We start from the raw sequence: 230092 nt of genomic DNA, 5'->3' as shown, positions 1-230092 counted from the left end.
CCATAGGCGGTGTTCAGTTTCCAAATCTTACTGTAAAACAGTCGCCGCGGGACAGCCTTCCGATGATGGACAGGGGCAAGGCCCAATCTAGTCACCCGATGGGTTCCGCGCCTCGGGCCACCGCCCACCGAGATAGTAAACTGCACAAGGCACCTCCCTCCTCTCAGTGACTCCGGGCAGTCCCTGGAAGATCGAGGTCGGACGTGTTGGCAACCTCCAGACAATTTTAATAGAAGGATCGATGCTTGGAATACTATAGCAGCCAAAGCGAGGCAATTAATTAAACGCTGACCTTAGGGAGAATTCTCCATTCACTGCCTCTGCGGAGAGAGCAATTACAGGGCCAAAAAGAGGCAACCAGCTAAAACACAAGCCCAAAGTACCTCGCCACATTTGTGAACTGTGAAGCTGAGATCTAGGGTCTGTTAGGGTAGTTTCCTATGGATGATTTTTCCAGAGTATCATCAGTTGTGGAAAGTCCCAATCCGCAATACCATCAGCACAAGTTTTAGGTGTCTTTCCCTGTCTCAAAAGTCTGAAAAGCGGGACGCCTGGGTGGCTCAGTCGGTTGAGCGCCTGCCTTTGGCTCAGGTCATGACTCCAGGGTCCTGGGGATTGAGTCCCACGCTAGGCTCCTTGCTTAGTGAGGAGCCTGCTTCTCCTTCTCACTCTGCCTACTTGTGCTCTCTCTCTGTGTCAAATAAATAAATAATCTTAAAAAAATAAAGTGAAAAGCTTGATAAAATGAGGGATTAGCCAACATTCGCATAAGGCTGGCCTTGGCCACTCGTCTCAGGCAGCAATCAAGAGAGAGCAGCCATTGAGATGGTAACATAACCAAGATTTAGGGTTTGGAACACAGGATTTAGTAAGAGTCAGGGTTCAAAATGACATTGTTTCAGGGATACACCTGAAAAAAAAAAAAGGCAACCTCTGCTTGCTCCTGTTTTCAACAATTTTTTTTTTTTTTAACAATCAAGTTTTATGTGCACAAACACAGCTGGGAATCTGGGACAAGTCATTCAACTCCAAAGGTCTTGATAATAGCTCTTCAAATGCTTTTTTTTTTCTTTTTCTGCCTAATCTGCTCACCATTATCCTATATATGCCTCTATGAGGTAGTTAAAAACATTAAAATCTTGATTTGGCAGAAAAGCCAAATATCAAGCCTTAGTACTCTAGAGTAGTAATTGGTATTTACCATCTTACCGACTGGCTCTTCCAGAAAGAGCTTAAGTTCAGAATGTGCTGACATCTATTGGTAGACCAAAAAAAAAAACATGTCCTTCTCACTATAGGGCTTGCCCATAAAAAAACACTCTCAAGAGTAGATGCTTCTTGAACAGAGAATTTTAAAAGTACATTTTGGGAAGGGAACTGCCTACCCATTTTTACATCCTCTTTCTGAAGACGTTCTAGAGTTCAGGTTCCAATTCCGGGTCCACTGCTTACTAACTGTGTGACCTGAAACAATTAACTCTGAGATTCAGTTGTCGCCTCTTAAAAAAAAAAAAAAAAAGCTGCATAGTTAGCTATAAATAAATGAACAGTGCTTGTAAGCCTGTCTTACAAGCCTGTGTTGCAAGCCTAATGTTATGAAAATATAACTGCAACCCTTAGGTGGCTTACAAATTACAAAAATTTAAGGTAAGTCAAAAGTTGTCTGGATGAGGGCAGGACTCCCAACCATACGGTAAGCACTCAGGTGTGTGTTAAGTGGTAACTGTGGTGAGTGTCCTGGTGTTAGGAGAGTCGTGTTGTATAGCAAGGTTAAAGAAATGCCTGAATTGTGTAACCTGTTTTTTCAATTCTCTGCACAGAAATCCCAAAGGGCAGCTAGGGTAGATAATGCTTTCCACACGACCTAGAGGTAAAGGGAAAAACGTCTACACGGAACTGGGTGTTTACCTTCCTGACACTCGAAACACCTTGAAAATATCCAGGGAGTAGTTCTGTGTCAGTCACCGTGAGACCAGGTGGAAGCCCGAGGGCAAGAGGCCAGTGGTCAGTGTGTAGTGCACAGAATTCGACAGCCCTGAAACGGGACTCTCCATTCCGCTTGAAATCTGAGGCACTTACCCTCAGCGCTCCCAGGGAAGTGCGAAGCGGCCGGGCCCACTAACCAAGACAATTTACTCCCGGCCGCATCAGGTCACCTGGTGAACAGCGCGCCAGACAGACAGAAAACGGTCAACGAAGGAGTAGCTTGTCCAGGTTCTCGAAAGCACTCCGCTCGAGAAGCCCGCCCACAGAGGGAAAAGGGAGGGGAAGAAGGCGAAGTGCAGCCGCAGGCCGGGTCGCCGCCCCGGAACGGCGCCGATGCCCGGGGAGGGGTGGGGAGCGGCGGGCGTCGAGGCGAGACTCCCGCCGGCCGCCCCGCCCTACCCAGCCCCGGAAAGAACCGAACCCAGGAGTCGGGCATGAGCTCCGGCTGCCGCCGCCACGCTCTACGGCTCACGGCGCACAACCCCCAGCCGCCTCGCCTCAAGGCCACCCACACCCACTCAACCGACGGCTGGCAGCCCGGGCCTTAAAGCCGGCGCCGCCTGACGACAGGCTGACGTCATACGTGACGCCGCGGCGGGCGGGAGCGGGGACGGCGCAAGAAGGCGTTTCCGGAGCACGCGCCCGGCGAGGGCGGCTGACGTCGGGCTCAGGTGCGCGCGCTTGCCCGCCCGCCCGAGCGCGGCCCAGGTGGCGGCCCGCAGCGCCAGGTGGTGGCCTGCAGCGGTGAGGGGGTTGACCCGCGGCGTGGGTGGGGGCAGCGGCGGGAGGGCGTGTCGGCTTGCACTCACGTGATGGGCGGGGAGGTTGGGGTGTGGGCGGTGAGGCGAGCCGGGTGGGCCCGACCCCACCCCTCGCGGGCCTGCCAGTCGCTGCGCAGGACCTTCCCTCGGGCTGGGGCCGGGCCCGCCCCCCCCCGCCCCCCCCGCCCCCCCCGCCAGCCTGGTTCTCCGCGGCGGTCCGCTTGACCGCGGGAGCTGACCGGGGTTGTTTCCTCCGCAGGGCCGCGGCGAGAGGGTGAAAGTCCGCGCGTTCCGAGGGAGCCGCCCCCGCCTCGGCCCGTGCCCTGCGGGGCCCCACCGCACCAGAGGGGATGGAGAGCAGCCCCCGAGGCCCCGGCTCGGCCCGCGATCCCACGGTGGCCGGCCCTCGCTAGCGGCTCGAATTTTGCATTTTACCCACCACCTAGGCCTTGTCTCCTGAGTCAGTGGCGTTGCGGTTTGAAAGAAATGGAAGAAAAGGAGCGATGTGACCAATTCCGTTCGGTCCTCCTGCGTTGAGGTCTGGTTGGCATTTGCAGACAGGAAAATACGGCAAGAAAATCGTGGGTTTTTTGTTTTTTGTTGGGTTTTTTTTTTTTTTGGAGGGGAGGGTGGGAGAAGGGAAACAAGGTCTTAGATCGTCTATGATTTTTTAAAAAAAATCTGCACTTTGACAGTAGTGGCGAAATACACTAATCCAAAAGTGGTATTTCTGTTGATGGAGGTGGATTTTTTTTTTCCTTTTGATTCCAACCTTTCTCCCCGTGACAAAGCATAAATCATGGAGACCAGAAAATAAGGTGGACCTCAGGAATCCTGAAAAGACCGAGAAGCTTACATTCTTCCTCTGGAGGGAAGGGTGGGGTGTTTTTAGCCCTCTCTGGAACCTAAAACGAAAACATGAGTTGCGTGCCATGGAAAGGAGACAAGGCCAAATCTGAATCTTTGGAGCTGCCTCAGGCAGCACCCCCACAAATCTACCATGAGAAACAGCGCAGGGAGCTTTGTGCCCTGCATGCCCTCAATAACGTCTTCCAGGACAGCAATGCTTTCACCCGGGAAACGCTGCAAGAGATTTTCCAGAGGTAGGGGACCTTCTCCTTGGCATTTTTACACTGTTTGCTATTTATGAATTTCTGTGGGTGGGGCAGTGTCTCAGCTACATAAACCTTCAAACCAACAGGTATTATTAGCTAGATGTTAGCAGTTATAAGGGACACAGATGGGAAAAATAATCAGCCTCGTTGGTTGAGCACTTACTATATCGACAAGGCACAGTGCTAAAAGCCTCAGTTGTGTGATCCCCTCAACAATCCCATGGAATATGTGCTATTTCCATTTTACGGACATAGGCAGGGCTCAGAGAAGTTCAGTACTTTGCCTGAGGTAACATGACAAGAGATGGAGCCGAGTTTGAATTCAGGTTTGTATCTGTGCGGTTGGTCGCTATGTTGTAATGCCTCTCAAGTCCTGCCCCCGAGCGGTTACAGTCCCGAAGGGGGACGGGAGCTGTACACACTAAGTCACCTCTCCTCAGGGGTGGGATGCTGTGGGTTTTATAAGGAAGGTGCTCAGCTATACACAGCGCTCAGTTTGTGTACGCAGCCATGTGCTGGCCGTGGTGCTTTTCATAAATTGCTTTGTATAGCTCTCCCCAGCAGTTATTTTACTGTTTCTCTTTTACTGATAGAGCAACAGGCGGAAAGGTCAGGTAGTTTGCCCAAATAGCTTCTGAATAGCAAAGCTATGATTTGAAGCTGACTCTAGATCTCTTCCCCGTTCTGCTTCATTCTCGATGGCCTTTTATACCCACTTTGCCAAGTGCTGCCTGACAGGTTGATAGAAGTTCAGCCTTTTCTCTCTCTACTTTGATGTTCTAAAATTCTTTTTATCAGAGGGTTTGAGAGTTGGTTCTCTAGTGTCTGGATGGACACAGCAACTCCTCTGCTCTGCTACTTCCTGAGTATTGGAAAAGGCATGTCAGAGCAATGGTATGATCCGTTCCCGTTCACCCTGCTAGTAAGTTGGGCCTGGGTCTAAAGATACGGACTGTGATTATAAGCTGTTTGTGGATAATTGCTGTTTGCGGATAACTCTTTCAGTTAGTTGTGTTTTCCCTGAATGAAAGAATGCTAAATATTTGCTAAACACTCAACATGGAACCAGAGTTCTATTCCTGGCTACTAAAGCTCTAGAAAATGTGTACTACGCTCCCCAGTTTCCTACCAGCACAAGGTAAAGATCCATCTCAAAGTAATAGCAATAGCAAATATACTCAGCTTCCACTCCAGAGGCAGAATTCTATGTAGGGCATTTTGTATGGAAAGATTCAATGTGGATAGAAACAAAGAAGCATGAAAGGGATCAGAGAAAAGGGAGAAGAGGTGAGGAGAAGAGGGAATTTTATAAACAAACATTTACTAGCGGCCTGCTGTGTGCCAAGCACTGCTAGGCACTGTAGAGAAAAGTTGAACAGGACTCAGCCGCTAAGTACATCCCAGGCTCTACATTGACCAGACCTTGAGAATAAACTTAGGTGAAGTTAGAACCCTGGAATTTAGAACCGTTTGAAAGGGAAAAGATGATCTGTTTGGATCTTAATGGAAAGAATAGTAATGTTGGCAGGTTAAACTAGATAATTTTAAATTCCCAGATACAAAGTTTTATGCTCTTTTGAAGATGGGGCTGATGAATGGGAGAAATGGGAGAAAAATTTTGATGAATGCTCTTTGTTGAGAGGAAGTTCATCCTAGCAGTTGAATTTTAGCCAGATAAAAAAGGAGAAATACAAAAGCAGGGTGGAGTTTCAGTAGTTGTGGATATGAGATGACTCATGTTTGGAACAGAAATGAGTAGGAACTAAGAAAAAACTAAAGCCAGTGGCCCAGCAGCATGGGGATAGGGAATAGAGGAGTCAAGGTGGCAGAGTCTCAGTCCAGGATTTGAACATAGTGCTAAGAGCCACAGTGATGGCAGAAGAGGTCACTGGTTTGAAAAGGATCTGTTTTCAACATGTGTGTGAAATTAGAGAAAAGCTCGGAAACTTGGCAGCTGTCATCGTGCACATATACAGATGTGGATATCTGATCTTGTACATCTCATCATATATGAGCCTGTGCTTTGAAAAAGGAAGGATTTAGAAGTCAAATGATGTAGTAGCAGCTTTGCTGAGTTGTTTGGAAAATTCTCAGTTTCAAACCATCTTCACCAGACTCATCTCAATTGTTCAGTGATTAAATGTTCTTGCAGCTGGGTATGCACCTCACCCCCTGCAAAAAAAAAAAGTAGCTGTTAAAATCTAAATAGATGAAAACTAGGTTGGTACCATTCAAAAACTCTAATGCAAGCTGGACGGGACAAAGAATTTTAGATATTGGTGAACAACCAGCATTCTTCTACCAAGAGAAGTCTAACCCTCCCCATTAAAAGGTCCCTGAGCAAGTGAAAGGAGCCACATTTAAAGGTGTGGTGTTGGTAAATTGCTAAGTATAGAGAGTTAACCTCTAGAGATTGAAATCATTTTGTCCAAGGGCCAGGCAAACACATCATCATCATTGCCAATACTTAAAGAGTACATCGATGTGCCTGGCCCTGTGATCTGTGCTTTATATATTTAATAATTTAAAGATCCATCATCAAGTTCTGAGACATTTTCTAAGGTCACATTTCTTCAGATCTGATAAAAAGGAAAATAATAATTAGGAGAGAAAAGGAATCTTTTTTTTTTTAAGATTTTATTTATTTATTTGACAGAGAGATATAGCGAGAGAGGGAACACAAGTAGGGGGAGTGGGAGAGGGAGAAACAGGCTTTCCACTGAGCAGGGAGCCCGACGTGGGGCTCGATCCCAGGACCCCGGGATCATGACCTGAGCCAAAGGCAGATGCTTAACAACTGAGCCACCCAGGCGCCCTGAGAAAAGGAATCTTGGTGAATGTCTCCACATCTCCTTTTTGTTAAAATCTGAAATCCTCATCGTAGCCGGACACAGGAATAACCACAAGGGAGGACCAGGAACTCACCTGAGGGCATAGGCATTAGTGAGACCTGGCTAGAGCCCATTTTCTCACTTGGAGATCATCACTTCAAATCCCATGGCTCTAACCTGTGGCTGTGACAACAGAAGTGAGAGGCTTGCTTTCTAGTCCAGACCTTCTATCCAAATCATGAAGACCATCCTGAACAGGAGTTTGCCAAGGAGTCTCAAGAAAAGAATCACAGAACAGGATGCCACGGAGTTCATTGGGACGCGTGTGTCAAACTGTCCGGGAGACCATTGAGTGTATTAGGTGTAGGGGTTGGATCCTAGCTCCGTAGCCCTCACCAGCTGCACAGGGCTGTGCAAGTCACTGTAGCCACGCTGCATCTCAGCTTCCTTATTAACACTGTGGGATTAAGTTCTGTCTTAAGACTGTTGGAAGGATTAAGAGATAAAGCTCGTAAGAGTAGCTAACACAGTGGGCACCTGGTTATGGTTAAATAGAAACAAGTACTGGTATAATGGCCCACTGGGCAGACCCCACTTATTCAAATGACCACTCTAGGAATGAGATGGAGGCCATTCTCTGCATTCCCTGTAGTGATATCGTCTAGGCCAGCCCGTGTTTACTCAGTTGCCCCTGCTTTGCCGTGAGGGCTGCAGAGTAGAAGAGCCATCCCCTGTGCTTCAGGAATTTGCTATTTGGTTGGACACGTATAAGGTAATGGAATTCTTGGGCGCCTGGGTGGCTCAGTTGGTTAAGTGACTGCCTTCGGCTCAGGTCATGATCCTGGAGTCCCGGGATCGAGTCCCGCATCGGGCTCCCTGCTTGGCGGGGGGGTCTTCTTCTCCCTCTGACCCTCCCCCTGCCATGCACACGCGCTCTCTCTCTCTTTCATTCTCTCTCTCAAATAAATAAAAAAATCTTTTAAAAAAAAGATAATGCATTCTTCAATGGTCTTGTAAGATGGGGATTATTCCCATTGTTGCAGATAAGCCAACAGGCACGGAGATTAAATCACACAGTTAGTATTGGTGCTGCTTGCTAGGATACTGTGTGGTCCTCCCCATCTCCCTGTATTTTCTACGCAGAAGCCAGGAAAGATTCCATGGAAGAAGTAGGATGTGACATTGACCTTGAAGAAGCTTTAGGATTTGGCTTGGAACAGGAAACAGGATGAAAGAATAGAGGCCACATGGTCGTGGTGTCTGAAGTGCACTAAAAGGGGCGCCTGGGTGGCTCAGTCGTTAAGCGTCTGCCTTCGGCTCAGGTCATGGTCCCAGGGTCCTGGGATCGAGCCCCACATCAGGCTCCCTGCTCCACGGGAAGCCTGCTTCTCCCTCTCCCATTCCCCCTGCTTGTGTTCCCTCTCTCGCTGTGTCTCTCTCTGTCAAATGAATAAATAAAATCTTAAAAAAAAAAATGAAACCAAAAACTAATGATGTAATATATGGTGATTAACATAACAATAAAAAAATTAAAAAAAAAATGAAGTGCACTAAAAGCCCAAGGAGAGGGGAACGGCAGGCTCAGTAGGGCCAGGAGGGTTGAAGTTAGCCAGTGGGCAGTTGGCTCCAGTGGCAGTTCTTACATGAGAGAGTGAAATGATAACTTGGTGAATGTGGCAGGAACATTTAGGTGACTTGGTGGAAGGGGAGTTTGGGAACAAGATCACTTTATTTTATTTATTTTTTAAAGATTTTATTTATTTGACAGAGAGCGAGAGAGGGAACAAGCAGGGGGAGTGGGAGAGGGAGAAGCAGGCTTCCCGCCGAGCAGGAAGCCCGATGCGGGGCTCGATCCCAGGACCCTGAGATCATGACCTGAGCTGAAGGCAGACGCTGAATGACTGAGCCACCCAGGCGCCCCAAGGAGATCACTTTAGCAACCTGTTTCAAAAGCCCAGATATGGGGCAAGGAAGCTCCAGCTAGGGGAGAGCAAATGGGAACAGACGGGAGAGGGTTGGAGCCTGAGATAGAAGCTGTGGGACATGGAGAGGAGACCCTGGGAACACTCCTGTAAGGTGCACCTCAAAAAAAGGTTTGGTTGTATATGTTTGGGATCTGAAATCTACCGTCTCCTCAAGACTCGAGGTGAATATTAGCATATTAGGGGCTCCACAAATTCCCGCAGGAAACCCTTTTATTCGATTTATTCAGCCATTAATGTGTTGAACACCTTCTGTGATCATCTGGGAACACACTCAGGAAAGCGAGGCTCCAAGTTTTTTGTTGTTTTTTTTTTTAAGATTTTATTTATTTATTTGACAGCAACACAGTGAGAGAGGGAACACAAGCAGGGGGAGTGGGAGAGGGAGAAGCAGGCTTCCCACCGAGCAGGGAGCCTGATGTGGGGCTCGATCCCAGGACCCCGGGATCATGACCTGAGCCGAAGGCAGATGCTTAACTGACTGAGCCACCCAGGTGCCCTGCGCGGCTCCAAGTTTTGAGCTTGGTAAGGAGTTAAATAGTGAACAAGGTAGAAGACCCAGAAGTTTCTTTGTTGCAGCCTTCATGCATCTCCTAGAGACTTCCCTGAAAGTACGGAGAAGCTATTGAAAAGTTGGTGAAGGGGAAGGAACTTGATACACCTTGAGCTAGGCTTGCTTTCATATACTTTCTTATTTAATACAAGAGCCCACTGAGAGCCTTTGTCCTTTGAAGCTGTATTTTAGGTCCAGGCCCCAGGGATTCCACTGGCCTTTCCTCTTCTCACCCAACTACCATCACCCATTCTGGTTCTTGGGTCCTCACCATAAGACGAGTAAGCACAACATTGGAGTCAGACAAACCTGAGTATGAATCCTAGTTCTGTCATTTGTGAGATAAGTGATCACAGGCAAGTCACCATTTTAAATCACCAAACTTCAGTTTTTTAAGCCTGTAAAATGGAAACAATTTATAGCTTCATAGGTTTATTGTGGAAATTAAATGAGATACACATAAAAGCATCTTGCATTGAGTGTGGCATGGAATTTTTCAATAAATGGTAGTTATTGTTACAATAAAATGCAATTTGGTGGCAGAGTGAAGTTTTGTGTCCTCTGATCCCCTTCTTTGCCAGCTCTGGGGACAAGCACACAACCTCTTTTTAAGGGTCTGCCACCAATGTTTACAAAGAAAGAGATAGGGTAGCAAAATAAACATGGCAAACATGTCAGTAAATATTTCTGGAGCACCTGTCATGTGCCAGGCACTCTTTGGGTCCTGGTGATGTAGTCCTAACAGGATAGAGAAGGCCCCTGCTGTCATTTTAGTGTGGAAAACAGACATGGCTGGTTGTAACAAGGGCTGTAATTAAAGCAGGTGGAGTAAGAGCTGGTGCCTGGAAGAGACTGAAGATTGGGTGCTCAGAAAAGGCCTCTAAGGCACTAACACTTGAGACCCAAATAATAAGGAGCAAACCAAGTTTCAGCCAACTTTACAGATGGCTGAAACAGTGTGTGCAAAGGCCTTCGGGTGAGAAGGAGTTTTGTGTGTTTAAGTAGTAGGGAGCAGGTGTGTGTGTTAAAAGAAGTAGGGATGAGGTCAGCAGTGTTCTGAGGGCTTTGCAGGGAGAGGAAGTAATTTAGACTATTTAAGTGCTTTGGAAGCCATTGGAGGGTTTAAGTAGTGGAAGGAATGTTTTATGTTCAAAAAATATTAGTATAGTTGCTGTGTACAGAGAAGTTTAAAAAAAAACAAAAACAACTTTTTGTAAGATTTCTTGAGTGTTTGGAGTTGACCTAAAGTCATGATTCTCTTCTAGAGATGGCCCTTAGCAGCCTCCTGGACATCTGCCCTCCGATTTTATTCCTGAGAAACTCACCCCATTTCCCTTCTTCCCCTTCACAACAAGGTGGAAGTAATCTACCCCTTCCTTCAAGATGGCCTTTCCTCAGGTCCTGGCCTGACAAGCCTGTGAAAGCAAAATCGTAGGACTGGAAACGCCTTTAGAGCTGCTGTCCTTGCCTTGGATGAAGGAGTAGCTAATAAGGCCTGGCCAAAAATGACTTAAAGCTCGGTGGGCAAGTTTGTTTGGCACATTCATTTTTTTCAGTTGATTCATTGTGTTTTAATTTTTTTATTTTTTATTCAATTATTTTACACACACACGTATATTTGAAATACTTTAGGTGGCTCATGCATTCCAGTTCAATGTAGGCCTTACTACTTCTTATTGCTTTACATTTGGCCCCAGGTTCATACATTTATGTTACCCGTCTGAGCGTCTGTATGCCTTGGAGTATTTAATGATTAATGATTACCAAGTGTGCAAGCGTTAAATAGAAAGCATTTCAACTGTAAAAGGAAAAGAAAAAAGGAGAGAGTAGAGTCCAAGATGGTGGAGGAGTAGGAGACCTGAGTTTCGTCTGGTCCCAGGAATTCAGTTAGGTAGCTATCAAATGATTCTGAACACCTGCAAACTTAACTGAAGATCTAAGAAAAGAGTAGCTGCAACTCTACAAATAGAAAAGCGACCATGTTCTGCAAGTTGGGAGGTGCGGAGAAGTGAATCCGAGGTGATATATCAGAAGATAAACTGCAAGGGGTGGGAGCCTCTGTAAGCCGGCCCGGGAAAGTGAGCAGCAGAGCACAGAATCAGAACTTTGAGAAGTCTGCTCCGATGAGGGATGTCCCTGCCTGAAGGGTGCTCAGGTGGCAAGGCGAGGTAGAATCCTAGGTGGAACAGTGTGGTCTCAGGATCTGAGGGGTCACAGGAAGACCGGGAGTGTCTGAGTATGGCAGAGCTCCCAGACATTGGAGCGGGGAAGCTGGCTGCAATCAGCGAGCCCAGGGACTCTTAGCTCAGGGATGCCATAAACCATGCACCGTGGCTGCAGTCAGCAAGCTCGGAGTGGACTCTCAGCCTGGGGTTGCCATATACCATGAACCACAGTACAGTTGGCTGACCGCTCTTTGAGCAGGGGCCCAGCAAGCAACAGAACCTCAGCGAGACCCTCCTCCCTCCCCTGGGGGAGGAGCGGTGCAGGTGCGCACTGCAGGAGTCTGCAGGGTTTAGAGACTCAAAACGGGTTGTGTACCTGAGACAGAAATGTCTGGTCACAGACTGGGTGAACATGCAGTGCAGACAGAGACCAGGGAGACAGGAGTGATTGCTTTTCTCTGAGGGCTCACTGAGGAGTGAGGCCCCGAGCTCTCAGCTGGGGCTGAAGATTGGGAGGCCACCAATTTCATTCTCATCCTCTAAAGCCACGTGGAAAGCCTTCAGGGAATAAAAGAGCAATTCAGAGCCGCTTAGCCTCGCCCCAGGCAAGGGTGGTGCAGTTCTGGGGGGGGTGGGGGTAGACACCTGAGAATCAGTGCAACCGGCCCCTCCCCGAGAAAATCAGCAAGAACATCTGGCTAAGACCAAGTTTACTGATCACACTGAACTGCAAAACTCCAGTGCTAGGGGAAAATAGTATATAGAATTCATGGGTTTTTCTCATGATTCTTTAGTCTTTCAATTTTAATATTTTTTCCCTTTCCTTTTTCAACCAATTTCTTATTTTATCAACTCTTTTATAAAATCTTTTTTAATCTTTTTTCACTATCATTTTTAGAGTTACATTCTATCCTTTTATTGTATTTAATTTTATTTTTGTATATATATGTTTTTCGTTCTTTACAATTTTGGGATACAGTTTCTTCTAACAAACAGACCAAATTGCACCCAGAATCTAGTGTATGGCTCTGTTCTCTTAACCTATCTGATCATGTTCTTTTTTTTCTTCTTTTGCTTAGGCTTTTTAAATTTTGATCTTTACAGTTGCAGTCCATCTTTTCAATGTATTTAATTATATATATATATATATTTTTTTTTTTTCTTTACAATTTTGAGATGTAGTTTTTCCAACAAACTGACCAAAATATACTCAGGACATAATATATTGCTCTGTTCTGTTCACCTGTCTGTTTATATTCCTTTTTTTTCTTTTCTTTAATTTTCATTTTTATGGTTATATTTTATTCTTTCATTATATTTAACTTTATTTTTATACATATTGTACATATATGTTGTTTTTTTTTTTTTTACAATTTTGGGATCTAGTTTTCTAACAGACCAAAATACACACAGGATCCTGTGTATTGCTCTGTTCAGTTCACCTGTATGATTATATTCTATCTCTTTTTTATTTTATTATTTTTTTTTTTGGTTTTTAGTCTCTTCTGATTTGTTTAGTGTATATTTCTCTGCTGTCATTGTTGCCATTTTAGTATTTTGTTCTCTCATTCATCTTTTCTTCTCTAGACAGAATGACAAAGACAGAAAAACTCATCTCAAAAAAGAGAACAAGAGGCAGTACCATCTGCCAGGGACCTAATCAGTATGGATATAAGTAAGATGTGGGAACTAGAGTTAGAACAACGATTATAAAGATACTAGCTGGGCTTGAAAAAAGCATAGAAGATATTACAGAACCCCTTTCTGGAGAAATAAAAGAACTCTAATCAAGTCAAAATCAAAATGCTATTAATGAGATGCAATCAAATATGGAGGCTCTAACTGCTAGGATAAATGAGGCAGAAGAGAGAATTAGTGATATACAAGACAAAATGATGGAGAATAAAGAAGCTAAAAAAAAACCATAACTACTGGATCACGAGGGTAGAATTCGAGACATAAGTGATACCATAAAGTGAAACAATATTAGAATAATTGGGATCCCAGAAGAAGAGGAAAGGGGGGAGCAGAAAGTATATCGGAGCAAATTATACTGGAGAACTTCCCTAATCTGGGGAAGGAAACAGGCATTCAAGTCCAGGAGGCACAGAGAACCCCTCTCAAAATCAATAAAAATAGGTCAACACCCTGACATATAATAGTGAAACTTGCAAATCTCAGAGACAAAGAGAAAATCCTGAAAGCTCGGGACAAGAGGTCTGTAACCTAAAAGAGTAGAAACATAGCCTGGCAGCAGACCTATCTTCAGAGACCTGGCAGGCCTGAAAGGACTGGCATGATATATTCAGGGTGCTAAATATGCAGCCAAGAATACTTACTCCATTCATTCAAAATAGAATGGCTATCATTCAAATAGAAGGAGAGATAAAAAGCTTTCAGGACAAACAGAAACTAAAGGAATTTGTGATCACTAAACCAGCCCTGCAGGAAATATTAAGGGGGATCCCTTAAGTGAAGGGAGAGCCCAAAGGTAACATAGACCAGAAAGGAACAGAGGCAATAATACAGAAACAGTGACTTTACAGGTAATACAACCACACAAAATTCATCTTTCAGTAGTTACTCTGAATATAAATGGGCTAAATGCTCCAATCAAAAGACAAAGGATATCAGATTGGATAAAAAAGCAAGACTCATCAATATGCTGTCTTAAAGAGACTCATTTTAGACCCACACAACTCCAGATTGAAAGTGAGGGGGTAGAAATCCATTTATCATGCTAATGGACATCAAAAGAAAGCTGGGGTGGCAATCCTTATATCAGACAAATTAGATTTAAACCAGAGACTGTAATAAGAGATGAGAAAGAACACTGTATCCTACTTAAAGGATCTATCCAACAAGAAGATCTAACAATTGTAAATATTTATGCCCCTAACATGGGAGCAGCCAATTATATAAACCAATTAATAACACAATTAAAGAAACACATTGATAATAATACAATAATAGTCGGGGACTTTAACACTCCACTCACTGCAAGAGAGAGATCATCTAAGCAGAAGATCAACAAGGAAACAAGGGCTTTGAATGACACACTGGACCAGATGAACTTCACAGGTATATTCAGAGCATTCCATCCTAAAACAACAGAATACACATTCTTCAAGAGTGTACGTGGAACATTCTCCAGAGCAGATCACATACTGGGTCACAAATCAGGTCTCAACTGGTACCAAAAGATTGGGATCATTCCCTGCATATTTTTGGACCCCAATGCTTTGAAACTCAAACTCAAACACAAGAGGAAATTTGGAAAGAACTCAAATACATGAAGGCTAAAGAGCATCGTACTAAAGAATAAATGGGTCCACCAGGAAATTAAAGAATTTTAAAAATTCACGGAAATAAATGAAAATGAAAACACAACTGTTCAAAACCTTTGGGATGCAGCAAAGGCAGTCCTAAGAGGGAGGTATATAGCAACACAAGCCTTTCTCAAGAAACAAGAAAGGTCTCAAAGACACAACCTAACCTTACACCTAAAGTAATTGGAGAAAGAACAGTAAATAAAGCCTAAACCCAGCAGGATAAGTGAATAAAGATTAGAGCAGAAATCGATGAAATAGAAACCAAAAGAACAGTGGAACAGATCAGCAAAACTAGGAGCTTGTTTTCTGAAATAATAAGATTGATAACCCCCTGGCCAGACTTATCAAAAAGAGAAAGGACCCAAATAAAACCATGAATGAAAAAGGAGAGATCACAACTAACACTGAAGGAATACAAACAATTATAAGAACATATTATGAGCAACTATATACCAACAAATTAGGCAATCTGGAAGAAATGGATGCATTCCTAGAGATGTGTAAAGTATCAAAACTGAACCAGGATGAAGTAGAAAACCTGAACAGACCCATAACCAGCAAGGAAATTGAAGCAGTAGTCAAAATTTCCCAACAAACAAGAGCCCAGGGTCAGATGGCTTCCCAGGGGAATTCTACCAAACATTTAAAGAAGCATTAATACCTATTCTTCTGGGGGCGCCTGGGTGGCTCAGTTGGTTGAGCAACTGCCTTCACCTCAGGTCATGATCTCAGGGTCCTGGGATCAAGCCCCACATCAGGCTCCCTGCTAGGCAGGAAGCCTGCTTCTCCCCTTCCCACTCCCCCTGCTTATGTTCCCTCTCTCGCTGTGTCTCTCTCTGTCAAATAAATAAATAAAATCTTAAAAAAAAAAATACCTATTCTTCTGAAGCTGTTTCAAAAAATCAAAATGGAAGGAAAACTTCCAAACTCTTTCTGTGAGGCCAGCATTACCTTGATCCCAAAACCAGATGAGGACCCCACCAAAAAGAATTACAGACCAATATCCCTGATGAACATGGAGGCAAAAAATTCTCACCAAAATACTAGCCAATAGGATCCAACAGTAAATTAAAAGGATTAGTCACCATGACCAGGTAGGATTTATTCCTGGGCTACAAGTTTGGTTCAACATCCACAAATCAATGTGATACACTACATAAATAAAAGAAAGAACAAGAACCATATGATACTCTGAATAGATGCAGAAAAAGCATTTGACAAAGCACAGCAACCTTTCTTGATTCAAACTCTTCACAGTATAGGGATAGAGGGTACATACCTCAATATCATAAAAGCCATCTATGAAAAACCCACAACAAATATCATTCTCAGTGGGGAAAAACTGAGAGCTTTTCGCCTAAGGTCAGGAACACAGCGGGGATGTCCACCATCACCACTGCTGTTCAACATAGTGGTAGAATCCTAGCCTTGGCAATCAGACAACAAAAAGAAAGAAAAGGCATCTGAATTGACAGGGAAGAAGTCAAACTCTCACTCTTTGCAGATGACATGATGTGTGGAAAACCCGAAAGACTCAACCCCAAAATTGCTAGAACTCATACAGGAATGAAGCAAAGTGGCAGGATATAAAATCAGTGCACAGAAATCAGTTGCATTTCTATACACCAACAATGAGACAGAAGAGAGAAATTAAGGAGTTGATCCCATTTACAACTGCATCCAAAACCATAAGATACCTAGGAATAAACCTAACCAAATAGGCAAAGGAGCTGTACTCAGAAAACTATAAACACTCATGAAAGAAATTGAGGAAGACACAAAGAAATGGAAAAACGTTCCATGCTCATGGATTGGGAGAACAAATATTAAAATGGCTATGCTACCTAGAGCCATCTATACATTCAATGCAATCCCTATCAAAATACCATCAACTTTTTTCACAGAGCTGGAACAAATAATCCTAAAATTTGTATGGAACCAGAAAAGACCCCGCATAGCCAAAGGAATGTTGAAAAAGAAAACCAAAGCTGGTGGCTTCACAACGCCAGACTTCAAACTCTATAACAAAGCTGTAATCATCAAGACAGTATGGTACTGGCACAGAAAAAGACACATAGATCAATGGAACAGAATAGAGAACCCAGAAATGGACCCTCAACTCCATGGTCAACTAATCTTCGACAAAGCAGGAAAGAATATCCAATGGAAAAAAGTCTCTTCAACAAATGGTGTTGGGAAAATTGGACAGCCACATGCAGAAGAATGAAACTGGACCATCTCCTTACACCACACACAAAAATAGACTCAGAATGGATGAAAGACCTAAATGTGAGACAGGAGTCCCTCAAAATCCTAGAGGAGAACACAGGCAGCAAACCCTGTGACCTTGGCCACAGCAACTTCTTGCTAGATACGTCTCCAAAGGCAAGGAAGACAAAGGCAGAAATGACTATTGGGACTTCTTCAAGGTAAAAAGCTTTTTGCACAGCAAGGGAAACAGTTGACAAAACCAAAAGGCAACCGACAGAATGGGAAAAGAAAATGTCTTATCAGATAAAGGGCTAGTATCCAAAATCTATAAAGAACTTACAAACTCAACACCCAAAGAACAGATAATCCAAGAAATGGGCAGAAAACATGAACAGACATTTCTCCAAAGAAGACATACAAGTGGCCAACAGACACATGAAAAAATGCTCAACATCATTCGGCATCAGGGAAATACAATGAAAACCTCAATGAGATACCACCTCACACCAGTCAGAATGGCTAAAATTAACAAGTCAGGAAATGAGAGATGTTGGCAAGGATGCGGAGAAAGGTGAACCCTCCTACACTGTTGGTGGGAATGCAAGCTGGTGCCACCACTCTGGAAAACAGTATGGACATTCCTCAAAAAGTTGAAAGTAGAGCTACCCTACAACTCAGCAATTGCACTGCTTGGGTTTTTACCACAAAGATACAAACGTAGTGATCTGAAGGGGTACCTGCACCCCAATGTTTATAGCAGCAATGTCCACAATAGCCAAACTATGGAAAGAGCCCAGGTGTCTTATCAACAGATGAATGGATAAAGAAGATGTGGTTTCTGTGTATCATGGAATACTACTCAGCCATCAAAAAAAAAAGAAGTCTTGCCATTTGCAATGACACGGTTGGAACTAGAGGGTATTATGCTAAGCAAAATAAGTCAATCAGAGAAAGACAGTTATATGATCTCCCTCATGTGGGATTTAAGAAACAAAAGGGAGGATCATAGGGGAAGAGAGGAAAAAATGAAACGATGAAATCAGAGAGGGAGACAAACCATAAGAGACTCTTGATCATGGGAAGTGGACTGAGGGTTGCTGGAGGGGAGGGGGTTGGGGGATGGGGTACCTGGGTGATGGGCATTAAGGAGGGCACATGATTTTAATGAACACTGGGTATTATATAAGACCGATGAATCACTGAACTCTACCTCTGACAGTAATAATGTTATGTGTTAATTAGTTGAATTTAAATAAAAATTTAAAAACTATAAAAGAAAACAAGAGTAGCAACAAATACTACCAATGGTAATGTTTAAGAAAAATGGCTATATTAAGGCAGGAAGATCAGCAAGGAAGAAGACTGCAGAAATAGGTAGGCTGAGGGTTTCACAAATGAGACCTCTTGTGGAACATGGTTTGGGTCCATTGACTTTCTGAATGACAGCCAAGTAGGCCCCACCACTACGGAATTAATGTTTTGCATAAAAAGAGAGGTGGTAATCCCTAGGGCAGTAGGAGTCCAAACTATAAAATACTTGGGTAAAAAGTGGTTACCTTGTACTGGATGGGGGAAAGAAGCTTCCGGGGGCAGTGGTGCAAGGTGTCTGTGGGGTGCCGGGCAGGAAGAGTTGGACAGCCCACACGTCTCAGCCCTCCTCCTTTCACATTTGTAGGTTGTCTCCAAACACCATGGTGACCCCCCACAAGAAGAGCATGCTAGGAAATGGGAACTACGATGTGAACGTCATTATGGCAGCACTTCAAACCAAAGGCTATGAAGCTGTCTGGTGGGACAAGCGCAGGTAATCTGAACCAGGCTTGACTTGATGAGAACAGGCACTCGGGCCCGAGTGGGGAGGTGTTCCTGCTGGGAACCTTGGGGAGTTGATGCCTTTTCTCTTCTGCAGGGATGTCAGTGCCATTGCTCTCACGAATGTCATGGGCTTCATCATGAATCTGCCCTCCAGCCTGTGCTGGGGTCCACTGAAGTTGCCTCTCAAAAGGCAGCACTGGATCTGTGTTCGAGAGGTGGGAGGTGCCTATTACAACCTCGACTCCAAACTGAAGATGCCCGAGTGGATTGGAGGCGAGAGCGAGCTCAGGTACCTGTTGTGAATGGGCCGGGCTCCTTCCTTTGGTGCGTTGGGGAAGTTGAGCCCATCTTTGGTTATTTGACGAAGGAGACGAAATCCCTAGCGACTTGGATCCTCTCCCTGCCCTTAGAATCATGGTCTCAGACTTGAAAGACCTGTATCTTTGATGGCCCCTGAGGATGTGAAGTCCCTTTGGTAGAGAAGTTCCCACAGCCAGAATGCTGGCCTTCTGGTCTGGTAGGACCGGCATCATAACATTCTCTATGCTTAGACAAATGGGATGGTACAGCTGCCGGTTCAGAAGGCAGACAGACATTTAGACCAGAAAGAGCTAAATTTCCCTGAGACCAAAGAAGAAACTTTTTTTTTTAAACAATGACAAGGCCCTTACTTCGGGCTGGCTCTGTTCCTCACATAACTGAGGATGAATGAAAATTCAGGTTGGCAATGAGCTGGACAGGTTGAAGGGGTAGCCAGATGTGGAACCCTGCAAGAACAGATCCCTCCAAGAGTGTCTTTAGGACTGCCAAGGGCGTAGATAATGAGGTCACTGGGGAGCATGCGGCCCCGAGGCTGGAGTTTGCAGTTTTACCAGCATTTCATTTTCTCTCATCTACCCTTTGTTCCCATAGGAAATTTCTCAAACATCACTTGCGAGGAAAGAACTGTGAACTCCTGCTGGTGGTGCCAGAAGAGGTGGAGGCCCGTCAGAGTTGGAGGGCTGACGTGTAATGCAGTTCTACCCAGCCTTCCCTCCCCTCGGCCCCCCAAGTCCTCTGTCATGTGTTGTGGCCTATCCAGTGGGTCTGCCCTTGCCACTCCCCCAAACATCTCATTGGGTTTCCCCTCCGCTTTGACAGTGCAATAGGACAGACGGATGTGTGGACGGTTACAAGAACCACCACCCAGCGTTACTCATTCCTGGGACAGGAAGGTAGGAGCTCTGTGTGCTTAGGGCGGAGCTGTGGAAGACCCTTGTTTTCTTTGAGGAGGAAGAAAGGTGGGTCCAATCTTACTTTCCCCATCCCTACGAGGACTTGACAGAGGCTCTGCTGGAGGACACTGCTGCTGTGACTCACCTGGAGATGCTGCCTCCACTTCCCCTTTCCTGGCAACCAGTGGGTCTGAAGACATAGTACATGCACAGTCCATGTGACTGGCTTGACGGACCCAGAGCATAAGGGCCTCTCAGGAAACCATCTCCAAAACCCCAGCAGTGGTACAGCATGCCATCTCCAACCCTTAATGCCACCCATTACCCCCATTTTGAGGGTGGTTTATGGCCATCCTTGGGAGTTTTCTAATGAAACATTTAGTATTCCATGCCGGGTGGTTGACTCCTGCAATATTCTAGTGTGACAGGGTGAGCTAGATACCTAAGAAGACATGGCAGAAGGCAGACTGGGGCCGGCACAGATGGCCTGTCGGCCTCACTCCAGCATTGTCCCTGCCACTTCACTACATTGATTTCGGAGGCTCTGGGGCACAAGATAGGCCAGAGGGCAGTTTTTCCGGTTGACACACTCCAGCAGAATCAGGAAACAATTAAGTCTGCTTTCGATATCAAATTCCACTAGTTTGAGAAACAGTTGAGTGAGGAAAAGTATTGTGAAGATAAGCTACTCAGAGAGTAAGAGCAGCTAGAATTGGTAGAAGTCCTAGGCTCGGAGTCACTATAGTGACAAGAATCAGAACCCTCAAGTTGGGTGTTTACGTGCATTATGTTATAGGACCTGGATTTGTCATCTTTCTTTAGTTTCCTTTACAAATCAACGAGAATTGATCGATCCCCTACCTCTTTAAATAGTTGTAGGCCACTTTTCTCCTGTAACTTTGGAAAACAAAAGAGAAGGAGGGGAAGTATCCTACCACACTGTGTGTCACCCAAGTGGTTGTGGTTGCCTCAAGACAGGTGGGCAGACAGGGATGGCCTGTCTACCCCTTACAGTTCGGTGGTCTTGGCGGGTCTGAGAGCTGCCCCACTGGCCAGACGTCTCTCCAGCAGCAAAGCCAGCCTGGGGCTTGCATGTCAAGCCTGAGCAAGCTTAACAGGATTAAGCTGAGGCTTTCTCCCCACTGTGACTGGAGTGCATGTTTACACCAGCACTTTTTCTGCACATGTATCTTCAATCCAACAAGGCCGTTTTTTATGCTGAGTAACAGAGGCCACCAAGCGGCTACTGCATCACACCCTCTTGGCAACTGGCTGCAGTCTCTTCTGCACCATTTTCCACACCAGACCTGCTTGGCACCACAGGGAGCTCTTTACCCCTGCACAATGACATTCCAACCACCACCAGCCAGAAGTTACAGCCAACCTGATTGTCACAAGCAGGACCTTGGGTCCATGGGCACTGTCAGTGATAGTAAGCCATCTTCTGGGAGGACGGGGCACTCTTCTCCAATCTGCTTGGGCCTGTGCAAATGGCACTTTAGAGGAGTCCCCGTGCACTTGGAGTCCATGAGCCAATGGGATATGCAAAGACGCTTAAACATTTCAGGGCTGGTTTCTCTGTTCATATCCAATTTTGGTGCTTAGGAACAGGGACCCATGCTGATGCCCAAGGGCAAAAAGCCCCACTTCCTTTAAGGAAGGGGGCAGGCCTGACCCTGATGCCCAATAAGGGGCAACCCTAGGCTTTTTGTTTTTCTTGCTTTTATTCCTTTTTTTTTTGTTGGCCTTGTGCTGGGTTTGTTTACAAAAGATGTATTTTGTTTAACCAAATATTAAAAATGGAAAACTCCATACATAAATCTCACCTGTCTGCCTGAATTCTGTAATTACGTATGTGGAGGGGGAAAAAAGTAAACTTTAGTATAACAGTGCTTTAGAAGAAAAACTCACTACCATCATAAACCATCTTTTAGACCTATTTTGTGTTTTGGTCAAACCTCTCAAGCCTCAAAAATCCAGACAAGATATTCACTAAGTAGGATTTGGTTCAAAAGCCTGAGACATTTTTCAGTTCACAAAAACTAGGCTCAACAATCTGAGGAATCTGAATCTTAAGTACAGGTTTTCTTTACCAGCACTGACAGGTGACCAGTGTTTTTCTCTGGTTAACAAGGTCAAGATCACATAGCAGAGGGCGTACTGGATTTGAATTCAGATCCAGCATTTCCTATGCAGTCTGGTAGATTACTTAACCTTTCTGTGACCGTTTCCTCTGTAAAATAGGAATAGTACTACACCCTAAATTGTATAGTTGTATTCTGATAAATATGATACACATAAAAGGCTCAATACTGTTAACAGCACAGTGCTAATAAAAATTTGTTACATGAAAAACTGCAAAGTTCAAAGACAAGGGTACTTGGATTCATAATCAGCTCATCTCAGCAATTATTTTTAAAAGAACCAAAAAAGTTCTATTTGCCACCCTTCCCTCCCTAGACCAGAAATCAGTACCTGTGTCATCACCTACAAATCCTTTATGTCACTGTAGATTGTACAAGTACATGGACCTAGTCCTTTGTTGGTGGATCTGAAAATGATTGTCTGAATTCAGGGCAGAGATTACTATTAAGAGGTTCTTGGCCAGAAATAAACATCTTTTTCACTTTTGGAAGTTTAACTAACTTGCACCTGAGGGGTCAAACTGTTAAATGGTGATGGCTAGCTGAGCTGAGAGGAAATGTGAGGGGCAGTCTGAAGTGATTTCGAGATGTGTATCACAAGTACATAGATGACACTTTCCATTGGAATCGTTTTTAATATTTAAATACAAAAAGTGAGCACTTACTTTTTTTTCTTTTTTAGACAGACACACAGGTCTCTTGATAGCCAAAATGGGCAGAGGAAATGAGCTCCTACTCTGTCCATCCTATGGTTGAAACTGCTGCCCGGCCCTCCCTCCTTTCCAACATAGGAATTCACAGTGGCTGTGTTACACTACGGCTGTAATGCATTGTGTATTTCATGTCGTGTGCATGTCCCTTCCCAACATCTCATGCTTAAAAACAAAAATGGTCAGGGGTACATCCTTCCCAGTGGCATCAGTTCCTCTGCCACAATGGGATAGTGAGATCTTCCGGTCATGAGTGACTTAGTGAAAGGGGTGGGATGGCCAGAGCTGGAGTAACCGTCTGCATTCCTGAACTCGTATCAGAGTGAGAACAGAAGAAATGGGACAGCGTGGAGGGCACAGTTGCAAGTTGGGAGTCTCCGTGAGACACTGGGGAGAATTCTCCCCACCAGGTTTAGATAGATCAATGTGCCAAAGTTAAAAAAAAGAAAAAAAAAATCCAAATAATCAGCAGTTCAAACACTATTGAATTTTCAAACTTGTCCCACTGAGACAAGTCATATAGCAGTAGCAATCTAGATCTTTCCAGGAAGTGAAGGTAGAGCCCCTGGCATTCCTCCTGAGAGCCCTGTGTTAGGCCCTAGAAGTATCTGGAAAAGAAAAGGAGGGGTATAAGGCATCACACAAGCCTAGGGATCGCATTTCCACTTAACTGACAGGGCAGACAAGGTCTACACAAACTGCTGAGCACAGGTACCCAAAAAACCATGGGCTGGAGCCCAATCTCTACCCACAAGTAACTGCTGGTCTCCGCAGGTGCTGGGAAATCAACAACTTGCCTCTCCACCACTGGCAACAGGCCCAGGGGCTGGGCTCACCTGCCGCTGCTGCAGTTGCTGTTGCTGCTCCATTTGCAACTTCTCAGTCTCAAAGACGACAGGAAGAACCAGGATCATGAAGGAAGTGGTCCCAATCCACAAGGCTGCCCTGGAAAACCTGCAGAGGGAGTGTGAGCATGAAAGTGAGACACAAAAACGGGCCCGCTTCACCAAGGAACCAGTAACCAAACCTCTCACGCTCCCATGTTTTTGACAGGCGTGTTTCTACCCAACCCTTGCACCATCCTCCTACCAGAAACAGGACAAGCACTTCTGCCGGCCGTTTATCTCCTGCCAGCAATTCCAACGTTCTCCTGAGTTCTTACAAAGCTACTTATACAGCACATTAATTACCTCACATAATGTGAAACAATCCTCCCAACAACCCCGACCCGTAAGAACTGCCACTTTAGGGAAAGGAAACGGAGACCAAGAAAGGTTAAGGTACCCACCAGCCCAAGGTCACTCAAGTGGTCTAGGTGGCGGGCTGGTCTCCAACCCCCGTCTGCTACTTCCAAATCCCACGCTCATTCGCGGCACTTCAGTCACCCCAGGCACGCCCCAATGTCTCTGCCCTCGTCCCTTACCTGTACATTTTCTGAGCCACAAAGAGGGAGAGATCAAAAGTCGCTCCAGCCGCGGACCGGACCCTCTCTGGGAACATCTCCGTCAGACCCCACAGTCTCTCCGACAGGGTCTCATCTAGCTGTGGTGGATGCGGCGCGGGTCTTGACCGAAGCAACGGCTACCATCCCCTGGGGCTAGGGCACCCTGCCCCGGCCCAGTGGGGGGCCCTAACCCCGCCTCCCGGAGAAGACACCTCCCCCCGACCTCTCCGGGCTCCGCGACGCGCCTTCGTCCGAATCCCGCAGCACGCGGAGCTCACACCCCCGAGCCGGTCGCTCCCCGCCCGTAACTTCGCACCCCGCCCCACACCGCAGGGCCCCAGTACCTCCTCGTCGTCTTCCTCCTCCAGCTCCTCTTCAGTCTTCTCGGAATCGCCTTTCGGAAGCAATTCGTCCGGGGACAGAGGCGCCGCAGGACCGCCAGCGGCGGCGGCGGCGGCCATGGCTGCAGGGAGACACCGGAAGCGGAAAAGAGGAGGCAAGTGCAGCACACCCCGCCCCCCCCGGCGGACAGAGGTGCTCTTCCGGGAGCCGGAGGCTGAAGTGCTGCGGAAGAACGACGCCTTCTGGCCGGCGGACTTCGGCTGTCGGCCAAGTAAGAAACACCTGGGAAATTTGATCCAGGTACAGAGTCGCGGTGCTTCCGCCGTAGTAATTCTCTCCGGTTTAGGGTGGGCCCAGAAATCTGCATTTTAATAAGCTCCCAGGGGCCACACTGAGACAAACAGTAATCCAGTCTCATTTCCCGGCGGGGTGTGTTATTTGGTAAGAGTTAGATATTTGGAGGTTTATTGGTCTTTTGGGAAAAGGTCCAGTGAAGAGTGCCAATGTACTAAGACAAAGGCAAGAATTAGCACTTACATACTTGAGTACCAGGCACTGTGTGTGTGTGTGTACTCATTTAATCGTCACAGCAACCCACTGAGGTATGTACTATTATCCCTGGTTTAGAAATAAGGAAGTTGAGGCACAGTACAGGGGTGCGTGGCAAATCCTTCTGGAGGATATAGTTCTTTTTTTTTAAATTTATTTATTTTTTATTTTATTTTGTAATTTTTTTATTATGTTCAGTTAGCCAACATACAGTACATCATTAGTTTTTGATGTAGTGTTCAACGACTCATTAGTTGCGTATAACACCCAGTGCTCATGCCATCATGTGCCCTCCTTAATACCCATCACCCAGTTGGTTACCCTATCCCCCACCCCCTCCCTCATGTAACCCTCAGTTTGGCTCCCGGAGTCCAGAGTCTCTCATGGAGGATATATTTCTAGAAGCAAGTTTGCCGGCCAGAAAGTATGAACATTTAGTACTTTGCTCGATATTAGATAATTGCCCTCGAAATTATATCATATACTTTTTTTTTAAAGGTTTTATTTATTTATTTGACAGAGAGACAGCAAGAGAGGGAACACAGGGGGAGTGGGAGAAGCAGGCTTCCCACAATATATCATATACTTTAATGATTGTAAATGGAAGTGTCCTTTTCCCCACACTGTCCCCAGCATTAGGTATTATCCATATTTTAATTTTTTGCCTCGATGGATCAAATGCTTTTTATAATGTGCCACACAAGTTCTTTTTTTATTTTATTTGAGAGAGAGAGAGAGCGCACAAGCTGGGGTGGGGGCAGAGGGAGAGGGAGAAGCAGGCTCCTCACTGAGCAGGGAGCATGTCACAGGGCTCTACCCCAGGACCCTGAGATCATTTTTCTAAAGATTTTATTTATTTATTTGACAGAGACACAGCGAGAGAGGGAACACAAGCAGGGGGAGCGGGAGAGGGAGAAGCAGGCTTCCGTGGAGCAAAGAGCCCTATGCGGGACTCGATCCCAGGACCTGCGATCATGACCTGAGCCAAAGGCAGACGCCTAACGACTGAGCCACCCAGGCGCCCCAGGACCCTGAGATCGTGACCTGAGCGGAAGGCAGACGCCCAACCGACTGAGCCACCCAGGCACCCCTCACACAAATTCTTAATACAAGGGTGATTTGATAAACACTTTGGCCAGCTGACCATGGAATCAGAGAATCTCAGGACTGAACAGTCCAAGTCTCTATCTGATGCAGGACCATGTCCTTCATCCTGTGCTAACATAAGGAGGGGCAGGTATGTTTGCACTTCCTCCTGTAACAGTCCTTGGTTCTTTTCAGCTCCAAACAGGGCAGCACTGACCATAGAAAGTTTTTATGTCGGGACAACTGGATGGCTCAGTTGGTTGGGCGGCTGCCTTTGGCTCAGGTCACGATCCCAGGGTCCTGGGATCAAGGCCCGCATCGGGCTTCTTGCTCAGCAGGGAATCCGCTTCTCCCTCTGCCTGCTGCTCCCCTTGCTTGTACACACTTGTGCTCTCTCTCTGACAAATAAATAAAATCTTAAAAAAAAAAAGTTTTTATGTCTCAAAAGGGTGCTTACTGTTTTATTCCATCACATAAAGTTCAAAAACCGGTAAAACCAATCTATTGTGTGGATTAGTGATTCCCTTTGAATACCTCGGAGGGGATAATATTTGGTAAGGGGCAGGAGAGTGGCTTCTGGGGTGCTGGTAAAGTTCTATTTCTTGACCTGGGTAGTGTTTACCTGGGTATGTTCATTTTGGATAATCTATCAGGCTGCACACTTATTATGCCTTTTTGCATTTGTTAAAATTATTTATGTTGGCTAGCACTATATAAAGTGGGCAGCTTAAGAGCCCAGTACCAGTGGCTTTCAATTCTTTTGTGGGCTTTTAGGAAATGCTGGAAGTGTTTGAGGGAGAGAAGGCAATCTTTTTTTCCCCTTTTTTTAAGTAGGCTCCATACCCAACCTGAGGCTTGAATTCACGATCCTGAGATCAAGAGTTGAATGCTCTACCAAGTGAGCCAGCCAGGTGTGCCTAGAAAGGCAATCTTATGTGGAAGGTACAGGCTTTAATGCCTCCAAGTGGAAAGTCACAATACTAATGTGGGGAAGTTTTAGGAAAACTTTAACCAACTAATTTTGTTTATAGTCACAAGAGCAATACATGATCTAAAACAAAACAAAAACCCTGAATAAAAGAACTTTTGGGGCGCCTGGGTGGCTCAGTCGTTAAGCGTCTACCTTCGGCTCGGGTCATGATCCCAGGGTCCTGGGATCGAGACCCGCATTGGGATCCCTGCTCAGCGGGAAGCCTCCTTCTCCCTCTCCCACTCCCCCTGCTTGTGTTCCCTCTCTCACCATCTCTCTCTCTCTCTCTCTGTCAAATAAATACATACATACATACATACATACATACATAAATAAATAAATAAAATCTTAAAAAAATAAAAGAACTTTCAATAATTCTATCACTGAGGAGGGATAAAAAAAAGAGGGGGGGACATCATGCAGTACAGAGTATTAAAAGCCCCGGGAGAGATGCTAAGTGTTAATTTAATTGTTTTGCAGGAACTCCAGGTTTCCTCCTGAAGCCAACTGGAACCACTCCGGACACTGCGCCCCTTAGGGCCCAACAAAATGCAGTAAACCCTCCCTTACTTCATAACTTCCTTTATCTGATTTTGAGTCACGTAACTCCTCTCCCCTTTACTCAGACCCTTTTCCACTTGTTAAAAATCCCTGGCTCTCCTGCTTCAGGGAGGCCGACTTGAAGCTTGTCTTCCCGGCTCCTCATTTGGCTGCAAGAATAAACTTTTGCCTTGCTGCACACTTGAAGTCTGTTTCAGTGATCAGCTTTACTGCACGTCAGGCACTTGAACTTGGATTTGGTTACAAAATGGGGAGTTACTGTTTGATGGGTACAGAGTTTCAGCTTTACAAGATGAAGCATCTGGAGATGGATGGTGGTGATGAGTGCAATCATTATGAATGTATTTGGTACCACTGAACTAATTATAAATGGTGAAGATGGTAAATTTTATGTTGTATGTAATCTGCCACATAGAAAAAAATTTAAATTAAAAACAAACAGAAAATCAAAACTCTTGGGGGAAAAGGGGGGGAAGAGGAGCCTCAAGAGGTTCAAGGAGGAGCTGCTGGAGAGGAAGAAGGGAAATCGGGAGAAGAGTGGCTTCACTGAAGGTTTCAGGGAGAAATGCCAAGCAAAGAAGACGCAAGGCAAGAATGATGTTCGGCCAGGGGGCACTATGGAAGGGTAAGGAGACAAATAAAGGTGCTAACAAGTGAATGTGAATGCCCCAGGCAGGTCCACAGCTAACTTTGCCATTTGGATGGAGATGGGGCGTTCTGGAACCCCAGCCTCTGGCTCCTCTCCTACCCTATCCCGTGAGTCTATGATTTCACCTCTCCTGTTTCTGTCCTGTCAGAATTTGAAATTGGTGATACAGCAGTTCTTGATGTGGGTCAGTGGGCAGGCACAGATCCCTTTGAGAATCTTAGAAAAGCTGTAAGCCCCTCCCATAAAAAAACACACATTAGCCTGTATCTGCACAATTGTGCAGGTGGATCCCCTTGCAAGGCCTGTAGGACTCCCTCCAACTGCCTCTAATCCTTCACTCGCTCCCTGACGCCCCCAGAGTTTCCGTGCAGCTCCCCCATAACAGCGCCCCGTAACTTGATGCGCGGCGCAGAAATTCCCAAAATTGTTGTAGTATCACAAGAGATAACATCAAGTAGACAGCACTATTTACTTGGGTGGCCCATCCGTAGCAGATTTGGCTCATAAAGTCTTTGAAGGAGGAAGAATTTTAACCAGAACCTGAAGGATGTATCTGACTAGAAAGGTTAAGAACTTGAAAGTAGGGGCGCCTGGGTGGCCCAGTTGTTAAGCATCTGCCTTCGGCTCAGATCATGATCCCAGGGTCCCAGGGTCCTGGAATCGAGCCCCACGTCGGGCTCCCTGCTCCATGGGAAGCCTGCTTCTCCCTCCCCCACTCCCCCTGCTTGTGTTCTCTCTCTTGCTATGTCTCTCTCTGTCAAATAAATAAAATCTTAAAAAAAAAAAAAAAGAACTTGAAAGTAGATAGCATCTTCCTGGGAAAAATACAAAGGTTGTGGTGGTGAGAGGTAGCCACCTTCCTCTTTTCCTCATATCCATCAGGAAACACAAATTGACTGGGACACTTGGGTGGTTGTCAGTTGAGCCTCTGATTCTTGATTTCAGCTCAAGTAATGATCTCAGGGTCATGACATCAAGTCCCGCGTTGGGAGTCTGTTAGAGGTTCTCTCGCCTCTCCCTCTGCCCCTCCCTGCCGTACACTCTCTAAAATAAATAAGTCTTTTAAAAAAATTGATCATAGCACTCCTCTGCTCAAACTCACCGACAGCTTATTTCCCTTATCACTCAAAATAGAAGTCCTTCTTTACTGCAGAACTGTCCCACGTAATGGCTCCAGGGCCCTCTGGTGGCAGGGTGACGCGGGGACCCACATCACTGTGACAACCAAACCTGCCCCTCATGATTCCCAGGGTTTCGGTCCAGGCTCCACCCCTTCCAGCTGTGTCACCTTGAGGGAGCTCGTTTCTTCATCTAAAAGCAGGGGACGATAACAAACCTGAATTCTATGAGATTCAGCAATAGGTGTCTGGCATTGGAAGGCACTCAATAAGTGGTTGCTCCTGATGCAGGGCCAGGAACAAGCCAACTCTCAACGGCTGCCATGAGCTGGAGCATTTACATCCTGTTTACTTTTGTGTCCTCCGATTTCTTCTGAGTTATTCTCTCCTATATCAGGAGGTGAGCTTATGGGGTGGAGCCTCTATCCACGTCCCCTAGAGCTGGTCCACTGGAGGCCGTCCCCTACCAGCTCCTCCCTTTCACCAGGAGCTGGGAGTCCGCAGACTCTCACACTTCTGTATGATCCTGGACCAGCTTCTGAACCTCCTGGAACCTGGTTCCTTCCCTCTGAGGACAACCGCTGCCAGTCCCCCATTCACAGGGCTGAGCTGAGGGAGACAAGAGTAGGAGGGCAAGGTGCTGAGGTCGGCTCCACACAAGTCACGGGCTTTCAGAAACTGCTGACCATCATAGCCGTCGCCAGGCTAACGCTCTGGGCTCTGTCCTCATCTCAGTGCCCTCCCCTTAACTTTGGGAGCTGGGTTCCCTCACTGACTCCCTCCTCCAGCCACAGCAGCTCGGCTCACACAGACTTAGGCGCAAATTCCCTCTCTAGGAATGCCGCCCCCCACCCCGACCGCTCGACCAGACCGCTCGATGACTCGGTCCCTGTCAGGTCCAGGCTAGTCCCAGATCTCTGAAGGACAGCAGAGGAATCTGGGCAGAGAGACTGTTCTGTTTCCAGTCAGCCTCGGCGGATGCCCAGGAAGCTGGAATGCTTCTCCTGCAGGGGTGACATTTCCCCACAACTTAAAAACTCTATCTCTGGACAGCCAAACAGAAGCTTAGACTCCAGGGTCCACTGACTTCTTCAAGAACTGCTACTTTCATTTCTCAGTCACTTTGGCCACAGACAGATTATATACCATCATTTAATTTTGAGAAAGTAAACAGGAAAGTAGCACAAAAATAGTGTTGCCGTGGAACGCTGGGGCTCGCCACCGAGAAGCTGAAGCCAGAAGAAGGGGATGGGGTCCACGAACAAGTATTCTTTAAAGGACAGAGAGAGTAGCCCCGGGGGTGGGGGGGGGGACAGTGCAGAGAACCAGGAGGGCTGCTCATCGGAGGCCCCCAACACAAGCTGTTTAGAAGTGCTCGTGCCACACCCCAAATACCAGCAATGAGCGGTGAGGCAGTGAAGTCCAGCTGCTTCAGCCAGCTGCATCAGTCTGGTGAGGCAGAACCTGGGAAGGCACATTCGTACGTGAAGTGACTACCGGCAGTACGCCAGGGCTCGTTCCTGCTCACCGCCCTGGCCTGGGGTCCTGGTTTCTGCCAGCAATGTTGTACCTTCCTGCTGCCAACCTGAGGGGGGCCTTTCACTCCATTATACCTCTCTCCCAGTACCTAATCCCCTAGTTCGGCTACCAAAAACCCTCAGCCACATCCCCACTCCTCTGGTCGGTGGACTTTCTCCTAACGAATGTCCTTTTCTCCTAACGAGTATCTTCAGGGGCTCATTTCCTCCTGCGGCTGACGCTCTTCAGCTCCTCCAATTCTTTCTCCATTAAGTGGGACTCGGCGGTGGTCTCGGACAGCTGAAATGAAGGCAGGAGACTGTAAGAAAGCAGGACCCTTCTGCGCTGAGTCACGTTCGCAAGGGCAGCTGGGAAAGGGCACTAGGGAAAGGGCCCCCCCCGCCGCCGCCGGCCTCTCTCTCACACCGCCGATGCCGTCCACCGTGGGAACTCCTTGGGGAACCCCAGGGCCTCCAGTACATAAAGAACAGCCACAATCCACCCTCGCAACATTCTGGTCACCTAGGATTGCTCAGCATGTGCTGCCTTAAAGAGAGCAGGCCTCAGGATGAAAAAGGCAGACAATGGGCCTTCCTAAGGCTAAAGAATTAGGGTCTGAGTTGTTTCTGAGCCGTAGCTCACATAATGGTGATTAGGGGAAAAAAATGCTTGAAAAAGAATGCCACTTTCCTCATTAGGATCTTTCAATGGACTTTAGAGTAGAAAGTGGAAGATATTCAGGACAGGGACAGAAACTTTACTCTCCAAAGTAGAGGTCAGCTTACTGCGGGGGGAGAAAAGCTACACTTCTGAGCAATTCTCTTTTCCAAGTGCTTTACTTGGATTATTAACTCAGTATGAGGCAGATCCTCTCATGGTGCCTGTTTCACTGATGAAGACACTAAGTTTCGACACCTGCAGCCGTGAAGTAATTTGCTAAAGTCACAAAGCCAGTGGCGGCGCCGCACAAGGAACCGGGCGGGTTGGTCCAGAACGCATGACAGCAAGGGCTCTCCTGTGTCCCAGTCACCTCTCACCTGCAGCCCCAGGCCCAGCGGCCCACTGGGTCTTTTGCAGCCACAAGGAACTGAGAGAGCGTGCTCCTCGGCAGGTCTGAGCCCGCTTGATATGGGACACCTCCAAGCCATGGGCAGACGGTCCTTCTTCCTGGAAAGCCTTCATTCCTCCCTTTATCCTTCCACATTCAGCTCAAATATCCCTTCCTCCAACACCCTCCTGACTCGACAGAATGACTTGTTCCCCGTCCTGTGCTGACACCCGGCCCAACGCAGACTCCAACCGTTGCCCTCACCATGAGGCCCTGTCACTGTGTGTGCCTACTGCCCACCTCCCTGCTAGACTGTGAGCCCTTGAGAGCAGGGGCGCTGTATGATCTGGATCTTTAGATTCAAAGCACTGTACCCGGGCTTGGATGGAATGACTCGTGGTGGAGCCTCCCACCAGAAAAGCCTAGGCAGGGGCGCCTGGGTGGCTCAGTCGGTTAAGCGTCTGCCTTCAGCTTGGGTCATGATCCCGGGGTCCTGGGATCGAGCCCCGCATCGGGCTCCCTGCTCAGCGGGAGGCCTGCTTCTCCCTCTCCCGCTCCCCCTGCTTGTGTTCCCTCTTGCTGTCTCTCTGTCAAATAAATAAATAAAATGTTTAAAAAAAAAAAAAAGCCTAGACGTCCCTTCCCATCGCCCTCCTCACCATGTCCAGTAGGATGTCCACCTTTAGCCGCAAGAGATTGTTCTCTTCCTCCAACTGCTGGTTCCGCCTGCGGAGGCGCTGGGCCTCCCTCCTGTCCACACCGCCACTAATCCCCGTCTCTGGGGGAAGGACAGAATGGGCAGTTACATGGGGGCTTTTGCTTCCACGCTCTCCGTGGACACCACGGCAGGAGATCAGCCCACCTGCTATCCACTGGCCGTTTTCAAACTTCAGGCTTTGCCCCGCCAGGTTCATGGTGGGGGTTCCGTAGTCGAGGCCCAGCTCCACCTCCCGGGTTGACCGATCCAGCTGTGGACGAGACAGTCCCACTAACTGTGTGACCCCGGCAAATCATTTCTTTCCTCTAATCATCACTGGGCACATTTTCTCGCTTTTGTTCAAAGTCAGAAAATCAAATAAGGTACAACAAAAACTTTTACACTGTAAGAAGAAACCTCCCACTTTATTATACGATACATGTTTTCCAGAAAAACTATATATGCTGAAATTTGAATTATTTGACATCTGCTGGGCACTTCACAGTTTAAGAAATCTTTTTTTTTTTTTTTAAGATTTTATTTATTTGACAGAGAGAGACACAGAGAGAGAGGGAACACAAGCAGGGGGAGCGGGAGAGGGAGAAGCAGGCCTCCCACGGAGCAGGGAGCCCGATGCGGGGCTCGAGCCCAGGACCCCGGGATCATGACCTGAGCCGAAGGCAGACGCTTAACGACTGAGCCACCCAGGCGCTCCCAGTTTAAGAAATCTTACTATAAATTTTTAATAAAGTAGAAAATCCTTTCTAGAGGTAATAAGCTCCTATGTTATCCGTTGCTTACCATGGAGCTCTACAGGTCATGGAAAAGGCATGAAACGCTAACTCCCGGTCTGTAGTTGTAGCTGGGCGGTAATGTGGTTTTCAGAGCTTCTACAACTCACTCCGCAGCCATGAGGCACCGGGACTAGGACTGGGCATTCTGGGATGAGTGCAACCAGCCCTGTGCTCCAGGAGCCGCATCTGGAGCTTCAACACCCACACCCTTGAATGCCATTAACGGTGGCAAAACATTATCCTTTGAGAATGAATTTGATTCTCAGACACAATTAAAATCAATCCCTGGCCAGGTCTTGGGAATAAAGTGAAAGCTAGCTGGATAATACCATTTGCAGCCAAAAACCATCCTGCCACTGACCATCTTACCAGGTTCCTGAACATGCTCTGATGATGATTTCCAAACAGGAGTTAAAAATGGGTTTTTTTTTGGGGGGGGGTGCCCAGGTGGCTCAGTGGGTTAAGCGTCTGCCTTCAGCTCAGGTCATGATCCCAGGGTCCTGGGATCGAGTCCCACGTCAGGCTCCCTGCTCAGCGGGGCAGTCTGCTTCTCCCTCTCCCTCTGCCCCTGCTCGTGTACTCTCTCTCTCTCTCTTGCTCACTCTCTCAAATAAATAAAATCTTTAAAAACAAATTTTTTTTAAGTTTACTTATTTAAGTAATCTCTATACCCAACATGGGGCTCAAACTCATGACCGCAAAATCAAGAGTTGCGTGCTTTTCTGACTGAGCCAGCCAGGTGCCCCAGGAGTTAAAAATGTTTTTAGCAATAGCAATAATATGAATTAGAAGGATGTCCTCCTTACAAGGATGCCTCTAGAGAACCACACTTTCCATCAGAGACCAGGCTTGATGCTCCAGTCCCTGCGCACTGGGATGGGCCCCAGCAGTGATACTCACATTATGCAGGTTGGAGAGAGAAGCGGACTTCCGAGGGGGTGTCTTCTTGGGACTGAACGTATTCCCAAAGAGAGGCATCTTGGGCCTGATGAAGGAGAGGTCGATGCTCCCTTCTACTGTCAGAAAAAGTCACAGATACAAACAGATGGGTTAATGACCTTACGCCACCATCCTCAAATCATGAAAACATACATCTTACCACGTGGCTCTTAACAATCCTGGTGATGGTGCACATGTGTTGAGAGCTCACTAGGAAGAATGCTCAATGAACCCCTTGCATGAAACACCTCAACTCTCACAACCATGCTTTGTTTATTCCCCTTGTTATCCCCATTGAACAGATGAGGTTTAGAAAGACTAAGGTCCTAAGTGGTCACTAGAATTTCAGTGCAGGACCGTAGGGCTCTACAGTTTAGTCACCACGGGCAAATGCCTAACTTGCCCGTTTCAAGTTTTGTCATGAGGTGACATCACCAGATTTACAGTCCAGCACAAAGAATGCAATCCTGCTCGTTCCTGGACGCTGGTGAGAATCACATGTAGGGCAAGAGCCCCTGCACAGACTCCATCTTATTTTTTATTTTATTTTTTTTTAAGATTTTATTTATTTATTTTTTTAAAGATTTTATTTATTTATTTGAGAGAGAGAGAGAATGAGAGATAGAAAGCATGGGAGGGAAGAGGGTCAGAGGGAGAAGCAGACTCCCTGCTGAGCAGGAAGCCCAATGCGGGACTCGATCCCGGGACTCCAGGATCACGACCCGAGCCGAAGGCAGTTGTCCAACCAACTGAGCCACCCAGGCGCCCTAAAGATTTTATTTATTTGACAGAGAGAGACACAGCGAGAGAGGGAACACAAGCAGGGGGAGCAGGAGAGGGAGAAGCAGGCTTCCCGCGGAGCAGGGAGCCCAACGTGGGGCTCGATCCCAGGACCCTGGGATCATGACCTGAGCCGAAGGCAGACGCTTAACAACTGAGCCATCCAGGCGCCCCAAAGACTCCATGACAATGGTGCCCCTCAGCCAGTCCTATGTCAGAAGGCCACCTGTCCTGTGTGGCAGGTGAGATGTCCAGTGGAAGGAGGAGGCCCACCACATGGCAGGGCTGACAACACCACACATTTGCTTTCAGCACATCACAACCTACTGCAATTCACACAGGCGCAGTGAAGTAGATTTACTGACACTGCCCCTTTTGGGGGTGGGGAGGTGGGGTAAATATTTTTGTATATTTATGTATAACACAGAAAAGTATACAGATTGTAAGTGTATGGCTTCATGAATTTTTACTGCACACACACACCACCCCGACTCCTATGTAGCCACCCTCCAGATCAGGATACAGAACATTTCATCACCCTGCCTACCTCGCCGAGCAGCCTTATATCCATGGATTCATGCACTATGTCTTCTTCTGTATTTGGTTTTTTTTCACTCGATATCGTTTGTGAGACTTGTCTGTGTTCTGTGTAGTTAAGAGTTTGTTTATTCACATTGCAGTAAAATATTCTGAGTAAGTGGACATTTGGACTGTTTTCAGTTTTTGTCAATTAGAAACAGTAATGCTAAGAACATATGTGGACATGTACTTCTGTACACCTAAGTACACTTCTCTGATTCTATACCCGGAGGTGGAACTGTGGAGTTGTAGGGTGTTCATATATTCAGCTGTAGTAGATACTGCTAAATCGTTTTCCAAAGTGGTTGAGCCAATTTATATGTCCTACCAACAGTGTATGAACTTTTGAACTTTGGGCATTTCCTATCTTTTTCATTTTATCTATTTTGGTAGTACCACATTGAGTGCTTAAAATGCTTTTCCCCAATAAGTAATTAAATGGAGCACCTTTTCATATACTCATCGGACATTTAGATACCCTCTTTTGTGACATGCTTGTTCAAGTCTTTTGCCACTTTTCTTTCTTTTTTTTTTTAAAGATTTTATTTATTTATTTGACAGAGAGAGACAGTGAGAGCAGGAACACAAGCAGGGGGAGTGGGAGAGGGAGAAGCAGGCTTCCCGCTGAGCAGGGAGCCCGATGCGGGACTCGACCCCAGGACCCTGGGATCATGACCTGAGCCAAAGGCAGACGCTTAACGACTGAGCCACCCAGGCGCCCATCTTTTGCCACTTTTCTTCTGGCCTTTCTACCACTTTCTTATTGATTTGTAAGGGCTCTATATATATGCTGACTATAAGTCCTTTACTGTACAGAGAATACTGAAAATATCTTCTCCCAATCTGGGACTTGTCTTCCTGCTTATTGGCTTCTTTTTGATTAAAGAAGTTCTTAATTTTAATGGAATCTATCAATTTTATTTTGTTATTTATTTATATTTTTTAAAGATTTTATTTATTTATTTGACGGAGAGAGACACAGTGAGAGAGGGAACACAAGCAGGGGGAGTGGGAGAGGGAGAAGCAGGCTTCTTCCCGTCGAGCAAGGAGCCTGATGCGGGGCTGGATCCCAAGACCCCAGGATCATGACCTGAGCTGAAGGCAGACGCTTAACAACTGAGCCACCCAGGCGCCCCTCTATCAATTTTATTTAATGATTAGTGTTTTGTATCCTATTTAAGAAATTTTTGCCTACTCCAAGGTCATATTTTTTTATTTTTATTTTACCATTCCAAGGTCATATTTTCATATATATAACCTTCTGCAAATTTTATTGTTTTAGCTTTCACATTTAGGACTATGATTCATCTGGAATTAATTTTTGTACAAGGTGTGAGACAGAGGTCAAGGTTCATTTCTTCCCAGACATTACCCAATTTTAACTTATAATACACAAGTAGTTTAAAAAGATTCCTTCTAAGAAACTGTAGACTGAAAATAACCATAACAAAAGCACAAATGGGGGCGCCTGAGTGGCTCAGTTGTTCAGCGTCTGCCTTCAGCTCAGGTCATGATCCCAGGGTCCTGGGATCGAGCCCCACATCGGGCTCCCTGCTCGGCGGGAAGCCTGCTTCTCCCTCTCCCACTCACCCTACTTGCGTTCCCTCTCTCTCTGTGTCTCTCTCTGTCAAATAGATAAATAAAAAAATCTAAAAAAAAGGACAAATGAACAGAAGGAAACAGAGCTCTTGATTTTCCTACTCCTATGTACAAAATCTTCCTCTGCCACATTATGAGATAAAAATAGTAATGAATTGAGTGCCTGGGTGGCCCAGTCAGTTAAGCATCTGCCTTCAGCTCAGGTCATGACTCAGGGTCCGGGGATCAAGCCTGGCATCAGGCTCCCTGCTCAGGGGGGAGTCTGCTTCTCCTTCTGCCTCTGCCCCTCCCCCTACTTACGCGTGCGTGCGCGCACTCTCTTTCTCTCTCAAATAAATAAAACCCTAAAAAAAAAAAAACCAAAACAGTAATGAATTAATCACATCTGACAAAAAGCAGGCCATAAAAAGAGAGAATTTCTCAAGACCATGTGAAACAAGGTTTATATCAACTATCATTAAAAGATAACTCATTGTTTGAATCCATCACAATTACGAAGACATGCCCTCAATGAGAACGTGATGAAAAACTGTGCTATTTTCAGTGATGTAGAAATTAATGTCACTAAGATTAATGATAAAAGTCTAGACGGTTCTTTGGAGGTATTACAATATATAATACAGAAGTTCATGTCTGTATGATCTATAAATAAATAAAAATAAAGATATTTGGAGCAGGTGTACTCATGAGAGTTTCATTGGTAGGTGTGTATTTGTAATTAAAAACAGCAGTAGATCCACAACCTAGGGGATGGCATTTGAGCCTGGGCACAATATGAGTACTTGGACAAAGCAGAATGCTTCCAGCTTGGTGGTGGATGGGACAGCAGTGGGGACCAAGATGCTGAGAGAGATTGAAGCTGCGCTACCGTGTCATCCAAAACAGTGGAAGGCTCTGGTATTGTTTCTCTGGAGAAAAGTAAAAGGGTGGAAGAGGGAAGACAAGTAATCTGATGTCTGTAGAGGGCAGAACAAGAATGAAAGGAGAATATCTGGGAAGAAATTGTTTAACCCCAAAAAGAAAAGAGCACAGTAAACACAAACTAGTATCACTTTCTGCCTAGCCACCATCGGTTGGGCCCAATGCTGAGCACACTTCATAGATTTCTTTTATTCCTTGCAGCAACCCCATTAGGTAGGTGTTTTCCTATCCATATCAGAGGTGAGAAGACTAGGGCGTGGAGAAGTTAGCCAAATTTTCCCAGGGTCCACAGTCATGGTCAGCTGGCTAAAGGTATATATCAAATTACTCTCATATTAATAACTAGTAGGGTACATCATAAAAAGAAGCATTTTCATCCACCATATTGGCAAAACTTAAAAGATGAAAAATATCCAATGCTCGTGAGGGTGTGGATAAAAAGACACTTTAGTTTTCTTTAGGTGGAAACATAAGATGCTGTAATTTTCCCAGTTAGGCAAAACCTAGCAAAATTTTAAACGTGCATACTTGGGGCACCTGGGTGGCTCAGTCATTAAGCGTCTGCCTTCCGCTCAGGTCATGATCCCGGGGTCCTGGGACTGAGCCCTGCATCGGGCTCCCTGCTCGGTGGGAAGCCTGCTTCTCCCCCTCCAGCTCCCCCTGCTTGTGTTCCCTCTCTCGCTGTCTCTCTCTCTCTCCGTCTGTCAAAAAAAATAAATAAAATCTTAAAAAAAATAAAATAAAATAGGGCGCCTGGGTGGCTCAAGTTGGTTAAGTGACTGCCTTCAGCTCAGGTCATGATCCTGGAGTCCTGGGATCGAGTCCCACATGGGGCTCCCTGCTCAGCAGGGAGTCTGCTTCTCCCTCTGACCCTCTTCCCTCTCGTGCTATCTCTCATTCTCTCTCTCTCAGATAAATAAATAAAATCTTTAAAAAAATAAAATAAAATAAATGTTCATTCTTTTTGACCACCACATCTTCTAAAAATTTATCCTCCAGAAAGAACTGGACATGTACAGACATATGTTCCCTACTGTTGGTAAAAGTGAAAAATAAAAAACAATCCAAAATGTCTACCAATGGTTGGTATAGCCAAATACATTGTAGCACATTATTATAATGGAATGCAACAGGACAAGTAAAAACAATGAGGCAGCTGTGTATGGACTGCCCTGGAAAGACCTCCAACACACTTTAAGCACTAAGAAAGCAAGATGCAGAACAATGTGTATACTATAACGCCACAAGACAGAAAGAAAAAAAAGGCAAGAATATAGGTGTGTAAATTAAAAAATAGAAAAAAAAAATCTGGAAAGATACACCAAACTGCTCACTGTGGTTAAATGTGGGAAGGGGAGTAGGATGGTGGCTTTAGTGAAATCCTTTTATAGGTAAAAAGTGGTCAAGAGGTAGCAATTTCGGTCCAGGTCGAAAATGGCGGCGACGTCTGTGTCTCGGCTGTCTGGGCTGCTAGGTCGGTCCGGGGCACAGCTGGGGCGTTCCATGTCGAGTGGCGCCCACGGCGAGGAGGGCTCAGCTCGCATGTGGAAGGCTCTCACCTACTTCGTAGCGCTCCCTGGCGAGGGTGTGAGCATGCTGAATGTCTTTCTGAAGTCGCGTCACGGAGAGCACGAGAGACCCGAGTTCATCGCCTACCCCCATCTCCGCATCAGGTCCAAGCCCTTTCCCTGGGGAGATGGTAATCATACTCTATTCCATAACTCTCACGTGAATCCACTTCCAACCGGCTATGAAGATGAATAGAGAGAACCTGGACCACCACCCAGTGGGGACCACAGCACTGGTTTGGACCATGACTCTGCACACGGACCAGAAGTCTTTGGGACCTTAAGCTCACCTTCCTTACTTGTATCAAATGATGACCAGTATACCGATCTTCCATCCCTTTTCTTATGGCAGGAGATGGCTTAAATAAATAACTTAGATTGGTCCATGAAAAAAAAAAAAAAAAAAGAGGTAGCAATTTCATATGTTATAATAATATCGAATTATATTAAATAAATATACTTCTGGGGGCGCCTGGGTGGCTCAGTCGGTTAAGCCGTTGCCTTTGGCTTTGGTCATGATCTCTGGGTGCTGGGATCAAGCCCCACGTCAGGCTCCCTGCTCAGCAGGGAGCCGGCTTCTCCCTCTGCCCCTCCCCCTACTCGTGCAGAGAGAGAGAGAGAGAGAGAGAGAGAGAGAGAGAGAGAGTGTGTGTGTGTGTGTGTGTGTGTGCGCGCGCGCGTGCACGCTCTCTTTCTCTCTCAAATAAATAAAATTAAAAAAAAAAATTTTTTTTAAATATACTGGGACGCCTGGATGGCTCAGTCGGTTAAGCGGTTGCCTTCCATTCTGGTCATGATCTCCAGGTCCTGGGAGGGTCCTGAGATCAAGCCCCACATTGGGCTCCTTCCTCAGCAGGGAGCCCGCTTCTCCCTCTGCCTGCTTCTTCTCTGCCTGTCGCCCTCCCCCCCACCCCGCCCCCGGTTTGTGCTCTCTCTCTCAAATAAATAAAGGCATTTAAAAAATTAACAAAAAGAAATACACTTTTGGATTTAATAAATTACTACAATGATAGTATGTTAATTATGAAAAAACAAAACAAATGAACAAAAAACAACTAAAAAGCAGCCTCTCTCCTTCCAAAAACCTGGAGACATCTGAAGAAGGAAAAATACTTGGCCAAGGTGTTCTTGCAAAGCCTGCAATTGTGCAAAGAGTACTACGCCTAAGCCTATCACTTGGACACAACAGACCAAGTACCAGGTCTGGCTCTGCCCCTCAACTGCATGCTAAACCCTGGCTAAATTACTTTCTTTCTCAGGGTTTTAACAGGGGCACTTCCTTTATGACCTCATTAATTCTCATAACCCTTAAGCAGAGAACTATCACCAGTATATTACAGGCGAGGAAAAGGAAGTGTCTGGACGAGATGCCTTTTAAGTCATACCCAATAATCCACAAACAACTTTGACCGAGATCCTAAGATCCTGGAACATTAGTGTGGACCCTGAGGTCCCAGCTGAGCCCCTTGATCCAAGGCAGCTGTCTGTCTAGTTAAACTCCCTGGAGTGAGAGGGCTCAGCTCTAAGAAAGAAAAGGGAGAGCGTCTGGGTTCCAATCATGGCTCTGCCGTGCAGCCCCACTGGGACCCCAGAACTTAATCTTCTCTGGGCCTCAGGCTTATTTATAAACAAGGATAACAACAGTACCCACTTACAGGTTGTTATAGTGTTAATAAAAATCAGTGGCATTTGGGGGCGCCTGGGTGGCTCAGTCGTTAAGCGTCTGCCTTCGGTTGAGGTCATGATCCCAGGGTCCTGGGTTCGAGCCCCACATCGGGCTCCCTGCCTAGGGGGAAGCCTGCTTCGCCCTCTTGCTCTACCAGCTTGTGTTCCCTCTCTCGCTGTGTCCCTGTCAAATAAACAAAATCTTAAAAAAAAAAAAATCGGTGGCATTTGATGCTCACAACAGCCCTGAAAAATAGATCGAGGTAAGTATGTCCCAGGCAACTTGTCCCCAGTCACACGGTGGGAAGGTAGTGCGATTGGGCTTCTACTCCCTTGGGCTAGTAATAATCACTTCATCACTGCGCAATGCTCTAGTTTGCAATGGGCCATAAAATACATTATCCTATTTTAATCTAACAAGAAGGTGAGGGAGTAGTTTTTGGCTTTCACTGGATTCTCAAAAGAGTTCAGAGCTAGCCCAGTACGTGCCGCGCAGATACTCTGCCACCCCGGGCGCTGGACTCAACTAACGGTAGAGAACAAACGTTCACACGCACGTCCTTTAATCCTCTTCGCAGCCGATTTACCCGGAGGAATTACCAACCCAGTTTATAATCGAGGCGAGAAGGGCGGTGACGGGCCTAGGGTGAACCCAGCCTCCGCCCCCTGTCCCGCGCCCTCGGGCCACTCCAGCGGCTGGGAAGCCCTGGGTCCCCTGGGAAACACCCGGGCGTTCCCCCCCGTCCTCGGGCCCAGGGGCGACGCTGTGCTTAGACCTAGCGCATCCCAGAAGCCCGGGTCCAAAGGCATTCCGATACTTGCCGGCAACCGCCTGCAGGGGTTCGCGTCACCCGCCTAGACCACGGCTCCGGCGCTGTTCCGCCCCCCGCCACCTGTGTGCGCATGCGCATCCCCGCCCCGGACTCTACCATCGCGGGAGGTGGGGGTGCCCGGCGCGGTGGGGGGCACAACGGGAGCCTACGCGAGGCACCAGAAACGCTTGAGGACTGCCCTCGGTATATTAAAGAGACTCCGGAGGGGATGTCTCCTGGAGTCACTTACATTCCCCGTGCTAGAGACTGGGAAGAGGAACCACAAACCCATTGGTCTGGTCTCCCCAGCCACCTGGGGCCGTCACCGTGGTAACGGCGTGTCGCGGGCGCCGCGGTGGCTCACCACGGTTCCATTGTTGTGGGAAAGGTGGAAGTGGTGACAGCGCCTGGCGTTGCCTTGAGAACGCCAGGACTCACAGTAGCAAAATGGGCCTCTCCCCGACGCCCCTCCTCCTCTTCTTCCTCCTCCCCGACCGCAAAGCAAAGGGCACCCCTTCCTGGTGCATGTGGGGGCAACAGGTGTCGGATGTCCCATCCAGAACTTTGCGGGGTCCGCTGAAGGACCCGTGGCGGAAACGGCCCCAAGTTCGTCACATTCCGCCTATGTCTTCAGGTAAGACGTACAGACAGACGATGACCCGCCCTGCCCTCTTCCGCACGCTGCCACCTCCCCACGTCCCGACACTGATCGGCTTTTACGAGCAGGAGAAACTGAGGCCCAGGGACCACTTCAAGGTGGCACAATGAGCAAGGGCAGGGAACTACTCGAGGATCAACGCCAGATCTCCTGAAGTCCTGTGTATTATTGGTTCCATTTGAAAAAATAAACCCAGAGCCATTGAAGGGATGTTTATTGGGTGCCTAGTGAGTGCACCAGGTCATCCATCCAGTGAGAGCCAGATCCCATGGGTCTCTGGCCCCAAGTGCAATTTTCTTCCAACTACACCCCAGTGCGTTGAAAAGGGGAGAGTTCTATGTCCTAGAACCAAACTGCACGGTCTAACCCAGAACTATCCAATGGAAACATACAGGGGCCACATGTGTCGTTTAGAATTTTCTAGTAGCCATATTTTAAAGATTAAAAAAAAAAATCAGGTTAGGGGCGCCTGGGTGGCTCAGTCGTTGAGCGGCCGCCTTCGGCTCAGGTCACCATCCCAGGGTCCTGGGATCGAGCCCCGCATCGGGCTCCCTGCTGGGCGGGAAGCCTGCTTCTCCCTCTCCCACTCCCCCTGCTTGTGTTCCCTCTCTCTCTGTGTCTCTCTCTGTCAAATAAATAAATAAAATCTTTAAAAAATATAAAATAAAAAATAAATCAGGTTATATTAATTTGAGCCTTTTATTTAACTCCTATGTCCCAAATATTATCATTTCAACATATAATCAATGTTAACATATAATCATTTCAACATATAATCAACTGCTTCAGTTTTTAAGGTTAAATTAATTAAAATTAAAATTTCAGTTCTTCAAGCACACTAACCAGATTCCAAGGGCTCAATTTCACATGTGGTTAGTGGCTACTGTGGCACACAGATCTAGCCTTTTCCTACTTGTCTACACTTTCTCCCCTCTTCTTGGATGGTATTTCCCCCGTCCCCCTTTAATTAACTCCTGATCTTCCTTCAAACCTTGACTAGATCCGTACCTAATACCAGCTTATCTCACAGTACTGCATGCTTCCCTTCAAAGCACTGGTTGCAGTTATAATTCACAATTATTTATGTAATCATTTGACTATTGCATGTCTCCCCTGGTAGACATAAGCTCCATTAAGGAAGGGATCAAGTCTAGCTTGCTCACCACCCTGTCCCCAGTAAGAGCACACTGCTGGCTTGTGTTGGGCACTCAGTAAATCGTCATTGAGTGGCTGAAGTTTAAACTGAACAAAAGTCTGATTCCAAAATCAGCATCATTTTAACTTATTTAAACATTAAAATTGTTTAACGTGTTAACTTTAAACAGAGGACGTTTAAATCCCAGGTGTCAGGATATGCGCAACACGAGGGCGGAATGTTTGTCTGCCCCCAACACAGCACAGTGAGGCCCACAGGGTAGATAGTCAGTGAAGTTCGTTTTGTCCCCCATCCTTTTTTCCTTCCCAAGGAGTGACAGTAAAGGCTTATCATATTTCAGAGAATACCTAGAAGGGTATGATGAAAAATTCCGAAGACAACAGAGTGTGTATTTTAAACATTTCTTTTAAGAACCATAATAATAGCCAATTCTTCCATTCGGCATGAGTAAGAATGTAAAGCTAAAGCAAGAGGCTTCTTGACAGGGGCGCCTGGGTGGCTCAGTCGTTAAGCGTCTGCCTTCGGCTCAGGTCATGGTCCCGGGTTCCTCGGGCTCCCTGCTCGGCGGGAAGCCTGCTTCTCCTTCTCTCATTCCCTCTGCTTGTGTTCCCTCTCTCTCTATGTCTCTCTCTGTCAAATAAATAAATAAATAAATAAAAATCTTTAAAAAAAATAAAAATAAAAAAGAGGCTTCTTGACAGAGTCGCCCTAAGCCTGCTTCTCAGAGAACATGCCATAGTCATGCTGGGGAGTCGGTGGGAGGAAAGTGAGAAGCCCTGCAATGCACCTGCCTCCTCCTTACCATCTCCCTCTTGCCTACATAGCGAAAGGCTAGGAGCTAGAAGGAGGAAATAGTACTGACCTGGGCCTGGGACAGCCTTTCCTGCAAGCCAGCTGACTTGGGACAGCCCCAAGCTTCTTCGGACTAGAAAGAAGTACGGTGAGTGAGTCTAAGATGGAGTCAAATATTAGTGAGTGTACCTAATCCCTGCGAATTAATTTGCCTAATGGAGAAAGATGTGGAAGCAAATAATTCCAGTTCAGAATTGTAAGTGCATTAATGGAGAGGTGAAAGCAGAATCCCGAACTTCCCGGAGGAGGGGCAGTAACTAATGGCCTGGAGTAATTCAAGAAGGTTTTCCAGGGGCGCCTGGGTGGCTCAGTCGGTTAAGCGTCTGCCTTCGGCTCAGGTCATGATCCCGGAGTCCTGTGTATGAGCCCCGCATTGGGCTCCCTGCTCTGCGGGAAGCCTGCTTCTCCCTCTCCCACTCCCCCTGCTTGTGTTCCCTCTCTCTCTGTCTCTTCTCTGTCAAATAAATACATAAAATAATTTTTAAAAAAAGAAGGTTTTCCAAAAGAGGGGCATTTGGGTGGCTCGGTTAAGCGTCTCACTCTTGATCTCAGCTCAGGTCTTGATCTCAGGGTCACGAGTTCAAGCCCTGGATTGGGTTCCATGCTAGGTGTGGTACCTACTTAAAACCAAAAAAACTGTTTATAAGAGAAGGTTTTCCCCAAAAGATATATCATGTGGGATGAGCGTGGAATAGAGGGAACAGCATGTGAAAAGGCATAGAGGCACCAAGAGCATAGCAGAGCAAGGACCAGGAGGAAGTTCAGTCGGGCAGGCCTATAGGATGTATGGCTGCGGAGAAGAGCCAGAGCGGAAGGCCACAAGCGCAAGGAGAGGAAAAGACAATGTGGTGAGCCCCTGGGCTAATTTTCCCACTGAACTACCTTTTCCCTCTCCTTCCATTACATATGAGCTTATTGAGGGCCGATCTGAGTCTTACTTCATTAGAACCAGGCCTATGCCCCCGGGCTCCAGCTTTGGAAGAGCCACAGATGGTAGTATGAACTCCTGGCCAACAAGCAAGGACCCAGGAGAGCAGTCCAGCCAGAGTGTTCCAAAGCCAGGAGGAAGAGTAGTGAGGGGGCCAGTTTTCTGGGAGGCAGCAGGGAGCTTCAGGTAGATCAGGAGCCTCATGCTGAGGAGATAGACCCAGAGTCACAGAGTCCTAGCATCTGAGAGCTGAAAAGGGTGTTAGGAATCTAATCCAGATCTCTGACTTCGCAGATGAGTCTCAGAGAGATGGGGATTTGGTTTCCTTTCTAACTTGGAAACTGGTTTGCTGGGCGGCCTGGAGCCCTGGCCTTTTTATCGCTCTCGTCTCCTCATTTTAAAAACTAGAGGGGCACCTGGGTGGCTCAGTCGTTAAGCGTCTGCCTTCGGCTCAGGTCATGATCCCAGGGTCCTGGGATCGAGCCCCGCATCAGGCTCCCTGCTTGGCGGGAAGCCTGCCTCTCCCTCTCCCACTCCCCCTGCTTGTGTTCCCTCTCTCTCTGTGTCTCTCTCTGTCGAATAAATAAATAAAATCTTAAAAAAAAATAAAATAAAAACTAGAACAAAAATAAATAAATAAATAAATAAATAAATAAATAAATAAATAAATAAAACTAGAACAATTTTCATGGGAAACAGCGCGGAGCAGGGGGAGCATCGAAAGGAAAGGAAAAGTGTATATGTCTGAAATCCCTCAGAAGGGCTTGTCAGACAATGGCCTCCGTTCCCCACGGGGCACGGAGCACATGCCTTGCCATCAGCCCCGCTTTACCAGATGAACATGGTTGTGTTTTCTAAGATGGTTCTATGTTATCTGTGATTTCCAGGAGGCTGGCGGAACAGAGAACAAGAATGGAGTAGGAAATGGGAGGCTCTTAAGTGGAAACTTACTGTTTTATCCTTTTACAAGAAACTGGACAATGGCTTATTTCAGGAACATGGATGTCGTCAATGTCACTGCCTTGCCAATTGTGCCCGTGGATGAGCACCTGACTGTCTCCCTTGTGACACGGGATGCGGTGAAAAATGACCTGAAGAAGAGCCCGGAGGACAACCCACCCTGTATCCTTCAATGGTGCCATCTACAATCCAGGCCAAATGCACCTGCCACAGAGGGGTAACCAGTGCCTGTGTCTGTGACACGCACAATCAGCTCCTTTCCTTCTGTGCTCGTTAATTTTTTTCAGTTAGTTAAGCCCTACCTGTCCTCTAAAAGAACCTGTGAGACTGTGACGGATTGTTTGATTTGAGTTTATTTTTCTAGGATAATCAGGGCCCCAGAGGAAGAAGTACTGGAAATATTTGTTGAAAGAATGGGGAAGAAGATGGAAAAAAAAGCTCATTTTTTTTTCCATTGTCTCATTCTTTCTCTTCTGTCTTCCAAAGAATTATAGATAGCAACTAAGAAGTCCCGGGGTAGCCCTCTACCCCCAGATAAGTGAGCTGAAGACCCAACTTTGTTGGGGTTCTCACTCCAGTTGACATCGCCTCTTCTCATCACCTGTCCCACCTTCTGCTTGGGCTCCGACTTTGCCCTTTCTGGCATTCCCCCCTCCCCGGGGCTCTTCCAGCATCTGACTTCTCTAGCCCTGCCTTCATTGATCCACATCTCACTTCTGACTCCGAACTCTCTGCCAGGGACCCTTAGAAGCCCATTTCTGGAGGACCTTAGAGCTTATCCGGCAAATAACCCTCTCGGGTTATAAATAACCCCAGGTCCTCTCGTCTCATCAAGAGCTCATTGACCTTCGAGTCCTGCTGCTGCATGTTTCCCTCTACATCCCCTCCCCTTCTGCACGTCTCAGGGACCCTTCTCGAGATGAGCACAAGCGATCCCATCAGGGTCTGCTTCAGGGACTCACTTTCCCGGGCCTTTTTCTAATGTCCCCCCTTTCTTCTTAATCCTGCACTCATCTCAACCTAACTAACCCATTTCACTTCCTGTGATTTGTCATGTCCCTCCTTGGCATCTTCATTTGTCAAGTATCCTCCATCTGTAAGAACCCTTGAGGGTAATGGAAATAAGAGTGAACCCTCCTTTAGTGGAGGCAGTGAGGAGTGATAGGATGTTGGGGCTTCTACAGAAGATATATCCTAGACCAACTGAGGCCAAGACAGAAAGAAACGCAAGCGCAGAGAGGGTAACAAGAGGGGCCCTTGAGCTGAGCAGAGATTTCAACAGTGATAAACAAGGTCGAGATACCCTCTGACCCAGCCATCCCTCACCTGAAAATCTCCCTTGAAGGAATAATCCACGATATGGAAACAGCTGTTTCTGTATTCTGACTATGTGCATCATGGCATTATTTTTAATTGCAAGAAATTACGAACAACTTAAATATTCAATAGCCATGAACAGTTGAGTGCGTTAAGGTGCATTCTCTAAATGGATTCATAATGCCATTTAAAATATTATGAGGATTGGGGCGCCTGGGTGGCTCAGTCACTAAGCGTCTGCCTTTGGCTCAGGTCATGATCCCAGGGTCCTGGGATCGAGCCCTGCATCGGGCTCCCTGCTGGGCGGGAGACCTGCTTCTCCCTCTTCCACTCCCCCTGCTTATGTTCCCTCTCTCGTGTGTCTCTCTCTGTCAAATAAATAAATAAAATCTTAAAAAATATATATATATATAAAATATTATGTGGATTATTTATTTTTATGGAAAATGATCATAATAACGAGTGGAAGAGAAGTCAGAGTCCTAAAATAGATATTCACTGAGATGATAATTATGTAAAAAGGTATGTATATAAAAAATACTGGAAGGAAATCTACCCAAATCCTAACAGAAGTTGTTAGTGTGATAGCATAACGGATGATTCCTTTTATATTTTCTAAGGTGTCTAGGATATGGCTAATTTTCATTTAGAATTCATAAAGCAACTCATTTAAAACAATAAAAGAAGTGTGAATGTTTGTAAAGAAGATAGTTAAGTAGAGAGACAGCTCAGAAAGAGAGTGAGCTAGGCTAGCCTGCCCCGTGCCTGTGTGATCAGTACCCAGAGTGTTTCCTTAGCAGACCCCCCTCCCAGCCTGCCTTATTGGCTCCATACACCGGGTGAACCAAAGGATTGCTGAGCTCGATCTGAGTCCCAGCCTGTTGGCCAACAGCCTGGTGAGTTATGGGTGCTGAGATGAGGCTTCCCAGCAGGAAGGGCTCTGGGGGCTCCCGCATTTATTTGAAAGCACATTTGCACAATAGAGATCTCAAAGATAATATTTTATTACTTAGTAAACTTAATTTTTTTGGAGCAGTTTTAGGTCCACAGCAAAACTGAGCTGAAAGTACAGAGTTCCCACATACCCCTGTCCCAACACAAGGGCAAGGTCCCCATCACCACAGTGGTACATTTGTTACAATTGATGAACCTGCATGGACACATCATTATCACCCCAAAGTCGTCGTTTACATTAGGGTTCTCTCTTGATGCTGTACATTCTGTGTGAAGAAATGTGTAATGACATATATTCACCTTTGTAGTATCGTACAGAAGAGTCTCACTGCCCTAAAAATCCTCTGTGCTGCTCCTCTTCACCCCCGCTGACTCCTCACCACACCTGAACTTTCTGCTGTCTCCATAGTTTTAGGTTTTCAGAATGACCTAGAGTCAGAACCTTACAGTACGCTGGCTTCTTTCACTTAGTAATAGGCATTTAAGGTTCCGCCATGTCTTTTCATGGCTTGATAGCTCATTTCTTTTTGGCACTGAATAATATTCCTTTCTCTGGATGCACCACAATTTATTTACCTGTTCACCTTTTGTTTGCTTCCAAGTTTTGGCAGTTATACACAAGGCTGCTGTGAACATCTATGTTCAGGGTTTTGTGTGGACATATATTTTCAGTTCGTTTGGGTAAATAATGAGGAGCACGATTCCCGGACCATCTGGTAAGAGTATGTTGAGTTTTGTAAGAAACCATCAAACTGTCTCCCAAAGTGGCTGCACCATTTTGCATTCCCAGCAGCCACGAATAAAGAGCTCCTGTTGCTCCCCATCCTCACCAGCATTTGGTGTTGTCAGCATGCTGGATCTTGGCCATTCTAATCAGTATATAGCGATATCTCCTTGTCGTTTGAATTTGCAATTCTCTAATGACATAGGCTATTGAACATCTTTTCATATGCCTGCTTGCCATCTGTCAATCTTCTTAGGTGGGGTGTCTGTTCAAGTCTTTGCCCCATTTTTTGATTGAGTTGTTTGTTTTCTTATGGTTGGGTTTTAAGGATTCTTTGCATATTTGGGGGAACAGCCCTTTACCAGATGTGTCTTTTGCAAATATTTTCTGCCAGTTCACTCCAATTAAATTTCCTAACCCCATCCCCCTTGGCAGCTTGCTTTCTACCAAGTTCCTCTGTCCCCAGGGCCCTGAGCTGATCATTGTCTCCACAGGTTTCAGCTTCACCCTCTCCCCCAACTTTTCTAGTGCTGACTTTAGGGGTCAGTTCATCTCTTGAGTCCATCTTTTTGTTTTGTTTTAATTTAAATGGCAAGGGATGCATGTTTATTCTAAAATACTCAAACTGGAGCACCTGGATGGCTCAGTCGGTTGAATGTCCAAGGTCCAGGTCATGATCTCAGGGTCGTGCGATTGAGCCCCACATTGAGCTTGGCGCTCAGCGTGGAGTCTGTTTAGGATTCTCTCTCTCTCTCTCCCTCCTCCTGCACCCCTACCCCCTGCTCACACACTCTCTTTCTCTAAAAAATAAATACTTTTTATTTTTATTTATTTATTTTTAAAGATTTTTATTTATTTATTTGACAGAGAGAGAGACAGCGAGAGAGGGAACACAAGCAGGGAGAGTGTGAGAGGGAGAAGCACGCTTCCCACTGAGCATTGAGCCCGATGCGGGGCTCGATCCCAGGATCCTGGGATCATGACCCTAGCCGAAAGCAGACGCTTAACGACTGAGCCACCCAGGCACCCCCCCCCAAAAATAGATACTTTTTAAATAAATAAATAGATAAATAAATAACTCAAACCATCTACGAGTATATAAGTAAACTGTGAAAGTCACTTCACTCCCCAGCCCTATTTTCTTCCTTAGAAGTGACCATCATTAATTGTTTGGTGTGTATCCTTCCAGAACTTTTTTTATACATTTAGAAATGTAGAACACATATATTTAGGGTTATTGTTTTCTTTTTTTAATGTGAATAAGGTCATACCATAAATACTGTTTTTTAACCTGCTTTGTTTTTTTTTTTTTCTTATTCATTTATTTTTAGCATAAATATCTCTTGGAGATTCTTCAAAGTCAGTACTGTTGACCTGCCCCATTCTTTTTATAGCTGCATAATATTCTATAGGTTAGATGTGGCATAATTAATTCAACTATTGATCTTGATAAATATTTGAGTGGTATTTTCATCAGAGTGAACATGTGAATATTTCTGTATATGTATCTTGGGGTTCATTTGCAAGTATTTCTGCAGGTAGAGTCCTAGAATTGAAATTTCAGATTTTGGTAAATAGTCAAATTGTCTTTCAAAGAGGTTAAGCTGTTGTTTACTCATGCAGCAATGAGACCACTAGTTTCAGTCGCCCCTCCCCCACCAATTGAATTGTGAGTAAAGGCAACACACACACACACACACACACACACACACGCTATTTGGAGTGATTGCGTGGACGTTAAGCAACCTTGTGTGTGCGTGTGCACGTATCTGTGGGAGAGGGCAGAGCCCTAGAGGCACAGGCTCCAGAGTGAGACTGTCCAACTTTAAATTCCTGCTCGGTTGTTTTCTCACCTTGTGACATTAGGCAAATTATTTAACCTTTGTGAATCTCTGTTTTCTAGAAAATGAGGATAAGTCATAAAGTATCTCCCTCACGGGGCTGTTGCAAGAATTAGAGGAGTTCAAACTCACAAAGACCCTTAAATCAGGGCAGAGAAGAGTGCCTGGCTCACAGGAGGGACATTCTATATGTACAAATGTGGAGGAGAAAAGTCTGGAAGGATACACACAGTCAATGGGGTCAGTTCTGGAAAGGGGAGTGGGATGGAAGGCAAGTAAAACTGTTTTTTACTCTAAATACTTCTGTAGTGTTTGGGTATTTTACAACAGAAATGTATTTGTAGGTCAGTTCTGTATTTTTTGTGTTTTTTTAATGATAATTTTATTTATTTTGTATTTATTTAAAGATTTTGTTCATTTATTTAATTGACAGAGAGAGAGAGACAGCGAGAGAGGGAACACAAGCAGGGTGAGGGGCAGAGGGAGGAGCAGGCTTCCTGCCGAGCAGGGAGCACGTTGCAGGGCTCGATCCCAGGCCTGGGATCATGACCTGAGCTAAAGGCAGATGCTTAACCGACTGAGCCACCCAGGTGCCCCTTAATGATAATTTTAAAAAGCAGGAAAAAGAATTTTTTGCTCCCAGAAGCAGGATCCGGTGGCTTTTCAAGATTGTCCAGCCTTGGCGGATCTCCTCAGGTGCTCTCCGTTGCCAGTCAGAACCAGGAAGGGGCCGGCCCGAGCAGCCTCGGGCCCTGCTATGACCTGGAGGAAGGGACCCCTTGCCTGTCCTTCCTGTCCTCTGCCCAAGCAACTGGTCAGCTCTGTCAGGTCTGCCTTCTGCCCCCGGAGCCCATCCCAGGCTACCCTGCCCAACCTCTGTTGGCTGTGGTTCACCCTGCCCTCTATTCACCAGGCGTGACCACTTCCCCTGAGTCAGCACCTTGGCCAGACTGGTTTCTCCAGCCTCCATGCTACACTGCCGGCTGGCACCTAGCACGGAGCCTGGTGCGTAAGAAGTGCTTTATAGAGGGGCGCCCGGGTGGCTCAGATGGTTAAGCGTCTGCCTTCTGCTCAGGTCGTGAGCCCAGGTCCTGGGATGGAGCCCCACGTCTGGCTCCTGACTCGGCAGGACCTAACTTCTCCCCCGCCCTTTGCCTCTCCCCTGCTCATGCTCTCGCTCTCTCTCTGTATCTCTGCGTTTCAAATGAATGGATAAAATCTCAAAGAAGAAGAAGAAGAAGTGCTTTATAGATGCATACTAATACATGAGTAAGCCCCAGATCCTCCTCCCCACATCCCAATGACCAGGTCCTGTTTCTGTTCCCTCTTCCATGCCCTAAGTGTGGGTTTCCCTCGTCTCTGGCCATGAACCTTGCTTAGCTCTCCTTTCCAGCCTTCCTCCCTTCCGCTCTCTGCCTGTAGCTCATTACCCTGGAAAGGCCTTCCCTGCCTCCTCCACCCCAGGACTAGCGTAGGTGCTCCTCCTGGGCACACGTCTGGCATCCTGTCCGCCCCCCACGGCAGCACCCATCACCTCATAATCACTGGCTTCTCCCCGCTAATCCTCGAGCCCTTGGAAGGCAGGGATGGCATTCCCTGCTCACCGCTGCATCCTTGACGTGGGCATGGCATTGGCCTTTAGCAGGTGCTCCAGAAATATCTGTGGAATGAATGATAATGGTTGCAAATTCTAGCTTCTCTCCTGTACTTCAGCCTCATATTCCCAGCTCCCTGGAGCAATGACACCGAGACCTAACTGATCCTCAGACTCCCCTGGGAGGTTCTTAAAAAAACTAAAAGTGAGGGGCGCCTGGGTGGCTCAGTCGGTTAAGCATCTGCCTTTAGCTCGGGTCATGATCTTGAGGTCCTGGGATCGAGTCCTGCGTTGGACTCCCTGCTCAGCAGGGAGTCTGCTTCTCCCTCTTCCTCTGCCCCTCCCCCCTACTCATGCTCCCTCTCTTTCTCTCTTACTCTCTCAAATAAATAAAATCTTAAAAAAAAAAAAACTAAAAGTGAAAAGAGCATCACACAGGACTCTGTGTTTTGTGTGCTCTCATTTGAACAGGATTTCTCTGGTAGGCTATGCAAGAACTAAGGGTGTTGGGGGGCCGCGGGGGTTAGGCGGGAGACTTTTGACTCCACTATTTGATTTTGTACCTTGTAAAATATTTACTTGTTTTTAAAATTTAAATAGAGAACTATGCGGGAGCCTCCGTAAATAAACAGTTCATGACCCAGGGCAGATGTCAGGAATGGGCTTCTCTAATGAACTGGTCTATCTGAATCATTCCCCAGCCATGCTGGTCATCAGCCAGGTTTGGGAGTTGACTTCCCACTTGTAGGTCCTGCTGTCATCGCAAACGCAAACAGCCCCGTGCTGGTCCCCTCATTTCCCCCTAAAACTTGCTTTTCTTTCGGTGTTCATCTATCCTGCCTGCTCTGTGTGCAAATCTTGTCCATCCTTCCAGGGCCCGCACAATATTGGCTACAGTGGCATCCTGATAAGGCTCACAGACATTGCTGTTTTGCTACATTGGCGTATATCCATCCAATTCATTCATCATGCTTTCTCTTGGACTATTTTTTTTGGAGTAACAGCGTTGACAGCCTTACCAATGTGACCCCTTTCCCCATCTACATACACCTGCACACATGCCGATTTCGGATAAGGCGATGGGAAGCTGGAGGGGCATTTCACAGTGTATCAAGTGCAACAGACAGATGTCTCATCATGTCCCCCAACACTCATGTCCCATCTCTTCTGGGCAGTCCTCTGTGACTGCTCCAACTTACACTGCTCTCATTTGTTCGAATCCCAAACGCGGCAGTTTAGGACTTAATTGGCCCATGTATGCTGATGTGACTGTCCAAATAGATTGTAAATTCCTAAGGGCAAGAGCACAGAGTCCTAATTCTTCATTAACTTTATTATCCAAGAACAGTGCTGGGCTCATGGTTGACAATCAGTATGACTTGTTGGGTTACTGACATTCATTTTTTCTTTCCTTGTCTTTCCTCAAGAAGGGATTAGGGGTGGGGGGAGTCAGAGATCACGAGAAATCTCTTGAGAAGTCAAGGGTATGGTGATTAATAATAATAATAATTACCCTTTATTGAGCAGCTCCTACCTGACAGTAGCCTCTTGCTAGTGTTTTAAGATGCATTCAGCACTTTATATCTGATCCTTACAAGGACCCGAGAAGGTAGGTATCATTGCCCCCCTACAGAGAGTTTAAACAATAGCTTTTAACCTGTGGAGCTTGATTGGAACCCCATTCCAAATCCTGTACCCCTCAGAGGTGTAGACAAGAGGGGGCATAGCCAGGAGGGGGGGCAGCGTGAGAGGGCAGGAGTGGGGGGATGTATTGGTGGTGACACTTGGGGGGGGTGAGGTCAGTGACACCAACGACCGCTGAGGTCCTAGCACCTGGGGGAAAGACAGCAGGATGTGCCACCCACTTTTCTCCAGGCCTTTTGCACACCAACAGGAGAAATGGCCTGGTCTCTGACCCCCATCCCCCTCCAAGATCTAATGAATCCTTAATGACCCTTTTCTTTTTGGTTTTTGAAGGCAATTGAGAGATTCGAGTTGGAGAAGAAGGCTTTGAGAGAGAAAAGTCACGACGGCCCGGGAGACAGAGGCAAAAATCCTTTCTCATAGCCTTGCTGGTGTTTGTGGGGTTCGGCTTTTGTTAGTATCTCAAATGCAGTTAGCAGGAATCCAGCGTTTCAGCTGGGGATGTTTTTGTCCTCCTCTGAAGGAGCCTCACGTCTGAGTTGCTAGCATTGGGCAAGTTAGGAGGAAAGGCCAGCGCACTTAGAGATGGCCTGCCATGGGGTGCACTGCTCCACAGCTCTTACTCGGACTCCCTTGTTAAATCTTCCTAATGTCCCCACCTGTGGGGGAGGTGCCACTGAACCCAGTTTACAGATGAGGGAACAGGCTCGGGGGCGAGGGAACAGCTTGTCTGCAGTGGGTCCTGGATTCGGGTCCCAGCCTGCCTTCACAGCCCATGCTCTGTCTGCTCCTCCTGGGGCAGGGAGTCTAACCCATCAGGAGGGGAATCTTAGTGAGTCAGCAGCGCAGGTGGGGTCCAGTGAGCCTACCAGTGTGGCCGGCATCTGGCAGCTCAGGCCCAGTGAAAAATCACAGCTATGATTACCGCACAGCAGGGGACAGGCCCCATGGTTACTCACATCCTGTTTCTCTTCCATTCTTCTGCAGACAAGAGTCAAAGCAAATCACAGTATACTTGCAGAGGCTCAGAATCCAGGAATGTCAGATCTTTCCTTTTTAAAAGGGTAAGGGATTTATTGCTGGGTCTCTTTCTGACTGGTTTCTGCTGGGCACGAAATTATATTTTAGTCTTGGGGATGGCACGCTTGGCACCTGCCTGGTGATGGTGCAGGAAAACAGCAGGGTGCCCCTTTTTAGAGCATCTTAAGGTATCTTAATAACGCAGGAATTTCTCATACCACCCTCGAAGGGGTAGAATGAGGGGTGTTCCAGAGGCATTTGTCTGTTTATTTGTAGAGCTTCAAAGATGGTTCCTCTTAGAAACAGTAAGTTTAGTGTGGGTTCATGTGAGCCCTGGTGCTGCCCCGCTCCAAGAGACCCGTTCACACTGCGGTCTGTCACTTGGATGCCGCAGGAAGCTGACAGTCAGGAGTAGGTCAATGGCCTGTCCAGCATCATGCACCTGGCTGATGGGCAGAGCCCCTGCCAACGCCCGCCCATGGCCAGGCTGGCCTCTGCCTCTGCAGCAGCAATCTGGCCCCACCTCGAAGCCACCCCAGTGAAGATTCTCCCAAGCTGGCTCTTTCAACTACCCAGGTCATATATATTCAAAACTTTAAATGCCAGAGCACACAAAACCATCTGTTATTGTTACGTTTTCACTTCTCAGCCTAGGAAATATCCACGCAGCAGAAAGCCCGATGCTCAAGAGTGGGTCGAAATTGCCAGACTACCTCTGATGGGGGCCGAACAGATGTGAATGCCCTGCCCAAGGTGGCACAGCTAGTCAGTGGTGGCACTGACCTCTGGCCCAGGTTGTCTGAGTCAGGGTCAGAGCAGTTCATCAAGGAGTTCTGCCGATGCCAAGGCCATAGCCCTGTTAGAAAGTCACTCAGTCCCTCAGAACCTTTCCAGTAGGTGCTTTGGGTGATGGTGATCGGTTTCCTCTTTCCAATTTTCTGTACTTTCACATTTTTGGTAGTTATTATATTGCCTCTTTCTGAAATTATTTCTAAATAAATAAGCCCAAAAGGGAAGAAACTATATGCTCCAAATCATTAATAATGGTAATATTATTTGGAGGTCATCAGTGAGTAGTTAATTAAATGATAGCACATCTCCTTAATAGGCTCTATTATCTGAAGTGATAAATTTGAAGACAGTGTAGCAATGTGGAAAATCTAAAGTGGAGAAGGCAGGACATCAAGAGTGTGTGTGCGTGTGTGTGTGTGTGTGTGTGTGTGTGTGTGTGTTTATGTTTTGTAAAGTGAGTGAAGTTACACATACATATTTGTATACAGGTGCTCAAAGCCTAAAAGGGAAGACAGAAATAACACAAACAGGAATTTGGGAAGAGGTGCTGGGGTCATGAATGCGCCCCCATTTTTTTTTCTTTGGTGTTTTCGAAGATGGTTATATCGTCTTCATGATGGAAAAGGGAAAATATCCTAGTATTAGTTTTAAACTGTCAAATGACGGACCTCACTTCCATACTCTGCTTTTTGTTTCAGAAAATAGCCCGTAAAAATCTGCTGGTAGAGCTGTTCCAGTACCCGCCGTTTAACAGCACTGCACCAAACAGGCTTCCAAATGGGGTGAACTTCTGTGACATGGTGGGCAATGTGGTCCGGGCTGAGAGAAACTCCCTTAGTGGCAAGGTAAGGAAAGACAGTGGGCAGTTCACTGGTACGCCCAGCTCCGTGAGGCCCGCTGTGGGCCCAGCCTTACAGCAACCCATGTGGCAGGCACACGCACTGTCCCTGTTTTATACCCCAAGAAACGGAGTCAGCGTCACTAAGTACGTCACCCAAGGCCACACAGTTTGCACGTGACTGAACCGAGATCAGAACCCAAGCCCACATGTTCCCTCCAAAACCTAGATTCTTCCTCCCAGAGGACTGGTTTCCAGACTGTCTAGATCAGGTATCCTATCAGCAAGAAATTTTGAGCATGCGCCCTGAGGATGTATGTTTCTTTATATATGATATACACGCTCTGTTGTCAATAGCTATGTTGTATGTTAGTAATCTTAATTTCTTGGTTTTTTTAAATTAGACATTAATTAGGGGCGCCTGGGTGGCTCAGTCGTTAAGCATCTGCCTTTGGCTCAGGTGATGATTCCAGGGTCCTGGGATCAAGCCCCGCATCAGGCTCCCTGATCAGCGGGGAGCCTGCTTCTCCCTCTCCCTCTGCTTGCCGCTCCCCTCTGCTTGTGTTCTCTATCTCTCTGTGTGTCAAATAAATAAATAAAATCTTTTTTTAAAAAAAGAAAAAATAGACATTAATTAGAATATTTTCCTCCCACACCCCTTGGTACCCCTTGGGATGAATTACCACTGGGAGCACGGTGCACTGGGTTCCTTAGGAAGCAGGATGGAGGCATTCCAAGGCCCAGAACAGGTGTGAGACAGCACTGGCCACTGGGGAGACAAGTGTAAGGAGGTGTGGGGAGGGGAGGAAGCCCAGGAAATGGTATCTGTAGCCCTACAGCTGTGCCTCAGTGCCCTTCACAATTGTTCACTAACTGGTGTGTCCCCTTGGCTCCTAACTAGTCACGCCACTGTTCCCGGGACCCAGCTTCTTAGTCTTAACTACCTGCGCTTCCCACTGCTGCTTCAAACCCCTCACTCCCCCATCTCTCTCCCTCTCTCCTTCTCTCCCTCCCTTTGTCCCTCTGTCTCTTTCCCTCCCTCCTTCTCTCTCCCCTCCCCCCACCCCCGCCTTCCTTCACCCCCTCCTTTCTTCTTCACCCGTTCTCCCTGCTGCTGCTTCTAAGTCAGCCCCATCTGTCTCCTTCCTCGGCGTCTGGCATTCAGACTTCCTAAGACTGATGATCTGTTCAGGCCAGTCACTGCAGAGCATGGTGATGGAGTTTGCTGGAGTTCCAGTGCCCGGTTCCAGCATGGGCTGCAGTCAGCAAGTGGACAGCTACCTTTGACCAGGCAGCGGTGGGGTGGCTCTGGGGTCGGGTACCTGATCCCCTGCTGTCCTCAGCGTGGAGGTGGAGGAGTGGCCGGCACTCAGAGGGAGGAGTGGCCGGCACTCAGAGCGTCACATTTGCCCCGGACAATGTAAAAAGATGTTCCCTGTATGGTCATGTATGATAGCAAGGACCTGGGCTCTAGTTTCTTCTATAAAATACGGATATGAGCAATCTCTACCTAGAGGTGTTATTGTAAAATTAAATACGATAAGGATCTTATTTAAGTGTGTAAAAAGCACTTGGTGGGCGCCAGGGTGGCTCAGTCGATTAATCGTCCAACTCTTGGTTTTGGCTCAGGTCTTGATCTCCGGGTCCCGGGATGGAGCCCCTTGTCGGGCTCCACGCTCAGCGGGAGTCTGCTTGTCCCTCTGCGTGCCTCACCCCCCACCCCACTCACAAGCACACACACTCTCTCTCTCTAAAATAAATAAATAAATCTTTTAAAAAATGAAAAGCACTTGGCACAGTGCTTAGTAAGTCATGAGTTCTCAAAAAATGCTAGTGTCTATTATCAACATTTTTAGAAATAGTTTAAGGATGATTAGTAGAAGGCCAGCTCAGTCATTTTGGGTACATATATCGTGGACTACTTAGCCATTGAAAGGAGTGTTTATAAAGAGTGCATTTTGCTATGCTGTGATGCTAAATGAAAAATATCAGTATATAAAACTCTACAATATGATGTTCCATATGTACACACACAGGAAAATCTAGGGATGAAACCATACATAGATATCGCCAATGTTCGCTGAGTGATAAGGCTATAGCTTTGTCTTCCTCCTTTTTCTGTACTTTAAAAAGAAGAAAGGGGTGCCCGGCTGGCTCAGTCAGAAGAGCATGTGAGTCTTGATCTTGGGGTCATGAGTTCAATTCCCACAAGGGGCGTAGAGATTACTTAAATAAATAACAAACTTTTAAAATAAAGAAATAAATAGAAGAAAAACTTGAGAACAAATAGATTGTATGTTTCATGGATCTGCTGTCCCTGCATGACCTTCCTGCCCCCTGGCACAACCACACGCACTCCTGTTCCATCTGCAAGGTGGCTAGCCCCAAGGACAGTGACCACTGTTATTTAATGTCCCATTTTGGAGGGCCCATGGGGAATGTTCTCCTTAGACCTTAATCCCCAGAAAACTTGTGCATCTCCTGGCATGCTTTTCATCTTATAACTAATGCTTTTAACTAATGCTTTTCTTCAGCTCCCAGGAAACTCAAGGCAATTTGTGTCTTACAGTTATTTTTATTTTATTTTTTTAAAGATTTTATTTTATTGGTTCTTTAAAGTTTTATTTATTGAAGGAATCTCTACGCCCAACATGGGGGCTCCAACTCACAACCCCAAGACCAAGAGTCTTACGCTCCACCGACTGAGCCGGCCGGGCGCCCCTGTGTCGTACCTTTAAAAGGACCCTCTTCCATCCTGCTCAGGGCCATCACAAGCCCTTCCCTGCCTCTTCACACCCTCTCCTCCGTCACTTCTCCCCGTCTCTTGGCAGCCCAAGTTGCCTCTGCTTTAGAGAATCTGGAGGCCATCACTAGATCATGAGCTCCACGAGGATCAAAGGCCTGTCTCCCTCGTTCAGTGGTGGGCTCCACCCTGGCACCGAGCCTCGCCTGGGACGCGAAGAGCTGCCCACGCTTGCTGCCCCCGCTTCTCACTGCCGCCCTCTTTCAGTGCTGCTGCAGCTTGCCCCGTTCCTGTCCCTGAACGTGGCCCGAGTCCGTCCACCCTTCGCTCTCACGGGGCCAAGTCCAAAGGGTGTGTTCTGTCATTACCTTAGACGACCTCTCTGTGGAACTGACCCAGAGGATGACTCCCTGCACTCAGAAGTTCTGTCCTTCCTTGGTTTCTGTGGTAGCTTCTCCATCTACTCAAGCAGCACACTTGGGTCTTCCAAGCCCACGTTCTTTAGGACCCCTGGCTCTGCTCTGTCTTCTCCCTCCGCACAGACTCATGGGGATGGCAGAGGGTGGACAGGAGTCATCTTCTCCCCACACAAGGCTCCCCACCGTGCTCCCAACTCCCATATTCTGAGCTGTGCTCCCGACTCTCATATTCCTCCACCACCGGCCCCGCTGGCTCTGACTTCTCAGACTCATCAGACCTGCTTCTCTTCCTGTCTTGTTGAAAACCACAGCCTTCTGCCCAAGCATCAGCCAGTCTCCTCCCTGGCCCTCACCCCTGCATCCGATCCGTCACTGAGACTCAGTTACTATCTTTACTGTACCTCCTCCTCCTTCCCACTGCCACTGCCAAGTTCAGGCCCCACACTTTCCTGTCTGGATCACTGCACCTGCTGCTCAGCATGCCGTCAGCCTTTTTTTTTTTTTTTTTAAATGTCATTTCCTTTTTTTAATTTTTTTTTTAAGATTTTTATTTACTTATTCATGAGAGACAGAGAGAGAGAGAGGCAGAGGGAGAAGCAGGCTCCCAAGGAGCAGGGAGCCCGATGTGGGACTTGATCCCAGGACTCTGGGATCATGACCTGAGCTGAAGGCAGACGTTTAACCATCTGAGCCACCCAGGCGCCCAGCATGCCGTCAGCCCTACCATCTCAATCCCCTCTGATGCACCTTCTGTGCTGCCTCCAGGGATCTTTCTAGAACAACAATTTCATGGTGTCATGCCCTGTTGAAAATTCTTCAGTGCTGGCTGTCCCCCTGCCCCCTGTCCAGTGGCAGAACAAACCCTTGGTCCCAGCCCCCAGGTGCCTCATAGCCTGACTCCTGCCTGGCCTCCCAGCTCCCACACCCGGTGCCTTCCACGGCACAGAAACCCCTTGAAGTTCCCCAAATGTGTCCTGCTATTTCCCAACTCAGCACATGCTTCCTCCTGTCTGTGCAGCTCTCAGCTCTCCCTTCTTCAGCAGTCATTTTTACTCTCCGAGCCTCTCCCGATACCCCAAGCACAGATTAGCTGCCCCTCTGGGCTCCATGTCCCCCTGGATTCCTTCTCTCAGGGCACTCATCACACTAAATTATAAATGTCTGCTCATCTGGGAACATCCCCAAGGCAGGTACTCTCCATCACCATCCAAGCACCTAGTAGGTGTTCAGTAAATAACTGCTGAAGGGCTGAAATGAAATCCTTTTTGGAAAGGAAACAGGAGGGGCGCCTGACTGGCTCAGTCATTAAGCATCCGCCTTCGGCTCAGGTCATGATCCCAGGGTCCTGGGATCGAGCCCCACATCGGGCTCCCTGCTCAGCAGGAAGCCTGCTTCTCCCTCTCCCACTCCCCCTGCTTGTGTTCCCTCTCTCGCTGTATCTCTCTCTATCAAATAAATAAATAAAATCTTAAAAAAAAAAAGGAAACAGGAGTATGAGTAAATAAATAAATAAGAACTAGCATGCCCTTAATGAGTGTTTCCGTGCCTGGCCCTGTTCCAAGCACTTTGTATGTGTCACTTGCTCATTGAATCATCTTACCAGTCCTTGAGGTGGGGACTGTCACTCTCCATTCCCTGTGATGTCGGCAGGCTGCCTCCCAGGACCCGGAGGGGGTCCCATGGGTCCAGCCAAGAGGGGCCCTGGCTGCTCACAGGCTAGAAATCAAACCCAAGCCAGCAGGAAGTGAAAGCAGAGTTTGTTGAAGGTATTGAGAGAGGGCAGGTGGAGACAGGGTGCCTGGGAGACTCAGAAAGGAAAGGGGGTATGAGTGTTGTCTATGTTCAGGGTCTGGGGTTTTTGTTGAGGGTGGCGGTCTGGTGTATGTGTCCTCGCAGGCAGCCAGGAACTGGTTTGAACAATGACAAAGGCGCGGATGTTATTCCTTGGAGCCAGAAATTCCAGTGGTCTGGAACACGCATATAATGGCATGTCCAGTCATTCTTACCTGGTCCTTCCTTAGATGTCATCTGTTCTAGAGAAATCATCAACTCCTTGTCCTTTGCAGGGAGGACACTATTTGCATTATGAGGCTTGTGTGAAGTGGGCAGTGCAGGTCCTAGCAAGAATAGAAACAGGAAAAGGAGCAAAAAGCAGATTTTCTATGGAGTCTTTCAGTTTCCCTATCTCATCTGGATGGGGAAACTGAGCACATACAGGTTCAAGAACGTTGCTCAAGGTCACACAGCTTATAAGTGTAAGAGCTGGATTTGAATCCAGGCAGTCTGGTACCAGAGTCGGTCCTCTTAACTGCTCCAACTCTACTTTTTCTCTGAGGAAACGGGAGGAATGGTGAAAAAGACAAAGCAAAGAGCAGGGCTCAGAGAGCTCCCTGCTAATGAGGGAGGCTTGCTTATCCATGCACCGTGCCCTCCGTTTCCGTGGGCCCGAAGGGAGACCAGGGGTCTCCCTTTGCATCCAGGAGGGGGGCGGGAGTGGGATCTCTTTGCTCTTCATAATGCTAAGGGCAGCCTGTGTGGTGTTTCTGGCTGGGGTCAGGCTGCCTGCCTCAGAGCCTCCCGGGCCATGTGAGCTTAGGCAAGAATCCTAACCTTTCGATCTAAAATCCCTCTTCTGTAAACCGGGGATACCTGTGGTATCTACCACAAAGATTGTGGAAAATGAAGTGAGATAAGGAGGGAATGTGCATAGCCCAGTGCCAAACACACGGTAAGCATTCAACAAATATATGAATATATATATGTTCATTCATGTATATTCATATATATATGAATGATGTGGTTTTGGGATAGCAGTGAGGTAAGGTCTGGAGCCGAAGACCAAGAAGGAATTCTTGATGGTTTCTTTACCAGTTCCTTGGTGGTTTATTAAAGCACGGAGACAGGGCCCGTGGGCGGAAAGAGCTGCTGCACAGGGCTGTGAGGGGTAGCTGATTATATATACTCAGGAGTTGGGGGAGGTAAGGAAAAGGGAGGTTTTCAAAAGGATTTTCATATGTTAAAGAGGACCTACAAGATACTGGAGGTCTTGCTATTGTCAAATTAAGGCATTAACATTAAGATAGTTGGGAACTTCCCGGAGGAACATTACATTTTGCCATCAGTGGGTTGCACGTTATAACGGCATTTAATTGTATCTACGTTTCCTTCTGGAAGCTAGGTTATTGATAGAAATGCTTTGTTCTTGTAGATCGCTAAGCCATTTGTAAACTGAGCGAGGCTCAAGTCTTGCAGGATTGTGATCTCTGTAAGTTGTTTTTCCTTTCCTTAGCTTTAGGGCAGCCAGGAGTGCCTGAGGAATGTCGCAGATACCCCATGGGGGGAGTGAGGTGTCAGCTTCTGCTTTGTCCTCAGCTTGCCTTCTGTTCCCTCATCATATATATATATATATATATTTTAAAGATTTCATTTATTTATTTGAGAGAGAGAGAATGAGAGATAGAGAGCACGAGAGGGAAGAGGGTCAGAGGGAGAAGCAGACTCCCTGCTGAGCAGGCAGCCCGATGTGGGGCTCCATCCCAGGACCCTGGGATCATCACCTGAGCCGAAAGCAGCCGCTTAACCGACTGAGCCACTCAGGCGCCCTGACATATTATTATGTTATTAAGGTAGTAGCTTTGGAATCAGAGTAAGGTTCAAGACCATGTTGCATCACAATAAAGTCTGAATTTTCTGCCCCTCTGAGTTCACCGATAATTCTATTCTGATTTTAGGCTTACTAGGAACCCAGCAGAATCTCTTGGTCCAGTGATTTGCATTTGTATAGTATCTGTGTTTGCTGATCACTGCTGATTGAAGTAGATGAGAGCTTGGGGCAGGGGCCTGGAGTTAGAGATTTCAGTCCTCGCTCTGCCACTTGCTGCCTGTATTACTTTGGGCAAGTGACTTCAGCTCTTTGGTCCTCAGTATCCTCATCTGTAAAATGGAGATTATCATAGTGGTTAAATGAGAGCATGTAAAAACAGCTGGAAAGGCAAATAGTCTGCACTCTCTTTAAAGGGTAAGTGTTGTTTTTAAGTTGACGTCAAAGTCTGTTAATTCCAAAGGTGACTGGAGGGAAGATGGTGTGATTAGTAATAGTAAGCTGTGGAACGTAGGAGGAAAGGAGGGTCTTGGACGGAGAGGATTATGAATCGGCCTGTGGCTCCAGGTGAAAAATGTTGGTTTGTTTTTTTTTTTTTTTTCAAAAACAACAGCAATAATAATGTGAGTTGTTTTTCTTCAAGTCTTTCTGTTCAGCTAGAGAATTAGAGAAGTTTCTGTCTTCTCCTTCTCCAAGAACCATATGGCTGGATAGCTTCTGGTGGATCTTTCATGAGAGGTACCAGGTAAATGCAAATCTGATCACTTCTCTCCCTTGCTCAAGTTATTTTTCTGTGGAACAAACCCTAACCTCTTTAACGTGGGCTGGAAGCCTCTCTGGTTCTGTGGACCCCCCCCCACCGGAGCCCCATCTGCCCCCCCTCCCCCGCCTGGCCCGTACATCCTGTGCTTCAGCCACTGCACAACGTTTTGTAGCCCCAGAGCATTAGGAACTGGTCCCTGTCACGTGGCTGGTCTACCACAAGGCGGGGAGCAGAGTCAGGACCTCCCTGCCCAGAGTTTGGGCGCTTGCTTCAACAGTCTGCTCTACGCATAAATCTATTTCATAAATCTTCTAAAAATGAGTGTACTATTTCATAAATAACATGAGGTTAAACATCTCAAGAATAATATTCCTAAACACGAGAGAAGTAGCTATTTCAGCATCTCAGCCGTTGCCCGTTAAAACCAGGGGCTCTAGGGGCGCCTGGGTGGCTCAGTTGGTTAAGCGACTGCCTTCGGCTCAGCTCATGATCCTGGAGTCCCGGGATCGAGTCCCACATCGGGCTCCCTGCTCAGCAGGGAGTCTGCTTCTCCCTCTGACCCTACCCCCTCTCGTGCTCTCTATCTCTCATTCTCTCTCTCTCAAATAAATAAATAAAATCTTTAAAAAAAAAACAAAAAAAACAAAAACCAGGGGCTCTAGTAACTCCTTCTTCACTTGTATTCCTGGTAGCCCAACAAGGAGATCCAGAATAAGCTGTTTGACCGGATAGCCCAAAACTACGCCTTTCTCTTGTTGTATGAATCCAAGTCCCACTACGAAGAGGCGCTCTTAAAAGTGAGCATCAGGCACCGTTTGGAGGAAAAAAAAATCACACTATCTCTTCGTTTCTAATGCCAATAGAATGCCCTTGACGTTCTTTCTGTGAGGCAGTAAGTAGTAGGTTGTGCTATATCCATACCCTGACTTGTAATGCAGCAGTTACAATAAATAAAGTGGATCTATATATGGTATATTTTAAGTGAAAAGCAGAGCAATTTATAGAACTCTGTGTTTAAAAATGTGTCTGTGTATGTATATGTGTGTGCCTATGAATAGAAAAAAAAAATCTGGAAAAATACGTACCAAACTCTTAGCAATGGTTATCTCTGGGGAATGAGGTTGTAAGAGACTTCCTTTTCTATTTTATGTATTTCTTTGGTATTTAAATAAGCATGTAATTTTAAAAGTATGAATATATATATATTCACAAAGACCGATTTAACTACATAAATTATTTAAATTACCACAGTCAGACTTAAAAGGCCAAGGAGAAACCGCAGAAACCACGTGGCACATACATCACACAATGTAAAGAACTCTTACAAATTGGTGCGCCTGGCTGGCTCAGTCAGCGGTACATTCGACTTTTGATCTCGGGGATGTGAGTTCGAGCCCCATGTTGGGTGTGGAGATTACTTAAGTAAATAAAAACTTAAGAAAAAAAAAAAGAACTTATACAAATCAATTAGAAAAAAATGCAACACCCCATAGACCAATTGACAAAGTACATAAACCAGAGATTCACCAGGGAAGAAATACAGATGGGGGAAAAAAGTTCACCCTTAACAATAGTCAAACGTACCAATTAAAACAATAATCATTTGCTACCCCTTTTTACCTGCTAGATTGCATGGATTAAAAAGAGTGATTCCCAGGGTTCTGAAGGATCTAGGGAAATGGCACTCTGACAGTCTGAGAAGTGACTTGATACATTTTTGCTACCAGGTGCTTACACTAGTTAAGTGCCCGCCTATCAAGTCAATTAGATTTTCTGTGCCTCAGTTTCATCATCCATAAAATGGGGATAATACTGCCTCGCTCACTGGGTTGTCCTAAGGATTAAATGAGATGATGTTTGTAAGGCACCTGACATATCCCCAGCACCTGAGAAGCCCCCAGCGCATCATAGCCACTATAATTACTATCATGATTCCATCTTCTGGAGGTCATAATTGAATACTCAGGAAAAGCTGCTTTCCCTTAGGCTTTCCACAAATTTTTGACTGCCTGCTATGTGCCACAGAGGTAGGTTAACAAATAAAAATAATTATTCCACATAATTTGTAATGTAAAGTCTTAGAAACGAGACAACATCCACTGATGGGGGATGTAGAAGTAAATTTTGGTATGCTTACTCAGCCCAATATTATGAAGGTCATTCTTGGGGGAAAAAAATTCCCAAGAGTTGATAACAACCCGAGGAAATGCTTATACTATATATTGTTAAATGAATAAGGCCGGATTATAAATGTATAATTTGCGATCAACCATGGTTAAGAAGGACCAACAGTACCACCTATGCACAGGGAAAAAAATAACAGCAGTAGTACCACCTGTTATCTCTGGGAGGAAGCAAGATGGGCAGGTCAAATGTATCTTGTCCTCTGGGCTACTCTTTGGCCGGGTGGCAGAAGGGGCCGAGCCACCGACCACGAGCAGAGGAGCTGGGGGTGGGGGGGGAGGTTGCTGGTCAAGCATCTCATGAGGTTTGAGGTGTGGTCCTCAGGTAGGGTAAGGAGTCCTCCAAGATGTGGGCCAGCAGCAGATGGAAATTGCGTGCCCCCATGAATGGAAGGCAGTGCGACATCAGGTAAGAGAGTTTTATCACAGATCCTTTCTGCAGTCAGGAGCTCTTTTCTGGGTGTGGAGATGTCCAGGATGTTGCCTGAGCTCTGCTCCCCCGCTCCCCCGCCCCCAGAAGTTGCCATCGCTGCTGAGTAAAGCTGTGTATACCAGCTTCTGTTGCTGCTTCCCGCAATCCTGGTTCAACACGCACGAATTCAAATCGAGCATCTGTAACACGATGAGCCTGTGGATTTCAGGTAAGAGGGGGCTGCTTCGTTCTGGGGAAAGTGATTCTGGAAACACTTTTCTGCCTGAGCCTAGGTGTGTGGTTTGCCATCACATCCTTCACTGAGGCATTTGTCCTTTTTTCTTGCTGACATCAAAGGAGGGAAGGGCTGTGGTTAGAGCCTCCAGAAGTACTGATTTCCTTGCTTACACACACACACACACACATACACACACACCCAAAACAGTTATGAGACATTCCTAGTGCCCAGTGATCTGTAGGCAGCAGGTTTCAGCAGAGGTTAGTTGGCCATGTGCTGTGGACTGATGGATTGGAGGCTCAGGAGCCCCAAAGCGGATGCTGGTTGGACGATTCCCCCCTTCCACTCCCCAGTGACCCCATGTGGCCTAACCGAGGTCCCCTTGTCCCTGCCACACACCATGCCAGACTGATGTTTGCTTTTAACTACTTTTCACTCCCGTTCCCTACTCCCCTCCTCTCGACCTAGCTTTTTTCTAAGGTTCTTAACATCTACTACCTATTGAGAGGTTCCTGTGTACTAAGTATTGTGCTAAGTAAGCACTTCTTTACATTTCCTACTGTCTTGGGGGTCTCCAAGTTCAGTCCCACATTAGGATATTTGCTGGGAGAACTCAGAGTCTCAGCGTGTAGTTATATTCACGGCTAAGATTATAGCAGTGTAGTGAGGATACGCAGCCAGGGAATACTCTTAGGGGAAAAGACAGAGTCTGGAGGAACTTGTGTGCAGGCTTCCTTCTGCTCTCTCCCTTCTATGAGGACTTGGGCAGAGCACTCTCATCCCTCTGCAGCAAAGATGTAGGAACACGTGTGATATTTCTGCCCAGGGAAGCCTACTAGAGACACAGCACCCAAGGTTTATATTGGGGGCCAGTCACGTAGACACCTCTGTCTATCATATACCAAAATTCCAGGAAAGCAGGTGTTCAGCCGAAGCCACACCGTTTTACAGATAGTCTAGGCCCAGTGAGCCATTCTAATCAGTTAGGGAAGAATTTCCTCCCAGCTATATTGTTATAATTGACATATAACATTGTGTAAGTCTAAGATGCACAAAGTGAGGATTCGATGCATGTACGTATTGGGGAATGTTAACCATAATAAGGTTAGTTAGAACATCCTTCACACATAATTACCATTTTGTTGTTATGGTGAGAAGACTTAAGGTCGGGGCACCTGCGTGGCTCAGATGGTTAAGCGTCTGCCTTCAGCTCAGGTCATGATCCCAGAGTCCTGGGATCAGGCCCCACATCGGGCTCCTGGCTGGAAGCAGGGAGCCTGCTTCTCCCTTTCCTTCTGCCTCTCCCCCTGCTAATGCTCTCTCTTTCTCTCTGTATCTCTTTGTCTCAGATGAATAAATAAAATCTTAAAAAAAAAAAAAAAAAGACTTAAGGTCTACTCTCAATAAGCTTTGCTTATTTTCAAGATTGCTTTGGCTTTCAGGGTCTTTTGTGGATCCACACAAATTTTGAGATGGTTTTCTCTACTTCTGTGAAAAATACCACTGGAATTTTTCCTTTTTTTTTTTGAATTTTGATAGAGATTGCATTGAATCTATAGGTGGCTTTGGGTAATATGGATATTTTCACAATGTTAATTCTTTTGATCCATTACACAGCATATCTTTCCATTGATTTGTGCCTTCCTCGATTTCTTTCATCAGTGTCTTATAGTTTTCAATGTATAGGTTTTCCACTTCCTTGGTTAAATTTTTTCCCAAGTATTTTATTGTTTTCGATGTTATTGTGAGTCGGTTGTTTTATTTTTTTTTCATATAGCTCTTTGTCAGTGTATAGAAACCCAACTGACTTTCATATGTTGATTTTGTATCCTGACAATTTCCTGAATTTGTTTATTAATTCTAACAGTTTTTTTGGTGGACTCTACGTTTTTCTATATACAAGATCATGTCATCGGCAAATGGAGACAAATTTACTTCCTCCATTCTGATTTGGATGCCATTTTTTTCTTTCTTTTTTCTTTTCTTTCTCTCTTTTTTTTTTCCTTTCTCTCCCTCTCTCTCTTATTTTTTTTTTTCCGTCTAATTATTCTGGGTGGTGAGAGTGGTTAGAGTGGATATTCTTGTCTCATTCTTGGTCTTAGAAGAAAAACTTTTTTCATCACTGAGTATGTTATTAGCTGTGGGCTTGTTATATGTGGCCCTTATTACATTGAAGTGTGTTCCCTTTGTGCTCACTTTGTTGAGAGTCGTTACCATGAAAGGATGTTGAATTGTGTCAAATGCTTTTCCTACGTCTACTGAGATGATCATGTGATTTTTATCTTTCCTTTTATTAATATGGTGTATCACATTGATTTGTGGATGTTCAACCATCTTTGCATCCCAGGGATCCATCCCACTTGATCATGGTGTCTGATCCTCCTAATGTGCTCTTGAATTCAGTTCGCTAGTATTTTCCTGAGAATTTTTATGTCTACAGGCCAGTATATTGGCCTGTAGTTCTCTTTTCTTGTAGTGTCCTTATCTGGCTTTGGTATCAGGGTAAACCTGGCCTCATGAGTTTGGAAGTGTTCCCTCCTCTTCAATGTTTTGAAAGAGTTTGAGAAAGATTGGAGTTCATTCTTTAAATATTTGGTAAAATTTGCCTGTGAAGCCATCTGGTCCTGAGCTGTCCTTTGGGAGGTTTTTGATCACTGATTCAACCTCCTAACTCATTATTGGTCTGTTGAGATTTTATATGTCTTCATGATTCGGTCTTGGTAGTTTGTATACTTCTAGGAATGTATCCACTTCTTCTAGGTATTAGGGAAAGTGGTATCAGTGTAAGGAAATGTTTACCAGCCAACTTGCAGATGCTGGCCAAAGGCCAATCTCGCAAGCAAGATTTTCCAAGGATAAGCAGCCTGGGCCTGCTAAGTCTTTTTGGCACACCCATTTAATCCTCTTAACATATGCAGAATCAAAGAGGTCTAGCAGCAAACAAATGGGGGAGCAGGCATTCAGATCCAGGCTGTCCCACTGCAAAACTAGGTCTTTGACCACTATGCCATCCTGCCTCTCATTCTCTGACACTTTTATTTCTGTTTCTCCTTCCTATTGCCCTTTTTGTCCAGGGCTGTACCTCCTTCCCTAAAGTTCCTGTCCACTTACCTTACTTTGTCCAATGGAGACAGCATCTTTGCATAAGAGTTAATTTCTCAAGTAATCCTTGGTCTTTTCCTTTCTAAACCAAAGAACTGAGGGAGAGAGTGGAGTCCTTCTAACATCTGAGGGTCCAGGTTCCAAGAAGCCAGGACTCTGAAACACATGATTTGCTTTATAAGAAAAGCATTAGCCCCATTAACATCACCATCAAATATTTAGGGAGAGCCAGTTTCTGGTTAGCCAAGTGTGATAATATGTTGAGCAAATACTTACTAAGCTCCTATTTATCACATGCTGGGTGCGGTGTAAAGCCCCCGAGGTGCAAAAGTGAGTACGATCCAGGTCCTGCGCTCAGGGAGCTCATAGTTCAGCAAGAACAGAGGAGATAAGCAGGAAAGGAATGATTACAATGCCTTCCTATCTGTACAGCACAGGGTCAGGTGCCCTGGTGTGATCCAGTCGTCAGACCCACGCTGTTGGGGGGCAGGGCGAACCTCACCATCTATTCTCCAGAGGAAGGCACTAAAGCCTCCCACAGGGGAAGTGGCTCCCTCAAGGCCACAGGGCCACTGTAGGGTGAGGCTAATGCTAGAAGCTCTCCCCTCCCCAGGACCAGCGGGGGGGGGGGGGGGGGGGGGCTCTGTCTTCTGTTTTCTGCCTCCTTTCTCTTTTATGGAAGTTTTCATGATCACTCTTCATTCTCTGTTAGGTATCTACCCTTGCCTACAGAGCTATAACAGCTGGGACTATTCAGAACTGGATCCAGAGAGATTCTGGAGAGAAAAATTAATTTTGCAGAGAAGAATGTTAAAGAGTAAGCTACCCCTTGTGCGCTTGGCCCCCTGCGCCCCTGCCCCACCCAGCTGCCATCCAGTTGGGACAGGGCAGAGCCTTGGTATTGAAGTACTCAGGCCAGTTTCCCTCTCACACTCCCCCACACTAGCCACCAAAATGACTGAAATGCTATTGCTTAGAAATTATAGTCAGGGGCCCCTGGGTGGCTCAGATGGTTAAGCGTCTGCCTTCGGCTCAGGTCATGATCCCAGGGTCCTGGGATGGAGTCCCGCATCGGGCTCCTTGCTCAGCGGGGAGTCTGCTTCTCCCTCTCCCTCTGCCTCTCCCCCTGCTTGTTCTCTCTCTGTCTCTCTCGCAAATGAATAAATAAAACCTTAAAAAAAAAAAAAGAAATTATAGTCAGCACAACCTAATTGCTGGGATGTAGGGGTGGAACCCGGTATTATACCCATGGATGTCAGAGACTAGGTATCTTCTGCTCTGGGCCAGGCGCCATGCTGGCCTCTTTAACCTTTTGGTTAATCCTTACGACAACCAGCTCAAAGACACACTAAATCCATTTCACAGTTAAGGACAGTAGAGTTCAGAGAAGCAAGTTGCCCAAGGCCTACTTTCTTATTGCCGCAACAGATGCATAAAGGGCTCTGTGCGCCAGGCAGCCACGCTCCCGTGGATTAGGCCCGGCGGTGGGGCGTACAGGCTGAGGCGGCGCGGCGGGAGGTACTCAGCCCAGCCCTGAGAGGGTCAATAAGTGGCACCTAAGCTGAGATTGGAAGGATGTGAATTTTAGGCAAGTGAAGGGAAGAATTACTGTTCCAGGTGGAGGGAACAGAATGTGGTAAGACCCAGAGGCATTCCTCATGGCAGCCGTGAGAGGACTCTAATGGGTAACCAGCCCGTGGGTGACCAAGCCAGGATCAAACTCAGGACTGCAAAGCCAGACAGACACAATGCTGGGTTAGGTGGATGTTTGCTCCAGGGGGTGATGTCTACCCTTTTCATGGGGGCACCCCAGGGATGCAGCGAAGCCCTATCTTTAATAGGTCAATAGGACCCAGGGGGCAAACAACATCCACTAATGAAGTCCTTTAACAACCCAGGACCCTTTGGAAGTGGAAGACAGGAGTGAGAAAATAATTTTTCTCTTAAATATCCTGAAAACAGCCCGGGCTGCGAAGAATGAGTCTGAGCACAAAGCTCTACCCTGGTTAGCAATAAAAATAAAGCTATTGCACACTGACCCCCATTCTTTGCACTAGCCACAGTTTGGGTTCTTTTGTGTCCCCCCACCTGAACCTTATGAGCGAGGCTGTTACCCTGATCTTATAGCAGGATTTAAGGTGCAGAGAGGTTCCTGTGCCCAGGGTTTCCCGGCACAGTTGGGGGCCAGGATTTTGCCTAGACGGGCTAATCAACCTCCTGCTCTTGTTAGCTGGTGGTCTCTCTGGGCAGGGACCGTGGTCTCCCCCCTCAGTCTACCTCCCTTAGGGAAAGTGAGGCCACTCAGCAGGTGGGGGGGCCTCCCGAGAGGCGGTACAGTCCACACCATGGTGAGCTTCCTGACCCTGGAGGGGCGCTGGCAGAGCCTCCCACATGCTGGCCTAGGACAAGCAGTGTCAGCATCTCTGGATGGGCTGACCACCCCATGATCTATGAGCGCCGTCCAGTTTGCAAAGCACTGGTCCACGGCATAGGGAAGGCAGTCCTCAGAGAAGAGCATGGCTGTACTTACTGGGTGGAAATGCTCATGGCCATACTTCCTCAGAGCCAGGCACTTTCATTGCTGCTTTTCTAAGCATTTACGTTCACTGACGCACTCAATACGTTTGCTTTCCCAGAAATCACCATGGACACCAGAAGTTTCAAAGTGAAAAAAAAATATAACCTGTAAACTGTAAACCTTCAACTTTAATGACACTCCCTGAGGCTGAGAGATTGTTACTTTAAGTGTTTAATCCAACATTTATTCATTTTGATGTTTCAGGGTTTTCAGTTTTTTGTTTTTCTTTTGAAGCCAGTACTTTTTTTTTTTATATGGGTTGAGTGCTTGCCCTGGATACTGGCCTCTGCATACATTATTTACTTTAATTGGTTCACCAGCCCCACGAGGTAGTTTAATATTCAAACCTTTAATGGGATCAGAGAGGTTAGGTAACTTGCCCAAGGTCACTCAGCAGAGGGAATGACAGAGGGGCTCTGGTTTGCCTGAGGTCCATTGTTCTACTGTTGCTGTTGCCTCCAGGGAGGGGGCTGTGTCAGAACTCCTGGTCTGCAGCGTCACCTCTGGACAAAAAGGGACTGAGGGACTGAAACACATTTTTTCTTTTCCCTAGAAAGAGAGTTTTCTTTGTTCACGTCTAAGAGATTTATCTCCCAGGGGCGTCTCCAGAACAAGAAAGTTCCCTGCCCTAAGGTGAGTAGAGGGGCACAGACCCAGACCCCCTTGCATCCCCAGAAGCTTCAATGACTTCTAGTTGGTTCCACATCGCTGCACTCCCTGTCCATCATCTTGGGAGGGGTCCTGGTGGTCCTCTAGATCTGCATGCATGAGCAGAGCACCAAAGGGTCACAACAGAAATGCAGTGATTGGGGGGTAGAGGGGATGGAAGCAGTTTCTAAGTGTAGGCTCAGCTCCAAAGTGTTTTCGTAGCTTTTCCTATCACTCATCATAAACCCACACCTGGCTGGCATGTCTGAAGCAGGAATGATATTAGGGTTCAAAGCCGCCGGCTTTCTTGTGAAAGAATTCTTGAGACGTTTTGGTGCAAAAAGACACAGGGCCAGGACCCGTGGGCAGAAAGAGGAGGGGTCGTGAGGAGTGGCCCATGATATACTTCCAAGTTGGGAGGGTTAGGGATAGCATAAGTCTCTAAGGAATTTTGGAAGCAAGGTTTCCAGGACCTTGAGAGGGCTGGCTATTGTTGGGAAAAGGTCATTTTACGGTCTAGTAAAACCTTAGTCACAAGGCCCTTCAGAGGTGTATCAGTGGGTGTTATGCTTGGGGGATGATTGCCAACATGTATCTTGGAGGAGTAGAGATAAAGGAAGTTTCCAAATAAATTTTTATATGTTAAAGTAGACTCATAGGATCCTGGGGGTCGGGCTAAGATTGCCTTTTGCCCTTCGCAAAGTATTAACATGGAGGAAGGCCAACTGCCTGTTTCAAGTCAGTGGGCTGTAGGTAGTCAGGAAATTTAATTTTTTCTGCCTTTGTTTCCCACATCACTCTCACACCAGCTTGCCCCTCTCTGCCTTGCCCTGTGATGTTCCTCCTAGGTAGCTCCAACACCACCCCACTCACCTCTCCCCCCCTCCCCTTCCCTCCCCTCCCTACAGTCCAGTTTGAGCCCCTTCACCAATGCAGTAGGCTCCTGGCTCCCTCGGGCTCCCCAGAACCCCTGCTATCTTTTCAAAATGCAGATCTAATTATAAGGTCACCCCCGGGCCCCAGCCTACTCCCCCATCCCAAACACCCTCCCCCAGCCCAAATGAAAAATACCTCCCAAACTTCACCTTGGCCTCTGTACCTACCACCCCTCTGGTCCCAAGTAAGCTCCCTCCCCCCACTGCCACCCACATGGTCAGCATCTCCTCCCATTGGTAACATGAAACCTGCCAAACACTCACCAGCAAGGCGTACTTTTTCCAGAGAGCTGGAAAAAAAAAAATAAATGCCTGGGAAAACCATGAATGAGGACTTCTGCTGCCCGTTTTTATAAGTAATACATCACTGGCACCCAGCCGAGGTCACTCGTTGACTACTGCCTTTGACTATCTTTGTAGAGTTGAGTAGTTGTGATGCAGACTTTAAGGCCTGCAAAGCTGAAAACATTTACCCTCTGGCTCTTTGTAGAAGGAGCGGGGGTTCATCCTTCTATCTCAGCTGAGGCCCTCAGGGAGCGGGGTTCATCCTTCTATCTCAGCTGAGGCCCTCAGGGAGCGGGGTTCATCCTTCTATCTCAGCTGAGGCCCTCAGGGTCCGCAGTCTCCACCCAGGTCAGCATTCTAGTTCTACCCACTCAGCCCTCTCCTTCCGAGCTAGGGAATTACTGGGTCATTCACTGATCATGGTTGTCTCTCCCCCTAACCTTTAAGCTGTAGACCGCCGTCCTCATTTCTAATGCCCTGTTTCGTCCTTACTAAGTACCTATGAGGTTTGATTCATTGTCAGACCAGCCTTTTCCCTTTGTTTGGTGCAGAGTTGGGGGTGTTTCCACCCTGAAATGTTCACCCAGTGTTTGGAATGGGTGAAAGTTGTGCTTTGTGGGAAAAAGGCTGCAGGATGACCACTTTGAAGAAAACAGGATGTGAGGACACTTGGGGATCTGGAAATGGATGTTCTTCCAACTGGCCATCCCAGTATTCCTTGGAAAGTCTCTTGTGGCCCCAGAGGGGCTGAAGGTCTCTGGTTAAAACCCTGCTCTCTGTTCTGAAGAAAAGATTTATGGCATACCCCGTCCTCTTCAGTTTCAAAGGGGGAAAAAAACACTTTACTGATATTATAAAAATCTAATAGAAACAGAAAGAAAAGGGAAATCCATGCATAGGTGAGGACAATAGTAAGCAGTAAAGGAGAAGACTTGCTTTCTACAGGTGTGAAGTGAGTATGGCTGCAGTAGGGCCTTCTCCCTGAGCTGCTGAAGACTGCAGCACTCGAGACGGTGTGGCCGGGCTCCCTGTCACTCCGTGGCCACACGTCCCAGCTGGGCCCTCGACACGTCCCAGCTGGGCCCTCGGCACGTCCAGGCTCCCCTCCCCCCAACCCTTATTTCACTTGGTCTCCCTTTCCAGAAGTCTTGCACCGCGAGCAGGCTTTTCCCCTGGCCCTCTGCGAGGAGCAGCCAGCTGGAAAGCCCTCACCTTCCTACCCCGAGGCGATTGCCCCCATCTGTACCCTCACTGTCCGCCAGCCCCCTGTGCCTATGGAGGAAGGGCCCTGCCGCACTTGGGTCTGGACCTCGCCCCTGCGGCGGCCACCCCCCCCCCAGCCCCCGTGTCTTGCATCATCAATCTTCTCCTGCTCCGTTGGGTCGCTGCCATCGTGGAACAGTCCTGCTCTGGCACCTCAAACCTTTGCCTCTGCACCATTTCCTGCCACCCTTCCCAAAGCCTCATCCGCACCCACGGATCCTGCCTTCAGTGTGGCCTAGCAGCTGCTCCTGCCTCCGGGGCCCCAACCCTCATCGGCTCACACTCTAGTCCACATCACGTGGTTGGCTGCTCCCACCTTCTTGAGACGCTTTTTTCTCTTGGCTTCTCTTTTCTATGTTGCCAGAGTTTTGCGAGTGCCTTCTTTCCGTCCTGGCCCCTTCCCCTCTACCTACATATTCTTCCCAAGTGGTCTCATCTGGTCCTCTTTTGTGGTTCAGGAATATAGGTGAGGTTTGGTGCCAATGACCAATTGAGACATCTTTGGTGCAAAATGGTGGTTTTATTAAAGCACAGGACAGGACCCGTGAGCAGAAAGACTGCTGCCCGGGGTCTTGAGGAGTGGCTGATTATGTACTGGGGAGTTGGGGGAAGTGGGGAAGTGAGGAAAAGGGGGGGGTCTCAAAATTACTTTCATATGCTAAAGAGGACCTACGGGATAATGGAGGCCTTGCCATTGTCAAGTTAAGGATGTTTACACCTCCTAGCAAGGCATTAACATTAAGATAGTTGGGAGCTTCCTGGAAAAATGTTACACTTGTCCCACCCAGGAGTGGGGGTTGGGGGAGGTTGCAGGGTGTCAGCTTGTGCTTTGTCTTCAGCGAGCCTTCTGCTCCCTCATCACTCTGACTTTAAATGCCACCCATATGCCAGTAACACCCAGATAGCCCTCGTGTATCCAACTGCCCCCTGGGCCTCACCAGAGGGCTATCTCAATGATGAAGTTTTGGAATGTTGGTGAGGCTCGGTGGGGTGGGGTGGGGTGGGGTGCGGAGCCTCCGGCCAAGAAAGAATTCTTGAGACGTCTTTGGTGCAAAAAGGTGGTTTTGTTAAAGCACGGGGACAGGCCCCGGGGGCAGAAAGAGCTGCTCCGGGGTTGTGAGGAGCAATTGGTTATATACTATGGGGTTGGGGGAGGTAAGGATTAAGGGAGGTTTTCTTTTTTTTTTTTTTTTAAAGATTTTATTTATTTATTTGAGAGAGAGAATGAGATAGAGAGAGAGCATGAGAGGGGAAAGGGTCAGAGGGAGAAGCAGACTCCCTGCTGAGCAGGGAGCCCGATGTGGGACTCGATCCCGGGACTCCAGGATCATGACCTGAGCTGAAGGCAGTCGCTTAACCAACTGAGCCACCCAGGTGCCCAAGGGAGGTTTTCAAAAGAACTTTCATATGCTAACAAGGACCTACCAGATACCGGAGGCTTTGCCATTGTCAAGTTAAGGTTGTTTTCCCCTCTAGCAAGGCATTAACCTTAAGGTAGTCGGAAGTTTCCTGGAGGAATGTCACACATGTCCCACCCAGGAGTTGGGGGCGTTGGTTTACAGGGTGTCAGCTTGTGCTTTGTCCTCAGCTAGCCTTCTCCCTTATCCTCAGCATGGCTGGGGGGTGGGGGGCTGGGGAGGAGGAGTTTGCCGATTCCCAGCAACCAGCGTGAGGGCTGCGGCCTCCGCCCGGGCTCCTCCCTTTTACCCTTGGCCCCAGCCCAGAGCGACCTTGTCACACACGTGCCGCAGATGAGATTCTTCTCCGCTTAAAGCCTCCGGCAGCCTCTCCAGTGCCCTTGGCAGGCGCTCCCGCCTCCTTAGCCTGCCGCGGACTGCCCTGCAGAATCCGGCCGCCACCTCTCTGCCCAGACGCCTCGCATCCTTTCACTCCGTCGGCGCCAGACCTCAGCCCGGTGAGGCCGGTCCTGACCGCCCAGCTACTCTGTCATCACGGGGCTGCTTTAACGCTCTGCATGGCGCTTGTCACAGGCTCCTCTCTTCCCTGGGGACTTAGGATTGTTCACTGTCTGGCTCCCTCTATTAGAATGTCAACTCCAGGAGGCCAGGGCCCATTTTCTCACTCTTCTCTCTCCAGCTCCTAGGAACGGGGCCATCTGTGTGAAGTCTTGGTCCCGCGCTTAGCAAATAACGGTGCTCTCTCTGCAAGTGTCCGTCCCCAAGAAGCGGAGACAAGCGGGCCCTGTGGACGGCTAGCGGTCCCTGGGAGGCCAAGATCACGTTATTTAATGTTTCTGCACTGCCTGTCACCACTGTGTAAAACAAAATGTATTTTCTTTGTACCGAAATACATAAAATCTTCTCACAGTTATTTCCGAAACGCAGCTAAAGATTCCATTTTCTGCCCCAGAAATAGAAAAAATCAAATGCTTTCCAACAGTGAAAGGAGCTGAAGTCTTACTGGGTGAACCAGGATGGACTGGTGGAATTCCACGGTGAGGACAGAGCCTCTCCCTTGTCTTTAGCAGACGCACTTTCCCATCTGCTCACAAAAATAGCTGTCTGTGTTCAAAATATGTTTTTCAATGGCAACAATCTGTCTTAAGAGTCGGCAGTTAAGTGGCTTTAAGTCTGACCTGTGGTCTGCCCTTCTCTTCCCTAGTGTTAGGGGTTTGCCCCAGTGGGAATGAAAAAGCATCTAATGGTATATCTGCTTCTGCTTTGAGGTTCAGCTATAAATAAGGGCTCCTACCTTTTAAAGGCGGGGTCCTTCATTCATTTAACAAATAGTAGAGAAGATTATCCAAGAACGTCTTTATAAGGAGGAATCATTGGGGCACCTGGGTGGCTCAGTCAGTTGAGCGTCCGCCTTCGGTTCAGGTCCCCACCTCAGGGTCCTGGGATCGAGCCCCGCTTCGGGCTCCCTGCTCAGTGAGGAGTCTGTGTCTCCCTCTCCCTCTGCCCCTCCCACTTCTTGTGCTCTCTCTCACATAAATAAAATCTTTAAAAAAGAATACATATATATACATATATATGAATCACCATCAGAATTCTTACCTGCAAACAATGGAATCTGCTCCAGGAAGAAACGTATTCAGGGAAAACAGTGGTGCACCGCTCCCCAGGGAGGGTCGACGTGTTAGTTTCAGAGGCCATGCCACCAAGAACGATGCCCAGGCCATCCCTCCTCTGCAAAGGGACACGGCTGTGCCCCGACCAGCGTTCCTGGGGACTGGGAGTTCAAAGCTCCGCTTTGCTTTTCCTGTCAGCAGTCTTCCTGAAACTGGAGTCTGCGTGGCGCTGCCTCATCATGTTGGTCATTTATACTTCGAAGTGTTGGGCAGGTGCAGCGCATCTAAAGGGTAGACTGTAGGTGAAATGTCTGCATCCCAGCCACAAAAGAAGCTGGGGGGAACAGCTTAAGTCTTTCACGTTGGGGCATGGGTCTTCTGTATACGGAGAAGGAAGGGTACACATGTGACAGATAACACCACCAGAAAGAGCCATTTGGGCTGAGAACCAAAGGCTGAGGAGTCAGCCATTAAAAGAGTGAACGGAAGAACCTTCCAGAAAAAGGGAACAGTGTGTGCAAAGGCCCTGAGGCAAAAACAAAAACAAAAAAACCTTGAGATATTCAAGGAACAGAGAGAAGGCCAATGATACTGTCACCCAGCCCATGTGGAAAGAGTGGCAAGAGTCAAGGCTGAGGAAGTAGCAGGGGCCACCAGGTCCTGTACAGTTGGGAGGGTCACAGTAAGGAATATGGATATAATTTAAGTGCTGCGGGAATCCATTAAAACAGGGAGATGACACCCTCTGATTTATATTTTACAAGATCCCACTGTCTTCTGAATATGGAGAATGTAACAGAAGGGGACAGACGACCAGTTAGGAGGCTTTTGTGGTTGTCTCAGGAAGAGAAAGTGACAGCAGGTGGTGAGAGGTGGAGACCTGAGGTGTGTTTTGGAGCCAGGTCTTTCAACAGGTGCTAACCGGTTGGCTTTGGGAGTGGGGAAGGGGGTAGGGAAAGTAAAGGAAGGAGCCAAGGAGGCTTGCCAGCTGTGTGGCTTAAGCATCTGAATGGTACCGTTTATTCAGAGGAAGAGTGGAGCCTTTTGAGGTAGGGGAAAGACACCAAGAGTTCAGCTTTGAACTTGTTACCTTAAACACACCTGTGAGAAGTATGGATGCAGATGTCACCTAGGTAGTTCCATCTACAGGACTAGGCTTTGGAGAAGAGGTCTGGGTTAAAGTAAGAACAAGTCCTACCCAAGTTGTCCATATTTGTGACACAATATGGGATCTAGGAGTGAAAGACCACCCTGGAGCCCTAGGTAAAGGCAGGAAAACACACTAGCTTGGTGCAGGAAGATCTAAAGTTCCCTCCAGGTGATGCCACCTCTCAATTGCACAGCTTTCATCAAAACTGAGCCTCTCCAGGGGCGCCTGGGTGGCTCAGTTGGTTGAGCGACTGCCTTCGGCTCAGGTCATGATCCTGGAGTCCCGGGATCGAGTCCCACATCGGGCTCCCTGCTCAGCGGGGAGTCTGCTTCTCCCTCTGACCTTCCCCCCTCTCATGTACTCTTTCTCATTCTCTCTCTCAAATAAATAAATAAAATCTTAAAAAAAAAAAAAAACTGAGCCTCTCTGTTCTTACCTGCAAAACGAACTTCACAACTGTTACTCATTCTTGCAGATTCAGTCCAAAGACAGGAAATGCCCGAGATTGTTCAGTCAGGTCCTATTGGAATATCTACTGATTTTAACCAGAGATTTCCCAAGTTCCAGAGCATGGGTACAGTAAGGGTCATTAAGAGTAATGACCCCAACTCCTCTAGCTAATGCCCGTACCTGCTAATACCAGGTCTGCAAAGCCCAGTGCCCTCCCAGACACTTCTGGGCAGCCCCAGATTGCATCCTACATTGGCTCAAAAAAGGCTCCCTGGCCTCCCTGGCTGCCCTGTCCCATCACAGCTGAACCCCCAGCACGGGGAATCTGAGCAGCAGGGTGAGCACGTGGGGCAGAAGGGGTCCATCTCTGGGCCATGGTGGGGAGGGGATCCCAGACCAGTCTTAGCTTACCTCCCTCCTGCACGACAGTCGCCTTGCCTCACAGCTCAGACGTGGTCACTGGTCCCCACCCAAGAGACTAAATGGGGACGTGTCCTCTCTAGGCCTTCCAACACCCTTGCAAGGCAGGTAATTACTATCTTTATTTGACAAAGGAAGCAATAGACTAAGAGGCGAACAACGTAACCCGGGCCACACAGCTGACCTCAGCTGACATCCGGACATGGTCAGTCTGAGCTCCTTCTACACCGCCCAGGACTTACACCCAGGATTGGAGTCTAGTGAAGTGCATTTATTCTCTGCTGGACTACAGATCTCTCTGAGGCCTGTTAACAAGGAGCTGTGATGCTTCATCGAGCCGGGAGCGTTTTCTCTCTGACACATCCCAGGACCCATTTCTATGCTATAAAAATCAGTAGCTGTTGGACAGCCAGCTGCACAGGACACGAGAAGTCCTTTCAGTGCGCTTCCCATTCCAGTATCGTATTTATATAAAAGCGAAGTGGTTGTTGCGGCTGGTGGACTGCTTGTCTGCCGTGTGGTGGGCCATCTGTTCAACATTGCCCAACTCCTCCTCATCCTGAAAGAGAACAGAAGTGTCTTCTCTCCTTGGAAGCTCTCCAGCTCTCCCCCAGACAGAATCAGGCGTTCCCCACCCTGGCTTCCGATGCTACTCTGATCGCATGGCTTGCGGCAGACTAGTAGTTGTCCCCCAATATCTGAGAGCTCTAGCTGCCATCTTGGACCCTAAGAACAAGGCTCCTATCTTAGGAATGTTGTCATCACGAGATGGAAGAAGTCAGAGTCCCTAAGGATTTCTCACAGCAGAAATACCATATTAGCCCTGGAGTGCCCAACTTCAGACTGTTCTGTGGGAGGGAAATTTCTACCTAATTGGAACCACTGTCATTCTGAGTCTCTGTCACTCACCCCAACTTATATTACCTCTCTAAGAAATAGGTGAGACTTTCCACCCCTTAGCGTAACTGTCTATTTCCTGCTCTCTCCCGCAGCTTGAATGGGAGCTCCTCTGGTTAGGGCCTATAGGTTCCAGGGTGTGCCCACTGGCAGACACGGAGGTAGCTGTTCAGTAGGATGTCCCCTAAGAGGGGTGCGGTGAGTGAGTGTGTGAACAATGGCAGTGATGCTCACAGAACACTTTCCATGAGCTGCCACTCCTGCGTTTTGCACGCATGTGCTGACTTAATCCTCCTAAGGACCTAGGAGGAAACCAAGACCACCGAGAGGTTCAGGGACTTGTCCAAGATTAGCGGCTATTTTGAGGGACTGGACTGGGACTGGCACCCTGGCCTGCTCCATCCCCGGCACCTGCATTTTCCACTTCTGCCACCTCTCGGCCATGCTCCCGGGTTGGAGGGCTGCGTGCTCAGGCTGTACTGAACGGTCTCCCTCCGCATGTTCTGTCTCTAAGAACAATGAGAAATGTCTAGGGGATGTCATGTACGCTGTCTGTATTCCTCTCACAACCAGTTTTACTAAATTTATTCTTTTTTTTTTTTTTTTTTCCCTCCCCTGGAGTCTCCTGGTATAAATTCAACCACTGAGAGAGACTCTTTGGCCAAGAAGAATTCGGCAGATAGATCACAAACACAGAATGCCACAAAAGGTACATTAACTACCTAAAAGGGAAATGTAGGCGTTTGACTTCATTATGATCTCCCAAGCTCTAGGTGATTGGGTTTGTTCAAACATAATTTGCCACCCTAGTTTACACCTGTAGTTCTAGCCTGGGCCTTGGCAACAAGTAATATCTGAAGAGAGGACAGAATTATTTTTCAGGAGGCGTCTGGGTGGCTCAGTCAGTTGAGCATCTGCATTTGGCTCAGGTCCTGATCCCAGAGTCCTGGGATCGAGTCCCACGTCGGGGCTCCGTGCTCTGCGGGGAGCCTTCTCCCTCTGCCTCTGCCTGCCACTCTGTCTCTCATGAATAGGTAAATAAATAAAATCTTTTATTTTTTAAAGATTTTATTTATTTATTTGAGAGAGAGAATGAGATAGAGAGAGAGAGCATGAGAGGGGGGAGGGTCCGAGGGAGAAGCATACTCCCTGCTGAGCAGGGAGCCCGATGTGGGACTCGATCCTGGGACTCCAGGATCATGACCCGAGCCAAAGGCAGTCGCCCAACCAACTGAGCCACCCAGGCGCCCAATAAATAAAATCTTAAAAAAAAAAAAAAAAGAATTATTTTTCAGCTCAACAAGCCCTGATTAAGTTCCACTTTGATGATGATGAGTTCAGCACAGTGCTAATATCTGTGGGGAAGAGAGATTGTTAGCAATGGAAGAAAAAACTAAGACATGATTATGGCCTGCTCCACCCCACCCCCTGCGGCCCCATCAGAAACCAGCATTTATTGAGGTAGGAATTGATTTCTGTCTAGGTGTTAATTTATGAAGGAGACTGAATGAGTACACAGAGAGGCCAATGCCTTTGAAATAAAGGTTTGCTATTCACAGTTCTCCTAGAAACAGGCCCAGTGCGTCATGCAGGGCCATGGGAGGAAGCACCAGGGTCTGTCAGGAGGCAGAACGAAGGAGCAAGGGGAAGGCATGGGCCTCGGCCTTTACCGGGATTTCTTTTTTTATAGGATTTTTTTTTTTAAAGATTTTATTTATTTATTTGAGAGAGAGAGAATGAGAAATAGAGAGCACGAGAGGGAAGAGGGTCAGAGGGAGAAGCAGACTCCCTGCTGAGCAGGGAGCCCGATGTGGGACTCGATCCCGGGACTCCAGGATCATGACCTGAGCCGAAGGCAGTCGCTTAACCAACTGAGCCACCCAGGCGCCCACCGGGATTTCTTTACAAAAGATTAGGCATGTAAGGGTAAAGAGGTTAGGGTTAGCTAGTTTGAATGATTCTGGTGGGCTCTGGGGCATAGGGGCTGTCCCTAGTTGTCTGGCACCTGGCCTCGGGGTGATTTAGGGCAGGGGGAAAACTGCCTTGGTGTGGGAGAGTTAGAGAAGTGGGTGGCTCAGAGCATGGGCTCTGGGTCATAGGGGAAACGTGAACAACTCTGGTCATTAGTTTTGCCCGGTAACTACTGGATGCCAAATAGGCAAATACAGACCCTAAGAAAACAAAGAACAGGAACTCTTAAATCATTCTAGACAATTGCATACATGTCATCATTATTCCGAAAAATTAAACAATCCATTTTCTTGATGGAGAAATGAAGGCTCAGAGTATGTGAGTTATATTTCAATCAAACTGTTATTAAAACAACAACAACAACAACTTGGGAACCCCCGGAGAGATATAGCCAGATTCCAAACAGAGGTATATTCGTAGGAGACTCTGCAAAACATAAACATGCAGTTGACTCTTGAACAACACAGGCGTTAGGGATGCTGATCCCACCACTCAGTCAAAAATCCAAGTATAACTTTTGACTCCCTGCAAAACTTAACCACTAATAGCTTACTGTTGACTAGAAGCCTCACCAACCACATACACAGTTGATTAACACATATTTTGTATGTTACAGGTATTATATTCTGTGTTCTCATAATAATGTAAGCTAGAAAAAAAGAAAATGCTATTAAGGGGATTATGAGGAGGGGCACCTGTGTGGCTCAGTCAGTTAAGCACCCAACTCTCAATCTTAGCTCAGGTCTTGATCTCAGGGCTGTGAGTACAAGCCCCACATTGGCCTCCATGCTGGATGTGGAGCCTACTTAAAAAAACAAAAAAAACCCCGACAAAGGCCAATTGTATATTCAATTCATGAAGACCCATGAGTCAAAGAGGAAGTATCAAAGAGACTTAGAAAATATTTTGAACTGAATGAAAACGAGACCCTTTTTCTAACATAAGCATTTAATGCTATAGCTTTCCCTCTGCACACTGAGGCATTTCACAAACGGTTTGGATATGGTCTTTTAATTTTTATTCAGTTCAGATTGTTTCCACTTTGTAGCTATTACGAAGAATGTTGCTGTGGGCATCCATGTACAAGATTTTGTGTGCCATATGTTTTCATTTCTCTTGGGTATATGTGAACCAAGGGGTGCAGTTGCCAGGTCATATGATGACATTTTGAGGAACTGCCAAACTATCCTCCAAAGTGATCATCATACACAGAGGAGAGGAGAGAAATAGTCTATTATATGTACTGTATATAACCATATATATATATATAATATGTTATATATTTACTATGTATATTATATATTTATTGTATGTAACCAGATATTTATAATTTGTTTTTTTCCCATTCGTCTTTTTTTTTCCTTAAGATTTTTATTTTTAAGTAATCTCTACCCCCAATGTGGGGCTCAAACTCAAAACCCTGAGATCAGGAGTCACATGCTCTACCAACTGAGCCAGCCAGGCACCCATTTTTTTCATTATTCTTGAAGTTCCAAGTTTTCCTTTGGTACCATTTTCCTTCTATGTGAAAAAAAAACCCAAAAAACAAAAGCGCTTACAATAGGCCTGTTGGCAGTGAATCCCCTCTGTTTTCTTTCATCTGAGAATGTCTTTATTTCACCATAATTCTTTTTTTTTTTTAAAGATTTTATTTATTTATTTGAGAGAGAGAATGAGAGATAGAGAGCACGAGAGGGAAGAGGGTCAGAGGGAGAAGCTGACTCCCTGCTGAGCAGGGAGCCCGATGTGGGACTCGATCTCGGGACTCCAGGATCATGACCTGAGCCGAAGGCAGTCGCTTAACCAACTGAGCCACCCAGGCGCCCCCATAATTCTTTTTTTTAAAGGTTTTATTATTTTTTAGAATTTATTTATTTGTCAGAGAGAGAGAGTGAGCACAAGCAGAGGGAGAAGCAAGCTCCCTGCCCCATGTGTATCTCCATCCCAGGACCCTGGGATCATGACCTGAGCCGAAGGCAGACGCTTCACCGACTGAGCCACCCAGGCGCCCCTTCACCTTCATTCTTGAAGGATGTTTTTTCTGGATATTCTGGGTCGCCAGTTCTTTTCTTTCAGCCCTTTAAATTGTTCCACAGCCATCTGGCCTTAATGGTCTGATGGGAAGATCCAGGCATTTACATAGTCTCCCTTTTGCGTAATGCATTTTTCTCTGGCTGCCCTCAAGATACTTTCTTTGTCTTGGTCTTTCAGCTGGTTGATTACAAGGTGTATGGGCGTGGGTTTCTTTCGATTTAACTTGTTTGGGGTTTGTAGAGCTTCTTGAACCTGTACATTTCTGTCTTTTGCCAAATTTGGAAAAGTTTTCAGACATTATTTCTTGGAATAATTTTTTTTGTACCATACTCTTCGTCCTTCCTTTATGGACTTTGATGACACAGATGTTACACCTGTTGATATTGTCCCATAGGTCCCTGAGGCCCTGTTCATTTTTTCCAGTCTTTTGTCTCCACATTGTTCAGAACGTGTGGTATAATAAAAAACAGGTTTGGTCTTTATCCCCAGTTCCTGACACAGAGTTCCTAAAACCCTTAGAGTTTCCCAAGTGATGGGAGTGTCTTTTGTTATTCATAATGAACGTCTTTGCAACCACACCTGAGTTTATGCTAATAAAATGACTCGGGTTGGGGCTTCAGTGGGCTTCAGGATGGGCTCTCATTACCAGAAAGACCAAACATGAGTAGAGGATGGGAACTTTCAGCCCCACCCTCTCCAGCCTCCAGGGAAAAGAGAAGGACTGGAGATTGAGTTATAAAAACTCTTGAACAGTGTTGTTTGGTGAACTTCCAGGTTGCTGGGCACATCAGTGTCCTGGGAATGTGGTATGCTGAAGAGGGTATAGAGCTTCCACCCCCATACCTTGTCCTACGTATCTCTTCCATCTTTCTGAGCTGCCTTTTTTAAAAAAGATTTTATTTATTTATTTGAGAGAGAGAGAGAGAGAGCACAAGCAGGGGGAGTGGCAGAGGGTGAGGGAGAAGCAGGCTCCCTGTGGAGCAGGGAGCCTGACGCGGGGCTCGATCCCAGGACCCCACCGGGATCATGACCTGAGCCGAAGGCAGATACTTAACCAACTGAGCCACCCAGGCATCCCTCTGAGCTGCATTTTTTATAATAAATCTGTAATAGTAAATATAGCACTTTCCTGAGTTCTGTGAGTCATCCTAGTGAATTATCAAACTTGAGAGTGCGTCATATGAACCCTGAAATTTGTAATAGACTGGATAGAAATGTGGGTAACTGGGCATCCCATTTGAGACTGGTGCCTGAAGTGGAGACAATTTTGTCAGACTGAGTTCTTTAACTTGTCAGATCTGAGGCTAACTCTAGGTAGATTTGGAACTCAGCTGAATTGTTGGAGACCCAGTTTATATCAGAGAATTGGAGAGTTGGTATAGAAGAACCACACATGTGGTATTAGAAAATACCACACAAATTGGATAATTTCTTTTTTTTTAATTTTTTAAGTTACAATTCAATTAATTAACATATGATATTAGTTTCAGAGGTAGAGGTCAGTGATTCATCAGTCTTATATAATACCCAGTGGTCATTACATCATGTGCCCTCCTTAACGTCCATCACCCAATTACCACATCCCCCCACCCCTTTCTCCTCCAGCAACCCTCAGTTTGTTTCCTATATTAAGAGTCTCTTATGGTTTGTCTCCCTCTTTGATTTCTTCTTGTTTTATTTTTTCCTCTCTTCCCCTATGATCCTCCCTTTGTTTCTTAAATCCCACATATCAGTGAGATCATATGATAATTGTCTTTCTCTGATTGACTTATTTCGCTTAGCACAATACCCTCTAGTTCCATTCATGTCGTTGTAAATGGCAAGATTTCACTTTTTTGATGGCTGAGTAGTATTCCATTGTACATATATACCACGTCTTCTGCAATACACGCTTTCTCATCACAGCTGAAAAGCTCTAATGATCCTCTTCTTGTTAACATTGCATTGACAGAGCATCATGATCAGACTCTGGTCTTGAGGGAAGCTACAAAACTAGTCAAGAGGAAATCAGAAGCAAGAGAACTTGAGAATATGCTTCCCAAGCAGGTGAGCACATGATTGGAAATTTAATAGTAGAGATGATTTAAGAGGGGCTAGGAGATCTGGTGAGAAAAGCCAGCACTGTGAAGATGTCAGGGTAAGAACTGGGGTATTTCTGATTATAGACTAGGGTGATACAGTCAGGAAATCTCCCAAGGGTAATTTCTGGGTGAGGTAGGTACCAGTTAGTTGAGTGAGCGTTTCATCCGGATTTCTCCAGGGATTTAAGTTACCTGCTTGGAATTCAGGAGCCTTGGCATAATGGAAAGAGAGCACTGAGCCTCAGTTTTCTACTCTAGAAAATGGGGATGACAGTTCCTAGGTCATGGTGTTCTTATGAGGCTTACCTGAGGTAATGATAGTGTTCATGGAATGAACACTTACTATATGTCAGATATTAAACCAAATCTGTACGTGCAGTATATTTTTTTACTTTCACAGTTCTCTGAGATAATTATTCCCGCTCTTCTTTAGTTTATTAGTGAGGGAAGTGATGCTCAGAGCATTGTCCAAATTCACAAAGCAAATAAATAGATAAAGCCAAGACTTGCATGCAGATCTGTCTGACTCTGAGCCTGAGCTTTTCATCTCTGAGCTTTGCCATTAGCAAAGTCCCCAGAACTTGAAAGGCCCTGGATTGATGTGTGTTCTCTCCTCTTCTCCTCCCCTCCCCTAACACTTCCCCACAAAACTCTGCAGACAGTCAGGGCGCCTGGGTGGCTCAGTCGGCTAAGCAACTGCCTTCAGCTCAGGTCATGATCCTGGAGTCCCGGGATCGAGTCCCGCGTCAGGCTTCCTGCTCAGCAGGGAGTCTGCTTCTCGCTGTGACCCTCATGCGCCTCTCTCTCTCTATCTCATTCTCTCTCAAATAAATAAATAAATACATAAATAAATAAAATCTTAAAAAAAAACTCTGCAGATGGTCGTTTACATCAATGGCACCTTCAGAGTTCTTGAACCTTCTCATTTCTCCATATTTTACCGCTGCCTATTTCCCCTCAGTATTTAGGAATGAAATTTTGAGAAGTAGCAGGACATGATAAAAAAGACAGACAGACATGGGTTCAAATCTCTGTGCTGCATCTCATCAGCTGTGTTACTTAAGCGGGTTGTTTAACTTTTCTGACCTTATTCTATAAAATGGGGAAAACAGGGGCACCTGGGTGGCTCAGTTGTTAAGCGTCTGCCTTCAGCTCAGGTCATGATCCCAGGGTCCTGGGATCGAGCCCCACATTTCATCCAGAGTGTCTGCATCAGTTCCAAGGCCCTTTGTGGCAGCATGAAGTTCATCAGCATCGAACTGGGCTGGAGTTTTTAATAGAGCCAAAACAACTTCCTCGAGGTGACCAGAAAGGGCTTTCTTCAGAGCTTCAACCAGGGGCTTTCCTTTTTCTTGGAGATATGCTACTTTGATCTGTCAAGGACTGTGCATTGTTCCTCAGAATGTCAATGATGGTTGCTTCATCCACACCTTTAACTGTTACCACATTATGCAAAGCAGCAACATCCGAGGATGGACTGAAGCTAGATAGGGGCTCACTGCTGACCCAGGACCGCCTTTGGATCCCTTCACAGTTTTAATGTGTTCCTGCTCTTCATTTTCACTAAACCAGGCCTGTTTAAGGAATTGTCAAAGAAGTATCTTTTTTCCCCACCTTCTTCCAAAGCACCAAAGAGAGATTCTCTTCTGAACGTTTCCCACTCTGTCCTTGGCCAACTTGAACAAAAACTGGAAGAACACTGAGTAGCTAGAAAGTCTGAAATTGAGTCCAGGCACGAGGAGAAGAATCATGGCAGTTTCAACCCTCGAACCATCTCTTCAAGGTGACATGCTGGGATGGGTGAACCCCCATGTGTTTTCAGTCTATATTTTACCCCACTCAAGATTCAAAATCCCAGGAGCAGGAGTTTTGACTGACTAAAGCTGATTCCATGAGCCCTGGCTCTAGCTGGGTAGGTGGAGGCAGGCCCTGGCAGAGCCTGTGAAGGCCTCTGAGGACCCCTCCAGTGCCCTCATGGGGGAGCAGGACTTTTGACTTCACAGTCCCCTCAAACCCAAATGCAGTAGAGGGCAGGTAAACTCCCCCAAGCACAGGAATCAGGGCCTGTCAGGAAAGGAGGATGGATTCTGGGCAGCCAAAAGAACAACGCTAGGATAAATGTAGAACTAAATTAGTGGATCCTGGATTCACTTTGGAATTTTCTAGACTTTGAAAAAAAATTTTTAACTAAAATTCATTAAAGCAAAATGACTGCTATCTACCATCACCATTGCTTCATAGAAGAAAGGTCATTAACACAAAAAAGGAGAAAAGGTAATCTCAGAATAAAAGAAAGGCCTTAAAGTGAATAATCATACTCTATGTCAGATTTATTGCAATATTTTTTTTCCTTGTTGCCCGCATTTCACTGGAGACCGGTGAACACAGATTGGCCCCCAGTTTGGCGGTAGAGTTTCAGGAATCATTGGGCTAAGTGGTCTGTAGGTTCCTTACTAGCCTCAAGTTTCTGTGAACCCAGTGGGATCTTGCTGTTAAATAGTAGTTCTCCACTGCAGGTGAGTTTGCCCACTAGGAGACTTGGCCACACCTAGAGACAATTCAGGTCGTCACAACTGGGGGTGAAGGAGGAGAGAGTCCTACTAGCATCTAGAGACCAGGGATGCTGATCAACATCCTACTATGCGCAGGACAGCTCCCGCCACAAAGAATTATCTGGCCCAACATGTCAAAGTGATGAGGTTTAAGAGACTGTGCTATAGATAGAAAAAAAAAAATCTCATGAAGCAATTAAAATGGAAAGTACTAGAGAATAGTGCACTCAGGTGTTGCCACAGCCCTTATTCACAGGGCAGACTTTTTTAGTTAAATTATATCTGCTTCTTTAAAATGTATTGTTTCTTTAAATACAAAAGTAGTACATACTCATTATTGACATTGTTGGAAAAAGGCAGAGGAATAATAAGCAAGGAAAACAAGTCACTCTTGGCCCCAGCCCCTTCTCTTTCCTGCGATACTTCCTCTCAACTATACCATGACCGAAGCGGACTTTTTGATTTTCCTGCCCCACTAACCTGTTCCTTCCTGGATCCTCCCACCCGAACAACTGGCACCTACATCTTTAGAGTCATCCTTGACTTCTTTCCTCACACTCAACATCAAGTCCTCCAGCAAATCCTGCCGATTCTGCTTTCACAGCAGATTGCCAATTCCATCACTTCTAACCCTCTCTGCAACTGCTCAGCTCAGTCCCAGCCCAGCAGCCCCCACCCCTGCAGAGACCTCTTGACCACTCTTCACGGCCGCTTTCTCTACACACCAGTCAAAGGAAGTGGGAGAGAAATTAATCCAATTCTGTTGAACCCCAGCTCAAACCTTCCAGTGGCTTCCATCACACTTAGAAAAGATCTTCATTCCTTACCTTCTCATGGCCCTCCCTGACCACCCCATGGAAAGGGTTCCTCTCCTCCCCGGTCTCCCTTCCCACAACCCCCCACCCCTTGCCCTGCTTGATTTTTTTTTTTTGAAGATTTTATTTATTTATTTGACAGAGAGAGAGACAGCAAGAGAGGGAACACAAGCAGGGGGAGTGGGAAAGGGAGAAGCAGGCTCCCCGCCGAGCAGGGAGCCCGATGCGGGGGCTCGATCCCAGGACCCTGGGATCATGACCTGAGCAGAAAGCAGTCACTTAACCAACTGAGCCACCCAGGCGCCCCACCCTGCTTGATTCTTATTTGAAGCACCTATTATTCCATAATGTCACACTATTCCTTTATTTGTTGAATTGTTTATTATCTTTGTCTCAGTGTAATGCATGCTCCATGAGGGCTGGAATTTGTCCTCTTCTCGGTTAAATCTCTAGCACCTAGAACGGTGTTTATACATGATAGTGACCCAATAAATACTTGCTGAATGAATCATTAACATTTTGGTAACTATGTTTCCAGTCTCCTTTCTTTCTTTTCTTTTCTTTTTTTAAAGATTTTCTTTATTTATTTGACAAAAGAGACACAGTGAGAGAGGAAACACAAGCAGGGGGAGTGGGAGAGGGAGAAGCAGGCCACCCGCCCAGCAGGGAGCCCGATGCGGGGCTTGATCCCAGGACCCTGGGATCATGACCTGAGCAGAAGGCAGACGCTTAATGACTGAGCCACCTGAGCCACCCAGGCGCCCCTCCTATCTTTCTTTTTAACTGATTTCTTTCATAAAGAATATATAATGCTATCTACCTGACTTCGCATCTCAATTTTTTCTTTTTTTTTAAGATTTTATTTATCTATTTGAGAGAGAGAGTGAGAGAGGAGTGGGGGGGAGGGGCAGAGGGAGAAGCAGGCTCTCTGCTGAGTGGGGAGCCCGATGCGGGCCTCTATCCCAGGACTCCGGGATCATGACCTGAGCAGAAGAAAGACACTTAACTGACGGAGCCACTCAGGTGCCCTATTTTTTTTTTTTTAAGATTTTACTTATTTATTTATTTGAGAGAGAGAGAGAGCATGAGGGGGAGGAGGGTCAGAGAGAGAAGCAGACTCATTGCTCAGCGGGGAGGCGGACATGGGGCTCAATCCTGGGCCCCTGAGATCATGATCAGAGCCGAAGGCAGATGCCTAACTGACTGAGCCACCCAGGTGCCCCTGCATCTCAATTTTTAAATCTATTAGATCTGAAGCTATCTCTTAGGACCAACTCTTCATAAACATTTTATTTATTTTTTTTTAAAGATTTTATTTATTTATCTGAGAGAGAGAGAATGAGATATAGAGAGCACAAGAGGGAAGAGGGTCAGAGGGAGAAGCAGACTCCCTGCTGAGCAGGGAGCCCAATGTGGGACTCGATCCCGGGACTCCAGGATCATGACCTGAGCTGAAGGCAGTCGCTTAACCAACTGAGCCACCCAGGCGCCCTCTTCATAAACATTTTAATAGCAGCATAACTATTCCTTGGGATAGAAATATCTGTATCTTCTTGAACATTCAGGTTATTCTAATCTTTTGCTATAGTCAGTATCTCTGCAGCAAGCATCTTAGTACTTAAATCTTTTTTCTTTAATTTGGGTAATTTCTTTAGGGTAGTATCCTAAAGTTGGAGTTACTGGACAAAGAACATTACTACCTTTACATTTCTTAATCCATGCTGTAACAATGACAATATGTAATTTTTTCCACTCTCTTTCCTACTCAGTCTCACCCAGCCTGCAAAAGCCCTGAGCTGATTTCAAACTTCTTCAACCTTTATGGGAAGAGCCCTCTGATTGTGTACTTCCTCCAGAATTATGCCTGTCTGCAGCGGTGTGGCAAAGACGTGTTGATAGTCAGGAGGGAAAGAATCAAGAGCATCCCATATCCTTTCCACCATGGGCAGGGCACATATTATTCCAGGCCTCTGCTTCCTCCTCCCAGAAGCAAGGGTGTGGAAAGGTACCCAGCCCTTAACCCAGTGCCTGGCACATAGTGCGTGCCCGTCAAGGGTAGCCATTGATATGAGCCTAAGGCTCAGAATCTTGTGCGTTTTAGTTCCAAGTCGGCCTCATGAACTGGCTGCGTGGGATCTTGGGCAAGTCAAATTCCCCTGGGTGCAAAATCTCTTCCTGTCTACCAGAGAGAATGCTAACTAGGTACTCGAACATATTTTGCAGCTCAGTAATGACTCCCAGATGCTCACTGACCCCAGAGTATGTATTGATCAGGATTTGGGGTCCAGACATGTGTTTCTTCTACCATCCTCCTCACACACACAGCCCTCCTCCAGATCCATCAGCAGATCTCTGGCCCTGTTGCCATTTATTTTAAAGATTTGGTAACCAACTCAGATCTTAAGAAAACAAATGGGACATGTTGGTGTCCTAAGTCCTAGCACTTTACTGTAGGGGGTCAGAACATGGAATCACGTCCTCCTGGACTCAAGAACCAACTCAACTGTTGACCAGCTGAGTGATCTTAGACAAATTTCAGCTTCTCTCTGAGCTTCATTTTTTTCATCTGCAAAATGGGATAGCAACAGCTGCCTTCTAGGGCTGTTTACACTGAGTTCAGGCACAGTAACAATAGAGGCTTGGCGTAGAGCCTGACAAGTAACAAGTGCTTGAAACGTTACCTGTCTGCACATAGCTCCCCACCTGGAGGAGCTTCCCAAATGAACTAGGTAGCACTTGTCTATAGAGCTCATATCCCCAAACTTATTTATATGCCTAACAGCTCACATTTCATAGCACTTTATCGGTATATAAAGCACTTTCCCGTATACACCTCACTGCTCTGTAGACTGTGTAGTGTAGTGGAAGGAGCCTGGGTTGGGAATACACAGCTCCAGATTTGAGTCTAGCTCAGCAACCGACTGACCTTAAGATCTCATGTGCATAGCTTAACCTCGGAGCTCAATATCTTTTATCAACTTCCATGATATTGGGAATGAGGCTTGAGACTGACAGTTGAAATCCATTCCTCTGGGCGCCTGGGTGGCTCAGTTGGTCAAGCAACTGCCTTTGGCTCAGGTCATGATCCTGGAGTCCCGGGATCGAGTCCCACATCGGGCTCCCTGCTCGGCGGGGAGTCTGCTTCTCCCTCTTCCCTCTCGTGCTCTCTATCTCTCATTCTCTCTCTCTCAAATAAATAAATAAAATCTTAAAAAAAAAAAAAGAAATCCATTCCTCTTCACCACTGTAATAATGGAGTAAGAATTGTATTTATTTGCTTATTTTTTTTATTGAAGTATAGTTTTTTTTATTGAAGTATATACTCACAACTTATTAGTTTCAGGTGTACGACACACTGATATGACAATTCTATACGTTACGAAGTGCTTCCCATGGTAAGTGGAGTGAGAATTTTATTTTTTTTTTAATTTTTTTTTAAAGATTTTATTTATTTATTTGAGAGAGAGAGAATGAAGGATAGCACGAGAGGGAAGAGGGTCAGAGGGAGAAGCAGGCTCCCCGCTGAGCAGGGAGCCCGATGCGGGACTCGATCCCGGGACTCCAGGATCACGACCTGAGCCGAAGGCAGTTGCTTAACCAACTGAGCCACCCAGGCACCCCGGAGTGAGAATTTTAGACAGCAGTCTGAAAAGAGCATTTCCTAGCCCTTACATCAGCAGGAGGAGAAAAGGGCTTTGTTAAAAGACCGGGAATGGCCTGGCCATTGGGGAGGATAGCCCCTTGCCTTCCCCAGTAGGCCATGGCCAGAGAGCAGGAGTCCTTTCCTGCCCAGATTTCAGTGATCTGGTCCAGAAAGAGGTCATTTCCCCCACTCTGCCATCTCCCTCCCCCCCCCGCCCCATGCAGTAGGCTGTTCTGCTGGTAATGCTCAGAGTCAATACCAACTGAGAGTGTGGGCTTTTCCTTGACGGCTGATGCCACTGAGTCCGTCCTGACGTATGCTGAGGTCATCAACCTGACCCTGAGCAACATGAAGAAGCGGAGGGACAACCTCCGCCAACTGAGCTGGCTCCACTGGAATGAACGGAATTATTTCGATGAGTACCTAAAGGGACTGCAAGAAAACTTCCTCAGGTATTTAAGGGGCATTAGGGAAGGGCATTGTTTGAGTTGTCTGAGCTGAGTCTGTCTATTGTTGCACATGACAATTAAAAAAAATTTTTTTTAAAAGATTTTTACGTAATCTCTAAACCTAGTGTGGGGCTCGAACTCACAATCTCAAGATCAAGAGTTGCATGCTTCTTGGGGCACCTGGGTGGTTCAGATGGTTGGGCGTCTGCCTTTGGCTCAGGTCACGATCCTAGGGTCCTGGGATCGAGTCCCGCATCGGGCTCCCTGCTCCTTGGGACCCTGCTTCTCCCTCTGCTTCTCTCTCTCTCTCTCTGTCTCTTATGAATAAATAAATAAATAAAATCTTTAAAAAAAAAAAGTTGCACGCTCCACTGACCAGGCTGACCTGGCGCCCCTGCACATGATAGTTTCATTTTTACATGCATTTTATTATTTATTTATTTATTTAAAGATTTTATTTATTTATTTGACAGAGAGAGACACAGTGAGAGAGGGAATACAAGCGGGGGAGTGGGAGAGGGAGAAGCAGGCTTCCCGCTGAGCGGGGAGCCGGATGCGGAGCTCGATCCCAGCACCCTGGGATCATGACCTGAGCCGAAGGCAGACGCTTAACGACTGAGCCACCCAGGCGCCCCTTTACATGCATTTTATTTATTTATTTATTTAAAGATTTTTATTTATTTGACAGAGAGAGAGAGAGCGAGAGAGGGAACACAAGCAGGGGGAGTGGGAGAGGGAGAAGCAGGTTTCCCACGGAGCAGGGAGCCGGATGAGGGGCTCGATCCCAGGACCCTGGGATCATGACCTGAGCCGAAGGCAGACGCTTAACGACTGAGCCACCTAGGTGCCCCCCTTTACATGCATTTTAAGGTTGTATTTATTTTGAGAGAGAGAGCAGGAGCAGGAGGTGCAGAGGGAGAGGGGGAGAGAGAATCTTGAACAGACTCCCTGCTGTGTGGAGCCGGATGATTTGGGCGGGTCTCACGACCCTGAGATCAGGACCTGAGCCGAAACCAAGAGTTGGACACTTAATGGACTGCACCACCCTGGCGCCCCTGCACATGACAATTTTTAATTGGGGGCCTGGCCCTTGGACTATCTTAAGCACCTTTCTTGTGGTCGGAATGTAAACTCCACAATAACAGAGACCAGATCTTTCTTTTAAAGTTATTCTTTTCTAACTACAAAAACATTTATGTTCAATGAAAACAAACAAACCAACCTGGAAGAGCACCTGGAGGCATACATTGCCAACATTTTTCTATAAATCCTTCCAGTCTTTACTCCTGGGCCCATAGAGGTGTATCTTTAAACAAAAGTAGTAGAGACATAACGTCAATCTGGTTTTTAGACTTTGTTTTCCTACTTAGCATATTATGGATATTTTCCTGTGCCTTCTGACTTTTTCAATATTTTTATTTTATTTAGAAAATTTTCAGACCTTCCAGAAATGTTGAAAGGATGGTGCAGTGAACACCATATGCCCGCACTGCGTTTACCAATTATCCACATTTTGCCACATTTTCTTTCTCTCCCTAGTAATTAGGTCAAATTCATACTTCCCCATGGTGCCCAAAATATCCTTTTTGGTTTTACTTGCTGCCCCAGGATCCAATCAAGGATTGGGAATTAGATTTTGTTGTTATATCTCTTTGGTGTCTTTTCATCGATAACAGTGCCCTGCCCCCACCTTTGTTATTATGCCCTGAAGCAATGATCACATTATTAATTTTTTTTTTAATCACATAGACTTTTTTGAAATGCTTAAGCCACATTCTGGATTTTTCTGATTATTTCTTCAGGGTATCATTTAACTTATTTGAAAATACCCTATATTTCTCATAAACTGGACATTGGGGTGCTACTAGATGCTTGATAAGTTTCAGGGAAGATCCCTTTGCCAAGGACACCTCACAGATGATATGATGTTGTGTGTACACAACTGCACTGCGTCAGGAGACACTCAGTGTCAGGTCAGCCAGACAGGTGGTCTCTGCCAGACCTCTCTACTGTAAGACCCCTGTTTTATGTGGTTAGTCTGTAATAAGTGGTGTGATTCTCTGAGACTGAATGCATCTGCTGTCCCCAAACCTCTGCCCAGCGGTTTTAGCATCCCTCTGATGGTCTTTGCCTGAACCAATGATTATAGTTGGGGTTGCAAAATCGTGATTTTCTACTTCCATCATCCCTTCTCCCTTTATTAGCTGGCACTTTTTTTCTCTAGAGAAGAGCTCACCTTCTTCGTTTGCTCCTTATCTCTCTCATGTCTTCTCTGCCTGCTCCCGTAACTCTCTCACATGGACATCCGGGCTGCAAAAGGAGCTTGGGAAATATCTGGCAAAGAGAAATGAGATTTCCGTGCCTGGACCAGAGCAGAACTGGCTGGGCACTTCATTACCCAAAATAGCACCGGATTCGGTTAGCAGGGGAGGAAGGGGGAATTGCTGTTGGCTAGACAGCCATTGGCATCTGCCATCATAGGAGAGAGAAAGGAAACAATAAATACATAGGTAGCTGCTTTGTTTTGCAAAGTGATACAGTTGAGTTATTTTCAAACGATGATACACACACGCACAAAAACAAGCCCCACAAAAATGCAGTGTGGCCTAAAAGTTCATCAAAAAGTGAGGAGCGCCTGGGTGACTCAGTTGGTTAAGCGACTGCCTCCGGCTCAGGTCATGATCCCGGAGTCCTGGGATCAAGTCCCTCGTCGGGCTCCCTGCTCAGCAGGAAGTCTGCTGCTCCCTCTGACCTTCCCCCATCTTGTGCTCTCTCTCTCTCATTCTCTCTCTCTCAAATAAATAAATAAAATATTTTTTTTAAATGTTAAAAAAAAGATGATTGGTTTAATAAGCTCTTGTACGTGCGTGCTCTGCGGCCAAGAAAAATGGCCATGTTGATCTAGTATTCTTATTTTATAAGGAGGGGTGGTCACAACATATTATTGGACCAAAACAAAAAAAATCAGGGTATAAAATAGTGTGTGTAAGAAGCACAGTTATTGAATGCCATTTACCGAAGTGAAGGTCAAGGACAGAAACTTAGAGGGCCACCACATATGTGGGGAGGACGAATGGGGCCAAGGAGAAAGAGTGGCCAGAAGGAAAGGAGAGCCTGCACGTAAAGGCACACCAGCCGTGAAGCTGAGGGAAGAAAGGGCGAAGGGAAGTAAGGATCAGCAGCAAGGGTGCCAGATGCAGAAGCCTGGGGCTGAGACAGGTTTGGTGAGTTGGTAGAGAATGGTCTTAACAGGGCTGAGGTCAGACACCAGAGCCTGGAACACTAGGGGGAAGCTGTGGCTCCCCATGGGTGAATGAGACTACTAGAAAGCAGAAGGAGCAAAATCCTGCACTGAAAAAGGCAAGACTGGATGGTGAGTAACAGGGCCATTTCAATGTAAAGTGGAAGACCCAAGCCTGTGTGAAGCGGGAGAGGTCAGAGAGATGCAGGTGAGGGAGGAGAGGGTCAGGACTGGGGAAGGGAGAGGACCCAGGAACCGTTCTTTTTCTTTTTCTTTTTTTAATTTATTTATTTGGGAGAGAGAAGGAGCATAAGCAGGGGGAAGGGCAGAGGGAGAGGGAGAAGCGGGCTCCACTGAGCAGGGAGCCTGACGCGGGGAGCCTAATCCCAGGACCCTGAGATCATGACCTGAGCGAAACGTAGATGCTTACCCTTACCCGACTGAGCCACCCAGGCGCCCTTGCAGGAATTGTTCTTTAGGGCTCTTTGTTTCTGCCTCTGTTACTGTGGTTCATTATGCTTTGTTTCTTCTCTATTTCACTCATTGTTCCAACAAATATTTTCAGCAACTTCTATGCACCAGGTATTATGTTCTGTTTATAACATAGATGTTTTGTAATGTCTGTCTCTCCCAATAGTTGTAGCAATTCTTGGAAGGTGGGATCCTTGGAATGGCAGAGGCTTAGGGTTTTTTTACTTACTGGCTCTATGACATTGGACCAGTCACATATATCGCTGAGCTTCCATTTCTTTGTTGGTTAAATGAAGATAATATTTCCTACTTTGGAGAGTTGTATCAATCAAGTAAAATAAGGCACATAAAGCCTGTTTATAGGACCAAGCCCATAGTAGGTAATTCTATCACTTAGAATTAGGTTTAGCTTCGAGTGACAGAAGAACTCAAAATAGTGGCTAAAACAAGATACAAATCTATTTTTATTATTTAAAAAGGAGTCCAAAAGATATGGCAGGTCACAGTGTCAGGGACCCAAGGTCCTTTTGTCTTATTTCTCCATAATCCTTCACCCATGATTCAGCCTCATGGTCTAAGATAGCTGGTCAAGCTCCAGCCATCAGGTCCATATTCCAGCCAATAGAAAGGAAGATGAAGGGGCCTGGGTGGCTTACTCGTTAAGCGTCTACCTTCAGCTCAGGTCATGATCCCAGGGTCCTGAGATCAAGCCCCACATCGGGCTCCCTGCTCGGCAGGAAGCCTGCTTCTCCCTCCCTCTGCTTGTGTTCCCTCTCTTGCTGTGTCTCTGTCAAATAAATAAAAATCTTAAAAAAGAAAAAAGAAAGGAAGATGAAGTCCAAAGAAATGCATACCTCTTGGGCGCCTGGGTGGCTCAGTTCGTTAAGTGACTGCCTTCGGCTCAGGTCATGATCCTGGAGTCCCGGGATCGAGTCCCACATCGGGCTCCCTGCTCAGCAGGGTGTCTGCTTCTCCCTCTGACCCTCTTCCCTCTCGTGCTCTCTATCTTTCATTCTCTCTCTCTCTCGAATAAATAAAAATAAAATCTTAAAAAAAAAAAAAGAAATGCATACCTCTTGTGAGTCACAAGTGAAACTTCCATTTTCATTCCATTGGCCAGAACTTAGCCTCCATAGTTATACCTAGCTATGGCATGAGCAAGGCAAAAATAATTTAGGACTAATATTAAATTTAATCAAGATTAAGTCTACAGCGTATATATTTCAGAAATATATAAGGACATCCGTGTTTAATAAAGGCATCCTTATCAGGTGAATTATAGTATAGGTATTTTAAGTCAGTACAAACTATAATTATGTGTTAGCAATCTCATTGCTAAATATATCCACTTTAGGGCGCCTGGGTGGCTCAGTTGGTTAAGCGACTGCCTTCGGCTCAGGTCATGATCCTGGAGTCACTGGATGGAGTCCCGCATCGGGCTCCCTGCTGGGCAGGGAGTCTGCTTCTCCCTCTGACCCTCTCCCCCTCTCATGTGCTCTCTCTCTCATTCTCTCTCTTTCAAATAAATGAATAAAATCTTTAAAAAAAATAAAAAAATAAACATATCCACTTTTTGTTGGATAAGGCATTATCAAGAAGCTCAGCCTGCCTTCTGTTAACAGAGTGATTCTCAAAATTTTGTCTACAAAAGAAAATGGTGTCCTTGAAACACATCTGTGCTGATAGGGGCACCTGGGTAGCTCAGTGGGTAAAGCATCTGACTCTTGATTTTGGCTCAGGGCATGATCTCAGCGTCCTGGGATGGGGCCCTGCATCGGGCTCCAAGCTCAGTGGGAAGTCTGCTTGAGATTCTCTCTCTCTCCCTCTCCCCTGCCCCTCCCCTGACCACCTGCACTCTCACTCTCTCTCTCTCAAATAAATAATCGAAAAAAACCCAAACCCACATCTGTGCTGTTAGACATCAGGGCAGGGCTACCCGCAGGGAAGTAGGGTTTGAGTAGGGTACGGATAAGGGGGCTTCTGGGGAGCTGGCAATGTTCCGTTTCTTGATCTGGGTGCTGGTTACATGGGTGTGCTCAGTCCACAAGAACTTGAGCTGCACATTTAGAGTCTATGAACTCTTTGGTATCTATGTTCCAAAGGAACATATTAAGGAACTCCTTATATTGGTGTATTCCTTTTCTTTGTAGATTATAATGGTTTTGTAGTTACCGTATTTTTAAGAGTCATGTCTGGAGTGCCTGGGTGGCTCAATTCGTTGAACGTCTACCTTTGGCTCAGGTCATGATCCCAGGATCCTGGGATCGAGTCCCACATCGGGCTCCCTGCTCAGCGGGGAGCCTGCTTCTCCCTCTCCCTCTCCTGCTGCTCCCCCTGCTTGTGCTCTCTCTCTCTCTGTCAAATGAATAAATAAAATCTTTAAAAATAAATAAGTAAATAATGAAAGAGTCATGTCTAAAAGAGATACCTAATGAAATGTTTATGGATGAAATGACATGGTATCTAGGATTTGCTTGAAAATCACCCATTTGGGGTGGGGATGGGGGTGTGCGCAAGGGAGTAATGGATGATTCAAGATTAATCCTGTGTTGGTAACTATTGAAGCTAGATAATGGCTAAATGGTGTTGATTATGTAATTTTCTTTACTTTTATATATTTTTGAAGCTTTTTTTTTTTTTTAATGGTGTCCATAACAAGAACAAAAGGTGACAGGGGCGCCTGGGTGGCTCAGTCATTAAGCATCTGCCTTCAGCTCAGGTCATGGTCTCAGGGTCCTGGGATCGAGCCCCGCATCGGGCTCCCTGCTCCGCGGGAAGCCTGCTTCTCCCTCTCCCACTCCCCTTGCTTGTGTTCCCTCTCCCGCTGTGTCTCTCTCTGTCAAATAAATAAACAAAATCTTTAAAAAAAAAAAAAAGAACAAAAGGTGACAAATGCCCATATGGAATATTAATTGCAGGTGGGCTAGGACTCCTTTGGGACCTCAGGTACTAACTTATTTCCTAAATAGAGCATATCAGTTAAGAGCACTGGCTTTGCAGTTGGCCAGACCGAAGCTCTGTCTCACTCTCTATCTGAATTATGTCCATCACTTAGCCTGTGCGAGGCTTGGATACCGTCTGTAAACAGGGACACTAATAGTACTCACAGAGTAGTTGTGGATGGAGATGTCTAGCCTCCATGCCGGGCTCAAAGGAAGTACTCAGTAAATGCTGACTGTCAGAGATGATACCTGTCACTCCATGCCATGGAAATTGGAGGGTCCAAAGCAGCATAGGACTCGGAGTTGAAAGTCTGCAGCTGGGGAGACCTGGAGCAGTCCCCCTTAGAAAAGGCAGTCCAGGGGCACCTGGGTGGCTCAGTCGGTTAGGCATCTGCCTTCAGCTTGGGTTGTGATCCCAGGGTCCTGGGATCGAGCTCTGCATCGGGCTCCCTGCTTGGCGGGGACCCACTTCTCCCTCTCCCTCTGCCCCTCCCCCTGCTTGTGTTCTCTCTTGCTCACTCTTCCTCTCTCTCAAATAAATAAATAAATAAAATCTCTTAAGATTTTATTTATTTATTTGACAGAGGGAGACACAGCGAGAGAGGGAACATAAGCGGTGGAGTGTGAGAGGGAGAAGCAGGCTTCCCGCTGAGCAGAGAGCCCGATCGAGCCCTGGGCTCGATCCCGGGACACCGGGATCATGACCTGAGCCGAAGGCAGACGCTTAACGACCGAGCCACCCAGGCGCCCCAAATAAATAAAATCTTTAAAAAAAGAAAAGAAAATGTGATCATAACAAGGACAAATGCAATCTACTGCTGTTCTTTGCCTCTTTGTTGCAAGCAGAAGCAGGCTCCCCAGGGTTAAGAAAAAGTTGTGGCAGAAGATCCCAAAGTAAGAACGTTGTATCAACAGAATTTCTTCCTTTGACTTGGGAGAAGTTGCCCATTGTTGGAATAACCATTGGTTTTGATACAGGCAGGTTGAGTCTGAGGATCCAGAGGAGGCTCCCCCAGGACCAGCCAAGAGGGTCCTTGGCTTTACGCAGGATAGAAATCAAATGCTAGGGGCGTCTGCCTTCGGCTTAGGTCATGGTAGACGCTGAACTGACTGAGCCACCCAGGTGCCCCTCTTTCAGATTGTTGAGTTCTTCTTCTGTCCTCCTAATCTGAGTACATGTTCCTTGAATTCAGGGACCACATTTTATTCCTCTCTATGTCCCCAAGGACTGATATGCCCCCTAGCACACAGCAGGGGCTCGGGACTGAGTTGCTGCTATGTAGTCAGCTCTCTACTTCAGTCAGTTGCTCTTGAATGAATAAGTTTGTAAATATTTGTCTCTCTTTACATATGAAAATAGGAGTGAAAAGATCATGCTGACTCTTCAGTATTTTTCCATAGGTGCCTTTGTGATTTCTCCACAGGGAGGTCAAGAATATCGATCAAAAAGCATTAGATAAAAAGAAGGCAAACCACATGTTCATCCCACCTTCAACCTTCACTGAGGTATCTCCCAACAAGAAATCTGGAGGAAGTCTTGAGAGAGAGACTGTGTTTCTTTTAAGGTTTGTTCTGACAAAGACCATGGAAAACTGGAAATATGAACACTGTCAGAATTTTTTTTTTTTTTTAAGTAGGCTCCACATTGGGTGTGGAGCACAACATAGGGCTTGAACTCACAACCCTGGGATCAAGACCTGAGCTGACATCAAGAGTCAGATGCTTAACTGACTGAGCCACGCAGGTGCCCCTATCAGAATTCTTAATTTATATTTTATTAACATATAATGTATTATTTGTTTCAGGGGCACAGGTCTGTGATTCATCAACCTTTTTTTTTTTTTAAGATTTTTATTTATTTGACAGAGAGAGAGACAGCAAGAGTGGGAACACAAGCAGGGGGAATGGGAGAGGGAGAAGCAGGCTTCCCACTGAGCAGGGAGCCCGATGCACCCTGTCATCATCAGTCTTATACAACACCCAGCACTCACCACAACACATACCTCCCCAATGTCCATCACCCAGCCACCCTCTTTTTTTTTAAAGATTATATTTATTGGGGTGCCTGGGTGGCTCAATCAGTTAAGTGTCTGCCTTCGGCTCAGGTCAGAATCCCAGGGTCCTGGGATCAAGCCCCACATCGGGCTCCCTGCTCAGCGGGGAGCCTGCTTCTCCCTCTCCCCTTGGTCCTCCCTGCTGCTCATGCTCTCTCTGTGTCAAATAAATAAATAAAATCTTTTAAAAAAGTAAAAATAAACACATTCCTTTAAAAAAAACCCAAAAACCCCTTTTTAAATGATGTTTTGTAATAATTATTATTACTTTATAATATTATTGAGGTGTAATTTACCATAAAATTTGCTCATTTTAAGTATACAATTCAATTAATTTTAGCAAATTTACAGAGTTTGGCAACAATTGCTGCAATCCAGTTTAGAACTTTTTCATCACCCCAGAAAGATCCCTCATGCTCAGTTGTAGTCAATCCCTGTTACCCTCTCCCTTTTTAATAACCTCCCTGGAAATACCATTTAATATTGCCACTTTATTTCAAGGGTCGGATATTAGTCACATGGTGATGTTAGTTTCAAAGGAGGCTGGGAAATGTAATTTAAAAAAACTCTGGGCACATTGCCATCTTAAACAAAAACTGGTTCCATTGCTAAAGAAAAAGGGAGAGTGGATGATGGGTTGGTAACTAACCATCTCATCACAGATAGATGGTGTTATAGTCTCCATTTAGAGAAGAAGAAACCAGCTTAATGAGTGAGAAATTTACCCAAGGAAACCTTCCAATCTTAAGTCGTCCACTTTTAATTTTCCTTTGATCGAGAAGACCACAATTTTTTGATAATCGCAGTTTAGCTTAAGACCCACCTGTTTGAGCCATGGAGTCTTACAGGATCAGTGGTGACTCAATTATCTATCAGAAACAATCTTTCTGACATCCACCTGAGATTCTCAGAAATCTAAGCCAACGCAGTTTAATTTACCAATGTTATTGTTGTTCCCTCAGACTTGACTATCTTCCAAATACCTCTTTAATCTTACTAACTCCTTGCTGACCTTTAAAACCCAGCTCAGGGGCGCCTGGGTGGCTCAGTCGTTAAGCGTCTGCCTTCAGCCCAGGTCATGATCCCAGGGTGCTGGGATCGAGTCCCGCAGGGAGCCCGCTTCTCCCTCTCCCACTCCCCCTGCTTGTGTTCCTGCTCTTGCTATCTCTCTCTCTGTCAAATAAATAAATAAAATCTTAAAAAACAACAGCTCAGGCATCAAGCATCTGACTTGCTTACTCAGGGTACCCATTATGTGCCCTGTGCTTTCCTGATCGTGCTCCACAGATCTTAGCCTACTCAATCATAGAGTTGCTTGTCCATCTCCCTAGATTGAAGATTTGGCCGTAAGGAATCTTGCCCTGGGTGATCTTGTTTTCCCGGGGCTAAGTCCAGTGCCTGGCATCCAACAGTACCTAGAAGACAGATGAGGGGATTATGCAGTGTGTTCAGCATTCTGTTCTGGTTATTTGCCGTTGCTGTTATTGGTTCCTTTGTAAACTTTTCCTTTCAATATCTATCAAGATTCCAGTGACACCTTTGAAGAAATCACACTGAATTTTTGAGCCAATTTTTGTTAAGTGTTTTTTATTTCCCCCACAGGAAGGAAAAGGAGAGGGAAAGAGAAGCAAGAATGAAGTTGGACTGCTCTCCCTTGTCACTCTCAGACCTTGACTAATTCTCTCCCCTGGGACTGGGAAGCTCTGGCAGGAGCCCTGATATTTCTACCAGGTAGGGTAAAACAATAGGAGAAAAAGGAAACTGTGGCCAAAGACTGAGAAACAGAAATAGCTATTCCCAGGATAGGGGAAATATTCCATCATAGTTTTTCCTAGGCTGAGCGAAAAGCAGGAGTGGGGAGTTTTTGCTTGGGTCACTACCTTTATTCATGAATTTACTCTTTTTTTTAAGATTTTATTTATTTATTTGAGAGAGAGAGAATGAGAGATAGAGAGCACGAGAGGGAAGAGGGTCAGAAGGAGAAGCAGACTCCCCGCTGAGCAGGGAACCCGATGCGGGACTTGATCCCAGGACTCCAGGATCATGACCTGAGCCGAAGGCAGTCGCTTAACCAACTGAGTCACCCAGGCGCCCTGAATTTACTCTTTTACCCATTATTTTATTTAAAATATTACAACTAACAATATTAAATGATAATATAATAACGGCTTTAGTCGTTAACTAAACAAGTAAGCTGAACGCATGAGAAACATCACCTCATTTTGACCTTTATAACAGCCATATGAGGTAGACATTACCCACTGCATCTTACACAGCAACAAGCCCAGGTTAGAAGAGGTTTCAGGGGCGCCTGGGCAGCTCAGTCAGTTAAGCGTCCAACTCTTGATTTCAGCTCAGGTCATGATCTTAGGGTTGTGAGATGGAGCCACGTGTTGCGCTCTGCGCTCAGTGCGGAGTCTGCTTGAGATTCTCTCTCTCCCTCTCCCTCTGCCCCTCCCCGGCTCTCTCTAAATAAATAAATAAAAGAAGAAGAAAAGAAGAGGTTTCAGAAGTTCCCTGCAATAGACACTGGGTAAAATACTGTAGTTGACACACAGTCCCTATTTTCAAGGAGCTCATAGTCTGGTAGAGAGAAGGCAAATGTATCAACAAATAAACACCCTAAGCTCTGGAGGTGCTTTTAGACAGAGGGGACCCCAGGAGCCATGCAGAAACTTTTTTTTTTTAAGATTTTTTTGAGTAATCTCTACACCCAACATGGGGCTCAAACTCACAACCCCCGAGCTCAAGAGTTGTACGCTCTTCTGACTGAGCCAGCCAGTGCCCCCAGAAACACTTTACAGAAGTGGTGTTCCTTGACCTGAATCTGGAAGAGATAAGAAGGTGTTTGCCAGGACAAAGGAGGAGGAGGAGGAAAGACATGGCATTCTTGGCGGATGGAGCAGCAAAGGCAAAGGCTCAGAGGCAGGAATTAGCATGGGGGGGATCAAGAAAGTGTGAGAGGGGGGTCCCAGGAGAGGTGAACACAGAGAAGATCCCTGAACAAATCAGGAAGGGATATCCATGAAGCACTTTATTTTCTAAGTCTTGGGGAGTTGTGGATTTTAAAAGTATTTGGATTTTAAAAGTCCTGATGGCAGATGAAGCAGCAACTCTAAAAGTACAGTAGACTTTATTCTAAAAAGATCTGGGGTTTTGAATCTTTGTTCTGCTCCTTCTGTGACCCCCAGGTCAAGTACCTTCGTTGTCTGAGCCTGTTTCCTTGTCCCTAAGAAATGTGGATGGTTGTTATGTGTGAAGAGCTAACCCATATAAAGAGCCTGGCATAGAACTTGGTAGTTATAATAGTCACTGTATCATTGTTTCATAAAGCTTCTTACATTCCTTCAACCAGGACATCTCTGAGCATGCCTGTTTGAGACCACTGGCCTAGCCCAGGCCAGCCCAGAAGGACTCCTGGGTTTTCTGGGCCCTGGACCAGCTGAGTTCTTACCTCTTAGGGCAGTCCTTACCCTACATAGCCACCACCGGGCACTGAAATGGTGAAGCTCCAGAAAACACACAAATTCTTACCTGCAGGGAAGAGCCTCCAAGCTCCAAGAGTTTCACATTTTTTTTTAAATATTTTATTTATTGAGAGGGAGAGAGAGAGAGCACAAACAGGGGGAGGGGCAGAGGGAGAAGCAAGACTCCTCGCTGCACAGGGAGCCTGATGTGGGACTCCGTCCCAGGACCCCAGGATCATGACCTGAGCCAAAGGCAGACGATTAACCGACTGAGCCACCCAGGCATCCCTGTGAGTTTCACATTAAGAGAGGGCACAACCAGGATCCAAAAATGTCTCCCCAGACACTTCTTTCAGACATCACTAAGGACTGGTGACCCCAGACTCTTCAGAGCCTGAAGAAGAGCAGACCTGTTCCTCCTATTACAAATGCTGGAAGGGGAATTGGGGGAAGTTGTCTTGGCCCTATGCTAGGAATATTCCATTGTCCCATTCAAGTCTAGGTAAATTTTATTTTTCCTGTTTTTAAAAGGAGGCAGCTGAGGCTCACTTGAGTCGAGGCCCAGGTTCCTTATGGGTCAACTGTACATTGGACCAGTCTGGACGGGGAGGTTTGGGGCAGACCCAATTTGGAGAAACCATCTAGCCATTGTTTTACAGGATTACTGCTCTGGGGTGGAGGAAGAGGCTGGCAAGGCGTTTTCCTGAGCTCAGAGCCCTGATTCTCCCATGTGTTGGGGACAGGACAGCCAGAAGTCGTGGTGCTCTTTGCAGAAGCCCATAAAAATATCACTGCTTTAAATTCTGGAACCCAAATAAAGGACTATTGAGTAGCGTAGAATATGGATCTTCAGTATATCTGCAAACTTTGGTATCTTATAAAGTAACATATAATATGTTAAGAAATTACAACTTTTTACAGATTAATTTTTTTTCTTCATTACAACTTTTACTTATCATTCATTTTATCACTTTGAGCAAGGGCACCCAACAGAGTCGTGCTGGCCAGGTCCTTACTCTGTTCTAAGCGTGGTCTTTGTAGGCTTTAATGCCCATAGCACTCCTGTAAGATATGGGGTGTTGTCCTCATTTTATAACTGAGGCAGCTGAGGCTCAGAGAGGTTTAGTGACCACTGCCCAAGCTCTCACCTTTGGCAGACAGAAAAGCCGGGATTTGAAACCAGCAGCCAGACTCTAGGGCCTGCCCTACAGCCTACTTTTAAGGGAAGTGTTAAGAAGTAAACTTATTATGAAGAAAAGCTTTATCAATTTATTTTTTCCTTTGATTAGAGAAACAGCCACTGAAACTGGAATATAGCGGCATGGTTTTCACCCCACTGCTTTGGGCTATGGCCTCTCTCAGGTTAAGAGGGGCTTATAAATACTATTGTTTCTGACATTCTAATATTTCAGAATGGAAGAAGAAAACAACTAATTCATTTCACTTTAATAAGATTCATTACTCTGTTCTCTTCCTTAAATAGGCTTATTAGTAGTAATACTATGGAAGATTTCATATTATTATATAACACAGTAATCGTAATCATAGGAGATGTTTATTGAGTACTTCTGAGACGTTTATTGAGTACTTCAGATGTGCTGAGTACTCTGGTAAGTCCTGCTTAGACATTATCTTGGTTCACCCTCCTAATGTCTCCCCACAAGGTAAGTATTGTCCCCTCCATTTCTCCTGGGAGGACACTGGGGCTTGGAGGGGTTGAGCAAGCCTTCTAGATAGAGTCTGTTTCCTACCAGGCCTGCAGCAGTCCCTGAGGATACAGAGATGAATAAAGCCGCAGTCCCTGGCCTTAAGGCGCACAGTCTGGAAGAGGGGAAAGGATGTAGACGCCAATAAATACATTAATGCTTTGCCAGAAATCTGTGTGGAATCCAAGAAAAAACAAATGGAAAGCGGCTTCCCTGAGACTCAGAGGTATGGGGGCCAGTAAGTGGAAGAAGCTGGGCTGATGGGTGTGGCTTTCATCCCTCGGACCTCAGGGCACTAGGGAGTGACCTGGTCTGTGTTAGAGCTGTCTGCCTGGCAATGCCAAGTGGGAAGAGAATAAGCAGATGGCTATTTGCCTGAACCAAGAAGAAAATAAGTGCATTCTTCGACTGCCTTCGGCTCAGGTCATGATCCTGGAGTCCCCGGATCGAGTGCCGCATCAGGCTCCCTGCTCAGTGGGGAGTCTGCTTCTCCCTCTGACCCTCTTTCCTCTCGTGCTCTCTCTCTCTCTCTTTCTCACTCTCTCAAATAAATAAAATCTTAAAAAAAAAAAATCAAAAAAAGAAAATAAGTGCATTCTTGGGATCTCCAGTGTCTCCCACAGATATGTATATTCACTTGAATAGTCCCAGGAAAGGGATGGGGGAAGGGTGATAAGGAAAAAGTTCAAGCTTTGGCCCCAGAAAATTCAGGGCTTGAGTCTCTACCCTTCCTCAAAATAGATGTATGACTTTAGGCCTAGTAGCTGAACTTTTTCTGAACTTGTTTTCTTGAATGCAGAAAGGGAATGCCTGCCTAGCAGTAGTGTTGTGATCATTAAATGAGGTAATTTATGTGAAGTTCCTGGCACAGGGTATTTCACTTGGTCATTGCTACCAGCTATTGTTGTTGTCATTGCTGTTAATAAATATACTCCTCCTGAAACCAGGACATACGGAGCACTTGCCATGTACAAGGCACCATATAAGATAACCAGAGCTTTCTCACCCCTTCCCTTCCCACTATTCAAATTATAGTTAGCTCTTTATTTATTTTCTCTAAGGAGCCATACTCTCTCCTATTTCTGGGCCTTTCACCTGTGGCTGCTTCTGTACCTGAAAATCCCAACATCACTCATTCCTGCTCCTCCTTCAGGACCCCACATAGACATCCTCTCCTTCAGGAAGCCTTCCCTGATACACCACCAGCAAAGCTGGCACATGGACCCCTTCTATACACTCCCACAGCCTTTCATGCCCCTCCATCATGGTAGCAGTTATCATAGTGGATGTAATCGCCTGTCAACCTATCTGTTTCTACTAGCCCCCACCCAGAAGAAGGTCTCCTGGTTTTCTGAACCCAGGACAAACTGCATTGCTGTCTTTCAGGACAATCCTTTGCACAGCTTGGGGCCAAGATCTCTGCACAGACCCCTTCTAGAAATTACTGAGGACTCCTAACCATAGGCCTCTCAGGAGTTCAAGATGAAAAGACCTGTCTCTGTGCTTTGTAAATATTAAAAGGGAAAATTATGGTGAAGAATACTTTGCCCTTTATGAGGGGAAGGGGGTAGAGCATTGCAGGGAACTAATATTTAAGAAGCATTTACTGTAATGGATAAAACAAATGAGTAATTGTGTAACACTCCAATTCTGTCATTCTCCGTGTTGCTGAGAACCAGCATCCTCACCATTGGAGAAAGGAAATTCAGACATTAAACTAGAAGAGATGAAGTTAAAATCCTACTGTCCTGATTTTGAACTGATGATGAATTAAGGATGTATTTTATGTTTAAAAAAAAACAGTTGCCTGAGTAACCGAGAGGAGGGATATCTAGAGAGGGGAGGGGAGGAGAGACTGGAAGGAGTTACAAAGAAGTCTGAAGAAACTTTTGGGGTGATGGATATGTTCACTGTCTTCATTGTGGTGAAAGGTTCTCAGGTGTAGACACATTTTAAGCACGTGCACTCTCTCGTATGTTACACCTCAAGCTATTTAAAACAGAAACAAAAAACCTATTTCCTAACTCTATCCATTGAAATGACCTAGAAATAAAGACTGCAGTAGCAATGCCCCAGACTGTGGTCTTGAAATACTATTTGCACTAAAAGGATTCAGGGATCCTTGAAGAAATGTCTGATTACTGGTCTAGGGCAGGGAAATCATGAGATGAACACACAAGCTCTTGCTACACTAGACAACAAAGAAGCTGCTCAAGATAGGGTCCGGCCAGAAAAAGTCAGGAGCCAACTTGGGATCTCATTGGCTAAAGATTCCCATCTTTTTTAGGGGTACCTGGCTGGCTCAGGCAGTAGAGTATGTGACTCTTGATCTCAGGGTCATGAGTTCAAGCCCCACATTGGGCGTGGAGCTTACTTAAAAAAAAAAAAAAAGGTTGGGATGATTTAAACATTGTAATAATAATCATTGCCATGGATTGAAGCACGTCAAATACATTTTCACTTATACATTCATATTATCGCTTCATTTGTTCATTTATTTATTTATTTATTTGGTGGGCAGCAAAGCAAGGTTTATTGAACGATGGTAAAGTGATAGTACAAGGCTCCCGAAAAGGGAGGGGACCCCAGAGGATTGCCCATATTATTGCTTTAAAAAGATTAATTCATCACCATTGAAAGATACTAGGGAACCAATTCACTATTATGAAACCTGGTAAATAAAAGGAAAAAAGTCAGCATTTATCATGTCATTTCCATACAAACCTTATTACCAGGTAACCAAACAGTAGATGAGGGGAAGTTTCTCTTTTAGAAGTATTCCACTTAATAAATTAAAAAGGAACAATAGAATTAAAATATTACTATTTTGTGACCCCTAATGAATTAATCTAGGTTGATCAGCAGCAGCTGCTAACATCCCCAAAAGATAAAAAGTCATTAAATGCCTCCTAATGATAGACCACCTATAAAATAATCGTTACCAAATAACCAAACTTGGATCTGATCTAGACTTTACATCCAACTACAGTAATAGGAAATATAGAGGACAGAGGAGCGTATCACACCAGGATGGAGTCAGCAAAATCGAGGCTCTGGAGAACTACATTTTGAAAAATGACTTCATTTTTGGGATGCCTGCGTGGCTCAGTTGGTTAAGCATCTGCCTTTGGCTCAGGTCATGATCCCAGAGTCCTGGGATGAGCCCTGAGTGGAGTCAGGCTCCCTGCTCAGCGGGGAGTCTGCTTCTCCCTCTGCCCCTCTCCCCTCCCCCCCGTGTTTTCTCTCTCTTTCTCAAATAAACAAATAAAATATTTTAAAAAATGACTCCTTTTTTTTTTTTTTAAAGATTTTATTTATTTGACAGAGAGAGACACAGCGAGAGAGGGAACACAAGCAAGGGGAGTGGGAGAGGGAGAAGCAGGCTTCCCGCGGAGCAGGGAGCCCGATGCGGGGCTCGATCCCAGGACCCTGGGATCATGACCTGAGCCGAAGGCAGACGCTTAACGACTGAGCCACCCAGGCGCCCCTGACTCCATTTTTTTAAACAAATAAGTCACAAGGAAAAAAGAAGGAAATCTATAGGTTTTTCAAAAGAGAGTCAAAAAGCATCAATCAGTTGCTACATGTAGACATTTTTTGATCCCAGTTGAAGCAAACTAAAAAAACAGATGGCGGGGCGCCTGGGTGGCTCAGTCGTTAAGTGTCTGCCTTCGGCTCAGGTCATGATCCCAGCGTCCTAGGATCGAGCCCCGCATCGGGCTCCCTGCTCAGCGGGAAGCCTGCTTCTCTCTCTCCTACTCCCGCTACTTCTGTTCCCTCTCTCGCTGTGTCTCTCTCTGTCAAATAAATAAATAAAATCTTAAAAAAAAACCAAACAGATGGCACTGGGGCACCTTGGGTGGGTCAGTCAGTTAAGCGTCTGCCTTTGGCTCAGGTCATGATCCCAGGGTCCTAGGATAGAGCCCCACGACAGGCTCCCTGCTCAGTGGGGAGCCTGCTTCTCCCTCTCCCACTCCCCCTGCTTGTGTTCTCTCTCTCTGTGTCAAATAAATAAAATCTTAAAAAAAAAAATAGATGGCATTGATGAGACAACTGAATATTTGAATGCTGCCTGTGTATTTGATTTTAAAAGTTATTAATTTTTAAGTGTGCTAATGGCATTGTGGTTATGTTTTTAAAAATAGTCCTTATCTTTTAGAGATACATACTGAAATATTCACATAAGAAATTATATGATGTATGGAATTTGCTTCAAAATAATAGGAGAGGGAGTAAGTGGATGGAGATATAAGTGAAATAAGGTTGTCCATGTGTTGAAAGTTGTTGAAGCTGGGTTCTGAAAATATTATATTACTTTTGTATATATTAGAAGTTATCCATAATAAACTAATTCAAGGTTTTTACTACGAACTAAACACTTTTTTTTTAAGATTTTATTTTTAAGTAATCTCTACATCCAAGGTAGGGCTTGAACTCACACCCCCAAGATCAAGAGTCACTCGCTCCACCGACTGAGCCAGCCAGGTGCCCCTGAACTAAACATGTTTAAGCATATTTCCACATTATTTTATTGTCTTCTCACTATAGCTCTGTGAGTGAGGTACAATTTTCCCCACTTTCAAGAGGACTTTCTTGGCTCAAGCCACCCCTGGCTTTGACTAACACAATTTTCTCCTAGGTATTCTCTTTGGTCTCTCTCTTGCCCCCTTCAGCCCATTATTCACACAGCAGCCCAAATACTTCACGTGTATTAACCCGTTTAATTCTCACAACAACTCAGTACTATTATTATTGGTTTCCAGATGAGGAAATTGAGGCACAGAGGTTAAATTATTTCTCCAAGACAACACAGCTAGTAACTGGCTGAACTGTACTATGAAGCCTGGTTTAGTTGCCACTATGTGTGCTGAAACCATACTTCTATAAATGGAAAATAAAATCACATATGAATATACAGGGTCTGCCATATGCTGGTTTAGTATATTGGTTAAGAGCATGGATGCTGGAGCCAGACTATGAGCCTCAAGCAAGTTACTTCACCTGTGGTCCCTCAGTTCCCCCATCTGTAAATAGTGGTAATAAGAGTTCCTATCTCATGGTGTCTTTGTGATGAGTGGTTGCGTTAATCTGTGGAAAGGAGGAAGTGCTATAATTGTTGGCTGTCATCAGATGTTACCTTTAGCTTCTCTCCTGCACTTCTGAGAGCTGCTTTCTCCTTAGCATCTTCCACCCCAGCAGAATCACTTGCAGTTCCCTAAATAAGCCTCTGTGATTATGTTTCAGTGTCTATCTCCCCTACTAGACTCATGGCTCCTGAAGGGCAGAGACCTGTCTTCATGTCATTATCCAGCAGAGAGCTGGGATCAAGCTGTGTTTATTTGTTTTTAAAGGTTTTATTTTATTTATTTGAGAGAGAGAGCACAAGCAGGAGGAGTGGGAGAGAAGCAGACTCCCCACTAAGCAGGGAACCTGATGTGGGGCTTGATCCCAGGACCCTGGGATTATGACCTGAACCACCCAGTTGCCCCATCAAGCTTATTTAGTAAATGTTGGTTAAATAACCTGTCGGGGCATGCCTCTCTGGGCAGCTACGTGCTGAAGTCAGAAGTTTTTCAAATTTGGAAATCTAAATAAATGAGAAAGCCCCCAAATGACTGGTGTGTGTGTGTGTGTGTGTTGGGGTGTGTGTGTGTGTGTGTGTGTGTGTGTGTGCAATTGCCTATATACATACCAATCTGTAGCCCCCATTAGGGTTTGTATCTTGTTGGTTGTTGAATCCCTAGTACCTAACACCTAGCACAGTGTCTGACAAATAGTAGGGATTCAGTAAACATCTTTTGAATGAATTAAATGTTTAAGGGGAGACACCCAGTGAAATTCTTTTTTGTGTGATGATCTTTCATTTTTTTTTTTAAGATTTCATTTATTTGACAGAGAGAGACACAGCGAGAGAGGGAAAACAAACAGGGGGAGTAGGAGAGGGAGAAGCAGGCTTCCTGCTGTGCAGGGAGCCCGATGTGGGGCTCTATCCTAGGACCCTGGGATCATGACCTGAGCCAAAGGCAGACGCTTAACGACTGAGCCACCCAGGCACCCAATGATCTTTCATTCTTAAGTTCTCTACTAAAGCATTTTTCATTTCTGAGCTCTTGAGACTCCAAGAATATGTATCCACAGGCACCAGTTTGAGGAAACCCAACTGCAGACAGTTGGGATCATATGCCTTTACTTGATTATAAGGTGGCTGTCCACAGAGGGGCAGTAAAGTGTAATGGTTTAAAATTCAGGTAATCCCACTGCCTGGTTTTGTTGTTGTTTTTAAAATACCATAAAAATGACACAATTTTTTAAAATTTTGTAGAGAATTTGTGGACTCACCGAAGGATTTGAGAAATTGGGAAAGCTATTCGACATAATTACTAATTAGTTACTACTTGATATAAAAGCTCTGGCTCCCCATACTCTTATCTAAAATAGGAAAGTTAGCATTTTGCAACACAGTTTTTTTTTTTTTAATGTAGTCGTTTTTATAAGTCTTTTATGGCTTCTGAGTTTTGTGTCATATTTAAAAAGATTTTTCTTATTCTGGGATAATGAAAAATTGTTGTCTTCTAGCACTTTTATTATTACATTCAGATTTAATCTCTTGATCCATCTGGAATTTATCTTGGTATAAGGTGTGAAGTATGGTTCCAATTTTATTTTTCTTCCAGATGGCTACCTAGTTGTTCCAACACCATTTACTGAATTCATCATTTCCCCACTGATTTGAAATACCACCGTCATCATATTCAGAATTTTTATATGATATGAAAGGCTAGTCCTTTTTTTTTGGTCCTGATTTGAGTGGAAAAGTCTTCAAGTATACTTCTTAACTGCCCCCAGTTTTTAGTTTAAAAAAATTTTTTTAAGTTGCACATAACCATCAATATCATATCCAAACACAATTTTTATCCTCGTTTTATGAATTTGTCGTTACCAAGCTCATTTTCTGTTTCTTTAAGTGTAGTGCACACAACCTTCAAATATTATGAACATTTCTCTCGCCCAGCTGTCACTACACCAAACTACATATGTTATATTTCCCTAAATCGTCTTGCTGTGCTCTTAGCAGCTCTTCCATACACTTCATGTCCTCACCTAACAAGTTGCTCAGAAGTTACTACAGGGGGCGCCTGAGTGGCTCAGTCGTTAAGCATCTGCCTTCGGCTCAGGTCAAGATTCCAGGAGCCTGGGATCAGCGGGGAGCCTGCTTCTCCCTCTCCCACTCCCTCTGCTTGTGTTCCCTCTCTCACTGTGTCTCTCTCTCTGTCGGATAAATAAAATCTTTGGGAGAAAAAAAAAAAAGAAGTTACTACAGTTATTTTAGGTGAGGTCTCAACGGGAAGGCCTATCATCTCTATCCAGTTCATCCCCAGACTGGGCACTGATTTCCATTTAAACTTAAAGGAGAGGCTATGCTTCTGGAAAATAAGATTTTGAAGGAGCTACAGCAGATATTTGTTGGCTTTTTAAACAATCCACTCTGGGGGAAAAATGTCCTACAAAATGCCAACTGCTATTGTGGGATTTTTTTTTTTTTTTTTTTTGCTATTTATTCCAGCAAAATGATTCAGACGCTGAAGAAAAAGGGTCGTCCTGTACTAGGTCTTGAACTCAAAGAACTGTTTGCACAGATACTCATCATAGCCTCCACCTCAACAGATGCTCTTTCAAATGTTTCACGACTCTCATCAACAGTCAGTCTCCATTTAAGGCGAGCAAGATGACGCTGCCAGAGACGGCTGTGCTGGCAAGAAGGCGGGCCCCAAATTTCTATTTAAAAGCTGGACCAAAATATGTTTGGCTTCTGTTGTCTATTTAAAATTTCAAGTTAAGACGCAGAAAAATTACTCTCCATCCTGAATGGGCCCTGGGTGCCTCACACAGACTAGAGAGCCGCGGATGGTATGAGAGGCACAGAGAAGGGAGAGAAACTAGGAACGCTGAGGTGTTAGTGAAGATCCATATTCGACCTCCTGACCCGAGGGTCCCGAACAAGATAAGCATTTTGCGCAGCACCTGCCGCCACGTCAGCCACCTCCACTGAGCACCCCTCCCCGCCTTGGTTTTCCACCTCATGACCCTTTCCCAGCGGCCTCTCTCCCTTTCGGAACAACCCCCACCTTAGGGCCTTCTTTCTCACAGCAGCCTGTCTTCCCCTCAGCACCCACCTCAGTGCCCCCTGATTTCCACGCGTCTCCTCCGTGCCCCCACCTTGGAGTCTTCTCCCCGACTTCAGCATCTCCCTCAGCTCAAGGGAGTCCCCCAGCCTCCCCTTGTATCACAGCCCCTCTCCTCAGGACACTTCCTCCGCCTCAGAGTCCCTCCCTCACCCCAGCGAGCCATCGCGCGAGGTTCGTGGAGACTCTGCTCCTAGCTCCTCCTCCCCCATGCCTACCCACCCGGACCCCGCCCACATGGGCCCCGCCCCGCCCAATGTGGGCCCGCCCCCTCGTTCTCCGCCGGGTCTCAGTCTCAGCCCCACCCTGTCCTGCACCCACCTGTGGACACGCCCCTTCACTCTCCGCCCCGCCCCCTGTGGACACGCCCCCTCGGCCATTGCCCGGCCCGGTCCACGCAGGGCAGGCGCCCAAACTCTCGTCCGTTGGCGCCAAACCTCCTGGTCAGTGATGCGAGGGCTGCCAGTCTCAGCGTTCTGGTTCGGAGTCAGAATCCCTGAGGACGGGAAACCCCGGGCGGGGGGCGGAAGGGAGTCACCTTGAAAACCTCGGGGGGACTGTGGGTGCGAGCGGGGTTTGTGGCAGAAAGGGCAAGCGTGTGAAGAATGTGAGGGGGAAAAAAGAAAAAGAATGTGAGGGGAAACCCAAGGGTTCTTTTCTTTGGTGGTGCTTGGTGGTCGTCGCTGGGCCCTGGGCTAGTGACTTTATGCGTTCTGCCCCCACCCCCGGGAGGAAATCTCAGTGATCCCGAGGGATTTCCAGCAGCATTGTTTTAAAGCAAGGCGGACCTAAGTCTTCATGCGGCCTCCTCGGCCTCGTTAGGAGGGAACTGGGTGTCCGAAAATGCCCATGGCGGCGCGTGGGACGTGGACCAGGCTCCCCCGCGACGACCCCTGAAAGCGAGGTGTCAGGGAGCCTACTTTAGGATCCAGCTCTTCCATCCGTCCATGGCTATCTTTCTTTTTATCAAGGCGAGAAGAAATGAACGATTTTCTTCTTCAATGAGAACAGTCAATGCAGAATTTGGGGTAGTCCTATATATGATTACCCGTCTGGGGTACAATATTCCCGAAGATCCCATTCACATTGTCTCCTCTTTGCCTCAGATATTTTGCTGTTTAGCGGAATTAGGTGATAGCAATCATACCTCTACGTTAGTTCCCTTCTGCCAGGCCCCAACCATGACTTTGGTAGGAAGCAAGAAAATTCAACAAACCAAGAAAACTGATAACTCGGACCACATTTTATTCTACAGTCATGCCTCGTAGATTCCTGAGATCTTAAAACAACTGCTAGAGGGTTAAAGGCTCCATTTATCTGCTTATTGGCCCTCATGTTACCATAATATTGGGTATCTACCATAACTTTAAATCTTAAAAAAAATTAGAGACTAGTAAGTATTATAAAACAAAATAGATCTAATGTTTTATGAAACAAAGATATGTTGCAAGAGAGCCCATTCATAATTAGGAAGCAGGAAGGCATTCATCATATATGAGAAAAATGAAATCTATTGATTGAGGGTAGACTAAGTTCTAGGAGCCAGGGAAGATGCAGGACGAATGACAGGACGTCAAAATTCGTGAGGTGTTGTTAACATAAACCTGAAAGGTTAAACTGCAACACGCAATGCTAAATAGCATTCCAAGAAAACAGAAAGGATATTAGCCAGACAGTCATGATATCTGTGCTATAGGAAATCAAAAGATGAGAAAAGGTAACCAATTTTCAGGAAAAGGAGTGGAAACAAAGTCCCCCACCCTCACGTACATACACCCATGAAAGAAATAATGTCACGTGCCCAGCAAAAAGAAGATAGGCCAGCTCAGTCATTCTAAACTAAATGTTTCTCTAATTGCTCAAGGAAGTCTCTGGGCAAAGGGTTTTGTACTATATGATCTATACTTCTTAAAATATTTCTTATTTTCCCAGAAGTGATTATTTTTCTGCTGCTCACCTTTCAAGATGAAGGAGGATCAAGTTGTGCTGGAAGAACCAGGATTCCAAGATGAAGAGGTATGGCTAGAATGTTGAAATATGGGTAGACGTTCAGTCATTCCACAAAAATGAAGTTCCTTCTCTGTTTGCTATTATTTTTAGAAACTGAGAATGGAAAGAAAGCATAGTTTTAGAGAGAGGCAATATTACAAATATGTAACAACTTGTTTGGCAAGGGGTGCTAAGATTAGCTACTTAGCAACTAGCATGAAAGTATTTTAATAACCTAACAACTGGTGCAGCCATAATGGTATCAATGCACGCTGGTACCGAATAGCAGAGGAAAGAGTTCAAAGTCTGGTGGGGCAGAAAGTTGAGAAAACATATTTTTTTAAAAGAGTAAATGTTGTTCCACTCCTTTGGGTTAAGGTCTTAAAAATCTGGACAGGACATGACAAAAATGTTGGGCTTCCCAGCCCTTTCAGTGTTGGTGCATCTTCTAAGTATGTAACAATGTTTTTGAAAAAACTTTATTGATCATAACTCAATCTGTCTAGAGAAGTGGAATTTGAGGCATTTTGGAGTGACTTATAATATTGAATTAACTCTTTAAAAGATATGATACAGGGTGGGGGGATGGGTTAGCCTGGTGATGGGTATTAAAGAGGGCACGTTCTGTGTGGAGCACTGGGTATTATGCACAAACAATGAATCATGGAACACTACATCAAAAACTAGTGATGTAATGTATGGTGATTAACATAACAATAAAAAATTTAAAGTGAAAAAAATAAAAGATATGATACAATTGGATATGAAGAATCAAAGCTCCATTTTTTTCTGTTCCATCTCCTTCAGGAATCTTTGTTTCAAGACATTGACCTGTTACAAAAACATGGAATTGTAAGTATTTTTTCAATTTTCAATGTAAGTAATTTTTCAGTATGAAATTGTTCAATTCAGGGTTCCTCAGCCTTGACCCTATTGACATTTGGGGCTGGGTAATTCTTAGTTGCGGGGGGCTGTCCTGTGGATTTGTAGGGTGTTTAGCAGCATCCCTGGCTCCTGACCATTTATTATATGCCAGTAGCACCCCTCTTAGTTATGACAACCAAAAATTTCTCCAGACATTGTCAAGTGTCCTAAGGGGGCAAAACTGCCCCTAGTCAAGAACCGCTGGTCCAACTGGAGGTATCCAGAGCTACCTACCTCTGTCTTCATCAACAGAAAATTCAGTTCTGTGGCAGGTGATTAGAGTAAATGATGTTGACTGATACTGGACTTTGAGTAAGTAGATGAATTTCACCAGCAGTTCACTGATAGTAAAACTTCTCTGACATTATCTCTTGAAGTCCTCACATTTAATCTCTTTCAGCTGGATTTAGAAAATAGGAGCAAGAGAAAATCCTGGTCCTTTGGTGATGTAGTTATTTGCATTCCCCAAGGGTAGAGGGAAAAAAATTTAATTTTAAAAGAACATATTCATAATGAAGCTCTCTAGAAGGAAAGAGATGAACTGAGGGGGTGAACGTGTGATAAATTTGCTAGCTTTTCCACCAACAGACTTTTCTTTTGAATTCCTTGTTACATTGCCATGGTCTCACTAACATTCTTGGGAAATCAGGGCACAGCCAGAACATTTGGCAGCGTGCTGGGTATGTTCTACTCAGATATTTCCAGAACATTTGGCTACATGGTGGGTGGGTTCCACCTGGCTGCTTGTATAAAATTGGCATCGTGGTGGAAGGAGATGGACACAAAAGCACATGACATAGTATGGGAGCCTTGCAGGCTGGCATTTTATCAAATCTGCTGCACCCATTCTTTTATTTACAGAATGTGGCTGACATTAAGAAACTGAAGTCAGTAGGAATCTGTACCATCAAAGGGATACAAATGACAACAAGAAGAGCACTATGCAATATCAAAGGGCTCTCAGAAGCAAAAGTGGACAAGATTAAAGAGGCAGCCAACAAACTTATTGTAAGCAAAATCAATTCTTTGTTATTTTAGCTTAGAAGGGCCCTATGAGTCTCTATAGCCTTTCTCATTGAGTGCTAGAAACTTGTCATGAACACCAGAAACTACTGTGGGAACTCTGAATTTCTATAGATCACAATCTGTTATAATCCTCATGTTAACTTTTTATCACTTCAGTTTCAAAGCAACAACAATTAATTTCTGACAGATTGAGACAGGTGTTAAGAGACTTGAACACTATAAAGGTAATTATTTTTACCAAAACTTTTTTTTGGTCTCCTTTTATATTAATTTTTCTCCCTGTCTGTTTCTCTGCTTTGACTCCTCCTTATTTTTGCTTTGTCTCCTCAAATATAATATCTTTGGTTGCTGCGAAGCCCTCAGCACCAAAGAAGTTGCCCTCTCCTGGTATAGGCCAGTTGGTAAGAGACCATTGGGTTAGAAATAAACTATCGGTGTGGGTCTACATGTGTACCGTGGAGATAAATATGACAAAGAATATGCTCACTGAGGCAGATGAGCTACAGCTGAGCTGAACTCGCACCTTGTAGCTGGCCCACAGACTATGAGTGGCCCATGCAGCTGAGAGGCTCCAAGCAAAAACATATGCCTTTGACTCAAGCTTTTGTGTTAAACTTTTGGGGGCCAGTGGAGGCACTAGCTCTGGCAACAGTAATGTGCAGAATGATAGGCACCAAGTCTCTCTCTTTGCAGAACAAGTCTCTCCATGTCTACATATGTATGTAAGGGTCTCATTCCCAGCAAGTCCTAGAAGCTCTCTTCACTGACAGCCATTTGATTTCCTTCCCCAGAGGCAGTTGAGGTGTGGCAGTGATGACATTGGCAGTATGGTCCTGAACTTGGAGAGGACCTAGCTGAACTGCTCTGAACCCAGCTCAGTTGCTCTAACTTCTTTTTTTTTTTTTTTAAGATTTTATTTATTCATGACAGACAGAGAGAGAGAGAGAGAGAGAGAGAAGCAGAGGGAGAAGCAGACTCCCAAGGAGCAGGGAGCCCGATGCGGGACTCGATCCCGGGACCCTGGGATCATGACCTGAGCCGAAGGCAGACGCTTAACCATCTGAGCCACCCAGGCGCCCAGTTGCTCTAACTTCTGAGTAAGCTCAGGCGATATACTCTCAGACCAAATCCACAATTGCCCTAGAGCAGTACCCAGAGTTTGCAAAACTGCCAATTTATAGCTCATAGGCGTTGGTCTTATTTTCTTTGCAAACTAAATCCCATTATCAAAGAAAAGAATCCCTCTCCTTCTCAAGCAGCCACTACTATACCCAGAGTCTGCATCCTTTCTTAACTAAAGCTGTTTATTCTTAGAAAGAGATTGAGAGAGAGAGAGAGGGAGGGATGGATGGAGGGGGAGAGAGAAAGAGAAAGAGGTTAACTTCATAGTACAGTGGTTCCAAACATTGGTGTGTATCAGAATGACCTGGACTGGCTAATAAAGAGCACACAGGCAGGCCCAGACTCATTGAAATAGGATAGGGCCTGGGTTGTTTCTTTCTTTCTTTTTTTTTAAGAGTTCCGAATTCAAACATTTTATTTATTTATTTATGTATTTATTTATTTATTTATTTATTTATTTTAGAGGATGGGGGAGGGGCAAAGGAAGAGGGAGAGAGTCCCAAGTAGGCTCCAAGCCCAGTGTGGAGCCCCACGTGGGGCTTGATCCCACAACCCTGAGATCATGACCTGAGCCAAAATCAAGAGTCACTCAACCAACTAAGCCACCCATGTGCCCCCCCTGGGCTTTCTTAACCCCCTGTCAAGTTCTCCAAAGTTTGAGAACCACTGTGATAGTTTAAAACAAAAAGGGAAATACATTAGGGGTACCCGGGTGGTTCAGTTGGTTAAACATCTGCCTTTGGCTCAGGTCATGATCCCAGGGTCCTGGAATTGAGTCCCATCTCGGGCTCCCTGCTCAGTAGAGAGCCTGCTCCTCCCTATTCCTCTGTCCCTCCCCACTGTTCGTGCTCATGCGCTCTCTCTTTCTATCTCAAATAAATAAAATCTTTTTTTTTTAAAGGGAAATACATTAGACCATGTCATTAGAGCACATCAGGGCCTGTTCTCACTAGTTATACTACTGCATCAGCTATAGCTCATTGATTTGTCAAATAAGTAGTATTTCTACCATTGCAATACATTGTCTCATGAATAGTAAACATTGGAATTTCTGTGCTCCTTGAAACTTCCAGAGCTAGGGGAAAATGATGCTGTTCAATGAAATCAGTGGAATCATTTGGTAAAATACCATTTTGCTTTATGCCATAAATATACCTCATTTAAACTTTACAGCTACCCTATGAGAGAGACACTATTCTTATCCTGATTTGACCCAAAAGAGGAAATTGAAGTACATCAAGATTAAGTAGTTTACCCCAAATCATACAACTAATAAGTAGATTACAGACTTATTTTGAACCTAAATAGGGTAGCTCCAGAGCCTGTTTTCTTAACCATGATCTCGTGCTGTCTTCAAAGACAAATGAACTGTAGCTCATATCAAATGATGACCCTAATTATCAAATAGAGAGTTTGGGGCAGCATTTGAAATAAAACCATCATCTTATACCCCTTTGAACCTTTCCTTTTGTCTTTCTGTAGGAACCAGGATTCTTGACTGCCTTTGAGTATAGTGAGAAGAGAAAGATGGTTTTCCATATCACCACTGGGAGCCAGGAATTTGAGTGTGTATCTCATATTTTTTACAACCACTAGACACAATCTTGGGAATATTGTATCTCTTTTCTTGAGTTTGTTAGAGATAGCTTCTTTTTCTGAAGTAGTAGTTTTTTTTTCTTTCTGAAAGTCTACTGAAGCAAACAAATTCCAGATGATTTGTAGAAGCAGGATTAAATTTGTTGCAAAAAATTCAGACCCAAAATATAAGTCGTTTCTGAATCAGCCTGTATTTTAAAAACCATCTTGAAAATCAGTTTAACTTTTCATTTCCTTTTCTTCATGTTGATAAAGGAAATTCCATTTCACTTTTGGCTTTACTTAAAAATCAGTCATTTAAGTTGAATATTTTAGAAGAAATAATCCAGTGGTTTTTTTGCTCTTTAGCATCAGCAGCTTTAACTTCCCTTTTTATTTACTCTCTCATGATTCCTGAGACATAGTTATCATCTTCCTAATGCAAGTTGTCTAAATTGTGGTTTTTTTTCCCCCCCTACCTTACTAGTCAGAATTACTAGTTGTAGGTTAGATGAGTGGCCAAGAGCAATTTGAACAAAAGCAGTATTTCCACAAAATAGTCCTCAAAACCCTGTCCTCACAAGATATTCCAAGAAAAAAGGATTTCATAGTCAAATATTGCATCCAATTGGATGTCTGCCAGGCAGTTCAGACTTCATAGGTCCAAATCCAAACTTCTGTTATCTGTCCCAGATCTGCACCTCCCAAAGCCTCCCTCATCTCAGATCTGCCTCTTTTCTGATCCTCAGAACTAAAACCTTGGTGTCATCTTGGCACTTTGTTTTTTTTCCTCTCACACCCTAACTCTTACTCATTAAGGAATCCTGTCTGCTCTGCTTTCAACAACAAACCACTCAATTTCTTCAACAAATAAATTACAAGGAATCAAAAAACAGATGAAGTCAGTGTTGACCTAGAGATTAAAAGAGATTTAAAAAAGACATATTACCTAATCCCCAATATGTGGATTTTATTTGGATCCTGGTTCAAGCACAGTATTAAAAAATAAGATATATATGACACAGTTAGAAAATTGAACACTTACTATATAGTTGATATTAAGGAATTACTACTTTTTTAGATAATAATGATAATATGATTATCTTTAAAATAAGAGTATTCATCTTTTAGAGATACCTATTGAAATATTCAGGATGAAGTGATATGTTGTCCAGTATCTGCTTAAAATAATATGAAAAGGGAGGGAAGTAGTTGGAGGTTTATATGAAAAAAATTGACCATGAGTTCATAGTTGATAATTGTTGAAGCTAAGTGAGAGGTACATGATGGCTCATTATTAATACTGTTTTTGTCCACTTTAGTTTATGTTTGAAACTTTCCACTATAATGTTTATATATTTTTCCTATGTGTGTATATATGTGTGTTTAGAAAAAAAAAGAGGAAATAATTCAATTAATTCTCCACCACTTCCTCCACTGTTACCTTACTCGTTTAAATTACCTGTTAACATCTCCTCTGGAGTATTATAATAACTTCTAGCTTCTCTCTTTTTCAGACCTTGCCCCTACTGTTTATTCTTCACACAGGAGCCAGAATGATCTCTTTAAGACTTAGGTCAGGCGCCCTGGGTGGCTCAGTTTGTTGAGCATCCAACTCTTGTTTTTGGCCCAGGTCATGATCTCTGGGTCATGGGATTGAGCTTGTTCTCAGGCTCCATGCTCAGTGGGGAATCTGCTTGGGATTCTCTCCCTCTGCCCCTCCCCCCACTATCTCTTAAAAAAAGAAACAACAACAACAAACTTAGGTCAGATAATGACATTTCTCTGCCCAAAACTATTCTAATGACTCATCATCTCAGAGCAAAAGCCAAAATCCTCTCTAATCTAATTTCATCCTTTATTCTTTTCTCAGTTTGCTATGCACCAACCACACTGACTTCTTTGCTATTCTTAGAACATGCCAGATACAATCCTGCCTCAGGGCCTTTGCACTTACTGTTTCCTCTGCCTGGAACACATTTTCCTCCTATATCTACATGGCTTGCTGTCATCTCTTTCAGGTCTTTGCTAAAATGTCCACTTCTCAATGAGGCTTCTCTGGTCACTTTATTTAAATATTTAAACTCCCAATAATAAAAAACAAAACAACAACAAAAAAGTCCCTGCCTTCATCCTCTGTACTCCTTATCTCCTTTCTAGATCTAATTTTTATTCATACCATTTAATAATATCTGACATACCACATATTTTACTTATTTACTTACCTATTACTGTTCATTGTCTATTCTCCCACTGAATGTATATTCAGTTGACTTTTCGAAACATAGTCCCAAGCACAATATGAACAACCCAGTTAATAACTAAGACCATTTGTTCAAGCTCCAATTCAGTTCTAAAGAATAATGAGACTTAAGTCTATATAGCACATTTCCTATTGGTACCCCAAAGTAAGATCAAGGACAACAGGGCTTATATGTTGTTTTGTTGATCCATCCTGCTCATATACAGCAGAATCTGTGGTCTAAAGAGATAGAGTGTCATTTGTTCTGCCAAGAATTCCTGTTTGTGGCAGATAGATAGATAGATAGATAGATAGATAATGACACAAATGGTACACTTTCTCCTTTCTTGATCTCTCTATTTCTGTTTCTTTTACTAATGCTTACTTTTTATTTCCAGTAAGTTGCTAGGAGGTGGAATTGAAAGCATGGCAATCACAGAAGCTTTTGGAGGTAGGTAGAACCTTAATATTTTGTTATATGAAAAAAATTATATATACACACATACATATATAATAAAAAAAAACAACCAATAGTACATTGTATATCTACTTTGAAACTTATGTTAAAATCTCAGTTATAATATAGGATCAGTCTGGGCTTAAAATACATTCCGACGGGCGCCTGAGTCGCTCAGTCGTTAAGCATCTGCCTTGGGCTCAGGTCATGATCCCAGAATCCTGGGATCGAGCCCCGCATCGGGCTCCCTGCTCCGCGGGAAGCCTGCTTCTCCCTCTCCCACTCGCCCTGCTTGTGTTCCCTCTCTCACTGTGTTTCTCTGTCAAATAAATAAATAAATAAAATCTTTAAAAAAAATACATTCCAACATTAACAGAGAGGTCCTGTTGGCATTTGTCATCTTTTTATCTCTGAGTCCCATAGAAGAAGAGAGAATTTTCTTTTTCTCATTCCTTCAGAAGGTAGTTGGATAATGAGACCAATCTGATTTCTAGGATATGCATGTTCCATGAACATAGTAGATTTTTTTCTTCCCTGATTCTATCTTCTAGTTTTCTTCTTCTTTTTTTTTTAAGATTTTATTTATTTATTTGACAGAGAGAGTGAGAGAGCACAAGTAGGGGGAGTGGCAGAGGGAGAGGGAGAACCAGGCTCCCCGCTGAGCAGGGAACCCGACCCAGTGCAGGGCTCAATCCCACGATCCTGAGATCATGACCTGGGCCAAAGGCAGCCATTCAACCGACTGAGCCACCCAGGCACCCCTCTGTTTTTCTTCATAACAGTTCATTCATACCTATTTTATATGCTGTGCCTTGCAAATCTAGTATCTGCAATCCTTAGGGAACTAGTCTGTTTTGTTGTTGTTGTTGTTGATGTTTCTGTTGACATAGAGAAATAAATCTGGTTTTTATTATTTCTGTTGACTGTCAGACTTAGTGGCTTACTCTCTTGTGTACTTATTGATATTTGTGTGCTTATTGCCTGATTTTGATCTATGGGAGCTCACTGGACCTAAACTGTTGAGTGGGGAAGTTTTTCTCCAGAGAGAATTTGCTTTTGTTGGGAGGTAGGGCATGCCACCAGAGACTACTTCAGCTTTCCTTTGAGGATCTCAGTGTAATGGGACAACCCTAGGCTCTCCTTCCTTGTAGTAGGGTCTTAAACTTTCATTTATATGACTGAGATGAAAAAGCTCAGTATTTTTTTCCCCATATAAGGAAAACCCAGTTCTTTCCTACTGTATATTTTTTTCCTGTGAGTCTCTTTTACTATTCACACAAACACTTCACTTCTGACACTTCTGGTCACCAAATATATGGACGTTTCCCCCCACAACAACAAGCAATTCTTGGACACCTGCAGGGTATCCAAGAATTCAAGTCAATTCTGACACTCTCTACCCAGAGGTAGCATCAGATTCCACAGGCTAAATAAGGGCTCAGTCCCATAAGAATCCCCGTACCTGTCCCCTGCCTTCAGATGCCAGTTACAAGCCCAGGTTATTACCAGTGCTTCTGACCAACCGGCTGTAGGTCCAAAATTCCAATGTCCCCTTCCTTGGGTTTGATTAATTTGTTATGGCAGCTCACAGAACTCAGGAAAACATTTACTCATGTTTACCAGTTTATTAAAGGATATGACAAAGGATACAGATGAACATTTAGAGGGAAAAGATGAGTAGGAAAAGGTATGAGGGAAGAGGTGTGCAGCTTCCATGTCCTCTTTTCTGTTATCTCACAATGACTAATCCTAAGGAAAACTTGGTTTGAATAAATTTTTTCTAAAGGACAGTTCTGTGAACAGATACCTTTAAAAAGTTATTTTTACTACTGTTATTTGTATTGCAGGATCCATCCATGACACAGTCGTACTTTATGTGTAAGATTTGACAGTTGGAAAGAAAATCATACTCTGAGACTATATTTCATTCTTTATGAAAATATCTAGAAATTAACTATGTGGCTTTGGTGTTTTCTATATTTCGCAGAATTTCGTACTGGAAAAACCCAGCTCTCTCATACCCTCTGTGGTAAGGATACATAACAACCACAGTAACAATAATAATCATAGTAATCACTTACTAATTTACTTTGTACTTGGTACTTTGTATAATCTCATGTGATCTGAAATTTGCAAGGAAACTAAACTGCCCATGGTTACACAAATACCAAAGCCAGTCTTTGAATGTGTGATGCTTGAGGTAATGTTATATCTGCTACACTCTGAACACCTGAATGGAAACAAGGAGGAAGTGAATGGGTATATGAGTGTAGTATTGATGGTGGGGAGAGGCCCTCACTGTCTCCATTTTACCCATTCCATCTTTCCTATATTCTATCGACAAGAATGTCACAAAATTGGGCTCCTGGGTGGCTCAGACGGTTAAGCGTCTGCCTTCGGCTCAGGTCATGATTCCAGGGTCCTGGGATCGAGCCCCGCGTCGGGCTCCCTGCCCAGCAGGAAGCCTACTTCTCTCTCTCCCTCTGCCTGCTGCTTCCCCTGCTTGTACACTCTCTCTCTCTGTCAAAAATAAATAAAATCTTAAAAAAAAAAAAAGAATGTCACAAAATCAGTTGAGACCTAGAATCTCTAACTTTCCATGAAGTAAAGATGGCCTTCAGAAAGATTTAAAAATAAATTTTTCTAAAACAAAATAAACAAAATACCTCCTTCTGTACAAAGGTGTTACTCTGCATTTCTTTGACCTAAGCAGAAGGAGCATGGCCACGCAGTTAAGAAGCAGATTCTGGAATCAGAATACCTAGCTCCAGTCTTGGCTCTACCATTAATAACTGTGTGACCTTGGGCAAGTTGCTTCACCTTTCTAATTTTCCCCATCAGTAAAAGAGGAATAATGATAGTGCCAAATTTAGGGTTGTTTTGAAAAATAAATGAAATAATACATGAACCTAATATAAAGAAATTCTTTAGTGTCATTTACTAATACTTATAACAAAAGTGCACTTTAAAATTTGACGTGCATTAATTGAAAGGTTACTTAAATGAGTTATAAAGCATAAATTATATTTGTGATTGTTTCTTATAGGAAGAAAGTAATAAATTCTATTCTTTAGGAGAACTAAAAATTGTGAGATATTGACATTGTTTGTTGAAGTACCATGCTGATGGAATCCTTATGGTTATATTACTGGTTAGTAATATAAAAATATAACATGCTGTTTAGGAACTAAAGGATCATGATTTTTTGCCAGATTGGTGAAAGAATTGCAACCAACATAAATCCTATGTTAATTTATGTATTTACTTGTGCAAAGTTTATTCATTTCTATTAATATTTCATTTTTTTAATTGCTTCCTAGTGACAGCTCAGCTTCCAGGAGCAGGTGGCTATTCAGGAGGAAAGATTATCTTCATTGATACAGAAAATACTTTGTAACCTTTTTATTTAAATAAGTTGCTAGCATAATAGTGTGTTGTAGTAATGTTACCATAAAGAAAGTTTAAAATATATCATTTGTGTAATCATCCCCTAAACCAGCAATAATGAGAAGAGCCACAGGGAAATCAGTTGTTGGTAGAGTTTTCAAATCGCTTTTTATTTAAAAAGTTTCACTTCTCTAGATGTGTTCAGTGTAAAATTCACAAAATGAATACATGAGAGGAACTTATATTTTATTTGGTTTTTTTTTAAGATTTTATTTATTTATCTGACAGAGAGAGAGAAAAAGAGGGAGCACAAGCAGGGGGAAGGGCAGGCAGAGGGAGAGGGAGAAGTGGGCTCCCTTGCTGAGCAGGAGCCTGATGCGGGGATTGATCCCAGGACTCCGGGATCGTGACCTGAGCCAAAGGCAGACGCCCAAACTGACTGAGCCACTCAGGTGCCCCTATTTTATTTGTTTTTAATCCTCTTACTTCTCCAGAGGTACTTAATAGTTAGGAAGAAGATTGTTGACTCACTCAAAGTCATGGTTCAAAATAAAGGGAAAGGAAAGAAGAGAACAAAAGCACGGAAGGGAAAAAGGCAGAACCTTACTGGGTCACAGAAAGAATTGTAGTTTAATTGAAATGTGAGATGTTTCAGAATTAAGGCTGGAAAGGTGATTTGGGTCTTAGCTATGAAGGGCTTTAAAATCAGATGATGGGTATAAATCGATACTTTTGCGATATTCTAGGCAAGTAACGAGAGCTTGAGCTAGGCTGGAAGCGGGAAGAATAAAAAGAAAAGGACAGGGGCATCTGGCTGGCTCAGTGAGTGGAGCATGTGATTCTTGACCTCAAGGCTGTAGGTTCAAGCCCCATGTTGGGTGTAGAGATTACTTAAAAATAAGAATCTTAAAAAGAAAAACGGGACAAGAAATATTAGGGAGGAAAATTGATAGGACTTGATGACTATATTTGGTAGACAAAGGAAAGAGAGGTTTCAGAAACTAGTCAGTTTTTTTGTCTTATAATGGGAGAATAATGATGCTAAAAGACAGAATTGGGAAGATCGTGTTTCAGACAAAAGGTGTGTTTCATTTCAGTGTGTTAAATATGAACAGGAGGACATCCACATGGCAGGTGGAAACGTTGGACTCTGAGAAGGGGTAGGGCCAGAGACATAGACGGAATAAACAGAAGGGCAAGAGAACTTAGAAGAGAGGAGAACTGAGAACATAACTTCCCAGTGTGCCTAAGTTTAGGAAGTGGGACTAAAAAAGAGGATGCCATAGAGACAGGGGAAGCAGGAGGAAATCTGGTTGTAGAAGCTGAGCAAAAGGAAAGTTTCAAGAAGAAAAGTGTAGTAGCACTGTTCCACGAAGGGAGAAAGAAGGCACAAATTGAGAAAGATCACTGAAGTCTGAAATTAGGAATCCAAGAGAGCATTTGTAGTAAAGGAAGATGATGGAAGCTTGTTGCAAATAAACAGTAAAGAATGGAGCCAGTGTGTTATTAACCAACAAATAGAAGAAGAAATACAGTAGTTTGAGGTACCAGGTTCAGAGGAAATTGTTTTTTTTTTTTTAAGATTTTATTTATTTATTTGAGAGAGAGAATGAGAGAGAGAGAGCACACGAGGGGGGAGAGGGTCAGAGGGAGAAGCAGACTCCCTGCTGAGCAGGGAGCCCGATGCAGGACTCGATGCAGGACTCGATCCCAGAACTCCAGGATCATGACCTGAGCCGAAGGCAGTCCCTTAACCAACTGAGCCACCCAGGCGCCCCAGAGGAAATTGTTTTTAACAATAGAAAAAACTTGCACAAGTGTGTAAGGCCAGTCACAATGAAGCCCCAGCCTAGCTCTCCAAGCTCCTTCCTCACTATTACCGCTATTAGAGGCAAAGGGATCCAATCTGTTCTAGTCCAGTATTATTGTCTCTAAAACATGAAAACATTGTACATCAGCAATTAGATTTAACTATAAAGATAGTCATTATAATTGGTCATTATGATTTCTTGCATCCCTAATTTTATTTCCTGTATCTTTGTTTTATCGGAGTACCTACTCAAGTCATTCTTTCAGAAAAGTAATCTGGGTGGTAAGCTTTGAGCCCTAGCAAATCTGAAAATGACTGTATTTTGCTCTCGCTCTTAAATGTGAATCTGGCCAGTCAGAGAAATTTGCATGGTATATTTCTATCCTCCTTGGGTATTTGATCAGTCTATCCCTACTGTCTATCCCTATCCTTCTGAATCATACAAATCCTTTAAGGCTCTCCTTTGAAGGCCTGCCTTTTTTAATCTTCTCTAATTACCCAACGTAAAAAACCTTGTCCTTCTTAATCTGTTATAGAATTTACTACCTAAAATACCGTCTTAGAAGAAAAAAAAAAAAAAAACAGAGAGCCATGTGCAGAAGACTTTATTTGGAAATAGGCCTAAGAAGACTCTGAAGGAGACTCCAAACTTGGGGAAGGAGGGTGGAATGCCACATAGGGCGGTAGCAAGAGGAGCGCAGCTGGAGTTCAGCTCATTTCAGAAATAGTTGATTAAGAATGGTTCTTGAAGAGGGAGGAATGGTTCTTGCAGATGAGCAGCCACTGTTTGGGCAATTTGGATTTTATCAAGAATGGTAGAGAGGAGCAGTTAGGAGCCAAGTCTTATGCAAGAAGGAGTAGGGAGGACAGCCGGAGGGGGGGGCGGACAAGGACATTCAAGAGCCCCAGTGGAATGTTCTCATTCCTTTAGTTTCTTTCTTTTTTTAAAATATTTTATTTATTTAGAGAAAGAGAGCATGAGCAGGGGGAAGGGCAAAGGGAGAGGGAGAAAAAATCTCAAGCAGACTCCTCACTGAGTGCAGAGCTCATTGTGGGGCTCGATCCCAGGACCCTGAGATCATGACCTGAGCTGAAACCAAAAGTTTGCTGCTTAACTGACTGTGCCACCCAGGCGCCCCTCTAGTTTCTCTTACATGTACACTGCTCTCTCTTGATATTTTCCTTTTTATATGTTTATAGTTTGCCTTCTTAATTATGTTTTCTATTTACCTGTAATGTGGATTGTTTTATGACTCCTTAGGTCTTCCACAAAGCATTGGTAATTGGTTAAAATGGTAATCAATTCCATATAGTAATCGGTTAACAAATATTTATAAATTGATTTGAACTTCCCTTCAGCATAAGCCCAACTTTTACACTTTCAGTCACATAGTAACCAGGTTCTGTAAAAAGTGAAATACTGAAAAGCATTTTTACTGTGTCTTCCAAGTCTTTGCCGTCTTTGACCTGTTCACCAAAAACATCTACTGGGTATACTCAGTAGCAATGGAAGATTTTAGTGGTTGTCACGGAAGCTCTGAAGGAAAGAACACGTGTAGTGCATCAGACAATCCACTTCTACACATACCGGAGCTAGTTGTAAACATCACAAATAAAATTGTAATTTGTCCTCGTTTTACAGTTATAGTATGATCAGTACTATATAAACACTGTAAACAAAGTGAAATGAGAACACAGACATGGATTTTATTTTAGCTCGCTTCATTTCAGAGAATACTGCAGGCATATTTGGGATCACCAAAGACCTAAAAAAAATGTTGATTACGCCTTTATAGTTTAGATAGGATGTAAGTGATTATTAGCATCTTCAAAAATACCTTTGCAGGTACTCTGAATGTGCCTCCCTATGAATTTACTAATTTCAGAAAGCTAACACAAGTCCTTTAGAAGAAGGGAGATTTTAAACCCTAAACAAACTGAAAACAATAGGTCGATAATTTCCTTCTGACCCTTGAAATTCCTTTTTTTTTTTAAAGATTTTATTTTTAAGTAATCTCTACACCCAATGTAGGGCTCGAACTCACAACCTCAAGATCAAGAGGCACACACTCGAGGGGCGCCTGGGTGGCTCAGTTGTTAAGCGTCTGCCTTCGGCTCAAGTCATGATCGGGATCGAGCCCCGCATCGGGCTCCCTGCGCAGTGGGAAGCCTGCTTCTCCCTCTCCCACTCCCCCTGCTTGTGTTCCCTCTCTCTCTCTGTGTCTCTCTCTGTCAAATAAATAAATTAAAAAATCTTAAAAAAATTTTTTTTAAAAATTTATTAAAAAAAAAAGAGTCACACACTCAAATGACTGAGCCAGGCACCCCATGATCCTTGAAATTACTTATTGCTCCTTTGGTTTATGTAGTCAAATTTATCATTTGTTGGCAACTCATGGTTAACAGTATATTAAATTACTTCATATTAAACAAGCGAAGAGTTTAAAGAGAGTGAATTAATTCACTTTGAAGTGACTTGAATTATAATTCAGTGATATTATCTTCCTAGAATAGATCTATTTTTTACAGAACTGAGATCAAAAGAGAGTCACAAATCTTATTTTTTAGTTTTTCTCTTGTAACTGATTTGCTACATAATCCTGAGTCATTTGCCTAATCTCTGTCAGTGTCCTCATTTGTAAAATGTAATATAGGCCACAACAACTAGCTTCCAAAGTTATTGTAAGGATTAGAGTATTTAGTATTTAAATTCATCACTGCCTCGTCATTTCTATCACTGTTATCACTAACTAAGTTATTTATTAATTTGGGTACTTATGAAAAAGAAAAATCTGATACAGATTTTAAGTGATTATTAGCATCCTCCAGAATACCTTTGCAGGTACGATGTTTGCCTCTCTGTTAGTTTACTTACTTAAGGTATTATTTTTTGTAGTTGTTCTAAACTTTTTTTGGAATTGATTTATTGGATCCTTAATTTTGGCATACTCCAGCCGTCCAGATCGCCTTCGGGACATTGCTGACCGCTTCAGTGTAGACCATGATGCAGTACTGGACAATGTCCTTTATGCACGTGCATATACTAGTAAGAGCCCCATGTAATTGGATGCTTGGGCTGTTTTAAGGTTGGCAGCACTGATTTGCTATTTGAGTGATACTTACAACATTTTGATGCTGTTCTGTTCTCTTTTCATTTTGCTTTCCTCCAAATTTATTTAGTCAGTCCACAGATTTTATCATCTGGCAAGCCCTGAGATACTAAAATGCCCTCAAATGATTTCTTGTTCTTGTCTTTGAAATGGAGAGTAACATTCTTTTTGGATAATGTAGCATTTGGCATGCATGCTAAGGCAGAATGTGAAATCATATTTAATAAAGCCATGAACAATTAAGAAAATTCTTTTAGGACTCTCTTTTCCTTGACTCCAAGAACATAAATGATCTTAGCCTCTGCTTCTTCTAGCTGTTATAACATTTTTCTCACTGCATTTCCCACCAGGTGAACATCAGATGGAGCTACTTGATTATGTAGCAGCCAAGTTCCATGAAGAGGCTGGCATCTTCAAGCTATTGGTACAAGCTTTTAAATACCACTCCCTCACAGAGCTATTTAGCATATTATTTTTCTTCTATTGATTCCAATCCAAATTAACTTCTTCTTTCCATTTCCATATTTATTTTTACATTAATCCTGTGCAGATCATTGATTCAATAATGGCACTTTTTCGAGTGGATTTCAGCGGTCGTGGGGAGTTGGCTGAACGGCAGCAAAAATTGGCCCAGATGTTGTCACGACTCCAAAAAATCTCAGAAGGTAGATTTTTAAAATAAGTGGTGCTATCGGAATAGCATCTGTGACTGTTGAGTAGGCTTTGCAGAGAAGCTCAGAATAATGTCAGGAGGCAATACATGTTTAAAAATAAAATTACCTTCATGGGAATGCAGTTCTTTTTTTTTTAAACCAAAATACTGATTCTAATACGATAAGTACCTAAATAGTAATAACAATAATAACTTTAAATAAATTAATTCATGTTATCAATGAAAAAATTGGAATGTAATATTGTTTATAAAATCAATTCATAGCACAGTATTCCTAAACTCTGAAATCGAAGCAGTGAACTTTTTATATTGCTATTCCCTTAGTTTCTTAATTTTATTTCTTGATGCAGAATATAACGTGGCTGTGTTTGTGACCAATCAAATGACTGCTGATCCAGGAGCAACTATGACGTAAGCCCCAATATTCTGCTTTTGTATTTCACAAAGGTTAATATCAAAAGGGTTAGAGTGAAGAATAGAAAATAATTCCAAAATGATCAGTCCCAATGTGGGCACAAATATATCACAAATCACTGTATTACACAGTGAATATTACTTCATAATTGCAAATATCACTTGTTATCCAGAGTCTATTTTTCTCTAGTTCTTTATAGAATAAAGCAAGAGTTCAACCATTTTTAGAGATGCTTTGGGCTCCTCTTTTGTCTAGGGCTAAAAAGATACTGGAGGGCAAAAAGAAAAAGATAAAAATTTATATTCCATATACATGAATGGCTTCTATTCAGTATGATAAACTATCAGCCTAAAAACAAAAAAAGGAGGCTCTGTGCAGGGTATACAAGAGATACATTTATAAGAGGTCCTATGAGAGAAGTCTCCTGTTAGAAGAAACAGAATTTCAGTTCTCACTTAGGCATGTGCAGAATCTGTTGAGGTGTTTGTGCACATCACATACTTATTGATGGCTCTGCTTGACAGATGGCAGTGAACAGAAAGGCAAGGAGAGCTAAATAAAGTGGGATGATGAAAACAGAAAATTCAAAGAAAGATTAGTTGCCACCATCAAACATTTTGAGCATTATGTATCTGAATAAGCAATCAAAAGAACCCTGAATTCATGATTTCAATCTTTCCAACAAGTTTTTATTTAGAAAATTGTTTAACCAGAGAAAAGTTGCAAGATTAGTACAACGAATATACATATATCATTCAGCTAAGTTTTTCTATTGTAAACATTTGCCACATTTTTTCCCTCTCATGTTTTGTGTGTCCATGTGTGTGCATGTGTGTAAGTTCTCTTTCTCCGTACGTACACACACATACTCAAATATATATATGTGTATTTTTTGTGAACCATTTGAGAGGTTTTCCACCTGAACCGTTGAGGATTATTTACGGACATTATGACACTTCCTCTCTTAATAATTGAGCATATTTGTTGTAAGAACCAGAACATTCTCCTACACAACCACAGTATAACTATCACTGTCAAGAAATTTAACGCTGGCATACTAGTGTTACCTAATATACATTTATATTCCAGCACCTCCAATTGTCTCAGAAATGTCTGTTATAGTTGCCGGGGTTTTTTAATTTTGTTTTTGATTCAGGACTAATTGAGTATCAAACACGGAGCTGGTTGTCTTGCCCCTTAAGTCTCCTTTAATCAGAACGGCTCTTCAGCGTTTGTTAGGCTTTTATGACACTTACAGTTTTGAAGAGCACAGGCCAACTGTTTTTCAGAATGTCCCTCAATTTGGAGGGTATTTTTCCTCATTATTTAAAATGTTAAACACTTTTGGCCGGAAAATTACATAAGCAATATTATGGCCTTCTCCACAGATCATATCAGGAGGCATACGATGGCGGTTTGTTCCATTATTAGTGATGTGAAGTTTGATCATGTGATTAAGATGGTGTTCACAAGATTTCCCCATTGTAGAAGACCTTTTCACCTTTATAATGAATAAGTAATTTGTGGGGTATGTAAGAGTAATCTGAGATGCCTGGAAATATTATGTTCTGCAATAAGCTCTCACCAATTGGTTTTAGCATCCATTGAAGGTTCTTGCTTAAATCAATTATTACCCTAATGATTGCAATATAGTTTTATTTAAAACCAAGACAATACATCATTTAGTAGCAGATAAATGGATCATTGACATATGTGTTTGAAGATATTTGATATGCCAATGTAAATTTTGTAAGTTGTATTGAAACGAACATGTGTCTCTTTAGGCATTTTCTTTGTTGTTGTTTTTTTTTTTTTAGGTTTTATTTTTAAGTAATCTCTACACCCAATGTGGGGCTCGAACCCACAACCCTGAGATCAAGCGTTCCACACTCCACTGACCAAGCTAGCCAGGCACCCCTATTTTTTTATTTTTTAAAAGATTTTATTTTTAAGTAACCTCTTTACCCAGTGTGGGGCTCAAACCCACAACCCTGAGATCAAGAATCATATGCTCCCCTGGCCAAACAAGCCAGGGACCCCACTTCAGGCATTTTCTACACTAACACTAAGAGTATTGCTACATCTTCTGCAATATGTATATCTCACTTTTCAATACCCTTTTATGAGTACTTTCTACTTAATCACAGGAGATTCCAATGTGAAAAATATTAATTACATGAATGGTATTAAGCAAGTTAAAAAGACTGAGGAGGGGGAAAAATCATTTATTCAGCCAATAAATACTTTTTAAAAATCTACGTATCAAGATTCTGGGAATTCACTAGTGCACAAAAGAGACTATGTGCCTTGCCTACCTAAAGAAGAAAATAAATGATGTCCGTTTAACTCAGAATTGTGAAGACTTGGTAGGTCAGACATTGTAGTCCTTGAGTAGTTAAGGCAATCTTCTCCGTTTTATAGGGTGTCTTTCATACACAGGACATAAAGTACTTCACAAAGAGAATAATTTTAAACTGAAGAGAAATGGAAGATTTTCAGGGCTCACTTTAAAAAGAGAAAATGACTCATTGGCTCAGAGGGAGGAAGTGGGTTGCATTCAAATAAAACAGTACAAGTTAAAGAGCAATGTTCTTTCTTCAGGTGTGGGGAGGGAACACTGCAGAGACCAAAACTGTCTATCTGGGGTTAGAAGGCAAAGGAAATCTGTGGAAATTAGGTCAGATAGGGGTTCTTTTTCTTATATTTGTAGAAAATTTAAAAAAGAGTAAAACCATTTTGAATTGACTCCAATAAAACAACGAAAGGAGACATAGAGAGATGATGGAAAGAAACAATTGTAGGAGCTGGAGAGGGGAGATTTATAGTGAAGTGAGCTGAGAACCAGACAAGATAGCAAAGGCTAGGACTTTTCTTGGGTGACTCTGCTTTGAAACTTCATCTCCACCAAGCCAAATTGTGAGGAATCAAGGTTCACTATAATTATAATTAGTATATTCTAAAGTATATTAAATTATAACAATATAAATTAAATGTATGTCTTTATATAAAGCACATAGATTACCACAACTAAATGAAAAAGAAATAAAAAACAGTACAGTTTTAAACTAAAGAATCTCAAATGCTATTAGAAAACCTCCCATAAAGCAAATCTTTGTTTCTCAGTGTTAGAGAACTCCAAGCTGCAGCTTGCCTGGGACCTGTCAGAGAAGTATCACTATAATTGGTATGAGTCCCCAAGTATGCTGACAATAATTGAGGCTTATATCCCATGCATTATACTTGATGGCACATCGTATTAAAAAGGAACAAAATTATAGAGGTGAGGAGCTGCTGTATGATACAGCAGGGCATTAGCTCCTAGACGAGGCTTACAGATACAGATTTTAGAACTAAAATGATCCAGTTGATGAAGGCCTGGAGATAAAAAGTGAAAAGTATCAGCCTGTGAAGCTCCACACCAGGCCAGATAATATGAGTGACAAATAAGACCATGATGTAGCCACCTATTTTGTGTATTTGTTTAGCTAAAACAAAAAGTCATCTTAGAACATTTGCAGTCTTGTAAATGTGCAGTCAGTTTGTTCTCTAAGGGTGTCACCCACTTATCCAACATCATTTGCGTAAGTTAAGAAGCAATATAGTTAAAGAAAAAACATTAAGTCAAGTTCACTAGCGTGGTGACCTTGAGTAAGTCATTTAAACTGTTTGAACTTCAGGGGCACCTGGCTGGCTCAGTCAGAAGAGCACGTGACTCTTGATCTTGGGGGTTGTGAGTTCGAGCCCCACTTAAATAAAAGAAAAACTTTAAAAATGAATAAGTAAAAATAAACTATATGAACTCCATTAAGAGACTAAGAGGTCTTATATTTATTGATTGCTTACCATGTGCGAGGTGCTTTTATGCTTTATCTGTATAATTCGCTCATCACCCCAACTCAGCCTCCTTGGGCCTCCCTGTTCTTCCTATGAAGCCAGTCTCAGAATGTTGCTACACTCTATGCCCCTCCCCCAAACCCCAGAATTTTTCTGCATATTTTATGAGAAAATGGCAGGGTGGGAGATTACTTAACAAAACTTCTTAAACATACCCCTTATTATTTTTTTACTTTTTTTTTTTTTTTAAGTAGGCTCCATGCCCAATGTGGAGCCCAACACAGGGCTTGAACTCTCAGGGCTTGAACTCATGACCCTGAGATCAAGATCAAGAGTCAGACACTTAACTGACTGAGCCACCCAGGTGTCCCTAAACATAGCCCTTTTCAAAAACCATCTCTTCTTGGGGCGCCTGGCTGGCTCAGTTGATAGAGCATGCAACTCTTGGTCTCAGGGTTGTAAGTTCAAGCCCTACATTGGGTGTAGAGATTACTTAAAAATAAAATATTTAAAAAAAGTCTCTTCTTTCCCCCAAATTTTCTCTTTTTGCAGTACTCTTCTTTCCCTATCTTCCCCTAATCTCAAAGAATCTTCCTCATTCTTGGGCATGTTCACTCAGCCTTTCTCTCCTCAATAGACCCCTTCTCAAAAATTCCATCCAAAAGCTTACCCTGCAGCAGGTCCAAAGTACCAGGAGTTCCAGCTGTCCCTCAGGGACAATACCAATTTGCCCTTGTGCGGGCCCCTGAAGGTCCCTACGCCAACCAGTAGTTAAAGTAGATACTATTATTATTCCTAATTTGAAAAGGATGAAACAGAGGCTCAGAGTATCTACTTGCTCAATCATCCAGTTTAAAAATGGAAGCCTGGGGGTGCCTGGGTGGCTCAGTTGGTTAGGCGTCTGCCTTCCGCTTTGGCATCCGGCTCCTTGCTCTGGGGAGAGGGGGCGGGGGTCCTGCTTCTTCCTCTGCCTGCCACTCCCCTTGCTTATGCTCTCTCTTTCTCTCTCTTTCTGTCAAACAAGTAGATAGATAAAATCTTTGAAAAAAATTAAAATGAAGGGGCTCCCTCTGGCCAAGTCTGGGACATTTAACTAACTAACTAACTAACTAACTAACTAACTAAAAACAGGAGCCAGGATTTGAACCCAGGTATCTTTGATTTCAGAGTTAATGCTCTTTTAACCTCACTGTGCTACCCTCCCTACCCCACTCCTAGGAAAATATCACCTGCCCTACCATCACCATAATTTTGTACTTCATGACCCCAGCATGCTGGTTTGAAGTTGGGAGGTCAGGCTGCTCTGGGTCTTACCCTCAACGATGTAATACGCTATGTCCTGTTCAACCAGATGGGGATAAATGACACAGTCTCTCTTGGCCCCTCTTTATTCCTAATATCCACGCCTCTCTCTTCCTCCTACCCATCATACTCTCCCATCCCCTGAAAAAAGGAGGAAAGAAGAGAAGAATATATGAAAGAAGGGTAAATAAGAATAGGCTGAAGGAGGAATGTGGGTGGTTTTCTGAAGCTGTTTTACTAGGTCAGAAATATTCGTAAATTAAAGCCCTCTAAAAGGATGCGGAATGCTACATCTTCTTGTACTTTACCTCGAGCCTTGGTTATAATTGCTAGAATACTCAAGGTTCAAAGAAACTTTAAGAAAATTTCTTGGTCTACATGTCACTGAAAGAGTGGCTGTGTTAAATGAATCGTTTAATTAAATAACCATAGCTACCATTTATTGAGTATCTCTTATGTGCCAAGATTAGTGCTAAGGTAGAGCTAATGTATGTAAATGACCTGGCACAGCTCCTGGCATGTGGTAGGCTCTCAATGAGTTATTTTAATATATCTTGAGTCCTTATGATGGTCCTAAGAGGTGAGATCTTTTTGTTCCCATGTTATAGGTAAAGAAACTGAGGTTCATAAACATAAGTAACTAGCCCAAGGTAACATCGATAATACATGTTTGAGTCAGGATTGGAAAAGTAGGTAATTATAGTCACTGGGCTAATGCCTTACCTAAACTATTTCATTTTATTCTTACAAATACCCTACCAGTTAGGTACTGTTATTACTCCCCCTTTAAAATAAAGAAACAGACACTTAAAATGCTTAAGCAATTTTCCTGATGTCACATGGCTGGCTGGTGAGCCAAAACTTGAACCCGGGTCTAGGTCCAAAGCTCATACACCACACAGTACATCAGGGCCATCTATGCCTGGAGAGAGGTTGGCAAGCTGTTGAGAAACTTCGCAGGGATTTATCTATTACCTTGGTGAACTGACCAGAGTTCAGGACCCTCAGCCTTATAGGCAGAGGTTTGATTTGGTCACCTGCTGAGAACCAATCCATTTCTTAGGGGCAGATTCACATTAATCAAGCTCAAGAGACTCAATGAAAGAGCAGAGGACCAGTTTACTGACAATGAAAAATGTAACTACATTTGAGTTTCTTGACCAGTGCATTCTCTCCCTGGAAGCAGACCTTTATAGGAAATTCAAGTTTTAATCTAAAGTTATTCACTAAATATGGAATCGAAGCAAAAGGAAATATTTGGATGAGTTAAGAAGAGCATCTGCTACAGAGTAAGGACTCAATAAATCCTAGGTGTTATTATTACTAATGCCCATCTACATCAGAGGAGAGAGAAACCATGAATCCCCTAAACTTACATGAAAAGTTCATGTATATACATATGTGCATTTTTCTGAGTGAGAGTCTGTATCTTTTATTAAATTATCAAAGTGTTAGTGACCTATAAGAAAGCTTAAGAGCCATAAATTCTACAAAGAATCATGAACACCTTGATGGAGCAAGTAAAATTTGAATTGGCTTGATATTCTCCCAGAGCTAAGGTTGTTATAGTATGTGGTAATCAATTTTGATTAAGTATAACCTCTTTATGAGTCACTTTTGAGGACATTTTTCTTCCCATAATATATTTCCTATATTTTTTTTAGTACTTTTGCACATTCTATAATGTATTTCCCCATTTAGTTCATTCAAAATCATCTCCCTTTGGAGATAGCTTTTTTTTTTTTTTTGAGATAACATTCTTTTTTTTTTTAAGATTTTATTTATTTATTTTGACAGAGAGAGAGACACAGTGAGAGAGGGAACACAAACAAGGGGGAACGGGAGAGGGAGAAGCAGGCCTCCCGGGGAGCAGGGAGCCTGATGTGAGGCTCGATCCTGGGACCCTGGGATCATGACCTGAGCCGAAGGCAGATGCTTAACGACTGAGCCACCCAGGTGCCCCAAGATAACATGCTTAACATTCGGGCTCTTCACCTAGAGTAATCAGTAACAAGCAGTAGTACCTATTGTGCATAAGGTACCACATTGGTCACAGCAAACAGTAATTTGCTTAAAAAAATCATGGCTATGCATCTAAAAGCTCCACCTTCCTGCTCTTCTTTAGCTTATCAGCAATGGGGTGGGAACAGGATTACTTCAATTAGAGAGAAATTCTATCTCCTTTTACATTTGCCTTTTTGTCAGAACACCCTTCAAAATCTCCTTGAATTATAGCTTCTTTGAAGATGTGTTTCCAAATCTGTATCCAAAAGAATGTAGATCAGGGAGACCCAAATTGTCCTCTCCTCTATTCATTCGACAATATTTATACAGTGCCTTTTATATTATAGGCACTTTTCTAGGCACTGGAGTTACAAAGATGAATAAGGACTTAGAGTATAGTAGGGGAATGAGACCTATAAATTAAAAATCACATTGTGGGGTTGCTGGCTGGTTCAGTTGGTGGAGCATTGTGGCTCTTGATATCAGAGTGGTGAGTTTAAGCCCCATATTGGGTGTGGAGCCTACTTAACTAAAAAGAAAATTAGGGCGCCTGGGTGGCTTAGTTGGTTAAGCGACTGCCTTCGGCTCAGGTCATGATCCTGGAGGCCCCGGATCGAGTCCCACATCGGGCTCCCTGCTCGATGAGGAGTCTGCTTCTCCCTCTGACCCTCTTCCCTCTCGTGCTCTCTATCTCTCATTCTCTCTCTCTCAAATAAATAAATAAAATCTTAAAAAAAAAAGAAAATTACGATGCAGTGTGCTTTCAAAGAGGAATATATGGTGGTATGAGAGCACAGACAAGAAGGCTGCACTCTGTTTCAGAGAATCAGGTAAGGCTTCCAAGAAGGGATGACACTGGGTGGGTGAGTAGGAGCTAAATGAACAAACACAGTGGGAAGAGGGCTTTCGTTTACAGGGAATTGTGTGTGCAAAGGCATCAAGGTGTAAGAGGACTTGTTGGAAGAAGGAAAAAGCAAAGTTTGAGAGGGAAGAAGAAAGGATGACTACAACTGTAGAGAAGTATATAAGCAGCAAATAGAAAGAAGGGGAAATTGAGGGAGCTTTTTCCTGAGAACACATTTCTTTTTCACAAAGAAGCAAGCTTTGTCAGGGCGCCTGGGTGGTTCAGTCGGTTAAGCGTCTGCCTTTGGCTTGGGTCATGATCTCAGGGGATCTAGTCTCATGTCAGGTCAGGCTCCCTGTTCAGTGGCGAGTCTGCTTCTCCCTCTGCCTGCACCCTCTCTCTTGCAAAAATAAATAAAATCTTTATTTTTATTTTTTGTTATTTTTATTTATTTATTTGACAGAGACACGGTGAGAGAGGGAACACAAGCAGGGGGAGTGGGAGAGGGAGAAGCAGGCTTCCTGCTAAGCAGAGCCCTACGCGGGGCTCAGTCTTAGGACCCTGGGATCATGACCTGAGCCGAAGGCAGACGGCTAACGACTGAGCCACCCAGGTGCCCCAAAATAAATAAAATCTTAAAAAAAAAAAGAAGAAGCAAGCTTTGTCATCCAAGATGAAGGGACAAGAATGGAAAAGGGGGCTTAAGGAAACTAACCATGCTCATGTAGGAGAATTACTAAGCAGTACTGAGATACCATCTGTGAGAAGCAGTAACATAGCTGTTGAAAGTTCTCTCCACCCATTTAGCTTCTTGTCTCCTCTTGATAGAAATTTCTAATTGGTGTACCTTCTGTGGAAGCACCAATCTTTCTACAGTCCAATATTCTCCTTGATATTTTTATAACTTCTATATTTTACGTTCAAAAATATCTTTGAGCACCCACTGTGTAGCTCGTTGCTACACAGTTAAATACAGTGTCTGCCCTTAAGGAGCTTAGTGACGGGTAATAGATGAGAGATTGAAGGGAAATATAAAAGGTGAATAATAATGGCACTAACGGCACAATATGAAACGTACATTAGGGAGGCGTTAAGTATAGTATTTGCAAGTTCAGAGTCCTAGCCCTGTTTGATATCATCAGGGCACATCTGCATAGAACATAGGATTCTTTTAAGACCCTGAAGAACCACCAATAACATAGGATCACCTGGAAAATCCAGAGCCATTCCATTAAAAAGAGTGGTATTGAACTGTAAGCATTACATAGACAACTGAACTCTAGCTTATTCATCCAATTGAGATCACTTTATTGCTTTACCCCTTCAGCTGCCTGCAGAAAGCAATCTAGCCTTCTGACTTATTTTTTTTATTAATATTCCACTTAGTTAACATACTGTGTAATATTAGTTTCTGGTGTACAATTTAGTGGTTCAACACGTCCATACATCACCCGGTGCTCATTACAAGTGCCCTCCTTAATCCCCATCCCCCTATTTAAGCCATTCCCCACCTCTCCCCTCTGGTAACCATCAGTTTGTTCTCCCATAGTTAAGAGTCTGTTTCTTGGTTTGCCTCTCTTTTTTTCTGCTGTGATCATTTGTTTTGTTTCTTAAATTCCACGTATGAGTGAAATCATATGGTATTTGTCTTTCTCTGAGTGACTTATTTTGCTTAGCATAATACTCTCTAGCTCCATACACGTCATTGCAAATGGCACTATTAGGTATTTACCCAAAGGATACAAAATACTAATTCGAGGGGATTCATGCATCCCGATGTTTATAGCAGCATTATCAGCAATAGCCAAATTATAGAAAGAGTGCAAATGTCCATCAACTGATAAATGGATAGAGATGTAGTATATGGCCTTCTGACTTCTTAACTGCTGTCAGTCTCAACTGCCAAGCTACTACTTTCTTGATAGTGGTTCACTCCAAAACTAACTTTCTGTGTTTGTTTCAACGTTGGACCTGCTGAATCTTAACCAATCCTATCCAGCCCCAGCCAGGGATCTTCTGGTCCTAACTCCCGAGCCATTTAACCAAGCAGCAGTTTATAAGCAGACTCCTGCTGTTATCAGCAGACTCCTTTACCAGAGAGCTTCTTATCCCCACCACCCTACCATCTATTTAACCTCATGCCAGTCAGTTACATCCTTACTACACCCTGCCTCATACTTAGAGTAACCAGAATCCTGAACAGCTTCAAGGAACAAGCAGAATTTAAACTGACTTGTAACCATATTCTCCCAGAGGTGAGGTTATTAGGCTATGTCACAGTTTATTTTGATCAAGTATAACCTCTTAGTTTATTTTTTTATTAAATTTCTTTTTTTTAAGGATTTTATTTATTTATTTGACAGAGAGAGAGAGACAGCAAGAGAGAGAACACAAGCAGGGGGAGTGGGAGAGGGAGAAGCAGGCTTCCCGCGGAGCAGGGAGCCCAATGAGGGGCCCGATTCCAGGACCCTGGGATCATGACCTGAGCCAAAGGTAGACGCTTAACGACTGAGCCACCCAGGCACCCCAACCTGTTAGTTTATATTCAGTTCCTTTTATGGATGATTTCAAAGCCTAGGTTTTCTTCTGCATCAACTGGGATGATTATGTCGGGGTTTTTTCCCTTTATTCTTTTGATCTGGTATATTACACTGATGATTTTCCTTTGTTGAACCACTCTTGCATTTCTAAAATAAATCCTACTTGGTCATGATGTATAATCCTTTTAATATGCTGCCAGATTTGGTTTGCTGGTATTTTGTTGATGCTTTAAAGCACCTAGGCTTTTTTAAAGGGTTCACTATTAGGGTTATTAAGAACCCTTCACTCCTTGCCAAGTGAGTGTTAGTCCCCTAGTGAATGTATCTCTCAAGATGAGTATCAACGATATTTGTAACTACCTTGCAATCATAATATATTTTTTGAATTCAGACATAGTAAAAACTTATCTTTTCTGTATCTTCTTTTAGAAGGATAAACTTTGAGCATCAGTGATAAAGACAAAGACATTTCCAAAATTATTCTCACTGCAAATTCATAACAAGTGCGAAGTTGAAGGCTTCCAACATACAGTTAATGAACAAGAAGGAGGTTCTCAATCTGCTCTCGTTTACATCATGACCTCATAGGGATAATTGGGCATTTCTTATTCATTAGACTAAAATCGTGCTTGGCACATAGTAGACCATTTTTTAAAAGATTTATTTATTTATTTATTTGACAGCAAGAGAGACAGTGAGAGAGGGAACACAAGCAGGGGGAGAGGGAGAGGGAGAAGCAGGCTTTCCGCGGAGCAGGGAACCCGATGCGGGGCTCGATCCCAGGACCCTGGGATCATGACCTGAGCTGAAGACAGACGCTTAACGACTGAGCCACCCAGGTGCCCCAGTACGCCATTTTGAAAAAAAGATTTTATTTATTTATTTGACAGAGAGACAGTGAGAGAGGGAACACAAGCAGGGGGAGTGGGAGAGGGAGAAGCAGGCTTCCTGCTGAGCGGGGAGCTCGATGTGGGACTCGATCCTAGGACCCTGGGATCATGACCCGAGCCGAAGGCAGATGCTTAACAACTGAGCCACCAGGCGCCCCATAGTAGGCCGTTAATAAATATTTCTTTTGTTTTTTTTTTTAAGATTTTATTTATTTGAGAAGACAGAGCTCAAGCCAGGGGAGGGGCAGGCAGATACCCTGCTCAGTGGGGAGCCCGATCCCAGGACCCTGAGATCATGACCTGGGCCTAAGGCACTGAGCCACCCAGGTGCCCCCTAGCCATACTTTGCATACTTGGTTGTCAAGGGACATTTCTATCACTGCAGAAAGTTCTGACAGTGCTATGCATGATCTGACAGGTGGGGGAATTCAGTACTTCACAAATCAGAAACACAACAGCAGTAGAGCCGAAAGGTCTCACATTTATTACTGAACCAACCTACTGGTGCAGAGGCACAGTTACAGAGAAAAATCATTTCCATGATAAGACAAGTCTATGGCCAGGTAGGAAGGATGTTTACAGAATGATAGAACACATGATCTTCACGCAGCTTAATTAAATACGTGTGCCAATTAAGTGTGTCATTTCATGATGTGTGATGCCTTATAGACCCAGCTTAGTTCTTTTCCAGTGCCTCCTCTTGGAGTTGTACCTGATCTTATTACCAGTTTTCATCTGAATCCACTGGGGAATGGGATGATTCTGCTTTTGTTTCTTGGCCAGGAATCGCTTGATTCTGAAAGTCTTGTGAGAAGACATGGAGAGAAGCAGCCAGCCACGCAGAGCAGGATGGCGGCGAAAAAGAGAAAGCAATAAATATTTCTGATAAATGAATGAATGAATAAATAAATTCAGTCTTTGTATTTTGTAAAGAAGAAAAATTGCTTACTCCCAAGAATTATCCTAAGACAGTGAATAACATTTTATTTGTGATTTTTCCTTTTAAAAAAGCATTCAAAACATGAACTGTACATCATAGGACTCTCAGAAGCCTAAACAGGATGGCAAGGGGGTATAGAGCAGCTCCAATCCATACCCCACTCCATAGTTAACGAACGAGCCTCTGCCTGCTTAGAACACACACCTACCCCATCTCCTGCTGTGCTCCACACAAAAGTTGCCTTATAATTGCAGGTTTTACTGTATATAGTCCCTATGATGAAACCTGAAAAGGTGTTTTATTAATTCAGTTTTCAGGCAGACCCCAAAAAACCGATCGGGGGACACATTCTGGCTCATGCTTCGACAACAAGAATAAGCTTGAGAAAAGGAAGAGGAGAATTGAGAATTGCCAAGATTTATGACAGGTAAATATTTTCTTATTTTTAATCAGTTTCTTGGGCATATGGCATTAAATAGAATTGCCTCTCCTGAGAGGCTGTAATTATACCACTAGCAGATCCTACATGTCTGAATTTCCTTCTCAAAAGTATTCATTCCATTGGGAAGTCCCTACTATGGACTAGGTTCTAGGGATTCAGGGATTCTGTTGACAAATACACTTGGTCCCTGACCTTCCAAAGCTTACAGTGAAGCTAGATAGCAAAAGAATGATTCCAGCTGAAGTGTGGTCAGTGTAGGGAAAGTACAGAATATGGTAGAGATATATTCTTTCTTCTGCCAGGTTTGTTTGTTTGTCTGTTTTAAGTTTCAGTTTAAACATCACTTCCACAGGGAACCTGTCCCTAACCCTTCAGTCTAAGCTGTACCCTATATTATAATTTATATTCTCTCATGGTATTTTACTTGTTTAATTAATAATTATAAACAATAAATTTTTACAAGAGACCTACTACACACCAGCTGTTCTAGGTTCTGGAGATAGAGCAGTGACTAAAACAGAAAGACAAGGCCCTGCTCTCATAGAGCTTATATTCCACTGGTAATGATTTATGTAATGTATGCCATCCAGCTAGACAGCAGACACCCCAAGGACAGGGACACGATTCTCTTGCTCACTGCTGTATTCCCAGTACCTGAGACATAATAGATATATAATATTTGTGATTGACTGATTAGCCAACCCTGAGCAACAGGGCAGATTTGTAATAACTCTACCCTAGGGAGGAAAAATCAGCCAAAAAGAAATCACATGAGCTCTTAATCTGGCTTTTGCTATGATTCACAGTACTTATTATGGGCTGTCACTGAGTAAATATTAAATAATCAGTTCTCCCATCTATCTGATTGTTATTTAGACTATTTTGCTTTTAATGACCCATCCCTATAGACTATAATATACAAATGCTCTGTTTTATGGAGCTTCAGCAATCTCTAGAAATTTGCTATGACTATTCTTTGTTGAATTAAATAGTAAGATTGTTCCATCTTTTTACTAAAATTTCTTGGTCTGTATCTTAGACAGATTGCTGTGCTTAGAACTTTCCTAGGAGCGCCTGGGTGGCTCAGTTGGTTAAGCAAGCGTCTGACTCTTGGTTTCTGCTCAGGTCATGATCTCCGGGTGGGAAGATGGAGGTCCGCGTCAGGCTCCCTGCTCAGCAGGGACTCTGCTTCCCCTGTCCCTCTCCCTCTGCCCCTTTCCCCCATTCACACACACTCTCTCTCTGTCTCTCTTAAATAAATAAATACATAGATACATACATAAATAAAATACCTTCCTGAACATTTTCACTCTGAATTGCATCAGCTGATTACATGTCCATCTCCCTCACAACAGGGACTGAGTCTGATTCACAAATGTACCCAGCACCTAACATGGTACTTGGCACATAGTAGGAACTCAGTAACTGTTTGTTGAATTAACATATGAACTCCATCTACATGTTCAGTCATTTGCATATTTTATCAAATCCTCAATATTTGCAGGACCAAATAACTCCTGCAGTTCTTACCGTCTTGAGAGAATACTAGGCTTCTGCAGACTCAATAAAGAATAATTAAAGTTATCATAGAGGTTAGAAATGTCAAATTTCCATAAATTTGAATAAAAACAGCAAAACTAGATCAGAGTAAAAAATGTCAAAACTTAGTTTGCTGTGCAGCGTGTCCTCCCTTCTTTCTGGTCCCTAAAGATTTTCCACAAAGAATTTTTGACTTTAGAGAAAACTTTTTAGTTGAGAAGATGATGGTGCTAATAATGATAGCTAATACATATGGAGTGGCTGCTGCGTGCTAGGCCTTTTGCACCAAGTGCTTCATATATATATATATTTCATTGTTGATAACAACAACCCTAAGAGATGGAGGTCATTATCCCTATTTTCCATATGAGCAAACCAAGGACTCAAGCAGTTAGGTAGACATTGCCCCTCTGCAGTCTATTTTAAACACAGAAGCCATGGGGTGCCTGGGTGGCTCAATTGGTTAAGCGTCTGCCTTCGGCTCAGGTCATGATTCCAGGGTGCTGGGATCGAGCCCCGCATCGGGCTCCCTGCTTGGCGGGAAACCCGCTTCTCCTTCTCCCAGTCCCCCTGCTTGTGTTCCCTCTCTTGCTGTCTTTCTCTCTCTTTGTCAAATAAATAAATAAATAAATAAATAAATAAATAAATAAAATCTTAAAAAAACAAACCCCACAAACAAAAAACACACAGAAGCCAGAGTGATCCCTTGTAAAACTGAGTCAGATCATATCTATCTTATGCTTAAAACTCTCCAATGGCTCCCCATCTTAACTCGGAATAAAAGCTCGCGTGTCTGTAGTGGTTTACTTAGCACTACATGTATGTCCCTACCCTGTTGCCTCTGCTCTCCTCACAGCATTGCAACTTCAGTGGGCACTTCGACGTTCCATAAACGTGCCAGGCACAGTTCTACCTTAGGGGCTTTGTACTTGCCTAGAATCATCTTTCCCCATGTAGCCCTCATTCTGGTTGTCAATCTCCCCTCCTCCAATCTTTGATCAAATATTACCTTCTCCACAATACCTGTCTAGCTCTCCCTATTTAAAATTGCAACTCCTCCCAGTTTCCACACTTCTACTGTCCCTCACCCAGCTCTGTTTTTTTCTTTCCCCATGACACTTATCATCTTCTAACATATTACATAATATATTTGTTATGTTCATTATTTGTTATCTGTTTCTTCTTCTCCCCAAATATAAGTTCCACAAGGACAGGGATCTTTGTGTATTTTTTTCACTTCTAGATTTCAAGTGCCTACAACAAAGATTTAGCAGGTGCTCAATAAATACTTTCTTAGTGAATGAATGAAAGGCCTTGCCCAGATCACACAATCAATAAAAGATGGGACTGGGATTAGAATCTGTACTATCTGAATCTAGGGCCAACACTTTTAATCATTACACTATTTCTTAGTTTGTTAAAGATGCTCTATTTTGGACAGTCATAGCATCTGCTATAGCTACTCCCATGGCTTCAACTACTAACTTACACAGATGTAAGAGAAAAACATTTCTTGTTCAAAGAAAACACAAAATTCTCGAGGAATTGAGCAGAAAAAGTTATCGGAAGAATTCCCAGATATGCAAGAGTGACTACAAAAATGAACTAAGCTCTTTCCCTAGAATGTCACTATAGGGGGTGCCTGGGTGGCTCAGTTGGTTAGGTGTCTGCTTTTGGCTCAGGTCATGATCCCACTATAGTTACAGCCTCCATAAGTAATTATAGCTGGCCCCCAGTCTGCATTTTTCTCTCTTTAAAACTTTTTTTAAAAGATTTTATTTATTTATTTGACAGAGAGAGCGAGCACAAGCAGGGAGAGCAGCAGGCAGAGGGAGAGGGAGAAGCAGGGTCTCCACTGAGCAGGGAGCCCGACTCGGGGCTCAATCCCAGGACCCTAGGATCATGACCTGAGCTGAAGGCAGTTGCTTAACCGAATGAGCCACCCAGGCGCCCCGCTCTCTTTAAAACTTTTTTTTTTTAAAGATTTTATTTATTTATTTGTGAGAGAGAATGAGAAAGAGATAGAGAGCACATGAGATGGGGGAGGGTCAGAGGGAGAAGCAGACTCCCCGCTGAGCAGGGAGCCCAATGTGGGACTCGGTCCCGGGACTCCAGGATCATGACCTGAGCCGAAGGCAGTCGCTTAACCAACTGAACCACTCAGGCGCCCTCTTTAAAACTTGTAAGTGAAGAAAAACCCCATTTATTTTATTCTACTTAGCATATCTGAGATTTGTGGACATTAAAAACAAAGAACTCTACTGAATTCAAAGAAAAAACAAATTTTTAATAATTACCAAGAACTGAAAAGGCACCCAAATGGTCAAGTTTCTGAAGTAATTGTTTTTTATTCTATTTCTAGAACCAAAAAAGCAAACAAATCCCAGTTCAATTTTGCAGATACCCTCATGGTCCTCCTCTTTCTCATCTCCTTAGCTTCCTGCCATTTGTAAGTGGCCAACTGAGTATATTCCGTCAAAGCCAAAAGGTTATTTTCTGATTCGGCTCAGGCCTTCTTATCCAGCTCTAGTTTTCGTTTAGCAAGACTGGCTTTATTTATAGCCCATTTAGTATCCTCGGGGGGGGGGGGGGCGGCTACTATTTCCTAAGGGAAGTAACCTAACCCATAGTGTGCTCAGAGTATAGTGCCTAATCTCCACCCCTCTAATAAAACAAAACAAACAAACAAAATCAAAAAACAAAAACCAGCTTTGAGAGGCAATAAAGTCTGGTGGTTAAGAACATGAGCTTTGGGGGCGCCTGGTTGGCTCAGTCGGTTAAGCATTTGCCTTCTGCTCAGATCGTGGTCCCAGGGTCCTGGGATCAGGTCCCGCTGGAATCAAGTCTGGCATCGGGCTCCTGGCTCAGTGGTAAGTCTGCTTCTCCCTCTGCCTGCCGCTCCCCCTACTTGTGCTCTCTCTCTCTCTCTCTCCCTCTCTGACAAAAAAATAAAATCTTAAAAAAAAAAAAAGAACAACAACAGCATTGAGCTTTGGAGTCAAATAACTTAGTCTCTAATCTGGCATCTTCATTTACCAGCAATTGTGACCTTGGGCAAATTACTTCTCTCTGAACCTCGATCTTCTCATCTGTAAAATGGGGATAATAATACAGACCCAAGAGTTCTCATAAAGTTAAAATAAAATAATATAAAGGAGACCGACATGTAGTAATTAGTAAATACTTAATAAATAATGTTACTAAATAGTCACCATAACCTGGATATAATAACAGCACAAAATAGCAGTAGCTCTTTCTCTCATGATCAGTGATTTTCAAATTTTTATTTCTTGTTTAGCCTTTTACTTGAGTTTTAGATATTCATTTCCAACTGCTTGCAGAACTCCTCTACAGGACTATCACACAGGTACTTCAAACACAACATACCTAAACCTAACTTTATTCTTCTCTCTCTCTCTCTCTCTTTTTTTTTTTAGATCTTATTCATTTGTTTGAAAAAGAGAGAGAGCACAAGTGTGGTGGGGGAGCAGAGGGAGAGGGAGAAGCAGACTCCCCACTGAGCAGGGAGGCTGATGCAGGCTTGATCCCAGGACCCCGAGATCATGACCTGAGCCAAAGGCAGACACTTAACCAACTGAGCCACCCAGATGCCCCTGTTCTTCTCTTTCTTATCTATAACACAAGTATCTATTCCCATGTTTTTGTTTATACTATTCCCTCTGCCTAGAATGCCCCCATTTCTGCCTCAAAAGCCTCTTCAAATATTATCTATGAGGACTTTCCTAATCAACCTCACTGTATAATGTCTCCTTTTCTTTCTAAAGATTTTATTTATTTATTTGACAGCAAGAGAGACAGCGAGAGAGGGAACACAAGCAGGGGGAGTGGGAGAGGGAGAAGCAGGCTTCCCGCCGAGCAGGGAGCCCAATGCGGGGCTCGATCCCAGGACCCTGGGATCATGACCTGAGCCGAAGGCAGATGCTTAACAACTGAGTCACCCAGGCGCCCCTAATGTCTCCTTTCTTTAGCGTTCTGTAACATAGATATTGACTTTATGAAATTTAGCTTACTTTGCATATTTGTCATACGTCATACATAGTTCACCTGTTAGACTCCTTGAGAGTAGGGACTCCCATTTTTGTGAAATCTGTAGGGTTTAGTACATACTAACATATGATTTTCACAAGTTGAAAACATGACTTTCTTGCAAATGTAAAATAAACGTGCCAAAGACTTGATTCAACTCAAGTAATGAAGAAACTGATTCAAAGGATAATTTGAAAGAGATTTATGTAGTCAATCAAAGGAATGCTGAAATAAATTTGCTAATAGATGAAAAACTGGTTAATATAAGGCAATAAATTGTAACATTTGAAGTTGTTTTTTCTATTAGCGGGAAATCAATTGTTTCTCTACACAATGAAATTCATTTCCAGTGCTATAGACTGGAATCATCTGCATCACCCTCAGACAAGAATCACCTGCATTGCTATCAGTTTTCCACAAATTAACCTCTACTCCTACAGTGTTGTAGAATAAAGTAAAAGGTAAAACCTAAAAGATCATATAATCACATACAAATATAAAATGTCAAAGATTTTATTTAAGTCATTAATTAATGCAGGAACTAATAAGATTTTATAACCAGATCAAAGAAAAAATCAAATTAACACACATACGGAGCCAAATAAGGAATGCTAAAATGAATCAGAAATTGATCAAAAACAGGTCAATATCCATAGGACAAGAATCAGTTGCATTCCTCCTCATACAATTTACATTTCTATGGACAAGAATAATTTGTATTGCTCATGGTTACCTACAACTTGCAGAGTTGTCAAGTAGCTCAAAGACAACGAAAAGCAGAGTCCTCACAGAATTGGGGAACCTGGAAGGATGTGCCGGGCAACCTATTTTTCCACTGAAGGTACTTGGCAATCTTTTAGTTCACTTCAGAGCCTTTCACAATTTTGCCCTGAATTGGTCTAGTCAGCAGAAATGTGCACCCCCCTTTTGACCCAGACCCCTGAAGGCCTGCCACACTGTTGCCTAAGAGTATACTGGAAGAACACCCAGTTATTCCTTCTGCCTATTTCCAAGTTTGGGGTCATTTTTCTTGACATTCAGAACCTTAGAAGTGGAAGTTGTTCAATAAGGTTTGTGAGGGTTGGTAACCCTTGTAGGTAAATTCTATGGTCCACATTTAGCTGTAGCAACTCTGAAATGTCTCTGGAGACTCAGACTGATAGGGGTGTGATGCCTGTGACAGGAATATGGTATTTATAGAAACAGAGCTTTTTATAAACTTCTGTTCCCTTGTATTCTGTTAGCCCTGAGATGCCTGAAAATGAAGCCACCTTCGCAATAACTGCTGGAGGAATTGGGGATGCCAAAGAGTAGGTGGCGGATTGATGCAAATTGCTTCTTAGTACTTATTAGGAGCTGAAGAAGTGGAAAAGCAGTCTCAAATTTCAGAACTTGAAGTAAGAGTTTGTTTTTTTCACATGTTGTTAGAGGAAAGTCAACAAAAGGAATTTAAAATCTTATATTTATCCTAAAAGTCCCTGATGTATAATCACTATACATTGTATGTCAATTCAGGAATATATATATATATTCACACGTATACATATGTATATACGTGTGTGTATATGAATGAAGCTATTGAAAACTAATTGGGAACAGGTACCTGATCCTATCACTTTAGCTGTCCAAAGTCAGCCACTAAACAGATAGAAAATCTAAGAGCTCAGAAATGCACCATTCTCCTATCATTTCCCCTTGAACACTTACAGAGGTGGACGCACTTCCAAAAGAGGGAGCCACTTAAGGAAGCCATTTACAGGACACACAAAAAAGCTTTTTTTATTTACAACATCAAACTGTACATTCACCTCTGTAGCAATGGAAAAGAAATATTAAATTAAACTAAATTTTAAACCATTTGACTTTTTGACACGTTGAAATTACTTTTAAAAAATGTATTTCTGATACAAACATATTTTATGGGGTGATAAAGAGGAAGGTAACTAGGAAATTTGCAGTTTGGGGTAATCAATATAGCATGAGTTTTATATTTTAAGTTTGGGGTAGAGAATTCAAAATATTTTTAAAAATATATTAAAGTTAATTTACATGTAAAATTTCTGAACACTAAATTTAGAAATGTGCAAAAGAATATTGTTTTTTTCTAACTGTTAAACAAAATAAAATCTAGTTTTCAGAATGAATGTATGATAAAAGTATTTCAAAATTAAAATACTAATAATATTTATAATGACAATCTTTATAGACCTCAAAAAGATTTCATCTCTTACGTTGCATCACCTTGTATGAAAATGCAAGTATTGAAAGCACCATTTGTTACAAAAGATATTTGATTATCCATTCTCATTCACTCAGCAATGCTTAGAGCTAAAAAATATACAAGGAAAGTATGGTTCCTGCCCCCAAAGAATGGGTACACTAGTTAAGAGAAAATACTACTATTTATGAAAGAATGAAAGAGAGCAAATGATTATTTAGTTAATTTATCAGTAGTGTGGTCTTGGATTGTAGGATTCCAAAAATGGGAGAGGAAAGGTTAAGCTGTGGGACAGCATGTGCAAAGGCAGTGAAGCTGGGATTTGGAAACAGAGACCAGCCTGACAAGCAGAAATTGTTCAGTGTGGGGTACTGGGAAATAAGAGCTTTTTTTTCTTTTTACTTTTTTTATACCACAGAAGCTGCTTTCTGAAGAAGCAGAGATAAGTCATCTAGGAGCAGATTTTCTGTATTCAACAAAGTCACTTAAATGACTTCTTTTGGTATACAAATATAAATGCATACTTTTTGTCCTGGGGAAGGGAAGATTTTGTTACTTGATAAAAACTGAGCAACAGCTAAAGATTCCCTGGTATGCAGAGCACTAGAGGGCAATGGACTAATTTATATAGGAGCCCGGAGCCTTTTGGTAGGAAAGGAAATATAAGTCCCAAGATTTGAGATTCAGAAAAAATTTCTGGATTAAACTGAGTAACCCCCTCACCAATGAGAATTTACCGAGAGGTAGGCCGTAGGTTTGGAAACCAGCGCCTAATCCAAGGGCCTACAGTTCCGTGGGGAGGCTAGTTATAATACGGCATGTAGCTAAAGCCAGGAACCTCTCAGTCCAGCTACTCTATGTGTCCTGCTTTGGAGAACAGTAGCTGAGAACTGAGGACAGTGAACTAAGAAGCTGTAACCTTGGGGCCCAACTTTGGGACAGCACAGTAGATTGTGCGGTGCCCATGGAACTCTGCTAGGCCAGGGTTCAATTTGCTGGGGCTTTCCAGTCCTCCCTCTCCTCCTGACTATAGAAACAGCTCTCACTCCTTATTCTAAGAGGGACAGAAAAGCTAAAAAACGAGATTTTTTTGGTCAGGACTCTTTTGGTTGCAAGCCACAGAAACTCAAAGTAGCAAATGGAAGATAGGAATTCATTGGCTCATGAAACCGAAAAGTCCAGAAGTAGTGCTGACTTTAGCCACAGATGGAGCCAAGATCTCAAACAGCATCATCAGGACCTGCCTCCTTTTCGGGTTCTGATCATTTCCATGCTGCTCTTGTTCGCAGACAGGCTTTCCCCACATAGTAGCCAAGATGCTGCTTGAGGCTCTAGGCTTACATCCCACTAAGTTAGAAAACCCACTAGAAAAAGCATCACTTTTTCCTCCATAGATTATTCATTCTGTGGAAAAAACCAAACAAACAAAGACTATTAAATGAGAACCGAGGTTATTTACTCAGAGTTTGCTACAGCAAGAGAGTCAGTGACCTCTATTTGCTTTTCGTAGAGACTCAAAGGCAGGCAGAGGAATGGGAAAGCTTTATAGTAGAAAAAGGAAAGGCTTTAGATGTGTTCTGATTGGAAGTTGTTGGCATGGGGAAGCCGGAGGATTAATCTGTTGGAGACGTAGAAAATGGATAAAGGAAATAACACTGGCATCAGGGAGACATTTTAGGAAACAGTTACAAAAATTAAACTGAGACGGTAAATACTGAGACTGGAGTAGCAGTGAAATAGACATTTCAAGAAGGTGGTTAAGAATTGGTGTGAGATTGAATAAAAACAGAAGAAGAGCCACAGGTGACTATTGACAAAGTTCTCTAACCTGTGAAAGGAGATTATATTTGTATCATGATCAGGAATGAGGAAATGGTTAATAGAGATTAAGGCTTTTACCTGGGAAGGTTTGTGTATTAGTTTGCTAGGACTGCCATAACCAAATACCATAAACTGGATGGCTTAAACAACAGAATTTTATTGTCTCACAGTTCTGGAGGCTATAAGTCCAAGGTCAAGGTTGGTTCCTTCTGAGGTCCATGAGGGAGAATCTGTTCCCTGCCTCTTCCGTAGCTTCTGCTGGTTTTCTGGTGACCTTCAGCATTCCTTGGCTTGTAGAAAAATCACCCCATCTCTGCCTTCATCTTCACATGACATTCTTACTATGTGTATGTCTTTGTGTTCAAATTTCCCCCTTTTATAAGGATACCAGTCATGTTGGATTAGATGTCCACCCTACTCTAGTGTGACCTCAATTTAACTAATTACATCTATAATGACCTTATTCCAAAATAAGGTCACATTCTGAGGTGTTAGGGGTTAGGACTTCAATGTGTGAATTTTAGTGGGGAAAGGGACCCATAGCAGTCAGTAAGAATCAGGTAAAGTCAAGGGTCAAACACTGTTGGCCCATAGCCTCCTCAGGAGCTTCCCAGGGGTAATCTGAAATCAGCCCCCATGGGTGGAGGGCAGGGAGAGCCTGAAGAAAGAGGCAGACCCCTCTCTTGGTGGGTGGCCATTTTAATAAGCAAAGGGAACTTACGTATGAGGCTTGTCTCAGGCAGCAGCAAGACAAGTTTGGATCCGTGCACCCACCCACCAAATCTTAAAAGTTTATGGAGAGGCCTTAACTGGGTTCAGTCACATTGAGAAAACCAAGAACACCATACAGGTGTTCTCAACACCACACTATTTCAAGTCTATCCTTAGAAAAATGGGAAGGGCGCCTGGGTGGCTCAGCTGGTTAAGCGACTGCCTTCGGCTCAGGTCATGATCCTGGAGTCCCGGGATCGAGTCCCACATTGGGCTCCCTGCTCAGCAGGGAGTCTGCTTCTCCCTCTGACCCTCTTCCCTCTCTTGCTCTCAGTCTCTCATTCTCTCTCTCTCAAATAAATAAATAAAATCTTTAAAAAAAAAAAAAAGAGTTTGGGCGCCTGGGTGGCTCAGTTAGTTAAGTGACTGCCTTCAGCTCAGGTCATGATCCTGGAGTCCCGGGATCGAGTCCCCCCTCGGGCTCCCTGCTCAGCGGGGAGTCTGCTTCTCCCTCTGACCCTCTTCCCTCTCGTGTTCTCTGTCTCTCATTCTCTCTCTCTCAAATAAATAAATAAAATCTTAAAAAAAAAAAAAGAAAAATGGGAAAGACAAGCGAAACCCATACTCCAAGGATGGGGGAGGGGGTAAGGAGCTCCAATTGCCTGAGTCTGGCTCACAGGTCAACAGGCATTCATGTCTTCTCAATGACCTCCCCTAACAAACACCAGGATGCACAAGACACAATCTGTACTCAATACAGGCTACAGTTAGAAACATGTAAGTCAAGATCTAGGGAAACCTAGTATCTACTTAGAAAATGAAGAGGGTGAAATAGAATATTTCTACAATTCCTTTCTAACTTTCCTGTTCAATCATTCCTTAAACAGAAAAGAAAAAAACAAGGATAGAAAGCCCAATTAGAATAGGGTGGCCAAGCCAAAAATAGGGAATACGATAGACTAAACACCTGAGAAGGGATACCTTTTATGGCGAAAAGAGGGATTGGGATCTTGGACACCAAGCTGCACCCGGTCAAGTCTTCTTCACCTGACTCTGGCTTGGATATAGTGAATGTTTATAATTTTTTGGTTGTACAGTTTCCATTTTTCTATTATAATAACATCCTGGTTTTCTTTTAAAGAGTTATCTCTCCCCAATTCATGTAGTCTATCCTGAGACATTGCATACTGAGTGATAGTTGCAAGGTTTGAAACATGGGTTAGAAGCCACTCATTTGTACAGTAACAGCAGGGTGGCGGAGCCAGCAGCAGTGGCAGTGACCTGGCAGTCTGTTCCTGCTACTAGACTGCAGGTTTCTGACTCCTCAACTGCAGTGTTGTTCAAACTCCTGTCCATCCCCAGGGTGGTTTTCCAGCCTCCTGCCAACTCAATGACTCCTAATGTCCTTCTGACAAATTTTCCTTTGCTTCAATTAGCCAGAGTTGCACTATACATGCTACTTGCAATCTAGAACTCCAACCAAGGCACAGAGAAAGTGATTCCCAAATGCTGCTTCAGGGAAATGGAGAAAAAAGCCAGAAAGGGCTTGCTTAACACCCAGATGAGAGATTCCTCATTATTCATACTCTTCATATACTCTTCTATACCAGTCTTTTTTGTTTTGTTTTGTTAAGTAGGCTCCATGCCCAGTGTGGAACCCCATGCAAGGCTTGAACTCATAACCCTGAGATCAAGACCTGAGCTGAGATCAAAAGTCAGACACTTAACCGACTGAGCCACCCAGGTGCCCCAGTCTTTAATATATTAAAAGGAAATTTGGGGGATGCCTGGGTGGCTCAGTCGGTTAAGCATCTGCCTTTGGCTCAGGTCATGATCCTAGGGTCCTAGGATCGAGTCCCGCATCGGGCTCCTTGCTCAGCGGGGAGCCTGCTTCTCCCTCTGCCTGCCACTCGCCCTGCTTGTGCACTCTCTCTCTCTGATAAATAAATAAAATCTTTATAAAAAAAAGGAAATTTGGGATTTTACTTGGCCAAATATAAAAGAAAAACTGAAAATAACGGTGTCTTAAACAAAATCAAGGTTTATATTTCTCTCATTGACAAGTAATCTGAAGCCAGGCAGTCCAGAGATGTTATGGTACCTCTGCTTTGTCCTTGGGGCCCCTACTTTGTCATCAGGCTTCTGTCTTTCTGCTTGACCATTCTCGCTCTTGGTTTCCATCCTCAGGGTCACCTTATGGCCTAAGATAGTGCTTGGAACTCTTGTCAGAGAAACCAAGCTGGGGGAAGAAAGATGAAAGGCAGAAGGGCAGAAAAAAAAAGGTTCCTTCCAGCTGAGTCAGCCCCTGTGAAGCAGCCCTCCCACACACTTCTGCTTGTATCTCATTGGTCTGAACTCAGTCACAAAGCCATATCTACACACAAAGAAGTAGGGAACTAGTCTTTTGTTCTAGACAGCAATATGCCCAGCTAGAACTGAGAGTTCTATAAGTAGGGGGGAAAGGGAGAACAGTTGTTGGGTAAGCAATTAGCAGTCTCTACCACAAAATCTTTTACTTCCTCAGCAAAGACAAACTCATTGAAGGTCTGTTATATACAATGCAGGGCATTTCAGGAGTTTTCTATTTGTACCAGTAGAGCTGGTTGAGGAATATATCAGTTAGAATGCCTTCGGCTGTGGAGCACCTGGCTGGTTCAGTGGGTGGAGCATGAGACCCTTGATCTCAGAGTCGTGAGTTCGAGCCCCACATCAGATGTAGAGAGTACTTAAAAAAAAAAAAAGAATGCCTTCAGCAGCAAGTAACAGAAAACCCAACTCAAAGGAACTTAAGCAATGAGGAAATATGCCTTCTCATATAATTAAAAGTCCAGAAGTTGACCTTAATTAATTAACTAGTCAGTTCATTAATATAATTAATATAGTACTTAAGTTAATAGCAACTATATATTGTCATTAAGGGTCCAGGTTCTTTCTGTTTCTTCACTTTCCCATCCTCAGTGCTGGTTCATTCTCCAAAAGCTCCCCTCATGGTCAAAAGATGGTTATAGGGTTCTGCTTCACATCCTAATATGACAACATCTAGATAAAAGAGCAAGGAAACAACCCAGTCACACAGCTGCCTTCAGCTCACGGGTTGGCTGGAGGGTCTAAGATGGCTTCACCCATGTGTCTGGGGTCATGGCAGGGATGGATGAAAGGGTGGGACTTCTCTCTGTCATCATTCAGTTGTCTAGCCTGAGTTTCTACATGGTACCTGGGTTCCAGAAAGGCAAGTGCTTATCAAGCTTCTACTTGTCTCATGCTTACTAATGTCCTATTGGCCAAAGCAAGTCATGCACCAAGCCCAGAGTCATTGTGGGAGGGGACTACACGTGAGCTTGAATGCCAGGAGCTATGGTTCTTTGGAAGTCATCAGTGTAACAGTATTCTACAGGGTACTATGTTGGGCCTTTGTAGGTAGGGAGAATTCATCTTCAAGAGCTTACAGTATGGTCCGAAACATGAGACACAAGCTATTAGAAAGTTAAATAGCAACACAGGATTTAAATAACATTTTAAGACTATGTAAGTCTAAACGCAGACACAGAGAAAGGAGTTTCGACCTGGGAAAGCTAGTTGGAATTTTCTCAAAAGGTCTCATATGGTGGTGAATGTTCCATACCTCAGGGTCAGGCCTTCAGCCTTCATCTTCAATGTATTTAGTTCTCCAGTATTGATTAATTTCTAGAGAAATAGCTCCTTCTGACTAAGCACACAAGCTGCCAAGTAGAGTATACCAGAATGCCAGTGATATTGAAGAATGGACTATAATGGCAAGCTGATCAGATGTCAAGATTGACCTACACTACCCATGGCCTCAGTGAGCAAGTTCAAATGAAGCTAAAGTTGTTTGATGAATATGGAATCAGAGTAGGGTTGCTTGATGTCCACAATAGCCAAAATATGGAAAGAGCCCAGATGTCCATTGACAGATGAATGGATAAAGAAGATGTGGTGTGGGGTGCCTGGGTGGCTCAGTCATTAAGCGTCTGTCTTCGGCTCAGGTCATGATCCCAGGGTCCTGGGATCGAGCCCTGCATCAGGCTTCCTGCTCAGAGGGAAGCCTGCTTCCCCCTCTCCCACTAACCCCTGTTTGTGTTCCCTCTTTCGCTGTATCTATCTCTGTCAAATGAATAAATAAAATCTTTAAAAAAAAAGAAAAAAGAAGGTGTGGTGTATGTATGTGTGTATAAATATATGTATATACACACACGCAGTGGAATATTACTCAGCCATCAAAAACAATGAAATCTTGCCATTTGCAATGATGTGGATGGAACTAGAGGGTATTATGCTAAGCGAAATAAGTCAATTAGAGAAAGACAAATATGTGATATGATACTCCACTCATATGTGGAATTTAAGGAATTTTAACAAAACAGATGAACATAGGGCAAGGGAGGGAAAAAATAAGATGAAAACAGGGACACATGGGTGGCTCAGTCGGTTAAGCGTCTGCCTTCGGCTAAGGTCATGATCCCAGGGCCTGGGACTGAGTCCCACATTGGTCTCCGTGCTCAGCGGGAAGCCTGCTTTTCCCTCTCCCTCTGTTGCTCTCCCTGCTGTTCTCTCTCTCTCTCTCTGTAAAATAAATAAAATCTTAAAAAAAAAAAAAGATGAAAAGAGAGAGGGACACAAACCATAAGAGACTCTTAACTATAGGGAACAAACTGAGGGTTGCAGGAGGGGAAGTGGGTGGGGGGATGCTGTAACTGGGTGATGGGCATTAAGGAGGACACTTGATGTAATGAGCACTGGGTGTTATATGCGACTGATGATTCACTATATTCTACTGCAATACTAATAATACAATATATGTTAATTGAATTGAAATTTAAAAATCTTTTTAAAAAGAAGCTGTATCCCAGAACAATAAAAAAAATAAGATTGCTTGAATATAAGCCTTGAATTATTAATGGGCTCGAGGGCCCACTACATCCATCCTCATTCATTCATTCATATGTACATTTTAAATGTATTATGGACTATTTAAGACAAAAAGGATAAAAAATAATGCAGCTGGTACTTGTAAAATGAAATATTACCAATAAAATTGAAGGCCCCTGAATATCCCCTAGGATTGAATCTCTTTCCTCCCCAACAGAATTAATCATTTTTCTGAATTTGTTGTCAAACACTCCCATACATTTCTTTGTTCTTACATTACATATATGTGCATCCCTAAGTTATAAAACATACTGCCTCGTATTCCACCAATATTGAGACATCAGTTAGTTGCCAAGTACAACAGATATAGATAGGAATGATTAATCAAGACAGTCCCTGAGGCGTGGACTTACAGGGAAAATCACCCAAATAATTACAAATGTGGCTAAGAGCTACAAAGCAAAAGTACAGGTAGCTATGAGAGTTCTCACTCAGGGAACTGCCTTTCTGGGGTTAACCTGAGCAGGTTTGGGGCAGGTACAAAGACCTGCCAGGTAGTCTGGACACTCACATTGTCTTGACAAGGCACCCTCTACCTTGGGTAGCTTTTGGATGGCTGCTTTGCCAACCTTTCCTCCACTCCCTTCCTCAAGTAGTTTCACTCCTTGGCAGAGAGCAAAAAGCCTGTCCTGAACACTACAATCCCAATTCAATTCACAAGTACTGCCAAGAGAGTCAACTCCCGCATTTCCCAGTCTCAGAACTGGTCTTTGCAGCAATTTCAGTAGGTAGAGGAGGTAAAGCCATGTAAATCTACTTACACTGACTTATTTACTCTGGGCAGGAGCCCATTTGGGAGGGAAACCCCTGTAAATTCTCAAACATATGTGCCTAGAATTATATATATATATATACACAAAAGCAAAAGTCTCGAGTCGAGTTGTTGCTTTGGCCAGACCAGGACGTGTGGCCCGCCGCACCCGCTCTTTGTGCCCCGTCGCTCCCGCCCGCCTGCAGGATGGCCCACAAGCAGATCTACTACTCAGACAAGTACTTCGACAAGCACTACGAGTACCGGCACGGCATGTTACCCAGAGAACTTTCCAAACAAGTCCCGAAAACCCATCTGATGTCTGAAGAGGAGTGGAGGAGACTTGGTGTCTAACAGAGTCTAGGCTGGGTTCATTACATGATTCATGAGCCAGAACCACATATTCTTCTCTAGACGACCTCTTCCAAAAGAGCAACAAAAATGAAGTCTATCTGGGGATCGTCAATTAAATCTTTTTCAGATTTAATGTATATGTGTATATAAGGTAGTATTCAGTGAATACTTGAAAAATGTACAAATTGTTGATCCATCCCCGTGCATGAGCTGTATTCTTCACAGCAACAGAGCTCAGTAAATGCAACTGCAAATAGGTTACTATAAGGTATTTAAGATAAAATTTCTTCTAGTTGGTTTTTGTCTTAATATAAGTGCCTGTTTGACTTTACCTGTTACTTTTGTTAAATAAAGTTTGCATGTTTCTTTAAAAAAAAAAAAAAGCAAACATCTCCCCTTTTGACTCTACCCAGTACCAATCTAAACCACCCCTGGATCAGGTAGAGAGAGAGAGAGAGAGAGAGAGATAGTGTGTGTGTGTGCGTGTGTGTGTTTAGGCGTGGTGTCCTTGTTTGACGAAGTCCTTCCTAAGAGATAACCCTGATGCTAGTTGGTTTTCCTCCAAGTGTGTGCAAACTATATTTTGCCTCTGTGATCAAAATTATGTAAACACCAGAGCTTTCCTTCTCATTATATAATACCTTAGAGACACTGGTTGGTGTTTAACTGACCCATCGATGTTTTCACTGTCTTTGTCCTTAAGTTCCGATTTTTGGTGCCAGCCCGTTTTTCTTCACATTAATAAGTCTATGTATTTCCAAAGTACAATTGTAATTCTTAAGTGCAATTCTAAATGTACAATTAAAGTACATAATTATATACTTTCTGGTCAATTCTCTTCCTTTCCATTCTGTTCCTCAGCAGGATGTTGCCAACTCTCCTCTCAGATTCTCCACTCTGCTCAGTACCTGATCAACATCCCTATATCTGTCTGGAGAACACAGAGGAATCTATTTAAAAACATGAACTGGCCCCTCTACCTCCTGCTCAGCTGCTTTAGCATCTACCTACTCCCTCCCTTCCAGCTTATAAAGACTGACTTTTCCTCTCTAGGACTGTCAAAAGTAAACCAAGATTGCCAATCACCTGTCCTTTGGGTTTGGATTTCCCAGCAAAGACAAGGCCCTGCTGTAGTTCCAGAGACTGTCAGGGCCTCCCAAACACCAGTGGTGCCAGTCACACAGCTCTGACAAGTCTGATCTTTAACCTCTGAGCCACACCCAGGAGAGCTCAGCGATTGGGGCCCAGCATGTGACACGGCAGATGGTCCTTGGCCACAGTGACCCAGAAGTTTGCTGGGGTCAGTTTTATGCTTCTCCAGAACTAAAAAGCTACCACGGAAATGGCCTTGGTCAGTCAGTCTGGGGTCAGTCCAAGTCTGTGATAGTTGTTTTTCTATTGCTAGCTCACAAGGAGCCCATAATGTCAGCCATACCCATACCTGGACTTCAACTGCTGAAAAGCCTGGGATTGGCCACAAACTTTGCAGCAGTGGGCATGGGTGGGGGACGGGGACTGTAGGAGTGAAGAGTAACAGAGAATTCGGGGAACCGGGAATCTAAAGAAAATTACACCCCTGTGCCTTACAATCTACTGGAACATCTCGGAATTTTCTCTGGACTGAGAACCAGTTACCTCCCACGTGGCTGCATCCACACTGACAGTCTCTGTTCTCAACCAGTATCCATCTTAAAGAGGAACTCAGCCTTCCATGGCATCTTAATGGCACCTCTGTTAAACAAACACCCCCTACTGAGCACTAGAAAACATTACTGATTTTTTTGAAGGTAAAACATTGCCTTATTGCCTCCCCCCCACTTCCCCCATGCAAAACATTTTTACACACTCTGGCTTCTCAGATTTTGCACTCCCATACACATCATTTAACACTGTCTTTAAATTCATTCATATTCAACAAACCAAAGGCTTCAGCTACTAGGATCCCTTGACTTAGAAGGCTGCTAGGGAATCATAACAATTTTTTCTGTCACCAAATACATTTTTCTTGTCCTGCCCTAATTAGAAAGGTACTATTTGCTGAGGCAAAGGGCAGGGTGGATACATCATCCTGTGCATTCCAAAAGGTAAGTGCCAAGCATTTGTGTATGCAAGTGTAGTATTCGTCACACCTTGATAATTATAATCCCCCCTTTCTCATTTAGAGTCTTTAAGAGGCAGTAACACTGTTAATCTCTATGCTTGTGAGTCATTCTCTTTAATTTTTAACTATGTCACCCCTAGTGAGCTGACTATATAGTCTCAACTCTCTTCCTCCTCAGCTTGCTTGCATGCTGTGCTGAAGGGAGGAACCCAACAGCTGCCCCCATTATCTATCAAGAGAACAGAAAAAATATTGTTTCCAGGTGGTGACTAATGCCTCTAAATGCCAGAGGACAGACAGAAGATCACGTCTCTAAGTTTCCAAGCAGGGAGGGGACAGAAGTAGACCTTGAGTTTTTCTATTTGCATGTAAGGACAGGGATTAACAAAAATCACAAAAGTTGGCATAAATAAATATTTTAAATGTGGGTGAAGACTAGAGAATAGAGATTTGCTGAAGCAGGGAGGTGGTGAGAGGTTGGGGCCAGAATTTGGGAAGCCTTCAGTGTGAGACTATGAAACTAAAACTGGGTCTTCGAAGGGACATTGTGAGCAACAGAAAATTTTTAAGCAAGAGACTTATACAGAATAGTGAAGTTGAAAAACAGTGATGGTGGCATTCTCTTCTTCTAGGTCTCTCTAAAACAGAAGCCACTAACACACACATTCGACTGGAATCAATGATGGACACCTCTCGGCCAAATTTCTGCCTGGCAACAATTAACTGGATGGTGAAACACCCACTTTAGATGGAGCATGGCAACCTGGTCTGGGTTCACCTCTTTAGATTAGTGGTCTTCAAACAGTTACCCTAAGAAAATTCTGAAAACAGATTTTATGTTGACACAACTTTTTCATTGTAGGTTTAAGTTGTTGTTGTTGTTTTTAACTAGGCTCCACACTCAGCGTAGAGCCCAATGAGGGGCTTAAACTCACCACCTTGAGAACAAGACCAGAGCTGAGATCAAGAGTCGGATACTTAACTGACTGAGCCACCCAGGTGCCCCTCAATTGTTTTAAAGGCTGAAATTTATGACATGGTGAAGTATTGACATTTTAACATGAAACTATCACATCCACGTCACTCTTTTAAATGTATCCCAATGGAGTTTAAATACCATAGCAGTTTGATACCCAACATCATCCTTTAAAAATACATGAATAGGAGGGCCCCTGGCTGGCTCAGTCGTTAGAGCATGTGACTCTTGATCTTGGTGTTGTGGGTTCAAGCCCCACACTGGGTGTAGAGGTTACTTAAAAATAAGAAAATCTTAAAAAAAATAATAAAAATACATGAATAGGCTCTTCTTTAAGAGTTGGACATTTTTGGGGCACCTGGGTGGCTCAGATGGTTAAGCGTCTGCCTTCGGCTCAGGTCATGATCCCGGGGTCCTGGGATCGAGTCCCGCATCAGGCTCCCTGCTCCTTGGGAGCCTGCTTCTCCCTCTGCCTCTCTCTCTCTCTCTCTGTCTCTCATGAATAAATAAATAAAATCTTTAAAAAAAAAAAAGAGTTGGACATTTTATATGGTTCTATTTTCTCTTTGAACTCTTATTTTCTTTCCAGAATTTTATCCCATATTTTTATATCAAATTTGTTATTCATCATTTATTTCTGTCACACAGAATTGTGTGAAAAATATTAAATATTTAATATTTAATAATATATAATATATAATATATAATATATAATATAATAGTATATATAATACAATAATAATTTAATATAAATTATAATTTAATAATAAAATAAAAATATTAAAATATTTTTTCTCATTTCTTTTCTTTTTTAAGATTTTACTTTTTTATTTGAGATAGAGTGAGTGAGAGAGCAAGCACAAGCAGGGTGGGAGGGCAGAGGGAGAAGGAGAAGCAAACTCCCTACTAAGCCAGGAGCCTGATGTAGGGCTCGATTCCAGGACCCTGGGATCGTGACCTAAGCCAAAGGCAGATGCTTAACCAACTGACCTACCCAGGTGCCCCTTTTTTCTCATTTCTTATGATCCTAAGGCTCTACATATTAAAATTCTTCTGGATTAAGTTACGGTAATAATTACTATTAGAACACAAACAAAGCAAAATAAATATATTAAAATTCTTAAGGGGCGCCTGGGTGGCTCAGTCGTTAAGTGTGTGCCTTCAGCTCAGGTCATGATCCCAGGGTCCTGGGATCGAGCCTCCCATCGGGCTCCCTGCTTGGCGGGAAGCCTGCTTCTTCCTCTCCCACTCCCTTTGCTTGTGTTCCCTCTCTCACTGTGTCCCTCTCTGTCAAAAAAATAAAAATAAAAAATAAAAATAATAAAATTCTTAATAACTATTAAATAGGGAAATTTTTTATTGGGGATATATCTTTTATTTTTTAATTTTCTTAAACTGTTTATTTATTTGTTTGTTTGTTTGTTTGTTTGTTTATTTAAGGAATCTCTACACCCAACATGGGGCTTGAACTCACAACCCCAAGATCAAGAGTTGCATGCTCTTCTTACTGGACCAGCCAAGTGCCCTGGGAATGTATCTTTTAATAAGATACAGGCAGATTAAGAAAAAAAGATCCTGTATCCATGGAAGCATATTACTTTTGGCTATTCTTTTTTCCCCCCTCCCTTTTTATAGCTATAAGTGCTGAGAAACTTTGATCACATAATTTAGTAGCTGGAAGTGGAAAAGAGTTTTGTTCTAGTAATGTCACTCAATTCTTTAATCTCCTTCCAAGTTATATGCCAAAAATCTCATAATCTATCTTAAGTTATTTTTAATGATCTGCTGGCTGAAAATTCCACATGGCCCTCTTTCCATTTTGTTGAAAGCAAAAAACTGGAGTTTTCCTAATTTACAAAAGGATGTGTTAACAAGTCATTAGAATCATTTACTTTTCTCACTTCTATGTCATCATTTCGAATTGTCCCTGTATTCAGTGCCTTTGAGATTTGTACATACATGGCAAAGTCCATAGTGAGATTTTGGATAGAAGAGAAATATTCTTTTTGTTTGTAAAATAAGATGACATTTAAAACAAGTTTCTCAGTTTTATCCATTTTAGAAAAGAGTGTATATGAAAGTTCACGTTTTGGAAATAGATTTCCTATGTGTCCCTTGAATGCCATAGTTTGAAGGCAACTTCTTTAGGTTCCCTTGTTGACTGAAGAATGTCAGTATTCTCAACCTCTTCTATCTAAAGCAAAATTAGTACAATTAGTTTTTTCTCAAAAAACTAACCTCAGTCCTACCAAGGCAGAAAGCAGAAGCAACTGTATCTCACATTTGGAGAGTTTAATGACTATGAAATTGCAGTTGTAATACTGGGAGGAGAGAATGTAGGTACAGAACTTAGCATAGATGGTTGACAGTAAAAGTAGCTTAAAAACAAAAACTTCTGGCTTTAAAATCTAAACAAAAGAAATAATTCTCTTAGTGGTTGGAAACTGAGTATTGAATACAAGCTTTACTGCTATAATAACAATAAAATGGATAAAATGAAAAATGGCATTGGTATTGTTGGCAGGTGGAGTGCAGAAGGCAAACCAAATTTGTAGAAAAACTTGACAGTTTGAAAGAGAATGATAATCATCCTGTGATCCCACAGGGAGGTAGTATAGCATAGGGCTTCTTGAGCAGCTGTTCTCAATTAGAGTCATTCTCAATGTTCCCTAGGAGACATTTTGTGACATTTTGTTGTCACAACTTGGAGGAGGGGGGAGATCCCATTGGCATGTAGTTGGTAGAGTCCAGAATGCTGCTAACATCTTACAACGCATAAGATAAGCTGCACAACAAATTATTTGACCCCAAATGTCAATAGTACCATGTGAAACCTAGCTGGAGCACCTAAGTTTGAGTCCCAACTAGGCCAATTGCTGTGTGACCCTGGGTGAATGACTTAGCCTCCTAAGCCTCAGCTTTCTCATCCAAGAAAGTGGAGAGATGATAACTGCTAATATATATGGAGTGTTACATGCCAGGCACCACTCTGAGTGGTATTTTCATTTGCTCCTTCTAAAATCCTATGAGGTGCTGTTATCTCATTTACAGATGAGAAAAAAATAAAGCTCACAGCACATGCCTAGGATTCAGTGGGCATGAGTACACAATAGTCATCAGTTCTTAGGGTTTTTTTTAAGGCTTTATTTTTTAGAGAAGTTTTAAGTTTACAATAAAATTGAGAGGAGGGTCCAGAGATTTCCTATATACCTCCAGCCCCACACATGCATGATGTAGGAAAGATGTTGGGGTTCAGAGCTGACAGCGAGGAAAGAATTCTTGAGATGTCTTTGGTGCAAAAAGGTGGTTTTATTAAAGCATGGAGACAGGACCTGTGGACAGAAAGAGCTTCATTGGGGTAGCGAGGAGCGGCCAATTATATATTTTCAAGTTGGGAGGAGGTTAGGGATAGTGTAAGTCTCTAAGGAATTTTGGAAACGAGGTTTCTAGGACCTTGAGGGAGCTAGCTATTGTTAGGAAAAGGTCATTTATTACTGTCTAAGAAAACCTTAGTCATGAGAACCTCCAGATGTATATCGGTGGGTGTTATGCTTGGGGGATGATTGCCAACATATATCTTGGGGGTAGAGATAAAGGAAGTTTCCAAAGGAATTTTTATATGTGAAAGTAGACTTACAGGATCCTGAGGATTGGGCTAAGATTGCCTTTTGCCATTAGCAAAGTATTAACATGTTGAGTTCCTAGAGGAATGTCACTCTGCCTGTTTCAAGGACCTGTCAGTGGGCTGTAGGTAGTCAGGAAATTTAATTTTTCTTTTGCCTTTGTTTCCCACATCAATGCAGGGCTATTATGAACACTTCCACATTCATTACAATTGGTGAACCTACATTGGCATATCATCATCACCCGAAGTCCATAGTTTACATTATGGTTCATTCTTAATGTTATACATTCTCTGGGTTTGGATAAATGTGTAATGATATGTGTTCACCATCATGGTACCATACAGAATAGTTTCACTGTCCTAAAAATCCTCTGTACTCCATCTATTCATCCCTCCCTCCTGCTAACCCCTGGCAATCACTGATCTGTTTATTGTCTTCATAGTTTTGCCTTTTCCAGAATGTTATGTAGTTAAAAATCATACAGTATATAGCCTTTTTAGATTGGCTTCTTTCACTTAGTAATACACAGTTAATATTTGTCAATGTCTTTTTATGGCTTGATAGCTCATTTCTTTTTTCTTTTCTTTCTTTCTTTCTTTCTTTCTTTTTTTTTTTTTTTTTTTGCTGAATAATATTCCTCTGCCCTGATGTACCACAGTTTATCTGTTCATCTCCTGAAGGACATCGTGGTTGCTTCCAAGTTTTGTCAATTATGAATAAAGCTGCTATAAACATCCGTGTGCAGGTTTTTGTGTGGATGTAAGTTTTCAAATCTTAGAGTAAATACCAAGGAGCATAATTACTGGATCATATGGTAAGTGCTTAGGTTTCAAAAAAAGATGAAGTGAGCAAAGCATATTTCCTTTTTCCAAACAGTCTTGGCTATTACTAATGAAATTCCTAGGTTCTCTGACCCCTCTACTTAATGAAAATCTTTCTCTGTGTTTAGAAAAAATGTAATAAGCTTCAACCATCTTTGGTAAGAAAACAGACATATCAAGAATGAGAAATGCATACTATGGATTCACTTTATAATAAAAAACTTGTCTGTCACAGGAAAACTAAAAGTTCACTTTTTTTTGAGGTGGTATTAACCAATTAGATACTGTAAAAACCAATTATATACTGTAGATTCTATAATATAGGGACCTGATCTAGTAGCAAAATATGAATTATTTTCCCTCAGCAAAACATAGGGAGGGTTTCAGTGGACCTACCTTACTTTATAAATTATTTATTGTTATATAGACAACCTCAGATTGAATTGCTTAGCATATTTGATAAATAGGCAAAACAGTCCAAATCCTTCCTTCAGTGCCTGTACAGTCTAAATCACAGGAGCTTAATTGTTGTATCACTCCCACAAGGTTATCCTTGAGTCTTCTTTCCTTCATATCCCACCCATCAGCAAATCGTTGGCTAAATTTTCATTCAGACCATTTCTTCTTTACCCATTCCTATTAATCTGTACCACCCCCATCATCTTTTGCCTGAACTACTGCACTAGCCTCCTAATTAATCTTCCTGCTTCTACCCTAGCTCACTCTCAATTCATTCTCTGTATGGTAGTCATAGGGGTCCTTATATTGTGTCACTCTGAAAACTTCCTAGACATTTCTATTTTACTGACAAGAAAAGACAAAGTGCTACAGCAGCTTACAAATCCTTCAAATCTGGTCCTCTCCAGTCTTTCCTATAGCCAGTCACATTCTGCCTCAGGGCCTTTGCACACGCTCTTTCCTGTTCCAGCAAGGCTAGCTCCCTCCCTTTAGGGCTCTGCTCAAATGTCACTTGATTAGGGAGGCCTTCCCCCAGGGCACCCCATGTAACACTATGACACCCATATACTCCCCTTCCCCACAGGCACAGAAACACTATCCCCTTTCCCTGCTTTATTTTTCTATTTTAGTTAGCAATATTTAAATAACAAAGATTTATTGTCCTATCTCCCCCACTAGGGTATAAACACCAGGAGGGCAGGAACCCATGCGTTGGTCCTAGCACAGTGCTTGGCCCACATGGCGTTCAACACCTGTCCAGGGATTCTGATTGCCCATCTACATCTACGGCCCCAGAGACATCTGAGCGGCTTGTCACGAAGCTCCTTTCCTTATGCTCCTTTTGTAATAATTTGGGAAACATTCACAACACAGTAGGAGACAACACTCGGCCCCCACAATGAGGGACCTCAAATCTCCCCCCTTGCACCCATCTGTAGAAATAAACAAAAGAGACGTCGGATGAGCTGCTCTCCGAGGGCCTTAGCTGCTCGACAATTGTGTGACGCTATCTAGCCAGGCTTGTGAGCCTGTTAAGTTCAGTCTGACGGAGAAGAAAGCAGGAAGTTGGAAACCAGCTTAGAAGGAATCAAGAGGAACGCGGTCTGGCCTGGTTAAAAACACGTGCTTATGCCTTCACCTTTTCTGTGCCTACAGGCCACCACTTTTAACCCTTCTCGTCTGGGGAGAGCGCCAAGGGCCAGCCAGGATCTCCTGAGGCAGCGCCGAGCAATGGCGACCAAGGGACCCAGGTGTCTACCTCAACAGGAGCCCTACCCACGTTTTGGTTCTTTGTTGGTCAGCTGTGCTCAGCCGGGGACAGTGTAAATATTCTGCTCAGAAAATGCACTTCAGTGTGAACCAAGTGTAGTAAGGAGTGCTTTAACCTAACTGGGACGTCGTCAACCGATCACCTCCTGAAAGAACGGACAAGGAGCATCCATCATGGCTGCCGGCGGCAGCGCAGCGAGAGGCAATCTAAAGAAAATGGCGCCGGGGCGCGCGGCCAGTGACGGCAGGTCCAGGCTGGCGCGGCCAGGGAGCCGGCAGGGCCATCTAGGAGCGCCAACCAGGGACCCTGAAGGACTGCCCGGGCTTAAGACGCCTGAAGACCCTGACACTTGACGACTACAACATGGAGGACAGTTATTGTGTCTGCAAAGCAACTTGCACAAGGAGGCCCGGGTTCCGTCTCGGGTTCGGAACCGGCAAAATCCTCTATTCTCCAAACAGAATGCGTTACGCACACTGCGCATTTCGCAATAGTGGGCCGGGTAACGACGCAAAGAATGTTACGTCGCACCGGAGGCTCTTCCCCTCACCCCACCCCACGTTCTAGTTCAGGTGGCGTGAGAACTCTACGCCCGCTTCGTACTTTATTTTTCTTCTACGGACTGCAAAATGTACCCGTCTGCGCAACTGACGTAAAATGCTTCCAGGAATACCCTTAGCACTCCGCCAAGCCCTCGGGCTATTCCAAGACGCTGTTTACGTATCGTCTCCGACGTACGTAGCGTTAAGCTGGAGCAGTCTCAGCTCCGGCCGCCATTTTGTGCAGTCGCTGGGAAGGAAGGAGACGCCTAAACCGCGGCACTGCCGGGTTTGAGCGGAGCCAAACCTACCCGCTGTTTTTATAACCCCGATTCTCTGTGTTTTGCTCCCGTCTCCGACGAGAGAGGCGGCGACGGTGGCGTCTGCGACGGGAGACAGCGCGTCGGAGCGAGAGAGCGCCGCGCCTGCCGCCGCCCCAACAGCGGAGGCGCCGCCGCCATCGGTCGTCACCAGACCGGAGCCGCAGGCCCTCCCGAGCCCGGCCATCCGTGCCCCGCTCCCAGATCTCTATCCGTTTGGGACCATGCGCGGAGGCGGCTTTGGGGACCGGGACCGGGATCGTGACCGTGGAGGGTAAGGGGGGAGGGGGAGAGGGGAAGGTCTCGCGTGTGCGTGGGCCGGGGGTGGGGGGAAGGTTTCCTGAGGAAACCGCAGCCTGCGGCCGAGCGGGAGACCTGGAGCGGATTGCGGGCCTGGGAGCGACGCCGCCGACTCCGGGAGGCGAGGCGTCTTGGGACATAATAGCGGTTTGGTGTGCGGGCCTGTGGCGGGCCTGCGCCCCGGGATCCCGGGTGACCCGGCTGGGGGGCGGCGGCCTGGCGACGCCCCAGCCCCTCCTTGTGGACCGCCGTCGTGGCGGGGAGCGCGAGGCGCCGCAGACCGGCCGGGCCTCGCCTCGCTGACCGGCTTTCGAGCCCGGCGGATTTGGGCAAGTCATTTGATCTCCAGGCCTCAGCGCTCATCTGTAAAACACGGATGTTCTTGCTGAGAAGAGGAGGAGGTCTCCGAATGCGGCCTGGGAAAATCTTGACGCCAAATGGCTTCCCTTACGTTGTCTGTCGCCAGAGATCACTGTTAATAGAACCGGAAACTAACTAGAGACCAGAAGGCTGTTTAAATCTTTAAATCCCCTCTAGTCGTATTTCAGGTAACGACATTGAACAGTAAAGCAATGGAGTTGTTTGCCATCTAAAAAATGATCATATTTGAGGAGGGAAGGTTTTTTTTGTTTTGTTTTTACTATAGGGTTCCTCCCCATATTCCTTTTCTCCAGTTGGACCTGGGGTATTAGAGTTTTCTCGGCCTGACTAGAAAGTTTTTGATGGGATAATGCCACGGTTGAAAGTTAGCAAGATTAAACCTGAAGTCTTCCCAGATACTGAGATTGAAATCTTAACGTCAGTTAAAGGAAAAAGTTACTTAAGAGATTCATGTTCATTTGTGCTGTTACTTTTTTGTAATAAACGTCTTATCTTTGGATAAAAAGTAATGGAACGCCAGTTATTAATATATGTGACCTTGTGCAAGATCCTGGACCTTTGTGAGCCTGTTTTCTCAACTGAAGATGGGCATAAGTCATTGCCTTTACTTTGCATTGTTCTCGGGAATTAAGATACTATGTGAAATTGTCTCTTTGTAGTAGGTGTTCTGTTAATGGTATTTTCTCCAAACATTCTTGTCTTTTGTGGTTCAGATACAGAAGTCCCAGACCTTCTAGTCACAAGTACTTCAATTATCACTTGAATTACAAAATAAAAAGGATAACTTTATATCTTGTTTAGGAAGGAAAATATTTGATCTTAGTGTTAAATTTGGAGGGCTAGAAGTGGAATTTTTGCTTAGTGTTTCACGGTATAGCTATATTTAGAAGTGAATTTCAGTGCAACCACTTAAGACAAAGAATTTGACATTACCTAGTAGAAAATGACCCAGTAATTCCTCTTGAGCTTTATACCCCCAGACGCTAAAGCCTAGAGAAATCCTTGTATGTGTTCCCCAGCATTCATGTACAAAAATGTTTATACCAGCATTGTTTGTGACAATATTGGGAACTGCTCCTGTCTGGTAAAGTGTGGGTATTCATACAGTAGAATACAATACAGCAGTGAAAAGAAAAACCGCGCATCAACACGGATGACTCACAAACGTGGAGTGAAAAAGCAGGTCATGGTAAAACGATAATACCTATAAGGGTACATAGGACAAGACTCTAAAAAGCAAAATTCGAGGTGATAGTTACGGGATTTGTAAACTTGAAATAGGCACAGGGAGCTACCAAAGTACTGAATGTTTTATTTCTTTGCTGTGGGTGTTGGTTTAATAATTTAACCATATATATGTTTTAACAATAAAAATAAATTATTTGAAAAGCGAATTACTGATCCATACTTAACCCCATATTGACTATCAGATGACTTTTTTTTTAAAGCTTGAAAAACTTTTCAAACAAAATGGCGCTTTTTCATAAGATCTCTGTCCTAATTCTACATTTACCCTGAAATTTCATTTATGATTTGAGTTGTTATATTCTTAATATTACAGAGCTGCAATGGATTATTATTTTGAAAAGGGAATGAAAGTGAGGTCTGTGTGTGTACATGGAAAATCCAAAAGTGATGTGCTGTGTACATTTAAATTAGCATGATACTGCATGTTAATATATAAATCTTCAGAGCTGCATTTATTGCAAAGCAATCAAAATATCTAATGAGCAGTATAGTATGCGAGGGATTAGGATATGCATCTTTGAAGGATGGCAAGAATGTGCTCAAAAATTCTGTAAAAGGCTATCTTGAATATTGAGGTAAGCTTTAATTATGGTGGGAGACAGCATATTTTTAAAGAACCCCATGTTTCAAATTATGTCTGTAGTGTAGAATGATACGTCTTGGTTAAATAAGGCAATAGGGAGATGGGAAAAACCTCTTTCCTTTCGTTGAATAAGGCTTAAAAGGAATGTTACTTTCCAGAGTTCAGTTTTCTTATAGATCATTAGTTTAAGGTTTGGGTCGCCTTGGAGTGCAGGAGCAGATTTGAAACAGCACCTTCTAGGAACCACATAAATTATTATAAACTAAGCTGACAATCTGAAGACTTGTCTTACCTATTTAGACCTGTGTTAGTTGCTTCATTTGTAAGGGGGGGGTTGATCCAGGTGGTCTTTGATCGTCTTATTCAGTATTGAGCTTTGGGCCTGAGGGCAAGTTGAAGATGTCATTGATACTGTATCTTCAATATATGTATATTTCTTTGCTTCTGTTTTGATTCCTGATCTCTCTTACCAGTTAAGTAGTATAAATGGAATCCATCAAGTTGTACCTATTGAATGTAGATACTCAGTGGTCCCAAGAAAATTTCCCGCCATCAGTCTTTGTATGTTTGTATTTAGAGAAATGTCTAGCTGAGTAAGTTTTAGGATCACTTTGAATTCCAGGAAATTGAGGCCCTTTAAAATCATACAGCTACTGCCTGTCAATTATAAAGTGGAACCATCTGCAAGATGATGTTATGAGTGGGTTAAAGTGGAAAAGGGAAGTTAAATTCAAATTCAGGAGTAAGGAAACGGAATGAAAACAGTGTAAGTGTATACTTGTATACAAAACAATGCCCCACACTTAATAGGTTGAAATACAAAAATGAAGACCATCTTCATGTTCTAGGAAAAGTTAGAAAATTGCAAGTTCGCTTAGTGGTAATTTGTATTCCAATTGAACTTGTCCGTTAGGAATGTTAGATAAAACAAAGATTGGCTTTAAATTTGTTTGAGTTTTTTAAACCTTAAATAAGGGGTGCCTGGCAGGCTCAGTGGAACATGTGACTCTTGAGGTTGAACCCCACGTTTGGTGTAGAGATTACTAAAAAGAATGAACTTTTTTTTTCAAGATTTCTTTTTATTTATTTATTCATGGGAGACAGAGAGAGAGGCAGAGGGAGAAGCAGGCTCCCAAGGAGCAGGGAGCCCGATGCGGGACTCGATCCCAGAACCCCGGGATCATGACCTGAGCCGAAGGCAGACGCTTAACCATCTGAGCCACCCAGGCGCCCTTTTTTCAAGATTTTATTTATTTATTTGAGAGAATGAGAGAGAGAAAGCACATGAGATTGGGGAGGGTCAGAGGGAGAAGCGGGCTCCCTGCAGGACTCATCCAGGGGCTCCAGGATCATGACCTGAGCCGGAGGCAGTTGCTCAACCAACTGAGCCACCCAGGCGCCCACTAAAAAGAATGAACTTAAGTAAAACCTTAAATAAGACTAATATTTTTTGGGTAAATTTATAGTTAATATAAGCTCCCTGGGAACAAAGTAAAGGAGATGAAGAAGAGGTCCTAAGTCAGTTCTGGCTATTCATTAGCATAAACTAAGGTGAAGAGTAGCCTACTAGTGTTAGAGGAGCCCTAGTAGTTTTCCTTATTAGCAGACAATAGGAATGCTTATCGTACAATCTAGATAAAAGTTTCAACAAACTGTTCCAAGTGTGGAGCGACTTGGCTTGAAGTATATTTTTTTTTACCTGTCCACAATGTTGCCTTTAAACATAAACTAATGTCTTCCCTTGCCTACACGTCTGAATATTACACAGGAATAGAGATTTATGTTTTCAGTTTATGTCTCCATCACCACTTAAAACAGTACGTGGTACAGTAACTGCAGTTACTACAGTAACATTGAATGAATACAGTTATGCTAACTTGTACTGAGTGCTTACTATGCCAGATAACTTCCTTAAGCACTTCATCTCAGTCTCTGAAATAAGTGGTAGTATTATGTCTACATAAGAAACAGGGGTACAGAGAAGTTAAATTGTTCAAAATCATACCTAAGAGGCAAAATCAAAATTCAAACCTTTTCAGTCATTCCAGAACCTGGTTGTGATCCCTATATTTTTCTAAACATAGGGGTTTTTTAATTTTTCACCTATTGTAATCATACCTGTAACAATATTATTGGATAGTAACGGAAGTTTTACAAACATTTTTTCCATACCTTTGAATAAGAATAAAAAAAATATTCTGGAGGGGGCTGGTAGTATCCTAATAAAATCTTTTTGCTTGTTTTTATGCCACCTAAGGTATATTGCTTTTAAAATACTAATAAACAAAAAATTTTTGTTTCTAGATTTGGTGCAAGAGGTGGTGGTGGCCTTCCCCCGAAGAAATTTGGTAATCCTGGGGAGCGTTTACGTAAAAAGAAATGGGATTTGAGTGAGCTCCCCAAGTTTGAGAAGAATTTTTATGTAGAGCATCCAGAAGTGGCAAGGCTGACTCCGGTAAGTTTTGGGGATTGATTGATTTATTTACCTTTTTTTCTATACACAATAATGACCGAGTTGACATAATTAGGTAGACTTTACTGCTGTTAGATGTTTTATTCTTGTGTGGTATTTCGTTAGATTCTTAGTAAGATTACTAGTACTCCAAGGAGGAAATAGTTTAAATATATACCTAATCTATTGTTGATTCTCATTTATTGGCTATGCTTCCCAATTTGTCATGTATGAGATTTTAACTGTATATGAGGTTCACGTCCTTTCATCTACGAAGTTAAGTTTAAAACATTGGCATAGGGGCGCCTGGGTGGCTCAGTTGGTTAAGCGTCTTCCTTCGGCTCAGGTCATGATCCCAGGGTCCTGGGATCGAGCCTCGCGTGAGGCTCCCTCAGCCTGCTTCTCCCTCTCCTTCTGCCCCCTCTCCCCGTCTCGTGCTCTCTGTTGAATAAACAAAATCTTTCAAAAAAAATAAAACATTGGCATAATATACTTATGTTTTTTTTTAAATCTCATTGTGATTATTTTGAACTCTACTCATGAAATGGTTACTCATTCAAAAAAAGGTATGATGGCAAGAGCACTTGGTCCCAAGTTCCACTATTTCTCCCTCTTCCTAGTTCTGACCTTGGGCAAATTACTTTTAATATTTCTGAGTATCTGTTTTCTCATGGGCAAAATAGAACTCTTATCACTTGCTTCATTGACTCGAGAAGTTGAGAGGATCCTTACAAATTGGTTGAAGTTAAATACATATGAAAGCACTATCAGAACTGTTAGACGTATTTTCCAGTGTAATTGTAGACTAGATCATTGTTCAGCTTGACTGGAACATAAAGTTTTGCGTGTTTAGAATAACTTACTCGTTTTTTTACTTTTTCTTCCATAGTATGAGGTTGATGAACTACGCCGAAAGAAGGAAATTACAGTGAGGGGGGGAGATGTTTGTCCTAAACCTGTATTTGCCTTCCATCATGCTAACTTCCCACGTAAGTGTTCTTCAAACCAGGATTGTAATCTTTTAAATTTTATTGAATGGTAAACATGGGTAATGGCTTATTTAAAGGTTTTGATTCAGGCTCAGTATTTTGTTGAAGAGGCAAATAGAAACATTTCACAAAGGTGGTAATGTTAGGGGCCCCTGGGTGGCTCAATTGTTAAGCGTCTGCCTTTGGCTCAGGTCATGATCCCAGGGTCCTGGGATCGAGCCCCGCATCAGGCTCTCTGCTCAGTTGGGGAGCCTGCTTCTCCTCCCACTCCCCCTGCTTGTGTTCCCTCTCTTGCTGTCCCTCTCAAATAAATAAAATCTTTAAAAAAAAAAAAAAAAGGTGGTAATATTAACTTCAAGCCTGGAAGTAAATGCTGTTATTGTTGCATGAGAGATTTTTTATGCTTATCCGTTCTTCATTTTAAAACCTGGAGTTTTTCATCTTCCCCTAGTTTGCCCTCTACCTTTTAGAAAACAGTGAAATTGCATTCTAGCCGGGTATAACTTGGCAAACAGTATGTGACTAACAACCATGTGCCCATGCTCTGTTAGAGACTTTTGGGCAGTGGTTTTAAAGTATTGAAGGGAAGGGTAGATAGCTAAGGCAACAGTCCTCTGAGAGGTAGTAGTCAGCAGGTCAGAGATTCAGTGACTAAAGAAACAGCACTTCTCTTGGAGAGATACGAAGCTGGGTAAATCTTTCCTTTGATGAATTGAACAGTTTTAGAATTCTATTGGCTGTGTCCTTAGTTTTACCTAAAAGCATTGACATCTATTCCCTAACAGAATATGTAATGGATGTGTTGATGGATCAGCACTTTACAGAACCAACTCCAATTCAGTGCCAGGGATTTCCTTTGGCTCTCAGTGGCCGAGATATGGTGGGCATCGCTCAGACTGGCTCTGGGAAGACACTGGCGGTACGTACCAGCAAGGGAATGTTAACATTGTGGTAACTTACTTTGCTATTTTGATTATCCTGTTAATTCTTAATTCTTAGAAAATTGTAATTCAGATAGTGGAGGTAATATTTCAGGTTTCTTAGCTATGGGAAATGTGTGTATTTTGTGTTCTAATTTACACTGGACATAATGTGTAACAGTTGTGAGTTCTGTTTTCACTTTTGTGGTTATTATCAATTAACTGTGATAATTTAGGATAATGGCTTAGTTTTGGAATAAGACTGTTCTTTCTACCCCCCCCCCCAGTATTTGCTGCCTGCAATTGTCCATATTAACCACCAGCCGTACCTGGAAAGGGGAGATGGCCCGATTGTAAGTGTGTTTATAATTCTAAAAATAACCACAATTTAAAGATAACTGTGTTTCAGGCACTGCTTTGCATGTTTTCAGATTTCATTTTCAAACCCACTCTCCATAGGTAGAAATGTTACCCTCATCTTACTGATAAAATTTTGATAACAGTGCTATTAAATGACTAGTCCAAAGTCATATAGCTGTTAAGTGGCTGAGTTTGAATTTGAACTAGTCTTACTCTTTTTTTTTTTTTTTAAGATTTTATTTATTTATTTGACAGAGAGAGACACAGAGAGTGAACACAAGCAGGGGGAGTGAGAGAGGGAGAAGCAGGCTTCCCGCTGAGCGGGGAGCCCGATGTGGGACTCGATCCCAGGACCCTGGGATCATGACCTGAGCCGAAGGCAGACGCTTAACGACTGAGCCACCCAGGTGCCCTGAACTAGTCTTACTTTTAACCACTATGCATACTGCCTTCATATTATTTCATATTACTGCATTTATTGTGCAGTAAATTCAAATACAGTTTTGAATTGCTTGATGATGCTGTGAGGGATAAGGAATTATGAAATGATGTCCCTGCCATATGTATGTAAGTCAGATTCACGATGTGTATTCTTTGTGGTTAAAGTAATACTTTTGTAAATGTTTATAGGGCAGTATGGTTTTCTGGTTTGATTATTTTCACTTATGCTACTTCCTATGAAACGTGTGTAGTGGTTATGAAACATTTTTAATACATTCTTAACCTGTTTTTTAAAAATCAAGGGGTTGGGTGCCTGGGTGGCTCAGTTGGTTAAGCGACTGCCTTCGGCTCAGGTCATGATCCTGGAGTCCCGGGATCGAGTCCCACATCGGGCTCCCTGCTCAGCAGGGAGTCTGCTTCTCCCTCTGGCCCTCTTCCCTCTCGTGCTCTCTATCTCTCATTCTCTCTCTCTCAAATAAATAAATAAAATCTTTAAAAAAAATAAAATAAAATAAAATAAAATAAAAATCAAGGGGTGCCTGACTGGCTCAATAGAGTATGCAGCTCTTGAGCTCAGGATTGTGAGTTGGAATCCCATGATGGGTGTAGGGATTACTTAAAATCTTAAAAAAAATTTGAGCTTGCATTTGCTGTGTTTTTACAAAGAGGTACTTTATTACAGTGTGTCTGAAAATATTCACGAAAAGAATAATACGTTACTTTGCAGTATGAAATATATTCCATGTGGCTAATAGAATTAGCTTCATTATTGTTAGCTAATATGTCATGGATCTGTACACAGACCAGGATGTGTTGTTAACAGTATATATGATAACCTATTTCAAAGAGTTTTAATTTTGTGTTGTTTTGATTGTGTATAAGTCATTGTTTTTGCCTAATGTGTGGCTAAAAGCTTCAACTAGAAGTCAGTAAAGTGCCTGCTTTGCTGTTTCCTTATTCATTTGGTTTTTTCTTAATATTTGATCCATGGTTAAAGCTACTTGTTCATTTTGTGAGAGTTGGTTAGTTAAAACTAGGTAATGCAGTCTGTAAATCCACTTGAATAGCACACAGACTATAATGAATGAATCGTGTATCAAAAGTAAACCCATCAGTTCACATGCTAAATATTCTGTTTTTTGCCACCTTCCAGTGTACTGTCTTAAACTCTCTGTCTTCCCCACCCCCTCACATAATTTTAAAGTACCAGATTAGACAGTAGAAAAAGAATTTAGATAACCTTTTTGGTTTTTTTCTTTTTTAACTTGGGATAAGTGTCTTAAACGTGTGTTTGTTTCAGTGTCTAGTTCTGGCTCCTACCAGAGAGCTTGCCCAGCAAGTACAGCAGGTGGCTGATGACTATGGCAAATGTTCTAGATTGAAGAGTACTTGCATTTATGGAGGGGCTCCTAAAGGTCCTCAGATTCGAGATTTGGAGAGAGGTAATTTAAAAAAACAAAAATTAAAGAATTAATTTTTCTCATTTTACCAATTTTTATGAATGAAGTTGGAGAGGAAAATAGTGGGTTCTTGTTGGGAAAAAAATCAGTATTTCAGGAGCTTAGAAATTCTCAGGTATGGTTAAACTGCTATTAAAGGAATGTTTAACACAGACACTTAAATTTTGTGGAGATTTGATAATTTATACATAAATCTTTTTACGTCATGCTTTTCCAAGTATTATGTTAAAATTTAGCTAGTGCTCTGCAGTATCAAATGTGACCACCAGAGCTGGTGCTTCTTAGTTTGCTGAGGCTTGGACAGTGTATATAAAGACTTCTTAATTGGCTACATCTTTGGTTTTGTTTTACAGGTGTTGAGATCTGTATAGCTACTCCTGGGCGCCTGATAGATTTCCTGGAGTCAGGAAAGACAAATCTTCGCCGATGTACTTACCTCGTATTGGATGAGGCAGACAGGATGCTTGATATGGGCTTTGAACCTCAGATCCGTAAAATTGTGGACCAAATCAGGGTGTGTCAAACTGATGATAAAACTCTGTCTTTGTGTTCGTTGCCTATCATAGTTCCTTATTCTAAAAGAAAGCTTTTCTTTTCCTGGTAGCCTGATAGGCAGACATTGATGTGGAGCGCAACCTGGCCAAAAGAAGTAAGACAGCTTGCAGAGGATTTCCTTCGTGATTACACCCAGATCAACGTGGGCAATCTGGAGTTGAGTGCCAACCACAACATCCTCCAGATTGTGGATGTCTGCATGGAAAGTGAAAAAGACCACAAGTAAGAGAGATTTTACTGTTTTGATAATGCTGTTAAACCTTCCCTAATAATCCTCCCAGAGTTAAAGCATTGAAGAAGTCTGAAATTTTTTGAGGCCCCAAAACATTAGAAAGCATTACTAGCTTTCCAACAATCCATTCTTTATCTCATTTTCCAGAGCATTGTGGTTACAAGGAAGGATTCTGGATCCTTAGAATAAATCCCAGCTCGGATAGTTATCAGCTGTATAGAAAATGTGAAAAGAAAGTACTGTAGTTTTCGGGAGTTGATATTGTAGACATAGCTTCTACATAATGTATGGGGAGGTCTTCTTTGAATGCATGCGTTTTTGCTGGTCTTGTTTTCAGGTTGATCCAACTCATGGAGGAAATAATGGCTGAGAAAGAAAATAAGACAATAATATTTGTAGAGACAAAGAGACGCTGTGATGACCTCACTCGAAGGATGCGCAGAGATGGGTGAGTACTGCACGGAGGTAATTAGCCACAGGTTTTATATTTATAGTTCAGTAGGAATTTCTAAATTGGTATAATGAATGTTGTATTACTATTGCAGTAATACCTGTCATACACTTTGCTCTTTGGATGGACACAGTCAGCTATTCATGTAGCCTAATAAACCTTCACAATTCCGTGTGGTAGCTCTTCTTTTGAAGTTTAGTTTTACTCCTTTAAAGATTTCTGAAATATTGGTCACTTTTCTTCTGACAGTTGGCCAGCTATGTGTATCCATGGAGATAAGAGTCAACCAGAAAGAGATTGGGTACTTAATGGTGAGTTCAAAACTAAACATTGTCCATGTTCTGTTTTAGGGATGGGCAGACTTTCTGTAAAGGGTCAAGAAGTAAATATTTTCGGGGCGCTTGGGTGGCTCAGATGGTTAGGCATCTGCCTTCAGCTCAGGTCGTGATCCTGGGATCGAGCCCCACATCAGGCTCCCAGCTCAGCGGGGAGTCTGCTTCTCCTTCTGCCTCTCTCCCCTGCTCATGCTCTCTCTCTTGTCTGTCTCAAATGAATAAATAAAATCTTTTTTTTTTTTTAAAGTTAATATTTTCTGCTTTGCAGGCTGTACGGTGGTTGTGTCACAGTAGTTCGGCTTTGATGTTGTAGCAAAAAAAGATGGTCGTAGGCAATATGTAAAGAAAGAGCCTTGCTGTGTTGCAGTAAAATAATAAAAATAATTATATTTCCAGATTTGATCCATAGGTCAGAGTTTGCCTAACCGTGCTCTCGTTAATTGAGTATTAGGGACATTTTTTAGCATATCTCTACTGTCTTTGAAGGTCCATAATGCTCGCTATTTAAACTATTTTTCATAATTTAGACCATCCTTCCTTTAATAAGGTCTTGTCCTTGTTAGTGTTCTGATGTTCTAATGTTCATCAGCCTGGAGAGCTCGCCAAACCTATACTTTTGGAGGTGTTTTTGTTTTTTAAGATTTTAGAGCAGGTGAGCAGGGGGAGGGGCAGAGAGAGGGAGAGAGAGTCTCAAGCTGACTCTGTGCTGAGCTCAGAGTCCTATGCAGGCTCAGTCTCACCACCCTGAGATCACAACCCAAGCCGAAACCAAGAGTTGGACACTCAACGGACTACACCACCCAGGTGCCCCTACTTTTGGGATTTTTTTTTTTAAGATTTTATTTACTTGGCAGAGAGAGACAGCGAGAGAGGGAACACAAGCAGGGGGAGTGGGAGAGGGAGAAGCAGGCTTCCCGCTGAGCAGGGAACCCGATGCAGGGCTCGATCCCAGGACCCTGGGATCATGACCTGAGCCGAAGGCAGATGCCCAACGACTGAGCCACCCAGGTGCCCTACTTTTGGGATTTTTATGGAGGCTTCATAGCATAGGCCTGATTGATAATATTAACTCAATCTCCAGTCCCTCTTCCCTTTTCCAGGGATGGGGGATAGGTCTGAAAGTTCCAAGCTCTTACAATCATGGCTTGATCTTTCTGGTGACAAGCCCCCATCCTCAAGCTCTCCGGGATTCCACCAAGTAGTGCCTCAGCACAAAAGATACTCCATCACTCAGGAAATTCTGAGGGACTTGGGGTCTCTGTGTCAGGAACCAGGCAAGGTCAAAGACTAGGAATAAAAGATTCTCCTAGCATCTCTGTGTACAAGGGTTTTTAGGAGCTCAGGGCCAGGACTTGGGGGTAGAGACTAATATACGTAATTTCTGTTATTTCACAGAGGAAAATAACACTTCTCCTTTGATTTCACATCTTTAAACTTGCTTCCTCCTCTGAGCTCTACTTTTGGTTTTGTTTCATTTGGAAGATAACTTCGGTGTCATAATTTAACGGGGAAAAATTCTAGCTCGTTTTAATTTTGTTACAAATTGTTACACAGTTTTAATAGTATTTCATTATTAAAGGTAGTTTTTGTCTCTGTTTCTCTGCTAAAAGTGAGTATAATAAAGATTTTCAAAGAAATATTATTTCTCTTGAGTTTTTAGAAGAGTTTGGCATGTTCTGATGCCATTATTTGAAGTTTTTTTTTTTTTTAAAGATTTTATTTTATTATTTATTTGAGAGAGAGAGAATGAGAGATAGAGAGCACGAGAGGGAAGAGGGTCAGAGGGAGAAGCAGACTCCCCGCAGAGCAGGGAGCCTGATGTGGGACTCGATCCCGGGACTCCAGGATCATGACCTGAGCTGAAGGCAGTTGCTTAACCAACTGAGCCACCCAGGTGCCCCATTATTTGAAGTTTAATGTGGTAAAATAAGGCTAGGTAGCTAGGAATGTTTGTATGGTCATTTTATAAAGATAATCATTTAGTCTTGATTGTATAACTTGGCTTTCATGGTACTCTGCTTGTTTTACAGAGTTCCGTTCAGGAAAGGCTCCCATCCTCATTGCCACAGATGTAGCCTCCCGTGGGCTAGGTTTGTATAGATAGGTGTCTCTGTCAATGGTATATGTATCTTTTGGTTTAAAGATTTGTTTGTCATTTCAAATTAGAGTTGTATATACATGTGGTTAGATAAATATTTAGAATACAAAGTGTGACTTTTTCTCCCTCACAACTTTTTTTAACCTTGGTTTTTTTTTGTTTGTTTGTTGTTTTTTCCTTTTATTTTCAAAGTCTCTTCCTGCTCCTGACAAACAGGCTTTGGTCTGCAGCAAGGCCTAGGCATGACTATTCAGTTAGAGGGACAGGAGACACTCAGTTGAACAGCTCAGCTTCTTCTGGTTTTATTCTATATTCTGGCTGGATAGGATGAGCCTGATTAAACCTAGCTATTAGAAGCTAGAGTCCGCAGTTGTTCTCCCTATACCGGTGTATTTGTACTAGATATGTATGTGGAAGTCCAATTCCATGAATGCTAATGTAATATATCCTTGGGATTTAATAAGTCTACTAATATGTTATCGTTCAGCGATTAAATCTGCATTGCCCGATTTTATTTATTGGCGTAAAATTATCATGGACACTCAGCTGTCCCCTCTTCCCACCCATGTTCCTATCATCCATGTGCTGTTTTCCAATTTAAGGACTTCATTTGAAGCTCGTGTTCTTTTGGAGCTTTCCACCCATTATGATTTAAGATTTATAGAACCATTTTGTGGTACTTTATCCCATTATTCTGAGGTAAACAGGAATAATTCAAAACTTTTATATTAGAAAAAGATAACATTTTCTCTATTACAAAGATATTTTTAAATTATTGACAGGTATTTAATTTCTTGCCCAGTAAGGTGAGAAGTGCCATATTCCCTTGTAATACTTAACATAAAGAGGATAAGTGTTCAACTGGAATACAAAAGAATGAAGGCTTTCTATACATTGCACTCATCATTCCCTCCTTCAGAGGTGGTGACCTGCAGCCATGACTGAAACTTGTCTCTGCCCTCTGAGGTCATGTCTGGATCTGTGCGGTTAGAACTCGGGCCTGTTGGGAGAAGAGGCTGAGGCCTGAAAGCAGTTTACACAAAAGCTTTCAGTGATGGTGGTTTTTAAAAACAGGCTTGCTATGTGCTGGTAGCTTCTTTGTGCATCTTGCCTAGACAATTAAAAATATTTGTTCCTTTTCCCCCTGCATTTCTAAACCAAATCAATTGGCTACCATTAGAATAATTTAGACTCTTCATCCCACCCCCACTCATCCAAGTGAGGGGAGAGGGAAGGTACCTGAGTCTGTTTCTTGTTACTCAGCATCAGTGCTTGTTTTGGGCCCCTTTGTTTGCTGCCTTGTAAAAATCAAAAGGAGGGGGAAAACCCACCAAAATGGCAGAATGCTGACCAAGGTCCTACAAGATCCTGGAAAGTGAAGGCTTCTACCTCACAGACAGGGGTGCAATTTTCAGCTGAGTCACCAGGCCTTTTTTCACTTCCTGTCGAGCGATGGCCTCTTAAATGTTCCCTTCAGGTAAGTTCTTCACTTCCCATAGTTTTATGATAGTCATCCTCAGGAAGCCACTATTCCCTTTCCACTGGGATAGTTTTAATTTTTCCTTTTTTTTTTGTTTTTTGTTTAAACTACACACTGTGAAACTAAAGTATTGAATTTATTTTGTTTTGTTTTTTAACAGAAGCTTTGATATCAGCTGCAGATCACTCAGTACATGGCCGAGGCAAATCTACATTGGCCCGAAGCAGCTCTAGATGAGCCTATTGGCTAGTTTCAGTCCCTCCCAGTTAGTGATTGGATATTCAGGCCATGTCCTAGGGCTTGTCAGACAAAAAGTTATCTTAGGCAGCTGGCCAAAACACTAACTTTTCAATTTCTTACCCTGCTACAGCATCTTCTCTAAAGGCAGCAAGATAATATTGTGGCAGTGCACAAATAGCATCAGGGCAGGCTTGACTGGAGAAAACCAAATTCTGCGCTTGCTCCTGTGTGCCGTCAGCCAGCTCTCTGTGTGTACACACAGGACACCTTTCTAGTACGAAGAACTGGCACCGTGTCTGTTCCCTATTGAACCCCTCCAGAGATACTCCCAAGTCTTAGTTTCTGAGCTGTTGACTCCAGTCCCCAGTGCTTTCTGTGCATTCAGTGCAGTCTCTCAGCTTGCTCTGCTGCCCATGGTCAAACACCATGGGACTGACTAAGGAGCGTTATCTTAGCTCTGAAGATATGGCCATGGAGCATAATTTCCCATCCCCCCACCTTCCATCCATCCTGGCCCTGTACATTTTTGTTTTTCCTTTGTTGCATCAACGACCCTAGCCGGAGACTCACGCTGCCCCCTGTGATAACTGCCTTCTCGTCTTTCTGGTGTGATTTCAGGACTTTAGGGGTCAGTAAAGACTGAGGAGCCTTTATTGTAATAAGAAACAGACATAATGCCCCTTTCTTCACAGGCCCTTTATAACAGCTGAATTTTTTTTTTTTTTAATCATCTCCCCTTTCCCCTGAAATTAATCCAGTCTGGGCAATAGATGCAGTCTGACCCTTTGGATGTAACTTACATTTTTTTATTAATTATTTTTTTCTACAATCACCCCAATTATCCTTGGGGGAGGCGTTGGAGGACCTGAAATTTTTACCCGAACCCAGGTTCTCCGGCGCTTGGCAACCAAATGGGGCTACAGAGAAGCATCTAAGCCAGTTCACAGAGCGAGCGTGTGTGGGGACTTCTCACTGCCACGGACCCTTGATGCATGCTCCCCGCGCTCCAGTGGTCCCGTGTCAGAAGGCGGAGTTTTCGAAAGGAGGCCGCCAAAAATAAAAGGCAAAGAGACGGGATCGGCTGCAGCGGTTTCCCAAAGGAGGAGGGAGTGTGCATCGGTCTGGTAACAAACAGAGAATGTTTTTTAATTATTTATATCACAAAAATCTGTGTTTTATCTAGGATATTTTCTGAATATTCTTTGTAAAATGCAGATTTTTTTCCACAAAACATTAGGATTCTTTGTTATATTAGATTTGTTTGTTTAAGTAGGTAAAAATATACATTTAGCTGAAAGCATTACACTAACATTTACATACTTTAAGCATTAGGAGGTTTATTCAACCCAATTCCCAGCAGTGGATAGAACATTAAACTGTGTCTCAAGGTTTCATGGTTTTTCCCACCCTCTTTGGCTATTTAATTTCCCAGGTTATGTAGACAATCTTCAATAATTGAAGCAAGTACTGAGTTGAAATAACCTTGAGTTGAGCAAAAAAAAAAAACCTCATTTGGCAGAGCTGGGCTTGGTAGTACAGTGAAATTTTAGTGTAATGTGCTCTTGCGGTAATCGAAAGGGGAAAGATAATTTGGATGATTCTGCAAAGGAAAATAGGTGTGTACTTAACTTTGGCTCTGATGAGTTTTTTTAAATATGAGAGCAAATATTTTTTAATCTAAATACTTCAATTAAGTCTCCTTGAAAATGTAGTAATAAAGTATATGAAGTTTCTTTTTTCATTTTGCTCTGTGACTGGTTTAAAGGTAAGTTTGTTATATTACTGGTAGATTTTGCCAGGCTTCTCCCAACAGAGTAGAAGTAATTGACCTTGTACCTTATCAGTGGTACCACTTACCTTCTACATTTCCAGTTTTGAAAAAGAACTGGAATTCGATACGGTTCCTGCCGGTATATTGGTTAAAATAAAGAAGAGGCAGGAGTTTGGATGGTTGGATGGGATTCCCTTAGGATTTTACAGCTGATAAAGATGCCACTTCCTGTGCATGTCCCAAGAATCATTAATCCTCTTTTACTCTGTTGGGATGAGTCTTTTTTTGTTCCTGTTCAGAGTGGTTACTAACTTAATCTTTTTTCCTCTTGCTGTCATCTGCATTCGTGCTTCCCACCTGTTGTTGGCATGTCCTTTACCTTCTCTTTCCCTGCCACATCAACCTACCAACTGACTCACCGTTGGCTTTGAAGATGTGGAAGATGTCAAGTTTGTGATCAACTATGACTATCCAAACAGCTCAGAGGATTATGTGCACCGTATTGGCCGAACAGCCCGTAGCACCAACAAGGGCACCGCCTACACCTTCTTCACCCCAGGGAACCTAAAGCAGGCCAGAGAGCTGATCAAAGTGCTGGAAGAGGCTAATCAGGCTATCAATCCAAAACTGATGCAGTTGGTGGACCACAGAGGAGGCGGCGGAGGAGGGGGTAAGGGTAAGTCCTGGAGTTTTCCAGGTACTGCCAAGGTATCTTTTTGTGCTCATTGTGCCTTTTTTTTCCCCTCAAGTCCTGTGAAGGCTTTTGAGTATGTTGCTTAATAACAGAGGACAGTGATTAGTAGTTTTTCGTAATATCTTCTAAGATAGACCGTGGGGCGGGGGCTATCATTTTCCTCCTTTTGCATCCCAGTATTTCCGTAGACGGTAATAATAAAACTGATCTTTGTGTTTTGAAGTACATGGTGCATGTTCAGAATTAAGCTGAATTCCGGTTGCTTTTAATACCTTAAAGAGCCTCAGTGTATATTAGGTTTTCAGTTTTTCAGGTTAAGAGATAGTAATTTTACACCATTTTATGGTCTTAGGCGTAGTAAATAGATCTGAAAATTGGATAGTTGCAAAATATTCTAGGATTGGAGCTTCTTGACTTCCAGTTTGGTATTACTTTGTCTCAAACTTACTGCATGCTGAAGCTGTTAAAATTACCTGAGAAGTTTCTTAAATAACAAGGTTTTGTTTTTTAAGTGGGTTTGGAATTGAGCCTAGGATCCCAAAGCTTGTGAGGTAATTCCGATGAAGTTAGGTCCACAGAGCAACATCTGAGAACTGTGTACTAGTAGAGGGTCCGGGTAGGGTGGTCCGAACTTAGCTGCTTGTCTTTGTTTTTTAACCTGTGGTAAGTCACCTAAACTTCTTTACATTGTTCCTTTATTTGAAGATTGTGTTTCTTGGTAAGTTCTCAAAGGAAAACGGACCTAAAACGGTGAGAAGTCGAATGACCTTTAATGTGCACCATTGTTTTGAGTATGTCCTATTAAAGAATCAGATTATGGGTATATGTTTTAAAGTACCTGATTTGGAGGCTGGCCTAGCTAAAGATCAAGAAAGAAGGTTGAATACTTCTGTGCCTCATAAGAGTTTTTACATCTGGTTATGTTTGGATTCTATATCTGGCATTAAAGATACCTCGTGTCCTCCCCTCAGGAGGTCGTTCTCGATACCGGACCACTTCTTCAGCCAACAATCCCAATCTGATGTATCAGGATGAGTGTGACCGGAGGCTTCGAGGAGTCAAGGATGGTGGCCGGAGAGACTCTGCGAGCTATCGGGATCGTAGCGAAACCGATAGAGCTGGTTATGCTAACGGCAGTGGCTATGGAAGTCCAAATTCTGCCTTTGGAGCACAAGCAGGCCAATACACCTATGGTCAAGGCACCTATGGGGCAGCTGCTTATGGCACCAGTGGCTATACAGCCCAGGAATACGGCGCTGGCACTTACGGGGCTAGTAGCACCACCTCAACTGGGAGAAGTTCACAGAGCTCTAGCCAGCAGTTTAGTGGGATAGGCCGGTCTGGGCAGCAGCCACAGCCACTGATGTCACAACAGTTTGCACAGCCTCCGGGAGCTACCAATATGATAGGTTACATGGGGCAGACTGCCTACCAGTACCCCCCTCCTCCTCCTCCCCCTCCTCCTTCACGTAAATGAAACCACTCGAGTGGTAGTGACTTGTGCAGACTTACTACATTTAAAGGAACGCTGTCTTTCCCTTTTTTTTCTCTTCCCCTTTTTTCTTTCTTTTTCTTTTTTATTTTTTTCCCCAACCATTGTGATTTGTCTTTCATGCAGATTAGTTAGAATTCACTGCCAGGTTTCTTCTGTCCGCCAAAATGATCCAGTCTGTAATAACAGATTTTGTAAAAACATAAATATATAGCCGACTGGAAGAGTTTCCCCCCCCCCCAACTTCTTGCATGTTGAGGATACTTGAGCTATTTTTCATCTTAAAAGAAAAAGTAAGGTATTAGGCCCTTTTGTGGGAGCTCATTTTTTTGTTGTCCTGAGTTGGGGGGGGTAGGGGGGAGGGTAGAGGGTTGAATTCAGAAGAAGATGGCATCTGTGCTTTAGGTTGCTCTCATTACTGGGTTAGAAAACCAAGAGGGAATTCCCTGCACATTTTCTGTAATTCTTTTTAATGTTCCTCAGGCCTGATGAGTTTTTAAGACAGTGCTTTGCCATTGTCTTTTTGGCTGATTGCTTGTTAAGTGCATTTGACAGTTTAAAAAAATTCCTAATTGGTTTTGTCTCCCTTATATTCTGCCTTGCCCCTTCCCAATTACTGAAAAATAACCATTTTAGTCTGGTTAGACATTGAATTCTTGAGTTTTTTAAGTGTATCTTTTAAATTAAAAACCCCAAGTGTTTATTGCGATGGTTAAATGTAGCATCTCAGCATCTGGGTGGAAGCTGCCTATTTTTCTTCCCCACATAACCAGGGACCATCTGTGAAATTCATTTTCCAACTAGATAGCTGCTCTGAGCAGAATGAACATAAATGCTCACTGAAAATTTATTAGCCAGTTAAATAACCAGTTAAGTATGCATTCACCTGCAGTATAAAAACCACCTTTAATTATAAACAGAATATACTCGGTGGCAGTTTCTTTTTAAACTCAGTATCTGTAGAGCTAGAATAAAAGCACCTCTTTGCTAGCTACTCAGCCCTTTTGGCCAAATTATCTTGAATAAAGAATCTTTGGGGGTCTAAGAAAGCTCTTAATTCTCTTCATACTCTTCTCTGCAGTGCTTTGTAAACAGCTTTTGGATGCAAATTTTCTTCAGCATCCTTTTACACTCAGCTTTTTACAGGTAGGTAGTGCTTAAGAAAAGTTACAGAGGACTAAAGCCTAAGTCCTCACTTTTCTTCTTCCTGAAGGTAGGTGAGTTTGTCCCCTTGATAGTGATACTGTTTTACTGAGACTTCTATAGCACATGGGCCTAGAAGGAATTTTCTGCTCTTGTGTTCACTGTAATAGGACAGGGAGATCAGACAGCCCCAGAACCCTCTTCCATATCCAGTGTTGGACTATTAATTTTTTGTGCTATTATTGGTATTGTTCATTAACAATGTAGTTAAAGGGGGAAGGCTCCACTGCATTCTTTGGCTAAGGCCCGAGGGTGCTTGCTGGTTTGTAATATCTAAATACTTGAGGTTTTTTTTTTTCGTTTTGTTTTTCTTTTAAAATTCTTCAGGGAGAGAAGGGATGGTTTCTGAGGGGTTCTGAAAAGTATGGTTGAATGTGCAACATACAGGTAGGTTGTCAGCATCAGCTGAAATGTACGCATGTAAGAACTTTGACATGTTGTCTCCCCTTCCCCCCACACATACATTTTCTTCTTCTTTAACTATACTTCTTTTTTCCCCTTCTTCTAGAAATTGAGGCTGAGGGAGGATGGTAGGCACAGGAAAACTTGGCAAAACTGCTCTGTGCTTTTAAAACCAAAGTGCCCCCTCACCCTCTGCCAAAAAAAATATATATTTTTTGGTCTAAGCACTGACCAGTCCATTATAGAGATTTCTTTGTTTTTAAACAGAGGTGCCACCACAAGGGGTGTCCTACTTACTCTCTTGCAGGTCTTAAAGTATCCCATTGTGGGAAGGGTCTCTGGGCAAGCAAGTATTACTTGGTCAGTTGCTTGCTTCCCTTTTTCCACCAAGGATGTTGTCATAAGTCAAAATAACAGCATATTCCAAATCTCAAAGCAATTGTGGCCTGAGCACAATTGAAATTTAGCAGAGTTTTTCCTATATAGCTTTAGAGTAACTCTTCTGCTTCTCTGTCACTCATAATTCAGGTTCTGCCTTTGCTTCAGAACATGAGCAGAAGAGTCCTCATGTGATGCTAGTTATTGCAGTCATGGTTGAAACTCATTTAGGGAAAGGATTTCAATATTAAGCTACGGGGCTGCTTCTCCCCAATTCCTCCCTAACAATCCATTGTGTGGACTTCTCTCATCTAAAAGGTTGGTGGCTTTTGCTTGGGATCAGTGCTCTATTCACGTTCTTGCTGGTCTCTGAACACATTCCTGTTGCGTTAAGACTTGAAAGATTTGTAGATGTGTGATGTTCAGGCACAGGATGCTAAGAGCTATGTTACTATTCTTAGTTTGTAAATTGTCCTTTTGATACCATCTTGTTTTCTTTTGTAGGTATAAATAAAACACTGTTGACAATAAGGTGTGAACTTTTTATTGCTTGAAAATTCTCTTGACTATATATAGTCCACTGGTAGTTTTCTTAAGAGTTTTTATTTGCTTCAAGACCACATTTGGGGGTGTTTGAGTAATCACCCTAGCACCTGAAAATGTGAAAGGGAGGTGGGATTGATTGGCACAAAGCAACAAGGCCAGGCACCTAGTAGGTAAAGCTTGGTCATTTGTTTCCTCGTTGGTAAATGGTCATCATGGTGGCAGTACCCACCTAGGTTACTGGGATTAAAGTACTGTGTGGAGCTGCTGTGAGCCATAGCAAGACCCAAGTCTGTTTTAAAGGTGAGGAAGCAAACTACTTCAGTCTAGCCAAAGCTGATAAATTTGGCTTTTGCTTGTGGCTTGAAGACATAAGTTGAAGTAATATTTCGCACTTACAATATTAGGTCACCTCTGTATCACTCCCTAAACTTGAAAGTGAAAATCAAATACCATGTTTCTAGTACTTGAAGTCTGATCTTTGGGGGCATTTGCCTTATACATAGACATCTTTCCAGATGGGATTGACTGTTCCTTAGCATGAGGGTCACGCTAGGACCTCGGGAGCAATAGTACATGGGTTAAGCTAAGATTTCTTGATAATCCAGTTGATGTGAGGCCCCATGCTTGTGTAATTGGCCCAGGTTTTTTATTCCTGCTATAATTTAAAGGGCAGATTGGTGAGAACGTCTTCTACGTAGAATGATCAGTGCTTTGCTGAAATCCACACTAAGCATTTTTCTCATTTTAATTGTAACATTTGGCCCGAGTCCTGTAGAAGTGGTCCAGGAGAACATTTCAAATACTTTGTTCAGTGTCCTTGTTAAGGTGTAGAACCATCTCTGGGGCCCTCAAATTGGCATTGGAAGACTTAACTTCTTTCCTTTAAGGACTAGAAGAAGATGGAGATGAAATTGCAAATTTATCACATGAAAAGACTCCCTTATAAACTGCAGTTTCTCTAATTCCCAGTTCATAATAGGAGTTTGTTAAAGCCAAGGGGGAAACTTCCCCCAAGGTTAACTATAGACTCATACGCCCCGCCCCCTCCTCAATCTTGGTTACTGTTCCCACTTTTCCTTAGGCCATAAACTTGGCCTCCCTTTCTGTTTCACATCTGTCCAGTGCCTTCGAGATCTGCCCAGAACAGGTGACCTCTGCCCACACACGGGTGACCTCGTGAACAACCACAACTGCCCCATCCCTAGTCTCCCTACTTGGCTGCCTTTTACTCTACATGGCAGCTGCTGGGCTGCCGCTTGAGCCTTCCAATGGCTGCGCTTAGCAATCAGTGCAGTGCAGACCCGTAACTCCTGAGCTTGCTTGACCTCTGAGCTCTCCCAGCTTTATAGATTGTGACCACATTAGCCTTTTTGTCCTTTGACACCAACCTGGTTCCATTCTTGGGGCTCCTACATAAGCTATTCTGTGGAATCTTTCTCCTATATATTTTTTTAATTATGTTAATCACCATACATTTCATCATTAGTTTTTGATCTATATTTTTCTAACCAAGTATTCTGTCAAATGTCCTCCCACAGTTCTCTCTACACAGTGTTTGCACAAGTACATGCAGTATCTAACTGGTCTGTATTTCTTCATGGTACTTGTTTCCTGGAAACACTTGTTCATCTTCCATCAACTGAAGTAAAAGCACCAGGAGGGGCAGAGACTTTTATCTATACATTCACTTCCAGATCCCCTCCTATTGAGTGGGTAACTCCTTGTGTAACCCTCCAGAGCAACCCTGCTCTGTCTGGTACCTACCTTTGGTCACATACAAGTAGAAGAAGTCACAGTAGAAGATGGTTTGTACTACTCCAGACACCACTGCAATTTGGTCATAGAAGTTCTCAGTCTGATACCGCCTGATCCAGTTAGCCAGGTAGAGTGCCCGGTACAGCCCAAGAAAGAACAGGTAGTGAGTAGTAATGGTCTCAGCCTCTCCAGTTTTACTGATCATGAAGAGCTGGGGCAGGATGGCCACTGACTCCAGGTAGATAGAGAAAGTCCAGAGGACCTGAACCAAAGAGAGAAAGTGGCCAGAAGAGGCAGATAAAGACCATGAAGGGGCCCATCTCTTTAAAAGGATGTAATTACTGGAATAATCTAGTGCAGCAAAAAAAAAGTTTCTGAAATAAGTGTATCATTCCACCCCTCTGTAAATACAAAATATTTCTAAAAGATTGAAGCAAAGTGCTTTTTTTTACATCACATGAACATTTCTTTAGAACATAATTTTTAATTGCTGGGGAATTTTATTGTCTAAACTCGTCTTAATTGAAACCATAGTTTCTCAAAACGTAGTCCGGGAACACTAGCATCAGAACTTGCTGCTACATTTGCGGGCCCCCAGATTCTTGGGCTGCAGCCCAGACCTACTGAGTTGCAATCACAGCCTGGACTGTGCTCTAGTAGCCAGCCACCCGTGGGACAGAAGGTCTCAGTAGCCATAAGCAGTGCTGTGATGCCTGCTTTGTTAACATAATGAGTTGGGTCCCTTCTCTTACCTCCAGGGGAGTAAAACTGTAGTTCTCAAGGAAGGAGAGACCAATGACGGGGACCAGAAGAAACTCCAGGCGGAATGTGTCATTCTCACTGTCAAATGTTTTACGAAATTTCCCATAGATCATGTACACTGTGACATAGGCACAGAGGAGAAAAACCACCTAACAAGGGAAAGAAACACATGGGAATCAAAGAAGTCATTTTCCAACCTATTTGCTGGGCTTCCAAGCTACCCTGAGTTGGGACCTACCAAATAAAGGGCTAGTGCACTGCCCCAAGGTGGACAAAGTGAAATGTGTGTGCAATTTCTCTTGAGTCGTTGGCCTAGATACTGAAGCTAATGACCCTTTTGTTAAATAACTCCATGCTTCTAATGAGGACTGATGGCATTAACTATGAACACTCAAAGGTGCCCAGGCTTTCCTTACGGCACAGCGTTAGGGAGAAGACCAGAGTTGGTCTCTGTCCGGGGTTTTAGCAGTGGCTGGAATTCCAGGGCTCTTAACTCAAATTCCTGGATCTGCCTCAGTGACTTGTGAGCATTGTTGCACCAGGACTGACATCCTTTGAATCAGCTGATCCTTGCTCCTTCAGAAAAGCTTCTTCTAATCACAGTAGCTGCCCTCCAGCACGTGATGGTTTTATGGTTTGCCAGAGGTTCTCAAATTTGTGTGCGTCAGAATCACATAAATGGCCGTTGTTCCTCCCCTACCCCCAGAGTTACTACTGACTCAGTAGGTCTAAGTAGACTTGAAGATCTGCATTTCTAGCAAGTTCCTATGTGATGCTGATGCTGCCGGTCCAGGAACTCACTGGCCTAGAGAACTCCTATTCGTACTTCAAAACTCAGATTACTTTCTCACCAGAATGAGGCAAATATACTTTCTGTCACCATAGCCCCATGGGAACCCATTCACTGCCCCCCATGATCACATGTTCTGTAAATGTCTGTGTACCAGTCTCTTTCCCCTATGGGAGGGGATTTCTGTAAGAGGGTCCTGACTTCATGTCTGCCTCCAAATCCCCAGCCCCTAACTCAGGGCCCAGCACAAAACATGCCAGAATGAATGAATCAGTCAATGAAGTGATCACTTCCTCACTTCACAAATGTAGAAACTGGCCTCTCTGAGGTTCCTACAACTCATTCAGCCATGCCAAGGGCTGGGTGTGCAGTCCCTCCCAGGGCTATCCAAGTCAGACCCTTGGGCGGAAGAATGAACTAAGTAGGTGGTGTTTGCTATTTCTGTGTTGACTTTAAGTAAAGACCATGATTTTAGGACCTCAGACTGAAGTTCAGCACCCCATAGATAACATCAGCCATTCCAACAAGATGCCTGGAATCCCAAAGGCACATCTCTGATATGGAGGGGAAAGAGAACCTGCCCTGGTTAAGTATCTTCTGGGTGCTAGGCACTTTACATATATTTTCTCACATAGTCTTCACAATAGTTCTGCAACATAGGTAGAACTCCCCTCACATAGCCTTTCTTCCTTAAAAACGGAACTATTGGTGATGTGCCCAACTAAAAACTACACTTCCCAACCTCCTCTGCAGATAAGGATGGTCAGTAGTGTGCCAGTGAAAGTCACTGGGTATGGTTTGGAAAAGGCTCTTTACAAAGGGCTTAGCCAGCTGGCAGACACCCTATTGCTTTCTCCCCTTCTTCCTCCTTCCTGCCCAGAATGTGATGTGATGGTAAGGAGTTCTAGCATCCATTTTGTGACCCTGAGGCAACCTTGAGGGTAGATGTCACATTTGGACTCTGTATAATTTGCAGGGCCTCTTAAAGAATTGAATTTCAAGATGGCAACAGCAAAGCATTAAACCAAGTGTGGGGCTCTTCTGAGCAACTGCACAGGTCACACATCTGTGAGTCCTGGTCACACTAAAATGATGGAGCAGAAAGTTAAAAGGAGTTGCCATTGCGGCCCTGGACAGCCCACCTCCAGATTCCATATTATGAGTAAGGTAAAAATAAACCTTTATCTTATTAAACTAACTCTTTTTTAAAAATATTTCTTTATTTTAAAGAGAGAGCACGAGCGGGAGGTGCAGAGCCAGAGGGAGAGAGAATCAAGCAGACTCTGAGCTGAGCACGGAGCCCAACACGGGGCTCAATCTCACCCCTGAGAGCACGACCAGAGCCGAAACCAAGAGCTGGACACTTAACCAACTGCGCCACCCAGGTGCCCCTAAAATAACTTTTATTTTAAGTCTCTGTTACCAGCATCCAAGCAGTAACATTCCACTTCACTGACTCTGAAACCTGTGCTCCTTTCACTAACCTATGTTGCCTTAAAGAGTTCGGATGGCTGAGGGGCGCCTGGCTGGCTCAGTCAATGGAGCATGTGACTCTTGATCTTGGGGTCGTGAGTTCAAGACCCACGTTGGGTGTAGAGCTTTAAAAAAAAAAAAAAAAGCTACGAAGGCTGATTAAAAGCTCAGAAAATGCCTCACCCCAACATAACCTCTAATGGTTATGGCCCAGAACCTAAGACATCGGAGTGAAACCAAGAGATGCTCAGTTTCTCCTATAAAACAGGGCTGTGCTTCAAAGCAACAGCTTCCTATCACAAAATGAAGTCCAAACTGTTGACCTGCGCCATCTGCCCTCCCCCAGCCCTCTGATGGCAGCCCCACCTCCATCGGGCAGCCCTGGACTGCTGAGCTCCCACCTATCCTGTGAGCACAGCAAGCTTGTTTCCGTACTGGTGGTCTTTGCACCAACTATTCCTTCTGCTGGGAATGCTCTCTGCTGATTAGCCCATGGCTGGTTCCTTGTGTCACACAGACCTTGACATTTATGTCACCTCTTCAGAGAGGCCCTTCCTGGTCATACTCCCTAAACAGCTTCCTATTCGTTCTATCACATCACCCAGTTTTTAAGACTTTTTTTATGGGGTGCCTGGGTGGCTTCATTGGTTAAGCATCTGACTCTGGATTTCAGTTCAGGTGTTGATCTCAGGGTTGGGAGTTCAAACCCCAGGCTCCATGCTGGGCATGGAGCCTACTTTAAATAAACAAACAGGTGCACCTGAGTGGTTCAGTCGTTAAGTGTTTGCCTTTGGCTCAGGTCACGATCCCAGGGTCCAGGGATCGAGCCCCGCGTTGGGCTCCCTGCTTCTCCCTCTCCCACTCCCCCTGCTTGTGTTCCCTCTCTCGCTGTGTCTCTCTCTGTCAAATGACTAAATAAAATCTTTAAAAAATAAAAATAAATAAACTTTTTTAATTAAAGGAAATGTCACCCTATTTTAATGATTTGCATAGGCTCATCCCTAACCAAAGATTTTCTTGCTTGTTTTATTATTTGCCTCCCCACTTAGAATATAGGTTCCATGAGAATAGGAGCCTCTTATGTCTTCTTCAAGTTCCTGGCTCATAGTAGGTGCTCAATAAATCGTTGTCAAATGGATGTCGTATGGATAATCTCTCTGAAAGCTCAGAGTTCATGTTTGAATTTTTTGCTTATTTTTTAACCATTATAATAGCTAACCTTTACTGACTGTTTAATATATGATGGCTATTGGGTACCTGGGTGGCTCAGTCGGTTAAGCGTCTAACTCTTGGTTTCAGCTCAGTCATGATCTCAGGGTCGTGAGATTGAGATGGAGCCCGAGCCCTGCCTTGGGCTCTGCACTCAGCGGGAAGTCTACTTGAGATTCTCTCCCTCTGCCCCTCCCTCCGTCCTCCCCTACACGCGCACGCGCTCTCTCTCTCTCTCTCTCTCTCAAAATAAATCAATCTTAAAATATATATATATGATGGCTATTGTGTATTTGCATGTATTACCTCATTTAATTTTCACCACAAGCCCTCTCAGGTGAGTAATAGTATTATCCTCATTTTGCAGATGAGGAAAGGGAGGTACACAGAGGCCCGAGGCCTTGCCTGAGCGCAGGTCCCTCAGCGGCTAACAACACATCCAGGTCTGCCTGCCTCCACCGCCTGAGTTCACAAGCATGCTATCTGGGTCTGTTGGGCTCAGCAGCCCCCGCCACCATGGCCACCCACCCCCTCACCTTCATGACTGTGTTGTAGATGGAGATGAAGTTGGTGAACAGGTCCAGGTACCTGGTGGTGAAAACGAGAGCAAAAAGGATCTGGCTCTTCCCAGAGATGCCTGTGGCCAAAGGAGGACGGGAGACAATGAGAACACAGACTCCTGGGCCCACCAACACTCCAGAAGCCCAGAGCCTGAGCTCAAAAGGACCGCAGGGTGTCCAATCCCACTTAGTGACAACACCCTGTCCCCACACGGTCCCTCGCTGAGGGTCAGGAAACAGCCCTTCCCGCTGGATCACTTGAGTTCCTCTCATGAGCACGAACACCGAGCTCCCAGGGCCCTGGCATGGGCCCGCCCAGGTTTGGTTCCCGGCTCTGGTAAGCTGTGGCAGGGGGTGGAGGCGTCTCTTTGCTCCACCCCGAGTTCCACTGGCAGTCCCCAAAGCTCTGTCTTCTGGAGAGCAAGTCATGGACTTTACAAAGTGTCAGTTCACCAGGGAGACCACATTGGGTGGAGGAAAAAGCAGGGCCAGAGGAGCATTCTATTTTCCAAATTTTAAAAATTAAAAATACCTTTTGTTTAGTTATAGAAGTTTTAACTATTTTTACCCTTCGTAAAAAACAAAACAAAACAAAACAATACATAGCTATAAATAAAAAAGCAGCAGTCACCTGAATGCCCAAGACTCAGTGTGCGTCCTCCCAGACCTTTGCTGGCACACACATGTGCACGTATGACACACGTGGCCACATCAAGTTGACAAAACTGGGGTCATACTTCTCATGCTATCACCTCACCTGCTTTGGTCTCTCTTTTTTAACTTTTTATTTTGAATCAATTTTAGATTGGTAGAAGAACTGTAACGATAGTACAGAGTGGTCCCATACACCCTTCACCCAGCTTCCCCCAACGGTGACATCTTGCCTAATCACAGGACGTTTACCAAAACTAAGACATTCCCACTGACACAGCGCTGCTGACCAAACTCCGGGCTTTATTCAGATTTCTCCCATTTTCCCACTCACACCCTTTTTGTGTCCCACAAGCCAATCCAGGAATCAATGCTGCATTTAGCTGTCACGCTCCTGAATCCCCCTGTGGCCACTCTTACTATGTCACGGAGGTGGGTCCAGGGCAAGGCGAGCCCTGTCCTACCTCCCGTTCCGTTCCTCTTGCTTGACGGACAAGCCCACACCAGTCGGGACACCTCAGCAAACCATTCCCATCAGTGATACCTGTGTTTCTGATCCAAAGGTCAACTCTGTCCTCATTCATCCAACCTCCCCAGAGCCAGCTGAGGGCAGTGTCTGTTCAGAACCGCATCCTTCCCCTGGCTTCTGCGACCATCCACACTTGCTGGCTCACCGCCCCTGGCCGCTCCTGTCCTGGCTCCCTAATTGTTGGAGGGCTACCCCGGCTTCTCCCTGTCTCTGTGCCACCTCATCCCACATGCCAGGGATGCCCCAGCTCTCGATGCTCCTCCAAGTTCTGACCTATATAGGCCAGCCTGACCAAACTCACCATCCCAAGCCCCTCTTCCTGTCTCCCCTCCTTTGAGAATGCCACCACCATCCCCTCAAGCCACGAAACCAAGAGCCATCCTTGAGTCCCTCCCCCGTGTCCCCCCCAGCTCCACTATGCCCACTTCCATGCCCCTTGCCCACCCGGCGCCCTACCTCAGAGGTCTCACTGGTCTCCTCAAGTCCTTACCTGCTGCCAACCTCCCCACCCATTCCACTTACCAACCAATGGCCTATTGGTAATGGATCGACTGGGGACTTTGGCACCGAGAAGTGACATTACTTGATTAAGGGTCTGGTTCCTTTATTCGTCTAAACGATGCCTTATCTATTCCTCTGGTGCTGGACATTTTGGGGAGGGGGACAATTTTATTTTATTTATTTATTTTTTTTAAGATTTTATTTATTTATTCATGAAAGACAGAGAGACAGAGAGAGAGAGAGGCAGAGGGAGAAGCAGGCTCCCCAATGAGCAGGGAGCCCGATGCGGGACTCGATCCCAGGACCCTGGGATCATGACCTGAGCCGAAGGCAGACGCTTAACCAGCTGAGCCACCCAGGCGCCCGGGAGGGGGACAATTTTAAAGACTGAGGATGAATACCACTGAAGCCCCTAACATTCTGGAGGGTGCTGGGTGCCCGTGCCAGCCTTCCTAGCAGTACGGCCGGCCTGAGCCTCACACTCCTCATTGTGAAAGGAGTGGCCTCATACAGGTGGGACAGGACTGACCGGAAGCCTAAAGAGGACTCAGCGAGAAGGCGAGTGCCCCCTTGGGGGTCTGGGACTTGGACTTGCAGTAGTGAGGCTGGCTGTGGGCAAGGGTGCCCACTCCAGGCATGGGGCGTGGAGTCCAGGAGGCCAGCTCTGGGCTACACCTACTGCTCCCCCATCTCCCAGACGCCTCTCAGAGAGGTCCTCAGCACCATTTAGGAGGGTCCAGGAGGGGACTCTGGTAGGGGACAATTCGCTCCCCCCCCAGACTTCCCCAAGCCCTGCCCTCTCTGCATCCTCAGCCTGCCAGGTTCCTGGGCTTTGCTCACATTTTCCTTAGTGCTTGGGAGCCCCGGCAAGCTTGAGCACAAAGGTTTTCACACTCTATCGAAAGCAGTGAAAGATTTCCACCAGAGCAAGCCACGCACAGAGGCCCAGGACATAGAAGAGAACCTGAGCCGGTACGCGGCCAGAGTCCCTCAGGGGTCCACTGAGCACATTTGGGACCCACTACAGCCCTGCCTCCGTTTCACAGATGGGGAAACTCAGGTTCGAGGTCACACGGTGAGTCAGTGGCTGAGTGAGAACTAAGCCCCAGTGTCCTACCTTTGGGGGGGGGTGAGGAGTGGTCAGGGCAGGTCTCACCAGGCTCCGCATCTCGGGGTGGGCAGGGCTGGCATCGAGGCACCTCACCTCCTCAGATCCCAACCAGGCCTATGCCAACCCCCCCTCCACACACACACAGGATCCAGCACCCAGCTGCCCTTTTCCTTTTTCTGTAGCACTTAGCACGTCTAACAAACCTATCATTTACTTGGTTGCTTCGACTTTTGCTTGTTGGCAGTCTCCCACTGCTAGAAAGTCCGCTCCCCCAGGCCGGGGCTTCTCTCCCTGCTCTCCCCGTTATGTCCAGCGGGCCTAGGGCCGTGCTGGTAGAGTGGGTTGGGGAACAGCGCCCCCTCCTGGTCATGGTTGCTCATCCCGCCCAGGGCCCTCCGCGGAAGAGCAGGGACAGGTCCGAGCTAGATCCCTCCCCTCACCGGAGCTGGGAGCCCCTCCCGGGGCTCCTGCCTCACTTCCCCGAGTGGGAATCTGAGGGGCCGTGAGTGCCTATCTCTCCAGAGACCGAAAACAGGTCCAGAACCACTCCCTCTGCAATGCCTCTCACACCAGCACCCACCCCTCACCCCTCACCAACCCACCCCCCGCCCCCACTGCTCTCTCTGCCCCCTCTCTCGGTGGGTCCACACAGCTTTCAGCGTGACCTGCTTCCGGTCCCTTCCGGGCCCCCTCCCCTGCTCTCCAAACTTCCATCACTCCCCAGTCCCGACTCCCTAGCCTGAAAGACAAGGCCCCTTCACATTTGGACCCCGGCGCCCCTGCCACTCACTCATCTCCCTTACGGACCACCCCCAAATCAGGCTACTCGCCGTCCCTGGGACATTCCCTGCCCTCTGCGACCTGTGGGCTTTTGTACCCCCAGTGCCCTCCACACAGCACACCCTTCCTGGGCGACACCCGGCCCGTCTTCCGGGACCTAGCACAGAGCTGTTCCCTCCATGAAGCCTTCAGGGGTCTGCTCTCTGCCTCCTTGGCCCCCTGCCCAGCCTGCACTCATCTCTGTATCCCCTCAGCCCAGTGCCAAGCCCAGGGTGGGTGCCTCCGGGACACCAGCAGACAAAGATGGCTGCAGGAGGCTTGAGCAGCCTCTTCATGCACTGAGTCTCTTTGGCTACCACCCGTCCCGCTGTGAAACTTCTCCAAACCCCCAGCAGGGTTTCCACATTGCTGGGACCTCTCCTGCCATCCCTGGGCTTCTGCTCAGGGGCAGCTCCGTGCTCACCGGGGCCGGGCCTGGTGTCCCTCCTGCCACATCACAGCCGCCTGTGCGCTCACAGGCGGGGGAGGGAAGAGGGCCCAGCCCGAGGGGCTGTCTGGAGGGGGGCAGGGGAGAGGGTGGGGGAAGGAAAGAGAAGGCCCCGGGAATTGCAGGCTACTTCCTGTGTGCATACCTCCCCCGACCTCCCGATCGCACCGCGCCCGAGGCCTCCCCTGCTGCGGGGCGAAGGGAGGGACTGGCAGGAGCCAGAGGGTGTCGCCTCCTCCGTATCCCCGTCCTCTTCCCACTAGCAGTGGCAGTGCCAAGGCAGGGACGGCGCGGGGGCGAGTGGAGGCACAAGCCCACCCTCCGTCCCTAATCTCCACGGGCCCTCCTTCTTTAACAAAGTCCAATTTGAAAGTTTCTTTGGCAGCTGAGCTGTGCAAAAAGAGTTTCAAGCACCGCCAAGCCGAAGTCCTCACCTTGCAGGCAGGCGGCATCGGCTGGCCCCGGCCCGCCCCCGCCCCCCCCGCCCCCCCGCCCCCCCCCCGCCTGGGGGGGGGCGACCCTCACCCGAGCAGCACTTGGACCTCCAGATCTTCCCCAGGAGCAAGATCATGGCCAGGAGGTGGCTCAGGTCGCCGAGGATCCGGAACACGTTCATGGTGCCCCCGGCGGCCCGACACCGCGCGCCGCCAACTCCCGGGAAACTTTGTGGCGGGCGAGGCGGCTGCCACGTCCCCGGCCCGGCTCTGGGTCCCGCGCGCCGCTGCCCGCGCTCCGAACCCCGCGCTCCCCGCCCGCCGCCGCTCCGCCAGCGCACTCCCGGCCGGGCGGTGACGTGGCCGGACCGGCCGCCGAGCCAGACGAGCCAGGAAGCGCCGCCGCCCGAGATCCCGCCTCCCGCCCGGCCCAGCGCCTCGGGCCCGGGGCGGGGCGGCCGGGACGAGCCGGGGGGGGGGGGGGCGTTCCGGCCGCGGCCTCTGCTGCCGCGCCCCCCCCCCCCCCGCAGCCCCCGGGGCCTCCCGCACGCCACCTCGGGCCAGCCGCCGCGCCGGGTCTCGCCGCCTCAGTCCCCTCATCTGGACCCCGGTGAATAAGGCGGGCGCCAGGGTGGAGTGGGGTTCCGCGGGCTAGCGCTTGGCAGAAGCCTCAGGGGCTGGAAGTACCCCATAAATGTCACCCACTGCCCCTGTCACCATCAACCTGGGGTTCATCTCCTCCTTCCTTGGAGCCCGATACCTGGCCCTCTCACCTGTTCACTGGGAGAGCCACCTTGTTCTGCCCTGACCGACCAGTAGGAGGTGAAGGGGGTATAAGTCATGGCCCTCAAGTTTGAAGTCAGGCTGACCTCAGGTCCAGCCTCCCCGCTGTGGGCCTTCCCTCTTGGCCTCAGTCGATTCATCTGTAGAAGGAGCCTACTGTACGAAAAATGTTTGTCAGGGAGATCCAGGGAGATCCAGTAGGCTTTAAGTCCTCACTTTGCAGGTGACAGCTAGGGAGGTCCAGGGAGGTGAGGCGCATGGGCCAAGTTTCTCTGGGAGGAGGAGTCAGGCACTCATTTCGGGGCTGTGACAGATTCTGAATGGGCTGCTCTGATCCCCGTTCCCCGCCCCCCCACCAGTCCTGCCCAGATGCCTCTCTTCCAGCATCACCCAGAGAAGGCGGTGGCTATTTAAACCCCTCAGGTGTGGCTACGGTTCTGGGCCCTACCGGCTGGCGTCTCCTCAGCACCCACCTCCTCCCCAAGCCAGGGAAAAGCACGTGCATTTGCCATTTGGTGAAACATCTGTCCTCCTGAGAAGCAGTCCCAACTGCTGCGGGGGCTGGAACAAGGCTAGAATTCTCCTCTTCCCTCTCTTTCTCCAGCCCTCCCCCCACCCCCCACCCCCCCCCCCCGACCCCAGGAGAACTGACAGAGGCCAGGGAAGGTCTGAGAACCATGATGGTGGAAGGGACAGAACCCAGGCTGGGTGGCCTCAGGACCAAGATCTTGAGCCTGCCATGTCCTCTCCTTGGGCCTCAGCTTTCCCATCCATTAATGGGGATAATGAAGGGGAAATTATTGCCAACTGGTAACTTGGTCCTCCTTGCATCTAGTCTTTCCAGCCCCCCCCAGGAAACCGATACTCCCTGTCTCAAGACAGAGAGCTCATCACCCCCATTTTAAAGATTTGTTTATTTACTTATTTTAGATAGTGCACATTTACAAGCAGTGGGAGGGGCAGAGGAAGACGGAGAGAAAATCTCAAGCAGACCCCACACTGAACACAGAGCCCCACTTGGGGCTCAATCTCATAACCCTGAGACCATGACTTGGACCAAAATCAGGAGTTGGCCACTTAACCGACTGAGCCACCCAGGTGCCCCATCATCACCCCCATCTTACAGATGAGGAAACTGAGGCTCAAATTGTCTCTTGCTCCCCCAGGTCACATAGACCCCTCTCCCCGAAGTTCTACCACTCTGTTCTTAGTAATGAGCCCTGCCTTTCTCATACTTACCCCATCTTTAATGTGGAGCATTTTTCAAAGCTCCTTGTGGAGAAGAGGAAAAATCATGAGCTCATTTAAAATACTCGGCCCTTGCCCATGCCAGCACTTTGGCCACCTGCACCATCAGACACTGTCTGTCCCTGATGCTGGGTGGTTCTGGGCGTGTCCCTCATCCCCGTGAGCCTCACTTTCCTGACACCCCAAATGTGTCTGCTGTAGGAATGCAGTTGGGGGGAAGCCAAGAGGGAAATTTCCTTCAGCTCAAAGGGCAAGGGTTCCTTTTTTCCCCATTAACAAAGCAAATTGTACATTCAAAGTCAAAGGAGAGAGAGAATGGGGGAGTAACTCAATTACAGAAAAAAAATGTGTACAATGATCTCTTTTCCTTCCTGGTCCTAGCTCTTTGTTATACTTCACTGCTCTAGTGAATATCATGCCAACTGCCTCGAATTCTGTGTGGATGTAAAGTGAAAACCACTATCCTGAGGATACCCCACACTTAATTGGCTGCCTTTCACTGGGCAGGGCCCTGGAAAGAATGGGGAGCTATGGGCCCCAGCTCCTGGGACTCCCTGCAGGTCACTAGGGGCCACTATGGCTTCCTTTGGCATACACGCACACACGAGTGGATGCTCACCTGTGGAAGGAAAGAACTCTTCCCAGGCCCAGGCAGCCCGAGGTCCCACTCCAGAGGCACGGTCAAGTCCATTCCCTAACCTAGGCTGAGGGTAGCCTTTCTCTTCCTGCGGTTCTGCCCCAGGTGTTCGGGAAGCACCCCCTTCCCCAATATCTTTTGAGTGATATGCAGCAGGGCAAGTACAGTCCAATTTTTGCACAGCAGGAAACCAACGTTCCAAAACTTCTCCTCCACTTTCAGTTCCAAGCACATTTGTAGAAGACCAGCTGTGTGCTGGTGCCTTACAGGTTGAACCTAGAGGCAGCCTCAAGGAGCCCTTGGGGCACTGTGGGAGGCCGTGTCCGTGCATGCGTTAAATATAGCACAGATGGAGAGTAACTACCCTTGTTGGCAGAGAGTTGAGAGGAGGATTGCAGTTAGGAAGGCTTCAAACGATGCCCCAGTGGGCTTTGCAGGATGAGTAGGAGCTTGCCTGAAGGATAAAACCTAGGAGAAGAGAGTAGGAGTCCCAAATAGAAGCAACCACGTGTGTCAAGGCACAGAAATATGATACAACCCACTCTCCTAGCGCATTTTATTTGTACAGCTCTTTAAAAGATGGGAAAACGGGGAGGGGGGAGAGGGGAGGGAGGAAGGATGAACGTCAAGGTTAGACAGATCCTTGTTCAAGTCTCAAGTTTCACCACTTACTGATGAGCTGTCGGAATTTGGGCAATTCGTTTTACCTTTTCAAGCCATACTGTTCTCATGGGTAATCCGGGTATAAACCAAGTACGGACTTCATAGGTTAGTTATCAGAATCGAAGTTAGCTAGGTACCTAAAGCACTTTGCAAGGAGTAAACCACTCATCAAATGCCGGTCCCTTGTTCCCCTTTACTGGACACTGAGGCCCAAAGAGGGCCCGCAAAGCAGAGCCAGGAGAAAACACAAAAATTCTGTGTTCTCAGAAGGTGATCACTCCCTCGCCGGTTTATTCCAGAAGTGCAAAAAAAGACAATTAAAAATAACCTCTGGGCCCAAGGAAGCCTTGTGGGGCGTTAGAAGTGTTCTGTATCTTGCTTGAGTGGTGATTACACGGGTTTTAGGCATATGTAAAAATCCATCCAGCTGTACTCTTAAGATATATTACAGTTTGTAAGTTACACTTCAATTACACAAAAAAGAAAAACATAACAAACCTTGCGACGCGCCGCTGGCGACAGGTGTCTTTCTGAGACACCAAAGACCCCTCTCTGAGCGCGGGGCAGGCCCAGCGCCCTGCGCTCCGAGGCGTGCGTGGCGCGCCTCGGCCGCCTCGAGGTTCCCAAGGCAACCGCAAGCCGCTCGCCGCGTCTCCCGAGTGACGGAGCGTCAGCGAAGACCCGGAGCCCGGATTGAAGAACCGGAGCCACGGAGCAAACGGCCCGCGGGGGTTGGGTGGTGGTGGCTGGATAGAGGTGGTGGCTGGCCAAGGGCGGAGGCGAGCGACCGGTGCCCTTCGTCCTTGCGCTGGCGTTCTTGAAGGCATCTGGCAACCACCACTCCCTAGCCCTGTGACCACAAACTGCTGGGTGAATACACCTCTGGGATTCGCTCTCAGCTTTCCAGGAGGGGAGATGGACCGCTTGGCTACTCCCCAATATCACAGAGCGAGTCAGGGGCCAAGGCAAGCCCTGCACCCCGGTGGCCTGCTTTCCAGCTTGTGCAGCCCAGCCAAGTGGAAGGCTCGTAGGTAGAGCTGGGTGCTGGCACCTCCTTGGGCTCTGGTTCCAGCTCAGCCGGGAATTTGCTGTGTGGTCTTCAAGTCCCCTCTCCTGCCTGTGTCGCAGAGAGATGGGACAGCACCACCAATAGCTCAGAGTAGCTGTTACCAAGTGTGTGAAATAGGAGTGTAAAAGTGGCTTATAAACTGTAAAGTGTTGCACACCTGTTAAGGACCATCCCTGCTGCTACTCTATTGTCTTCTTGTCCTCATCATCAGTCCGGCCCCAGCCGCGGGCTCGGTGACAACCAGATGCCCAGTGAACCTGGGGCTCCCCACTCTCCATGCCCAGAGGTTTACAGTCTCCGGGTGAGAGTTCCTTCCCGGAAATTCCCCCTTCCCAAGGAGTGGACCCAGGGTAGCTCTCCCAGGCGTCAGGGATCCTTTGATCCCCAGACCACCTACTGGAGGGATTCACAGAGATAGCAACCTCCACTCACCCTCCTGTACACCTCTTCCTAATCTTGTACCCCGTAGCTGGATCGTAGAAGTTCCCCACCAAGTGAGGATGTCTGGGGAGCCCAGGATGTGGCTCCTGCCCAGAACCCGATGGTAATTCCACTTAACGCTCTTTGAATGCCACATGCTGGGCATGTGTTTGTACAGTTGTGTATTCATGTGCCGCGAGACCGTACACACATCGGGGTGCACGCATGCACGCATTGGTGTTTGTGTGTACTTGGGATTCATATTTGAGTATGTGTATGTAAAGGTGTGTATTTACGGCTGCGAGGTATGCGCTTGCAGGTGTGTGTTGTGTATCTGAGGCATATGTATTTACCCGTGCATCTATTTGTGTCTTTGGTGGTGAATGTGCACATCAAAGGGGCATTTGTGGGTTTGTACTTGCGGCGTGCAAAGTGGATATGTAAAACCGTGAGGTCTGTAACTGTGCATGTGTAGGTGTGCTGGGGGGTTTCAGTGAGGGGGCTCTTTTCTCCCCCATCTCCCCTCATCTGGGTGACCTTTCTCCAGCTGAGAACTGTAGCTGAGGCCACAGGCATGCCCAGGCTAGCTCTTACCCCTCTGCTGACCTGTGGCTGCTCAGTTCATCGGCTTGCCCCAGGCTTTGGGCAGTGTGGGCAGCGGGAGCAAGGGCGGGTGGGTGAACCTGGGTCCAGGGCTCGTGTGCCACCCCCTCCCCTCCGGCCTCCTCCCCTCCCCACAGCAGGAACAGCAGCGGGGAAAGGTTGGCGGAGGGGGGCTATTTTGGGAGCGTCTCCCTAGCAACAGCTGCCACGGGCCGTCTGTGGCGGTTTTTCTATAGGTGCTAAAATATTCCACCCTGGGGACTGCTGAGTGCTGGGGGGTGGGCGAGGGTGGGAGTGGAGGGCGGGAGAGACCCCTGCAATCTCCCGTCCGCAGGGCATAGCCTGCTGGGATGGGTCTTGGCCCCCCCGGACTCCCCTTGCCCCTCCCCCCCCAATTGCTCCTCACCCCTCACGGCTGCTGGGACTTTAGAGTTTGGAGGCAGGCCAGCTGTGTCCTGGTCTGATTTCTAATCTAAGCAGCTGGGCTGCCTCTGTTTGTCCCATCTGTAGAATGGGCTGGTCAGACTTTAGGGAACTCTCGAAGTCCCAAACCCCTGGACTCCATGACTCTGGCATTTTGAAGGGGCCCGTCCAGTCTACCTCCCCTGCTCCTCCCCCTGCTTGGCCCAAGCCCTCTCACCGGCAGTCCTCCCGGCCCTCTGTATAGGCTCTCAAGGCCTCTGTGGGACCAGGGAGGCCTGACTGGGCTCCCAGAGTGAGCCAGTTTGGGAGACGCTCTGCTGGCCTGAAACGACCTTTCCCCAGGAACTGGGAACCGATTTCAATACTGGCTCAGACACTTGCTTATTCCCTGAGTGACCCTGGGCAAGGCACTTCCTCTCTCTTTGTCTCGGTTCCGTTTCCTCACCTGTGAACGAGGGATAGTCATAGAGTCTCCCTCATGAAGACGTTGTGAGGATCAGATCTGAGAATAGAAAATGGGCCGGAAGTTTTGGCAAAATGTCCAGTTGGACGAAGGTTTTACTTACCATCATTACCCATCAAACTTCAGAGCAAGTCTCACCCTTCCAGAGAGCCGTCCCTGGTCACGTAACAGTATGACCCATGCCTCAGTTTCCCCATTGGTAACAAGCGCCTGCATCATAGAGGTCTTGTAAGGATTAAATGAGACAATGCCTGTGAAGGCCTAGAATGCTGCTGGGCTATTGGTATCACCCCGGGGGGGGGGCCTGTTCTCCTCAGTCCTTCCAGGGGGGGCGTTTCTGTGTTGGATGATGACAAAGTCTACTTGCCCTTTAGGGACCCAGTCCAGACTGTCCCATTACAGATGAGGCTCCTGAGGTCCAGAGAGCATAAGCAATTTGCCCAGGGTCACCCTGCTTCTGACGTCCAAGCCTCTCTCCACTGCCCCTGCAAGCCTCTGCACACCTGTCTCACATCCCTCCCCACCTCTACCTCCCACCCCTCCCCTTCTCAAATATGGGCTGGACAATGGTGAATTCTCCCCCTAGTCTTCTGTCATCTCAACAGTGAGGCTATTATCCTATGACACAATAGGATGTCATACAGGTGAGGACACTGAGGCACAGAGAGATGTGAGCTGCCCAGAGTCACACAAGGCTTGGGTGGGGGATGACTTTTTTTCCTGGGGTCCCTGAACCTCTCTCTGACTGGAACTGTCCCTTCTGCCTCTCCCCACCTCCTCCCAGTCCAACCTTGGCCTCCACCAGACCCTCCTTACAGGAGATGAGCAAGGGGGGGGGGTCCCCAGACTGCAGCTCCGGGACTAGCAAGGTGACCATTACCAAATGTTTCCTCTCAACCCTATGACATCACAGGCACCAGGCCTCCCCCTCCCATCTCCCAGAAGTCACTGTCCCTGAGCCCTTACCTTTTCCTTAAACTTGTGTCCAGGGACCTAGCATCAGGACTGATCCCACAGGAACAGAGGCTCTGGATCTACAGACACCTCTGTCTGCATTCCCCACCTCCTCTGCCCCTCTTCTTCCCCGCCCCCCCCGCACCCCACATTTCCAGGGCAGCCACCAGGTCAGGCCTCTGGCTAGCTGAAGAGACCACAGGTCATTTGCCTCACCTGCATCCTCCCGATTTCCATGGAAAGGTGTGATAGTGACCAGGCACTTATCTGCCACTGACCCAGGATTCAGATTGCTTAAGTTCATCCATCCATTCACACGGAAGAGTCATGTGAAGGAAAGCCAGTCTTGGCTGCCTGCCTGTGAGGACATCGCCGCGTAATGAGGGAGCCGGGCATGGAATGGGTCATCCGCAATGGGGCTCCACACAGTGTTGAAGGGAGGACTGAGAAAGGGTGGTCACGTTTATTCAACACCTACTATGAGCTGTGAATTTCTTGTGCATCGACCTCCCCTAATCTGCCCCTGTGAGGGGAGGGACTATTAGGGACCCCATTTTACAAAGAAGTTTGATTAAAAAAAAAAAATTGGAGTACCAGGGCCAGATGAATGAGTGAGTGGGTAAAGACTTCTGCTGGGGGCACCAGGAGGCCCTCCCAGGGGAAGTAGGGGGTGCCTGGGCTGGGAGAGCCATAGGAATTGTCTGGGCAGAGAAGAAGAAAGGGCACTTCAGGCAGGAAGAACAGCACGGGCAAAGGCAGAGAGGTGCTGAAGCATCTGGTATGTTCTGGAATCTGTGGGAATCAGGGTGTATGTGTGGGTATATAGGGTGCTGGATAAGGTGGGGCCTGACTGTACATCATGCTGAGAACTTGGGACTGGATCCCAGTTGGAGGTGGAGAGGATCCACGGGGAAGGAAGACAGTCATGGTGGTTAGTGTGCTGGACACATGCTCGGGGATCAGCTTGGAGAAGACACTGGAGGAGATTTCTTCTTCAAAAAATTCTCAATCTGGCTTTGGGGTGCCTTAGTCTGTCCGCCTCTTAACTGAGACTAGCCACAGATGGCCAGACTCCCAGGGAAGTTCTTCTGGCTGTCTAACTATAGGTGTTCTCTCATCCTCCACCCTAGTGAAGGAGCACTTTCCCTCCTCAGGGGGTCGGGGTGAGGTGGCAGGGTCGCCAGGAAAGTGGCTGGCTCTCAGGGGCTGTGAGGTGCTGGAGTCTGCTCCCCATAGCCCAGAGTGTGGGGCCCAGACCTGGGGCACACTCAGACTGGTATCCTCCCCAGTAAAGACAGCTTGGAGTAATGGGGACGCAGAGAATAAGAGACTGGGGTTTGGTCCGGCTCTGCCACCTCTGGGTGACCTTGGACAAGCTCATGACCCTCTTTGGCACTCAGTCTCCCAAGTCTGTAAAATGAGGGGTTGCTGTCTAGGTGACTGTGAGGGTCCCTCCAGCCACGCCACCTCCGTCTCCCGGAGCACGGTCCTTAAGGCCGATACTTCAGGAGGGGAAGGCGATCGCTGAACAAAGTGGCTGGGAGCCTCCAAACCCAGGACAGACCCTCTCCCACCCACCCCCTTCCCGGCCCAGAGGAACCCTACCGACCGGCCCCTGGGGGCTAGAAAACCCGGGAGCGGATCTTCGGAATGGGTTCTGGGAGGAGCGCTCCTGGAGGGAGGAGGAAAACCCGGGCAGGATCCGGGGCAGGAGCGGGGGCCCCGCAGCCCCCAGCCCTCGGCCCTGCCCCGCGCGGCCGGCCGACGCGAGCGGGTTTGAAGACCCGCTGGGCCGCGGGGAAGGGGCCGGGCGGGGCCCCGCGGGCCGCCCGGGGCCCGGGGGCCGGGGGGGGGGGGCGCGCGGCCTCCGCACTGGGGCGCGGGTCACGTGTGAGGAGGGGCGAAAGTCTCGCAAAGCGGGGCGGCGTGCCGCGAGTTGGGAGTTCTCGGCGCGCCGCGGGCGGCGGGAGCTCGGGCTCCCGGGCGAGCCGGGGACGCGGCGGAGGCGCGGGCCTGGGTCCGAGACAGCGGGGGCCGCACCGAGAGTGGGAGGGAGAGAGAGACAGAGAAGGACAGACGGAGACCGGGAGGAGGACAGATAGAGACGCGCAGGGAAGACAGGGCAGAGGCGGAGGGAGGCAGGGGAGACACCAGGGGAGGGCGGCAGGGAGAAGACAGAGACCCCGCAGGGAGAGACGGAGAAACCCGCACGGGGACAGAGGAGACCGGCAGAGGGACAGAGAGCCCGGGGGGCAGCCGGGGTGGGTGGCGGCGGATCCCGGGCCGGCGGGCCGCAGGGTTCTCGGGGCCGGGGCCGGAGGCGAGCGCCGCGGGGCAGGGCGCGGAGCGCAGGGCGGGGGACAGTGCGGAGTGACAGCGCGAGAACAGCGGCGGGCGGCGGCGGAGGGGCGGCGGGGGCGGGGGGCGCGAGCGCTGGCGGTCGAGCGCCATGGGCCCCCGGACCCCCGAGCTCTGAGCCGGGGCCCGGCCCGACGATGCTGACGCCCAGGCGGCGCCGGGGGCGCGGCGCGGGGCAGCGCTGAAAGTTGGGCGGCCCGCGGGGAGCGGCGCGGGACGGGCCCGAGGCGCGGAGACCCGGAGACCGACGGACAGACCCACCGGCAGCCGGGGAGGGGGGGCGGTGCCGGCCCGCCGAGTTCGCGGGGAGGGGGCGCCGGGACTCCCCTCTCCCCGCCCGGGACGCCGCCCGCCCGATCGCGCCGTGGGATGTAGAGCCCGCTCGCCGCCTCCTGGACCTTCGTCGGACCCTCCGCCCCGCGGTAAGCCGGGCCCACGCCCTCCGGGGCGCTGTCCGTCTGTCTGTCCGGCCGCGTGCGTGTCTGTGTGTCCCGTCGGGGGGCGGGGGTGGTGGCGGTGGGAGCCGTTGGCCCCGCCCGTCAGCACCTTATCCCCGCGGGTCTCGGCTGCCAGGCGCGCGTTCCGCGCGGCCCAGCGACTCCCCGGGAGCTGGCCAGCTCTGTCTCTCTGTCCCTCGGTCCGTCGGGAGCGTGCAGGTCTGGGTTGTGGCCAGAAAGGTGGAGAGGGGTGGGTAGAAGAGGCCTTGACCTCCTGCCCCGGCCACGACCTTTCCCTGCCTCCACCCACCCCCAGTTGTCAGCCGGTTCTGAGGAGCTTCAAGGCAGGTGACTTGTGGCAAAGGGTGGGGGGGGTCCCCTTTCCACTTCCCCAGCTGCAACCTGTTTGCAAATGGCCCTCTGATCTGACAGAAAACAACATCCCACCTCTCATGCTTTGAGCACCTACTTTGGGCCAGGTGACCCCAAGGTGGGTGGACAGGGGTCCAGTCAACCGGGTATTTCACATTTCAGAGTGGGAGAGACGGAGGCTGTGGAGAGAGGCAAGGACTGCTCTTCTCTCCCTACAGGAAAGCCCCAAGGAAAGAGAGGTCTGAATGAGCCCCTGAGCAGGGAAACTTCCCTGCCTCCCCACCAGCGTCAACATCACACTTCTGCCTCCAGTGCCTAGGCTCTAAGATGGGGCGACAATGCGGGGAGATGGTAGGTGGGAGTGTGGTGGAGGGACTAGAGGCAGGGCATCCTGGCTAAGACGGCAAGCAGGGCCTCGAGACCAGTAGGATGCTGAGCAGCAGGTTGAGGGAACGGGGAGCTGAGGGACGGAGGTCCCAGGGCCATGCACCGCAAGACCCAGAGAGGAGCCAGACCCGTGTGTGTGTGTGTGTGTGTGTGTGTGTGTGTGTGTGTGTGTGTGTGTGAGAAATGCCTGTTCTGCTTCTCCCCACATACGGTCCTGTGACCTCCCGGGCTGCCGGAGTTTGGGGAGCTATGGGAAGGACTTTTGGGGGCCTGAGAGCCACACTGTGGCCCTGCCTTGGCCTGGGATGAGAGGAACAGAAGACAGAAAAGATGGGGGGATAAGGTGTTGCAACATGGCAGGAGCAAAGGCTGTTGGCCGTTGAGCTGACCCATATCCAAGTTGGAGCCTGGAGGGCTGAGCCTAGAACATTCGACTGTTCTCCACAGGGAGGAGGGCTCTTTCTGGGGTTTTCCACACTGGGAAGTGGGCTTCACATACCCTACATTCAGGCTCCTGGAACTCTGCTCACTAGCTGAGGGACCAGCACCCTGAGCAAGTCCCTCTCCTCCCTGACCCTCAGCTTCCATATCTGTGGAATGAGGACACAGCTCTTTGCCCCACTGACCTCCAAGGGCTCAAATGAGCTGAGGGCTGTTCACAGGCTGGGGAAAGTGCTGGGCGGACGGCAGTAAGGACTCCTTTTACCTTTGGGAAGGTGAACAGCTAATGGAAAGAGACGATATGGCCTCAAATAGAGGATTGACCAAGAAGGGGAGTGTCCAAAAATTAGAGGGGGTTCTGGGGCTTAGGAGCCATTCCTCAGGAACCTTTGGTTACCCTTGAAAAGGAAGCACCTCTCCCAGAAAAAAAAAAAAAGCCTCTGGGGTGACTGGGAACAGACAGAGCTGGCCTCGAGTATCTGCTGGGTGACCTTGGGCAGCTGTCTTGACCTCTCTGGGCCTCAGTGTCTTCAACTGGAGAATGGGGTTGTTCGTACTGACTTCATTGGGTTGCCAAGTGATTTACAGACGATGTCAGGTCTCTGAAAGCAGCTTGCAAAAGCCTGGAGCATAGTAGGTTCTTAGACATTTGCAGAACACAGAATGAAGTAGCTCTTGGAGATGCTGTGGAAAGATTTCTTAGCTTAGGATAAGAGGGGAGGAGGAAGAGTGTAGGCTTACAGGGCGGGTTGGTTCTTAATGTGGATCTGGGGGAGGCGGGGGCGAGTGCTGAGGGGGGTGTGAGGAGGAGGGGGCCCCTCTGCGAGGACCACTGAGTCACGAGGACATGTAAGCGACATGACAACCAGCAACATGGTAACCAGGAGACTAGTGGCAGTGGGAAACGGAGCTGGAGCGGTGTGTTGGGGGGGCAGGACTGGCAGTCCTGGGGCTGGAGGGTCCGGGGCAGAACCAGGCTGGTCTCTCAGAGTGAGGAGAGGATCCCGAGGCCAGGTGGGCTGGGGCGGTTCGTGGGAGGGGGGCAGGGTGGAAGGAGAGGAGGTGACTCCGGGGTCTGCCGGGCCGGGGGGCTTCTCCCGCACTTCTCCAGGCTCCTCGCTCCTCTCCTCCACATCTCCACTTTTCATGCCTCTCCCCCCTAGGATGCCAAATTTGGCTCACGCAATCTGTCGTCTCTCTTCTGAGATTGGCACCGGGACCAAAGCCGAGTGCATTACATGCATTACATCACCGCCGCTCCCCCTGCACGAGGAGAGGGAGGGACGGAGGGCCGGTGGGGGGGGGGGGGCAAGCGGCCAACCCTCAACTTAAATTCCTGTCTTCCTGCTCACTCTTGCCGCCTCAGTCCCAGGTGGTGGGGGCTTCCGGGAGCAGCCAAGCAGGGCCTCGAGGCAGGACAAGGGCTCCGATCTTGGAAAGATCCCAGGGCCAGGGCAGGAGGTCAGACCATGTTGCTGTCCCCCTGGCTAGGTGGCACCTGGGAGGCAGGGAGCCTAAATTCAGGGCGATCTGTCATTGCCTTGCTGGGTGACCTTGGGCAGGTCCCCCCATCCCGTGCCCTGTGCAGTGTCTACATCTGTGTGGAGAACAGTTGGCCACTCGAGATCTTGGTGAGTCTCCTGAAAAAAGATGCCCTTGAGCCCTGCTGCTCTCCTGGGCACAGAGGAGGAGTCCGGAATTTTGAACGGCTCTCTGTGACTTTCAGCAAAGTCTACCTCCTTATGCCTCCATCTCCTCACCTGTCAAATGGGGACGAGAGAACCCTCAAAGGCACGAGACGTGAAAGAGATAGTGGACGTGAAGGTGAGAGACAGGGGAAGAGACAGGGTCTCTGGCCCTAGACCCCCAGACCTTCAGGGGCCCGGTGGCTCCCTGCATGCTGGGCGGGAGGTAAGGGGGGCAGTGGGGACAGTAGCTCAATACGGACAGAAGGCTTGGAGCTTCACTCACTGCTCTGCTGTCCTCGTTTTACAAAAGTGGAAACTGAGGCCCAAAGAGAGAAGTAGACCCCCACCCCAAGGTCACAGTGATGGTTTGGGGGTAGAGGAAGTAGAGCTGGGGCCCGAACCCAGGGCCCAGTTCCCAGCCCCGCCTAGAAGTAGGTGGGCAGGCAGGCAGATACGCACCTTTGGAACACTGTGCAAGACCAGGCGGGACCCAGGAGCCTGGAGGGCCCAGTTCTCACTTTGGCCTCCTCCGTTCTCCCTTCCTGCTCCCTGGTTCCCCTCATCTCCAGCATCCCTGAGCATCAATCCCATCCCTCGTTCGGTCTACTTGAAGAGCTCCCTTTTGGGCTCATTTTAAAGCAAGTTCCACGCAGTCCCAGGCAGGGACAGGCTAGATTTGGGGTTGAGGTAGAAGATTATGGCCCTCTTCTAGAAGATTCCCAGAGCTGGAGGAAGAGAAGGATGGGGAGCCTCTGTGGATGTTTTGTGAAATAGTGAGCTCCTCACTCCCAGAGCTATTTAAGCGGAACCAGATGAGATGAGTACCTGCCAGGAATCCTGTCCCGGTGAGTGCTGCTTTATGGGTGAGGGGGAATGACAACCCCACCTCCAAAATCTCAGTCATTCATATCCCAGGAGAGGTTGGGGAGCAGCATCCGTCGCTTACCTGCTTTCCAGCAAGGAAATCCACATTGTTGCGCTGCCGGGCATTGGGGTAGGAGCTTTTTGCAAATGCTTTCTCTTGTAATCCTCCCAACAACCCTGCAATGTTGATTTGGTGCCCCTGTGTTACAGATGGGGGAGCCATGGCTCAGAGAGTCTATTCGATTTGCCCAAGGTCACACAGCAGGGAGGTGGATGAGTCTGGATTTGAGTCCCGGCCAGTCTGATTCTCAGGGGCTGTCCCTGGGACTTCCTTGAGAAAAGAATGGAGAAAGTCCCTCCCCTGGGCTGGGGTTTGGCAGGAGATGATGTGTCGCCCCCACAGCATGACACCCCCTCAAGGATCCTCTGGGGGCTCCATTCTGAAGACATGGATATAGACGGGCACCCAGGGAAGAACTCACTTTACAAAGGGGAAGATTAAGGCACAGGGACAAAGAATGACCAGTTCAAAGGTGCCCAGAGAGTCAGATTTGGGGCAGGGGGTCTGTTCCCTGCACTGGTGGGTCAGGAGGGTCCTTTGGGCCGACGATGGTGTGAGCTCTGTGATTGGAGGTCCTGACTGCTCGGTGGTTTGGCAGAGGGCTGAGAGGGTGCTGGCTCTAGGCTAAGGCTATGGGTAAGGGAGTCGGCCCGGGGAATGCAGAGAAGGGCGCAGGAAGAGATACCAGCAAAACAGCAGGTCCACCTCTGTCCTCCCTGGTCCTGCCCTGGCGCCACCCGCAGATGTCAGTGCCATACACCCTGTGAGGTCGCGGGAACCTGTGGGTGGGACCTGCCTGGCAAGGGAGGAGGAGCTTGGCACCAGCAGCCTTGGGTGTGGCTCCCAGCGCGACCTTAGGTCAGTTCCCACCTTCTCTGAGCTTGCTGTGCTTATTTGTCTGTGTGAGGGAGAATCTGCACCAAGTGACCTGTTTGCACAGTGTAGCTGCCGGAGGGCCATCATCTTGAAGTGCTCTTCCCATCCCCACGAGGACCTTGGGCCCCGGGCAAGGGGCAGGCAGGAGTCCTGGAGGTTGCCATAACCTTTAAACCTCCTGGGCGACTCAGCCCTCCTTGGGGTGTGGGGGGGGATCTCTGGGCGCAGCCCTTCTTCTCCTTTTCATCTTTATTTTTTTCCTGCTCCCTCTTCCCTTCGCTACGTGGGCTGATCGCTGCTCAAACTTTTAATTCAGATGGTAATTGAAATAATAATACGGGCTGAGGCCCCTCTGCCTGTGACGCTGCAGCTGGTGGAGCTCAGCTATGAATAGACCTTGAGTCACACACGCGCGCGCGCTCCTGCCGGCGCGCACTCAGGGCTCTCGGGGTGGTGGGTGGGGTGCAGCGAGGGGGGCAGGGTGGGCTCACGCTCCAGCTGGCTCTGGGTCTCGCCCCCCCCCCCCCCGGCTCTCAAAGGCCTGGGACACTTCTGCCCCTGCCACCCACTCTCCAGTCAGTACGGCGAAGCTGTGAGCCTTGGGACATCCGCGGTCCTCTCTGTTTCTGGAAGGGGACACTGAGGTCCAGCACGGGCAGTGGCTGACTGGACTCAGATAGAAAGTGACTGGGACGAGGTTTGAGCTGGCGGGTTTTTGCTTCATTCTAAGACCACTGTTCTGTTTTAGGACATGCAGGTGGGCGAATGGGGGGGGAGTGCTGGGGTGTGGTGCTGCCCCCCCCTTGGTGTTCCCCCGTCTCGGTCCTCCCAGCACACGCTCGCACGCTCTCTTGCACACGCTCACACAACTCCCTCACACACTCCCTCACACACACACACTCAGACGCCCGGCTGCTCGGAGAGGTGGTGCTGTTGCTTGGCGGCTGGGCTGGCAGGGAGGTTTTCTTGGGGGTCCTGCGGCAGGAAGGGGGACAAGCCCCCATATGCCAGGCTCTAGGCTAGGCTTTGTGTTCATGGTTTTACTGACTCCTCCTTGCCACCCTGTGAGGGCCATCACTCCCACTTTTCAGTTGAGGAAACTGAGGCTCAGCTAAAAGCCCAAGTTTGCCCAAGGTCCGGCAGGTAGAAACAGCCCTATACCGGTGTCCTGCTGGAATGCTCCCAGTTCCAGCCATTCTGGGTCCGTCCATTTGGCTTGCTGAAGGAGGGAACGCGCATCTCTTCCAGCCCGGGGCTCCCCTTTCTCTCCCTGCACCAGCTGCCCCATTCCTCCTTGTGGCTGCCTGGCCAGTGATTGACCAGCTCTTGTGCCAACAGCCGGAATATCCAGTCTCAGGGGGCAGGGGGAGGCCAGGTGGCCGTGGGGGGCACTGGCAGGTCAAGGAGAGAAGCTACCAAGACTGGTGGTCCTCGGTGTTTGGACCCCACCCGGAGCGGTATAGGGAGAAGCTGTGGTCACGATCATGGCCCTATCAGCTGAGAGCTTTGGTCTAGGCCTGCTCAGGTGGGCCCAGCAGGGGCCTCTGGAAGGGCAGAGGGGAGATGGGGCCGGACGTGGGGAGTGCAGTTGAGCAGAGGCACCCCTGGGCCTGGGAAGATGGGGAAAACTCTCCCCAGCATTTTCTGGTGGCCTCATCTGCTCCTGTATTTGCTTTTTCTCCCATACTCTGCTGGGACATGGAGCAACTGAGCCCAGAGACCACAGTGAATCACCCAAGGTCCCACAGCAATGGTGACAGAGCTGGGGCTGGACTGGCCCAGGGCGCCTCTGACTCTCTGCCTCTTCCCTCCTTCCAGGCTGGGGATTTCTGGGGCAGCTGAACAAAGAAGTCTGTCCGAGTCAGGCCAGCCTGGAATTGAACCCCAGCTCCCCCCTCACTTACCCTTTACCCCTTGTGACCTTGATTGGGTCACTGTCCCCCCCCCCCCGGGAACCTCTCTTATCTCCTCCGTGAAACAGGGACAACCTGTGGCAATGGGGGGATGTGCTTGGCTTTTCCCTTTTGTTGCCCTGTCTGCTGTCAGGCACACCCCAGCTCGACCTGGGCTGCAAGATGGGAGGGGACCTGAGCTAGGCCAGGGAGGAGGGGGCACAGGACTGTGAGGGACTGATCCCATTTTACTGAGAGGGAGAGTGAGGCCTTGAGGAGGGAGCTCGCCCAACCTTGATTTGGTGGCAGAATTAGCGCCAAGTTTTACCATCTGGCCTCTGGGACCGCGCCCCCCCCCCCATCCGGATCAGCAAAGTCTCTCCCCTACCCCGCCCCCGGCAGCTCCCCTCCCAATCTCGACCTCTACCCCAAACTCCCAGTGTAAGCCTGAGAAGTCCAGGCCCTCTGCCCTGTGACAGTTAAGGTGCCACTGCACCCAGGGGACAGCAGGAATGGAGGGCAGCGATTTGGACTCTCCGTGGGACCCTCTGAGGGAGGCAGCACGCACAGAGCTGGAGGTAGCCTGGTGGTGGGCACAAGGTGGGAGACGGCAGAGGGGCTCAGGCACTCTGGCACATGGGCCTCTTGGTAGGGAGCTCACCATCTCCTGGGGCAGCCCACTGTGTCTGGAAGGTTCTGCTAATGGATACCTGCCTCCTGCTTTGGCTTTTGCTCTGAGGGAACCCGCCCATTCCCTACAGGAAGGGCGGCTAGCTGCCCCACTGCCCCCCCAAGGCTTCTCTCCTCTGGCCTCCGTAGTCCCAGCTGAGCCCTGTGGAGGGGAAACAGATCTGGGTTCAAGTCCAGCTTCACCCCTGAGTGGCTGTGTGGCCTTGGGCAGTGTATTCACCTCTCTGAGCCTCCATGCCCTGACCTATGGGGTGGGTTTGTGCCCCTACATCTGTGGGTTGTGGGGAAGATCCATGAGCTTTGAGAGAAACATGGCCCATCATTGACAGGAGCTTCCGTGTGGCCCGACCGGTCAGGGGCGAGTCCTGCTGATTGCCAGGCCCCAGCCCCCACGCTCACTGGCCACCCCCTTCAGACGCTGCTTCTCTAGTTATCCTGGGTGTCAGCGCCCGAACTCTCTGCCTAACCCTCCAGACCTGCTTGGGTGGGGGTAGGGCTGGCTGAGCACCAGCGCCAGGCTGTGCAGCTGCAGATCCTCAGGCCACCTGACCTTGGAAAGAGCCTCTCTGGCTGGGTTTCAGGGCCACCCACAGACATTGGGCAACAGGGAGGAGAAGGAACCAGGTGGGGCAGAGTGCGGGCATGGCCTCATGCTGGAGCTGGCCTGGGTCCCTGGGGTGACAGGCCAGGAGAGAGGAGAATGAACTGACAGCCGGCCATGGGAGGGAGTTACAGTTATCAGCTGCATTAACAGCAAGGCAGAACCTCACTCCCCACACTCTAGTGGGCTGCCTGAGGAGGGGTGAGCTCCCTGTCATGGGAGGTGTGCAAGCAGTTGCTGAATGACATCTGTTAGGGGGACGGCAGCAGGTTCTAATACAGGGCCAGAGAAAGGGATCAGACCCAGAACCCGGAGTCCTTAGTGTCTGGGCCACGGTACAGAGGTCCCATGATCCTAAGGGTCTAACAGAGTGTTCCAAGTTTTCCCTCATGACCTCCAACAACTCTCCCCACAGTTGTGCCCTCCAAAAGCCCATGGTCCTAGCATGGGCAGTTGTAGCTTCAAGACAGGCCCTAGAGGCTTGTGCCCATCCGGGGACACCTGAAAAGAAAATAGACAAGCCCTAGATCCCCATCTCAGCCAGTTCAGGGCTCCCGAGCACCCAGCAGGTCAGTGTTCTTCAGCATACATGCAGGTCCTGATCCATTAGTGGTTGTGAAATTGATTTAGTGAGCTCACTACTTAATATTCTTAATGAAATAAAAAAAGAAAATGTCAAGCGCTTTGTATGTAGTGAGGGTATTATTTTGCAATGCTCTTGTTACAGTTTTCAAAATATATATGTTGTATAATGAGTAGCAATGTACAGTGTGTTTGTTTTTAATCCGGGTCTTGGTCAGAAAGTTTAAGAGCTACCGCCCTGTGTAGAAATCCTGGAAGCAGCACTGACAGAGGCTGGGGTGTGCAGATCCCTTTTTCTTCCAGGAGGCTCAGCTCCCAAGAATGTAAGTGGCAAGAATTCCAGGATGCCTCTCTGCTGTCCTCAGACCTCCCTTCCCTGGCCCTGCAGCCCACTTCGCTCAGGGCTGTCGAGCCCCACAGTCAGCCACCCCACCCCAGGGCCCAGGGCCCACTCTCTGCCCAGCCCAGCCCGGGCCCAGCCCTGCTTCTTCACATTCTTCACAGCTCGACCCACATCTCCCTGGGGACCTCTCTCGAAGCCCTCTGGCCTTGGCCTCACATGTTAACATGCGGAGCTCAGCAAAGCAGGGTTGTGTCTTACTCACTTCTCTTCCCCCAGCACATGGTAGGTGCTCATTCCATGGGGATGTATAGAGCATCCCCAAAGGAAGGCACTGCATGTGGTGCCTTCCACCATGCGGGAAGGCAGAGGCCACTCCAGCTCAGCATAGGTTTAGGGTGATGAATGAATGAATGAATGAATGAATGGAGTCTGAGAGTCTCTGGCCTTAGGAGCCAGCCGAGCAGATGGCCAGAATGGTGAGCACATAGCACTCTGCCTGGTGTAGTCGGCCTCCCCGTAGGGACAGTCACTCATGTCTGTGGCTGAGCAGGGACTGAGTGTTCCTACCCCCCCGTCTCTGGCCCTTCGGAGACCTGTCTGCCTGCCCCAGCCTCCTCACCCCCTCCTCCAGTCCTTGGAGCTTCTCTTATGGGCCTAGAGCCCTCCGTGGGAATCAGGGACACCCTGCTCACTCCCCTGGGGGACACCGTCGGAGAAGCTGGTGCTCTGTGGAAGGGGGGGGGCAAAGGCCCGAGGCCCCTGCCGTCCTGCACTCACTCCAGTGCCCCGGAAGCTCTCCTTCTGGCCTCCACTCAGGGACCACCTCCGCCGGGGAGAGGTTCTCCCTGACTACAGTGACAAAAATAGCTCCTCCTTGGTCACATTCTGTCATATCCCCTGCTTAGGTCCCTCACGGGAATGATGACAAGCGGAAATTATCTTGTTTCTTTGTCAGTCCTCAGATGTTTAAGTGTCTACTATGTGCCGGGCACCAGGGTTCCAGGGTGAAGCAGAGATCCAAGACCCCTGCACTTAATGGTGGTTGTACATGAAATCTGTTTGGATCGGAGAAATGCTGTGAGGATCAGGACGCAGACAGAGAGCACCTGGGGGCCCCTCGGAGGAGGCAGCCTCTGACTCAGACCTAAACGGTAGCAAGGTGTGAGCAGTGGCGTCTGGGAGGATTTCAACCAGAAGGAACAACCCGTGTAAAGACCAGAGATAGGAATAAACTTGCTGTGTTCAAGGAACAGAAGAATGGCCTGATGGCTGGCGGGGGGGGGGTGGGGGGAGGGAAGTGGAGCTGTTTGGTCGTGACATGGCCTGGAGCAAGCGGGACGCTGCAGGCTGGCTGGACAGCATGTGGGGCCAGCATCCAGGCCCCAGTCCCACAGTTCACCTTCTTGGGGAAGCTCCTGAACCCGGGCGAGGATGAGAGTGACAGCATCCACCTCCGGGTCAGGATCAAAGTTGTGGCCAGGGCTTGGCCCACAGTAGACACTCAGTTGTTCTACCATTATTATGATGATTGGCTTTGGGAGGGTAGAAGGGTGATGCCCCTGTGTTAGAACGACCCCCTGGGAGGTCACAGACGGTGATGGGAAGGCAGCGGCGGCGGGGGGAGGGGGGGCATTGGTCGGTCTTGGCAATGCTGGGTTGGCGTTGCCTCTTAGATGCTGAGCAGACGCCACTGAGAACAGGAGCCCCATCAGCCTGTTGCTGCTCCCAAGGACAACTGGGGCGGCTGGGGTCCGTGGTATTTTAAGCCAAGGCCGAGCCTGGGCCCTGCAAGAGGTGTGCACGTGGCGGCTGGAGGAGGGTGCGAGGAGCCAGCCGGATGGGGGCCTTTGGGCCTGGAGGACTCGAGGAGGAAGGCAGGGGTGAGGAGCCAGGGCCCCCTTCGGAGCCCAGGAGCCCTGGAGAGGAGCCCTCGGGGGGGGGCTGGGGAGAGGATGGGAGGTGATGCTCAGTCAGCCCCTTCAAGAAGGGCTTCCGCACTTTACAGTTTATAAACCCTTAACGTCCACGCCGCGGTTCGTCTTCACAGCATGCCCACAAATTGGGTGTTATTCCTTCCCGTCTTAGGGATGTGACTCAGAGAAGTCAAGGCATTTTCCCATGGCCGCACAGCACCGAAGTAAAACATTCTCAGGCTTCCTGGATTCACAGGCCCTTTTGGGGACCTTATGAATGCTCTAAGCCTTCTCAGAAAAATACACATATGTATGCACTAATTTTAAAGCCTTCTATGTGTCTTTTTTTTTTCTGTAGGTAATACATTCATATGGCTCTAAAATTAAAAAGACACAAACAGGAATCCAGTGAGAATTCTTCCTCCCACCCATCCCCAGCCACCTGCTTCCCCCCCCTCCCCCGGAGGCGGCCGGTGTCACCAGCTTCCTGGGGCTCCATCCACAGACAAGCCCAGACAAGCAAATATGTGTGTCTATAAATTTCGTTCTCTCCTTTTTTCCACAAATGGTAGATACTATACTCAATGTTCATCACTGTTGCCTTTTTTTTTTTTTCTTTTTTGCTAAAAGACACATCTTGAAGACCCACATGGCTCCTTCCAGGGCTCCCTCCTCCTTTTTTGCTGGCTGCGTGATGTGCCATTCACGAATGGGCATCAGGCTGCCTCCAGGCCAGGCTGGGCAGACAAGGGGCCCGGCTCCCCTGGTGCATGACCGGCTGC

General features: G+C 45.5%; 8 protein-coding genes and 2 pseudogenes across 13 annotated transcripts; 6 read left to right on the top strand and 4 right to left on the bottom strand.

Moving 5' to 3' along the window:
- Window positions 1–2645: 2645 nt before the first annotated feature.
- On the top strand, window positions 2646–21790 carry JOSD1 (Josephin domain containing 1). Of its 4 annotated transcripts, none has more exons than XM_088025380.1 (6): window positions 2646–2730; window positions 3007–3285; window positions 18612–18740; window positions 18846–19040; window positions 19664–19759; window positions 19892–21790. In XM_088025380.1, the coding sequence occupies exons 3-6, from the start codon at window positions 18628–18630 to the stop codon at window positions 20070–20072; spliced, it is 585 nt and encodes a 194-aa protein (XP_087881506.1). In that variant the 5' UTR covers window positions 2646–2730; window positions 3007–3285; window positions 18612–18627; the 3' UTR covers window positions 20073–21790. The 4 variants fall into 4 exon arrangements, with proteins under 4 accessions (XP_087881506.1, XP_027971152.1, XP_027971150.1 ...); XM_028115351.1 differs by having other exon boundaries at window positions 3007–3328; XM_028115349.2 differs by having other exon boundaries at window positions 2647–2730; window positions 3007–3850.
- A 934-nt stretch (window positions 21791–22724) lies between these two features.
- Window positions 22725–24739, bottom strand: TOMM22 (translocase of outer mitochondrial membrane 22). Its single transcript, XM_028115352.2, has 4 exons — window positions 24608–24739; window positions 24243–24361; window positions 23656–23773; window positions 22725–23427 (listed from the first exon to the last, which is right to left on the bottom strand). The coding sequence occupies exons 1-4, from the start codon at window positions 24722–24724 to the stop codon at window positions 23353–23355; spliced, it is 429 nt and encodes a 142-aa protein (XP_027971153.1). The 5' UTR covers window positions 24725–24739; the 3' UTR covers window positions 22725–23352.
- A 5937-nt stretch (window positions 24740–30676) lies between these two features.
- CBY1 (chibby 1, beta catenin antagonist) lies at window positions 30677–42532 on the bottom strand. The gene is made up of 5 exons (XM_028115473.2): window positions 42469–42532; window positions 34496–34608; window positions 32967–33072; window positions 32764–32882; window positions 30677–31356 (listed from the first exon to the last, which is right to left on the bottom strand). The coding sequence occupies exons 2-5, from the start codon at window positions 34571–34573 to the stop codon at window positions 31276–31278; spliced, it is 384 nt and encodes a 127-aa protein (XP_027971274.1). The 5' UTR covers window positions 34574–34608; window positions 42469–42532; the 3' UTR covers window positions 30677–31275.
- On the top strand, window positions 39841–40376 carry LOC114218402 (cytochrome c oxidase subunit 6A1, mitochondrial pseudogene; annotated as a pseudogene).
- Window positions 42533–47032: 4500 nt separating the features above from the next.
- On the top strand, window positions 47033–119006 carry FAM227A (family with sequence similarity 227 member A). The gene is made up of 17 exons (XM_088025742.1): window positions 47033–47174; window positions 49143–49225; window positions 55420–55489; window positions 56074–56150; window positions 57597–57743; window positions 65143–65244; window positions 65955–66059; window positions 67963–68086; window positions 71910–72014; window positions 74329–74408; window positions 83476–83563; window positions 88811–88905; window positions 94077–94234; window positions 96250–96402; window positions 104478–104618; window positions 117845–117980; window positions 118584–119006. Exons 1-17 carry the CDS (start codon window positions 47033–47035, stop codon window positions 119004–119006), a joined length of 2229 nt encoding a protein of 742 aa, XP_087881868.1.
- A 1422-nt stretch (window positions 119007–120428) lies between these two features.
- Window positions 120429–156889, top strand: DMC1 (DNA meiotic recombinase 1). 2 transcript variants are annotated; one of them, XM_028115599.1, is made up of 13 exons: window positions 120429–120479; window positions 121260–121304; window positions 122238–122384; window positions 125007–125089; window positions 127740–127792; window positions 129786–129827; window positions 131119–131191; window positions 135950–136041; window positions 136456–136529; window positions 136656–136770; window positions 137129–137189; window positions 149858–149974; window positions 156820–156889. In XM_028115599.1, the coding sequence occupies exons 1-13, from the start codon at window positions 120429–120431 to the stop codon at window positions 156887–156889; spliced, it is 1023 nt and encodes a 340-aa protein (XP_027971400.1). The 2 variants fall into 2 exon arrangements, with proteins under 2 accessions (XP_027971400.1, XP_027971401.1); XM_028115600.1 differs by lacking the exons at window positions 131119–131191; window positions 135950–136041.
- On the bottom strand, window positions 149271–149454 carry LOC114218457 (large ribosomal subunit protein eL39-like). The gene has a single exon (XM_088025678.1). The coding sequence runs from the start codon at window positions 149424–149426 to the stop codon at window positions 149271–149273; it is 156 nt and encodes a 51-aa protein (XP_087881804.1). The 5' UTR covers window positions 149427–149454.
- Window positions 156890–166230: 9341 nt separating the features above from the next.
- Window positions 166231–166468, top strand: LOC114218314 (cyclin-dependent kinases regulatory subunit 2 pseudogene; annotated as a pseudogene).
- Window positions 166469–176468: 10000 nt separating this feature from the next.
- DDX17 (DEAD-box helicase 17) lies at window positions 176469–195039 on the top strand. Of its 2 annotated transcripts, none has more exons than XM_028115603.2 (13): window positions 176469–176763; window positions 181306–181456; window positions 182343–182442; window positions 183228–183361; window positions 183650–183715; window positions 185464–185605; window positions 185977–186137; window positions 186228–186400; window positions 186748–186858; window positions 187111–187172; window positions 189227–189286; window positions 193219–193455; window positions 194451–195039. In XM_028115603.2, the coding sequence occupies exons 1-13, from the start codon at window positions 176714–176716 to the stop codon at window positions 194954–194956; spliced, it is 1953 nt and encodes a 650-aa protein (XP_027971404.1). In that variant the 5' UTR covers window positions 176469–176713; the 3' UTR covers window positions 194957–195039. The 2 variants fall into 2 exon arrangements, with proteins under 2 accessions (XP_027971404.1, XP_027971403.1); XM_028115602.2 differs by having other exon boundaries at window positions 176619–176763; window positions 193219–193461.
- Window positions 195040–197482: 2443 nt separating this feature from the next.
- On the bottom strand, window positions 197483–208853 carry KDELR3 (KDEL endoplasmic reticulum protein retention receptor 3). Its single transcript, XM_028115604.2, has 5 exons — window positions 208634–208853; window positions 204026–204126; window positions 200008–200166; window positions 199265–199517; window positions 197483–198389 (listed from the first exon to the last, which is right to left on the bottom strand). The coding sequence occupies exons 1-5, from the start codon at window positions 208722–208724 to the stop codon at window positions 198349–198351; spliced, it is 645 nt and encodes a 214-aa protein (XP_027971405.1). The 5' UTR covers window positions 208725–208853; the 3' UTR covers window positions 197483–198348.
- Window positions 208854–230092: the final 21239 nt, after the last annotated feature.

The sequence above is a fragment of the Eumetopias jubatus genome, unplaced genomic scaffold, assembly GCF_037043125.1.
Source record: "Eumetopias jubatus isolate StellerSeaLion01/CBP00866 unplaced genomic scaffold, mEumJub1_p1.0 scaffold_8, whole genome shotgun sequence".
Classification (NCBI taxonomy): Eukaryota; Metazoa; Chordata; class Mammalia; order Carnivora; family Otariidae; genus Eumetopias; species Eumetopias jubatus.
The sequence above is the reverse complement of the archived record's forward strand: the minus strand, read 5'-3'. Positions and strand labels throughout refer to the sequence as shown.

Coding starts and splice junctions, on each gene's coding strand:
- JOSD1 (XM_028115349.2), top strand. CDS start 3,666: ATGAGTTGCGTGCCATGGAAAGGAGACAAGGCCAAATCTGAATCTTTG. Junction 18,741..18,845: donor GTCTGGTGGGACAAGCGCAG/GTAATCTGAACC, acceptor TCTCTTCTGCAG/GGATGTCAGTGCCATTGCTC. Junction 19,041..19,663: donor GGAGGCGAGAGCGAGCTCAG/GTACCTGTTGTG, acceptor TTGTTCCCATAG/GAAATTTCTCAAACATCACT.
- TOMM22 (XM_028115352.2), bottom strand. CDS start 24,724: ATGGCCGCCGCCGCCGCCGCTGGCGGTCCTGCGGCGCCTCTGTCCCCG. Junction 24,362..24,607: donor AGGAGGAAGACGACGAGGAG/GTACTGGGGCCC, acceptor CATCCACCACAG/CTAGATGAGACCCTGTCGGA. Junction 23,774..24,242: donor GTGGCTCAGAAAATGTACAG/GTAAGGGACGAG, acceptor CTCCCTCTGCAG/GTTTTCCAGGGCAGCCTTGT.
- CBY1 (XM_028115473.2), bottom strand. CDS start 34,573: ATGCCTCTCTTTGGGAATACGTTCAGTCCCAAGAAGACACCCCCTCGG. Junction 33,073..34,495: donor CTCTCTCCAACCTGCATAAT/GTGAGTATCACT, acceptor TCTCGTCCACAG/CTGGATCGGTCAACCCGGGA. Junction 32,883..32,966: donor AAACGGCCAGTGGATAGCAG/GTGGGCTGATCT, acceptor TCCTTCCCCCAG/AGACGGGGATTAGTGGCGGT.
- FAM227A (XM_088025742.1), top strand. CDS start 47,033: ATGGCTTATTTCAGGAACATGGATGTCGTCAATGTCACTGCCTTGCCA. Junction 66,060..67,962: donor ACGAAGAGGCGCTCTTAAAA/GTGAGCATCAGG, acceptor CCCCGCCCCCAG/AAGTTGCCATCGCTGCTGAG. Junction 83,564..88,810: donor AACACAGAATGCCACAAAAG/GTACATTAACTA, acceptor TTGCATTGACAG/AGCATCATGATCAGACTCTG.
- DMC1 (XM_028115599.1), top strand. CDS start 120,429: ATGAAGGAGGATCAAGTTGTGCTGGAAGAACCAGGATTCCAAGATGAA. Junction 125,090..127,739: donor ACTGGGAGCCAGGAATTTGA/GTGTGTATCTCA, acceptor TTTTATTTCCAG/TAAGTTGCTAGGAGGTGGAA. Junction 129,828..131,118: donor GCTCTCTCATACCCTCTGTG/GTAAGGATACAT, acceptor ATTGCTTCCTAG/TGACAGCTCAGCTTCCAGGA.
- LOC114218457 (XM_088025678.1), bottom strand. CDS start 149,426: ATGTCTTCTCACAAGACTTTCAGAATCAAGCGATTCCTGGCCAAGAAA.
- DDX17 (XM_028115602.2), top strand. CDS start 176,714: ATGCGCGGAGGCGGCTTTGGGGACCGGGACCGGGATCGTGACCGTGGA. Junction 186,401..186,747: donor GAAAGTGAAAAAGACCACAA/GTAAGAGAGATT, acceptor TCTTGTTTTCAG/GTTGATCCAACTCATGGAGG. Junction 186,859..187,110: donor CGAAGGATGCGCAGAGATGG/GTGAGTACTGCA, acceptor TTCTTCTGACAG/TTGGCCAGCTATGTGTATCC.
- KDELR3 (XM_028115604.2), bottom strand. CDS start 208,724: ATGAACGTGTTCCGGATCCTCGGCGACCTGAGCCACCTCCTGGCCATG. Junction 204,127..208,633: donor GAGGTCCAAGTGCTGCTCGG/GTGAGGGTCGCC, acceptor CTTTGGCCACAG/GCATCTCTGGGAAGAGCCAG. Junction 199,518..200,007: donor ACAGTTTTACTCCCCTGGAG/GTAAGAGAAGGG, acceptor TCTTTGGTTCAG/GTCCTCTGGACTTTCTCTAT.